This window comes from Solea solea, chromosome 19 (genome assembly GCF_958295425.1).
Source record: "Solea solea chromosome 19, fSolSol10.1, whole genome shotgun sequence".
NCBI lineage: Eukaryota > Metazoa > Chordata > Actinopteri > Pleuronectiformes > Soleidae > Solea > Solea solea.
In genome coordinates this window covers 11412407-11697080 of record NC_081152.1, presented here as the reverse complement: position 1 = coordinate 11697080, position 284674 = coordinate 11412407, and the positions used below count along the sequence as shown (strand labels likewise).

The 284674-nt window shown below is 40.1% G+C and overlaps 24 protein-coding genes and 1 long non-coding RNA gene across 44 annotated transcripts in view; 7 read left to right on the top strand and 18 right to left on the bottom strand.

The window, feature by feature from the left end:
• Nucleotides 1-3123: 3123 nt before the first annotated feature.
• Nucleotides 3124-9465, bottom strand: mtfp1 (mitochondrial fission process 1). The gene is made up of 4 exons (XM_058618194.1): nt 9124-9465; nt 6690-6817; nt 5606-5838; nt 3124-5126 (listed from the first exon to the last, which is right to left on the bottom strand). The coding sequence occupies exons 1-4, from the start codon at nt 9191-9193 to the stop codon at nt 5060-5062; spliced, it is 498 nt and encodes a 165-aa protein (XP_058474177.1). The 5' UTR covers nt 9194-9465; the 3' UTR covers nt 3124-5059.
• A 19599-nt stretch (nt 9466-29064) lies between these two features.
• lman2la (lectin, mannose-binding 2-like a) lies at nt 29065-33364 on the top strand. 2 transcript variants are annotated; one of them, XM_058617432.1, is made up of 9 exons: nt 29065-29285; nt 29668-29786; nt 30586-30703; nt 30819-30901; nt 31031-31063; nt 31582-31743; nt 31860-31974; nt 32510-32635; nt 32712-33364. In XM_058617432.1, the coding sequence occupies exons 1-9, from the start codon at nt 29159-29161 to the stop codon at nt 32852-32854; spliced, it is 1026 nt and encodes a 341-aa protein (XP_058473415.1). In that variant the 5' UTR covers nt 29065-29158; the 3' UTR covers nt 32855-33364. The 2 variants fall into 2 exon arrangements, with proteins under 2 accessions (XP_058473415.1, XP_058473416.1); XM_058617433.1 differs by lacking the exon at nt 31031-31063.
• Nucleotides 33365-39083: 5719 nt separating this feature from the next.
• On the bottom strand, nt 39084-42815 carry wbp1 (WW domain binding protein 1). 2 transcript variants are annotated; one of them, XM_058617371.1, is made up of 4 exons: nt 42585-42815; nt 41381-41483; nt 41098-41265; nt 39084-40162 (listed from the first exon to the last, which is right to left on the bottom strand). In XM_058617371.1, exons 1-4 carry the CDS (start codon nt 42645-42647, stop codon nt 39603-39605), a joined length of 894 nt encoding a protein of 297 aa, XP_058473354.1. In that variant the 5' UTR covers nt 42648-42815; the 3' UTR covers nt 39084-39602. The 2 variants fall into 2 exon arrangements, with proteins under 2 accessions (XP_058473354.1, XP_058473355.1); XM_058617372.1 differs by lacking the exon at nt 42585-42815 and adding an exon at nt 42285-42492.
• Nucleotides 42816-42960: 145 nt separating this feature from the next.
• On the top strand, nt 42961-46795 carry LOC131446405 (ADP-ribosylation factor-like protein 3). Its single transcript, XM_058617601.1, has 6 exons — nt 42961-43281; nt 44380-44523; nt 44649-44765; nt 44850-44900; nt 45062-45247; nt 45548-46795. The coding sequence occupies exons 1-6, from the start codon at nt 43279-43281 to the stop codon at nt 45593-45595; spliced, it is 549 nt and encodes a 182-aa protein (XP_058473584.1). The 5' UTR covers nt 42961-43278; the 3' UTR covers nt 45596-46795.
• A 17099-nt stretch (nt 46796-63894) lies between these two features.
• Nucleotides 63895-76079, top strand: pax8 (paired box 8). Of its 3 annotated transcripts, none has more exons than XM_058618144.1 (12): nt 63895-64006; nt 66317-66472; nt 68412-68553; nt 68672-68869; nt 69004-69080; nt 69177-69302; nt 70062-70237; nt 70341-70461; nt 71164-71337; nt 71791-71892; nt 73641-73730; nt 75088-76079. In XM_058618144.1, exons 2-12 carry the CDS (start codon nt 66454-66456, stop codon nt 75156-75158), a joined length of 1296 nt encoding a protein of 431 aa, XP_058474127.1. In that variant the 5' UTR covers nt 63895-64006; nt 66317-66453; the 3' UTR covers nt 75159-76079. The 3 variants fall into 3 exon arrangements, with proteins under 3 accessions (XP_058474127.1, XP_058474126.1, XP_058474128.1); XM_058618143.1 differs by having other exon boundaries at nt 68388-68553; XM_058618145.1 differs by lacking the exon at nt 71164-71337 and having other exon boundaries at nt 68388-68553.
• Nucleotides 76080-82288: 6209 nt separating this feature from the next.
• On the bottom strand, nt 82289-93731 carry LOC131446169 (PH and SEC7 domain-containing protein 4). 5 transcript variants are annotated; one of them, XM_058617233.1, is made up of 17 exons: nt 93590-93691; nt 91683-92076; nt 89432-90120; nt 89027-89108; nt 88560-88878; nt 87486-88430; nt 86378-86458; nt 86171-86283; nt 86012-86070; nt 85823-85912; nt 85674-85717; nt 85390-85562; nt 84618-84688; nt 84379-84524; nt 84148-84292; nt 83276-83422; nt 82289-83181 (listed from the first exon to the last, which is right to left on the bottom strand). In XM_058617233.1, the coding sequence occupies exons 3-17, from the start codon at nt 89957-89959 to the stop codon at nt 82897-82899; spliced, it is 3228 nt and encodes a 1075-aa protein (XP_058473216.1). In that variant the 5' UTR covers nt 89960-90120; nt 91683-92076; nt 93590-93691; the 3' UTR covers nt 82289-82896. The 5 variants fall into 5 exon arrangements, with proteins under 5 accessions (XP_058473216.1, XP_058473218.1, XP_058473221.1 ...); XM_058617235.1 differs by having other exon boundaries at nt 91683-91745; nt 93590-93679; XM_058617238.1 differs by lacking the exon at nt 93590-93691 and adding an exon at nt 93201-93401 and having other exon boundaries at nt 89036-89108.
• LOC131446170 (zinc finger protein 436) lies at nt 93444-97200 on the top strand. Its single transcript, XM_058617239.1, has 2 exons — nt 93444-93770; nt 94631-97200. The coding sequence occupies exons 1-2, from the start codon at nt 93572-93574 to the stop codon at nt 96214-96216; spliced, it is 1785 nt and encodes a 594-aa protein (XP_058473222.1). The 5' UTR covers nt 93444-93571; the 3' UTR covers nt 96217-97200.
• Nucleotides 97201-98438: 1238 nt separating this feature from the next.
• On the bottom strand, nt 98439-99314 carry LOC131446666 (proteinase-activated receptor 3-like). Its single transcript, XM_058618051.1, has one exon. The coding sequence runs from the start codon at nt 99312-99314 to the stop codon at nt 98439-98441; it is 876 nt and encodes a 291-aa protein (XP_058474034.1).
• Nucleotides 99315-102384: 3070 nt separating this feature from the next.
• On the bottom strand, nt 102385-103257 carry LOC131446664 (proteinase-activated receptor 3-like). Its single transcript, XM_058618050.1, has one exon. The coding sequence runs from the start codon at nt 103255-103257 to the stop codon at nt 102385-102387; it is 873 nt and encodes a 290-aa protein (XP_058474033.1).
• Nucleotides 103258-106361: 3104 nt separating this feature from the next.
• LOC131446663 (proteinase-activated receptor 3-like) lies at nt 106362-108175 on the bottom strand. The gene is made up of 2 exons (XM_058618049.1): nt 107294-108175; nt 106362-106640 (listed from the first exon to the last, which is right to left on the bottom strand). Exons 1-2 carry the CDS (start codon nt 108173-108175, stop codon nt 106362-106364), a joined length of 1161 nt encoding a protein of 386 aa, XP_058474032.1.
• Nucleotides 108176-112171: 3996 nt separating this feature from the next.
• LOC131446662 (proteinase-activated receptor 3-like) lies at nt 112172-113062 on the bottom strand. Its single transcript, XM_058618048.1, has one exon. It carries the CDS (start codon nt 113060-113062, stop codon nt 112172-112174), a length of 891 nt encoding a protein of 296 aa, XP_058474031.1.
• A 7169-nt stretch (nt 113063-120231) lies between these two features.
• Nucleotides 120232-121123, bottom strand: LOC131446661 (proteinase-activated receptor 3-like). The gene has a single exon (XM_058618047.1). The coding sequence runs from the start codon at nt 121117-121119 to the stop codon at nt 120232-120234; it is 888 nt and encodes a 295-aa protein (XP_058474030.1). The 5' UTR covers nt 121120-121123.
• Nucleotides 121124-129290: 8167 nt separating this feature from the next.
• Nucleotides 129291-130182, bottom strand: LOC131446660 (proteinase-activated receptor 3-like). The gene has a single exon (XM_058618046.1). It carries the CDS (start codon nt 130176-130178, stop codon nt 129291-129293), a length of 888 nt encoding a protein of 295 aa, XP_058474029.1. The 5' UTR covers nt 130179-130182.
• Nucleotides 130183-136517: 6335 nt separating this feature from the next.
• On the bottom strand, nt 136518-139285 carry LOC131446457 (proteinase-activated receptor 3-like). The gene is made up of 2 exons (XM_058617685.1): nt 139023-139285; nt 136518-138924 (listed from the first exon to the last, which is right to left on the bottom strand). The coding sequence occupies exon 2, from the start codon at nt 138869-138871 to the stop codon at nt 137981-137983; it is 891 nt and encodes a 296-aa protein (XP_058473668.1). The 5' UTR covers nt 138872-138924; nt 139023-139285; the 3' UTR covers nt 136518-137980.
• A 3796-nt stretch (nt 139286-143081) lies between these two features.
• On the bottom strand, nt 143082-153286 carry sapcd2 (suppressor APC domain containing 2). 4 transcript variants are annotated; one of them, XM_058617745.1, is made up of 6 exons: nt 152283-153286; nt 148977-149137; nt 145699-145845; nt 145175-145276; nt 144715-144828; nt 143082-144618 (listed from the first exon to the last, which is right to left on the bottom strand). In XM_058617745.1, exons 1-6 carry the CDS (start codon nt 153064-153066, stop codon nt 144490-144492), a joined length of 1437 nt encoding a protein of 478 aa, XP_058473728.1. In that variant the 5' UTR covers nt 153067-153286; the 3' UTR covers nt 143082-144489. The 4 variants fall into 4 exon arrangements, with proteins under 4 accessions (XP_058473728.1, XP_058473730.1, XP_058473731.1 ...); XM_058617747.1 differs by having other exon boundaries at nt 144715-144825; XM_058617748.1 differs by having other exon boundaries at nt 149004-149137; nt 152283-153285.
• Nucleotides 153287-153904: 618 nt separating this feature from the next.
• Nucleotides 153905-158974, bottom strand: tmem141 (transmembrane protein 141). 2 transcript variants are annotated; one of them, XM_058617750.1, is made up of 7 exons: nt 158803-158974; nt 158553-158619; nt 157768-157851; nt 157539-157649; nt 157238-157282; nt 156686-156751; nt 153905-155104 (listed from the first exon to the last, which is right to left on the bottom strand). In XM_058617750.1, exons 1-6 carry the CDS (start codon nt 158854-158856, stop codon nt 156708-156710), a joined length of 405 nt encoding a protein of 134 aa, XP_058473733.1. In that variant the 5' UTR covers nt 158857-158974; the 3' UTR covers nt 153905-155104; nt 156686-156707. The 2 variants fall into 2 exon arrangements, with proteins under 2 accessions (XP_058473733.1, XP_058473734.1); XM_058617751.1 differs by lacking the exons at nt 153905-155104; nt 156686-156751 and having other exon boundaries at nt 157108-157282.
• A 2193-nt stretch (nt 158975-161167) lies between these two features.
• Nucleotides 161168-167661, bottom strand: zmynd19 (zinc finger, MYND-type containing 19). Its single transcript, XM_058618125.1, has 6 exons — nt 167186-167661; nt 165803-165862; nt 165609-165715; nt 164555-164695; nt 164200-164380; nt 161168-163841 (listed from the first exon to the last, which is right to left on the bottom strand). The coding sequence occupies exons 1-6, from the start codon at nt 167234-167236 to the stop codon at nt 163698-163700; spliced, it is 684 nt and encodes a 227-aa protein (XP_058474108.1). The 5' UTR covers nt 167237-167661; the 3' UTR covers nt 161168-163697.
• Nucleotides 167662-171336: 3675 nt separating this feature from the next.
• On the top strand, nt 171337-177841 carry bspry (B-box and SPRY domain containing). The gene is made up of 6 exons (XM_058618251.1): nt 171337-171896; nt 173095-173193; nt 175316-175546; nt 175668-175693; nt 175805-175929; nt 176859-177841. The coding sequence occupies exons 1-6, from the start codon at nt 171483-171485 to the stop codon at nt 177392-177394; spliced, it is 1431 nt and encodes a 476-aa protein (XP_058474234.1). The 5' UTR covers nt 171337-171482; the 3' UTR covers nt 177395-177841.
• A 1957-nt stretch (nt 177842-179798) lies between these two features.
• coq4 (coenzyme Q4 homolog (S. cerevisiae)) lies at nt 179799-188191 on the bottom strand. 3 transcript variants are annotated; one of them, XM_058616560.1, is made up of 7 exons: nt 188058-188191; nt 187006-187158; nt 186599-186695; nt 186400-186502; nt 186165-186294; nt 183463-183556; nt 179799-180709 (listed from the first exon to the last, which is right to left on the bottom strand). In XM_058616560.1, exons 1-7 carry the CDS (start codon nt 188125-188127, stop codon nt 180526-180528), a joined length of 831 nt encoding a protein of 276 aa, XP_058472543.1. In that variant the 5' UTR covers nt 188128-188191; the 3' UTR covers nt 179799-180525. The 3 variants fall into 3 exon arrangements, with proteins under 3 accessions (XP_058472543.1, XP_058472542.1, XP_058472544.1); XM_058616559.1 differs by having other exon boundaries at nt 187006-187161; nt 188058-188153; XM_058616561.1 differs by lacking the exon at nt 179799-180709 and adding an exon at nt 180738-180800 and having other exon boundaries at nt 187006-187161; nt 188058-188154.
• A 102-nt stretch (nt 188192-188293) lies between these two features.
• Nucleotides 188294-205064, top strand: traf2b (Tnf receptor-associated factor 2b). 2 transcript variants are annotated; one of them, XM_058616556.1, is made up of 11 exons: nt 188294-188396; nt 192431-192633; nt 193719-193797; nt 194045-194143; nt 196325-196486; nt 196582-196656; nt 199178-199252; nt 200111-200335; nt 200626-200929; nt 201198-201346; nt 202225-205064. In XM_058616556.1, the coding sequence occupies exons 2-11, from the start codon at nt 192458-192460 to the stop codon at nt 202441-202443; spliced, it is 1563 nt and encodes a 520-aa protein (XP_058472539.1). In that variant the 5' UTR covers nt 188294-188396; nt 192431-192457; the 3' UTR covers nt 202444-205064. The 2 variants fall into 2 exon arrangements, with proteins under 2 accessions (XP_058472539.1, XP_058472541.1); XM_058616558.1 differs by lacking the exon at nt 188294-188396 and adding an exon at nt 188666-188765.
• A 2105-nt stretch (nt 205065-207169) lies between these two features.
• On the bottom strand, nt 207170-214633 carry fbxw5 (F-box and WD repeat domain containing 5). Of its 3 annotated transcripts, none has more exons than XM_058617943.1 (10): nt 214526-214633; nt 213484-213679; nt 213216-213373; nt 212148-212331; nt 211507-211655; nt 210864-211190; nt 210580-210763; nt 210353-210500; nt 209721-209933; nt 207170-209202 (listed from the first exon to the last, which is right to left on the bottom strand). In XM_058617943.1, exons 2-10 carry the CDS (start codon nt 213668-213670, stop codon nt 208917-208919), a joined length of 1836 nt encoding a protein of 611 aa, XP_058473926.1. In that variant the 5' UTR covers nt 213671-213679; nt 214526-214633; the 3' UTR covers nt 207170-208916. The 3 variants fall into 3 exon arrangements, with proteins under 3 accessions (XP_058473926.1, XP_058473928.1, XP_058473929.1); XM_058617945.1 differs by having other exon boundaries at nt 213484-213699; nt 214526-214624; XM_058617946.1 differs by lacking the exon at nt 214526-214633 and adding an exon at nt 214314-214491.
• A 394-nt stretch (nt 214634-215027) lies between these two features.
• On the top strand, nt 215028-216090 carry LOC131446621 (uncharacterized). The gene is made up of 3 exons (XR_009233947.1): nt 215028-215087; nt 215642-215731; nt 215812-216090. It is a non-coding gene; the product is annotated as an uncharacterized LOC131446621 (long non-coding RNA).
• An 831-nt stretch (nt 216091-216921) lies between these two features.
• LOC131446363 (PR domain zinc finger protein 12-like) lies at nt 216922-221823 on the bottom strand. The gene is made up of 5 exons (XM_058617539.1): nt 221370-221823; nt 219701-219891; nt 219431-219586; nt 219094-219208; nt 216922-218271 (listed from the first exon to the last, which is right to left on the bottom strand). The coding sequence occupies exons 1-5, from the start codon at nt 221590-221592 to the stop codon at nt 217808-217810; spliced, it is 1149 nt and encodes a 382-aa protein (XP_058473522.1). The 5' UTR covers nt 221593-221823; the 3' UTR covers nt 216922-217807.
• A 5635-nt stretch (nt 221824-227458) lies between these two features.
• On the bottom strand, nt 227459-246095 carry fubp3 (far upstream element (FUSE) binding protein 3). 2 transcript variants are annotated; one of them, XM_058617679.1, is made up of 19 exons: nt 245959-246095; nt 241501-241612; nt 239795-239828; nt 239343-239392; nt 239152-239223; nt 238997-239054; nt 238265-238427; nt 237529-237627; nt 237255-237359; nt 237031-237133; nt 236351-236451; nt 235929-236058; nt 231854-232014; nt 231500-231573; nt 231316-231392; nt 230901-230957; nt 230261-230311; nt 229981-230108; nt 227459-228982 (listed from the first exon to the last, which is right to left on the bottom strand). In XM_058617679.1, the coding sequence occupies exons 1-19, from the start codon at nt 246049-246051 to the stop codon at nt 228974-228976; spliced, it is 1677 nt and encodes a 558-aa protein (XP_058473662.1). In that variant the 5' UTR covers nt 246052-246095; the 3' UTR covers nt 227459-228973. The 2 variants fall into 2 exon arrangements, with proteins under 2 accessions (XP_058473662.1, XP_058473663.1); XM_058617680.1 differs by having other exon boundaries at nt 239795-239825.
• A 12182-nt stretch (nt 246096-258277) lies between these two features.
• Nucleotides 258278-284674, bottom strand: part of ass1 (argininosuccinate synthase 1) — a 27841-nt gene continuing 1444 nt past the window's right edge. For both annotated transcript variants that reach the window (XM_058617512.1, XM_058617511.1), the window contains exons 2-15: nt 284615-284674; nt 283157-283225; nt 282608-282796; nt 280274-280330; nt 279923-279997; nt 279083-279153; nt 278956-278986; nt 271964-272054; nt 267576-267660; nt 266842-266906; nt 264335-264466; nt 262227-262383; nt 258719-258784; nt 258278-258605 (exon numbers count right to left, since the gene is read on the bottom strand). The exon at nt 284615-284674 is cut by the window's right edge. In XM_058617512.1, coding sequence (XP_058473495.1) covers nt 258557-258605; nt 258719-258784; nt 262227-262383; nt 264335-264466; nt 266842-266906; nt 267576-267660; nt 271964-272054; nt 278956-278986; nt 279083-279153; nt 279923-279997; nt 280274-280330; nt 282608-282796; nt 283157-283225; nt 284615-284674 — 1197 coding nt within the window. In that variant the 3' untranslated portion in view covers nt 258278-258556. The remainder of the gene's footprint in view (nt 258606-258718; nt 258785-262226; nt 262384-264334; nt 264467-266841; nt 266907-267575; nt 267661-271963; nt 272055-278955; nt 278987-279082; nt 279154-279922; nt 279998-280273; nt 280331-282607; nt 282797-283156; nt 283226-284614) is intronic.

Here is a 284674-nt window from a genome sequence, read left to right as displayed (position 1 = left end):
TTATTGTAAGAGTTTAGGCAACACATATATATATATATGTATATATATATATATATATATATATATATATATATATATATATATATAGCAGGTTTTAAGTGTTAATCAATGAAAAACATGCATTTCAGATGAGGTAAATGGGCTGTATTTACATGGCGCTTTTCTAGTCTTGATTATCACTCAAAGCTGATTTACACTACAGTTTTTTTGCCATTCACCCTTTCACTCACACATTCATACAGAGCATCTATGTGCAGCCCATTTTTCTATCACTCATTTTTCATACTCATTCACACGCTGCCGGCACAGTCGTCAAGAGCAACGTGGGGTGAAGTGTCTTCCACAAGGACACATATGAGAAACTGCAGAGGATTATAGCAGATATTATGCAAATAAATTAAAGAACATTAACTTCTTTGTGTTCTGGGTTCATAATTGAACATAAGTTTGAATTATTTGGGTTATTGGCTTTTTTGCTTTTTCTCTAGGTTCATTTCATCATTAACAATTAGAATTGTGTTTTGCATGTATTATAAAAAGAAAAGTGGGAAAATCTTGGGAAAGGCTTACATTCATTTTAAAATTCACACACTCATGTGCACGGCAGTTGGAGGAAAAGTACATGTGACCATGTAGACAAACAGGATTTCTATCTGAAATGCAAACACTGAACATTATTGCAGACAAAACTGCATACAGACCAAGAGAGAGACAGATATTCATGTTTGCTTCTCCTAAGTGAAGGTTTGTTTTTTTGTGGATCTGCTCGTGTAGAGATCAGCGAGGGTTGTGGGGGTGGAAGCAATTGAAAGGCTGGGAATTCCTGGACAAAAAAAAAAAGAAAAAGAAGCAGTGACACAAGTGAGAAGGAGAGAGGGAGGTCTTTTGGCCACTTGTGGCCTTCGCAACCCAGGCACAAATCATAGAGGGACATGGCAATCGGAGTGACAGATGAACAATGCTCCCATTTTCCAACCCCCTGTGAACAGACCCATCCATCATGGGAGGGGAGATTAATTCAATTCATCAGCTTTTTGTCTCCTTGGGCCCCCTAATGCCACCTGATATTGCTCAAAGGGGACGTATGAATGTTTGCGGATTTGATCCAAGCCTGCTTGCTTGACTCTGAATTAAAACATTACTCTCAGCACTGCTCTCACCAAACAGCCCAACGGTCATGCCGTGATCTTGATCAATATGAATTCCTATGCAAAAGGGAACGGTTTGCTTTCAAGGTAGCAAGTTTAGTTTTGGTGACAGCAGGAGTGATGACTGCAGTAGAAAATAAGTCATGTAAATATTGGAGTGAAAAAAAAAACAAACCTGATTCATCATTAAAATATTTCAAGTTTCATTTACCGAGGCACGGCATAGAAGCACCTTGAGGCACATAAGGATATTGTCAAAGACTATATTTACACAATGAGCTGGCTACACGACCGTGTTAAACAAGTTTGAGCAGGTTATTTGCAACAAAAGAATGTGCCGTAAAAAACATTTTTATCCATATGCACTTCACCTATATAAAAATATAAGCACCTTACTTGTTAATGCTTGATTTAGAGTGTTTCATGGTGTCCGGTATTTCTTTTTGGAAAAAAATAAAAAATAAAAAAAATAAAAATTGCAACACCTTTATTTCTTAATATAGATATAATTTTAAATGTGTTAATCATTTCTCAGTGAGGAAAAAACAATATGTCGGGGCTCAGTGACATAGTATAGAGGATAAGTGTAAAGCTACTGTATTAATATGGCCCTCAAGTGTGCATAACTGTCTCATGTAGGATGACACACAAAGCAAGTACTGACCTCTAGTGGTCATTACAATAATTGACTAAATCCTTCAAGATTTGCTCAATACACCTCAGTTTAAAAATGTTCACTAATATATATTTTTTTTTTACCCAAACAATCCCAATAACCCTAAAGAAACTGCCCTTATTACTTATTTAGATTGTTTTTACAAATTAGGACGTTCCGGGTCATTGCATATCCTGTGAAAGAAACAGAATTATCATTGGTGCCAGACAAATGAGACATACTGAGGATGAAATCTGCACAAAGTTCACTTTATTACTCATCATCAAGTATAGACCTGCTTCTGAGGCTGATAGTGAATCCTGCCTCCTCTCCACACACACAGGTAATAGGCCAAACTCAATGATCCCACTATGGACACGAGCAGGACAGCTATTACCAAAACTATTTTCCACACAGCTGAATCACTTTCTTCTTCATCTTCATCTTCATCTCCATCATCTTCATCATCATCCGATGCTAAAGGAAAATATAACAATAAGCACTCGGTTATGCAATTATTGATCATTTCTACTGTCATCAGCCCACCTGGTTCCTGAGTAACATCTGGCCCTGGAGTAGTTTGCATGTTCTGCTCCTCCACCATAATCTCCTCAACCTGTTCTGATGAACTGTCAGGCCATATGCTGTCATCTACTGCTAGGAACTCTCCATCGGGGTCCTCGTACAGTAGATTCTCATCCGTGATTGTCCACTGACCCTGGACGTAGCGAGGAATGCCTGCAAATATTGTGTGATTTTCAAACGAGATCTTTCCAAAAAATGAACCATTTTTCAAGATTCACTCAAGTAAGGAAGCCTCCGCGTTAAACACGAGATAAATAGCACTTTTTGTCTTACCTGACTGGGCAGCTGATGCAGCCAAAAGAACCAGAAACACTAGGTTAAAGAGAAACATGGCTGTGTTGACCACTGTTGGCTTTCCTTCCTTTATTATGTGGGGCACCCCATCTGTAGAATTGGCAGCAGCTGTGGCTTCCTGACTCAATCAAGATAAATGATTGGAATGAGCTCACAAGGCCAGCACATTTTTCATGCTTCTACTTCATTACCTCATCAATTCCTTGAAATGCGCCTCTCATCTGCCAGTATGTTGCTTGGGAGATGGAGACAGAAAGAAAGTTGTTATGTTACCATGTGAATTCACACTGTAGTGAGGTGTTACTGTGGGAAGCCCCTAGTGTAGACTGAGTTCAGATAAAGCTTGAAAAAATAAAAAAAATAATATTTGTACTGCAAAGAACAACAGAACAGAAAATACACTTTGAGAAGTTGACACAGATTGACACACACCATAAACCATTTCTTTCAACCATATAATTTATTTATTTCACGACAGATTCACAAGTTGTTGTTCTCCAGTGTCTCACACGTTGCAGGATAGGGAGTGTTACTGAATATTAGGCGTAAAGCACGAGGCTTCAGCTTTCAACAGAAACTTTCACATATGAAAAATAATCTCCATCCTTTTTTGTAAGATCAGCACATGAAACTCAGCTTGAGGTTTGATACTTTGAAACGTTTGAAACGTGACTCATTTTGAACCCACTTCCGAAAAACACTGTCACACAAAAAAACATCAAGAGAGTGAAGACGAAAAAAAAAGTCAACTACTTTATCTTTTGCAGCAATAAAAGTGACGGCAGAATTGTATGTGAAATCTGAAATGTTAACATCAAATATGATTAAATATATACTGTATATGTTGACATGTCTTAGCTGAAAAAGCAATTGTTTCATTAATAATCCAATAAGGTATTGCTACTGTAATCTTCAGTACATGTTATTGTGCTTTTCCTGCTCGACAAGTCCAACTGTCCTTATACAAGTCAAAAACAACGTTACATTTGTGGATGATCATATCGAAAGCTACATTCACTGCAACCCTGAGGACACATGTTTCATTCCTTTTAAGAGCCAATAAAAATATATACTGTATATATATATGACAATTTAAGTAGCCTTATAACCAGATTAAGAGCTACTGAATAAGCATTAACCACCAGCATGTAGATATTCTCTTTTCAGCGTCTTTCTCCACAAGAAAGTTAACATAGCACAGATACATGATGTGACAAATGAAAAAGAAAATGCTAAAAGACACAAAAACTAAACAAAAATCCCTTTGCAAAACACTTGTATTTTTTTTCTTGCATAGTTCAGCATTAAATACAGTATATATATATTTTTTGGCAATAACATAAAGATACTATCTGTGTATTGCTAAAAGAGTCCCTTAAACCAATCCCTGCATAGATATTACACTGACCTTCACAAGTATTTGAGAAGTGCACCACTGAATTTAATGTACTTATACTTGATATTAACTTTCTGCGTCAAGGAGGAAAAACTGTTCACGTTCACTTTATACAACTATGGCTTACACATTATCTAGAAATTGCGTTGACTACTTTTCAGTTGTAACTTAGCCGAACTCTCTCACGATAACCTGTAGCCGAGTGGCTCTGACAGCGTTTCTTATTGCAATAAAAGACGTTACTGTACTTTATACCAAATGTCTTTTGATTCTGTATTTGTAACAGTTTATTAGAACCAATACTACACATTAAATAAAGACTCATATGGATTGTAACATGCTGTAAAATGCCGCCAGTGCAAATCTTGACAGTCCCTTGACCAACAGTAATAAGGTAGAGTGAAACAATGGAAAGACACTTTTAAAAACATCTAAGTAACAGAAAGAAACAATGACAAAAAACTGTGACAGTACGAAATGAATAAGAGGAGCATTGTGGCTAATTGGCCATTACAGTAATGAATATGGCGGATTTGTAATTAATTTCTTGACTTTGTGACTGTCTGTTCTGACTTTGTGGCTCTATCAGACAGAGAATCAGCTCATAACTCTAGCCCATGAGGGCAACCTTGGAGGCTTCGTCTGTATTCATGATCACAGGAATATAACAGTATACAGTATCCCTGCACATAGGGTTACATTCCTATTTAAACACTACCCAGATTGCCCTGAGAGGTTACGGGTTAAGGTTAATATACAGCATCACAAAGCAGGATTTCACTCTTAACAACTAAACCTACCGATGAAGAATTTAAATTGAGACATGAAATACTTTAGCATGACTAACTGTGAAATCTTACTCCACGAATCCCTTCTTTACAAGTCCTGAGTGCTTCACAGTGGTGGATCAACAGCACAGGTTTGCGTAGACTCGACTGGTCTCTCAACCGGGAAGGGGCGTGTGTCCAGCACGGCTCCTCTTTATTGGTGCTTCTCGTCCTCATTGTAGACTTTCCGGAGACTCGAGTCCAGCAGGTAATCCACCGACCTACAGAGTACAGAGCAGAAATCATGTGGTCTGTGAAACACATCTGCCCCTGGACATGTGACCTTTTGTCATTTTAAGATCTGACTGTTTTCAATTCAACATGAAATAATCTAGTTGTTTATTTTTTTAAATAGGCATATGTTGGAACATGTATGTCGAACTGGGGTGTGTGATCAGATGTAAGACAATAATTCATCTAAAAACATATTTTGACACACATTTTGGCTTAAACAATATTATATTGCGATTTGAAAATCGCAGTAGGCCGTATTGCAAATACACATAATGACAATAAAGCTATCTTGAATCTTGGATTTCATAATATTGCACATTACTATGATAGCAAACGTATCACTATTAGAACATTTCACCCACAATCATCTCAATGATCATGATAAATGTTTTTTTTTTTTTTTTTTTTTTTTTAAATCCTACATAATCCATGTGCAGTATGAAGAAATACAGAAACACAGACCAACCTGTCTATTGGGGTGATGATGAAGGGGATGGTGGAGAGGCCGATAGCCGTCGTTGTCCACTTGCGGACAGACAGAGGCCACTTGGTGGTTCTGCCCAGCAGGTAGAGTGACGCAGCGCACACGCGGTTAATGGTGAAGCCTGGGATGATCACTGAGGCGAGGGCCTGCCACACAAACGTGTCCACCACTGCTACGCCAACACGTGTCGTCCTCCCTGGGTTGTCCCCGTGGGCCTTCAGGAACAGATGGCGGATCAGATGTAACATGAATAACAGCCATTGCAATAAAGTGTTCCGATTTAATACCCCATCATATGAAGAACACAAAATGGGTCATTTTCACCACAGACATTTTGACATGTTTCAGCAAGTACAAGCACATGTGTTATTGATACCACTGATACTCAGCTCAAGTAGTGTGACCGTGATCCTAAAACTGAGAGCGCCTAATAAACATCTGTGCTTTTCCTTCCGTGACCTGTCAAAATGGCCGCTGTGAAAAAGTCCCATGCTCACTAGGGCCGTTTCGGTTAAGGAATTTTCACTGCGGCAAATTTAAGTGGCTTAATACCGCGGTGGGGGATATTATCATATTTGAGAAGCTGGAACCAGTGTACATCTGGCACCAACTAATTACTTTATATAATTGCTGACAATTAAAGGCACAGTATGTAATTTCTGCCACTATGGGTCTACCAGTCAAAGTAATAACAAAATACCGTACTTGATGAAGCAGCATGGGATTAAAGGATGAATGGGGAAAAAAAAAAACAAAAAAACAAAAACACAATAAACTGGTTCACTCTTCTTCACTCTTACTTTTCATAAATGGTTTAAATACTCAACAACAAAATATATATCATTAGTCTCAGCGCTTTTAGCAGTTTTAATGCAGAAATGTTTCATATTCTATCTTTAACTTTATTAACTAATTTATAAACATGTTGTTGCAGCTACATTAAAAGCCCCTTGTTGGAACCAGTGAATGAGGGTGACATGTATTAACGCTCTCTGATTAAACAGGAAATAAAATGTTAACGTTATGTTCATGTGACATTCATGTGGGTAAGACGCTCATATCTTACCGCAGCTGCTTTCTTCCCTTTGTCCACAGCATCAGCAGTAACGTATGCAGTGGCAACAGCATAGCTGCCCCATACAAAACTCACTGGCACCAGAGCACGAAAGGCCTCCCCGACTTCATTGGAATAGCCTGTGGGCAGAGGTACATAAATGAAGATAAAACCTTGCACCAGGTGTTAAGGGCTTGGCTCTGCAAAAATCAGCATTCAAATATCCTTCGTCCTTTTGTAAGGATTCACCTGTGCTGTACCCCACATTACATGACAAACAGTGGTAAAAAGTGAGTTCCATTCACACAGGGATCATTATCTTTGGTTCACTGATGACAAGAGTGAGGGGGGAGTGAAATTCTGCTGATGCAGGCCTCTCTGACACTGGTTCTGGAGACAAAAAAGGGGGCTAGAGTGCAAACACTGCACTTTACTGTGCTACCTGTGCTGAGGGAAACACCTCAGCAAAAAATTCAACAGCTGATGAAATAAAAGATTGGTGACCATCTATTATCTGACTGAAATTACTCACTGGAGGTCTCACTTTAGAGCTGGACTGGGATATTTAACGTCACATAATTTAAATTATAACTGGAAGGATTCAAATCCAGATTACAAATCCCAATTTAATGGATCAGGTCATACTAACTACATGAAGTCTGCCTGTTTGTTTTTTGCACTTTATAAAGACTTGGTAGTAAATAGTAAATAAATAGTTGCAATAACAAACACTATAAATATAAAATACCTTTGTGTTATTGGTGTTATTTCTGCTCTGTTGCCAGCCACTGTTGGGTGAACTACGCATCCAGCGACTTTCCAACAAAGTTTATGCACTGTTCCCATAAACCAGATAAGATTCAGTTTGATATTAATAATTTGCTTGATTATGGGGACGAAACTGTTCCTCATGAAATACAGTTGCTCCATCAGTGACTCTTCAAAAGTCTGCACACTTATGATCAGTTCACTCATTCATTCACAACAGGCCGCTGTGATTACCTGACCCGGTGTAAACTTACATTACAAAAAGATATCAATGAGCTCCACTCGATGGTTCGCACACATTTTAGATTTAGTAAAGAGAGCCTTTTGCATTTCAACATACACAAATTTAAAGTAATATTTTGTGAGAGAACATACTGGATTGGTGCATCCCTGTCTACAAGATGCATATTTTAACATAAAACATGTGTATCCCAGATGAAGCCTTCACAATTTGTCAAACAACAAGAGAACAAAGACTAGTTAAAGCTTACACTGTGCTGTTATGAGCTGTTGCTCATATCCCAAAATTATGGAAAATGACTGAAAACTTTAAACTTAACAATGAAGTTAAGCAACGGCTATGGAGCTCCAGAGGCACTTGTGAAAACTAGGTGATAAGAACTCTGGTAATACACTACCTCTAGAGAGCAGAGGGTTCAGATTAACATTTGTGTTTCACTATTTACGTTGTGCCCAGTAAGGCATGACAGCATGTTGGGAGGAATGTATTTACATGTTGTTGAGGGCAGGAGAAAGAGAAAGTAAAAGGCAGATTTTAGTTGAATTCAAGGACAAAAAGACTCGAAAACATTACGTCTCTGATGTAGAGCTCACATTTTTAGCATGTTTACTAATATCTACAAGGATATCCGGCAGACAGTCTTGTGCTATCCACATACAATTATCCTGCTGTACATGGGCACTGAAACATTTCCATCTTAAAATGTTAGGCCCATTACGCTGGTGAGCCCATTAATATATTATGTTAAATTGCCAAAGATTCCTATGACAGTGACTGACATTGACTTATGAGAACACGCAGAAAAGAAAGCAGTTATATTGCTGTTTAAAATTAGACTTTGTTGCACCAATTTTGTGTTTAATTTATTATGAAACTGCTATATTTTATCACATACAAAGATAAAATATCCACTGGGAAAGTTCTGGTAGATGTGTTGAACATGAACAGTATGTACAGTGTGTACAGTGTGTACAGATGCAGCATGCATGTCCTTCAGTCAGGATAATATGTGTACACAGTGGCTCATTGGGAGAGAGTCCAATTGGAAAACAGGCACAGATACTACAGTGTTTCAGTCTTCAGTGTGGTCATGCCTTCAGGCGTTTCTTTGTATTTTTATGAGTCACTGCTTGCTTAACAACTAACTTGACTGGGCAATGACTGAAACTAAAACAGCACTGTCTGTAAAATGTGGTGTGAAAAACGCAGCATAAACGACAGGGATATTAGAGACCACTCGCTGACGTTCACTCACTCCTGTGGTTACGCTATGTCCTTCAAACTTAGCTATAAATAGAAGTTTAAAAGAGTGGTTAGCCAGGAAGTTAGCTAGTTGGCGCACACAGCTCCGAGGTCAGGTTAGTCAGCTCACGGTGTGTCCTCTGTGGTCGGTTACAGTCTGACTGTTCACAAACGAAAAACGGAACAAATACATACCGAGGAAGCGGACCCATGTGTCGCGATAGATGTCGACAGTTTTGCTGGGGGTTTCTTCACCTGGATCCATGTTGTCTTTTCCGTTTACTCCATCCCCCGGTGCAGCAAACGCTAGGAGTGTATGGGAAATCCGACGTACAATCAGGACAGTGAAGGGGGCGTGGTTTCCCAACTGGCTACAAAATATCTATAAATTCTGTCTGTGGCCCTTTCCCAAACCGCCCCTAACCACTACCACTTCACCACCTAGTTTCACTCTAAATCGAGTTACACTCGCAGCTGTGGAGGGGACTCCTGATGAAAGGGGAGGATATAAAAGGGAAGACGTAACAACGGGACATCCTCGACACTTCAGCGGAAGAAGGAAGTGAACGTTACCATGGTGACAGATTCACATACCCGGCAGCCAGTGTCACTATTGTCTTTTTAGAATGTTGTCTTTCTAAAATGTCTTTTTTATTAGATTTGTCCATGACAAATAAACAAATCCATGAAACACAATCACAGCACAAAGCCTTTTATTTGTAGTGAATAACTTAAAAGTCACTGGGAAATCATAAACTATACATCCAAATATACAAAATAAATGTTACAATTGAAATATCATTCTTTAAAACAAAGCTCTCCTCTCCCCGGTCAGTACCTGACCAAGTTGCATGCTTTCTCAGTTCCTGTGGGTAAAGATGTACACAGCTCCCAGCAGCATGCAGTCACAGACATGTGAAACCACAGATAACGTGATTCACCTTAGGTTTTCCCACTAAAGAGAAAAATATTTCTCTTTGGTGTAAGACGTAACCCTCAAAAGTTAGCCTGGAACAATGTGGCCCAGGTAAGGTAAGTAAAGGCTGAACTCAAGGCAATTCAAAGTGTTTTACATAAAGAAAGAACAGGCATTAGGACAATATGTAGGAACACAATGGGGCAATGTGAAAAACAGTCCAATGTTGAAATGAGAATTAGAATGGGCTAACAAATTACAAATGAGATGACATTAAAGAAATTCTGTACAATCAAGGAATTGCCTTGTTTTCTATTTTCTACAAACAGGATTTACAAAGTGGCAGATGAAATGTGGGAACTCCTCACTCCCATGCCTGTGTTGCAGCATTTCTCTTCTTTGGGAAGGGGGAATCATTTTCCATTCACAGAGTTTTTTCCATTGTCCCTGTAAACACATAATATCTAAAACCATGAGGTATGAGGTAGATTTGACGTTTATTTATGCAGACAGGGATTTCAGCGATCATGATGGGGGCGTGCTACTGACGTGTGCTTTTTGCTTGATTTTCCATTCACTGATATACTGTATGTAAATAAACAAAAATGTATAGTATGTTGTCCAAAATGTGACAAAAAAGTCATAGTATAGTCAGTCAGTCAGTCATCATCTACCGCTTTGTCCTCTACCAGAGGGTCGCGGGGGGTGCTGTGCCAATCTCAGCTACATCGGGCGATAGGCAGGGTACACCCTGGACAGACTGTCGTCCAAAATCGATAAAAAATGTCATAGTATAGTATGGCATTCAAAATCACCAAAAAATGTCATAGTATAGTATGTCGTTCAAAATCACCCAAAAATGTAATAGTATAGTATGTCCTCCAATATCACTCAAAAATGTCATAGTATAGTATGTCGTCCAAAATCACTCAAAAAAGTCATAGTATAGTATGTCGTCCAAAATCACTCAAAAATGTCATAGTATAGTATGTCGTCCAAAATCACTCAAAAAAGTCATAGTATAGTATGTCGTCCAAAATCGATCAAAAATGTCATAGTATAGTATGTCGTCCAAAATCGATCAAAAATGTCATAGTATAGTATGTCGTCCAAAATCGATCAAAAATGTCATAGTATAGTATGTCGTCCAAAATCACCAAAAAAAGTCATAGTATAGTATGTCGTCCAAAATCAATCTAAAATGTCATAGTAAAGTATGTCGTCCTAAATCACCAAAAAAAGTCATAGTATAGTATGTCGTCCAAAATCGATAAACAATGTCATAGTATAGTATGGCATTCAAAATCACCAAAAAATTTCATAGTATAGTATGTCGTCCAAAATCGATTGAAAATGTCATAGTATAGTCAGTCAGTCATCATCTACCGCTTTATCCTCTGCTAGAGGGTCGCGGGGGGTGCTGTGCCAATCTCAGCTACATCGGGCGATAGGCGGGGTACACCCTGGACAGTTCGCAGGTCCATGGCAGGGCCACACACAGATAGAGACAAACACATAGTATGTCATCCAAAATAACTCGAAAATGTCATAGTATAGTATGTCGTCAAAAATGTGACAAAAATGTCATAGTATAGTATGTCGTCCAAAATCAGTCAAAAAAGTCATAGTATAGTATGTCGTCCAAAATCGATCAAAAATGTCATAGTATAGTATGTCGTCCAAAATCACTCAAAAATGTCATAGTTTGTCGTCCAAAATCACTCAAAAATGTCATAGTATAGTATGTCGTCCAAAATCAGTCAAAAAAGTCATAGTATAGTATGTTGTCCAAAATGTGACAAAAATGTCATAGTATAGTATAGTATGTCATCCAAAATTACCAAAAAATGTCATAGTAAAGTATGTTGTCCAAAATGTGACAAAAAAGTCATAGTATAGTATGTCGTCCAAAATCGATCAAAAATGTCATAGTATAGTATGTTGTCCAAAATGTGACAAAAATGTCATAGTATAGTATGTCATCCAAAATTACCAAAAAATGTCATAGTATAGTATGTCGTCCAAAATCACCAAAAAAGGTCATAGTATAGTATGTCGTCCAAAATCGATCAAAAATGTCATAGTATAGTATGTCGTCCAAAATTGATCAAAAATGTCATAGTATAGTATGTCGTCCAAAATCAGTCAAAAAAGTCATAGTATAGTATGTCGTCCAAAATCGATAAAAAATGTCATAGTATAGTATGGCATTCAAAATCACCAAAAAATGTCATAGTATAGTATGTTGTTCAAAATCACCCAAAAATGTAATAGTATAGTATGTCCTCCAATATCACTCAAAAATGTCATAGTATAGTATGTCGTCCAAAATCACTCAAAAAAGTCATAGTATAGTATGTCGTCCAAAATCACTCAAAAATGTCATAGTATAGTATGTCGTCCAAAATCACTCAAAAAAGTCATAGTATAGTATGTCGTCCAAAATCGATCAAAAATGTCATAGTATAGTATGTCGTCCAAAATTGATCAAAAATGTAATAGTATAGTATGTCCTCCAATATCACTCAAAAATGTCATAGTATAGTATGTCGTCCAAAATCACTCAAAAATGTCATAGTATAGTATGTCGTCCAAAATCACCAAAAAAAGTCATAGTATAGTATGTCGTCCAAAATCGATCGAAAATATCATAGTATAGTATGTCGTCCAAAATCACCAAAAAAAGTCATAGTATAGTATGTCCTCCAATATCACTCAAAAATGTCATAGTATAGTATGTCGTCCAAAATCACTCAAAAATGTCATAGTATAGTATGTCGTCAAAAATCACTCAAAAATGTCATAGTATAGTATGTCGTCCAAAATCACTCAAAAAAGTCATAGTATAGTATGTCGTCCAAAATCACCAAAAAAAGTCATAGTATAGTATGTCGTCCAAAATCACTAAAAAATGTCATAGTATAGTATGTTGTCCAAAATGTGACAAAAAAGTCATAGTATAGGATGTCGTCCAAAATCGATCAAAAATGTCATAGTATAGTATGTAGTCCAAAATCACTCAAAAAGTCATAGTATAGTATGTCGTCCGAAATCGATCAAAAATATCATAGTATAGTATGTTGTCCAAAATCACTAAAAAATGTCATAGTATAGTATGTCGTCCAAAATCACTCAAAATGAGTTTCAGATGGGAGTGGGATTCGAACCAGCTCTCCCTGAGAGTAGCAGGTTAAAAAGGGAGCACCATAGACCACTAAGCCAAACTGCAAATTCAGCATTTATACCACCTAAGCTTTGGAATGCACACTGATGTTACACAATATAGTATAGTCTGTCGTCAAAAATCACCAAAAAATGTCATAGTATAGTATGTCGTCCAAAATCAGTTAAAAAAGTCATAGTATAGCATGTCGTCCAAAATAACCAAAAAAATGTCATAGTATAGTATGTTGTCCAAAATATGACAAAAATGTCATAGTATAGTATGTCGTCCAAAATCGATCAAAAATGTCATACTACAATATGTCGTCCAAAATCACTCAAACAAGTCATAGTATAGTATGTCGTCCAAAATCACCAAAAAAAGTCATAGTATAGTATGTCGTCCAAAATTTATCAAAAATGTCATAGTATAGTATGTCGTCCAAAATAACTCGAAAATGTCATAGTATAGTATGTCGTCAAAAATGTGACAAAAATGTCATAGTATAGTATGTCGTCCAAAATCAGTCAAAAAAGTCATAGTATAGTTTGTCGTCCAAAATCGATCAAAAATGTCATAGTATAGTTTGTCTACAAATCAGACAAAAAAGTCATAGTATAGTATGTCGTCCAAAAATGTCATAGTATAGTATGTCGTCCAAAATCAGTCAAAAAAGTCATAGTATAGTATGTTGTCCAAAATGTGACAAAAATGTCATAGTATAGTATAGTATGTCATCCAAAATTACCAAAAAATGTCATAGTAAAGTATGTTGTCCAAAATGTGACAAAAAAGTCATAGTATAGTATGTCGTCCAAAATCAATCAAAAATGTCATAGTATAGTATGTCGTCCAAAATTGATAAAAAATGTCATAGTTTAGTATGTCGTCCAAAATCGATCAAAATGTCATAGTATAGTATGTCGTCCAAAATCAGTCAAAAAAGTCATACTATAGTATGTCGTGCAATATCACTCAAAAATGTCATGGTATAGTATGTCGTCCAAAATCGATCAAAAATGTCATACTACAATATGTCGTCCAAAATCAGTCAAACAAGTCATAGTATAGTATGTCGTCCAAAATAACTCGAAAATGTCATAGTATAGTATGTCGTCAAAAATGTGACAAAAATGTCATAGTATAGTATGTCGTCTAAAATCAGTCAAAAAAGTCATAGTATAGTTTGTCGTCCAAAATCGATCAAAAATGTAATAGTATAGTTTGTCGTCCAAAATCAGTCAAAAAAGTCATAGTATAGTATGTTGTCCAAAATGTGACAAAAATGTCATAGTATAGTATGTCATCCAAAATTACCAAAAAATGTCATAGTATAGTATGTTGTCCAAAATGTGACAAAAAAGTCATAGTATAGTATGTCGTCCAAAATCACTCAAAAATGTCATAGTATAGTATGTCGTCCAAAATCGATCAAAAATGTCATAGTATAGTATGTCGTCCAAAATCACCAAAAAGGTCATAGTATAGTTTGTCGTCCAAAATCGATAAAAAATGTCATAGTATAGTTTGTCGTCCAAAATCGATAAAAAATGTCATAGTATAGTATGGCATTCAAAATCACCAAAAAATGTCATAGTATAGTATGTCGTCCAAATCACTCTAAAAAGTCATAGTATAGTATGTCGTCCAAAATCGATCAAAAATGTCATAGTATAGTATGTCGTCCAAAATCACCAAAAAAAGTCATAGTATAGTATGTCGTCCAAAATCAATCTAAAATGTCATAGTAAAGTATGTCGTCCTAAATCACCAAAAAAAGTCATAGTATAGTATGTCGTCCAAAATCGATAAACAATGTCATAGTATAGTATGGCATTCAAAATCACCAAAAAATTTCATAGTATAGTATGTCGTCCAAAATCGATTGAAAATGTCATAGTATAGTCAGTCAGTCATCATCTACCGCTTTATCCTCTGCTAGAGGGTCGCGGGGGGTGCTGTGCCAATCTCAGCTACATCGGGCGATAGGCGGGGTACACCCTGGACAGTTCGCAGGTCCATGGCAGGGCCACACACAGATAGAGACAAACACATAGTATGTCATCCAAAATAACTCGAAAATGTCATAGTATAGTATGTCGTCAAAAATGTGACAAAAATGTCATAGTATAGTATGTCGTCCAAAATCAGTCAAAAAAGTCATAGTATAGTATGTCGTCCAAAATCGATCAAAAATGTCATAGTATAGTATGTCGTCCAAAATCGATCGAAAATGTCATAGTATAGTATGTTGTCCAAAATGTGACAAAAATGTCATAGTATAGTATGTCATCCAAAATTACCAAAAAATGTCATAGTATAGTATGTCGTCCAAAATCACCAAAAAAGGTCATAGTATAGTATGTCGTCCAAAATCGATCAAAAATGTCATAGTATAGTATGTCGTCCAAAATTGATCAAAAATGTCATAGTATAGTATGTCGTCCAAAATCAGTCAAAAAAGTCATAGTATAGTATGTCGTCCAAAATCGATAAAAAATGTCATAGTATAGTATGGCATTCAAAATCACCAAAAAATGTCATAGTATAGTATGTTGTTCAAAATCACCCAAAAATGTAATAGTATAGTATGTCCTCCAATATCACTCAAAAATGTCATAGTATAGTATGTCGTCCAAAATCACTCAAAAAAGTCATAGTATAGTATGTCGTCCAAAATCACTCAAAAATGTCATAGTATAGTATGTCGTCCAAAATCACTCAAAAAAGTCATAGTATAGTATGTCGTCCAAAATCGATCAAAAATGTCATAGTATAGTATGTCGTCCAAAATTGATCAAAAATGTAATAGTATAGTATGTCCTCCAATATCACTCAAAAATGTCATAGTATAGTATGTCGTCCAAAATCACTCAAAAATGTCATAGTATAGTATGTCGTCCAAAATCACCAAAAAAAGTCATAGTATAGTATGTCGTCCAAAATCGATCGAAAATATCATAGTATAGTATGTCGTCCAAAATCACCAAAAAAAGTCATAGTATAGTATGTCCTCCAATATCACTCAAAAATGTCATAGTATAGTATGTCGTCCAAAATCACTCAAAAATGTCATAGTATAGTATGTCGTCAAAAATCACTCAAAAATGTCATAGTATAGTATGTCGTCCAAAATCACTCAAAAAAGTCATAGTATAGTATGTCGTCCAAAATCACCAAAAAAAGTCATAGTATAGTATGTCGTCCAAAATCACTAAAAAATGTCATAGTATAGTATGTTGTCCAAAATGTGACAAAAAAGTCATAGTATAGGATGTCGTCCAAAATCGATCAAAAATGTCATAGTATAGTATGTAGTCCAAAATCACTCAAAAAGTCATAGTATAGTATGTCGTCCGAAATCGATCAAAAATATCATAGTATAGTATGTTGTCCAAAATCACTAAAAAATGTCATAGTATAGTATGTCGTCCAAAATCACTCAAAATGAGTTTCAGATGGGAGTGGGATTCGAACCAGCTCTCCCTGAGAGTAGCAGGTTAAAAAGGGAGCACCATAGACCACTAAGCCAAACTGCAAATTCAGCATTTATACCACCTAAGCTTTGGAATGCACACTGATGTTACACAATATAGTATAGTCTGTCGTCAAAAATCACCAAAAAATGTCATAGTATAGTATGTCGTCCAAAATCAGTTAAAAAAGTCATAGTATAGCATGTCGTCCAAAATAACCAAAAAAATGTCATAGTATAGTATGTTGTCCAAAATATGACAAAAATGTCATAGTATAGTATGTCGTCCAAAATCGATCAAAAATGTCATACTACAATATGTCGTCCAAAATCACTCAAACAAGTCATAGTATAGTATGTCGTCCAAAATCACCAAAAAAAGTCATAGTATAGTATGTCGTCCAAAATTTATCAAAAATGTCATAGTATAGTATGTCGTCCAAAATAACTCGAAAATGTCATAGTATAGTATGTCGTCAAAAATGTGACAAAAATGTCATAGTATAGTATGTCGTCCAAAATCAGTCAAAAAAGTCATAGTATAGTTTGTCGTCCAAAATCGATCAAAAATGTCATAGTATAGTTTGTCTACAAATCAGACAAAAAAGTCATAGTATAGTATGTCGTCCAAAAATGTCATAGTATAGTATGTCGTCCAAAATCAGTCAAAAAAGTCATAGTATAGTATGTTGTCCAAAATGTGACAAAAATGTCATAGTATAGTATAGTATGTCATCCAAAATTACCAAAAAATGTCATAGTAAAGTATGTTGTCCAAAATGTGACAAAAAAGTCATAGTATAGTATGTCGTCCAAAATCAATCAAAAATGTCATAGTATAGTATGTCGTCCAAAATTGATAAAAAATGTCATAGTTTAGTATGTCGTCCAAAATCGATCAAAATGTCATAGTATAGTATGTCGTCCAAAATCAGTCAAAAAAGTCATACTATAGTATGTCGTGCAATATCACTCAAAAATGTCATGGTATAGTATGTCGTCCAAAATCGATCAAAAATGTCATACTACAATATGTCGTCCAAAATCAGTCAAACAAGTCATAGTATAGTATGTCGTCCAAAATAACTCGAAAATGTCATAGTATAGTATGTCGTCAAAAATGTGACAAAAATGTCATAGTATAGTATGTCGTCTAAAATCAGTCAAAAAAGTCATAGTATAGTTTGTCGTCCAAAATCGATCAAAAATGTAATAGTATAGTTTGTCGTCCAAAATCAGTCAAAAAAGTCATAGTATAGTATGTTGTCCAAAATGTGACAAAAATGTCATAGTATAGTATGTCATCCAAAATTACCAAAAAATGTCATAGTATAGTATGTTGTCCAAAATGTGACAAAAAAGTCATAGTATAGTATGTCGTCCAAAATCACTCAAAAATGTCAAAGTATAGTATGTCGTCCAAAATCGATCAAAAATGTCATAGTATAGTATGTCGTCCAAAATCACCAAAAAGGTCATAGTATAGTTTGTCGTCCAAAATCGATAAAAAATGTCATAGTATAGTTTGTCGTCCAAAATCGATAAAAAATGTCATAGTATAGTATGGCATTCAAAATCACCAAAAAATGTCATAGTATAGTATGTCGTCCAAATCACTCTAAAAAGTCATAGTATAGTATGTCGTCCAAAATCGATCAAAAATGTCATAGTATAGTATGTCGTCCAAAATCACCAAAAAAAGTCATAGTATAGTATGTCGTCCAAAATCAATCTAAAATGTCATAGTAAAGTATGTCGTCCTAAATCACCAAAAAAAGTCATAGTATAGTATGTCGTCCAAAATCGATAAACAATGTCATAGTATAGTATGGCATTCAAAATCACCAAAAAATTTCATAGTATAGTATGTCGTCCAAAATCGATTGAAAATGTCATAGTATAGTCAGTCAGTCATCATCTACCGCTTTATCCTCTGCTAGAGGGTCGCGGGGGGTGCTGTGCCAATCTCAGCTACATCGGGCGATAGGCGGGGTACACCCTGGACAGTTCGCAGGTCCATGGCAGGGCCACACACAGATAGAGACAAACACATAGTATGTCATCCAAAATAACTCGAAAATGTCATAGTATAGTATGTCGTCAAAAATGTGACAAAAATGTCATAGTATAGTATGTCGTCCAAAATCAGTCAAAAAAGTCATAGTATAGTATGTCGTCCAAAATCGATCAAAAATGTCATAGTATAGTATGTCGTCCAAAATCACTCAAAAATGTCATAGTTTGTCGTCCAAAATCACTCAAAAATGTCATAGTATAGTATGTCGTCCAAAATCAGTCAAAAAAGTCATAGTATAGTATGTTGTCCAAAATGTGACAAAAATGTCATAGTATAGTATAGTATGTCATCCAAAATTACCAAAAAATGTCATAGTAAAGTATGTTGTCCAAAATGTGACAAAAAAGTCATAGTATAGTATGTCGTCCAAAATCGATCAAAAATGTCATAGTATAGTATGTTGTCCAAAATGTGACAAAAATGTCATAGTATAGTATGTCATCCAAAATTACCAAAAAATGTCATAGTATAGTATGTCGTCCAAAATCACCAAAAAAGGTCATAGTATAGTATGTCGTCCAAAATCGATCAAAAATGTCATAGTATAGTATGTCGTCCAAAATTGATCAAAAATGTCATAGTATAGTATGTCGTCCAAAATCAGTCAAAAAAGTCATAGTATAGTATGTCGTCCAAAATCGATAAAAAATGTCATAGTATAGTATGGCATTCAAAATCACCAAAAAATGTCATAGTATAGTATGTTGTTCAAAATCACCCAAAAATGTAATAGTATAGTATGTCCTCCAATATCACTCAAAAATGTCATAGTATAGTATGTCGTCCAAAATCACTCAAAAAAGTCATAGTATAGTATGTCGTCCAAAATCACTCAAAAATGTCATAGTATAGTATGTCGTCCAAAATCACTCAAAAAAGTCATAGTATAGTATGTCGTCCAAAATCGATCAAAAATGTCATAGTATAGTATGTCGTCCAAAATTGATCAAAAATGTAATAGTATAGTATGTCCTCCAATATCACTCAAAAATGTCATAGTATAGTATGTCGTCCAAAATCACTCAAAAATGTCATAGTATAGTATGTCGTCCAAAATCACCAAAAAAAGTCATAGTATAGTATGTCGTCCAAAATCGATCGAAAATATCATAGTATAGTATGTCGTCCAAAATCACCAAAAAAAGTCATAGTATAGTATGTCCTCCAATATCACTCAAAAATGTCATAGTATAGTATGTCGTCCAAAATCACTCAAAAATGTCATAGTATAGTATGTCGTCCAAAATCACTCAAAAATGTCATAGTATAGTATGTCGTCCAAAATCACTCAAAAAAGTCATAGTATAGTATGTTGTCCAAAATGTGACAAAAAAGTCATAGTATAGGATGTCGTCCAAAATCGATCAAAAATGTCATAGTATAGTATGTAGTCCAAAATCACTCAAAAAGTCATAGTATAGTATGTCGTCCGAAATCGATCAAAAATATCATAGTATAGTATGTTGTCCAAAATCACTAAAAAATGTCATAGTATAGTATGTCGTCCAAAATCACTCAAAATGAGTTTCAGATGGGAGTGGGATTCGAACCAGCTCTCCCTGAGAGTAGCAGGTTAAAAAGGGAGCACCATAGACCACTAAGCCAAACTGCAAATTCAGCATTTATACCACCTAAGCTTTGGAATGCACACTGATGTTACACAATATAGTATAGTCTGTCGTCAAAAATCACCAAAAAATGTCATAGTATAGTATGTCGTCCAAAATCAGTTAAAAAAGTCATAGTATAGCATGTCGTCCAAAATAACCAAAAAAATGTCATAGTATAGAATGTTGTCCAAAATATGACAAAAATGTCATAGTATAGTATGTCGTCCAAAATCGATCAAAAATGTCATACTACAATATGTCGTCCAAAATCACTCAAACAAGTCATAGTATAGTATGTCGTCCAAAATCACCAAAAAAAGTCATAGTATAGTATGTCGTCCAAAATTTATCAAAAATGTCATAGTATAGTATGTCGTCCAAAATAACTCGAAAATGTCATAGTATAGTATGTCGTCAAAAATGTGACAAAAATGTCATAGTATAGTATGTCGTCCAAAATCAGTCAAAAAAGTCATAGTATAGTTTGTCGTCCAAAATCGATCAAAAATGTCATAGTATAGTTTGTCTACAAATCAGACAAAAAAGTCATAGTATAGTATGTCGTCCAAAAATGTCATAGTGTAGTATGTCGTCCAAAATCAGTCAAAAAAGTCATAGTATAGTATGTTGTCCAAAATGTGACAAAAATGTCATAGTATAGTATAGTATGTCATCCAAAATTACCAAAAAATGTCATAGTAAAGTATGTTGTCCAAAATGTGACAAAAAAGTCATAGTATAGTATGTCGTCCAAAATCAATCAAAAATGTCATAGTATAGTATGTCGTCCAAAATTGATAAAAAATGTCATAGTTTAGTATGTCGTCCAAAATCGATCAAAATGTCATAGTATAGTATGTCGTCCAAAATCAGTCAAAAAAGTCATACTATAGTATGTCGTGCAATATCACTCAAAAATGTCATAGTATAGTATGTCGTCCAAAATCGATCAAAAATGTCATACTACAATATGTCGTCCAAAATCAGTCAAACAAGTCATAGTATAGTATGTCGTCCAAAATAACTCGAAAATGTCATAGTATAGTATGTCGTCAAAAATGTGACAAAAATGTCATAGTATAGTATGTCGTCTAAAATCAGTCAAAAAAGTCATAGTATAGTTTGTCGTCCAAAATCGATCAAAAATGTAATAGTATAGTTTGTCGTCCAAAATCAGTCAAAAAAGTCATAGTATAGTATGTTGTCCAAAATGTGACAAAAATGTCATAGTATAGTATGTCATCCAAAATTACCAAAAAATGTCATAGTATAGTATGTTGTCCAAAATGTGACAAAAAAGTCATAGTATAGTATGTCGTCCAAAATCACTCAAAAATGTCATAGTATAGTATGTCGTCCAAAATCACTCAAAAAAGTCATAGTATAGTATGTCGTCCAAAATTGATAAAAAATGTCATAGTATAGTTTGTCGTCCAAAATCAGTCAAAAAAGTCATAGTATAGTATGTCGTCCAAAATCGATCAAAATGACATAGTATAGTATAGTATGTCATCCAAAATTACCAAAAAATGTCATAGTAAAGTATGTTGTCCAAAATGTGACAAAAAAGTCATAGTATAGTATGTCCTCCAAAATCAATCAAAAATGTCATAGTATAGCATGTCGTCCAAAATCGATCAAAATGTCATAGTATAGTATGTCGTCCAAAATCGATCAAAATGTCATAGTATAGTATGTCGTCCAAAATCACTCAAAAATGTCATAGTATAGTATGTTGTCCAAAATCACTCAAAAATGTCATAGTATAGTATGTCGTCCAAAATCACTCAAAAAAGTCATAGTATAGTATGTCGTCCAAAATCGATCAAAAATGTCATAGTATAGTATGTCGTCCAAAATCACCAAAAAAGGTCATAGTATAGTTTGTCGTCCAAAATCGATAAAAAATGTCATAGTATAGTATGGCATTCAAAATCACCAAAAAATGTCATAGTATAGTATGTCGTCCAAATCACTCAAAAAAGTCATAGTATAGTATGTCGTCCAAAATCGATCAAAAATGTCATAGTATAGTATGTCGTCCAAAATCACCAAAAAAAGTCATAGTATAGTATGTCGTCCAAAATCGATCGGAAATGTCATAGTATAGTATGTCGTCCAAAATCAGTCAAAAAAGTCATAGTATAGTATGTCGTCCAAAATCGATCAAAAAAGTCATAGTGTAGTATGTCGTCCAAAATCGATAAAAAAATGTCATAGTATAGTATGTCGTACAAAATCGATCAAAAATGTCATAGTATAGTATGTCGTCCAAAATCAGTCAAAAAAGTCATAGTATGGTATGTTGTCCAAAATGTGACAAAAAAGTCATAGTATAGTATGTCGTCTGAAATTGATCAAAAATATCATAGTATAGTATGTCGTCCAAAATCACTCAAAAATGTCATAGTATAGTATGTCGTCCAAAATCACTCAAAATGAGTTTCTGATGGGAGTGGGATTCGAACCAGCTCTCCCTGAGAGTAGCAGGTTAAAAGGGAGCACCGTAGACCATTAAGCCAAACTGAAAATGCAGCATTTATAACACCTAAGCTTTGGAATGCACACTGATGTTACACAATATAGTATAGTCTGTCGTTAAAAATCACCAAAAAATTTCATAGTATGTTGTCCAAAATATGACAAAAATGTCATAGTATAGTATGTCGTCCAAAATCAGACAAAAAAGTCATAGTATAGTATGTCGTCCAAAATCGATAAAAAAAGTCATAGTATAGTATGTCGTCCAAAATCGATCAAAAATGTCATAGTATAGTATGTCGTCCAAAATCACCAAAAAGGTCATAGTATAGTTTGTCGTCCAAAATCGATAAAAAATGTCATAGTATAGTTTGTCGTCCAAAATCGATAAAAAATGTCATAGTATAGTATGGCATTCAAAATCACCAAAAAATGTCATAGTATAGTATGTCGTCCAAATCACTCTAAAAAGTCATAGTATAGTATGTCGTCCAAAATCGATCAAAAATGTCATAGTATAGTATGTCGTCCAAAATCACCAAAAAAAGTCATAGTATAGTATGTCGTCCAAAATCGATCGGAAATGTCATAGTATAGTATGTCGTCCAAAATCAGTCAAAAAAGTCATAGTATAGTATGTCGTCCAAAATCGATCAAAAAAGTCATAGTGTAGTATGTCGTCCAAAATCGATAAAAAAATGTCATAGTATAGTATGTCGTACAAAATCGATCAAAAATGTCATAGTATAGTATGTCGTCCAAAATCAGTCAAAAAAGTCATAGTATGGTATGTTGTCCAAAATGTGACAAAAAAGTCATAGTATAGTATGTTGTCTGAAATTGATCAAAAATATCATAGTATAGTATGTCGTCCAAAATCACTCAAAAATGTCATAGTATAGTATGTCGTCCAAAATCACTCAAAATGAGTTTCTGATGGGAGTGGGATTCGAACCAGCTCTCCCTGAGAGTAGCAGGTTAAAAGGGAGCACCGTAGACCACTAAGCCAAACTGAAAATGCAGCATTTATAACACCTAAGCTTTGGAATGCACACTGATGTTACACAATATAGTATAGTCTGTCGTTAAAAATCACCAAAAAATTTCATAGTATGTTGTCCAAAATATGACAAAAATGTCATAGTATAGTATGTCGTCCAAAATCAGACAAAAAAGTCATAGTATAGTATGTCGTCCAAAATCGATAAAAAAAGTCATAGTATAGTATGTCGTCCAAAATCGATCAAAAATGTCATAGTATAGTATGTCGTCCAAAATCACCAAAAAAGGTCATAGTATAGTTTGTCGTCCAAAATCGATAAAAAATGTCATAGTATAGTATTTCATCCAAAATTACCAAAAAATGTCATAGTAGAGTATGTCGTCCAAAATGTGACAAAAAAGTCAAAGTATAGTATGTCCTCCAAAATCAATCAAAAATGTCATAGTATAGTATGTCGTCCAAAATCGATCAAAATGTCATAGTATAGTATGTCGTCCAAAATTGATCAAAATGTCATAGTATAGTATGTCGTCCAAAATCAGACAAAAAATGTCATAGTATAGTATGTCGTGCAATATCAGTCAAAAAAGTCATAGTATAGTATGTTGTCCAAAATGTGACAAAAATGTCATAGTATAGTATTTCATCCAAAATTACCAAAAAATGTCATAGTAGAGTATGTTGTCCAAAATGTGACAAAAAAGTCATAGTATAGTATGTCGTCCAAAATCGATCAAAAATGTCATAGTATAGTATGTCGTCCAAAATCACTCAAAAATGTCATAGTATAGTATGTCGTCCGAAATCGATCAAAAAAGTCATAGTATAGTTTGTCGTCCAAAATCGATCAAAAATGTCATAGTATAGTTTGTCGTCCAAAATCAGACAAAAAAGTCATAGTATAGTATGCCGTCCAAAATCGATCAAAAATGTCATAGTATAGTATGTCGTCCAAAATCAGTCAAAAAAGTCATAGTATAGTATGTTGTCCAAAATGTGACAAAAATGTCATGGTATAGTATGTCATTCAAAATTACCAAAAAATGTCATAGTAGAGTATGTTGTCCAAAATGTGACAAAAAATTCATAGTATAGTATGTCGTCCAAAATCGATCAAAAATGTCATAGTATAGTATGTCGTCCAAAATCACTCAAAAATGTCATAGTATAGTATGTCGTCCAAAATTGATCAAAAATGTCATAGTATAGTATGTCGTCCAAAATCAGTCAAAAAAGTCATAGTATAGTATGTCGTCCAAAATCGATCAAAAAAGTCATAGTATAGTATGTCGTCCAAAATCAGTCAAAAAAGTCATACTATAGTATGTCGTCCAAAATCAGTCAAAAAAGTCATAGTATAGTATGTCGTCCAAAATCGATCAATAATGTCATAGTATAGTATGTTGTCCAAAATCACCAAAAAATGTCATAGTATAGTATGTCGTCCGAAATCACCAAAAAATTTCACAATGTCATAGTATAGTATGTCGTCGAAAATCACCAATAAATGTCATAGTATAGTATGTCGTCCAAAATCACCAAAAAAAGTCATAGTATAGTATGTTGTCCAAAATCGATCGGAAATGTCATAGTATAGTATGTCGTCCAAAATCAGTCAAATAAGTCATAGTATAGTATGTCGTCCAAAATCGATCAAAAAATGTCATAGTATAGTATGTCGTACAAAATCGATCAAAAATGTCATAGTATAGTATGTCGCCCAAAATCAGTCAAAAAAGTCATAGTATGGTATGTTGTCCAAAATGTGACAAAAAAGTCATAGTATAGTATGTCGTCCAAAATCGATCAAAAATGTCATAGTATAGTATGTCGTCCAAAATCACTCAAAAATGTCATAGTATAGTATGTCGTCCAAAATCACTCAAAATGAGTTTCTGATGGGAGTGGGATTCGAACCAGCTCTCCCTGAGAGTAGCAGGTTAAAAGGGAGCACCGTAGACCACTAAGCCAAACTGAAAATGCAGCATTTATAACACCTAAGCTTTGGAATGCACACTGATGTTACACAATATAGTATAGTCTGTCGTTAAAAATCACCAAAAAATTTCATAGTATGTCGTCCAAAATCAGTCAAAAATGTCATAGTATAGTATGTTGTCCAAAATCAGTCAAAAATGTCATAGTATAGTATGTCGTCCAAAATCAGTCAAAAAAGTCATAGTATAGTATGTCGTCCAAAATCACTCAAAAATGTCATAGTATAGTATGTCGTCCGAAATCACCAAAAATTGTCATAGTATAGTATGTTGTCCAAAATATGACAAAAATGTCATAGTATAGTATGTTTTTCAAAATATGACAAAAATGTCATAGTATAGTATGTCGTCCAAAATCGATTAAAAATGTCATAGTATAGTATGTCGTCCAAAATCAGTCAAAAAAGTCATAGTATAGTATGTCGTCCAAAATCAATCGAAAATGTCATAGTATAGTATGTCATCCAAAACCAGTCAAAAAAGTCATAGTAAAGTATGTCGTCCAAGATCACTCAAAAGTGTCATAGTATAGTATGTCGTCCAAAATAACCAAAAAATGTCATAGTATAGTAAGTTTGTCCAAAATATGACAAAAAAGTCATAGTATAGGATGTCGTCCAAAATCGATAAAAAATGTCATAGTATAGTATGTCGTCCAAAATCAGTCAAAAATGTCATAGTATAGTATGTCGTCCAAAATCGATCAAAAATGTCATAGTATAGTATGTCGTCCAAAATCGATCAAAAATGTCATAGTATAGTATGTCGTCCAAAATCGATCAAAAATGTCATAGTATAGTATGTCGTCCAAAATCAGTCAAAAAAGTCATACTATAGTATGTCGTCCAAAATCAGTCAAAAAAGTCATAGTATAGTATGTCGTCCAAAATCGATCAATAATGTCAAAGTATAGTATGTTGTCCAAAATCACCAAAAAATGTCATAGTATAGTATGTCGTCCGAAATCACCAAAAAATTTCACAATGTCATAGTATAGTATGTCATCGAAAATCACCAAAAAATGTCATAGTATAGTATGTCGTCCAAAATCACCAAAAAAAGTCATAGTATAGTATGTTGTCCAAAATCGATCGGAAATGTCATAGTATAGTATGTCGTCCAAAATCAGTCAAATAAGTCATAGTATAGTATGTCGTCCAAAATCGATCAAAAAAGTCATAGTGTAGTATGTCGTCCAAAATCGATAAAAAAATGTCATAATATAGTATGTCGTACAAAATCGATCAAAAATGTCATAGTATAGTATGTCGTCCAAAATCAGTCAAAAAAGTCATAGTATGGTATGTTGTCCAAAATGTGACAAAAAAGTCATAGTATAGTATGTCGTCTGAAATTGATCAAAAATATCATAGTATAGTATGTCGTCCAAAATCACTCAAAAATGTCATAGTATAGTATGTCGTCCAAAATCACTCAAAATGAGTTTCTGATGGGAGTGGGATTCGAACCAGCTCTCCCTGAGAGTAGCAGGTTAAAAGGGAGCACCGTAGACCACTAAGCCAAACTGAAAATGCAGCATTTATAACACCTAAGCTTTGGAATGCACACTGATGTTACACAATATAGTATAGTCTGTCGTTAAAAATCACCAAAAAATTTCATAGTATGTCGTCCAAAATCAGTCAAAAATGTCATAGTATAGTATGTTGTCCAAAATCAGTCAAAAATGTCATAGTATAGTATGTCGTCCAAAATCAGTCAAAAAAGTCATAGTATAGTATGTCGTCCAAAATCACTCAAAAATGTCATAGTATAGTATGTCGTCCGAAATCACCAAAAATTGTCATAGTATAGTATGTTGTCCAAAATATGACAAAAATGTCATAGTATAGTATGTTTTTCAAAATATGACAAAAATGTCATAGTATAGTATGTCGTCCAAAATCGATTAAAAATGTCATAGTATAGTATGTCGTCCAAAATCAGTCAAAAAAGTCATAGTATAGTATGTCGTCCAAAATCAATCGAAAATGTCATAGTATAGTATGTCATCCAAAACCAGTCAAAAAAGTCATAGTAAAGTATGTCGTCCAAGATCACTCAAAAGTGTCATAGTATAGTATGTCGTCCAAAATAACCAAAAAATGTCATAGTATAGTAAGTTTGTCCAAAATATGACAAAAAAGTCATAGTATAGGATGTCGTCCAAAATCGATAAAAAATGTCATAGTATAGTATGTCGTCCAAAATCAGTCAAAAATGTCATAGTATAGTACGTCGTCCAAAACCAGTCAAAAAAGTCATCGTATAGTATGTCGTCCAAAATCACTCAAAAAAGTCATAGTATAGTATGTCGTCCAAAATCACTCAAAAATGTCATAATATAGTATGTCGTCCAAAATAACCAAAAAAAGTCATAGTATAGTATGTTGTCCAGAAATCACTCAAAAATGTCATAGTATAGTATGTCGTCCAAAATGTGACAAAAATGTCATAGTATAATATGTCATCCAAAATTACCAAAAAAAGTCATAGTATAGTATGTCGTCCAAAATCAGTCAAAAAAGTCATAGTATAGTATGTCGTCCAAAATCACCAAAAAATCATAGTATAGTATGTCTTCCAAAATCGATAAAAAATGTCATAGTATAGTCAGTCAGTCATCATCTACCGCTTTATCCTCTGCCAGAGGGTCGCGGGGGGTGCTGTGCCAATCTCAGCTACATCGGGCGATAGGCGGGGTACACCCTGGACAGTTCGCAGTCCATGGCAGGGCCACACACACAGATAGAGACAAACACCCATTCATTCTCACACTCACTCCTATGGTCAATTTAGAGTGTTCAATTTACCTAATCCCCACATTGCATGTTTTTGGACTGTGGGAGGAAGCCGGAGAACCCGGAGAGAACCCACGCACACCTGGGGAGAACATGCAAACTCCATGCAGAAAGGCCCTTGTTCCAACCGGGGCTCGAACCCAGGTCTTCTCGCTGCAAGGCGAGAGTGCTAACCACTACTTCACTGTGTGGCCCAACATGCAACTCAATCAATTGCAGATTGCAGATTGATATATACATATATATATATATATATATATATATATATATATATGTTATATACACATATATGTAATGTATATATTACATATTTAATGTAATATATTTCGTACAGATTATTTTGCTGTTTAGTATATTGTCAATATTCATATTAAAATGGTTTATAGCTTTTAATTTAACATAACCCATTCACTCCAAGCCTAAGCTTTGTAAATGGAATGACCCACTACATCTATTACAGCTGCACATGTCGAACTGACCAAATGGCTTCATCCTACAGCCAATGAGACGCCTGTACTTTGATTGACAAACAGAAGGTCTAATGGCGACGAGACATGAAACACGGTGGACCAATGAGAGGGACGCCGACGTATGTAGTGGGCGTGCCCTGGCTCTACGATGGCCGCCGCCTACAGCAGTAGCAGCAGCAGCAGCACTACAGCGCGTCCATTATATCTTCGCTCAGTTTGATCTTCACAGAGAAGAAGATGCCTTTTAAATCACTCTGGACCTTCACCGTTCTTATCCTCACATTCAGTCTGGGTTTCGCCGATGACGACCATGAAATGGAGGAGTTTCTGAAGCGGGAGTATTCCCTTTCAAAGCCTTACCAAGGTATCCCAACCAACCATTATGAACCGTTATTGAATCACTGGCTCCCAGGGACAGCGATTGTTCCAGAAAATTAGATTTAGCGCTCAAATAACATCCTTGTCTCAACTCTGTTTCATGTGATAAGAGTGTTAATGTAGACGTTCGAATGCCTCAAAATTCAGCCAAACGAGACGCTGTAGTTTCATGCATTTGATTTAAAAAGCACATTATGCTTCGTTTAACATATTTGTTGTGTGTGTTGTTTTTAATGTAACTCTCATATATATGTTTCTTTTATTGAATGATAAAGCCAGTTATGTCACCAGGCTTACTCGGCAGCTGTACTGTGCTGTGTCAGCGTTAGTCATCATGATAATGGTGTTGTTTGTGTGTCCTTACTCAGGTGTGGGATCCTTAGGCTCCTCCCACTGGGAGCTGATGGGCGATGCCATGGTAACCACGGAACAGGTGCGCCTCACACCTGACAAGCAGAGCAGACAGGGGGCAGTGTGGAGCCGCATTGTGAGTATATACTGTAACATTGATAATTGTACAGGTATTAATATTCCATGTTATTGTAGAGATAAAACTCAAGACAATTTATGGTCAGTTAATATTTGGATTACTTCTACGGACTACCATTCATTTTATTTCAAAAACGGTTGATTTGTTTGTGCTTTTATGTTATTTGTTTAGTTTGACCCAATCCGTAACTTGATATATCAAATGACAAAGAAGCACATAACAAACAAAAAATCAAAATAAAGGCCTAATTAGGCTGAATGGTTGTCATCTTCTTAAAACACTTCTCTTGTATTTCTAATCCAGGAAATGATGCAAAATGTCAGCACACCTTCAATTAACGCTCTACACACACACACACACACACACACACACACACACACACACACACAGACACACACGTTTGCACAGTATTCATAGTGAGGACACTCATTGACATAATGCATTATCTTACCCCTTACCCTAACCTAAACCATCACAATTAAGTGCCTAACCCTTACCCTAACCTAAACCCAATTCTAACCTTAACCCAAAAACCAGGTCTTAACCCTCAAAAAGCCCCTTTAAGGGTGACAGAATGGTTGAACTGGACAAGATGTCATCACTTCCCCAAATTGTCCTTACTTCCTTTTCTAAGATACCTACACAAGAACACACACACACATATATATACACACACAGACGCCCAAAATGCTGAACTTTGAAAATGATCCTGTCTTCCGTTTATTGCCTAGCTATTGTGGTAAACACTAACTACGCAATAGCTACTGGTGTTTATTTGAGTTCTTTGTGTTTCCAGCCTTGCCACCTGAAGGACTGGGAGATGCAGGTGCACTTTAAGATTCATGGGCAAGGAAAGAAGAACCTGAATGGTGACGGGCTGGCCATTTGGTATACGAAGGAACGCATGCAGAAAGGCAAACGCTATATTTACCAAACCGTACTTCTTATGTCCAAAAAAAAAAACAACCCATGATTTTATACAATACAACACTCTGTCTTATTCTTCTTATACCCTTCACATTGTTACAGGTCCTGTTTTTGGAAATAAGGACAATTTCACAGGCTTGGGTGTGTTTGTGGACTCGTATCCCAACGAGGAGAAGCAACTCGAGGTATGCGACTCCTCACATCTCACCTCTTCTGTGTGATAGAGACATGTAGGTTGAAGATGGACAAGTGCTCTTGCAGATTTGTGTAAAGGGGCTTTATTTGTGTCCTTTTGTGCGGCCATTTGGAGACAGGCACAGAAAAAGAGATACACTCCTCGCACACAGGTAACGGAACTTAATCACATTTTTGCCCCAACCCTGTGTTTTTACCCCACTGCAGTCTCCCCTCGCTCCAACAATACGGCACTTTGTCTATATATATGTATGCATGTTTTGGTTTTGTCTCTGCATGTTTGTTGCGTTGTTGTTTGGTCTTAAGCAGAGCGTAATATGCATTTCAAAATGACTATAGAATGAAAGGAGCAGCAAGAAGGTAGGGCTGGGCAGTAGATTGATATTATATCTACATTATAGTGTACACTTCAATGCGATGAACAACTTGGTGTATGTATATGTACCGTTAAAAGGCATACATTAAACTGTCATAGTGAGTGTGACTATCAGGCTTTCATAAGAAGGTAGAATTTTCATTGTTTTATATCTGATAATGTGATTTCTTTTTTTGTAAATAACCATAATATTTTGCATGGCTCTTTATGTGAAAGTGTAATTCCTGTCTCCATTGTCACCTCACACTGCTATAACTATAGATAGACTCTAATTTGCTTGTCTCTCTGCTGCAGAGGATTTTCCCCTTTGTTCTGGCCATGGTGGGGAACGGCAGCATCAGCTATGACCATGAGCGCGACGGTCGGACAACAGAGCTGGGCGGCTGTAACGCCATGGTGCGCAACCTCAAACATGACGCCTTCCTCTTCATCCGTTATGTTCGCCGCAGGCTCACGGTGAGAGAGAAACACAGGCTGCTTCGATGTTATAAATGTGACAAACCGGGTGTGCAACCTTTCAGTAACTAGCACGATTCATAAAGGGAAAACCATCCTCTCCCTCTGGTTTTCAGGTGATGATAGATATCGATGGTCAGCACGAGTGGAGGGACTGTCTCGACATACCGGGGGTGCGGCTGCCACAAGGCTATTATTTTGGTGCCTCAGCCATTACTGGAGATCTTTCAGGTAAACAGCAGCATTCACTATTCAAGCTTTATAACCAACTTAAGCATAAGCCAATACAGAAATTCTTACTAGGCCACATATCTATGGAAAGAATGTCTGCTTCCATTAAAAAAAAAAAAATCCTATCTATCTTCATGATCCTAATCAGCTTTCAGGTAATGTGACTAATGCTCGCTACGCACCGTCTTCTCCTTCGTCTGTGTGGTTTAATGGCAGCTTGATGCATTTAGCATTTCAGCCATCTTCGGGAAGTAGATTCTTCTCATCCTCTCCTCCTTCTCATCAGCGTCGCTTAACCTCCCCTGAACGAGACGAGCAGAATGAAAATAAATCTTTTCACATTATTCACTATATTACATTACATTATATTACAGTCAGAAATATGCATATTTATTGTTTGTAGTCGATGGCTGTCCAGTAACTTTTCTTGTTAGTTTTTCTTCGATGAACGTATGAACTCAAAAGTGTGAGACCCGTTAATCCCATTTAAAAACGACTCTTTTTCTAATCTTATTTTCTGTTTCTCCATTTACAGATAACCATGATATCATTTCCCTGAAACTCTACCAACTGACGGTGTTACGCAGTCAAAAGGAAGAGCAAGAGGAGGAGGAAGATGTGATAACTATTCCCAGTGTTGATAACCTGGAACTGCTGAGATGTAAGCTGCTGTTCACTCTCTCTTTTCTCGTCGTCTGTTATCCCTCCGACTTTCTCCTCTGTTTCTCTCCCTCCAGTGGTCCAGACTGAAGAGGGGATGAGTGGCATCTCCATTTTCTTCACCGTGCTCTTCTCGATGCTGGGTTGCGTGTTCCTCGCCGTCATCGGCATGGTGGTGTACAGCCACTGGAACGAGAGCCGCCGCAAGCGCTTTTACTGAAGGAGGGGTGAGACGGGACGGAGGACAGCGTTTGTGGTAACGACTGTACTCAGGTCCACGGACCTCGACTGCTCAAAGGTGAAATACTGCTGCCGGCCACTAGAGCGCAGTAGATTGCTGTATCGTGACAGGAGATGGAGTAAAAGTGTCACCTGCTACAAAAAGCCTCTCTCCAACTTTGCCATCGGTGGTCATGAAGCAGCAGGAGGACTCACTTGTACACGTTGTTCTCAGCCCCTGCTCGACACAAACCCACTTGGCGTTTTGGTCTCCCCCGCTGCACTGGTGGTGACACAGCAGACAAACACTAACGGTGTGTTACACCACTCCTTGTGAGCATCTACATTTCACCTCTTTTTTTTTTTCTTTTTTTTTTTTGATTGCTGATGACATTTTTTGTAGATTTGAGAGTTATAAATATAAAGAGTACCTGATGTGCTGCTGCTCCAGATTCATTGGCCATCTGCAAGTACGACTTCATCTGCTGAATAAAGATCCAAATCTACTCTTGCGCTGTGTTTTGAAAAAGTAATATATAGCATATATCTCACCTTGTAGCCGCTGTAGTGTGCATGACGTGTCCGGGCTACCATTCGTTGTTGTTTGCACCTTTTTATTTAAAGTTGGTTTTCGCAGTGTCTTTGTATGCTTGCGTACATTTCCGCAAGCAGTGCTCATTTCCTCATATTTAACATGTTTATATGCGAAAATGGGATGAAAACAACATTTTTCATAGTACATTTAAACAGTATATTAAATGTGAGAGGATTTAATGTTTTACATGGAATTTTAATTCCCTGTCATTTTTTCTGCAGATACTAGCGTGAACCTTATGTTTTCAATTTTCTTGTTGTATGAAAAAAAAATTCTGTTTCAGTGATTGTTGTTTCACTGAAGGCAACAATCACACTGATTTGTATTCAGCCTGCCTCTTCTATGCGTATATATGTGTATGTGTATATATTTATATATTTATATAGAGAGAGAGAGAGAGAGAGAGAGAGAGAGAGAATACTGTAAGTCCAGTCCAGCTGCTGTTGATTTAGACCACTCTTACTGTCGCCTCGAAAATGATGCCAGACCTCATGTCAACATCATATATGTTTTATGTGGTGTGTTTATTTTACGTACGAGGACCTCGCTCGTCTCTCGTAGCTGCTTCAACCGGACGCACGACCTTAATTATATTCTACTGTTTGTCATTTCGTATGAAAAACTGTGCCTCGTGCATCACTCTGACCCACAAATGACATTTTATAGCCATTTTATCTCGTCACTTTGCCCAGAACTATTTGCAATGCTTCATTATTGGCCGAACAAGCCTACACGCACACGGTTTATGGCTTCCGGGTGTTGAGGTGGGTTTATTTGTACATGACAGTAACGTGTAGGTAGTATCATGAAATCATCATGTTTAGAGTTGAAACACGGGGGAAAAGGTTAAAGTGAAATACAGAGGCCCCGCCCCTGATTAGCCTTTCATTGTTGGAACCAGTGGTTGGGATGGATGACGTTAATGCTAACGTCAATAGGTTGGACTAACTGCCCGAGGGGCCTCTCACACAGCCACGTGACAGCCTTACAGATCAATTTCTCATCTCTGTCACATGTTTATGGGGGCACCATTTTCACTCTTTACATGCTCACAATCCAGCTCCTATTGAGCACATAAGTACACGTCTTACTTCAAAGTTTTACACTTATTCAGGACAAAATCTGTACGCTTAGAGCTGAAACAATTACTCCATTTATCGATTACTAAATGAATGAACTCTTTTGATAATCGATGAATCGGTTTGAAGCTATATTCATGATTAAAACAAGAATTCTGATTGTTTCAGCTTCTTAAATGAGAATATTTTCTTCATTTTTTTTAGCTCCATAAAAAAAAAAAAATCATTCAGTTAATCATGTTGGTTTGTGGACAAAAGACATATGAGCACCTCATTTCCACTGATCAACATTTTTTAACATTTTCTGGTATTATTTCTGATTTATGGACCAAACGATCACTCGATTAATCGTGAAAATAATCGACGGATTAATCGATTACAAGAATAGTAGTTGCAGCTCTACGTACGTAGTTTATGGATGATTTCAATTCCGCGACGAGAAACTACAAAAGTCAAGTCAGTTGAGTGCCAGTTTGTTTTATTAAAAAAATAAAATACAAATGATGACCAAAAGAGTACACCGCAGACTTCTTACTAAAACCAAAGCATTTTTTTTTTCTGTATTTCAGTGCTTTAATTTTTTTTTTAATATATTTTTCTACTTACTCATTTTGGCTTGTTTTAAAGTTATTAGGAAAAAGATTAGAAATGATAGAAATTCGTTAACGCCTGCTTCCTCCTCAAACTCTTATCATTATTCAACCAAAGCCACACTCACTCTGATATTTATGATCTCATGAGTCGATGGGGTTGGTCTAATGTAAGCCGACTGTGTTCCATGTCGAGGTCTGTAATCTCGAAAAAAATGAAGTTGTTCTAACTGATTGAGAGCAACAAATGTGAAGGATGGAAACGTTTCATACGGAACAAAGATATCCAATAACAATTCGTCCGACAAAAACAATTATGTTCAACTTTTCATTCGGATTCCAACAACTTGATAATGTGGTTTATTCATACGCACAGGGAAAAGTGTTAGTGGTTAAAGAGGCGGGCAAGAAAAAGCCAAAAGGAAAAAAATTATAATATACAAAGTAGAATTTTAAACTCAAAGCAACTCAGCCAACACTGAAGCAGACATACTCATTATTGTAGTAGCATTTACAAGTATATTTTTACATGTACACAGACCAACCATAGTAAAATACAGTACAGTGCAGTGACAAGTACTGAGTTATATTGCTTGTACTGGTGCCCAGATTAACAACAGTGGAAAATGAGACAGGGGACGCAGCATATTACAGTAGGTTTATGGTGTTTTTTTGCATAGCCTAGTCGAGTAAAGTACAATTCACTACAGAGATGTGTGATGCAAAAAATAAAAGAGGAAAAAATGACTTTGGCTTGATGACACTGGTGGGTCAAACATTTGTTTAAGCACTGCTTGGTTAAAGATGACCCTGAGAGAGAGTGAGAAACCAAACAGACCATCGTCATATCAACACCCACACGCACGCACAATAACAATTCGCGTAGCGCGGCGATGACATAGAATTTGGTCAATTATTCTATCGACACTTCTGCATGAATGACTATAGTCTGTGTTACCGAGAGAGCCTGGTGAAAGTCAGGGTCAAAGATCCAATAAAACTAAGCAAAAAAAAAAAAAAAAAACTCCAGTAGAATGAGAGGATGTTGCATCACGCACCTCCAAAAAGGGCAAAGTTAGAACAAACACATAGTAATGTACAATCAGCTACTGTCAAATATCAGCTCTGCCATACCATACGATCCAAAAACTGACTATGTTCACGTATTGCAAATGAGAGGATCTCAGAGCAGATGAGCCGCTCCGTGTAATGGATGGAGGTTTCTTTTGTCTACAAAAGATGACTGGTTTAGCCCTTGTTCTTAGTAAACATGTGGAAATTAGGGAGGCATAGTTGTTGTTTGGCAATGCGGGGAAAACTATGGACCTCCACTTAACTCATGCAAAAGAAAAACCCCCACCCTTGTTATTTCTTCGACATATAAATGTATACAAATAAGAAAAACTCATCCTTTACAAGAAGGGTACAAAGCAATCTCTTGGGATTAGGATAAATGCGATGAATGACAAAGCGACCATAAGAAACTGAAATGAGTCTTTCTTTCTTCTCTTTTAAACTTATTGTCTTCATGCGTGAGATTCAGTTCATTTCACAAACTAATTGCAACCAGATTCATGGGACAAAAACAAGAGCGAGCACAAACCCAACAATCTGGTCTTGACAAATTCCACCAGTGCCACAACTAACGAAGACACGCAAGCCATTCTAAATTCACACACCACCGACCCCTCAGGAACAAAATCAATGTATGTAGAACTTGACTCAACATGTGACAGTCGTGGCGGTAGGATGTTTATAGACCACATCCTTTTCACACCGAGTGAGCGCATGTTCTCGGAACAAGCTCTGTTTGTTCCGTTGTTATGGGAGCACTCCTCTTCTCTGAAGCCAACACACTTGGAACAACACAACAAAAGGGCTTCACCATCAAAAAAAAAAAAGTCCTTCTTTAATAAGGCATTAGCAAATGGAGGCTATATTTTATTGTGCAACTCCATAATCGAGACATTTGCCCTCTAAAAGATGTGTGGTGGTAAAAAAGAATGCCTTAAATTCCTCCTCCAGATGATCTGTGTGCAGTCACGCTCGGTGTAACAGCTCCTCTGGAAAGGCCATTGTCATGTCAGCATGGCGTCATATTCATGTACCCGCTCAACCATGCAACACAAGGGCGGCACAGGTAACTGTTTGACTGACTGAGTCTACTCAGGGAACACGGAACAAAGGCCTGAGGCAGTTCAGTTTCAGTCTGTATTCAGACGTTTGGTACACGAAGCCTCTTGAATTGTTTTTACCATGTTTCAGCCACAGCAGTAAATCATTTCAGCTCACACAGGAGAACGCCGAAACAAGAGACACAACCAGACCAAAGCTTCGAGGTGCTGCTCAGTGGGAGTGAGGACACACTTGGAATATGCAACTCAGCAACATGTGTCCCAAAATTACACACATTTATGTGCAGAACCCAAGATTAAGTCTTCTTAAGAGGCCAGTGACTGCCTAAACATGTCCTCGTCAGAATATTGTAAATATAGAGACATGGAAGTCATATTAATGCCTGTATAAAAATATCAAACAAACATGAGATGTTGGTATTTAGTCCTCCCTTTGCTTGCTGGAAATACACACCTAATGGCTGAATTCATACAGAATCTATTATTATCATTGCAAATTCAGCCAATAGACTATTAATTGATCAGAGATTATTGCACCATGGAGCGTTACATTATGACTATGTCCAATTTGCCACGGTCTCATCAGTTACTCTTTGTCTTACATGGACGTTTCACGTGCAACAAATAATAGTTTTGTGGTTGCTTTCCAATCAGGGAGCACCCAGTTCCATCGCTATGCTATGAATACACACTATACAGTATACTGGGCAAGCAACATGCAAGGCAGAGCAGCATCACAACAGACTCTGCGGCTGTGCCATCACTGACTGGCCTAACCTGCATCCAACTCAATTTTCTAATGCACCCGCTCTCTCCTGCCAGTGGAAAATACCACTGCAAATCCCTCTCAACAACTCAGGGAGCAGAGAGTGCCAAGAAAGCACCGGCTAACAAGCTGCCATCACTGCACGGCGCAATTCAGAGAGTGGATCCCGAGCATCGGAGCTTAAATCTCAGTCCACGTCGCTCCACCATCTTGTGTATGTAGATTTCTGGAGCTAACGTCAACGTCCACCAATCACTTTTATATAAGCACAGAAAGCTAATTAACTCAATTATAAACACACAAATAACATGCCTCATGCAAAAACAACAGTGCTTTAATTGTTAATCCACCTTTGTGCCAAGTGTCTCATCCAGGAACAACGGCACAACACAAAATATACACACAAACCCCCGTCCCTACTGCACTAAAACACCCACACTAGAACACACTCTTGCAGCCCGTCAGGAGCCTTGTTGCAAATAACAGTGACATCTGTGGCATTTTGCTAAAGCACAGCTGGTTACAAAATGAAAAAAAGAAAAACAGAAAAGAATGTACATCCTTCCTTATTACAGCCAAGCTACATACTGAGCAATACATTGACTCTGTCGCATCACTAACATGGCCATCGCATGGCTTTTTATTGATGTAAAAAAAAAAATGTGGTGGAATAAGTTCCCTCTTGGCAATTACGATCATTTCAATGCAGTTAGGTACCAAAGAAGGGAGACCACATGCACACAATCAATAAATCACTGAAAGGCGGTCACTCTTTACAATAAGTCCTGTTGCTAATTGGTGACCACAGGAACAGATATCAAAATCAAAAAGTGCTAGTGGGGGTGAATTAGATGTAAAACCAAAGACGAAACGAAAACTTCCCTGTCTCTGCAATTTCTAGGTGGTTAGTTTTTCTCCACCAATCTAGATGCACAACATCCCACAGACCAAAGGTCACAAGATAATGGTTGCCACGACCTCAGAGCTGACAACACCATGCAGCTGTGCCCCAGATTTCACGGGTACACACAAACTCTCACACACAAGCGCCTGTGGGGGGGGGGGGGGGGGGGGGGGGGGGGAGATAAATGTACACTCTTATCAATTAATCCAGTATCACCCCAGGTCATCAAGGAGGTTATTTTTGACTCCTCTGTTTAGTGATAGAGGGGCAAGAAATGCTGCTGACCATGTTGGTATGCTCCTTAATGACCACTGGAGGCAAAATGTCAGATGTAAGGTGGCATGGAGGCATGATGGCAGTGCTCAAAGATACGATAGGAGCATAAGAGAAAACGGTCACAATCAAATGCTGCCCTCTCATGACCCAGCCACATTTTCCCCCCTACCATTAACATTTAAAAAAACATACCAAATGGTGCATCAGCATTAATCCAAAACTTTTTTTCAGGAGCCATAAGATTAGTCATCGTCATCATTGTAACATGTATCATGCCTATGTGTCGGTTCAAAGAATTATTAACACAGACAGTGCATATGCTGATGGTGAAGGCAACAGCTATGTAATATCTGCATGTGTGAAGTAGAAAGCCACACTGAATGGCTGACTGGTTATGCCGTGGATCACACCATGTGGTCCCCAGTGCTGGTGCTGGCGGTCTGGCTGGGCTGCTCGGGGGAGCACTCCTTCTGTCTGAAGGTTTGCTGCTGATGCCTGGAGCAGCAGTCACCACCGGTGACCCTGCACATCTTTTGTTCCTCATCGCTTTCCTCTTCGAGGCCCGAGCCTTCGTCTATGTCAAGCTGGCAAACGCACACCTCAATCCCTGAGTCGCCGGTCACATGCCGACGTCGAGTGTTAAGCTCCTCCTCCTCCTCGCTGTCCCCCTCTGCCGCCATCAATGAAGCTTCCACACTCTCCTCTTCGTGATGCTGCACTTGGACCGGCATTGACACCGCTCCGTGTTCTGATGATGAGCCTGATGCCTGACAGTTTGGGTCTGCCACCACCACCGCCGCCGCCGCCGCCACGGGTTGTGGAACTGATGCAGCATCTTGCTGGTACATTTGTGAAGGGAGCACTGGAGCAGTCTCGGGAGGGTTTTCAGAGTAAGGAGGAGGTGGTGTTGGCGGGTGGCCTACAACCTCTTCATAGTCAGGTAGTTTGCAGTCGTTCCAGAGCCCTGAAAGAACAACCCAGACAGCTTTAACAATCGCCATACAGACAACTGTTAAACCATAGTCTTGTTACAAAGTTCCCATTGTAGGAAGAGCTACAACATTACATGTTACCAGGGTCTCTGCGTGATTCACTGTCAGTGTTCTCTCCCGGTCAAATTCACATTCTTGACATTAAGTCAAGCATGTGCACTCTGGGCCCGTCTATGACAAGTGTGAACCTTGTTCCTCTCCTGTCCGTGATATTAGTGGACACAATATCAAGTGTCAGCAAAAGTCTGAAATGACTACTGACATTATAGTGGCATGTCCACTGTCCCTCTAGCAACATCAAACCATAACCAGTAATGAACGGGACATTCAGGCAACCTGCGGCAGTGTATGAAAAGTTTGGGATCAGGGATCAGTATCAGAACAGCTGGTCAAAAGTTTTAACACAAATATTGTCAGTCAAATGCTGACCTTTAATGAGACCTTGCTGAAGGAGAGATCTTAGTCCAAAGTCCTATGTCTTACCTACGAGTTTTGATTAGTGCCTAATGCATAAAAGCTGCCAATGTGAAGACTGTAGGTTGCACATGTGTCTGATATGATTGTATAGGGGAATTCAATTATCCAAGATTTATTTTGAAGCTACAGTCCTGCACTTACTCAGGGAAGACAGAAAGGCAAAGCCAGCAGAAACTGAGTCTCTCAGCTTGTCCATAAGCAGACGAGGGACCGACAGAACGCACTAAAAGAAGTTGCTATAAAAACAAAAAACCATCTGTGCTTACACACTTGCACTGCCATAAACCAGTTTGTGTGTACACAGAATACTTGAAATACGGCTATCCATATAAGAGCGCCATCTCCAGCTGATTAAGTTTCTGAAGAAGCCACAGTCTATAGATCGAAATATCTATTTACTGTGCCTCAAATGAACAGAATGACGACTCACTTAGGTTGAGTGGTGGAGGGGAAATGAAGGAGCTGGAGGCTCCTTGGTAGGCCATGAGGCTGATCTCACGTTGCCGTTGCTCCTGTTGCAAGCGCATCTTAACCCTGCGGTGACGGTAGGCACAGCAGCAACTCAGCATGATGATCAGGGTCCATACTAACCAGAACCCTGGGAGGGGCAGAATCAAAATCACCAAAATGAGAAATAAGCAGACAATAGGTACATAAACATACAGCATGAGGTTTATTAAATGAAGAGTTGATGTAACATATCATGTACTTACACCATAGTTCATAGTAGTAGGTGCAACACTCGGTCTCCCCACAGCAGTAACCCATCTCACATCGGTATTGTTCATTATTTACACCAAAACAGAACTCTTTTGCCTTAAACACACACACAGAGGTACACTGTCAGAGTCAACATGCAATCGAAAAGGTAAACAAGGAAAAAGACAGCAAGCCCTTGACAAACTGACCTATTTCTAGGGTTTATTTAAACATTGTCATTCTCACGTTGGTGCCATTTCTTCTGTTGGCACTTTTCTGGACTAGTATCATGTACTGTTAAACTTCCATAATACAGGTTTATGCAATTTTTAACATGTAAAGATTGTGGCTGCAACTACGAATTACTGACTAAATCAATTGCAAACTATTTTGATAATCAATTGGATGGTTTGAGAGAGTTTTTCATTAGCTCTCAGATGTTTCAGCTTATTACGTGTGACTATTTTCTGGTTTTCTTGGCTCCTTTAAACCAAACGTAAGATGGCTTCATGTCAAGAATAAAGGAACCTCAATTGTCTTTTTATCTGGACACTTTTCAGACTATTTTTTGAAACGATTAATCAAGAAAATAAGCGACAAAGCAAATAATCGTTAGTTGCAGCTCCAGTAAACAGATATCATGGTGAGGGATAAAATGAAAGCATATCATATAAGATATATCAGTAATAACACGAAGAGTCCAGAGGCATTTCCTTTTAAAAACAAGACAGACATCACTACACTTCAAAGTTTCATCAGAATACACGAAGGCACGGAGTTAAACTGTCCATAACGCTCACCACTTTCGCTTTATATGATTTAGTCTGAAAAGCAAAATGGACACACTGGGGCTGACTGTCCCTTGTCTTGCTACTCAATGTCAACAACTGTGATTAAACACGTCAATTTTCCGGGTACCATTTAGCAGCGGCTAACGTTCATCATCACACCCTCGATTCAAACTGTGAAACTGCGCAAATACAACACGTCCCTGCCATTTTCCGAGTTAAAATGTTTAGTTCCTGGCAGACGGGCTGTCGAAATTAAAATGAAAACTTCGAGCAACTGACGTCATCCTCGCTGTTACAGTAACGGACCGTGTAGTTTCCTTTGTGGGGGAGACAAAAGGGATCGCGTGAAGGGGCCTTCGATCTGCCCTGAAGCCGCGGCCTCGCCTACAACCTTCCGCCGAACACAGAAGTGCTAGCGCGGGCTTACCTGCACCAGACAGGTCCCGGTATAAAGCAGACCTACAATGGATCCCAGTGCTTTCTGCGGCATCTTTCTGGGTTGTCGGCCGGTGACACGACGGGAATCATATAGCAGTCAGTCGAATCGAATAGTCGAGGTGACTGCAGGTGGCTGTTGCTAGTCAACAGCTCAACCTGGTGCACTCCAACATGTTTTGTTGTTCGTTCACTCAGACTAGTAATTTGAACCGGAGAGACGGCTGCTGGCCTGTAGGGGGCACTCTCGCTTCTTCTTCTTCTTCTTCTTCTTCTCCTCCTCCCTCTCTCTCGCTCTCTCTCCCCCTCGCTCTCTCTTACTTGTTAGTTTGTATCTGCACATAAATAACAATTTGATGATTATTCTTTATTCATAACCTGAATTTAGTCAGGTTTAGCTTGTGGGAAAATGCATGTAGCTTCTTCTTTGCCATTTTATCAATGACACATTGAATAATTATCAACAATGTGTAGATTATTTAAAAAGTTATTAACTGCAGTTTAATGTAAATTCATTTTGAAAAAGTCTATTTGTGTAAAAAATCATGCACATGTTTTTTTATATATTACTATCAGCTGTCACGTTGACACTGACGTCACAGTCTCCCTGGCAGTGGAACCTGACAGCTGTTCACCAAAGAAGACAGTCAGGAAGATGTTAATCCATTCAGCCTGCGCACTGGAACATGGTGAGTCACAACTCGCATTATATTCACAATAATATCTGAAAGGTAGATAGATATGCTGTTTCAAATATAAAGTACAGTACTGTTCAAAAGTCTTAGGGCACCGGCAGCTTTGTTGTTTTAATGTCTGTCAAATTCTGTGATCATTGGCTTGGAATGATGTCACTGAAAGTTGCTCTCATTATATAAATAAGCTGTTAATACAACCTGGTATAATGGACCCTTTTCACAGCAGATATTTTTCTACATGAAATAGTAGAAGAATTAATTAGGGTTCCACTCCAGTTCTATTGTTCACGTGTAAGAGTAGTTCACACCATATACTTGACACTTTAACCGGTTCAAGCAGTTTTCTGAAAGATTTTTTCTTCAGAACTTACGTATTCAGAACTTTCTCATATTTTCTTGATATCTTCCTATACATTGAGGAATAATCTACTGTACACTTTGCATTGCAAAAACCCCCAACATGATCTATCTGTTTTGGAGGTAGTTCTCCGTAACACTTCCCTTCTCCATGACAATTCATTGACAGTCATTTTTTTCAACAGAAAGTACAAGAGAGGAAAACAAGAAGTGAACACAGACAATACATAAAACAATATTCAAAAGAGTAGAACCACGTGATCACGTTCTGATTTTTTTTAATCAAGAAAAGGAGAACTGAAATTGGTTGAAAATATTTGTGTATTTATTGAAACACTGGCTCTGGTGCAGAGACAGTCTTTGCATCTTGACAGAACACACTGCGAGGAAAATTGGCTTGAGCCAAATCCGTCCTGACCACCTTCTGGACACAAGCCACTCACAGTGCATGCACCTAATCTTGGCTAACCAATGAGAGCTTTTGGCCAGCTACGAGTCCTCACACTCGACATGATTGTTGCTGTACAGAGTCAGTCTTTAACCTCCTGTGCGTGTGCTCCTTTAAGTTTGTTTGCCAGACCTGGCCACCAGACTGGCCTCTGATGGCAGCACAGTGTGCCAGCCGGTCACTTCTGAACAGCTCAATACCTGATACAGTTAAAGCTCTGTGTGGTAATCATTGAGTGATAATGCAGTGACAGAATCCCATCACCTCTGACTCTGATCCACCTGCAGGGCCTGTTGTCAATCCTCCGGAGGCTGACGCAGTCACCAGAACAGGAGGTGCGCTTACTATTGTTAGGTCTGGACAACGCTGGAAAGACCACGCTGCTGAAACAGATGGCGGCTGAGGATATCAGCCACATCACCCCAACTCAAGTACCAACATGCACACGCTGTTACACATCTAATGTCCTTGACGATGTTTTGTAGTTAAATAGATGTTCAAATCTACCCCTACTTTACAGGGAATTAATTAAAGAATTAAAATTATCTTTGAACAGGGCTTCAATATAAAGAGTGTTCAGTCTTCGGGCTTCAAGCTCAATGTCTGGGACATTGGAGGCCAACGCAAGATCCGCCCGTACTGGAGGAACTATTTTGAGAACACGGATGTGCTGGTAGGTTCTGTTTGATTTGTTGTATTTCCAAGCTTTTTTTCAGATACAGATATGTTATTCTCAATCTTACTGCATTGTTTGCAGATCTATGTGATTGACAGCTCAGACAAGAAAAGGTTTGACGAGACAAGTCTAGTAAGATGCAGTTTTATTAATCACTATTTGATTATTTATCTTGTAAAGTGACTGCAGAACATTTTAAATGCTTATAAAATACAATGTTAAATGATGATGGTGGTCCCAGAGACATTAGATCATGTAATTGAACTTGTGTGTGTGTGTGTGTGTTCTTTCAGGAGCTGGCTGAGCTCCTGGAGGAGGAGAAGCTTGCTGCAGTGCCACTCCTCATCTTTGCTAACAAGCAAGACTTGATGACCGCCTCGCCGGTCTGCGAGCTGGCGGAGAGTCTCAACCTGCACACTATCCGTGATCGCATGTGGCAGGTCCAGGCCTGCTCAGCTGTCACTGCCGAAGGACTTCAGGTGAAAGAATTCACACCACTGCTAACACACACTGGGCTGCAGAGACGCACAAGCTTTGCAGTCATTTACAGGAAATTGACACACTAGTGTACTCTACATTTGCATAGTGACACTTCCCCAACAAACTGACAAAGGTCTTTGCCTTTGTCATCTTTTACAATGCCAGGTGGGAAGTGATTTCAAATGTAACCACTGAATTCTCACTAGTTGCAATACTATTCAACCACACTATTCATACATATAGCATTAGCAAATGGTTAATGTATGGCACACTTACACTGGAACTTTTTTTTTTTGCAGGATGGCATGAACTGGGTTTGCAGAAATATAAAATTTCGGAAAAAATAACCGAGGAAACAGACGATCTGTGAGGAATTGCAGTGGCACTTTACATTTAAATTATTCTGGACGAAAAGTTGACATCATCCTGTCTTTGGGATCGAGTAGCATTATGAAAGAAAAAAAAAAAGTATAAATTGTCATTGTGTTGATTCCACTTGTTAGCTTGAAATGTAAATACTGTATAAGGATGTTTTATTTGTTTCCAACACAATCACATATTTTGTCTGATTCTTCTGTGTCCATCTTTGTGTCTGCCTGTGAGTCTCCCGAGTCAACACTAGAGGGCAGCCTTGCACTACTATGTCTCTCCTCACCTGTCGTCCAGTTATTATGTATATTGAAGCATCCTGTGCATCCCATCATCACCTACTCTTTCTTTACTCAGACAGCACTGTTCACTCATACTGTATATCGCGAACTGCAGAGTAGTCCAATGGATTCCGAAACAGGGCGACTGTGGATCAGTTGTACGGCTGGGTGTCTGTCAACGGGAAGGTGGAGGGTTTGATTCTAGGCTCCAATAGTCTACATGCCAATGTGTCCCTGGGCAAGACACACAAACGGCAGTGAGTAGCAATGGATGTGTGAATAAATGTGCGAATGGCAAACACTGCAGCTTTTTGACTGATCTTCAGACTATTTACTATAAACATCTTAAATATTGCTTCACAGTTTTGCTTTAAGGAACCACTTATTTATTTATTTTGACTTCCAACAAATGGAAAAGACATTCAAAGAAACATAAGGGAAGTAAGTAAGACTACTGAAGAAGCCCACTGCGTTGCTATGGCCACACGCTGTTGCACCTCTGTGTCATTGGACAAAATGACCATAAAACATGAACACTTGCACACGCATGCAGGAAACACACCTTGACACAAATCGGGCGTGCACACAGAGTAAACCGTACAGAGACACCTTGGCCATTCAATTACACAACCTCTCACCTTGTTCACCGTGCATTACTACAAGGCAATTGCGTTTTCTGTCTATTTCTCCTATTTTGTCTTTTGCAGCACATTTGCCACAAACCCCACTAATCTGAGCTGGCCGAGTGATCTGCAGTGGTCCTATAGGGAATTTACATACAAACCTTTTCCAGGACTAATAGCTCTCCAATAGAATTTGCATTTATATAGCCCCGTTCATACTAACATGATTTGGAGCCTTTGCCTGTGATAAAAATAAACCTCCTCCTTTGGCCTTGAGTTACTGCCCTGCTGCTGCTGCTGCTGTGTCTGCTGCTGCTGCTGCTGCTGCATGTGTGTGTCCCTCTCCGTATACAAGGTTGGCTGATTTTAATATGTCAGAGCTGCTTGATCCCGCGATAGAAGCTGAAACAAGTGCAGAGAGCCTCAGAATGGACCTCGTAATGATTCAGCTGTCAGTGTGGGCTTCAGTCCCATGCTGGAGTGTGTGTTTTATGCATACAGGACATTTTAGTACTGTTGATACAGCAGTATGAGATACATGGTCAGGGCAAAGCGTTACAAACTAAATAATACGCACTTAAACGTACCCGGGGAAAAAAAAAAAAGGAGACCTCTGTTTTTCTGTTAAAGCTGATTTGTGCAAATGCATCCAGTAACTTTCACAAGGCTCCATGGAGAAAAAGAGGGGGGGGGGGGATTAAAGAACGAAGAAATAAAAATCTACCATGTGAGACAGACAATGAAAGGCCTACTCGCTCCCCTTTGGATTGCTTAATCATTAACATTTAATTCCACTTGATAATCACCCAACCTGTAAAAAAAAAATATATATATACCTAATTACACATGGAAGTACTCTGATAAATCTTTACAATTGTGCCTACCGACAGCATGTGAATCGGATGGAAGAGGCTGTGAAGTGCCTTTAAATCCCAAATGAGTGAAATTGGATGCACCACATAGAGGACGGTGGAACGAAGCAACCACTCCTCAGTACCTCTGGCTCTATCATCAGTGAGGTGAAAGGCAATCAGGCCTGCAAAAGGCCATAAATCATGGGACTTTCCCAGCTACTCAGGCCTGCACACCGGCCTCCCACACAGGGGAAACGAAGGGCAGAGAGTCTGATTGATTTACCGGGGCAGAGAGAGAGAGAAAAAAGAGGGCAGGAAGAGATCCTATGACTTAATTAAAGTGTTGTAAGTCTCACACATTGTAACTATGGTTGAGTCGCTTCGGTGATGTTGACCAGTGGTGTGGGATTGTCCGTTGTTTCAACTCTGACGGTCACCGAAAGGATTCCAACCTCAACCTTATTTTCTTTAGAAATAGATCATTACAGTATGTGGCATGATGTTGCGAAGGTGGATCTAAATCCATAATGAGGAAGGAAATACACCCTGAACATGAAATGATTCATACGTCACACTGACTCTGGTGTCAAAAAAGCGACTAAGCATATATGAGATTGTGTTACTTTCCATAGCTTCTTTAAATATTGAATATTATTTCTTTAAAACCTTTTTTGGAATTATACATGTACAATCAAAAAATGGTTGCTGCCATAATCTCCTGCATATGAATAATGTAAACCATAATACTATAGAAGAATCAAAATACTGTTATAAAACACGGTATACTTTCAGGATAAAGTACTGAGTTGGAGGCAGAGTATATAGTCAAAACAGTAATGCTGTGGTGGAACATAAATGGTGCTCACTCAGGTGCATCTTTACAGTAACGGTGACACTTTGTCCTTTGCCAGGATTTAATGGTAAAGTAAACATTGGCTCTCTTTTTATTCTTACTTCCCATAAAACCTGCATGTACCTTGTAGGCTGTTCTGAATCGGGCACATCCCTCTCTTACAGTGTTGGGGGGGGTCACTTGCGTGGCCAGCGCAGTTTCCCCTCCTGCCTCATTCCCAGGCCAATCCTTTATGATTAAGCAGATAAGTGCTGGTACTGGATGATAAAACAAACAACAAATGTCCACATTCCTCTCATAGCTCCTTTGATGGCGCGTGTGTGTGTGTTTGTGTGTGTGTGTTTGTGTGTGTTTGTGTCTGCCTCTCTCTGGAGCTATTACCTCTCTGAGCCCCCTTTGCTATAATCAAACTGCAGAGTCATAAACAGGGTGGGATGGGGACTATAAAATTTATCGGGAGCCTCTATCAGCCGGGGACAGCAGTTCACACCTCACAGTGGGTCAGTCTCACAGCATGGAGGGGGGGGGGGGGGGGGGTTGGTGTTGGGGGATGACCTGCTGAGGAGTTCGAGGATTCATTTGATGTCCCCGAAACAGAAAGCAGAGAGGGGGCGTCTCTGATGTAAGTGGTGGTGTGATAACACTGCGGGACGCTCCCTGGGTAATAATGTTATAGCAAATAATGAGCAAAAATTGTGTGTATCCAGTTGTTTTTATTTCATTTTACACCACTTTGGTTGGTGTTACAGTCATTCAGAGGTGGACAGAAGACTGAAATATTCTACTCAAGTAAAAGTACCACTATTTTGATAACATGTTATTTAAAGTAATAGTTCACCGATTTGCATTTAGCTTTGTATGACTAGAATAGGGGTAGTATTCAGAGTAACAGTTACTTTTTTAACAAGGTTGTGGTTCCATCTTTTGTCGTGTAAAAAGGACAAGGGGACACATCTCTCGTTAATGTTAATTGTTTTTAATTAAATAAAACATGTTAACACATAATCTATCAGTCCAAATGGGTCAAAGGTCACAAATGTTTTGATTTTCTCCTTAATTTCTCCTCATCGTTCACTGCCAAAGTTTCCGGTGCATGATTTTTATTTTTTATTTTTTTATTTTTTTAATTCAGGCCAAAATGTTTTTACGGATGTGATTTAAAACTTCCAAAAATCCAAAAAATATACTTTGGTAAAAAATAGCATTACAAATTTAAAAAGAAATACTTACTACACAAAAAAATCTACTCAATTACAGTAAAATAAAAATAGTAATGTAATTCATTACTTTCCACCTCTGCAGTAGATAATACAAACCTAAAGTTCACTTGAAATCACTTGAAAGGGGTTTAAAAGGCACATTTAATCTCTGCATCAGTCCATTTTTTTTAACCAATATTAGTATAGAACTGTCTCATGGAGAATATAACTTCATATTTTAAGTGATCTGTCTGTAGGTGTGTGTGTGTGTGTGTGCTCTGATGCGTTTCCAAAACATATCACTTTAAGCTCTCACTGCAAATCACCACTAACTGGAAACCAATCACGTCCGATTGATAATAACACGGGCACACTGTGAAGACCGTGAATCAATAACTGACTGACTGTTGTCTCACTCTTCCCTAGCATGAGGTCAGAGGTCATACTCTTGACCCGTCACCGACCCTTGACTCCAAACTACACTGGGAGGAAATAGCACTTTCCATCGCGCAAAACGTTTCCAGATTGACTGATTACCCTTATCATTTGACGGATCTGGTCCAATTCTCTTCCCTCTGTCTCTGCTCCCCCGCACTCCCTTGTCCCTCCCCTGCACTCATAATTTGACTTTTTATCACCTCTCGCGGAAAGTGAGACCCAGCGCCATCTGTCATTACAGCACGCGCTGACAGCTCCTCACACATGCATGGATTTTTACATTTGACTCAATCCAGGGGCTTACTTTGCTGTAACCAATTCAATATTCCTCAAATGAGCCAGCCGATCTATATACACGCCACAGTGGATGGGATGATCTATAGCATCACCTTAATAGATTTCCCACGCCTCAGAGCCTGGCTAGTTAAGGGGAAATGGCATAATTTGTACAATAAAAACGTAATTATTCATTTGACTTGCTTGATAATTTATGTACATTGTGTGTGAATGTGTGTGTGTGTGTGTGTGTGTTTGGTGGATTATCTGTGGGTTATTAATAAACCTTTCAAGTGTGTTTGTTTGTACAATCCGTCCTCTATAGCTACTCAATTATTTTGCACCAGTGTCAAAAACCGTTTGTCTCAATATATTAGACTTAACTGTTATAGACGGAGGAGTTTCTTTTGTTTTATAACATAAAGATATACAGAATTTAGCAGTATTTGTGTAGTGAAAACCAGTAATGTTAAACTAACTGACAGACGCTGAGACTGTTGTCAGAGATATGTTAGATAAGGTGGCTCTGTAATGCGAAAGTGACACAAGTAAATATTTAATAGCAATCTAGTCTTACTCAGCAGTCTGAACAGCCTAACAAGCTAACAGTTTTTTTTTAAGGCCATGCTCTTAGACTATGGTTCTCAAACTGTGGTACATGTAGCACCAGGGGTACGCAAGCGTCCTCTGGTGGTGCTTCTCGATTTGAGAAGCAGCTTTAAACAAAAATAGTCTAATTAATGAATCATGTGTCCTATACCGTATTGTAAGTAACATAATGAAGATTGGATTCAAACAACTTATGTGAAATAAGTGAGACCCAGATTGTCCCTGAACCCACGTAACTAACGTGTTGCCCTGTAAAACTTACAGAATAAGTGACTTCTGTATGTTAGCTGCCATTTACTTGCCTCACAGTAACATCTAAAATAAAGACAACAGTGTCTGTCCAACATCAGAGTAACCACTCACTATCTAAACATATCATTAAAGCTCACGCAGTCTCTCACCCCGGTGTTTTCCAATCTTGTAATATACAACTTCATTGTAAGCATCTGGTATCTATTAAATAAGGTTTTGTTGTTTGTGTTTTTATTTGGCAACACCGTCCACTGCCACCCCCGCCCAGAAATAGAAAGTACAGTGTGAGTGTGGAAGACGCATCGACTTACATCAGTAGAGATGCATTCTTTTACTTTTCTAACTTTACATCATTTAATTGAATTGCATGGCAGGTAAATATTGTACACCATTTTCTATTGAACCTTTATTTTACCAGATAAAAGACCCATTGAGGATGAAATATAAAAGTGCAAGTAAAGTGCAGGAGTTCTGAGAACACAGACAGGCAAATAAACAAGCAGTCTGTCTGTCTGTCTGTCTGTCTGTCTGTGCATAAGCAGACATTTGAGTGGTGTAGGACATTTTAGTGACATCCACCGCAAACACAACAACATGATCAAGCAAACTGGTGCAGTCAGACCTGTGAATAGATGAAATTTAACAAACGGAGGAATACGACAGTGGGCAAACACCACCAGCTGAAATCTTTCCCACACAAAACCACCTTATCTTTAAATAATATAATATAGTCGTTTTTCCTGTAGCAGTATTAATTAGGTGTATTTATGATGCTGGCTTCTTATTATACATGTTAAATGTCTTCTTTTAAAAAAGAAAAAGTGTATTTGCAGACTAAGCTCTGCCATTTTCTCTCCGAGGAAACTGTGCCTGAGGGGAAAGGGAAATATTGTTTGTGTTTTTATTTTGTTTATATCTCCCTGCCTTTTATGGCCAGCGCCGCTCGAGCTTTTGTAGTGCCAGAGTGTAAAAGAGAGGGAGAGAAAGAGAGTATTCTCAATTTCCTTCTAAAAAGAAAATTCATTTGCAGTTGCTAATGTAATGTCATCGTTGTGTTTACTGAGCGTGGATGATGTATAGGGGATGTTGCATTGAGTGAGACTGCTTAATGATGCATAGAATTAAGTCTGTGGCTTTCAGCTGAGCTCCCCTCTCACTCTCACACACTCCTCTCCCTCTGCCTCCCTCCCTTTCTCTCTTTCACACACCCTCAAACCCAAATTCCCCCATTCCCTTCGTGTTTCCTTCCCTTCTCTTTTTTTTTTTTACCTCCCTCTCCATTTAATCCCATGCTTCCTCCTCTTTCTCCTCCTCCTCTACACACCAACCTCTCTCTCTCTCTCTCTCTCTCTTTTTTTCTCTGATGCAGGACTGTCTTGGACTGTTGGCCACACGTTGCTCTGTGCTCTGTTGCCGAACTCCATCAATCACCAAGAAGGGAGAGAAGAGAGTGTGGTGGGGGGCCATAAAAGGAATAAAAAATAAGGGGTGGGTGTGTGTGGGGGGGGGGATGAGAGGGATGAAAGCGCACATGTTGGGAACACACATTGTACAGCATCAGTTTTAAAAACCTGAAGGGAAGAGAGCAAACGAGTGGGAAGTACACCACTTACATTTAATGATCTGCTGTGCTGCATGGTGCCAGTCCAAATATCTGCCCCCGAATACTGTGTGAATATATGGATGCGATTGTCTTATCTCTGGCGTCGGCTCTGATTGCAACTGTGCTGCGGCCAGCTACGGCGATGATTATTATGATGATGATGATGATGTGATTTTAGGGCTCATCTAAATTGTTATTGAGCAGGCGGAGATCACTACCTGCATGGGAGGATTGTAGTTGTGGATGATTTATAATAAGAGGAACAAATTAGAATGGTTATAGGACTACTTTGCCGTCCATGTATCTGTTTATTGTTTAAAAATCCCAATTATATATGCGCAAGAAAGCTTCACATAATGATTCCGCCATTGAAAGGCTGGAAATGATGCTCTGCATCGACAACATTCTTTTTAAGCGAGCGTGAAAAACTTGAACATCTGTGATAAAGTGTGATAAAGATGCTGCGAGCGTTCACAACAAATATCTAGAAAACAGGTTTAACAATAATCAAATAAATCCCCTGTTACTGCAATAAATAAAAAGTGAATCACAAAGAAATGTTGTCATGCTTATCACATGACTCAAACACACAATACTGTTAGAAACAGTCCTTGAAACATTATTTCAAGGACAATGAAAGTAGACAGAGTTTGAGTCACTAGATGTGTTTTAAAAGAAGACTTACAACTTATCTTTTTACTCTAGAATTCAACTAGCTCCTTTTTATTCTACCCTGTGTAGGTGTTTTATCTGCATTTTTAGTTTATAAAACAGGCCTTTTGATTGGCCTTTTCCTATTGTATTCCACCCTGTGTTGCGTTTTATTGTCATATTTGCATCTCTTTTCTTTTTAAATGTTATTTTCCTTTTGTTGTGAAGCACGTTGAGCTGCAATCTTTGTATGAAAGGTGCTACACAAATAAAGTTTATTATTATTATTATTATTTATACATATTTGTGTGTGCAGATCATGCAACACAATTCAAACGAGATGTGTTTACAACTTACTTATTATTATTTATTGTGTTTGTTGTGTTTCCAAAGCTAAATGCTAAATAGTCTGTATTTAAAGAGCACTTTTCTAGTCTTGCTAACCACTCAAAACTGATATAAACTCCTTCACCCGTTCACACTCGTTCACTCACACATCCACACACACCGCTTCTATCTACATGTAGACTCGCAGAGCCGGGAATCTAACTCACAACCTTCCAGAAAGATGAAAGATGACTCGCTTTACCACTGAGCTACTGTTGCCAGAGCCTGCTCTTGTCTACAAATATCAGATATAAACAATTGTGTTTTAAATGAAATATGATGAAGTGTTTTTTCAGTGTAATGTCTCCAAATACATAATGTTCAGATACTTCATTTAAAGAGAAGCTAAATTTAAGCTCAAAATCAAATTTAAATCAAATTTCAGGACATATCATGATGCCAATAAAATCTCTCCGGCTCACTAAACTGTGAAAGTGAGGGTTCAACCCTACAGACACTCGCTGAATTGACCTTTGCCCTCTTTCCACATAGTGCTTTGGTTGTGCTGTCACTATTATAGCTCAGTTTATCAAACATGTATCAGACAGCTTTGCTTTGATGTCTAGTTCTTAAAGAAATTACAACTGGAAACTGGATTTTTTTTTTCCCCTCCATATGATCCTGGGACTTTAAATTAGAAAGAACTGCTAATAATGAAAAATGTGTGCTTGGCTTTTATTTTAACAAATAAATACAAGAGGTTGTGAATGCCACTGTGTAATAACGGGGTCCTCTGTTCCTGTTTCTGTTTCTACTTGACGTTATAATCAATCAAGAGTGAAGCGATAAACACGTGGATTTGCTGGAGTCTTGTTGAAAATGTAACACCTTTCATCAAAGAAGCTCCGGTTTCGGCTCAAAGTCCTAAAGACGAAGTTAACTCAGTCTGATATCCCACACACCTGGAGCCTCATCGTACCTGTGTGTGCGTGGAAGCATCAAAACGATGCCCACACACTTCCAGGTCCTACTTGTACGTAAAAATATGGACATCATCACTTCAGCTGTCTCACAATGTTTTGTTTACGTGTTGATTTTACAATTCCTCACATCCTTCTTCCTCTCTCTCTCTCTCTCTCTCTCTCTCTCTCTCTCGTACTCACTCACTCCATTGCTCCATTGTGATCCACTTGTCCACCCCATTCATCATCCCGCCACTCTTCCCCACACAGAATTATATTTCTTTGATGTGTTACTAGTTGAAAACAAATCCATTTCTCTGGCCATCAATTTATCATTTGGAACAGGAGGGGTGGGTGGGTGGGGGGGGAGTCACACTTCAGTTGTAGGGGCGACCACATTTTACCAATTCCAACTTGCACTTGTGTGGCACCGTGTGTGTGTGTGTATGTGTGTACACTGAATGTATACTGTTGCGATGAGAACTACAGTCTAAGATGCAGACGGAGAGGAATCAGATGAAAATTTAAACAACAGAGGGAGGATTTTTAGTAAAAAAGTAAGGATAAGTAAAGAGAGAAAGAGAGTGCATGTGTGTGTGACAGAAAGAGAAAGGGAGAGAGAGAGAGGGAGAGAGAGAGAGAGAGAGGGCTTTCCTCCTCTCCCAGTCACCCTCCTTCACCTAACGTCTGTGATAATTTATCACTCCTTCTAGCTTGGCTGACAAACTATTTGCAGGAAAATGAGTTTTTCCGCCTCAGATTTGTCCTCTGGGAATAGAAAGGGGAGCTGCTGTGTTTTTATTCCATTGTGCACACACACACATACACACACACACACACACACGCACACACTCGCGCACACACACATACACATTCAGATATATGGTTGTATCCAAGCACTCACTTACACACACACACACACACATTGACAGTGGTCTACAGTATTTATTGTGGGGAGGGGGGGTGGCGGGGGGGCGGTTAAGATAAATGAGGTAAATTAATAGAGTCACTGAGGGAAAAGATCTGCTTCCGCACCAGCAGATTTGCAACTGAACTGACATACAAGAGATGAGCACATACACACACACCCCCCTCCACCCTTCACACCCCTCTCCCTCATTCACTCTCTATCCCACCCTCCTTCCCTCCCTCCCTCACCTGCCACCCCTCGCTTGGCTCTCCGGTCCCGCTGATCCCTCGTTTGCCCTCCCACAGATGACAAATGTAACACTCAGACAAACAGCGATCAGGGCCATGCAGCATAATGTCAGCTTAGATCAACACTGGGACAAAAGCAAATATCACAGCAGCAGCAGCAGCAGCAGCAGCAGCAGCAGCAGCTATACTGCATTACAAGCACTCTGCCACATGCTTGTGTGTGTGTGTGTGTGTGTGTGTGTGTGTGTGTGTGCTGGCCTGGGTCACTGGATTCCAATCTCACTTTCAACCTCATCAACCAAGATATTGACAATGTGCTTGACGGAGAATTACATGACAGTAAAGACCTAATTACGCCGCTATTACCCTGGGCTATCCGTAATCGTCAAACACAACGCATCAGTGGGACATCACAGCAGTAAATCTGCCGGCGCTCCCTCTGCCTCCCCCCTAATGCCTGTTAGCATTACACTGTTGACATTTCTTTCCACTTTTTTTTTTTTTTTATCGCCTGCTGACAACACACTGACTGTGAGACACAGTGGAGTCACCCGCGCTGTCGTTCTTCACAAAAGTGACTGTGTGAATGGGGATATTTGTGCAATTAGAATTAGGATTCAGTACAAAGTAAAGTCGTGTGAATTCTTAGCTTTAGCTGTACTTATCATGACAATGTTTGGAGAAAAGTCAGCATCAGTACTAAAGTGTGGTGCTGTGCTGATAAGAAATCCACAGATGTCATTTTTTTTCCTTTATTCTTGGTCAATAAAACATATATTTTCGAGCAAATGAGCTGCAGGTGCACCCATGATAATTTGCTGTGGGAATAATACACGACTCCTTATATGGACATCCTGTGTGTTTAGAGGTCACATATTCAGGCTTTAAAAAAAATGCATTTATTTCGTCTTCTTATGTCTCCTTGAGTCAAAGTTACGATCGCATGTTTAGCAGTTATATAAAGTAGTGATAATAGATGTCACAATATAGTCACAAAATAGACAATAGAATGTCTTGGCTTTTTGTTCCTAAAAACCATCCAAGTGATCTTTGAACTGTGATGTACTTTTTGCTCAGGTGTGTTTATATAGTTGGTGAAATTCATCAGATTGCCTGAAAGAACATAAGACACTCTATATTGCACATTCTTATACCCTCTGTATATGCTGTATGTTTTAACATAATAATGGAAAAAAACAGCTGAAATGCTCTGTGTTCTAAGGGTTAAGTAAACCGGAAAATTGCAGCAGTGCTGATAAAGACGACTTTAATCGATTTAAAATAGCTTGACATTGTTTGTCAAAGTAATCTGGAAGTGTGCGACTGCTTGATGAGATAAAACATGTTTAACCCTTAGAGCACAGAGCTTTTAGGCTGCTTTTTTTCCATTACTTCATTAAAACATACATACAGAGACATAACCTATAGGCAATCTGATGAAGTGATTATTGTTTTCATTTTCACCAACTACATAAACACAAAAACTAATAAAATCGGGATTGAATTTGTGAAATTTGTGAAATTCGTCACACTTGGCTCGTTTTTATATACAAAAATAAAGGGAAAAACTGTCTATTTTGTGACTTCTGCACAATTATTGCTACTCTTGGTTTTTCCAAGACAAATATGTGTTATCAAATGAATCATAACTTTGACTCAACAACACATAAGAAGACCCAAAAAAATGCATTTTGTAAAGCCTGAAGATGTGACCTATAAACACATGTCCATATAAGGAGTTGTACTAAAGGGTTAAACATCACAAGTTGACTTCACTCAAGTTTGTAAGGCAGCGGGTTAACTTTTGTTTTTTAAGCACCTTGAAAATGTTGTCAGTAAACAAAACAGCTCGGGGAAAATCCTCAGACTGCACTGTGAACACATTTGGCTGCAAATACTTACTGCTGCAGTAACAGCAGTCCATTGGGGTAAGAGAGGAAATCTGTTTGTTTTGAGTTTGTTTTTTCTAATTTGATCAAAATGACCGTTTAAATGTAGTCAATTACAGATGAAAATCTTCCCTCAAAGACACTTGTGCGTAACAAGATCTCGCTCTCGCTTGAACCGTCCCCCTTTTCTGAGTCTATTTAGCAAGTTAATTAGAATCGAAGACACTAATCCAGACGATGACAAAAAGTGTTTTGGTTTCATTGCTGACATTCACTGCGGCTGCTAACAGAGATTCTTTTGCTCTGCTGATGATGAGGCTCTTTTGCTGCTCGTTTGCTTAAAATCTGCTGTCCGTCTTCTTGACGGAGGAGCACCTGAGGACACGCAGCTCCACATCCCCTCGTAACATTACAGACATTTGCCAACTCTGTGATGCCCATCTCCATGGAAACCGCTCCTGAATGACAGGCATGAAGACAAGGTTCACCAGTCGCTCTGATCCTCAAAGTCTCCTGCAATTACTAGTGTGTGTCAATGGGTGTGTGTGTGTGTGTGTGTGTGTGTGTGTGTGTGTGTGTGTGTGTTCGTATCGATGGGTGTGTGTGTGTGTGTGTGTGTGTGTGTGTGGGGAATGTATCACTGAAGTCATTCATGTAAATCATTAAGGTAATGACTTCATATTTTTGGTTCTTCCCTCCTCTGTTAGACTCTCGAGGGGAGAAGATGAGGCAGAAGTAAAGTGGGCGTCAGACCGGCAGAGACACAGAGAGCGCATTAAAAACCCATGATTGATCAATTGAATGTTGGAGAAGCTCACATCAGACCACCAGTCCAAATTACATGTGGGCTAAACACAACTAAACACTGCTCACAGGCCAGGCCCTTCTGTTACTAATGGCCATTACAGCCTGTGTGCCTTTGTAAGCCTCACAATAGCAATCACGCTGGGATTTTGTGTGGAGCTTGCTGGCAACAGTTATTAGCCCCCAACCCCAAAAAAAGGAAAAACTTAAAGGGAGAGCAGTCAAGAGAAGAACAAGAAGATTTGGGGGTTCCGAGCAAGGGTGGGTCGGGGGGTTTTGGGGGCATCAGCAGGAGGGACAGGGGGAGCACAGAGTGTGGGGTCAGAGGGCAACCCCAAAGCGGAAATGGGAGGCACAGAAGGAACAATGGGCAGGGCTGGACTAAGACAGACAAAGCTGGAAGGAGGGTGGACAGTGCACAAAACACAGGAAGATGAGGAGAAAAAGATGAGAGGACAGAATGGAGGGGAGCCAAAACAGATGGTAAAGGCTGGTCGGAGAGAGAAAGGGGGGGAGGTGGGGGGGGGGGGGGGGGGGGGTGAAGGAGGGAGGGAGCTGGAAATCCACTGGCAACACACGCATCGTGACAGTAACAGCGAGGAGGGAGGAGGAGATGTGCAAAAACCTAAACAAGACTGGATCTGGATCCCCATATGGCAACATATGAACCAGCATGTTATAATTCAGATGGAGACACCTGTGGAGTCTCTGTGGCCCTTTAATAAAATGAGGAATGTTTTATTTAACGCTGAAAAAAAATGGTCCATCTAAACTTAGCAAGGTATGTAAAAAATGCTGCTGAGTGAGCTTAATTTATTTATTAATTTACATTTGAGGCAATAAAATGCAGTAAAGCTGCAGTGCTTAACTTTTGGCAATGAACTTTTTGTTTTTTATGTTTATGATGATGATGACGTTATCTTTCTGCCTCTGTGCGGTTTTCATGAACAGAAACGACGTGGAATTACTTGTACTTAAACAGGAACTGTCAAGCAATACTATCAGTGGGGGAGGATTTGTGTGTATACAGCTGCAGTACAGAGGCAGGAGCACGAAGAATCTACCCCATCACACTGCTGAACAACTGGGTTGTTTTTTTAACAGAAAAATCTATTCTGAAACTTTTTCAGTGTCTTCGGTCATACTTCAGCCTGACATGAAACAAATCAACGGAAATAATGGATGCTGATAAAATTACAACATGCGACCAAAGACTAAAGAAAGAAAATAAAGTTAATATAGAGCGAAGGACAACAAAGATAGTGACAGCAAATGCAGGAGCAAGCGGGGGCTACGACATCATCGTTCCCCTAAAGTTGTCTATTGGATGTATACATAAAAACAGAAGGGCGCCAGTCGAGCACATGCCCATTTCATCTCAAGAGCCCCAATTAGAAGCAGTGATGATATGGACAAAGCATGATGTGGTTTCTGCAATACAAACCAGCAGAATACAAGATAACGTACAGCCAACAGTGAAATAACTCACTCACTCTTTCATCTTCCACCACTTTATCCTGCACATGAGGTTCCAAGGAGGTGCTGGTGCCAATCCCAGCTGACATAGGGCAAAAGGCGGAGTACACACAGGTCACCAGTCCATCACAGGGCTACATAAACAACCAACCACTCACCCATCCACACCTATGTTGAATTTTGCGTGTCCAATTTTACTATAATCCTCATCCAAATCTGCATGTTTATGCAGCGAAATAACAAAGATGAGGAATGCTGTTGATGAATATTCCTCATACAAAGTGAATACAAATTGTAAAACAACTCAAGAGCTTCCTTTGCAAAAGGAATCATGTGTTCAATATAACACGGATGATGCCTTGACCACAATTGTTTTCATGTTTTAACAATAAGTATACAACAGTGGGATTGTTTTTTTCATTTTTTCCAAAAAATTGTGTGTTAGTTCACCCAAAACTGTGCATAAAAAGTCAAAAAAATATAAAACTGTTGTGTGTACAGGCCCTTAATCAGCAATATGTGGACTCATTTGACAACATATGTGAATGAATGTAAAGGATTTTGTGTAATTAAAGCACTATAGCTTTAATTAAGTCTTATTGTACTATGCTGCAAAACATGTAAGTTGTCCATGTAAATATGAGTGAAGTAGTAACAGAGAAACTTCTACATGGGGAGAAAAAAAAACAGGGAGTGTGAAAGTGTGTGTTTCAGCTCGTGCGCATTAGGAAAATCACAGGCTCTAATGTGATCATCAATACTGGCGTGTTTCTGCAGCTATTATGACCTAATTATCTGCCTCAGCTCGACTCGCTGACCACAAAGAGACGTGCGCCCGCTCCACTAGATTTATAGAAGTTGTCATTAAGTGCCGGCGCTTTTCCCCCCGCGACGCATTCATCTTTACGCGAGCGCGCGGAGGAGCCGTGGAGGTATTAATGCATCACCGTGCGGAGCGCGCACGCACTGCGAGTCATGCACCTCTCTCTCAGTATGCGTGTGTGTGTGTGTGGTTTCCGTGAGGGATGGAAGATGACAGAGGCCGCGCGCTGCAAACAGCTGCTCACTCACGTGTGTGTGTGTGTGTTTTAAGTCCAGTAGTTTTCATTCATAATCAGCGCGTGCACTTTCTTATAAAACGAGACCACCAGGATATTGCAGGGAGTTGCTTGTTGTCTTCTCTTTTTTGTTTTCTCATTTCGGTTGTATATTTTTTAATGTTTTATGCAAATAAAGATTGAATTCATTAATTCATTTTGCAGGATCCTCTGGACTTCATAGTCTATGTGGTAAATCTTATTATTTCTGTATCGTCGTTACTCTTTTTTTTTAAAACATCCCCACAAACTTTGGACAGTGACATATCTGTGCATGTTTCCTCTTATCACCGCAGTCGGAAGTGTTTGACCCCCCCTGACCTTTTTACCCTCACCTCTTGTTGCCACCTGTCGCCGCAGGTAACGCTGTGCTTTTTTCCTCTTTCTTTTCTTTTCTTTTCTTTTCTTTTCTTCTCTTCTCTTCCTCTTCTTCTTTTTGCTGGAAGAAATAAAATCCTGTCAACAAGACACACCCGCGAAGAAAAACCATAAACAAGGAGGACGTATTTTATATATGTATATATGTATATAAAAAAGGAGACAAACCGTTGTTCTACAGCAGAGGATGGAAGCCGTAAAGGAGAGTGTATTCGGGTAGATTTCAATTTCCACCACTTCTTTGCTGCACCTGAATGTTTATACATATAGAATGAAAGGTTTAATATAAAATCAGCATCATACCCGAGAATAAAATGGACAGACTGCAGATTTGTGGAGGAAGCTCTGTTGTCAAAAATCATACAAAGCAGCCACATTAATAATGTCACTCTGTGTTGGTGCAACTGAGACTAAAAAGATGAGTTCTAATTTGAGGGCAGCGTTTATTAATTTTATGGGAAAGAAATACATACATTACTTTTAATATAGGTTTTGTTTGCACACTGTGCAACATAAATTCCATTAAACCCATTTTTCTCTGCTTCACACGTCACGTATTTTTAATTATTTTTCAAAATTTGGTTCCCCAAAGTTGCACCTTGTCAGCATCCCCGCGCCGTTATTGTTTATTCCCCTCTCAGCACAGGCCTGGAGTTGGCATTCGCAACATACTGTAATATAACGTGGGAATAAATATTAAAATAATTACAGTAGACACATTAACAGATGCTTCTTCTGACAAAAAATACCCTTTTTTTGCATTTTCTTTATAAATTTTCTTTTGCAAAATGTCTATTAACTATTTTTGTGCACGCTTTGATGGCAATAATTAATGACCCACACTTACTTCACTGCAGGTGAAGCTTTTATTATTATAATTCTATAATTTTCTTAATAGTATCGCGCTCTATATGAGCCCGGACTTACTGTATACAGGGCGTGTATGAGTTCTGCCCCTTGGCGAGTGGACCCGTGTAATTACGCGCTATTTAAATGGACAGTATCATGGCGAAAGATACCAATCTATGAGTTTTAATCCCTTGTTAAACTCTCTGTAACCTCTCCCTCTCTCTCGCTCTCTGTTCTTGTCACATCTTCCTTCAGGCACTTTGTCATTTCCCTGTGCGCTCTGCTCTGGTCACTTTACAGAAGACTGTCTCTGTTTCCAACACATGCTATGAGTCCCTTTAGTCTTTTGACGTTTTTTATTTATTTAAAAACATGCATTGTCCTGCAGCGGCACTGATGTGGAGTCAGAGCCTTTTGGAAGGAAGAGCTTCAATCACAGACTGGAGAGATAAGGACTGCAGTGACCTCTATAGTTGCATTCTTTTCATTTTTATGGCCCGCCATCATGGTGTGAATTAATGAATTCACTTTAAAGTGATTTTTTTTTTTGGCTCGTGCGTAATTGACCAGTAACAAAAAAAAGGAGAAAACCGCATAGTTTGATAAATGTCACGCAGAGAACGAGGTGTCGTGGCTGTCATTAGAGGTGTTGTGTGTTTGTTTTACAGGTTTGTGCGAACACCATTAACAACGTTTTAACTCAGAGGGATACTGACACCCTGGCGTGACATTACGCGCACGCAGGGCCTGTTTCACGCAGCAGGGGATGCAACAAAAAGAAAAGCACCGCAGCACTGACAAAATATAAATGACAGCGTCCTGAGGAGCTGCTAACACATAATAAACAGAAAGAAAACACTATTACAACCTTTTAGAGATTATAAAACACTTGATCCCTTATTTAACCAATTGAATCTGCTCAGACTTTGTCATTTTTATTTTATTTGGGCTATATTTTATGCAATTTTATGAACTGAATGTCATGTAATTCTAGTAACGAGTTGCTTTTTTTTATTATTTAGGCTGTTCCTTATGACAGTTCTATTAAAAGTAGTCCCCTGGATTGAAATCAGGTTCTTATATATATTTTGACGGGGGGTTATTTAACCTTTGATTTAAATGGCTATGTTGCAAAATGCCAAAATAAAAGTGGCAAAAATGTGTTTTATGAATAATGATGCAAATAATCCGTGTGTATGAGTTTGACAAACTTTAAAATGTAAAAAAAAAAAAAAAAAATGGATCCAAATGTTCTTCTCCATCTTCTCCAGTGACGTCAATTAATTTTCCACTGTGGAAACAAACGCGCCAAACTGCTGAGAGTCAGAGTCTACATGTGTGTCAGAGAGAAGCTGTGAGTGATCAGCAGCTAAACAAGCACTAAACTGTGTGAGAACCGTCGGGGACGCGGTGCCACATGCCGGCACACAGGCTAATGGACGCTGGAGATGAATGGAAAGAAGTCTTCTCCATGACAAGTGTTTCCCTACAGTGGCTCAGTGCCATCACAACACAGTTCCATGTTCTCTTCTCCTATCCTCTCCTCTCTTCTCCACAGAACCACACCTCCTCTTCCTCCTCCCCCTCCTCTTTCTCCCCCCCTCCCATTCCTCCAATGGCTGCGGGGCTTCGTCCTCTGCGCAATCCCGGTTGGATAAAACCTGGCTGAGCGTTTGCTGCGCACGACATAACACAACACAAGAGCCAGGACGCGCACACGCTGTCACACAGTTCCCGAGTCTATCGGTTGGAATAATAACCAGAATAAATTTGCTGGAGGACGCGTTTATTTCAGCTCCATAGTGGAAAGGTAAGCGCGCGCGTTACACGTGTTCACGGAGACGTATTATTTGTAATCCAGGTGAGGTGTGATTGAGAAGGGGGAGCAGGTTTAAGGGATGCGCAGTCTGGACTAAACAGTGAGCTGATGTATCCATGACATTTCAGTGGAGAGTTAAATCAACACCATGTGAGAGAGGCTGATATGTTCTGTCTGTAATTAATTCACGAGGACGTTTTTTCTTTCCTTCTTTCTTTGTTACACATTCTGGTGTAATTGTGATGTGGCACGGGTCCAGATCTGGCACAGGGTTCGTAGTAGAACAGGGATAATTACGCACGTTAACCTCGGTCCACAGGGAGCTGAATTCCAGCCGCGAGCTGTTCTTTTTTTTTTTTTTTTTAATTGTTGTATTAATTTAATTATTAACATTGTTATAATAATCTGAAGGCTGGCATGCAACTAAAACAGCACACATAAGATTATGAATCTAATGTATAACCGTTAATTGTATCGCAGTTAAACTGTACATTTATTTAATGCGATAATGAGAACATACCCGTGTCAGAACTCTGTCAGACAGAAAAGGAAAGAAAGTTATTTCTTTCCTGTTTTTTATTTGTTTACAAAACTGTGTATATTTAGATATGTGTATATTTACACACATCTAAATATTTAAGGACACGTTGTTAGATGTGAGAGAGAATTTACTAAAATATTATCCATTAAACAATTTAATTTACAAAAATCTAACTTTATAATAATAGAACAAAAGTTAAATAATTCACGTCTATTTAACAAAAATGCAAAAACTCACTTGCGAATAACACGAGATGCAACCTGATGGAATAAAATCCGCAGGAATTTAAAGTTCAAATATTTATCAGTTATTATCATTATTATTGTTGTTATTATTATTATTAAAATTGACAAACACCGTCGAGTTTTAACGATAATTATGTTATGATAATATTACGTGTAATCCATTTATTCTTTTGTTTTTAATCCTTCAAGCAATAATCGCAGATTAACGAATCCCCCCGTTTTGTGGTTTGTTTATTTCTGACACTAATATTCTATTAATGTGACGATAATTCAATTCAAGGAATAAAACTGCCAGAAATCATATTTTATTAACAGTCAATTAATAATACCAGTTTAACATGAATTATTAAAATATTAAAGGCTATTTATTTAGTGTTTTTAAATATTTTGATTCCACTTTTTTTATTGATATCGAGTTTAAGTTTGAAATTAAAAATCTTTAAATTTTTGGAGATTTTGTTTTAAAACATTAAAACACTAATACTGAATTAATAGTGAAGTTTAAGCAGATAATTCCCGCATAAACATTAGTTAACGCTGGCAAAGCACAGTGGGTTTGGTTTCTAATCCTGTGGCAGTGAAACTGTCATTAATCACAGACCAAAATAAGTCTGAAACAAAAGCAAACACCTTCACTGATGCAGTTCATCTTCACAGCTAACAGTGTGTGACACGCTGCTAATTATTTGGTGTAATTTTAGAGTGACACACAGCAGGACCTGACATCAGCTGACAAATGAAGGCAGGTTTTTTGGCCTAAAGGAGTTCACACACATTAACTTCTGTGTCCTGGATGAACACTTACTACAACACATGCACTCTCTCTCTCTCCCTCTCTCTTTCTCTGAGTGTGTGTGTGTGTGTGTGCAGCCATCAGGCTCATGTCACTGTCCTCTTTTATTAGTAAATGACATAATATTTCACTCCAATAAGGTGGGAGACTTTAGAGCAGCAGCTGAACAGATGGAGCCTGTAATCAGGGCTTCTTAATAACATTTACACCACACCACATCTTTTAGTTAAGGGTTAAGATGATTCTCCACATCCTTAAATTAAAAGGAGGCAGAATCCAAAAGAAGGAACAGAGCATTTCTAATCAAATTACAGCTTTAATGTCAAGTTTTGTTTTGTACAAATTGAAAGAATCTATATTCTCCTCAGCTCTAATTCTTCCTCCCTGATTTAGAAACTACTTTCTTTTAATGCGTACAAGCTTATATATGTACAACATTATAAGGGGATCAATGAAGAGCATGCATCCTAATTAAAACACTTAAGGGATGAAAGAAAGAAAGAAAGAAAGAAAGAAAGAAAGAAAGAAAGAAAGAAAGAAAGAAAGAAAGAAAGAAAGAAAGAAAGAAAGAAAGAAAGAAAGAAAGACGGCCTAAATGCCACATATCCACAGTTGACTGAAGACTATGTATCCATGTTTGTGTTGAAGACACACACACAGTGTGTGTGGTCAGCATCTGAGCATTTTCTCTGTGTCTCTCACACACACACACACACAAACAGACACACAAACACAGGATCACACTCATGCCAGACGAGGCAGGGCGAGGAGGAAGAACTCGGTAACTGGGGCAGAGAGTGGAGGACAGTGGAGTGTCAGTGATCGGCAGGTGGAGCATAGACGGGAAAGACTCAGGGACATGTCCAACAGTGCAAGAGGTAAGTACACAACACAACATAACTGCTGGGCCTGTGTCCTCTGTGAGACGACTGTGTGTGTGCTTCATCTCTGCTGATGATGATGACAACAACAGGGGAGTGAAGTTTTGGCCTAAAGTTTGAGTCTCTCTTGGGGGTCTATAGAGACTCAGAGTCAGAATTTTAATCAACTTTATTGGCCGTAGTAAATGAGCACATGCAAGGAATGGATTGCACTCGTGCATAAAAGACATAGAAACTGAACAAATAAGTTAAAGAGCTGCGGTTACATTGTGAGCAGGAGCAGTAAATAAATCAGGCGGTTTGTGCAGAAATGCACTACTGTATATAAACACACACTAACAGTGTATTAGTGAAGTGTTGGACTGAGGTAAATAATATTACACAGTGTATGCTGAACTCAAACATGTCCATGTTCTTAAAATAGACCTTATTGTACCATTTCACCATCCTTTAAAGATGTTATAATGCCTTTTAAACCTCAAGTCAAGGTTCACCCTAAATTAAACTTCAGGGTTAATGTGTGGTACATCATGTTCCTTGAAGTTGGGACCTACATTATGTCTTTACACGCAGTTTAAAGTCAAGATTTTAACGTGTACTTTTAATGGTAACTGTGTTATAATTAACTCTAATCTGTATAAAAAGAACACCCTCTTTAAAATAGACCATAACACAGAGTCAGCCTGTCTATCTATATCTATCTATATCTATCCTTTGTTTTTCGGTGTGTTCGTGCTCGCCAGTGCGCGTGCTCGCGTGCGCGCTCTCCCTCCCCGGGGCTCCTCGGCTTTAATATCCTGCAGGTTGATGAAGCTTGGCGGGGAGATTTTTTTCCACACTCCGCTGGCAGCGTTAATAGAGGCTCCCCTCCATCCCTCCATCCTTCCCTCCCTCCTTGTCTCCTTGTCTTCACCCTCCTCCTCCTCCTCCCTCCTTCCCCTCCTCCCTCGACTGCTGTTTGATGTGGAAATGAAAGCCGAGGGGGAAAAAAAAGGCAAGAGAGAGAGGACGACGAGGCTCACTGGGTTAAATTAAAAGCGATGGTGTTTCTTGCAGAGCCACCACCGTGTCCACAGTCAGTGTGTCTTCAGAGGAGATGGTGTTTAGCGCCACCACCATCAGATGTTTTGTTTTTTCTTCTTCTGCAGGAGCAGCTGCTTTAGATCAACCAAGCAAATCCTGCGTCAACATGTTTAATATTCATGGAGATCAAGAAGGCTGGCAGCATCTGCTTTGTGGATTTATTTTACCCATAAATAGTTAGAATAATGACGATAATAATAATAATAATAACAATAATAAACGTTACTTAAGAGGAAGCCTGCAAAAAATATATATATATACATTCTTTCACCAAAATAAATATTACAATCTTGTTGCTGGCTCTCTCCAGGTAAGGTTTGTGCACTCTTGTCCTCCTTCTTTGACATACAAAAAAACTCCTTAATTTAATTTTGTAAATATATGAATTATTTGCATAATTGAACGTAGACTATAAAGTGTCAGGATGCTGCAAAAACAGCAGGGTTTTACACAGAAAAAAAATTCAAATTAAGACATTTCTGGTCCTTTTTTTGCACTATTATTATCATGATTATTATTTAATCAGCCAGTGATTGGTAGAACAATGTGTCTCTTACAGACAGAGCGTCTGTGAATGTTGACACATCACAGTTGAGTGTGTTTTTCAGCGTTCGTGTGGACAATTCTGTCACAAAGATGCTCTGACCTTTGGTCAAATTACAGGAGAAATGGGTCATTTCTCTTTGATTTGGTCCAACTATGCGGGAAATAGTTTCATTTAGCCACTAACGTGAAAAATATAATAAAATAGTAAAAACCAAGTGTGAGAGTCTCTTCCTCTTGCCTGTGCCATGACTTTTATGAGTGTTCATTCGGCCTCCTCCCCCAGGTCATGGGGGTCTTAACCAACTAGGTGGAATGTTTGTTAATGGCCGACCACTTCCGGAGGTGATCCGGCAACGCATCGTCGACATGGCCCATCAGGGGGTCAGACCATGTGACATCTCCCGACAGCTCCGAGTCAGCCACGGCTGCGTCAGCAAGATCCTGGGACGGTGAGTTACTCAACTTCCTGCTACTTCTGCTGATGGGTCTGTGCGTGCCCTTTGACCTCTGAGAGTCTGTGCACTTGTCAAGGGTGGCAATGTCAACGTAAGGGCTTATTTCTTTCAGCTACTACGAGACGGGCAGCATCAAGCCCGGAGTGATCGGTGGCTCCAAGCCCAAGGTGGCCACCCCGAAAGTTGTGGACAAGATCGCAGAGTACAAGAGGCAGAACCCCACCATGTTCGCGTGGGAAATCAGAGACCGGCTGCTGGCAGAGGGAGTGTGCGACAGCGACACGGTGCCCAGCGTCAGCTCTATTAACAGGTGACCTAAGTGACTTGTGAATTAAATCATGCAAAGTGCCACTGAGGCTCGGCAACCAGGACTGTCGAGTTAAGACATCAGGGGTTAAAGACACATTTTCTTTGCTCATAAAGTGATTTTTTTTCTTTCCTCAGAATAATCCGAACAAAGGTTCAACAGCCGTTTAATCTGCCTCTAGATGGAAAAGGCCTGAGTCCGGGACAAACCTTAAGTAAGTCTATACCACGCACAAACTCGGCGAACGTTGCCGTGTATCACAGTGTACTGTAAAGTACTCACAGTGCCACTCTCTTCCTCTCACTCCCAGTCCCCAGTTCGGCAGTCACCCCTCCTGAATCTCCACAGTCGGACTCGTTAGGCTCCACCTACTCCATCAGCGGGCTGTTGGGCATCCCGCATCCCAGCACCGAGGGCAAGAGGAGCCATGATGACAGTAAGGAACAGACCACATGAATTCAAAGTTGTTTTTGTTGTGATTATGAATGAAATCCAAGTGCATCAGATAGAACATTCCACAAGGGCCTTACTTTTCAGAGGCCGCCATCTTGCACTGCTGAATCCAACCAGCCACAGTGTGATTTAAATCCTTTCTGGTATGCGCAGGCCACCGTACTTTTGTGACACACTTGGGGAAAAGGAAAAGGAAATTGTGAGAATGTGCAGTCTCGACCATCGGATATCATTCATTCTAACACACTGGATCTCTAATCACGTACTGTACAGGTTGACAGGCCACTATAAAAACACACACACAGTACATTTACATTCATACAAACGTAATCGACATCTAGAAAAAAATATGTTCTCACTGACATGAAAAGTGAACCAGATTATGTTTGGACAGATTAGATAGTGTCAGGGAACTACAGTGGCCTTCACATACCAGAGAGGATGTTGATATTTTTTCATGTGCGCAGTAAGCTTCCACTTCAAAATGCAAAACCAAATTTAAGTACACATAAAAAGCTTATTCTAAACCTTAGTTTCATTAGTTGTACACCTATACAAACATACTTATGGGTAGAATATCAAATATCTGCCAATAAACCCTTCTAAATGTTACATGCCTGACCTTTAAATAATTGAAAGTGAAGCCTAAGTCATTTCTAAAGGAACTGTTGAAATGTGTCCAATTTTAGCACACGGGTCACATCACTCCCCCTCCTCTCTCCCCCTCCTCGGTGTCTCACAGGTGATCAGGACAGCTGTCGACACAGTGTGGACTCTCAGGGCAGCGGGGGCGTCCCGAGAAAGCAGATGAGGGTGGACCATTTCTCGGCGGCCTCGCAACACCTGGACTGCGGGTTTGAGCGTCACCACTACCCTCCGGACTCATTCAGCTCAGCCTCCAGCAGCAAGACAGAGCAGGTCGCTGGCGACTCCGACTGGAACCGGGTCATTTGTAGATCTGCTTGCACAATCCACATTTGCATCTTCCACCAATAGCTAATCCCCAGTTTGTCATCCCCAGACTTTGTACTCGCTGTCGCTCCTCAATGGCAGCCTCGACGAGGCCAAGACCAGCCTCTCAACGTCCAGCTCCACTATTGGACGGAATCTGACGGCGCATCAGAGCTACGCCATGGTGACAGGTGAGCAGCCTTCTGTAAAGTAACTTAAAGGGAAACGTTAGAAAATGACTTTGGTACAAGTTGAAGTCATACTTTACTTAAGTATCAAAAGTAATTTTCTGATATAAAAGGTAAGAAAAAGTGAGGAGTTAGGATTGAACCATGGTAGCTCAGTGGTAGGGCAAGTTGTCTTTCAACTGGAAAGTTGTAGGTTCAATTCCTGGCTCTGCTAGTCTATATGTGTCCTTGAGCAAGACACTTAACCCCATGTTGCAATGTAAAGCATCTCATCAAGACTAGAAAAGCTCAATATAAATACAGACCATTACCAACTCTTCTTCTTCTGATTTCATTTGGTAGTAACAAAGATGTAGTAGAAGTGCAGTGAAGTAAAAGTGGCAAGAAATACAAATAATAAAGTAAAGTACAGATATGTGATGTCTGTACTTAAGTACAGTAACAAAGGATTTGTACTTTGTTACATTAAAATACTACTGGTGAGAATCTTAACGTTAGATGATGATGATTTTGACCCCATAAGGCGCAAACTCCTCCACATACTCACATTTTTTTTCACACAATCCTGAAACCACTCACTCTTTTGTTCACTGTCACTCTAGTTTTGTTTTTTTCTTTGACACTCATTTGCGCCATTTGTTTTCCATTTCCTCACCCACCCTCACCCTTCACCTGCTGCACGCTCGGTGGCTGTCACCACCGCAGAGCCTCTACAGCCACTGCCGCTCTGTCTGAAACAGGAAATGTCCCCAGAAGTGACCAGCACCAGTCCGTCACCACACATGGCCGCCAGCTGCAGCCATTTTCCCAATGCATTCAACTCATTCTCCCATCATGCACCAGTGTACGGGCAGTTCAGCAGTCAACCTGTCATCTCAGGTAAAGCAGGCGTCCATCTCATCCATGTTCATACTCATAACACGGCTTTTTGTGTTTATGTTTAAAATGGAGAATCATTGAAAAGCTGCAACTCGTGATTTATTTGAGTATTTATTCATCTGCTGCTTATTAGCTGGGAATGGACTAATGTTGTTGCATCTCCTGCTGCATTTATGATCCATTTTTAATTCATCATTTGGTCTATGTGTGTCAATCAATCGCATTTTGATTGAGAAATTTGATCCAAAGATTCATTTCAATGGACAAACCAGTAATTGTTCACATCCAATGAGTCAAAACTCAATTCTCAATCATTTACTGTAATTATTTCAGGTTCAGCTCTGACTCTGCGTGGATGTTCTCTGCAGCAAAAATGTAAATTTAAAACCTGACTTGCATTTTCAGTTGAATTTTAATGTGTGTGTGTGTGTGTGTGTATCTGTGTGTTTTCAGGACGTGACATGGTGAGCTCCACGTTGCCAGGTTACCCACCTCACATCCCTTCACCTGCACAGTCAGGATATTCCTCGTCTGCCATCACAGGCATGGTAGCAGGTAAGAAATCCTGTATAAGAGCAGATATTTGCACCTCAATTAGTGGATGAGTGAATACACGATGTATCATATTCTGGCATGTTCAGGGTGAAATGGGTTGGGTCAACAAGGCATAAAATGTGAAATGGTTTGACAGAAAAACTGGGCGAATAAGAAGATTTTTCCTTTGGATTTACAGTATATACATCTCCATAATTCATCATGCTGCATGAATGTAAACCGGAGTGACTCGATTTGGTAAAACTGTCAACATGTCTTCAAATCAAGCATGTTTACTCTGTGCTGAATCTTGTGACGGGAAATCATGAGCTCTTTAGTTTCTCACTGTATGGGAATCATTTAAATCCGATTAAATGCAGAGAACGAGTCACACTTTATTCTGCGTTCTCCTCACATACGATGATTTAACGACACTTTTACTGAATGAAACGTCTTTTTCAAAATCCAGACATAAAAAAACAAAAAAAAAACCATTATCATTTGTAACATGTGCTCTAATCCGGAGTATGTTAATACTAGTGTGTTACTGGGCATGTTTTTCTATATGTATGACACTTAAATAAATAAATAAAAGAATTTAAAAAAGTCAATCAAACTGGAGGGAGTAAGAGAATGGAGGAAGAAAAAGGAGAAAAAATGAAGAAGGGAAAGACTGCAATGGAGGATTGTAGAGTAACAGGGAGACTGACTGAGTTAATGAGTAGCTTTGCCAGGGTGCTGAACTCTGTGTGTGTGTGCGTGTGTGTGTGTGTGTGTGTGTGTGTGCGGGCGCACATGCACGGGCCCAGGGGGTACACAGAACTGGCTGGGGGTTCCGCCCTGTTGCCCACACGCCCACCCCTCCCCAAACAGGCACCACTGACCACCCATCGCCATGGGAACCAGGGGGCCCAGGAGGGAGATGCTGAGCTAGGGTGGGCGTAGAGGGTGGAGGGGGGTAAAGTCTGGGTATGAACGAAGAGGGGGCGGTCTTTGTGACCGTGTGTGTGTGTGTGTGTGTGTGTGTGTGAGATGTGCCTTTTTTTTATTTGAAGTCTGCCCTCCGAAGCGCGAAATGAGAGGGTCTGATTTATTATTTTTCTGGTGGGCTCGCTGTGAGGAAGCGTTGATACACAATTACTGAGTGAAGGGGTGGGAGGTGGTGGTGGTGGAGGGTTGGGGGGGGGGGGGGGGGGGCATTAGAACAGGAGGAGGGGGTGTGGTGGTGGTGGAGGTGGTGGTGGTGGTGATGGTGGGGGGGGGGAGCTCATGGATTCATTCCAGCCAACATAATTACCAATTAGATATTGGAATGTTCAAAAAAAAGGAGAGGGAGAAAAATGAAAGGAGGAGGAGAAAGCAGGAAGTGTATGGTAAGAAGAGGAGGAGGAGGAGGAGGGCATTTCAGAGGGCAGAGGCTGAGCGATGCAAGGGGCCGAGTGCTGAGGAAAGAGGGCGTAGAGGGCAAGCTGCATGCACGCACCACTGGGCCGAGGGATTTTACCCTCAACCATCCACCTGCACCTCAGATTAATGGTTTACAGGCTGCACTAACTGTTGGTGAATTATGAGCAGAGGCTGAGCAGATGCTGCCACACACACACACACACACACACACACACACACACACAAACAACCCGGTTCTGTCCTGCTGCAGGGCTACGACTTAGACTTCTTTCCTTTTAATAACAACAAACGTCTTCTCTGCTGATGCGTTTAACGTGCGCTGTGTTTGATGAAGGGGGTTTTTTTCTCTCCATGTCTTGCAGCAGGTGCAGACTACACTGGTCAATCCTACAGTCATTCACCCTACACCTCCTACAGCGAAGCCTGGAGGTTCACCAACTCCAGCATACTGGGTGAGTAAGGACTCACACACACACACACACACACACACACACACACACACACACACACACACACAGTGTTTGCTGTTGACACTCTCATGCATCTTGCAAATTATCTCTGAATATGTTCTGTTCACTGCTGGTGCTACTGGTAATAAACATTGCCTTCAGCATAGACGATAAATGCTTTTAGAAGTTAAAATGGGTTTCTAGATTACATAATAAAAAAATAAAAAAATTAATTTAGTAATCAAAACAAAAGTAAATAAGTTGTCAGCTGGATTACTAACTAGGATTTATGTGTTGTTGTTGTTTTTAACTATCTATTTAACGAGAAGTCCTTACTGCACTTTCTTATGATATATAATTCAACAAGGTAATTTAGGTGTGTGAGTGTGTTGTTGTGGTGAGATAGAGTTGCAAAAAATCGGGCAAATGACAAAACAGCGCCAAAATAAACCAAAAACGATAAAGGAGAAAGTAGTTTCTAATTAAATGGCACAATGCAAACTCTTTTAATTTAACTTGAATATACTTGAAGTCATGCGAATATGGCTGTTTTTTTACATGTTTTTCTGAATGTGTATGGTGTACATTTTGATATTGTACTTTATTTTTTCTTTTGGATGAATATTTTATATATATATATATATATATATATATATATATATATATATATATATATATATAAACATTTATAGTATCTTACAACCTTTAGATACAACAATCTGTAGATATAGGTCTTGAATTGTATAAGACTTTGCAGGACATGAGTAGAGCAGGGGTGTCAAACATACGGCCCGTGGGTCAGAACCGGCCCACCAGAGAGTCCAATCCGGCCCGTGGGATGAATTTGTGAACATGACTATATTTTTCAGCTCCAGACACCTGTGACTAAATGTTTTGTGCCTTTTTAAATCCACTGTGATCTGTAAGTTGTCACACACATTTGCAAACAGTAAAGTAAGCATAATATTCTTGAAATTGCACTTGTTTTTCTCTGGAAATGTCCGATTGTTCACAATCTGTTTTGTCAAACAAAAGGATTGTTGTTTACAGGTTATTATGCTATTATTTTACTGGTCCGGCCCACTTGAGATCAAATATGGCCCCTGAACTATAAATGAGTTTGAGTATTGGGACTGACAGAAATGTCAGGTTTCACTGGATAACTCCACCACATACTCTACGTCCTTGTTAGGAAATGAAAAGTCTTGGATGTTTGATTCCTTAAGAGTCACAGGAGAGAGACCGAGTGTCAGACTGGATCCAGTCACAGGAGAGTAAGCTGTAAAGCTTCACTTCACATGGATGAAGAAAGTCAGATCCAACACCAACCCCCATCCTCCCTCTGTGTCTCCACCCGCAGGTTCTCCCTATTACTACAGCTCGGCCTCCCGCACTGCTCCACCTTCTGCAGCCGCCTACGACCACCTTTAGTCCAGACTCTGTGCTGATGGACCCGACTCAACGGACCGGTCCGAGACTGCAGGACTAAACAGCTTGAACGGAGCAAGGCATGGAAGTCACAAACTGGATCGGGAATTATTTGAGACTCTGCTGACAAACCATGCAGCAACACACATTTTCCACATCCCCTCTCCTCTTTATTTCTGCATTATTTATTTGTCAAAAGTGACACCGTTAAATCTGACTCGTGCACGTTTACACACACACACACACTGCAAACACTGAAACCCTGAGACTTTCAACACACACACAGAGCTCTTTAATGCTGTTTTTGGCCAAAGACTCTTTCATTTTTCGCACATCTGCAACTTGACCCCACTGATCCAGTGAGTACAGATATGCAACTTCTTTGTTATGCCGTCCACTTTTGTTTACAAATGCTTTTTCTAAGAAAAGAAAGGAGGAGGAAAAAAAAGGGTGAAGCCTGTCTAATCATTTACACACCAGTTCCTTTTCTTAATCTGTGTCTGCTTGCAAATTTTTCCTGATTAGCTTTTTTTACTGTAAATCCAGATTTCCCTGTGGTTAAAAGAAATAAATCACAATTAAAAACAAAATGCCCCCACGTATGCCCCTCAGCCTCAATTAATGTATCTGTTTAGCAATATGTACATATTGTAAATGATGAATTACTTATGGGGGAAGTGATGCAATGTGACTCAGATGACTGATGAGGGAAGGGGGGCAATTTGGCTACTGAAACCAACAGGGCTTGAAATGGGCCTGCATTTGTTTTTTCGCTTCAAATGAATTCAGTTTGTGTGTCATGCCGATGTTCTGATGTTTGGTAAGAACTGTGACCTATTTTTTCTTATACTGTTATTAATATTATTGCAAAATGTAAATAACGAATTTCTAAAGAATTATTTTAATTAAAGCATGACAAATTTATCACTGTTTCCACTGTGTCATTTATTTTAATTTTTTTTTCATTTAAAAAAAGGGTCTGACTAACATGGAATGAATGTTTCTGGGTTTTTTAATGATTATTATTTAAATTAGGTGTAAATAGATATTTTTGAAAATTGTGTTTGAAAAGGCCAAAATATAATGAGCCAAAGTTTCTTTAAAAAGTATATGGTTTATAAATATTGTATTTTATTATTATTTATGTTGTTGTTGTTGTTAGTAGTAGTAGTAGCATTGTTATTGTTATTATTAGTATTAGTATTATTAGTAATAATAAGAAGGTGTAACCACTGTAACCAGCTGCTTCACCTGAAATGGTTTTTATTTGTTTTTATATTTTTTTGCAACTCTCAGCATTTTTATTTTTTTTTAAAGGACGAAATCAATGATCCTGAAAACATGCGCATCTGTTTAATTTCTTTTTTCTTTTTTTTTATTTTCTGCATCATGTAGTTTTATTTGCAATTATTTCCGTCCCTCTTCGCGGCCTCATTACTGCAGCGCGTTAACGAGGCCACGGTTCGGCGGTGCCGCGGCCCACCTGCCACCCGCGAGGATGACGACGATGATGATGATAAAGATGATGATGATGATGATGATGGTGAAAGGAGGCCGCGACGAGCGCTCCCTGCACGAGACCTACAGCACGTGAAACCCAGTGTGCAAAGTTGGGTTTAGAGATAGATTATAAAACTACTGTATGTAACCATCAGGTCTATGAATCGCTTTAAGTGCCTGTTTGTTTTTTGTTTGAAAAAAAGACGCTTGATTTAATTAAATGATTAAATATATCTCATATTTCTTCATGATTTTAAACAGTCAATTTTTGATGAAAAGTTTCATCAAAAACCCTGATCTTTTTCCAGCAGGAAAAGATGCCTTATATCCTGGTGAAATGATTGCTAATAATACACGTGTTGTGTAATATGTAACAAAGTTGACACTATATTATTGTAAAAGAAATTTAAATAAATAATTGGTATTTAGTTTGGTATGTAATGATAATCTTCAACGATCAACTGATTGCATGCATTTCAGAAAAATATGGTGAACCAAGAAACCAAGTTTTAATGCTAAGTGAGTCCAAAATATAGGCCTATGAATTAATTTACTTTTAATGACTTAACTCATTGAGGTATCACCAGCTTTTATTTGTATGAGTTGCAGTTTTATTAGACCACTGTATCCTCTGATTTCCATCCTAAACATTTGTGCACTTCATGGACAAATTCAATCACTGAGAAAACTCTCAGTGCACTGAGGATTCAGACTGTGAGAAGACTTTTATTTGTCTTTTTAGGGAAAAAAAAACCCTCAATATCAGTTCAGTCTGAGATTGTGATTGTGAGATGTGCGGATGAAGACCACCGATGACGTCTCTCTGTTTACAGCACGCACTCTTCTATCCCTCGGCCTCTCCGAGCCTGCGCCCTCCTCACAGTTCGACATTTGCCTGACTCACCTCTTTACTACCCTCGCACTACTGTACGCGCCGCGCGTCGCCCCGTAAACTTTAAACAATAGCTGCACTTCAGTCCCATTGTTGTCCGAGTGGCCTGGCCCACTTCAGACATCCCATCAACTGACTGAACATTCATTCTTTCCAGCTCCTCTGCTCAGGCATGCAGAACACACACTCATTCATATACGTTCATACATACAGAGAGGCCTTTAAGTGAGTGTGCCTCACAGGGACGAGGAGGCACTGGACCCAGTTCCAGATTCCTCGGTCAGCTGAGGGCTGGCCAGAGAAATAACGGCCGCAGACGTAAAACATTAACAGTCTCACTGCCAAATGAGTGAAAAACAAAACATTATACTGCAACAGCAGCAGAAAGAACTCCTCTCTGTCTCTCTTTGGACCTATTAGCAAAGAGGATTCGGGCCACAGTGCTTCTGGTAATGAGCTCGGCAGCACAATACGGGCACCGGGCCGGAACAGCTGAGGGCAGACAAACCTGGCGGGATGGGGCAACCGGGACTTACTATGGCTTAACACAAAGCCATACTAACACTGGGAGTATATGGTGTAAAGACAGGGCAAAGACTGTGTATGTGTATGTGTGTGTGAGAGGAAGAGAAGACATGCGTACCATTACCATTATGGGGACAAACTCAACGACAGAATGTGGGGGCCCCTGGAGAAACTGCTGCCAAAAAGGCAGCAGAGGAGTGTGTGTGTGTGTGTGTGTGGCAATCAGTGGGCTGACAGGTCGCGGGGGTTGTCCTGCAGCAGTCAGCTGGAAAGTTCTCCACTTATCTCTGCGCCCGAGACACCGGCCAACCAATCTCACCCAGCGAATAAGCATTATGTAGCCTGACAGAATATGTCCGTCCAAATGAGCCACGGGACATGGCGTCATTTGAGAGTGTGAATGGCAGCAATAATGTGTTCAACCCCCGCCTGGTTTAGGGCTCTTTGTGAAAACCCAGATTGTGTGTGTGAACCCATTAGCTTGTTTATTAATTGTTTTTTGGACAAAGCACGGCGTATTATTCTGAACCCTGCTTCCCGAACCGTCGTTACCTTTGCCAAGTAGGTTGTGTTTTGGGCCATCGTTGTCCGCCAGTCTGTCTGTGAGCAGCATAACTGCGAGAGAAAGAAATAGATTATGAGATCAAGGAAGAAATGATCCAGACACAGCTTCACAGATCACCATTTTCGAGCCCTTGAAATGCAAGATTCTCAAGCTGCTGTGTCAAAATTCTGCAGTCAGTGCTTGTACCGCTCCCGCTGTTAGCTTAACACTTGAAACACAACAGAACCAATTCGTCAGACCACATCAGAAACCTTCCTCTGTGTCTTTTTTTTGTTACCGTGAAAGAAATAGATCCAGCAAAAATCACTCATGTACAGGAACGAACATGATACAAACTGGTTTTCTTCAAGCGTGGAAGGTCAGTAGATCGGCAAATTTAGGAACCAGAAGGTTTTAATTCTGACCCAGTGTATAGTTTTCAACAACTTTAACAAACAGTCAGTGACAGCCAAGGTCTAACTCTTATTATTTCACGATAGGTCACCTGGCTCAGACTGGATGTCCGTAAAAATTGGGTCCAGATCTTCCTGATTTTGACATTCACATATCACGAACACAGCAGGTGATTGTCTAGGTCAGGCATGTTGGTGAGAGGTGACACCTGGCTTGAGCATGACGGATGCCATCCTAAATTTCAACTAAGAGTGTTCTGGAAAATGTCCAGAGTGACTTTTGCTGGCATTTACATCCTCACATAAAGGTATCTGTAGAGAATCTCAAACATCAGTGGGATTCATCACATTTCTAAGGCAGTCGGTCCCGCAAGTGTTGAGATATTTGAGTCAGATCCTTATGGTCACTTTGCTTTGGGCGAAAACAACGTTGTTATAAGAGACACTTTTTAATCACAGGCCAGGAAAAGGCCTCGGAAACACCTGAGCGGACTTCAAATGACAACACTTTCCTCAAATTTCAAGAGGCAATCTTATCTCCTCCACTTTTCAACCATAAAGGAACAAATGTAGCAGTCAAACAGAGCAAAGTGGACCAACAGAGGCTGTTTCTGTGTGGGAGGAAACACAGGTCCCCTGTGTCATACCGGCCTATTAAACAACACACAAGCCCCGCAGGCAGGAAGCTACTATTGACTGGGAGACATCAAGAAAAACACACCTTTCAAGGCACACACACACACACACACACACACACACACACACACACACACACACACACACACCGAGGTGGATAAAATCTTCCAGGTATCAGGTACTTCCCTGAGGGAGAGGGTTGACCTGCAGAGGCCAGAAGGAGTCAAACACACAGCTGACAAACAGCTCATTCAACATTTTTTTCTTTCTTATCCCCGACTCTCACACACTTCATTAAATATCACAGAGCGCCAAAGCAACAACACTGATAAATATTCAGATATTTGGATATTAAAAACCGGACCCAGTCCGAGTTGAGAGATGAAGTGAGATAAGATGAAGGAGATTAGCTCACAGACATTCTTTGCTCTGCCCTATACGACGCAATTAACCTGCCGCGTGTGCACTTTGAGATCCCATCCACTGTGTTTGTCCTGCATGTTAAAAAGCTGCTGAGCCTGTGCCCCAGGAGTGTTGTTAGAGGCAGGAGTGTGTCTGTGTGTGTGTGTGTGTGTGTAGGAGAGAAGAGGGCAAACAGAGGTCACGCCTTGAAAAGCCCTTAAGCAAGGCACTTGCTTTGACTCTTGAATCAGAGGCTCCTCTGCTACAAAAACCAGCATGTGTAAAAGACGCAGGAGGGTTTCGTCACGATGGGATCTCACTGGGTCTGATTTGCAAACAAAATGAACAAAACAACCTTGAGAAAAGGGTGCAGTCTGGGAGATGAAGGGGTAAGAAGGATGTTTTTGAAAGCAAGTTACCGCAAGAAAAAGAATATCATTTGCACTGAAAAGGAAAATACACCCATACAGAGACTGAGAATATGGAGTGTGTTTAGAAGAGTTGGACAAGTGGACGCCGCATAAGAGCAGGGGAGGGGAAAAGAGCGGAGTCAGTGTCTGTAGTTAGAGAGTTAAAGAGGACGAATGGAGACTGAATGAAAAAACAAAACCCCTGAAAGGACCACAGAGAGACCTCAAGGGCCCTGGACGGAGAGAGCTACATCTCAACAGCAGCAGTCAAGGGCAAAAAGAGGGAGAGGAGGAGGACGCTGAGGAAAACAGTTATTTAAATAATCCGAGGAGGAGAAATCAAGTGTTTAAGCAGATTAGATGTAACAAGTAGAGCATACAAGGGGAGGGATTGAATGTGGGCATCTACAGTACTGTTTGTTTGTTTGTCTGTTTTATATTTACTAAACATTTTGGAGCTATTGTGGCTGCTGAGCAATGTTCAAAGCAACACTGTGTCAGGAGGAGGAGAACAGCGGGAAAAAAGGGGCAGAAGTGACCTTACATGTCGAGGTCTTTTTTGGGCGCCCATGCTGGACAAGCCCCTAATGATCACAACTTGAGCTCTTGCCTTTTTAATTACCCACCCAGGCCTGACCAAGGCACACAAAGCTGGAGAATGGGGTGGGCGCAGATGGAACAAAAACAGGCCAATTCCTTGGGAAGGACGCCCTCTGAACCCAGCCACTAATGCAGCCCCTGCTGCTCCAGCCGGTCATTATTGTTGTTGGAGAGAGGTGGAGAGAGGTGGCACTCCAAAAACAAGGACTCCACCACCTCCACTGCCGACGTCATGGTCTACGGGACACGTGTGCGAAGAGTTTCAGCCAAGAGCGTCTCTGTGTGACGACAGCAGCAAACACAAGTTATAAATCAATTCAATTTGATCGAGAGAAAAAAAAGCAACCAGGCTGTCACAGGCCCAAGAACATGTAGGGTCTGCTAAAAATGGCATCACCTTTCAGCGTGTGGGGCCACCACTCCTGTTCCACTGAAGGTGCTGCCATGGCCCCGGGGCCCTGTCACTCATACAGCCCCATCAGTCACCCTCATCTGCAGCATCTGACTTTATCTTAATGAGCCTTTGTTATTCCTGTGGATGAATGGAGACTGCTTCCATTCAGAGGACAAGATGAGCATTATGTGCACAGATGATGAGATACTGAGTTTTCTCCCGATGTCTGTCAGTTCAGGGGAGGAAGAATCTTTGAGGAAAGATGAACGAGGAGCTTCGGGACTGAGGAAACGTCTCCTTAATCCAGCACCTTGATCCAGTTCAGACAACCAGAAAGAACTGTGTCCCCCAGTCTGTAGTTCCTGTGCTCCACATTAAGTTAGCTATTATCACATTACATTAGTGCGTGTGTGTGTGTGTTGTCCTCTATCAGCCTGACATGTTGAGCAGCATATCTGGCATTAACCACCACCACACCACCAAAGTGCTAGGTGTTGTGGACACAATGATGCGACGTTCGGCATGTAAATATACACAAACACTATTCTGTATGATTAAGTCTAATTAAATAGTGAAAATTGAATAGATTTTATTGTAAATGGTTCTAAAATTACACCACTGAAAAGTAGATTGAATGAAACAACTAAATTAGTTTTTACTTCACAAGATTAACGCATTTCCTGCTTGTGACATCACAACTAAAAAAAGACCTGCAACTTTAGAGGAAATGACTAATATCTGACTAATGAGTAATAACTGATTCACACATTAACCAGACGTTCTAACGTCCTCCACCAACGTGAACAATACTGAGGGATGAACACGAGTAACGTTTTATTGTTTCTCCAGACGATAAAAAAAATACACAGATTTCAGAAATAAACCTTCATGTGAAAATAATATGTACCGACAATGTAAACAAAACATTTATGCTTAATAATTAAAAAATAAAATAAAAGTGCAAGTGGGATTCATTAAAACAAGTTTCTGACAGCACATCCTGTGCTTCTCTAACATTCACTCCGACATGTCCAGAACAACAGCACCCTCTTGTGGTTTGACTTTTTAAAAAAGGTACTATTGTTGCCAAAAAGAATGACATTTCAAATTCTAGTTTCTTCTATTAACATTGTCCAAAATGATGGTTAAAAACATAAAATAAATTACATTTTGAGTCATTTAACAGAATGTTCAGGTTCTCTGCTCCACAGTGGGCGAGTCAGAGAATGAGGGATTCCCTGAGGTCTAGTTTTTGTTTTTTTTGAAAAAGTGCACAATATATAAAAATGCAACAATATGCTAAGCCAGATTTTACATTGAGCCTTCGTGTTCGTCTGCGTCCACAAATGAAAACAAATGTAAATCCCAGCAGAGAATCTGCATTTTCAATGGAGCACACAGCCGTCGTACCATCTCTAAGTTACTTCAGATTTCTTTATTCTTTATTCGAGGGACGAGTGTCCTGCGATATGTCCGTCTTTCAGAGATATTGCGCCTGACCTTGATCACAGTTGGAGGAGCAAGCTCCACCTCCAGAGACGGGCTGGAGTAGGACTTTTTCAGCCCACCCTCCTCTTCCTCCTCTACAGAGCCTACACACATGGCTTTATCAAACTGGAGCAGCTCTGCGTTGTTCAACACATTATTGTCCGTCTCCTCCAACGTCTTCCAGCCCTCCAGTACCTGGATGTAGATCTCATAGCGACTTACCTGCAAGGTTTGAGAGAAAGACGCCAAGTCATTTGTGGGCTTTTTTTTTTTTTTTTATACCTGTATACACAAACACAAACACAACTTCCTCTACCTCATACTGCAGGTACTCAAATCGGATGCGATGCTCCTCCAACTCCTTGGCTTTGGCTTTTCTGCCCTCTGGAGGGTTTTCATGGAGGTGCAACAGGTCCGCCTTAAAGGACTCCAGCATTCCTGTGTGAGACTGCAGCTGTCGCTCCTGCACAGGGAAAGACATGAATACACAGCCCCGTACATGTAAATGACCCACTGTCAAAAGCATACTGAGTAAATGGGCGGTGATATAACTGCAACTGTAAAGCCTTGTTGGCCAACCAGACACGTCACTACTTTTCCTGGTAGGCAAACAACAATGGTGCACAGCAGGAGAGGAGAACTGTTTGTTTGGACTGATAGCGAATGAGCTATCCTCAACATCACACGTGAAAATGTTGAATGGGAGTTCTGCCAGTGAACATACACCAACATCCTTGGACTGTTCTGTGTTGTGTTTGAGGGTTGGGTCATTTGTTTTCTTCCAAGAATCAGCAAAGGCAAGCGTTGTGGCCAATAATAACCAGTCAGGTTTGTTTTTGCCCGTCCATATTAAAACAGAGTTTTCGTACAATAACTGAGCTTGGGCTCTAAAACACCGGGTTAGTGTGAACCACTGGTGTATTTGGTGCAGAATCTTTTTTGTTTTTAAACAATAAGGACTAGTGCTAAGCAGCCTAAAGGTATCATGCAAACCCTGAACAAGCAGAAGGAAACTTTTAACAGAGATAAAGACTGTGCATTGACTTTGTCAAAACACAATATATGTATCACATCTGTATTTTGCCAGTTGAAATAATTACTCCATCACCCAGCAGTAACATGCCCTGGAAAACAGTACTACCATACTATATCTTATAGTATGGTAGTACAGAGAAAAACATGTCTTACCAGAGTGTGAGCCGACAGCGAGGCAGGAAGAATGGGCCTGAAGAACTTCCTCTGTGAGCCGACAGCAGCAGGGAACGGAGGCGATGACTGAAGAGCCGAAACCAGGTTGAAGCGGTTGATCCACGACTTCATCTCCACTTTGGATCTGAGTGCCAGAAAAAAAATGAGGTGTCTTCATTTCCCTTTCACATAAACGCCGTAGACACAGATTTCCACTGCACTGTGACTTACGAGGCCTGAAAAAGAAAAACCCGCCAGTCAGCCGTCTGCAAACGGAAGACGTGCGGCTTTTTGGTGTAACCGGCTGCCGGCTCGGCCAGAGAGTGGTGCACGCTCACCACCTCCTCATAAGTCTGCTGCTCTCTCCTGTACTCATTCTGACGCAAACACATACAAAGGAGGGATAATGTAGTTAAAAATACTTAAAAGAATGATTTCCACAACATAAATCCTGGAGCACAGTTACTGACCTTCTGTAAATAAAGAACCATTCCCCTCAGAACTCCATAGAAAGTCTTCCAGCTTCTTTTACCCCACGGAGCTGCAATATTCATCAAATACTTTAAGATTAGACAGTAACACAGTCTAACCACAATTTAAGATTCAGGTACATATACAGAGTACTCAACAACTTTTATATGAATGAGAGCCTTTTTTTTTCTGAATAAACAATTCAAGATGACATGCCATGACTATTTATTATTTCAAGAGAGGATATACAGCATGACTATCTAATAAACCAAACTTTATTTTATCAAAATTTAAAGTTTGTGTTTTATGAACTAGATATTTTATTTTATTTATTTATTTCTTTTAAAAGAACCATTTCACAGTCAAACATTATATATACTCACTCAGTTCACATGGTAATAACTAACTTACTATGTATAAGAAACCATGAAAACATGAAAAGCCCTCCCTAGAGCCAGTGTTTGATTTGTCTATTCTGTGCTACTGTACAAACACAGCACTTTAATGTGGTGGAGGACCAGCCCCTGGGTAATATAAACAGCTTTACTCTAGGGTAACAACATCACAACAGGTCCTTATTTTCAGGTGATGATGTTTTGTTCAATATCCCCTAAATTCTAGGCAGTGGACATTTGATTTTAATATTATCATAATTATGATTCAAATATCTTAAATCTTAAAAAATTCAAATATCATAAAAAAAAAAACACACACGCAGCAAATCACATGTTTTTTTTATGTTTCAGATGATCAATAATAAGCCAGACTCACTGCGTTTGCCGTCGATGTCAGCATGCAGCTTCCTCTGCAGGAATCCCTCTTTAACCACTGAGGCCTTTTTGTCGTGAGGAACGTCCTGGAAGGGGTTGGCTTTTAAGTGCAGCGGTGCCTCGTCTCCTGCGTCTTCCTCCAGCAACACAGAGCTTTTGAGCTCCTCCTCATCACTTCACACAATGGGAAAATATTTTGTGTGTGAGATTAGTCATGATGTGGCACAGATACGACACTGGAAGTGTCCATGAGAGAAAAATAGAAAAAGACTAGTGTCCACTTACACAGCCCACTCCAGCGGTTCACTCTTAATGGAATTGTAAAGACTCTAATATGTAACAAAGATGGAGAGGAAAACATTTTCAACACAATTTTGGAATTTGACCTTGAATAAAATGTGACCTGTGACAATTTCGATGAATTACTGCATTACCTTCAGGAGATCCTTGCTGAAGTTTTCACATTCATTCATCCCGTCCAGGTTGGACACAAACTTGGAGGAGGACATGGATTTTCCTACGTGCTGTCAACGCACACAAAACATGCGATTCTTCAGTGCCATGTCAAAATAAACTTTATAAAGTCATGACACATCTCTTTAACATACACAAATGTGTCTCACCTGTCCATGCAAGTCAGTGTTGAGGAGCATCAAAGCACACGTCAGAGCCAACACAGCTCCTGAGGTTAAAAATGATTGTGACATATGCACATGTTACATGTAAGCACATGCTGCTGCAGCGCAGTGCAAATCATGTAAAACATGCAAGATAAGACTCACCTGTGGAGGAGAAGGAGTCAGGATTGCACTGATGGAAGCGGCAGGCGAAATGCTGCAGCACACGCTCTCTTTCCTGACTCTCTCCTATCAGCACCACAACCTTCAGAAAAGATCTGCGACCGCGGAGCCCAGAGACAATAACAAGGATTACGACGAGGTGTTTTATGAGTTTGTGCTTTGTGTTTGAGATGTCACTGTAATTCTCACCTCAGAGCCTGATCCAGCGTTTGGCCGGTGAAGTCAAAGAATTTGAGGTACTCCTCTCCGACAACGTGACTGAAGTCGTTGCTAAACAGAAATTTCATTATTAAGAAGTTCAGCTGGGCTATATTACAAAAACATGATGTGGACAAACAAAACACATCATGTGACATCATGTGACTTCCTCATGTATACATCAGTATACAGAGGAGTCAGTGTCCAAAAAAAGTCAACACAATCGCATCATTTTACCATTAAAATTACTGTTTCGACTAAGATGACATTACTTTAGAGTTGTATCACACACACACACACACACACACACACACACATCAAATCCCTGTGGGGTTGTTTCACAAATTAAAAAAATAACACTCACTGGGAAGCTTCACTAAAGGTCAGAGAGGAAAACTACAACTACATATTAAGTTGAGCACTCAGTATGGGTAAACGGGGGAGGTAGATTAGAATAAATTGGCAGCAAATATAGTTTTAGTGTTAAGTATGAAACAAAGTCCAAAGTCAGATGTCCATATACAGTAATTACTACGATACCCATGGTGCAATTTGATAGTATTGCGTCATGTCTGTGACATGCGCAGGTATTGAATTTCAAAGCCCCCAGTGAGTGTCTCAAATGTTCTATTGTAAGCTGCAATAAGCCTAATGGCATTATATTGGATATCTCCTCAGATATAAAATAAAATGCCCACACAATAAAAAAGACTGCCTTCACATAAAGTGTCAAATCTCTTAAATGACCTTTCAATGTCATCGTGCAGAGGATGTAAGAAGGTGTTTCTTACATCTTAGGACTTAGGAAAAAACAGATTGCATTGGGATTTGGTGGAAGTGAAGAGCGAGTCTTATTTTATTGTGCTGTAGAAATGATGATGTAAGTGTGTTCACTCAACTCTGGTTGTGGCTTATTTGAAATGCCTTCTTTCATTTACTGATGTTGTACACACATATACAATATTTATAGGCAGCTCTATGGTACACAAATCTGCACATGGTGCAGAACAATATCAGCACCTACAACTTCACTCACTTCTTAGGACACAATAATACCCTTCCTTTATAAAGAGAGACAGATTATGAAACATAAACTTACTCTTTATCTAAGTGCTTCACCACGTCTACACGTGGGATCCCATCCAACTTGAACAGTCGTTCAGCGAGGCGGCTGGCCATCTCTTTGTCCACCTCCCCTCCATTCATATGAGGTATAGCTGTCACAGGAAGCTTGTGTTGTTGCCCTCCATTTGCCGTGACAGTTTGTTTGTCTCCATCCTCGGGAGCTCTTGCTTCTTCAGCCTGATGTAACGTCTCGGCCTGCGAGTCCACCTGCTTTCCCTCAGCCTCTGCCGTCTGCTGCGTGACCTCACCCTCGGCACACAGCTGCTCACTTATTTCTGACTCATCTGAATTCTCTGGTTGCACAAGCTGCTCGCAGAGTGATGGCTGAGGCAGGTCGGTTGTTAGCCGTGGCTGCTCACTCTGCTGTTGAGTATCTTCAACACAAATAGCCTGCTCTGCACTTGACTGTTTTGTTAGGTCCATCTCTGGTGACTCCTCCAGCTGTTGTAGCTCGTCAGAGTTTTCAAGGTGCTCCTCCTCAATCTGGTGTGGAATCTCTGCTTGGATCAGCTCAGGATCTTTGGTCATTTCCAGCTGCTCACACTTAGACTGTTCCAGCTGTGGAAACGCCTCTCTCTCCTCTGAAATGGTCTGATCACAATCCTTCCTTTTCTCCTCCAGTTTTTCAGCCAGCTCTAATGTCTCTTCTGAGCTTGTAACCCTCTCTGCATTTGCTGCCTGTATTGACAATTCTTCATTATTGTCCACAGCCTCTTGCTGCCCTGGTTCCAGGTGATGATCTACATGTTGACACATTCCTGTCTCTTGAGTCTGACCTTCAGCTAATGGTTCCAGTATCTCTATGTCCTCTTCACTTCCTGAGTGTCCACTTTCTTCCACAACCTCCGACTGTTGCAGCTTATCTGGGTTTAGGTTTAGTACAGTATCATCAGTTTGTAGTGGCTCTACAGAAACCTCCCTAGAAATTGTGAATGAAATATGCAATATGGTCACCATCATATTAGTACACAACAGTGCGGCATGAATAATACAATGAACAGCATTCATTTAAGTACACACTTCCTGTTCCCCTTTCCAAAATACTCACACATTATTCACACAACTGACAGTTTTTGCTTCTTCACCGTTGGCAGCATTTAACAAATGTGTAACACTCTGCTCCTCTTCCTCTTCCTCAGTTTCTACACCATTGGATGAAGCCTCTTGATCCTCCGAGTCTTCAGGTCCAGTCAGCAGAAAGCCAGGGTCCTGTTGTTCCTCTTCATGTTTTAAATCTTCGAGACCGTCCACTTCATCTTCTGAGCCTTCATTCTCCTCGAGAGTATCGATTAGGTCCACTGTTTCAACAGGAGCTAAGGTTACGGAGTATTCTTCTTTTTCTAATGAGTCTGTCATGCGTGGAATATCTGAAAGATTTTCAAGAGACAGGAAAATATCAGTTTTTCTGTAAATTTGCTAATATAATTTGCTAAATATCCAAAAGTCTAATCTAAGAATTATGACAGTAAACAACAATGATGAATGTGTCATATTAAACATAAAATTAATTCATACCATTATTACCGTAGACCAGCTCATGTGCTGAATCTTCCTGTTCCTGTGTCACTGGCTCTTGCAAATCTACAGCATCACATGGCTGGAAATTGCAACACAGACCAACGAACAGAATGAGCCATGTGAGAGAAACTTGTGATCACCAGTGGGTTCATGACTAGGTATTTGCACTCTAAAGCTCATCTGACCCAAATTATATTTGCTCTCATCCTCCCAATTCTTCTCCCAAAACATCACATTTATTTAAAATATAAAAACAGAGGTGCTGCGTCAAATGTGGAGTCTATGCTCAGTAAGCGAGGCGTTAATGAAACAGGAAACTGTATCAAACGATGTATACAGGCACAGAAACTGATAAAATAAATATAAATGAGCAGCACGACAGCACGTCATGTCTTTACCTACCTCTGAATTGTTTCCGGTCCACTCTAGATCAGAGTTCAAGAGCAGTGAGGCAAACTCATCTTGTTCCCCTTTCTCCTCCTTTATAAGAAGCTCAGCATTATCTTCTTCAGATTGGTGAGGTGACGGGGAGGAGCCGTTTACATTCGTCATAACACCAGAGTCCAGCTCATTGGCCAAGCTTCTGTCAGTCATGAGTGAGGGCTCCTCTGTAAAAGGACCAGGCATGTCCCACTGTACTGTGGCAAAAGAAAGTGGTGCACCAGCACAGCTCATGGGGCGTACCGACCACATCATTTGCTCCCATGGTTCTGTCTCCTCAGGTGTGTCTTGTCCCTTATTTGAGGACAGATTGAGTTCATCTGTCCTATATGCCCGTTTTATTTCCACCTCTGTCCTGTCCAAAACAATGGCCTCCTGTTCACCATTGATGTGTTGATGGTCTGTAGAGGTGCATGATTCTTGTTGGAGTGGCTGAAGAACTGAATCAGAACTATGTAGCGTTGAGGAGCAGGTGTTTTCGTCCTCCATTAGCTTCCCTCTCAGTCAATTCTGGGTTTTTTTTAGGTTCTGGTGAGGAATGTTGTCGCTGTAAAAGTCGCCTTACAACAAATGTCTTCTTCATCTATGTGAAGCTCATGTGGATGTCTATTTTGCATGTGAACGTCTGAGGCAAGTTACAACATCCAGTTCTGTGACAAAAGAAATAACCAATTAATGATCAGAAATATCTCAAAAGTCACTCATAACATTCACATGTGATTGGAGAGTGAGAGTAATGAATCAGCGATAGTTTTCCATTACAGTGGCTGTAGACAAGAGCATTTTAACTTGAATGCATCGCACGTGACAAAAATATCCATTCACACACACCACGTAATCCATTTTAGAGATTTTTTTTCCCATCCTGATCACTGGATTGATTTCTTAGCATCTTGACATGACACTGGATAAATGCTGTTTAACAGTCTTTAAGAAATGTCACAAAAGCCAGTGTACACTTCCTGACCACAGAGGAAGAAAAACCCCCAAGTGAGTGAGAAAGACACTGAAACAAAAAGAGGCAGAGAGATAGAGGTGTATGTGTGTGGATTCTAAGCAGAGGCAGAGGGTGGAGTTGAGAGGATATTTCTGGTGAGCAGTTTAGCTGTCTATGCCGTTAATTTTATCATTTTATCATTTTATCATTGTGCTGCACTGTGACTCTGGCTGCAGGATAACGCCTTTATAAACCAGAGTGTGAACTAGTAGTCGCCCAGTGCTGACACTGCAAACTGAGGGCATCACTTTCAACAACACCAAGGCCGATAAGATAAGTGAACAGTTGAGACAACTTATCATATCTCGTTTTGTTATGCCAACAAAAATCACAGGCTTCATTTCACCTTCATCTATCTACCCCACTCTCTGTCAAACAGTTTTCTGTCTTCATTATTCTATTCACGTCACGCAACCAACATCCGGGACCGACTTTGACCACATTTCCTGTGTGGGTGCTTACTTCTCAGTTCCTGCCAGGGTGCAACAAGTGCTACAGTATATGTTCAAGAGATAGCAAAAAGCATAACTTCTAAAAATGAGTCACTCTGTATTAGGAACAGATGGAGATGTTGAAACAGCAAATGTAAATTGCCCTCCTTCGTGTCAACAAGTGGAAAAGTGACTGGACTTCAATAAAAATTCAATAATTTGGAGCTTTCTAATCTTATACAGGAGTGATGAAAATCACTTGCTGGAGTGATTCACTAAGAAACAGTTCAGCTTCTCTGTGTGTGACAGTGCTGTTGATAACAGAAACTGTGAGAGAAATGACTGAGATCATGAGTAAGAAAGATATTTAGCCTTAAAAGAGAACACGAGAATACATTTGGTAACTTTCAAGCAAATGTAAAATCACTCATACAAGCTGTAGTTTGCTCTAAATGTAGATTACCAAGAGAAGTTGCATGTGAGTTTTATACGGCATGTCACACCAGACAGGATGGCTAGCACATTCAAGGAGAAGTACAAATATCTATATATATAAATATATACAAAAAAAAATAAAAACATAAAAAGAGGAACACAGCACTTTGGGTAAAGTGAAAGTTGTGAAATGTCTTATTATGTATGTGTAATAAACCTTAGCACTGCCAATTCATTACAAGTGAGCATTGAACAAAAATAAACGCATATATTTCAACATATTCAAAACCCATTGAGCTACAAAAGAGAACTCATTAGGAGTAATCTTTTCAATTGAAGCATGACTTACCCCCTCCAGGCTCTTTATCAAAGCATCATATGATCAGGCAGCGTGTGAGGCTTTAAGTCAAGTCTAGTTGGAGTGAAAGACACACCACTGGGTTATACTGCTTCCACAGACACATTCACCCACACTTGCACACACGCATACAAATATCCCTCAGTTCATTTCGTCTGAACCTGCGTCTCACAACAAAGCAGCCTCACATCCGCTCTTTAAAGCCAGTCTCTGTGGTGTTGCAGAGAGATGCATGCAAGTCACAAGTCCTAGTTTGGTCGAGTCCTCCTTTCTTCTTCCTGTACATTTTGGAGAAATCGCAAACAGACTTCCGTCTCCTTTCGTCCTGTTTGCCTGTCTGCAGATATGGCCAGGGGGGATTTTAAAGGGGTGTTAGAAGAGAAAGCTGCAGAAGGAAGAGGAAGAAAAGGTATACTGTCATTGGCAGATGACTCAAGAGCTCAGAGAGACTGGAGAGAACTTAACCCACGCCCCACGGTCCTGAAGGCATGCAAGCACACATACACACAGGTGAGGGGAGTGGCTCAGTTTCATTCCTGCAAATGACACCAGGAGCAATGCGGTAAAACCAGAAGGTATACAGAGTCAGTGTGCTTACACCATAAGCATAAGCTCCGTCTATTTATGTTGGTCTGTTAGCCCAGTGTGTGGCTGTGAACACACACTGGTCTAACAAACTTTTAAACCAGAGCTCTTTTTTCCCTCTATCAAGAACCCTTACATAATAAAAATGAAAGAATAATAAAACATTCTGGGGAGCCCTTCTTGGAATAATTGGACTTGACACTAATTTGTGAACTATTTCAGATTACATTTATCTTTTCCAAAACACTGTAATCTGAAGACTCTCTAAAAAAATAAAAATATAAACCTATATCCAGTACATCATTATCATTTTAAAGGATTAATCTGAAAGCTGAAAGACACAGAGTTTTGTGTCACAGAACCCCAAGGATTCCAAGGCCAATATATGTTTAACACTAGCCTCCAAAGACATACAACTCATTGTATTTAACATTATTTTAACACAGATCTGCAAATGTTTTTTAGGGTTCACAAACAACATCGAAAATGATGAAATAAGATGACAGCATGGCCAGTTTTAAGGACTTGCTGACAGTATTTGCACAGCTGACATTACTCACTTAATAAGCATTAGTTACAAACCCATTATTACATTACATTACATTACATTACATGTCATTTAGCAGACACTTTTATCCAAAGCGACTTACAATAAGTGCATTTAAACATTTGGGTACAAACAAGAGCTAGAAGTATGTAGCTTCACTGGTCACATTTTAGCTAACCTAGTATGTAGTATTTAGCACTGTATGATATTAGCAAGCTTGTTGTTGACTGCTACTGTTAGCCAGTAGGTATAAGCTAACTAGCTGGTTTGTAGAGGCATTTAGTTAATTATGTTGGTACGAAATGTTGTTACTCGTTAGCAATATTAGCTGCTAATGTTATTGAATGCAAGTAGGGTCATTAAAACAGGAACATTACCTATCACTTATTTGGGTGTTGTTGTTAGTGGCTGTAGTGGCTCATTTGGTGTCATTACATGTGTATTATTATTAATAACCTGGTAATGCTGGTGTGGTTATACCGGTATATAAACACTACTATTAATTATTTGGTACGATTAGAGTAGCAGGTCCACCCCAGTCCGCTGGGGGCGCTGGGGTCTTTGGCGGTGGGGGCAAACTAAAAGGTGCCGTAATTCTCCAGCGTCTGTCCCTGCTTTGTTTGTTCCGTATACGGCAGCAGCAACACGGATACTCGCAGCCACCCACATCTGTGTATGTATGTGTGTTTTTGTGTGTGTGTGGATTTAATGTTGCAGACACTCTAACCGCGCACTGCCGTGGTCAAACATGTCCCAGTCTACTGACCTGAAAACATTCCTGGAGTCATCTCTGAATGAGATCTTCAAAGCAACAGTCAGCGACATCCTGGACTCGGTAGACCGGACACTGTCCGAGTATCAGGGCACAATCCGGAGGATCGAGTGTGAGAATGAGGGCCTGAAGCGCCTGCTGCTCGAACACAAGAGCAGGGAGACTGCGACCAGAGGTACGGTGGCCTGCAGGGGGGAGCGGCAGCTAATCGAATGCACCCCCTGCTCAAGTTTGTGTCCCATCAGTCAGCAAACTGTGATGCATGTGTGTGTTTGTTTATGTAGACCTAACAATGTAGCCCCACAGTAAACAGACATTAGTGCTGCATTCACAGAATTTTTTTTTTTAGGAGCCACGATTAGAAAGTTGATTTAAATTCGACCAATCGTTTCAGTCATTTTCCTCTCTGAACAGCCTCTGATTTAACATTTGGTACCACAGTTAAATTTAAAACGAAACAATTTGCTGCTTTTCTGTGTCATATTTAATTCATTTAGGGTTTATTGATTGCCGATCACGTGAAACAAGTTATTTTAAAACCTAAGCATGACCTGGGAGGAGTCATAAAATTTTATGTACTATTAAAATTGGTATTGACACTAAAATCATAAGTTTGGAAATATTACTATCACAATATCAATGTGTTTTATGTTTTAACATGTTTTAATTTAAGAAAAGCAAGGTGGTTTAGTACCTCACAAAGGTTTAGTACCCCACAAACATTAATGCATTATTCATTGGCCTGCAACTATCTCTAAATAATAATTAATGAAAGTGAAGAAACTCACTTCACTTCAGCTAACTTGGTTTTTCATCAAGAGTCATGAAAAATAATAGTTTGAATAAATATGAATGATGACTTGTATTGATTAGCACCTGCATTATATTCAGTGAGTGACCATTAGTTAGAAATATTATTATTATTTAGCAACTTAAGAACCTGAAACATCCTTTGTGATTTGTTGATTTTGTATATGCATGTCGCAATGTGAAAGGTCTATTGTGTTTTGTTCATTATTTGGGCCTTTTTGACAGATGTACATGAGCGTGACTCCATGGAAAATGCCTCAGAGTGGAACAGTCTTCCAGTTAGCTCCACCCAGGCCATGTTCAAGATGTCCATATGCAGCAGTGACAGGAAGAGCTGCAGAAGGAAGCAAAAGGACAAGATGAGGGAGAGCGTATCCTCTGCCTCCTTTTCTCTTCTGAGGAATCACGTGGTAGAAGAACCATATGTCAACACATCACAGGTCAGTATTGCATCAGAGGAAACCTTGATATCTGTGAAAGCAGAGCCTGGACTGGAGGAAAACAGTGCTATTGACCTCTCCCAGCCTTCATCTCTTCTCTGGCCAGTGAAACATGAGAGCACAGAGGTCTCTTGTGACCATCAGGATCAATATGCACCTCTGCTGCCATCTTCAGACCCTGAACAAGACTCCAGGGTCAGAGATGGTGAAGTTAAAGTCACCAATGTATCCGACAGCTTCGTACCGGATGGACAACTCATTAAAACAGAGCCAGAGGAGGATCAAAATGGAGAAGTGCAATACAGTGACAATGGCACTTTCTCCAAGGACCAATTGAAGCAGGAGTTGACATATTCCCTTGAATCACACACAGATTCAGAGGGAGTGAGCAGACAGGGTGTGGAGGAAGAAGGTGAGACATGTAAGGAAGAGGATTCTCCTGCTTTTCCTGCAGACGAGGTAATGGAAAGCCATGACAATTTAATTCACTCTCCCAAGTATCCCGTTAGTCAAGAAACCTCCCTCACCATCCTCAACAAGACCAAAGGCAGGGAAAAGATCCACAGCTGCAGCTACTGTGGTAAACGCTTTGGTCGGTCCGACCTCCTCAAATCCCATAAGCGAACCCACACTGGAGAAAGACCCTATAGCTGCAACATCTGCACTAAAACCTATGCCCATCCCAGTCAGCTCAGGATACACAAACGCATTCACACTGGAGAGAAACCATATTGCTGCGCACACTGTGGTAAGCGCTTTAATGAGCCCAACCAGCTCAAAGTCCACTTGCGGACTCACACCGGGGAAAGGCCTTACAGCTGCCAGGAGTGTGGCAAGACATTCAGCAATGCAGGAAACCTGCGCATACATGAGAGGATCCACACAGGCGAGAAGCCATACTGCTGCACTCAGTGTGGGAAAAGGTTCAATGGCTTGGGTGACCTCAAAACTCATTACAGGATTCACACTGGAGAGAGGCCCTACAGCTGCAAGCTGTGTAAGAAGACCTTCAGCCAGACGGGCCACCTCACTATACACATGCGGATGCACACAGGAGAGAGACCTTACAGCTGCAACGAGTGTGGCAAGAAGTTTACAGTGGCAAGCAGCCTTAAGCTGCACCAGAGGACTCACACAGGAGAGAAGGAGTACAGCTGCTCATACTGCAGCAAGAGCTTCAGCAGGTCGGGGCATTTGAAGAGACACGAGCTGGTCCACACCAAAAAAAAAGTCTTCCTCTGCAGCCACTGTGGAAAGAGCTACACAGACCAGTCTTCTCTCAAAAAGCATTTGAAGGTGCACGCAGCCGAGGAGCTAAAGGCTCAGAGCGAGCGAAGCGCAGTCCAACCTCCAGCATCTGGGACACTCTGACACTGACAGAAATTTTAGCAGTTAAATCAAAAAGAAGCTGCGGTTCAGAACGTACCTGCTTTTTAAAGCTTTGGACCACATCTAGTAAACATATTCAAGTCTCCAGGCTCCAGCACATATGATGCATTTTCCCTGCTGGGGTCACTGTAGCCTCATGTATACCTATGAATATTGTATTTCTGCTATGAACTGTGTGATCCTCTTGACAGAAGAAAAAATAGTTGTTGTGATAACTATGAGGAGTTGTGAGATCCTGTCTGAGAGTATTACACATTTTGGTGCAGTGGTTTGGCATCCAAAAAACATTTTACACTTTAAAATCCATTCATCTACTATTCAGTCTGGACCTCATGCATCATGTTTTATTGTCTCATGTATTTATAACAATACACCTCCACCTGTGCTGAATTTATCATATCATATTTAGCAATACTGTAAAAGTTAATACTTGTTTTACATTTTGGTAGAAAATGGGGCCCTAAAATAACTTGGTAATTTGCTGTGTTACCAAAACGTTGGTAGAGTATTTGTTTATAAAATGCTGCTTGGTTATGGCAAAGTGTGTTAACACACCTTGCTGAAAGTTTGAGTGCAAAATAATAAAGTTTTAGAAGATTCTTAATGGATAAAGACTGAGAATTACGGCAACTGTGACTATAATGCTGTATAAAGCTTTAACGGTCGGGTCTGATCTACTGTTTCTAATGTGAATGTGAGTATTCACTATTGATTGACCAGCTCTCGATCCTAAATGCATTGTTTTTAAGCCACCTTCACAAAATAATATCAACTTCTAGTTGTTTAGCTTTAGGCTTTTCTTATGAATGGTGTACAACAGACACATGCAGGAGTGACGCATCTCATCCACAATCATAAGGCTACTTTTTGCATAGCAATGTATATTAAACTGAGTGTTTGCTACTAGGAACTTATTGTATGTTACTTTTGTGTGATTTGTGTCTAAATTAAAGAGAACATATAATCCAAGAAATGTTTTTACTTTTCTTTACATACTTGTGCAGGAGTTAAAAAGGTTCAGTACAATACAAAAACACCGTCTTTGTCATTATTTCCTGGGTAAGTCAGGGAAAACTAAGTCTGTTCACTACAGATGCACATGAGTGTGTGTGTCCAGAAGGTGTTTCTCAACACAGGGGGCACTTTATGACCAAAATGTGTCTTTCCATATACTAAAGGGTGATTGGTTCAAAACAAATTGTGGGATGATTTGTGAAATTTAAACTGATAAGCACACTGTAAGCAAGTTAAAGTTGACTGTTGATAAGATGAAGCTTTATTGACACCTATTGTGAATCTGACAGCAGTTGAAGGCTAAAAGTAGAAAGAAATGCAGTAAACCAAGAACCTAAAAATAGTTGTGAGAAAACATGCATCAGTGAAAGGAAATACAGACTTACAATACAATTTACATGTGACATGGGGATACAGACTTTTTGTAAAGACCCATTGCTTTGAGAACCTGGACCTGAAGTGTCTCACTATATGTAGAAGCTGAAAAAGCAAACCGTATACAGCCAAAGCAGGACGCAGAAATAACTTGACCTATATGCATTATTTGTGTGAAATCTAAAAATGGCTTGGGTTTTGAAATATTGGTGTTAAGACATAAATTAGTTGTCCTATTGTATTTATGCAGTCATGTGTATAAATTGTGTAAAGAAGTGAAACATGCCACAAGATTTAAAGTTCAGACCTTTAGATAAAAACAGAGGGGATGAAGGAGTTGAGATTCTCATTTGCTCCCACAGAGACCCCATAAAAACAGTTTTGACATTAGGAAGGTTTATTTGCAGAAATGGATATACTATGCGTAAATATGTTTGCATAAGTGTGTAACTGCTGTCAAATAAAAACCTTCTGTTTTTACGTAGCCTTAGAACAATGGCCTTGCTGCTGTCTTGTGCCGCCATGTTTCTACAACAGCCCAAATAGACAAACCACACAGAGCGTGCATTCCATACGAAATGTTTTCCAGTGACTTATTGTTAAACACTAGACCTTTAAGTGAACTGTGGTAACTGTGTATACGTAGTTTATTTTGAAAGTGGTGATACTTGGAGAAAGTTGTGTAAAAAAAATCCGAAATCCAAAATTAATCAGTGTTTAAATCAAAACAATTTAAATATATTATTTTTGTATTGTATTGTACCACATGAGTACATTCGTAGATTAACTTTAATATAGGAACCTTTCATGTGGGCCTATTGTAAATGAGGGGTGCAGCTGTGACAGCAGTTGAGGCTCTGTGGCATCTTTTCCTTGGAGAGGTAGAGCATCGGTTGAGTGCTACTGCTGAAATTCATCAAGCTGAAAGCCAAGAAGTTAATATAGCATTGAAACACGTCAGGAGAGTAATATTTCTCTAAGTTGAACAGTGCCGCAGGTGGAAGGTAGTGGAACACTGTTATGGCCAGGATGATGAGGACCATTTTGAAGGCTCTCTTCTTCACAGGGTGCATCTCATCCGTGCCGGGCACAGACTGCCGCAGCACCCACAGAATGGCAATGTTGCAGAAGACCATGAAAACAAATGTTATAGATATCATTGCTCGGAAGACCTTAATAAAGTTGGGAATCTTGTCTACACAATAAGCAGCAGTACAGGCCAAAATGATGAGCCAGACCACTATGGCCACTACTGTTCTGTGATGCCGGCCCTTGAGCTGAGTTAAGAAGAAGATGGGGTGGACCACAGCTACGTACCGGTCCAAGCTGATGCAGGAAAGAAACAGTGGTGAGAAGTCTTTCAGGCCGTAGAAGAAGCGCAGGATGTACCTAATGCTGCTGGTATTGAGGAAGACTAGGTTGGCCAGTTCAAGAGGAGGGATGAGGCAGAAGAGCATATCTAATATTGCCAGTTGAAAGATAAAGATATCTGAGGAGGAGGAGTCTTTGTTCTTGTGGATGAGCCACAGCACGGTGAGATTGGCAGGTATGCCCAGGAACATGTTGATAAACTGAAAGCACAAGTACCAAATGAGGACAGCAGGCATGTGTTTGCATTGCTCATACACTGTCATCTCTCCAACAGTGGAGTTGTCGGGTCTGTGAGAGATGTTGAGCACAGAGGAGTTCATGTATGTGCCCTCCATGAACACGAGATCAATGGTTGTCTCGGGAACAGAGATCTGTCAAACAAACACACACCAGATTCTGTTGTTAAAAACATTCATAAAGGCCCTCATTCAGACCTGGTATCAACATCCATTCTATGTTATTCAGTTGCTTATATAGGATCTTTGTTTTTTTGGTTCTATACAACTTTATTTTCAGAAATGTCTGTGCTAGTAAATCATACTGATAAATATAAGTAGGCTATTGTTATATTTCACCATATATCATTTGCAACTGTGATTATTTAAATATTATGATTTATATACAACACACAATTTAATTATCTAAAGTAGTTAGAGCAGTGTTTCTCAACTCTTTTCCTGTGGACCCACTGTCCTGCATTTGTTTCCCCTGCTCCAACACACCTGATTCAAATAGTCAGCTCATCATCAAGCACTGAAAAAGCCTAATGATCCATTTATTTGAATGAGGTGTGTTGGAGCAGGAAAACATCTAAAACATTCAGGGCAGTGGGTCTACAGGACCAGGATTGAGAAGCCCTTTGTTGCCTTCTCCAATTCAGATTGAATACTATGCAGTTTTGTGTAGTAAACGAAACCTCTTACCTTAGTTAAGTGTCACTGACACATCGCAGACTCCTCAGCCATTTTCTTGTCCCCTTCAAAGAGCATTTGTGTGAGCCAAACTTAATGTTGATCTTGCCATTAAAAGTCTTGTAGGATTGTTTCACTATGTTTCCACCAGGTTGACAACCGGCAGATCCCACTATCGCTGTACCTAAAGGTGATATGAACAGCATATGCACATCCTGACTACAGACAACACCTTGTTTCCCACATACGTGCAAACTAATAATATCTGTGCTATTATGCAAATACTGGTAACTCTCTAAAGCAGGACTGAAGTTCTCACACAATATTAAAATTGACGGTGTTAGTAATTAAGATGGAGAACTCTGTACTAAAGGATGATTGGTCCAAACAGTGACATATCACTCCGTCAGTGGAGCAGATGGTTCTCCCGCAGATCACAGATATTTAGTTCAAATAATGCATAAGAAATAGCTTAAGTTAGGGGCAAACAAATTGCAGGGATGATTTGTGAAATTTAAACTAAAGTCAAACTGTAACCAAGTCAAAGTTGACAGAAAAGAAAATGAGATAAGTTTAATCTTGATTGATATTTATTTAGAGTGAATTTGACAGCAGTTGAAGGCTAAATGTCGAAAGAAATACAGTAAAATGACAGTCTACAAATAGATAAGAGAAATCACGTGTATTATACATATAATGTGCATATTCATGTGTAGCGTTACAAATTCATACTGACTGTTTATGTGCATGTATAATATGTCATTGAAATGAAATACAGACTTACAATGCATGTGTAACATGGAGATACAGACTTTTTGTAATGCCTTGCTGAAAGTTTGAGTGCAAAATAATAAAGTTTTAGAAGATTCTTAATGGATAAAGACTGAGAATTACGGCAACTGTGACTATAATGCTGTATAAAGCTTTAACGGTCGGGTCTGATCTACTGTTTCCAATGTGAATGTGAGTATTCACTATTGATTGACCAGCTCTCGATCCTAAATGCATTGTTTTTAAGCCACCTTCACAAAATAATATCAACTTCTAGTTGTTTAGCTTTAGGCTTTTCTTATGAATGGTGTACAACAGACACATGCAGGAGTGACGCATCTCATCCACAATCATAAGGCTACTTTTTGCATAGCAATGTATATTAAACTGAGTGTTTGCTACTAGGAACTTATTGTATGTTACTTTTGTGTGATTTGTGTCTAAATTAAAGAGAACATATAATCCGAGAAATGTTTTTACTTTTCTTTACATACTTGTGCAGGAGTTTAAAAGGTTCAGTACAATTCAAAAACACCGTCTTTGTCATTATTTCCTAGGTAAGTCAGGAAAAACTAAGTCTGTTCACTACGGATGCACATGAGTGTGTGTGTCCAGAAGGTGTTTCTCAACACAGGGGGCACTTTATGACCAAAATGTGTCTTTCCATATACTAAAGGGTGATTGGTTCAAAACAAATTGTGGGATGATTTGTGAAATTTAAACTGATAAGCACACTGTAAGCAAGTTAAAGTTGACTGTTGATAAGATGAAGCTTTATTGACACGTATTGTTAATACGTGAATCTGACAGCAGTTGAAGGCTAAATGTAGAAAGAAATGCAGTAAACCAAGAACCTTAAAATAGATGTGAGAAAACATGCATCAGTGAAAGGAAATACAGACTTACAATACAATTTACATGTGACATGGGGATACAGACTTTTTGTAAAGACCAATTGCTTTGAGAACCTGGACCTGAAGTGTCTCACTATATGTAGAAGCTGAAAAAGCAAACCGTATACAGCCAAAGCAGGACGCTGAAATAACATGACCTATATGCATTATTTGTGTGAAATCTAAAAATGGCTTGGGTTTTGAAATATTGGTGTTAAGACATAAATTAGTTGTCCTATTGTATTTATGCAGTCATGTGTATAAATTGTGTAAAGAAGTGAAACATGCCACAAGATTTAAAGTTCAGACCTTTAGATAAAAACAGAGGGGATGAAGGAGTTGAGATTCTCATTTGCTCCCACAGAGACCCCATAAAAACAGTTTTGACATTAGGAAGGTTTATTTGCAGAAATGGATATACTATGCGTAAATATGTTTGCATAAGTGTAACTGCTGTCAAATAAAAACCTTCTGTTTTTACGTAGCCTTAGAACAATGGCCTTGCTGCTGTCTTGTGCCGCCATGTTTCTACAACAGCCCAAATAGACAAACCACACAGAGCGTGCATTCCATACGAAATGTTTTCCAGTGACTTATTGTTAAACACTGGACCTTTAAGTGAACTGTGGTAACTGTGTATACGTAGTTTATTTTGAAAGTGGTGATACTTGGAGAAATTTGTGTAAAAAAAATCAGAAATCCAAAATTAATCAATATTTAAATCAAAACAATTTAAATATATTATTTTTGTATTGTATTGTACCACATGAGTACATTCGTAGATTAACTTTAATATAGGAACCTTTCATGTGGGCCTATTGTAAATGAGTGGTGCAGCTGTGACAGCAGTTGAGGCTCTGTGGCATCTTTTCCTTGGAGAGGTAGAGCATCGGTTGAGTGCTACTGCTGAAATTCATCAAGCCGAAAGCCAAGTAGTCGATATAGCATTGAAACACGTCAGAAGAGTAATATTTCTCTAAGGGGAACAGTGCCACAAATGGAAGGTAGTGGAACACTGTTATGGCCAGGATGATGAGGACCATTTTGAAGGCTCTCTTCTTCACAGGGTGCATCTCATCTGTGCCGGGCCCAGACTGCCGCAGCACCCACAGAATGGCAATTTTGCAGAAGACCATGAAAACAAATGATATAGATATAATTGTTGGGAAGACCTTATTAATGTTGGGAATCTTGTCTACACAATAAGCAGCAGTAAAGGCCAAAATGATGAGCCAGACCACTATGGCCACTACTGTTCTGTGATGCCGGCCCTTGAGCTGAGTGAAGAAGATGGGGTGGACCACAGCTACGTACCGGTCCAAGCTGATGCAGGAAAGAAACAGTGGTGAGGAGTCTTTCAGGCCATAGAAGAAGCGCAGGACGTACCAAATGCTGCTGGTATTGAGGAAGACTAGTTTGGCCAGTTCAAGAGGAGGGATGAGGCAGAAGAGCATATCTAATATTGCCAGTTGAAAGATAAAGATATCTGAGGAGGAGGAGTCTTTGTTCTTGTGAATGAGCCACAGCACAGTGAAATTGGCAGGTATGCCCAGGAACATGTTGATAAACTGAAAGCACATGTACCAAATGAGGACAGCAGGCATGTGTTTGCATTGCTCATACACTGTCATCTCTCCAACAATGGAGTTGTCAGGTCTGTGAGAGATGTTGAGCACAGAGGAGTTCATGTATGTGCCCTCCATGAACACGAGATCAATGGTTGTCTCGGGAACAGAGATCTGTCAAACAAACACACACCAGATTCTGTTGATAAAAACATTCATAAAGGCCCTCATTCAGACCTGGTATCAACATCCATTCTATGTTATTCAGTTGCTTATATAGGATTTTTGTTTTTTTGGCTCTATACAACTTTATTTTCAGAAATGTCTGTGCTAGTAAATCATACTAATAAATATAAGTAGGCTATTGTTATATTTCACCATATATCATTTGCAACTGTGATTATTTAAAGATTATGATTTATATACCACACACAATTTAATTATCTAGAGTAGTTAGAGCAGGGTTTCTCAACTCTTTTCCTGTGGACCCACTGTCCTGCATTTGTTTCCCCTGCTCCAACACACCTGATTCAAATAGTCAGCTCATCATCAAGCACTGAAAAAGCCTAATGATCCATTTATTTGAATGAGGTGTTTTGGAGCAGGAAAACATCTCAAACATTCAGGGCAGTGGGTCTACAGGACCAGGATTGAGAAGCCCTTTGTTGCCTTCTCCAATTCAGATTGAATACTATGCAGTTTTGTGTAGTAAACGAAACCTCTTACCTTAGTTAAGTGTCACTGACACATCGCAGACTCCTCAGCCATTTTCTTGTCCCCTTCAAAGAGCATTTGTGTGAGCCAAACTTAATGTTGATCTTGCCATTAAAAGTCTTGTAGGATTGTTTCACTATGTTTCCACCAGGTTGACGAGCGGCAGATCCCACTATCGCTGGACCTAAAGGTGATATGAACAGCATATGCACATCCTGACTACAGACAACACCTTGTTTCCCACATACGTGCAAACTAATAATATCTGTGCTATTATGCAAATACTGGTAACTCTCTAAAGCAGGACTGAAGTTCTCACACAATATTAAAATTGACGGTGTTAGTAATTAAGATGGAGAAGTCTGTACTAAAGGATGATTGGTCCAAACAGTGACATATCACTCTGTCAGTGGAGCAGATGGTTCTCCCGCAGATCACAGATATTTAGTTCAAATAATGCATAACAAATAGCTTAAGTTAGGGGCAAACAAATTGCAGGGATGATTTGTGAAATTTAAACTAAAGTCAAACTGTAACCAAGTCAAAGTTGACAGAAAAGAAAATGAGATAAGTTTAATCTTGATTGATATTTATTTAGAGTGAATTTGACAGCAGTTGAAGGCTAAATGTCGAAAGAAATACAGTAAAATGACAGTCTACAAATAGATAAGAGAAATCACGTGTATTATACATATAATGTGCATATTCATGTGTAGCGTTACAAATTCATACTGACTGTTTATGTGCATGTTTAATATGTCATTGAAATGAAATACAGACTTACAATGCACGTGTAACATGGAGATACAGACTTTTTGTAAAGCCTTGCTGAAAGTTTGAGTGCAAAATAATAAAGTTTTAGAAGATTCTTAATGGATGAAGGCTGAGAATTACGGCAACTGTGACTATAATGCTGTATAAAGCTTTAACGGTCGGGTCTGATCTACTGTTTCTAATGTGAATGTGAGTATTCACTATTGATTGACCAGCTCTCAATCCTAAATGCATTGTTTTTAAGCCACCGTCACAAAATAATATCAACTTTTAGTTGTTTAGCTTTAGGCTTTTCTTATGAATGGTGTACAACAGACACATGCAGGAGTGACGCATCTCATCCACAATCATAAGGCTACTTTTTGCATAGCAATGTATATCAAACTGAGTGTTTGCTACTAGGAACTTATTGTATGTTACTTTTCTGTGATTTGTGTCTAAATTAAAGAGAACATATATCCAAGAAAGGTTTTTACTTTTCTTTACATACTTGTGCAGGAGTTTAAAAGGTTCAGTACTATACAAAAACACCGTCTGTGTCATTATTTCCTGGGTAAGTCAGGAAAAACTAAGTCTGTTCACTACAGATGCACATGAGTGTGTGTGTCCAGAAGGTGTTTCTCAACACAGGGGGCACTTTATGACCAAAATGTGTCTTTCCATGTACTAAAGGGTGATTGGTTCAAAACAAATTGTGGGATGATTTGTGAAATTTAAACTGATGTCATACTGTAAGCAAGTTAAAGTTGACTGTTGATAAGATGAAGCTTTATTGACACGTATTGTGAATACGTGAATCTGACAGCAGTTGAAGGATAAATGTAGAAAGAAATGCAGTAAACCAAGAACCTAAAAATAGATGTGAGAAAACATGCGTCAGTGAAGTGAAATACAGACTTACAATACAATTTACATGTGACATGGGGATACAGACTTTTTGTAAAGACCAAGTGCTTTGAGAACCTGGACCTGAAGTGTCTCACTATATGTAGAAGCTGAAAAAGCAAACCGTATACAGCCAAAGCAGGACGCTGAAATAACTTGACCTATATGCATTATTTGTGTGAAATCTAAAAATGGCTTGGGTTTTGAAATATTGGTGTTAAGACATAAATTAGTTGTCCTATTGTATTTATGCAGTCATGTGTATAAATTGTGTAAAGAAGTGAAACATGCCACAAGATTTAAAGTTCAGACCTTTAGATAAAAACAGAGGGGATGAAGGAGTTGAGATTCTCATTTGCTCCCACAGAGACCCCATAAAAACAGTTTTGACATTAGGAAGGTTTATTTGCAGAAATGGATATACTATGCGTAAATATGTTTGCATAAGTGTGTAACTGATGTCAAATAAAAACCTTCTGTTTTTACGTAGCCTTAGAACAAGTTTATAATGTGAACCGTAGACAATGGCCTTGCTTTACAGAGGCTGCTGTCTTGTGCCGCCATGTTTCTACAACAGCCCAAATAGACAAACCACACAGAGTGTGCATTCCATACGAAATGTTTTCCAGTGACTTATTGTTAAACACTGGACCTTTAAGTGAACTGTGGTAACTGTGTATACGTAGTTTATTTTGAAAGTGGTGATACTTGGAGAAAGTTGTGTAAAAAAATCAGAAATCCAAAATTAATCAGTGTTTAAATCAAAACAATTTACATATATTATTTTTGTATTGTATTGTACCACATGAGTACATTCGTAGATTAACTTTAATATAGGAACCTTTCATGTGGGTCTATTGTAAATGAGTGGTGCAGCTGTGACAGCAGTTGAGGCTCTGTGGCATCTTTGCCTTGGAGAGGTAGAGCATCGGTTGAGTGCTACTGCCGAAATTCATCAAGCCGAAAGCCAAGAAGTTAATATAGCATTGAAACACGTCAGGAGAGTAATATTTCTCTAAGTGGAACAGTGCCGCAGGTGGAAGGTAGTGGAACACTGTAATGGCCAGGATGATGAGGACCATTTTGAAGGCTCTCTTCTTCACAGGGTGCATCTCATCTGTGCCGGGCCCAGACTGCCGCAGCACCCACAGAATGGTAATGTTGCAGAAGACCATGAAAAGAAATGATATAGATATCATTTCATACTGAAATCCACAGTCTGGGACCAACTGTGGGAACACTCGCCTCCACAGAATGGGATTTATCGGAGACTACCTCCAGAACTTGGGAATGGAGAGGATAAATTGGCCTGCCTGCAGTCCTCACCTCAACCAATTTAAACTCTGGTGGGATCAGCTTGGGCGGGCTGTTTGTACCAGAGTGACCAGCACAACCACATTGGCTGACTTGCGACAAATGCTGGCTGTGTATGGTTCTTCCACATGCTACTGAGGCCCCTGTTCGTTGAACAAATACATTGTTAAATTGCCAATATGTCTGGTTTCTGAAGACTTCAATCATCCAGTCCAATAAACGACACAAAACAATAGCAGAATAAACTGTTTGGCATTGGCAGAGAAGATTTGGTTTTCATATTTTCATATTTCCAATACTTTGCTGCTCAACCCACAAATGAACCATTTAAAAGAGATATAAACACGCTTTCTAACACTATTTAAGATTTATTGTGAAGAAGCATTGTTTTAACAAAGAAATAATTATCCAAACACAAATGTTCTTACTTTTTGTGCCAAGTTTAGAAACCTTTCATGTGGGCCTATTGTACATGAGTGGTGCAGCTGTGACAACAGTTGAGGCTCTGTGGCAGCTTTTCCTTGGAGAGGTAGAGCATCGGTTGAACGGTGCTGCTGAAATCCATCAAGCCGAAGGCCACGTAGTGAATATAGCATCGAAACACGTCAGGAGAGAAATATTCCTGGAAGGGGAACAGCGCCACAGGTGGAAAGTAGTTGAACACGATGATGGCCAGGATGATGAGGACCATTTTGCAGGCTCTCTTCTTCACAGGGTGCATCTCATCTCTGCCGGGCCCTGACTGCTGCAGTGCCCACAGAATGGCAATGTTGCAGAAGACCATGAAAGCAAATGCTCCAAGTATCATCGCTGTGAAGACCTTCTCAAAGTTGGGAATGTTGCCTACACATTTAGCAGCAGCATAGGCCAAAATGATAATCAAGACCACTATGGCCAGGACCGCTCTGTGATGTCGGTCTTTGAGCTCAGTGAAGGTGATGGGGTGGACCACAGCTACGTACCGGTCCAAGCAGATGCAGGAAAGAAACAGTGGTGATGCATCTTTTAGGCCGTAGAAGAAGCGCAGGACGTACCAGGTGCTGCTGGTGGTGAGGAAGACTATGTTGGCCAATTCAAGAGGAGGGATGAGGCAGAAGAACACATCTATAATCGCCAGGTGAAGGATGAAGATATCTGAGGTGGAGGAGTCACCTTTGTTCTTGTGGATGAGCCACAGCACGGTGAGGTTGGCCGGTATGCCCAGGAACATGTTGATAAACTGAAGGCCTAGGTACCAAATGAGGACAGCTGGCATGTCTTTGCATTGCGCATAGACAGTCTTCTCACCAACAGTGGAGTTGTAGGGTCTGTGAGCGACGTAGAGCACAGAGGAGTTGATGTATATGACCTCCATGATGGTGAGAACGAAGGTCGTCTGGAGAACACAGATCTGTCAAACAAACACACACCAGATTCTGTTGTTATATGACATTCATAAAGGCCCCATTCAGACCTGATACCAACATCCATTCTCTGTGATTCAGTTTCTTTAAGTAGGATTGTTCACAAACTGGTATTAAATTGTGTCCTGGATGTGTCTCCTGTGTCCACTTATGATCAGAGCTGGCTTACCCCATCTTTATTCAGTCATGCTCTACACACGCTGCTGTAACATAAGTAAGTGTTCACCATTAGAAAAAAGAAATTATATGGCAATCAGTGTTAATATTGTGGAGGTGGAATCAGATAAATACAAATAAATAAATAAATAATAATAAATAATCCATACTGGGGACAGATTGCCTTTCTTCCAAATGTGGTTTATGTGATCAGATCTGTGGACACATGCAGGACAGATTAGAACCATTCATTGTGATAACGGGGTCAAAGGCCCAGGCATGACACACAGTGTTTGCTTTACTAGTTGCCTCCATCTGTCTTGACATAAAACTAATCACCTCCTGTGTGCAGCGACACAAGCTCTTAACACTACAGAGGAACACAGAGAGAAATGTGTGCAGCTGGTTGTGTCAATCAGTGCAAGTGAATTCGTATGACAATGGTTTATTGCTGACCGTCCATGAAGAATCGGTGGCCAAACCTCTTTTCACAGCAACACAGCACAGAAATATATATATATATATACATATATATATGTATATGATGATTTATTTCCACCTTTAAGGAGTAAAGTCCTGCTGCATCAAAGAGCTTCTGCTGTAATAATATAATGTGACATTATTCTTTGACATAAACCCTGATAATAGATCAGTCAGTTGATTGATTTGATAAAAGACATAGTAAAATGGACATTTATTAACCTTTAACATTGTGTATGTTTGTGTAAAAACAAACTCAGAAAATCAGTAGTCATGAGGAAATGAAGGGAAGGAGACTGAGAGAGAACAAGAGAAAGGAAATGTGAGCTGAAACTAAATGGTTGAATTTTTTAGTCACTTTGATGAGGCAGCGTAAGTTGTTACATTAACATTGCTGCATCTTATATAGGATCTATAAAAATGTCTTTTCAGAAATGTCTGTGCTATTAAACCATACTGCTAGAATATTAGTAGGCTGTTGTTATATTTGACCAAATATCTTATTTCGCACCTGTTGAAACATTATGATATTATCATATAACACACACACTATCTAGAGCTCCAACACACCTGATTCAAATAGTCAGCTCATCATCAAGCACTGAAAAAGCCTAATGATCCATTTATTTGAATGAGGTGTGTTGGAGCAGGAAAACATCTAAAACATTCAGGGCAGTGGGTCTACAGGACCAGGATTGAGAAGCCCTTTGTTGCCTTCTCCAATTCAGATTGAATACTATGCAGTTTTGTGTAGTAAACGAAATCTCTTACCTTAGTTAAGTGTCACTGACACATCGCAGACTCCTCAGCCATTTTCTTGTCCCCTTCAAAGAGCATTTGTGTGAGCCATACTTAATGTTGATCTTGCCATTAAAAGTCTTGTAGGATTGTTTCACTATGTTTCCACCAGGTTGACGAGCGGCAGATCCCACTATCGCTGTAACTAAGGGGGATATGAACAGCATATGCACATCCTGACTACAGACAACACCTTGTTTCCTTGTTCACCGTGTTAACTAATCATATCTGTGCTATTATGCAAATACTGGTAACTCTCTAAAGCAGGACTGAAGTTCTCACACAATATTAAAATTGACAGTGTTAGTAATTGAGATGGAGAAGTCTGTACTAAAGGATGATTGGTCCAAACAGTGACATATCACTCCGTCAGTGGAGCAGATGGTTCTCCAGCAGATCACAGATATTTAGTTCAAATAATGCATAACAAATAGCTTACGTTAGGGGCAAGCAAATTGCAGGGATGATTTGTGAAATTTAAACTAAAGTCAAACTGTAACCAAGTCAAAGTTGACTGAAAAGAAAATGAGATAAGTTTAATCTTGATTGATATTTATTTAGAGTGAATTTGACAGCAGTTGAAGGCTAAATGTCGAAAGAAATATTCATGTGTAGCGTTACAAATTCATACTGACTGTTTATGTGCATGTATAATATGTCATTGAAATGAAATACAGACTTACAATGCATGTGTAACATGGAGATACAGACTTTTTGTAATGGAATTGTTGAAAATCCATTGCTTTGGAGAAAACTTGGAGCTGAAGTGTCTCACTATATGTAGAAGCTGAAAAAGCAAACCGTATACAGCCAAAGCAGGATGCAGAAATAACATTACCTATATGCATTATTTGTGTGAAAAGTAAAAATGGCTTGAGTTTTGAAATATTGGTGTTAAGACATAAATTAGTGGTCCTATTGTATTTATGCAGTCATGTGTATACATTGTGTAAAGAAGTGAAACATGCCACATACAGGGACTGTATGCAGGATTCTCACCAATAGATGTCAATAATTCTTACACATTGGGCCTTTAAGTGAACTATGGTAATGCTAAGTTCTAACAGGGTCATGAGCTAAAAAATGTGCTTAAGTACTTCATTTTCAGTGGTTATACTTATTTTGGAAATAAGGTGTGAAAAGATGTCAGAAATCCATATTAAATCTGACAATTTAAATAGACTATTCTTGTATTTAACCACTTGAGCACATTCATATTGCAGTATGTTGATACATTCATAAGATAACTTTAATATAAACCCAGAGCATTTGTGATTAGTCAATTTGTGTTGTTGTTGCTGTTGTAACAATCATGCATGTCAATACATCTTATACAGTTGGAAAGGCAGTTTATTTCCCTTTCAAATTATGCCACATTTGCAAGGATAATACATATGTGGGATGAGCAGCAGAGTTGAGTATGTGGGTTGTGCCCATGAAAAACAGCTAATTCTGCTGGTGCCTGTGAAGCATTGACCCTGTTATAGCGCTCAGTTGGTGTCTGCTCCAAGCATGCCACATTTGACTGACCTGTACAGGGTCTGTGCCCTAGGGCAACTTTAAGCTGGTGTTTTTTTCACAAAACAAAGTTGCAGCATTATTTTGAGTGAGCCTTAGTACCATCTGCAAACTGTCCATATAACAGGGCATGTCAGAGACAGTCTGGACATCCGCAATAGACTGCACACAGCCTATCTCTAGTCTCATAGCGCTGCCAGGAAGCCTACCATGACTGCCCTGTTCACACTACTGTAGTGTTGGCAACATGTGCACTGGAACCTGAACATGTGGAGAAACATTATATGTTCAGCGATGAGTCCAGATTCTGCCTACAACAGTTGGATCGTAGGGTCAAAGTGTGGAGAAGACGCATAGAATGCAATGCTGATTGCTGCACTGATAGTGTAATAGCTTGTCATAATTGGAGGCCAGTGGCAATTCCATATATCCACAGTCTGGGACCAACTGTGGGAACACTCGCCTCCACAGAATGGGATTTATCGGAGACTACCTCCAGAACTTGGGAATGGAGAGGATAAATTGGCCTGCCTGCAGTCCTCACCTCAACCAATTTAAACTCTGGTGGGATCAGCTTGGGCGGGCTGTTTGTACCAGAGTGACCAGCACAACCACATTGGCTGACTTGCGACAAATGCTGGCTGTGTATGGTTCTTCCACATGCTACTGAGGCCCCTGTTCGTTGAACAAATACATTGTTAAATTGCCAATATGTCTGGTTTCTGAAGACTTCAATCATCCAGTCCAATAAACGACACAAAACAATAGCAGAATAAACTGTTTGGCATTGGCAGAGAAGATTTGGTTTTCATATTTTCATATTTCCAATACTTTGCTGCTCAACCCACAAATGAACCATTTAAAAGAGAAATAAACACGCTTTCTAACACTATTTAAGATTTATTGTGAAGAAGCATTGTTTTAACAAAGAAATAATTATCCTAACACAAATGTTCTTACTTTTTGTGCCAAGTTTAGAAACCTTTCATGTGGGCCTATTGTACATGAGTGGTGCAGCTGTGACAACAGTTGAGGCTCTGTGGCATCTTTTCCTTGGAGAGGTAGAGCATCGGTTGAACGGTACTGCTGAAATCCATCAAGCCGAAGGCCACGTAGTGAATATAGCATCGAAACACGTCAGGAGAGAAATATTCCTGGAAGGGGAACAGCGCCACAGGTGGAAAGTAGTTGAACACGATGATGGCCAGGATGATGAGGACCATTTTGCAGGCTCTCTTCTTCACAGGGTGCATCTCATCTCTGCCGGGCCCTGACTGCTGCAGTGCCCACAGAATGGCAATGTTGCAGAAGACCATGAAAGCAAATGCTCCAAGTATCATCGCTGTGAAGACCTTCTCAAAGTTGGGAATGTTGCCTACACATTTAGCAGCAGCATAGGCCAAAATGATAATCAAGACCACTATGGCCAGGACTGCTCTGTGATGTCGGTCTTTGAGCTCAGTGAAGGTGATGGGGTGGACCACAGCTACGTACCGGTCCAAGCAGATGCAGGAAAGAAACAGTGGTGATGCATCTTTTAGGCCGTAGAAGAAGCGCAGGATGTACCAGGTGCTGCTGGTGGTGAGGAAGACTATGTTGGCCAATTCAAGAGGAGGGATGAGGCAGAAGAACACATCTAATATCGCCAGGTGAAGGATGAAGATATCTGAGGTGGAGGAGTCACCTTTGTTCTTGTGGATGAGCCACAGCACGGTGAGGTTGGCCGGTATGCCCAGGAACATGTTGATAAACTGAAGGCCTAGGTACCAAATGAGGACAGCTGGCATGTCTTTGCATTGCGCATAGACAGTCTTCTCACCAACAGTGGAGTTGTAGGGTCTGTGAGCGACGTAGAGCACAGAGGAGTTGATGTATATGACCTCCATGATGGTGAGAACGAAGGTCGTCTGGAGAACACAGATCTGTCAAACAAACACACACCAGATTCTGTTGTTATATGACATTCATAAAGGCCCCATTCAGACCTGATACCAACATCCATTCTCTGTGATTCAGTTTCTTTAAGTAGGATTGTTCACAAACTGGTATTAAATTGTGTCCTGGATGTGTCTCCTGTGTCCACTTATGATCAGAGCTGGCTTACCCCATCTTTATTCAAATATGCACAGTTACAACTGTTAATGTTTCCAATGAGTCTGATTGTATAGATGTGTTTGCTGCCACTGTGTTTGTGTGTATGTGTGTGTGTGTGTGAGAGAGAGAGAGAGAGAGAGAGAAATGAGTCATGCCCTACACACGCTGCTGTAACATAAGTAAGTGTTCACCGTTAGAAAGAAGAAATTATATGGCAATCAGTGTTAATATTGTGGAGGTGGAATCAGATAAATACAAATAAATAATCCATACTGGGGACAGATTGCCTTTCTTCCAAATGTGGTTTATGTGATCAGATCTTTGGACACATGCAGGACAGATTAGAACCATTCATTGTGATAACTTGACATAAAACTAATCACCTCCTGTGTGCAGCGACACAAGCTCTAAACACTACAGAGGAACACAGAGAGAAATGTGTGCAGCTGGTTGTGTTAATCAGTGTAGGTGAATTCGTATGACAATGGTTTATTGCTGACCGTCCATGAACAATCGGTGGCCAAACCTCTTTTCACAGCAACACAGCACAGCAATATATATATATATATATATATATACATATATATGTATATGATGATTTATTTCCACCTTTAAGGAGTAAAGTCCTGCTGCATCAAAGAGCTTCTGCTGTAATAATATAATGTGACATTATTCTTTGACATAAACCCTGATAATAGATCAGTCAGTTGATTGATTTGATAAAAGACATAGTAAAATGGACATTTATTAACCTTTAACATTGTGTATGTTTGTGTAAAAACAAACTCAGAAAATCAGTAGTCATGAGGAAATGAAGGGAAGGAGACTGAGAGAGAACAAGAGAAAGGAAATGTGAGCTGAAACTAAATGGTTGAATTTTTTAGTCACTTTGATGAGGCAGCGTAAGTCGTTACATTACCATTGCTGCATCTTATATAGGATCTATAAAAATTTCTTTTCAGAAATGTCTGTGCTATTAAACCATACTGCTAGAATATTAGTAGGCTGTTGTTATATTTGACCAAATATCTTATTTCGCACCTGTTGAAACATTATGATATTATCATATAACACACACACTATCTAGAGCTCCAACATGCCTGATTCAAATGGACAGCTCATCTAAAACATCTAAGACATCTAAAACATGGCCGTGGGTCCCCAGGATTGCTCCAGTCAATGTGGATTGTCAATTTCAATATGAATCATGATGAAAATGTGAGTATCAATATGTGAGTAAATATAAAACATCACACCTTCATTTTGCTATATAAACTTTAACGCTTGACGAGCAAGGACAGTTAATGGCAACGGACTGCAGTAACAATGCACCATAAAATCTGAGGCAGAAAAACACACATTTCAACATTTAAAATGTCAATCATAAACAGAAAAGCAAAAACCTGATCCTGTTTTTGTGACAAACAAAACCTGTAGCCTTTTTTTAAGATGCAAAAACAAACACGCAGTTTTTTATAGTCTTACTTTAGTAATCCTTTTTTACGAAAGAAATTACTTCTCTCCTTTGGAAAGGTCAGTAGTTATTTGTCATGCAAAATCACACTCACCTGTTCAACAGAGCACCTAAAACAACCGTTATCCCCGCTCTCCACCGAATCCTTGCGTACGTCTGTCCCACTGTGAAGCATCACTGAGTCTTCACATCAAAATGATTAATAAAAAAAACATCTTTTGGAAAAATGACCCAACACTTCAGGGATCCTGCTCTATCTGATCATCCAATCAGGGTGTTGTAGCTGAAGATCTCCCCCTGGATGACGAGAAGTGTTTGTTCGGGCCCTTGTACAGTCATCATTCCTCCTGAAATCTAACAAATGAAATAATCATGAAACAATGAGGGAAAACAATGACTTATATGGCGTCAAAGTGTAAAAATGATTTAAGGGGGGAGTAAAAAAAAGAAAATTGGAAAAATATTAACGTTTGTGTTGAGTACGTGTCACGGCAAGCCATCATCCATTCACCCCGATTGTCAATGATGCAACAAACCGTTGGTGGCTGACGGAAAATCGTCAGTAAACAACTGATGCAACAGTCCAGAAAATCGCTTCTGATTCAATTCAGTGTAATGATGAGTAACATATTACACAAGGTCGACAAGTATCACGGTGTGATGTTTGTCAGTGGGTTTGAATTTGACTGCATTACACTTGAACATCAACCTGTTACTCTTCTTTGTGTCACCTGCGATTTATGAACTTTTAGTATCATGCAGCAACGAATAGATCAATATACAGTCCTCTATATAAAAGGGTACAGTATTTCTGCTGCTAATTGATATGTGTGTGTGTTGCAACAGCTGAACGTTGCCATTTTTTAAAACTTGGTACCGGGTTCTTTACATTTGTGCATGACCTGTTTGTCTTGCTGTCAGGTTAAGACGAAAATGGTGAAGGAGAAAGAGTGGCACAGAATTGCTAAATTCAGCATGAGAGCAGAAACACACAGCAGCAGCAGCAGAATCTGCCTTCCAGAAAAAAAGGTATTGAAAGGTATTCAGTCTTTTGTCTCATGTGTTATTTAAAAAGATGGAGATGATCAGACTCGTGTTTGTCAACGGTCTTGATTTGAAGTTCACACATTGGCTCAAAGTTATTGCATCAGGAAATTACATGTTTGACATATTTTTTGTCAGAAGGTGGCCTCCTGACCTTGGTGCCATTGTGTTGTGAAAACTGTAGGATTTCATACAGCGTAGTGGCTTCTTGTGACCTTGACCTTGACCTTGAGGGCCTTTGATTAGACACTCTAAATTAACCTGTCTAACCCTAACCCCAGCATGGTCAACAGTGCTGGTCAGCCTTCAGACGGCTCAGCTTCCAACAACTTGTTCACTTCTGTCTGCTCTGGATCAAGAACAACTCTCACCACCATCGTCCTCCAGCATAATCTGTCCAAGGTTATTTTCCCCTTGTCAGTAAGACCGTGATATCCTCATCAGTGACGAGGATGCTTTAGAACTAGACAGGGTGGCTGATACTTTAAGTCACTGTTGTTCTGCCTACGTGTTCTTTCAAGCAGTTTGTTTCTATTCACTGGCTCTGTGGCTGTGATAAGATCTACCACTGGGATCAGGGGCAACTGCAAAGTTTAGACCTTTGGTCAAAACAGGGTTTTGTTCAGGGTTTAGTAGTGGTGACATGTTGCAGTCACAGGTTAGGGTTTAGGGCGTTTCATGGCTGAAGGTGCGTCACTGCCATGAGAGGTCATTTGAGAGAGAGTTTGCTCCACACCAGTGTGGATATGTCACCATTAGGACATTATGACTGCCATTTTAGGCTGTGGGTGGAGTGTAATTGGTTCAGATGAAGGTAGAGTCCTCAGAAAGTTTCATCCACACTGATTTCTCTTGTTCCAGCTGGGCGATGTGTTCGCTCTTCTCAATCACCTCCTTTATGAATACAAAAGGAAATCAAGTAAGCATCACACATGCTCCTGCAGGCTAGTGTGATTTCTATCTATCGGTGGTTTGTTGTTGGTGTCGAACCTGAGTGAGAAGTCGGTTTGGGTCCTTCGGCCTCTGCATGGCTTGTGGAGGAGCTGTAACACCAACAAGCAGATATAATTTAATTGTTTTGTTTAGAACTCAGTTAGTGCCATAAATGATATACTATTTTCAGGCAGTTGTTTTCCTTGAAATCTATTTTGAGAATCATTTTCTGCATTTTGGATCAAAAAATACTATTTCCTCTTGTAGCCGGACATGTTGTTTTACCAGATTTGGTAAAGGACAATAGCGCTGAGTTATTTCCTCACTCCTTTCTGGTGAATCAGGTGAATCTGGGTACAATTGTTTTGTAAATTTGGCTGAGGCTTCTCCTGCTCTTTCATTTGCATCAGCTGTGTGAGTTGAAGGTTAAAAAGGGTGGTAGGGTTAGGGTTAGGGTTAGAGTGAAACGGGGGGGCAGGGAAATGGAGTGAAATTGTTGGAGACAAAGAAGAAACATTTCTACTAAGAAGAGACAACAAAATAAGATTCCACAGGGACATAACACGTGTGTGTGTGTGTGTGTGTGTGTGTGTTTTCTCTGACTGTGCTCCCGCCCCTTTAGGTTCAGGTGTGCTTGTGAGTGGGGCCGCCTCTCAGCAGCTGATCAGCTCCTCCTGCAGGCCTGAGTCGCTCATTTTGTTCTTCTTCGACTGTTTGACTTGAGAGAGGACACACACACACACAACACTCAGCACACTCCACCCACTACAACACTACTCAACACTGATCGACTAATTGACTAATTGACTGACATTCTGCTCGCCTCTCCTCCTTTTTTGGCTACACACAGCCTCAACAATATGGGGCTCGTCAAACGACTGCCTTGTGGATGGAATCCAACATGTGAGTAACTTTGTTTGTTTGATCTCCCTCTTATGGTTTGACATTTTTCTTCTTTTTGGGGGGTGGCTTGAGACAGTCACATGAGAATCAATTGTGAGCATGCATTTGCAAATTTGTAATTTCTTATTGTGATATCCTGTTTGTGGTTAATAGACTTGTGAGTAACTTATCTGATAGGGACATTCACACTATTTGTTATTTTAGTTTGTTGTTGTGGTGAAGGTGGGTAGCAGCAGGAACAGTTCCTGCTGTCGTTTGAGCAGCAGAAGGAGCTCTCACTTCCTCAGTTAGATAAAAATGAGAATGTGCAGAATTAAAATTGAACTCGAGTGCGCAAAACAAGAGGTAGAACGGGGAAAATTGGAGGCTTGAGTGCAGATCGGATTGGATGTGGCTTAAAAAATGACCACAAAAGACTTTAACATAAATTTAAAGAGTCTAATATGGAAACATTTGTTTTAATTGTTTGAGCGCTTAGCTGACAGCAGGGCTCAGAAAACAGACAAAGACATAAGAAAATGCTTTTATTGATTAACAATTATTGACAGTTGGGTCATATTTGGGCTGTCGGAGCTGAGTGTGGGTCCACAGGAACAGGATTGAGAAACCCTGTGTTAGAGGGTTTCTTAAAGGCTGTCAACGTCACACAAAATACATTCTAATATTTAACAGTAAAAACTGTCAATCATAAACAGAAAAGGCAAAACCTGATGCTGTTATTTTTAAGATGCAAAAATTAACATGCATTTTCCATAGTTTTGATTTATTTCTACGCAGTTTTGTTCAATAAATTAATATTAGTCTTTACTTTAATATTAGTCATATGCAAAGCCTGACTACAAACACAACCTTGTCCCCCACAGAACATATGAACTAATAATATCTGTGCTATTATATAAATACTAGTAACAGCCTAAAGGAGGACTGAAAATCTCACGCGATAGTTATTAATTCAGAGCATCAGGAGTTTGTTTTTTTTAAATGCAAAATGACACTCACCTGTTCAACAGAATACTGCAGCACCTTCCTAAAATAACTGTTGTCCCCACTCTCCACCTAATCCTTGCATACTTTAATTTAGTGTTTGCTACTCTGAATTTATTTGAATTTATATTTATTATTATTTAAATTAAAAAAAATTATAAAGTAAAGAGAAAATATAATCCAAATGTAAAGAATACAAAACCACAGCGTCTGTAATTATTTGGTAAGTCAGAAAAAAACTAAGTCTGTTTACTACACATACTACTCAAACTAAATTGTGGGATGATTTGTGAAATTTGAACTAAAGTTCACAGAAAAGAAAATGAGATAAGGACAGACAAGATGAATCTTTATTGATATTTATTTAGGGTGAATTTGACATCAGTTTAAGGCTAAATAATATATATACTATACATACAATGGGGATACAGACTTTGTAATGAATTAGTTGAAAATCCATTGCTTTAAAAAACATGGGGCTGAAGTGTGTCACCACATATAGAAGCTGAAAAAACAGTATACAGTATACAGCCAAAGCTGGACGCAGAAATAACATGACGTACATATACATTTGTGTCATTTGTGTGAAATGTTTGCACGTTTCTTGTTCGCAAGTGGTAGAGAGAAGTGACTAAATATTGGCGTTAAGACATAAATTAGTGGTCGTTGCTGTTGCTAAGTTAACCAACAGCCATATGTATAAATATTTGTTTGTTTCTGCATGTAGTTTGCATGTTCTCCCTGAGTGTGTGTGGGTTTTCTCCCACAGTCCAAAAACATGCAGATTTGGGTGTTGAGAGTGGGTGGTGGTTTGTCTCTATGTGGCCTTGTGATGGACTGGTGACCTAACCAGGGTGTTCCCCTCCCTTTCACCCTATGACAGCTGAGATTTTCTGCTTGTTGAGCAGGGCTTATACTCCACCTATTGGTGGGGCGTAAGTTCAGTTTGTGCATGCGTTGTCCATGTGCACCCAACATGCTCTTTGCGCGTGCTTCCAAAATCTGGTGATGCATATCGCGTTGTGCGCACAGAGCGCATTGGGTCTGTGGGCTGCTTGTGGAAGTATACCAAGGCTTTTAGATGGCGCACTTTAGAAGCAACCACTGGCCTTATGTGTATAGGGGAATTTATCAGACTAATTTACATCGATTTTTACAATCTCCCTCACTACACATAATCGCTTGCCACCACAGCGTGACTTACAGCAGCTAAACAAAGTGGTCAAAAAAAAATGGCAGAATGACACCTAGTGGACAAATTAAGCCAAATGGCTCCTATATGTCTGTTGGGGCTGCCGCAGACAGGCGATCTAGTGGTCCAATCATGAAGCTTTTTGTAAGTACTATTCACGTATATATGGCCACTATGTGTAGGCATCGAACCATTAGATGTCACTAATTCTTACACATAGGAGCTGAAAGTGAACTGTGGTAATGCTAAGTTCAAATAGGGTCTTGGGCTAAAACTGTGTTTAAGTAGTTAATTTTCAAAGTGGTGATACTTTACTTGAAACAATGTGATGTGTGAAACAAATGTATCAGAAATCCAAAATATTGTTGTATTGAACCATGTGAGTAGTATATTCATAGATTAACTTTAATATAGAAACCTTTCATGGGGGTCTACTGTGCATGAGTGGTGCAGCTGTGACAGCAGTTGAGGCTCTGTGGCATCTTTTCCTTGGAGAGGTAGAGCATCGGTTGAACGCTACTGCTGAGATCCATCAAGCCGAAGGCCAAGAAGTTAATATAGCATAGAAACACGTCAGGAGAGAAATATTCTTCGAAGGGGAACAGCGCCACAGGTGGAAGGTAGTGGAACACTATGATGGCCAGGATGATGAGGACCATTTTGAAGGCTCTCTTCTTCATAGGGTGCATCTCATCTCTGCCGGGTCCTGACTGCCGCAGCGCCCACAGAATGGCAATGTTGCAGAAGACCATGAAAGCAAATGCTGCTGGTATCATAGCCGGAAAGACCTTATTAAAGTTGGGAATGTTTCCTACACAATAAGCAGCGGTATAGGCCAAAATGATAATCCAGACCACTATGGCCAGGACTGTTCTGTGATGCCGGCCATTGAGCTCAGTGAAGAAGATGGGGTGGACCACCGCTAGGTACCGGTCCAAGCAGATGCAGGAAAGAAACAGCGGTGAGGAGTCTTTCAGGCCGTAGAAGAAGCGCAGGACGAACCAGCTGCTGCTGGTGTCAGGGAAGAGTTTGTTGGCCAGTTCAAGAGGAAGGATGAGACAGAAGAGCATATCTAATATGGCCAGTTGAAAGATGAAGATATCTGAGGAGGAGGAGTCTTTGTTCTTGTGAATGAGCCACAGCACGGTGAGGTTGGCCGGTATGCCCAGGAACGTGTTGATAAACTGAAGACCCAGGTACCAAATGAGGATAGAGGGCATGTGCTTGCATCGCTCATACACTGTCATCTCTCCAACAGTGGAGTTGTCTGGTCTGTGAGAGATGTTGAGCACAGAGGAGTTGATGTGAATGACCTCCATGATGGCACGATCAAAGGTCGTCTGGGGAAACAGAGATCTGTCAAACAAACACACACCAGATTCTGTTGTTAGAGACATTCATAAAGGTCCCATTCAGACCTGGTATCAACATCCATGCTCCGTTCATTCTTATCCAGTTGCTTTAAGTAGGATTGGTCACACCTGGTATTAAATTGCATCCTGGCTGTGTCTCCTGCGACCAAGCTGGCTTACCCTCTCTTCTTTCAAATATACACTGTCGTCATGACTGTTTGCAAGAACACGATGATTCTCAATGAGTCAGATTGTACAGATGTGTCTGCTGTGTTTGTGTGTGTGAGAGAGAGAGAATTGAACGAGAGGAGCTCGAGTGAATCAAAGCTCTACACACACTGCTGTAACATATCAAGTTTTCACCATTAGAAGATAAAAATCATATGGTGATCAGCGTTACTGTGCTGTGGAGGAGGAATCAAATAAATACAAATAAATAAATGTAGGAGCACTGATTAGTGTAAGAAACTGAAAATTCAGACGATGTTAGTTGTAATCCATCCTGGGGACGGATCGCCTTTCTTCCAAATGTGGTTTCTGTAATCAGATCTGTGGACACATTCAGGACGGATTAGAACCATTCATAGTGTTAACGGGGTCAAAGGCCCAGGCATGGCACACAAGTTATGGGTCAAAGATAATAAACGTGGCGCTTCCTTTACTGTACACAACGATAAAAGAAGGTGTTGTTTTTTTCTTTCTCTTGCTCCGGCCACTACTTTCTCCAGGTAAGCGACTCCACTCACCTGGTGCTGCGGCTGCTGAGCCAGCTCTGTCCTGTCACACTCTCTCTTCTACAGCTGTCTAGAGAAAAATTGAATCAGATATTCAGTCACATTCATTAAAGACACACAACTAAAAACAAACATGTGTTAAAGCTGTAGTGTTTTTTTTTCTTTTGGTGATTTTTGTTGTCGCTGTTGTTGGGTATCTTTGTTTTTTCACTCATACCTCAACCTGTTCCCTTTACGATTTGCCTCCATCTGTCTTGTCATGAAACTACTCACCTTCTGTGTGCTATAACACTCGGTCTTTACAATTTTTGTGGTTTCAGCTGGGTCATATTTTTGGGTGTCAGAAGCTCTCTTGATGTCATTACACAGCATCTGATTATAGTGGTGAGCGCTGAATGTGGTGGATTTATTTCCATCGGCAGAGGGAGTAAAGTCCTGCTGCATCAATGAGCTTCTGCTGTAATAATATATCTGACATAATTCTTTGATCCTGAGAATAGACAAGTCAGTTGATACATTTACTTCTAAATTTCATTTATTAACCTTTGCACCTGTTGTTGGAACTTGTTGCTGTAGGCAACTCAGAAAATCAATAGGAAGGAGCTGTGTGTCAGAAACAAATGGTTGAAATTCAAATGAATTTCTTTATTAGTCTGACTCAAAAGAGAATTTTTTAGTCACTTTGATGATCATAAGTGGACATTGCTTCATTTTATATAGGCTCTATACTACTTTATTTTCAGACACGCCTGTGCTATTAAACCATACTGCTAGAATATTAGTAGGCTACTGTTGGCTATTTGACCAAATATCATTTCAGCATCTGAAATTATTGAAACCTTGTGATTTATATACACACAATAATCTAGAGTAGATTTTTACTGTATTATTATGTTACTGCCCTGCATGTTTTCAGAGGCTTCCACGCTCCAACACACCTGATTCAAATCGTTCATTTGAATCAGGTGTGTTGGAGCACGGAGACATCTAAAACAGGGCAGCGGGTCCCCAGGACCAGGATTGAGAAACACTGTGTATCCCCCTTCTCCGGTGCAGATTAAATACTATGTTACTGCTCCAGTCAATGTGGATTGTGAATTTTATCACATCATATCAGACATCATTCATTGTGCTAAATAAATGTTCACGTTTGACGACCCAAGACAGTTAATGGCAGTGGACGGAAGTGACAATACACCAGCAAACAGAAAGTCTGAGACAGAAAAACACACGTTTTAACATTTAATGTTAAACAATGTCAATCAGAAAAGCCGTTTTTGTGACAAACAAAAACCTGTAACCTGTAAAAACAAATGTGCAGTTTTGTACAGTAAATGAAACCTCTTACTTTAATATTAGTCTTTCACTAAACAAATGTCTTCTCCCCTTAGTTATCACAAGTGTCACTGTCACATAGCACGAGCCATACATGTTATAACAAGCGGCAGATCATGTGAACTAATAAAGTCGGTGTTATTCTAAAAATACTGGTAACAGCTTAAAAGAGGACTGAAGATCTCCCACTATATTAAAATTGACAGTGTTATTCATTTAGATGGAGAGGTCAGTAGTTATTTGTTCTGCAAAATCACACTCACCTGTTCAACAGAGCACTGCAGCACCTTCCTAAAACAACCGTTGTCCCCGCTCTCCACCGAATCCTTGCGTACGTCTGTCCCACTGTGAAGCATCACTGAGTCTTCACCTCAAAAAGAATAATAAAAAAAACATCTTTTGGAAAAATGACCCAACACTTCAGGGATCCTGCTCTATCTGATCATCCAATCACAGATAAGGGTGTTGAAGGTGAAGATCTCCCCCGGATGACAACACATTTCGGTTAATGCCTTTGTATATCTATCTTTCCTAAAAAAAAACATTTTAAATAATCATGAAACAATGAGGAAAACGATGACTTAAATGGTGTCAAAGTGTAAAAGTGATTTAAGGGGGAGTAAAAAAAGAAAATGGGAAAAATATTAAGGTTTGTGTTGAGTACGATCCATTCACACCGATTGGCAATGATCCAACCATTGGTGCCTGACGAAAAATCGTCAGTAAACAACTGATGCAACAGAAAATCGCTTCTGATTCAATTTCGTGTAATGATGAGTAACATGTTACACAAGGCCAAGTATCACGGTGTGATGTTTGCCAGTGGGTTTGAATTTGACTTCATTAAACTTCAACCTGAACCTGTTATTTCTCTTTATGTCATCTGCCATTTATGAACTTTTAGAATCACGCAGCAACAAATAGATCAAGATTAATGTTTTACGGTACAGTCCTCTATGAACAGGATACAGTATTTACGCTGCTAATTTAGATGTGTGTGTTTGAACAGCATCTGTTAAAACTTGATCATCCATCCCAGTTTATTTACCTGTTCTGTGAGCTGTTTGTCTTGGTGTCAGGTGAAGCAGAAATGGTGTTTCCCTCCTGTGAAGGAGAAGAGTGTCATTAGAGCAGAAACACACACAGAAGCAGCAGTAATATCTGTATTTCAGAAAAAAAGGTATTGAAGGGTATTACATTTTCATGTATTATTCAATAAGATTTAAATCTAACTCATCGAGATGTATGGGTGGATGTTGATTATGGGAAGGAAAATGGAAAACTGCCATGTTTGTCAAGGTAGTTGAAGACAGTCGTTCACACATTGGCTCAAAGTTATCACGTCACCTACTGGCATCAGGAAATGACTTGCAAAGTTTAGTTTGAACATCCTTTTCAGGTTGGGTGATGATTCTGTGTTCTCATACCAACTCCAGTCCAGTTTCCTACAGCCCACCACTGAAGATACACCAGCATGTCTTGTTTTTTCTTCTCATCAGGTTGAGATGTTTTGAGAGGGATTGTGAGGCTTTTTAGATTTGGTAACATTCTGCTGCATAGCAGCTAAACTGCTACAAGCTGCATCATTCAGTAGATGATGGTGGGTGGCACAGCAAATGAAAAATCCTCTGATGGACTGGCGAACTGTCCAGGGTGTACCCCTGCCTTTCGCTCCCTATGTCAGCTGAGGTTTCTTACGTCTTTTGCCTCTTGGGTCAAGTCTTTTCTGGAGTGTTCACGTCTATGTCTAGGTAGTGCATTGTTTTGTTCAGGGTGTAGCAGTGGTGACATGTTGCAGTCACGGGCGTTTCATGGCTGAAGGTGCGTCACTGCCATGAGAGGTCAGTTGGGTAAACAAAGTCAACTTCAGTTTTAGGAGTGCTTGCTCCACACCAGTGTTGACATGTCAGGACATTACCACTGCCATCTTATTTTCTATTTATATGCTCCCACTCGGCCACATTATCCAGCAGCACAATGTCTCGTTCCATTGCTATGCTGACGACACACAGATATACCTCTCGCTGAGACCCAACGATCCGAGAAGCCATGGTGCTGGTGTCCTGTGCACTGCTGGCTCGAGCATCAAAAAGCTGATTTCTCTTGTTCCAGCTGGGTGATGCGTTCCCTCTTCTCCGTCACCTCCTTTATGAATATAAAAGGAAATCAAGTAAGCATCACACATGCTCCTGCAGGCTAGTGTGATTTCTATCTATCGGTGGTTTGTTGTTGGTGTCGAACCTGAGTGAGAAGTCGGTTTGGGTCCTTCGGCCTCTGCATGGCTTGTGGAGGAGCTGTAACACCAACAAGCAGATATAATTTAATTGTTTTGTTCAGAACTCAGTTAGTGCCATAAATGATATACTATTTTCAGGCAGTTGTTTTCCTTGAAATCTATTTTGAGAATCATTTTCTGCATTTTGGATCAAAAAATACTATTTCCTCTTATAGCCAGACATGTTGTTTTACCAGATTTGACAAGGACAATAGCGCTGATTTATTTCCTCACTCTTTTCTGGTGAATCAGGTGAATCTGGGTACAATTGTTTTGTAAATTTGGCTGAGGCTTCTCCTGCTCTTTCATTTGCTTCAGCTGTGTGAGTTGAAGGTTAAAAAGGGTGGTAGGGTTAGGGTTAGGGTTAGAGTTAAACAGGGGGGCAGGGAAATGGAGTGAAATTGTTGGAGACAAAGAAGAAACATTTCTACTAAGAAGAGACAACAAAATAAGATTCCACAGGGAGACCCGACATAACACGTGTGTGTGTGTGTGTGTGTGTGTGTGTGTTTTCTCTGACTGTGCTCCCTCCCCTTTAGGTTCAGGTGTGCTTGTGAGTGGGGCCGCCTTTCAGCAGCTGATCAGCTCCTCCTGCAGGCCTGAGACGCTCATTTTGTTCTTCTTCGACTGTTTGACTTGAGAGAGGACACACACACACACAACACTCAGCACACTCCACCCACTACAACGCTACTCAACACTGACCGACTAATTGACTGACATTCTGCTCGCCTCTCCTCCTTTTTTGGCTACACACAGCCTCAACAATATGGGGCTCGTCAAACGACTGCCTTGTGGAAGGAATCCAACATGTGAGTAACTTTGTTTGTTTGATCTCCCTCTTATGGTTTGACATTTTTCTTCTTTTTGGGGGGTGGCTTGAGACAGTCACATGAGAATCAATTGTGAGCATGCATTTGCAAATTTGTAATTTCTTATTGTGATATCCTGTTTGTGGTTAATAGACTTGTGAGTAACTTATCTGATAGGGACAGGGTGTGTCTTAGATCACACTATTTGTTATTTTAGTTTGTTGTTTTCTGAGTGGTGAAGGTGGGTAGCAGCAGGAACAGTTCCTGCTGTCGTTTGAGCAGCAGAAGGAGCTCTCACTTCCTCAGTTGGATAAAAATGAGAATGTGCAGAATTAAAATTGAACTCGAGTGCGCAAAACAAGAGGTAGAACGGGGGAAATTGGAGGCTTGAGTGCAGATCGGATTGGATGTGGCTTAAAAAATTACCACAAAAGACTTTAACATAAATTTAAAGAGTCTAATATGGAAACATTTGTTTTAATTGTTTGAGCGCTTAGCTGACAGCAGGGCTCAGAAAACAGACAAAGACATAAGAAAATGCTTTTATTGATTAACAATTATTGACAGTTGGGTCATATTTGGGCTGTTGGAGCTGAGTGTGGGTCCACAGGACCAGGATTGAGAAACCCTGTGTTAGAGGGTTTCTTAAAGGCTGTCAACGTCAGACAAAATACATTCTAATGTTTAATAGTAAAAACTGTCAATCATAAACAGAAAAGGCGAAACCTGATGCTGTTATTTTTAAGATGCAAAAATTAACATGCATTTTCCATAGTTTTGATTTATTTCTACGCAGTTTTGTTCAAAAAATTAATATTAGTCTTTACTGTAATATTAGTCTTTTACTTAGCAGTGTCTTCTTACCTCAGTTATCACAAGTTTCACTGACCCATTGCAGACAAAGAGCATTTGTGTGAGCCATACTTGATGTTGATTTTGCCTTTCAAAGTCACACAGTCATGAACAGCATATGCAAAGCCTGACTACAAACACAACCTTGTCCCCCACAGAACATATGAACTAATAATATCTGTGCTATTATATAAATACTAGTAACAGCCTAAAGGAGGACAGAAAATCTCACGCAATATTAAAATGAATAGTTATTAATTCAGAGCATCAGGAGTTTGTTTTTTTTAAATGCAAAATGACACTCACCTGTTCAACAGAATACTGCAGCACCTTCCTCAAATAACTGTTGTCCCCACTCTCCACCTAATCCCTGCATACTTAGTGTTTGCTACTCTGAATTTATTTGAATTTACTTTTTTGTTATTTAAATTAAAGAAAAAATATAATCCAAAAGTATAGAATACAAAAACACAGCGTCTGCAATTATTCGGTAAGTCAGAAAAAAACTAAGTCTGTTTACTACACATACTACGCAAACTAAATTGTGGGATGATTTGTGAAATTTGAACTAAAGTTCACAGAAAAGAAAATGAGATAAGGACAGACAAGATGAATCTTTATTGATATTTATTTAGGGTGAATTTGACATCAGTTTAAGGCTAAATAATATATATACTATACATACAATGGGGATACAGACTTTGTAATGAATTAGTTGAAAATCCATTGCTTTAAAAAACATGGGGCTGAAGTGTGTCACCACATATAGAAGCTGAAAAAGCAGAATACAGTATACAGTATACAGCCAAAGCTGGACGCAGAAATAACATGACGTACATATACATTTGTGTCATTTGTGTGAAATGTTTGCACGTTTTTGTTCGCAAGTGGTAGAGAGAAGTGACTAAATATTGGCGTTAAGACATAAATTAGTGATTGTTGCTGTTGCTAAGTTAACCAACAGTCATATGTATAAATATTTGTTTGTTTCTGCATGTAGTTTGCATGTTCTCCCTGAGTGTGTGTGGGTTTTCTCCCACAGTCCAAAAACATGCAGATTTGGGTTTCGAGAGTGGGTGGTTGTTTGTCTCTATGTGGCCTTGTGATGGACTGGTGACCTAACCAGGGTGTTCCCCTCCCTTTCACCCTATGACAGATGAGATTTTCTGCTTGGTGAGCGGGGCTTATACTCCACCTATTGGTGGGGCGTAAGTTCAGTTTGTGCATGCGTTGTCCATGTGCACCCAACATGCTCTTTGCGCGTGCTTCCAAAATCTGGTGACGCATATCGCGTTGTGCGCACGGAGCGCATTGGGTCCGTGGGCTGCTTGTGGAAGTATACCAAGGCTTTTAGATGGCGCACTTTAGAAGCAACCACTGGCCTTATGTGTATAGGGGAATTTATCAGACTTCACATAATTTACATCGATTTTTACAATCTCCCTCACTACACATAATCGCTTGCCACCACAGCGTGACTTACAGCAGCTAAACAAAGCGGTCAAAAAAATAATTATATTGTGTCACCAAAAATGGCACCTAGTGGACAAATTAAGCCAAATGGCTCCTATATATATATATTTATATATATATATATATATAGATATATATATACATCTATATATATATAGATATATAAATATATATATCTATATATATATATATTTATTATTTCTTTTTTTTTTAATTTTGTATGCTTGTTATGCACCAATGACACCAGAACAAATTCCTTGTATGTGCAAATCATACTTGGCAATAAAGCTCTTCTGATTCTGATTCTGATTCTCTGATATGTCTGTTGGGGCTGCCGCCCGAGGCGATCTAGTGGACCAATCATGAAGCTTTTTGTAAGTACTATTCACGTATGGCCACTATGTGGAGGCATCTAACCATTAGATGTCACTAATTCTTACACTTAGGACCTGAAAGTGAACAGTGGTAATGCTAAGTTCAAATAGGGTCTTGGGCTAAAACTGTGTTTAAGTAGTTAATTTTCAAAGTGGTGATACTTTACTTGAAACAATGTGATGTGTGAAACAAATGTATCAGAAATCCAAAATATTGTTGTATTGAACCATGTGAGTAGTACATTCATAGATTAACTTTAATATAGAAACCTTTCATGGGCGTCTACTGTGCATGAGTGGTGCAGCTGTGACAGCAGTTGAGGCTCTGTGGCATCTTTTCCTTGGAGAGGTAGAGCATCGGTTGAACGCTACTGCTGAAATCCATCAAGCCGAAGGCCAAGAAGTGAATATAGCATCGAAACACGTCAGGAGAGAAATATTCTTCGAAGGGGAACAGCGCCACAGGTGGAAGGTAGTGGAACACTATGATGGCCAGGATGATGAGGACCATTTTGAAGGCTCTCTTCTTCATAGGGTGCATCTCATCTCTGCCGGGTCCTGACTGCCGCAGCGCCCACAGAATGGCAATGTTGCAGAAGACCATGAAAGCAAATGCTGCTGGTATCATAGCCGGAAAGACCTTATTAAAGTTGGGAATGTTTCCTACACAATAAGCAGCGGTATAGGCCAAAATGATAATCCAGACCACTATGGCCAGGACTGTTCTGTGATGCCGGCCATTGAGCTCAGTGAAGAAGATGGGGTGGACCACCGCTAGGTACCGGTCCAAGCAGATGCAGGAAAGAAACAGCGGTGAGGAGTCTTTCAGGCCGTAGAAGAAGCGCAGGACGAACCAGGTGCTGCTGGTGTCAAGGAAGAGTTTGTTGGCCAGTTCAAGAGGAAGGATGAGACAGAAGAGCACATCTAATATCGCCAGTTGAAAGATGAAGATATCTGAGGAGGAGGAGTCTTTGTTCTTGTGAATGAGCCACAGCACGGTGAGGTTGGCTGGTATGCCCAGGAACGTGTTGATAAACTGAAGGCCCAGGTACCAAATGAGGATAGTGGGCATGTGCTTGCATCGCTCATACACTGTCATCTCTCCAACAGTGGAGTTGTCTGGTCTGTGAGAGATGTTGAGCACAGAGGAGTTGATGTGAATGACCTCCATGATGGCACGATCAAAGGTCGTCTGGGAAACAGAGATCTGTCAAACAAACACACACCAGATTCTGTTGTTAGAGACATTCATAAAGGTCCCATTCAGACCTGGTATCAACATCCATGCTCCGTTCATTCTTATCCAGTTGCTTTAAGTAGGATTGGTCACAACTGGTATTAAATTGCATCCTGGCTGTGTCTCCTGCGACCAAGCTGGCTTACCCTCTCTTCTTTCAAATATACACTGTCGTCATGACTGTTTGCAAGAACACGATGATTGTCAAAGAGTCTGATTGTACAGATGTGTCTGCTGTGTTTGTGTGTGTGAGAGAGAGAGAATTGAACGAGAGGAGCTCGAGTGAATCAAAGCACTACACACGCTGCTGTAACATATCAAGTTTTCACCATTAGAAGATAAAAATCATATGGTGATCAGCGTTACTGTGCTGTGGAGGAGGAATCAAATAAATACAAATAAATAAATGTAGGAGCACTGATTAGTGTAAGAAAGTAATCAGATCTGTGGACACATTCAGGACAGATTTACAACCATTCATAGTGTTAACGGGTCAAAGGCCCAGGCATGACACACAAGTTATGGGTCAAAGATAATAAACGTGGCGCTTCCTTTACTGTACACAATGATAAAAGAAGGTGTTGTTTTTTTCTTTCTCTTGCTCCGGCCACTACTTTCTCCAGGTAAGCGACTCCACTCACCTGGTGCTGCGGCTGCTGAGCCAGCTCTGTCCTGTCACACTCTCTCTTCTACAGCTGTCTAGAGAAAAATTGAATAGGACATTGAGTCACATTCATTAAAGACACACAACTAAAAACAAACATGTGTTAAAGCTGTAGTGTTTTTTTTTCTTTTGGTGATTTTTGTTGTTGTTGGGTATCTTTGTTTTTTCACTCATACCTCAACCTGTTCCCTTTACGAGTTGCCTCCATCTGTCTTGTCATGAAACTACTCACCTCCTGTGTGCTATAACACTCGGTCTTTACAATTTTTGTGGTTTTAGCTCGGTCATATTTTTGGGTGTCAGAAGCTCTCTTGATGTCATTACACAGCATCTGATTATAGTGGTGAGCGCTGAATGTGGTGGATTTATTTCCATCGGCAGAGGGAGTAAAGTCCTGCTGCATCAATGAGCTTCTGCTGTAATAATATATCTGACATAATTCGTTGACCCTGATAATAGACGAGTCAGTTGATACATTTACTTCCAAATTTCATTTATTAACCTTTGCACCTGTTGTTGGAACTTGTTGCTGTAGGCAACTCAGAAAATCAATAGATGGAATGAGACGATGGAGATGGGAAGGAGCTGCGTGTCAGAAACAAATGGTTGAAATTCAAATGAATTTCTTTATTAGTCTGACTCAAAAGAGAATTTTTGAGTCACTTTGATGATCATAAGTGGACATTGCTTCATTTTATATAGGCTCTATACAACTTTATTTTCAGCCTGTGCCTGTGCTATTAAACCATACTGCTAGAATATTAGTAGGCTACTGTTGGCTATTTGACCAAATATCATTTCAGCATCTGAAATTATTGAAACCTTGTGATTTATATACTACACACAATAATCCAGAGGAGATTTTTATTATCTATTATTATGTTACTGCCCTGCATGTTTTCAGAGGCTTAAATGCTTCAAATCGTTCATTTGAATCAGGTGTGTTGGAGCACGGAGACATCTAAAACAGGGCAGCGGGTCCCCAGGACCAGGATTGAGAAACACTGTGTATCCCCCTTCTCCGGTGCAGATTAAATACTATGTTACTGCTCCAGTCAATGTGGATTGTGAATTTTATCACATCATATCATTCATTGTGCTAAATAAATGTTCACGTTTGACAACCCAAGACAGTTAATGGCAGTGGACGGAAGTGACAATACACCAGCAAACAGAAAGTCTGAGGCAGAAAAACACACGTTTTAACATTTAATGTTCAACAATGTCAATCAGAAAAGCCGTTTTTGTGACAAACAAAAACCTGTAACCTGTAAAAACAAATGTGCAGTTTTGTACAGTAAATGAAACCTCTTACTTTAATGTTAGTCTTTCACTAAACAAATGTCTTCTCCCCTTAGTTATCACAAGTGTCACTGTCACATAGCACGAGCCATACATGTTATAACAAGCGGCAGATCATGTGAACTAATAAAGTCGGTGTTATTCTAAAAATACTGGTAACAGCTTAAAAGAGGACTGAAGATCTCCCACTATATTAAAATTGACAGTGTTATTCATTTAGATGGAGAGGTCAGTAGTTATTTGTTCTGCAAAATCACACTCACCTGTTCAACAGAGCACTGCAGCACCTTCCTAAAATAACCGCTGTCCCCGCTCTCCACCGAATCCTTGCGTACGTCTGTCCCACTGTGAAGCATCACTGAGTCTTCACCTCAAAAAGAATAATAAAAAAAACATCTTTTGGAAAAATGACCCAACACTTCAGGGATCCTGCTCTATCTGATCATCCAATCACAGATAAGGGTGTTTAAGGTGAAGATCTCCCCCAGATGACAACATATTTAGGTTAATGCCTTTGTATATTTATCTTTCCTAAAAAAACATTTTAAATAATCATGAAACAATGAGGAAAATGATGACTTAAATGGTGTCAAAGTGTAAAAGTGAGTAAAAAAAGAAAATGGGAAAAATATTAAGGTTTGTGTTGAGTACGATCCATTCACACCGATTGGCAATGATCCAACCATTGGTGCCTGACGAAAAATCGTCAGTAAACAACTGATGCAACAGAAAATCGCTTCTGATTCAATTTCGTGTAATGATGAGTAACATGTTACACAAGGCCAAGTATCACGGTGTGATGTTTGCCAGTGGGTTTGAATTTGACTTCATTAAACTTCAACCTGAACCTGTTATTTCTCTTTATGTCATCTGCCATTTATGAACTTTTAGAATCACGCTGCAACAAATAGATCAAGATTAATGTTACGGTACAGTCCTCTATGAACAGGATACAGTATTTACGCTGCTAATTGTGATGTGTGTGTTTGAACAGCATCTGTTAAAACTTGATCATCCATCCCAGTTTATTTACCTGTTCTGTGAGCTGTTTGTCTTGGTGTCAGGTGAAGCAGAAATGGTGTTTCCCTCCTGTGAAGGAGAAGAGTGTCATTAGAGCAGAAACACACACAGAAGCAGCAGTAATATCTGTATTTCAGAAACAAAGGTATTGAAGGGTATTACATTTTCATGTATTATTCAATAAGATTTAAATCTAACTCATCGAGATGTATGGGTGGATGTTGATTATGGGAAGGAAAATGGAAAACTGCCATGTTTGTCAAGGTAGTTGAATACAGTCGTTCACACATTGGCTCAAAGTTATCACGTCACCTACTGGCATCAGGAAATGACTTGCAAAGTTTAGTTCATCATCCTGCTTCATCAAGCATCACACATGCTCCTGCAGGCTAGTGTGATTTCTATCTATCGGTGGTTTGTTGTTGGTGTCGAACCTGAGTGAGAAGTGGTTCTGGTCCTTCAGCCTCTGTATGGCTTGTGGAGGAGCTGGAGGCTGGAGGTGCTTAGTGTTGCTGGTTATTTCCTCACTCCATCCTGGTGAATCAACCCTCTCCTTCAGCAGAGAGGAGGTGGTGAGTGCCTTCAAATGGACTAAACTCATCACAGTCTCTGGACCTGATAACATCTGTAGGTGGACACTGTGCTGAGCAGCTGGGGAGTATATTCCATCATCTGTTTAGACTTCTATAAACTGCAGCACAGAAGTGAAAATATTCAACCGTGATCTCCATACTGAGGAAGGAGCCCAAAAAGGTTCTCAATGATCTGAGGCCTGTGGCTCTCACCTTACTGGTGATGAACTCTTTGGAAAAGATTGTTAAAAGCCACATCACCAGGATTGTTGATCCATTGGTGAACCCATATCAGTTCGCATACAGGGCTGGCAGAGGAGTGGACACCATTCACAAACATCTGGAGTCCCCTAATACCATTGCAAGACTCCTATTTGCCGACTTCTCTTCCGCATTTAACAGCATGCAGCCGTAGACAGCTTGCTGAGAAGTTAATAGCCAGTTTTCACCTGGACTACCAGCTAATTTTATGGATTATTGATTTTGTGACCAACTGGTCAAACAGGGTTCTCGTTAAAAAAAAAATCTTACTCGGATGTCCTCCACATCTGATCACCTCTACACAGATGTGGTGCTCTCTATGCCATTTAATTGCCCCCTCAGGGACAAAAAAAAGAGTTACATTTAATATTAAGCACCATGAATCTGTAGTGTGGGTGTATTGTGTAGAAAAGAACACATGAAGTTCTTAGCCGTGGCAGTTTTCGACCAGTCTTGCTCTCACTGTGCAGTGGGAGCTGTGGCTGTCTCTCTGTGACATTGTGGATTTGGCCCTGGTACAAGTCTGTGGCCGCTTCACCACCTCCAGGCCTGTCAGCAGAGTGTCCTTCTCCTGCTCCTGCTCCTGCTCTTTCATTTGCCTCAGCTGTGTGAGTTGAAGGTTAAAACATAATGGTATTGTTAGGGTTAGAGTGAAAAGTGGGGATGGGAAATGTGAGTGAAATTGTTGAAGATGAAGAAGACAAAAAAACAGATTCCACAGAGAGAACCGATATAATATGTTTCCCTCTGCCATCACACCTGTATGTGTGTGCTCCCTCCCCTTTAGGTTCAGGTGTGCTTGTGAGTGGGGCCGCCCCTCAACAGCTGATCAGCTCCTCCTGCGTGCTGCTCCTGAGGCCTGAGAGGCTCTTTTTGTCCTTCTTTGTCTGTTTGACTTGAGAGAGGAGACACACACACACACACACACACACACACAACACTCAGACACCACGTTACTGAACACTGATCGACTCCAGGCTGACTTTCCTAATTGACTGCATTTCGCTCGCCTGTCCTCATTTTTATTGTTTTGTCTGCACTACAATATGCGGCTCTTCAAACTACAGTCTTGTTTTTGTTTTGTTTTTAAAGAGATTGTTTGTTTCCTGTTGGCTGGCTGGATGGAATCCCACATGTGAGTAACTCCGTTTATGTGATCTCCCTCTCATGGTTTGACATTTTTCTTCTTTTTTTGGGGGGTGGCGAGAGACAGACAGGCACATGAGAATTTCAATTGTGATGCATGTATCTGTAAATTTAAATTGACTGAGTGGGAGCTGGAGGCCTTTTGTTTTGTTTTATTGTGATATCCAATCTCAAATTGAAATGTTTGCACTTAATAGACTTAGGGACAGGGTGTGTCTGCACATACTTTAGTAGCAGCAGAAGGAGCTCTTACTTCTTCGGTTAGATAAAATGAGAATGGAGCAGCAGATTGAGACTGAAAAGCACAGAACTTGAACTTGAGTGTGCAGAACAAGAGCTAGAACGTGGAAAATAGAAGTTTGAGCACAAATTGGCCCCTTCTGGTCAGGTTGCTCCTGACAGTTTGGACGTGGCTTTAAAACAAATTTGAGGAGTCTAATGTGGAAACATTTTTAAAACTGTTTGAGCGTGTGGCTGACAGCACTTTGGTGTCCTAGGCGAGATTGTGATTCGGTTCATATCCACACATTTAGTGAATATGTTTGAAGGGAATCTTAAACTGATTTCCTTTTAAATCATCAAATGTAAAATAAATTGGATTGAACACTTCCAGATTCTATACACAGACATTAAAGAAGACCAGAAACAACATGAAAATAAAAAAAGAGTAGAGTTGACATAGAGCTGTGTTGACATTGTATACCACATGAGGGAGCTGTAAGTCTTTTGACATTAGATGACACTTGACTGAACTCAAATGCAGTGATGACACATGTAGTAAAACCATAGCTTGGTTTCCTTCTTTTCTGTGCTGTTATAAAGAAAATACCAACGCCAACGGCCTGAAAGAGAACTGAATACCTCACCTAATATTAAAATTGATAGTGTTGTTAATTCAGAGGGTCAGGAGTTATTTTGTGATGCACAATGACACTCACCTGTTCAACAGAATACTGCAGCACCTTCCTAAAATAACTGTTGTCTCCACTCTCCACTGAATCCTTGTGTACTTTAACTTAGTGTTCGCTACTCAGGATTTATTGAATTTACTGAGAGAATATAATCCAAAGGTTTACATTTTTCAGTACAAAAACACAGTCTTTGTCATTATTTCCTGGGTAAATCGGGAAAAACTAAGTCTGTTTACTACACACGCACATGAGTATGTGTACAGAGGTACTTTGTCCCCACAGTGGGCACTTTATGGCCCAAAATGTGTCTTACCTTTCCATATACTACAAGAGGATTGGTTCAAACTAAATTGTGTGTGTGTGATTTGTGAAATGTAAACTAATGTCACACTGTAAGCAAGTCAAAGTTGAATCTTTATTGATATTTATTCAGGTTGACAGCAGTTGAAGGCTACATACAGGAAAACATAATAGGGGGACTCATATGTACTATATTGGAGATGAAGTGTCTCACTACACACGTAGAAGCTGAAAAAACAAACGGCATACAGCCAAAGCTGGACGCAGAAATAACATGACGTACAGTTCATGTGTCATTTGTGTGAAAAGTGAAAATGGCTTGGGTTCAAAAAGTGTCCATGTTTTTGTTCATGAGTGGTGGAGAAGTAACTAAATATTAGTGGTCCTGTTGCCGAGTTAACCACCATCATATGTATAATTATGCATAAATTGTGTAAAGAGTGAAACACGCCACATGAGTTCAAATTCAAAGTTTTAGATAAAAGCAGAGGAGATGAAGGAGTTGAGGTTCTAACTTCCTCCAGTTTCAGTTAGGAAGATTTATTGGCAAAGACAAATATACTTTGCACACAAGTGTGTAACTGCACTCGGAGCTCTAGGACACAAGTTGTTATATGTACTCTATCTCTTGTGGGAACATCTGCAGAGAAGAAACCGCCATTGTGTGCGGTTTCACAACACATTACATTACATTACATGTCATTTAGCAGACGCTTTTATCCAAAGCGACTTACAATGGAATCAAGTACAATTAGCCAGGGGTGGAATCGAACTTGCGACCATGATGTCTTTGGTACACAAGGTAGGGTCTTAACCACTGAGCCACTCCACCCCCACACCATCCAGAGACGGACGCGACTCGGCGAGTTTCACCGCTGACTTCAGGAGCTCTGCATGGATGAGAACTGCTTCCAGCGATGCTTTCGCTTGACGAGCAGATCATTTGACGACTTCAGTCCCAGCTGTTGAGCGCCTGCTCGCCCTGAAGTAAACGGCTGAGTTGTGTCCAACTCTGGATGGTGTTGTGAAACCCCACACGATGGTGGTTTTATCTCTGCAGGTGTGTCCAGAGATAGAGTGCAACCATTCGTCATGGTTGATTGACACAAATGCACCAAAGTGATCCCACGGTGCGATAGATACTAATGGTGCGAAGATTCACATTTGGTGTGAACATAGCATTAGAAGAAGTCTATAATGTGTATTGTAGGCAATGGCCTTGCTTCACAGAGGCTGCTGTCTTGTGGGCAAACCACACAGAGCGTGCATTCCATATTTTGAAGCAAATAATGAAGAATGACATATTTCTTGTTTAGTCCACTATTGTTGTGTGGAGGCATCTCACCATTAGATGTCACTAATTCTCACGCATTGGACCTTTAAGTGAACTGTGGTAATGCTTAATTCAAATAGGGTGTTGAGCTAAAATTGTGCTTCATTACTTCATTTTCAAAGTGGTGATACTTAATTTGGAAATATGACAATTCAGACAATTTAAATCAGTGATTCTTGTATTTAACCTCATGATTACATGCAGTATGTTAGTGCATTCATGTTGGTCTATTTTGCATGAGTGGTGCAGCTGTGACAGCAGTTGAGGCTCTGTGGCATCTTTTCCTTGGAGAGGTAGAGCATCGGTTGAACGGTGCTACTGAAATCCATCAAGCCGAAGGCCACGTAGTGAATATAGCATCGAAACACGTCAGGAGAGTAATATTCCTGGAAGGGGAACAGCGCCACAGGTGGAAAGTAGTTGAACACGATGATGGCCAGGATGATGAGGACCATTTTGAAGGCTCTCTTCTTCACAGGGTGCATCTCATCTCTGCCGGGCCCAGACTGCCGCAGCGCCCACAGAATGGCAATGTTGCAGAAGACCATGAAAGCAAATGCTCCAAGTATCATCGCCGTGAAGACCTTGTCAAAGTTGGGAATGTTGCCTACACATTTAGCAGCAGCATAGGCCAAAATGATAATCCAGACCACTATGGCCAGGACTGTTCTGTGATGCCGGCCATTGAGCTCAGTGAAGAAGATGGGGTGGACCACAGCTACGTACCGGTCCAAGCAGATGCAGGAAAGAAACAGCGGTGAGGAGTCTTTCAGGCCGTAGAAGAAGCGCAGGATGTACCAGGTGATGCTCGTGGTGTGGAAGGCTTTGATGGCCAGTTCAAGAGGAAGGATGAGGCAGAAGAGCACATCTAATATCGCCAGTTGAAAGATGAAGATATCTGAGCTGGAGGATTCGCCTTTGTTCTTGTGGATGAGCCACAGCACGGTGAGGTTGGCAGGTATGCCCAGGAACATGTTGATAACCTGAAGGCACAGGTACCAAATGAGGAGAGCAGGCATGTCTTTGCATTGCTCATACTCTGTCATCTGTCCCACAGTGGAGTTGTCGGGTCTGTGAGAGATGTAGAGCACAGAGGAGTTGATGTGAGTGACCTCCATGAAGGTCGTCAGGGAAACTTAAGATTCTCAAGACCACCAGCCAATGTAGAGATCTGTCGGACAAACACACACCAGATTCTGTTCTTAGAGACATTCATGAAGGCTCCATTCACACCAGGTATCAACATCCACGCTCAATAGGTATGTTTACATTTGGAATTTACAATTCAGCAAATCAGATGCAGTTAGCTGAAGTGGTGGTCACTAATCCATCCTGGGGACAGATTGCATTATTGCGTTCTTCCAAATGTGGTGTTCTGTAATCCGACCTGAGGACACATTCAGGACAGATTAGAACCATTCAGACAACACTTCACTGCACATTCTGGTTATGATCAGCTCACTCAAGACAGATGTGTATACAGCAGGTTATGGGTCAAAGATAATAACCTTGGCTTAGTTACAATGACACGATCAAACACACAGGTTACGTTATGTTGTGATGTGATGTGAAAGGTGCACTTAATCTGTTGTGCCATTTTCCACCAGTAAATCAATGTCTCCACATGGCAAGAGAAGGTGTTGTTTTCTTTCCCAGCAGACGTCACAGACAAGTAGGTGTAGTTTTAAATGATTTTAATTTTTTGTTTTGTTTAACTCCATGTGTAGATCTGCTCCTGCTCCAGCGACGACTGCAACGAGAGGCTGATTAGTCAACTCGCTGCTGCTGCTGCTGCTGCTGCTGCTGCTGCTGCTGCTGCTGCTGCTGCTGCTGCTGCTGCTGCTGCTGCTGCTGCTGCTGCTGCTGCTGCTGCTGCTGCTGCTGAGCCAGATCTGTCCTGTCTCTCTCTCTGACTGCTGAGTCAAAACCGTGCCTACCTCCACACTTTGACTCATCAACAATTGAATTGGATATACACCCAGTCATATCCAGTCCTGTGGACCAGACCAAGATTGAGAAACCTTTTGTCAGAGGGTATATCACCCTTCTCTAGTGCAGATTAAGTAATATGTAACTGCACCAATGTGGATTGTTAATTTAAATGTGAATCACCATGAACATTTGAGCATCAATATGTGAGTAGACTCATATCAGACATCACACCTTCATTTTGGTAAATAAATCTCGCTGAGCAAAGACTAATAATAACAAAGACAAAAGACAAAACCTGATGCTGTTATTAAAACAAATCCTGTGGCATTTTTAAGATGCAAAACATAAACACGTTTTCATAGGCTTTAGTTATTTCTATTCAGTTCACATCATAAATGAAACATCTTAATTTAATATTAGTCTTTTACCAAACACATTTCTTCTCCCCTTAATTATCATAAGTGTCACTGTTACATAGCATGAGCCATACATGTTATAAGAAGCAGCAGATCCCACTCTCTCTGTACCTAAAAGGTGATATGAACAATATATGCACAGCTTGACTACAAACACAACCTTGTCCACAGCAGAACATACAAACTAATTAAGTCTGTGCTATTATACAAATACTGGTAACAGCTTAAAGGAGGACTGACGATCTCACACTATATTAAAAGTGACAGTGTTATTAATTCAGATGAGAAGTCAGGAGTTATTGAACTCACCTGTTGAACACAACACCGCAGCACCTTCCTAAAATAACCGTTGTCCCCGCTCTCATCCGGATCCTTGCGTACATCTGTCCCACTGTGAAGCATCACTGAGACCTCACCTCAAAAAGAATAATAAAAAAAACACATTTTGAAAAAATGACCCAACTCTTCAGGGATCCTGCTCTATCTGATCATCCAATCACAGGTAAGGGTGTTGAAGCTGAAGATCTCCCCCGTGGATGACGAGAAGTGTTTTGTTAGGACCCTTGCACAGTCATCATTCCTTCCTGAAATTTAGCAAATTCAATAATTATGAAACATTAAGGAAAACAATGACGTAAAAGTGTAAAAGCGATTTAAGGGGGGGGAGTAAAAAAAAAAAAGTATTAAGGTTTGTGTTGAGTACGTGTCACAGCAAGCCATCATCCATTCACACCGATTGGCAATGATGCAACAAACCATTGGTGGCTGACGGAAAATCGTCAGTAAACAACTGATGCAACAGTCCATAAAATCGCTTCTGATTCAATTCGGTGTAATGATGAGTAACATGTTACACAAGGTCGACAAGTATCACGGTGTGATGTTTGTCAGTGGGTTTGAATTTGACTGCATTACACTTCAACATCAACCAGTTACTGGTATATGTGTCACCTGCGATTTATGAACTTTTAAGCATCAGTAGCAGCAACGAACAGATCAGGATTAATGTTACAGTACAATTGGGATGCGAGTGTTTGAGCAGCTTAACGTTGCCACCGGTTGAAACTCGACCCGTTTGTTTACATGTGTCTGTCAACCTGTTTGTCTCGGTGTCAGGTTCCTGTGAAGGAGAAGAGCGTCGCACAGCATCAGTATCTGCATTCCAGAAAAAGAAAGGTATTACAAAGTATTCACAGTCTTGTTCAGCTGTTGTTTAATGAGACTTTGATCAAACTCGTCCTGTGTTACTCCAGGTCCACGCGATCCCAGATGGATGGATGGATGTTGCAGATCATGGGAGGAAACTGGCATGTTTGTCAAGGGTCTTGATTTGAAGACAGTCATGTGCAAACATTGGCTAAAGTTATAGCGTCACCTGCTCCCATTGCTGCATTTTCCACCAGATGGATCAGACCAACCTCACATTTGGTGAGAACAGCCTTCTGACCTTGATGATGTTGTGGTGTGAAAATTGTAGGATGTCATCGAACGGTGTTGCTGGGGCCAAATGGCAAATTTGGATGTCCTGCCTCAGCTAAAGATGTCATCCAGTTTGGGCCAAATTACACTGTAGTGGCTCGTTGTGACCGTCTTGCTGTCCTGGTTCCTCCGAGGGTCTTTCTGTACGGAGTTTCCATGTTCTCCCTGTGTGCACATGGGTTTTCCCCTGGTACTCCAGGTTTCCTCCCACTGTGCAAAAACATGCAGCGATTAATTATTAATTGGACACCAGTCAATTCAAAAAACATCTCCTGGATGCACGGGGATGTGCACAGTGATGTATCCGGGGGTCATCAGGTTGGTCAGGCCCCAACTCGGAACCCACGGATCAGCCCTCTTCAACCAAAGCCACCTAATGGTTTTCTCTGCAGCTTCACTTGCAGATCGAATGGTCCTCTTCTTCCCTACACTCCTCCACCAGTTTGTGATATTTAGCACGTTTCCTCCCATTGGCTTCCTCGATACGCTCTGCCCGGGGGAATGTCAGTTCCAGCGTGATCAGCTGTTTTGAGGCCTCAGAGGTGATTATGTCTGGCCGGAGTGATGTTGTAGCAGCGTGCTGTGGGAACTTCAGCCACTTTCCCAGGTCAGCCTGCAGCTGCCGGTCGGCGGCTGTGTGGAAGAGGCCTGTTTACTTTTACCCATTCTCTGGGTTTCTCTCCAGCTTTAATGAAGGCGACTGCCTTCTTTGGGGTGTGGTGTTGTTTGCTAAGCCCTCAGCAACTGACTCAAGCACCTGGTCATGGTGTCACCGATAGCGACCATCTGCAAGAGCCTTAGGGCAGCTGCTGAGGAGATGTTCTAATGAGCCTCTTCCAGAGCAAAGTGGCCAGGAAGGGGACTCTCTTCCCCCCCCCAGACATGGAAGTTTGCTGGGCTTTGCAGGGCATCATAGGCCGCTTGCACTAGGAACCAGAGACCTGCGCTGCAATGTGCTCTCCCAATTTTGTCCATGCTCCCTGCTACCAGAGGCCTACCACCCTGCTCACTCGCTCTTCCTCCACCCCTGCTCAGAAGTCTCCCAGGAGAAGATATCTGTCCTCGGGCTGGGACTTGGTGAACGGGGTCTTTGGAAAGTAGCCAAAACCCGCCAAGTACCAAACTCTTTGGTGGACTTCTAAATGACAAAAGATCTGTCTTTAACTCTTCTCCACTGCAGACCCTTGTTTATCTTCTCATCAGGTTGAGATGTTTTGAGAGGGGTAGTGAGGTCTTTTAGAGTGTAGAGCGCTACAAGCTGCATCATTAAGTAGGTGGTAGTGGGTGGCACAGTGGCCCAAACCAAAGCATAAACCGACTTTGCAGCTTGCAAATGAATGTTCATCCTGTGAATATCCAGGCTGCACCATTACTAGTGAAACCAGGATTTCATTTTTACATGTCTCCTTTATCTCGGATTACGATCATTTTATGTCCCAATATAATACATTTCTTACATGTAGCACCTTTTTATAAAGCTACAGACTATAAAAAGACAAAATTGGCTGTATTTATTTATTTTTTTACTCTAGGAAGAGTTTCACTCTCACAGAATGTAGTTTGAGCAGCAAGAAACGTACAATCATAAGTGGGGAAACATACATCAACAGTATATAACTATGTTATGTGCGGACATCCCAGCGGAAACATACAGATCCATTATAAAGCTACAATGCTTTTTTTCTCTCTACCACCACCCACTGGAGTAAATATTTCACATGTAAACTTGTGGATGATGAAATTATTTTTTTTCTACTTTAGTCTAAAGTAAAAGGTTTCCAGGCTTAACCTGGTAAAAAGTCACACTTAGAGGGACAAACTGGGGTTTTTACATATGTGCTAACATTTAACATCCTCGTTTCAAACACAAATCACTTCAAAATAAAAATATTTTATAGATAAAAAAAAAGAATCCATGCAAAGAATCCTCTGTAAAGACACTAGATGTACAACTAGATGTTATTTTTTTGTTATTATTTGTTTTTCTTTTGTTTCCCCGACATATCAGAACCTCTCCCACACATTTCCGACTCATTCGCGGTCGACATTGTCCTCCTCAGCTCTCTCCTACGTGCAAACTTCTCTCATCTTCCTGCCATCTTCTCCTGTAAGATTTTAACATAATGTTAAAAAAAATACACAGAGAGATCATTCTCAGCTATTCCTTTCTGTGCTTGAATTTAAATACCCCAAACCCCAAAAAGTGAATATCAGGAAAACATTAATAACATTCATTAAAAGGAAGAGAATACTGAATGACTGGAGTTAGAAAGTACCTCATAGTGACTGCAGTCATGTACCGAACTTAAATCATTTTAAACAAAACTATAACTGATCAGGTCACGGCATGTTGATGCAGCTCATGTTTACATTTTAAATTGTAGGAAGAATTATAATTTCATCAAAAAACATTTCTCTATCACCCTGTTCCTTTGTGGAACTCACAAAGTTAAAGTTAAGTATTTGATGCTGCCTGTGTGGTGAAGCAGCAGAAGAAAATCAATGTCTGTGGGGCATGAGTGTGGGTGATTTTGCAGATGCTGCAAAAACAAAAGGAGTGAGGGGATTTCAGTTTTTTGTTTTGATAGTGTTGCAGTCTTTTCAGCATGGTGTGTGTGCATGGAGTGGGAAGGCATCAAGTAAAAAGCCTTTCGACTCTTGGGTCAAGTCTTTTCGGGAGTGTTCACGTCTAGGTAGTGCATTGTTTTGTTCAGGGTTTAGCAGTGGTGACATGTTGCAGTCACGGGTTATGGCGTTTCATGGCTGAAGGTGCGTCACTGCCATGAGAGGTCAGTTGGGTAAAGAGGAAGACTCAACCTCAGTTTTAGGAGCGTTGGCTCCACACCAGTGTGGATATGTCACCGTTAGGACATTACGACCGCCATATTAGGCTGTGGAGTGTAATTGGTTCAGATGAAGGTAGAGTCCATGGTGCTGGTGTCCTGTGCACTGCGGGCTCGAGCCTCGAAAAGCTGTTTTATCAAAGCTGATTTCTCCTGTTCCAGCTGGGCGATGCGTTCGCTCTTCTCCGTCACCTCCTTTATGAATACAGAAGAAAATCGAGTAAGTATCGCACATGCTCCTGCAGGCTACTGGGATTTCTATCTATCAGGGGTTTGTTGTTGGTGTCTAACCTGAGTGAGGAGTCGGTTCTGGTCCTTCAGCCTATGCATGGCTTGTGGAGGAGCTGGAGGCTGGGAGCCCCCTGAGAGTGTTGCTGTCGGAGCACCACTGGGAGGAAATGACTGCTGAGAAAGAGGAACATGTAATACATGTAACACCAACAACCAGATATTTTTCATTGTATTGTTCGGGAGTCCTGTAAATGATATATGTAATAAAAACCAACTTTCTTTGACTCTTTCACAGGCAGTTGTTTTCCTTGAACATTATTTTGAGAATCATATTCTGCATTTTCCTTTTAGATTAAGGACATTTTAAAGCAACAAAAAAATACAGTTTTCCTCTCATAGACAGACATGTTTAGTGTGGTACATACAACTTTTGTTTTTCCCATAATTGATCAAACTATTGTACAATCCCCCCTATGAACTACTACACATATAAAACAATTATATGAAAGTTCCCACTTACCACCCCAGTGCAGGAAATAAGTTCATTAATGCTGTGGTTGACTTCTTGCAGTTTGGGAATGAGAACATTCATGCGACTCTGGTTGGTTTCTGTGAAGAACTCCTAACAGGAGAAAGCATTGAGACTAAATGAATCCAACATTGAAGTTTGAGGATGACAATGACACAAATAGCCAAAAGGAAAAGCAGTTAGAAGGTAGTATTTGGAAAGATCAAGCTCCCTTTAACCTGCCTCATGTTTAGTTTCTATACAACACACTACATTTCCCAGAACGCCTCTGTGAGAAACTGAAGTGAAGCCAACTAAAAAAAGGCTTAGACAGTCAATGAGAGGAAGCTGAATCCAAATCAATCAAATTCTTACTGTTGCCTCCACATCACATTTCTCATCATGGGTATTTTAAATCTAGACGACGAAACTTTTGTATCCGATAATAAAAAAAAAAAAAAACACATGAAAGCAGGTTGCACCTCCAACAGTTAATATTCTTAGCTGCGGCCGTTTCAGACCAGTCTTGAACTCACTGTGCAGTGGGAGCTCTGGCCGACCTGCCGCTGTTTCTCTGCGACATTGTGGATTTGGCCCTGGTACCAGTCTCTGGCCCGCTCCACCACCTCCAGGCCTGCCAGCAGCGTGTCCTTCTCCTGCTCCAGCTCTTTCATTTGCTTCAGCTGTGTGAGTTGAAAGTTAAAAAGGGTAGTAGGGGAATGAAAAGCGGAGACGGGAATGGAGTGAAATTGTGGGATGAGGAGGAGGAGAAGAAGAAGAAGAAACATTTCTATTAAGAACAGACAACACTGGATTCCACAGAGACCCGACACAATACATTTCCCCCTGCCGTTGCTGGGAGAGTGTTCAGATTTCTATTAAGAGTAAATCTAATCATTGATACTCTGCTGCTGCCAGCAGTCTGCATGGCAGACAGGCGCACATGTTTCCATGAGGGCATCTGCAGCAAACTCTTTTGTGCTGCTGGAGACAATGGTGCCGTACCAATTGTGCTGCACTCACTCCCATCATGAACAATGTTCAGAGGAGCAATCAGTCCAGCGTCATGGCAACAGCACAGCAACCTAAGAATGGGGTAAACAGCGGACCCACTTCAACTATGGCCACCCTAGTGTGTGTGTGCGAGTTGTGCTGACCATGCTGTCTATGTGACACACTGCCACAGTGCAGGCCTCATTGCTGGCATTCAGCCACCTGGTGTGTCATCCCTCTTTCCAACCATCACTCCATCCCTACATCCCACATGTAGCTCAGAGCATACCAGTGTTCATCGCTCATAGCCCAGGATACAAACTATCTAGATGACAACAACATTAAACCTAAATTTAACTCCAAAAACCCGATGAGAGAAAGAGAGAGAGAGAGCAAACAGATGGAGTGAGAGAAGGGGCTTTTAGAGAGGGGGGGGGGGGGGGGGGGGGTCAGGGGTCCATGTCTGGAATGAAGCATGACCCAATGTCAGGCTGCATAAATGTGCAGAGGTCCACAGGCAAGAAAACCCACTGTGTAAAAAAAAGAAGAGAAGAGAAAGTAAACAGAGAGAGGCAGAGGAGTTACAAATGGCTGAAAGGTTATGGAAAATTCTGAGCGTGTCTGTTTGCCTGCGCTCTGTTAGCTGAGCATGTGCAGCGACACATGGACAATAACATGACGCCCACAGCACAATCTGTTTAACAAGAAAAACTCACAAAGAACAACACAAGCCTTTCAAATGCATATATACAGAGCCCAGCAATACAACAGCAGGTGAGAGGCAACAAAGCAAATGCATGAAACTGCAGGACAGTTTTTAGGCTGCAGATGACAAATATTTTGGTTTTATTTTTTAGCATTGAAAATGTCAGGAAAGAATAAGAAATGCCGAGGTGATGTCTTGAAAATCTCAATTTAGGCCAAACTACAATAAAAAAAGAAGAGAAAGAAATGTAATTTAGCATTAGAATAAGAAGCAGTAAATTAAAACCAGAAAAAGGTTGGAATTCTTCACAAAACACAAAGCTCTCTTGCATGTAAGCAGCTTAAATGAATTAAATGTTTTTTATATGTTCCAGTTTTATGAAAAATACCCATTCAATCTGTATACTAATTAATAACAGGCTAACAAACAGTTCACACAGTATGCAGTTACTCAACTCACAGTAATAGAACACAAAAATGTAGCAAATTCCAACTCTTGTTTGACACATGAGCAAAACACTGTTCTTGATTAAGTTTTCTCAAATCAAATCTCATTCCAGCACAAGTCCACACCCTGCAACTCAACAATTAACACAAATGTGTCTCTTAACACAGACGGATTAACCCTGGATCATCACACACAGACAAATCCTGAAAGTCCCTCACTACAGCAGCGTCTCCAAGACCAAATGAGTCTTTCTCGACCTCTCTTCAACTTCTCCCCCTCTCGTCCTACTCACCCAGAGGAAGAAGTGCAGGGCCTTGCTGCTGTAAAGACTACTACTGAGTGGGATGAAGACAGTGGTGTAGGCTGCCCACACAGCTGTCCAGGCTGCTCCGGGCCGACCAAACGAGTCCTCTACTTCTACTCGGCCCTGGGGCCCGACCCGGCTCACTACCATCGGGGCAGCAGTGGGCCTAGTTGGCCTGGGCGGTGGGAGGGACAGAGGGAAGGGGGGGGGGGGAGGAGGACAGAGGCAGGGAGGGTGGGAGAAGGAGGGGAGTCGGTCAATGAGCCTGCTCTGACACAGAGGCCAAGGGGAGAAGAAAGACGGTGACGGCGACACAAGCGGGGAGAGAAGGAGGGAGAGGAGGCGAGCTGGAGAGAATGAGATATGGTGAGGCAGAGGAAGAGACGGGGAGTGAGAGGAGGCATGGGCTCAGGGCTAGAGGTGGGAGGGGCAGAGTGAGGGGGAAGTGAGGGGGAAGGAAGGGGTAATACAGGGATGGGAGGGACGTGAGGGGGCCAACTGAAAACAAATGGAGTAAAGCCTCCACTGAAAAGCATTTTCCCAGTTCTTTATTAACTATATACAGTATATTTCTGAATGTCCATTCCTTCGTGGTCTGCAATGTACCTAATATATTGTACAGAAAATCATCAAGTTCTGTCACCCCCAATGTTTTAGCACTGCAAATCAACACAACAAAAAATAAAAACTAAGCTAAAAGTTACTTGGTGGACTCAAGTCAAGTCACTCCTTTCCACAGAGTTACAGAATGTCTCAAACTAATGACTATTTTCATCAGTGATTAACTCGTCACACCAAGGAAAGGCACAGCACAATATCTCAGAGTCAAAGGTGACCTGTCCTGGGACACCTTGTCCAAGCAACAGTCCATAACTCAACGTTATTCAAATGATCATAAAGTTATCAAATCCAAAGAAGCAGATCAATTATTGATTATTAAGACCAAAGGGTAACCATTTTATTCAAGTAGATACATCTATTAAAAGTCTCAGCTCTACAAGTTGTAGTCCTGGGGTTTGATGTATTTTTTTTGTATTTTCTACTAAAGCTTAAATAGTGCAATATAAAATTATATAAATATTAATATTACTTTTATGCTGAGATGTGTGTGCGCGTCTACTTGTATTTGTTTTCCCGTAAGGACCATTTCTGGCATAAACACTGACCTTGTCAGGACCAGAAGTCCTCATGCAGCCCAAAACCAGTTCTTAATGAGACAGAACCTAATTTCTGAGGAACTGGTTAGTTCAAGGCTTAACTTTGAATTGTAGGTAGGTTAGGTTAAGGTAAGTTTAAGGCTTTGTTTGGGCCGTCTACGTGAATGAGTGTCAATGCTGTGTCCTCAGAAGAATAGCTGTGCAAACCTGTATGTGTGTATGCAGGATACCAACCATTCCATAATCCACTCCGTTGGATATGGTATGCCGCCTCTGCTCGTCCCGACTCCGCCCGTGTCTCCTGGATCCGCCGGTAAACCCAGTTGCAGATTCACTCTGAGATCTTGGTAAACCTGATTTTACAACACCTGCGGAGAAACAAACACACTTTAAATCGATTTCGACACAACACTGTCGTCTGGAATTACTCACTGCAATCCCTGCATGTTTGTTTAACGCCTGCTGAACATGACTGGAATAACAGTGTAGGGATTACAGACACAATCCTTCACGAAATTATGACAGTTTAACTTGTTCAAACATGCATCTTGGAACATATTACACGCCGGGCTACAGTTACAATTAGTATTGTATTTTTGCCAACTTTTTTGTTTGCTCCTTACTGTAAACACTATTTCTCTCCTTAGACAAAACAAAGACATTTGAGGGTGTCACAGTGAGGTTTGGAAAACACCATTACCACACACACATTTTTTACAATTGTCTGATGTTTAATGGACCCAACTAATCAATTAACTGTAAAAAGAAAAATAATAATAATTGAAATATCTATCATCACTAATTGCAGCCCTACTCCTGACCACTATAACAGTTATGAAGAAAACAATGTTTAAAAGACACTGTCAAAATTTTAAATTCATATTCACACATTTTGTGAATTTTTTTAAATCAACAAATGTAAAACAAATAGTACTGAACTCCAAATTCTAGAGACAGACGTTAAAGAAGACCAGAAACTCCAGGAAAATAAAATGTAAAGTTGAGCTGAAATGCATTTGTGTTAACACGGTTTGCCACAGGAGGGAGCTGTACTCTAGAAGACACATACTGAACTACAATGCAGTGATGACAGATGACATATACTGACATAGCTTTGTTAAACTTGCTCTGTGTGAGATACCCAGCGTTGAACCACAAAGTGGAAATAAAGACATATTGCCTATCTTGATCTTGTCGTGATCAGACAGAGACATAAGAAAATGCTTTTATTCCTGCTGGTCACAACGGGGGTGATTCTTTAAATTCATGTTAACATTTCCATCTCCTTTAGCAATATTATTACCTTTTACAAGCAGAAAATTGACATGAAAACCATGTGAAATGTTGAAAAGTTCAATAGTAATGGATCCTGTGGTGCGATTGTTGTGTCAGCGGTCGTGTCCAAGAATGAGCTGTGAAACCAAACTCTGACATAATTTCCCCTTATTCCAAAGAGGCGATACAGTCAAGTGCCCCAGTAAACTTCAACTCTTCTTAAATCTCTGCTCCTGTGTGTGGAGTTTGTACATTTATATGTGTCCCTTAGCTGTCCAAATTCAAAGTGAAAACTTGGCAACAAGAGTTAGAAAAGTGTGGTGATGTCCAGGGTGTTTGGGAGGTTTTGCTGCTTTGATTCGGTGAGCGGAGCTCTGGCCTTTCTGCTGTAATCTGGCCTAATCCAGCAGGGTTTGGCTGCATGTGAGAGATTACACCATGGAAACTGCTGGTCTGTTTGTCTGTCTCTTTGCACCACAAGTGTACAGACACATTAACATAACACCAAAATTTAACTGCTGAGAAGAGCATTACAAAACTATAGACATTAGTACATATCTGTGACATTAATGCATACTCCTACTACAACAAGAGAGTTTTTGCTTCCATTTAGCCATGAGATCTTTAGTGAGGTTGGCCACTGGTGCTACGTGATCAAATCTGACTCACAGACTCTGCGATTCATCCAAAATCTTTAAAGACGTCACAGTGTGCACAGTCATTTTAGGGGTTAATCGATTATTTTCATAAGCGATTAATCTGTCAATTATTTTCTCAATTAATCAAGCACTTGTTTGGTCAAAAAATGTCACAAAATGTGGGAAAATGTTGATTAGTGTTTCCCAAACCTCAGCATGATGATGTGCTTGAAGGTCTTGTTTTTTCATACCAAGATCAACTGGTTTTAATGATTTAAGGAGGTCACATGGAGAAAAGAAATCAGAAAAAACTCAGATACATGGATTATCAAAATAGTTGACGATTAATTTAGTAAGCGATTAATAATCAATTAATCGAATGCTTGTTGCAGCCCTTATACAGAAGCATTAATATTCCCTTAGGTCAAACCACACACTTCTTCAAACCAAATGGCACAGAAAAATATGAGAACTTTTCCTTTGGTCTTTCAACTCTGTATTTATCCATTTATTTCTCCATCTCTCTGACTGTGTGAAAACTCAACAGTGTCCTTAATGCAAGTGGCATGAGCAGTGAAAGCCCAGAGGGCTCAACAGGGAGCATTGCTCTTATAGCTCCAGACATAAAGATCATGTAAACTCAGAACAACTCTGTGTGTGTGTATGTGTGCGTATAGGTAATAAGTGAACACATGAACATGAATTACACCTGACCAGTGCCTGTTCCCCACTCAGTGCTCCGTGGCAGAGACAAATCTGCCCTTACCCCACAAGCCAGATCATCAAGGTGGATAAATCTCTGAAGGAATTTCTGACATGAACTCTGACCTGACCTGCTGTTAACAAGAGCAATTATTTATCTGGACACCCATGGAGCAGAGGGCCTGGAGCAGAGGGTCTGAAACAGGCCTGTTTGAGATAACATGACATGATAGTGATGCCTGAGCACATTGTTCTTTATTTGATTGTTCAATATTTTATGCCAATTCAAACCAAATCATAATCGTGCAAGTCTTCTACATGTCATTCAACCCAAGTGAACATGTTATGAACTAATAACGTGTAATATAATAATAAACTATAAAGAAATAATAAAACACAATGCAAACACTGTGCACCTGTGTGTGTACCACATGAATCACAGCATCCAAATTAATTATAATACAAGCCTGAGGAACATGGTGGACCAAATTCATAAGAATTCAACTCTCTCCAAATGTTTTCAACGACTCACACATGTAAATGAAATAATAGATGAGTATAGTATACCACATACAAAATGCATTATTATTCATATATCTTGCCATTGCCATTCTAAATATAGGTAATATTGTGTTACATGTTATGAACTACAGTCCCATTCCATTTAGATAAATGACCAACTGATTAGGGGTTATTGTCTCAAGAAAGGCATTGCTCAATTTTAGGTTTAAGGAGGAAAATAAAATGGAAATTGTCAATACTTTCGAAATGCAACACATATCGAAATCATAACAAAATCATCCTGTCCAAGCCCTTTAAACGTGTAGAAAATGTTTGTACCACCAGGGAATCTAAACTATTTAAAAATGTTTTTTTAAATACTTTTTGTCCCACTTACCTGGTGCTTGGTTCGGCGGTGACTCCAGAGCAAGCGACTCAGAGGACCTGACCCGTCCCTGCTGAGGCTGTGTCGGTTTAGTAGCATGGTTCTGGTCGGCCCTGAAACATCCTCCCTCCGGTAGTATGGGAATCCGCTCCAAACTCCGTCCGGACCTCTCAAAGCCCGCGTTGTTGTACCTCGCAGGTCCACATGCGGGGAACCCGGGCCCCTCCTCCGGCCTGACCCGGCTCTGGAGCGAAGACGCCCGGTTCTGCTGCTGCTGCTGGGTGTTGGAAACATTACTCGGACCCAAGGGACGGACCTTGATCTCAACCCGGGTCCCGCCACCACATGCGGAAAGTGGTGCGGGTTTCTGTTGCGGGTTCTCAGCAGCCTCTGCTTTGAAGTGGGAGTTGTTCTCCGGGTTGAGCATGGAGTACCGCAGGCCCGCAACAAACCGCTCAAAGGTGAGGCAGCCATGCGGCGGGGTGACCCTCCTGAGGCAGCCCAGCACCCCGCCGGGCAGGTCCCGGGTGTCTGCGCCCTGCCAGCGGCTCTCAATCTCCGAAATGTGCACAAAGCCTCGTCCAGCATCATCCAAAATGTCAAACAGTGTCCTCAGACTGTGGAGGAAAGCTTTGGGTAGGCCATGTGTTGAGTACTCCGTCCCCTTTGGCTGCATTTTGGCACTTCTAAAACTCTCCGTTTTGCCCAGAAAGGCTTCTTTTCTCGTCCCAGTTCTGCCGTAAATCGCCGACGTACCGTTCAGTTTGCACCCGCGGTCAGTCGCTATCAAAGCCATGGAGGAACCGAACCAATCACTCAAAACACTAGAACACAAGTAGGTTAACTTAATGTAAACGTAAATATGAGCGTGTACAGTAATAGTACGTGAATAAATAAGTGTTCCCCACAGTCCAGAGAGGAAAAACACATCTAAAAGCTTATTTTTAAAACGTCTAAGTTTCAAAGTTTCGGGAGTCTACCTTACACACACACATTCCTGCTCTCTCCTCTCGCTGCAGCTGCTGCATACTTTTCCACTTTTCCTTCTTTTGCGGAGGACCGCCCTTCAAACGGCTGTGCGCGAGTGTCCCGGTAGCAGCCATTGGCCGCGGTGTGCACGAGCTCAGCGCTGATTGGCGGAGAGCTGAGGTAGAGTCCAGTTTGAGTTGTGCTTTTGTTATGAGTGACGCTGCTCAGAGACGTTAATATTCATAAAGACTGGGCATTTTAATACACAGCACCACCTCCTCCCTTAATGAGAAAAAGCTGCATTAACTATCACCTTACAGGCTCCGCCCACTAACACACGCAATCCCTTTGTTTCACCTCAACTTTTTGACTGTGTGATGAAAGGAAAAGGGCCAAGATTTCTCAAAGTTTATCCTCAAACAAACACAGTTTGCCTAAAGCAAGGGTCTGCAACCTGTGACACTTTTTTTTCTGCACTTTATAAAAGGTTGGGCATAAACAGCACTAAAACTACGGTTCTTTTATCCATCCATCGCTTTATCCTAGTAAAACCTTTACACGTATTATTATTTTTATTTAATGGGTCAAATAGGTTTTGCGGCTGCAGCTTAGGTGGTATTTATAATGGCTCTTTTCATCCTAAAGGTTGCCGAAAGACATTTTTCATTTTCATGTATTCATGTTTATTTAAATGTATTTAAACAACAATTGAACTGCAACATGATCTAAACATGATGCAGTGTTATGTCCATCACGGGGTCAACATACAGAGATGAATAACTATGTTTTTTGGACACATTGGAGGAAACCAGCAACCTTCTTGCTATGAGGCAACAGTGGAAGCCACAAGCTCCACTGTGTGGCCTTTTCCATGTTATTGATTTATTGCTAGTCTGTCATATCAAGTGGCTTGATAGGACTATAGAGTTGCCATATGTATCCGCTGGTCATCATTGTCCATGCACAAACTCTTGCATTGGTACGGTTTCATTTAAAAAAAAATCTATCCTAGGCCTGCTGCCCACATATTTATCCTCCTACATGTTACGCAGTAACACATAACTTAGTTCACTTTTACTGTCTGTCCGCACAGAGCTTGGCAAAAAGGCATTTTCCAACTCTGCCCCTCGGGTTGTCTAGCCTGATTCCCTGAGAGGATTTAAAAATTATTGTCACTGGAGAAGACATATTTGGGAATTTGCTGCTGGTTCTAGTATTTTAATTTGTTTGTTGAGTTGTCTGTAATTCTGTGTTATACTGTTATGTTGTTCTTGACATGAATCACTGTGTCTCAATGGGATGACCTGTATAAATAAAGGTTACATTAAAAAGAAAATGCAATGACCTTTTTAACATATTGTGTTATACATATACTGTATAATTTTATGCTGGAATTAAAGATAATGTGCTGAGGTGAAAATGTTGTACCTAAAAACAAACCCTAACCTATTATAATAATAATAATAATAATAACAATCAATACATTTTAAGATAATTATTGATCTGGTCACACTTTTCAAAAATAGCCCTGACCTGTGTTCCTGACCCTTTGCTCTGAATTCACACCCTGCTCACAATTCAAATCCTACCCCACATGCACAGTCAAAACAAATTGCAGCCATTTCTCACACATCAGTGGCACTTTTTTCTGTTTCTCCCTTTTCAACGATGAGTCATGAAGCGAAACTTCCAGTCACTGCACAGGCCCGTGTTTATCTGTGGCCTGCTCAGACATGAACTCGCCCATCCCATCATCGCGAGCACCAACGTACGCAGTGATGAATGATGAAGATACTGTCACTCTGTCACAAAGGACTCCCTGTAATGTCCTTGCCTGCATGTTTATCAGTCCCACTGTACAGAGGCTGGAAAACAGAACACAGAATCAGTGAAATAATCAATCCCCAAAGCAAACACATGTGCCCCTCCCTTTGACTGTCACTCACACACCAGTTGTTAACTCAATGATTTTGACTTTGGGCTAGAGAGCAGGCTCATATGCTCAAATACCTAATAATACATGTTCAGAGAATAGATTGTTGCACAGGCGTGGTTTTGTTTGTTCCAACCGAGTTTGTTATCTGACTTTTTTTAGACTTTGACAGTATTTCAGGCTCGATTGTTATATGAGCAAAGAAAGGCTAACCGTGAGGGAAAGGGGAGAAACACACACGCACAGGTTTTTGCAGCTATTCTTCTGAGGACACTGCACTGATTTCCATTCTTTGGACCGACTAAACAAAGCATTAGCCCTGACCTTAACCATCACAACTGAGTGCCTAACCCTAATCCTAAAACCAAGTCTGAACACCAAAAAGGCCCTTTAAAGATGTGAGGACCAGCCAACATGTGCTCACTTTCCCAAAATGTCCTCACTCCGTATGGTTTATACAATTGTTTTTGTCCTCACAAAGCAACAAATACAAGAACACACACACAGTCCAGTTACAGCTCAGCTCGGTGTGATCTTTTAACTAACAGTGTCAGACAAATGCACACTCTCTTGCACCGCTGTTCTCTCTTTCTCATGCTGCCACGCACATACACCCACACACCATCTCTATCTGAGATAGGATTAAATAACCATGCCAAGTGGTCGCTAATCATCCCAGCAATGGTCTTGTTCGTATCACTGGTCACTTGTTCGTATTACTTCAGCTCCAGTTCCCAGATATTTCCGTCATGAAACACACTCAGTCTTTTCTCTCATTTTCTCCCGTTTGCACGCCGTTTCCCTCTAAGTCTTTCCCTTCAGCTGCATCAATGTGCATGTGACAAAGGATCTGAGAGCTTATTCAATTCATGAAGCCCTTTTTTCCACAGAAAGAGACTTCAAATCCTGCAAATCCAGGAGGTGTTAAATCATTTGAATGACAGTCAGGGGGAGGACGAGAGTGAGAGGAAGCAAAAGAGGGATAGAATCACACTGCAGAGAAGTGGAAAGAAGAAATATATCTTAAGCCAAAGTCAAAATCGTCTCTTATTCACATTTCCTTTACTATGAGAAATCCCCTCCATTCTTCACTCTCCAGTGTGAGCTTGTGAGCTCTCAGAATTCCTTTGACTTGTTCTTTGCCTGGACTTTGGTCAGTTCATTCATTCAAGGTGGTAAAGTACGCTTGAAAGACTCTATTGTTTCAGTGGCCTGCACTGCATGGTGCAGAATTTATGTTTCTAAAACCTTATTGTACAAACTAGTTCAGCCACGCAAACAGCAGAGCGTAGTCATATTTATTTATTTTGTGGAAAACACATGCATTCAAATAAATGTTGTTTTTTGTCTCGTCTTTGGGAAGGGATGAGTTTTGCACCTGGACATGTCTGCCATGCTTGTATTCATGGTCATTATATTGAGCAGTGTTGAAATAAGCATCCGCGACCCTCATGTGGAGAATAAAGCAGTAGACAGTGGATGGATGGATAGATGGAAATAGGCATTTACTTACATTTTTCTGAGTTTTTGTTGGATTATATTTGCTCCACTGAAACCACTGGCAGTCCCGTCCAGCGACCTGGTACGAGAATATGAAATACTGGTAGTTATATATAACTGGTATGCATACAGTGGCAGCTCTAATCCTATAGCTGAAGTATGGGTGACTGACTCACTGCCTCTTGCCCTGAAAACAGGATAATGATTTTGAAACATACATTAGATTAGGGATGCAAAAATGTCACTTGATCATTTATGTACCACAGCTTTGGTTTGACTTTTTTGACAAACAGCCACTACAGTAATACAGATAATTCCTTAAATGTAAATAATTCCTGACCTCCGAGTCTGTGAAATTGAAAAGCACCACACACTTAAATAAATGATCTTAAATGAAAAAATAATCTTCAATGAAGTATATTAAAGAAATAAAAATTCAGGAGTCTCTTATTTTTATGGTCAGAAATAAACAGTTTATCATCAGCATAGTAAATTTTCTGGGAAGATTCAATTATATACAGCATACACGTTTTGTTTTGTGACCATGTTCAGTCCATCACATCACCATATTTTGTTTCCCCAGGTGTCTTCGATTCTTCTGGTTTTGGCTCTGAAACAAACACAGAGAAAATGACATGTTAGGCACAGAAGTCTACAATGTGTCTTCATTTCATTTAACACAACTGAAGAGCAGAGCTGCTGTAGCTATATCTGTTTGAATAGGAAGGACCCAGGATGAAATATTGATAAATAAATCACTAAATCAGTAAAAGACTTTAATAAACCAACCTTTTTCTTAATTTTCCAATATGGTTCCGTAAAAAGAAGTTAGCAGATTGTTGAAGTGAGCAGATTGTTGTACTCACGCAGTTGTGGAGATCTGTCTGGGATTTTTCCTGTTTCCAGCAACATCCAGAGATCTGAGCATTTCTGACTTTCCCGGCGAGTCACTGCATAACTGCCCACTGAGGACGCAACTGAGAGAGGAGAGAGGGGAACTTACGGGGGCTGCAGCATTACCATCCCTTATATACTCAGCATAAACACATTTAGTCTTGTTAGTGTCTCTTTAAAAACTCATGTTTCACTCCTCACCTACTGAAATGAACAGGTTCCATTGAAGAGGATAAGGAAGCCTCCTCTGTAATGCCCACTGAAGGGCAAATAAACCAGTCGCTCCTACAAACATAGCACTTGGTTGTTATATAGACACATCCAGCAGCCAGAATGAACATCATCAAACTCAGTATAACTACTGATGCATATTGTCAGAAGCTTTTTGTGTGCATGAAATGTGTGAATACGCTCCATCAAGGGTGCACTTTATGGCAGACAGAGAAAACAAAACTGGAGAGAGGACTGTCTTACAAATGTAAGATAGACAGAAAGGAAAAAAAATATTTTGACAAAGAACTTAGCAAACTGAAAGTCAACTAGTTTTTCATATACAGTATTGTCATCCATTTGGGTACAGGTATGTAGTAATAAGTAAATAACATATTTTTAATATTAAAACATAAACATAAGAGCATGTTCCGTTGTATCCAGTGTTATAATACAATGTATTTACATTCTGCTTTGATTGATATCTAAAGCAGAGAACAGCACCCTCCTGTGGTGAACATTGAACAAAAATTCAACTCACACGTTTTTTATCTATAGTCATTGGGACATTCAATTTATTAACATTCAATTGGATATTTGATCAGATCAAGGACTGATTTAGAAACACTGAACCAGTGTATGAGATGTTGTTTTTTAAATCAAATATGATGTGTTAGTAACTGAATGCCTAATAGTGCTGTGGTAATCATACCATAATAGCTGTTACTTCTACTGTGACTGACAATGAGAATTAGTAAAAAAGAACCAGCACTTACCAAGGACAAAGGCACCTGTCCCCTTCATGAAGGCACGAGACTGACAAGCAGCATAACTCTCCAAACCCTGAAACCAAATTATTACATTCATTTTTACCGCTAAAATATGTTAATGCTGTTTTTTTTACATACATTACAAAGGTGTCTCTGTGTGGGGGAGAGCTTGAATCTCAGTGTACTGTGACATTAGCAGGCTGCACTGATACAAGGGTAAAGACACAAAATAAGAAGTAAAACACAAACAACTCACCGGGTGTTTGGCGACAAGAGCGTCGTCCACTCTCCTGATACCGAGATTCACCATTTTGTCTGTTTTTTCTTAAGCTTAAAGTCTTGGAACAAAGAAATCACATTGACTTTCAAAGCCTGTCAGTGGGTTGTGTTCATTACACAAAACCATAACACTGCTGTTACGAACAACACTTCCGTGTGGCAAACAAGGAAAACACGTCAAAAGAGTAGATCTGTGGTTTGTCCAAAAACAACAGCGACATCTAACAGAATAGAGGCAGTACTGCAGGTACGAAAAGTGAAAGTTCGAGGTCTTCAGGTGTTAAAATACACATTAACCATAACAAGAATATATATATACACATATAATAATTATAATAATAATAATAATTATTATTATTATTATAATAATAATAATAATAATAATAACACTGTTGATACTACGGATTAGGGCCACATGTACAAAAAACATTTGGAAACAAAATTAAAAAATAAATAAAAACTGCTTGACTTCTGAGATAAAAGTCAGAATTCTGTGAAAAAGTCTGAATTTTGTGAAAACAGTCTAATTCTGAGATTAAAGTCAGAATTAAGATTTTCTGAGAAATCTAAGAAATAAATCATAATTCTGAGATTAAAGTCAGAATTATGATTTGAGACTATGAGTCTTTTTCTATCTCTTTAATGTTTGTTTCACATCCTCTTCTACAATTAATCTAAATGTAAGGTTTACATTTTCAGATTAAATTCTTCAGTTTTGTATTACATTTTGTAACAACATAAATAAACAAATGAAACATATATATTTGTACACAAAGACATTTAAAAACCGATTTACATTGTATTTATTATGTGCCGTGTACATAATGTAAAAACACTCACACAGGCTGATATAATCTGATGAGGACATGAGTGATACATTAGAAACTGCTCTTTTGTCCAATCAGTGAGATGAAATTCACATTCTCCACACATTTTCCCACAGGGGCTTTAGCAGTACACAATGCCACTTGTTTTTTTTGTTTTATCACCCTACTTATGAATTAATCCATAACTGGCTTCAACAGTAGTGTCAGATATAAGCTGGTGACCTGTCTTTGTGTCTGTTCAGCGTGGATTTAAGGCCGACCTCTGTGACCCCTCTGGTGAACTTTGACTCCACAGTGATTTGGCCAGAAGTAGAAGAAGAAGAGACAGCTGGAGAGAAGAAATCCAACTACCGCTGAGACACACAGAAGCTCAAGTTACCAGATTGAGCAGCTCAACATCTGTTATTTGTTACATAAAGAGACAAGACACAGTGATGCACGCGCTTCAGAGATAAAAGAGATGACACCACAGATTTATAAAGCATGTAAGTCACCATCAGTGATGGAGTTAATCTGACTCAGGAGCCTGATAAAAGTCCAGTGTGAGATTTAGGACCAAAACTGAATACACACCATCTGCCAAAGGTCCACTCACCTTCAATGTATTTGGTATTTTGTGGTGGTTACGAAGTAGTGTAAGTTTTAGGATTTTATAATAACTATAAATGAAAGTGGTAACTCGGCTAGTTTACAACTTTGATACAAACACAATGTAACAGGAAAATACAACCAATTAACGCAGTAATTGAATGAAATCACAGCAGATTATAATCAAAACTCGAGAAAATCTCCTAGTCACCAATGTCATAAATACCCTGATTTGAGGTTTTTAAGGCATTTATACACCGTACTATAAACACTACTTTAATTAAGCATTTTTACCACATTTTATGATGCTATTTTTTGGCATTTTATACATTATTTCATAAAATATATGATTATACAATGGCACTGTGTTATTCATCAAGTAATATGTCATTTTCAGGCCTTTTCATTACATAGTGTTCTGTATCTGTTTGTTTTGTCACTTTTACGACACACAGCAGTATGACCAGTCGGTATTTCTACCATGGCAATATTAATTCACCTTCTATGATGGCCTTTTTAGGCATTTCATTGGCTCCTGTAGTGTTTTTGTAACTTAAAACATGCATTTTTACTATACTTTTCAGTTGAATGATTGGGTGATTTAGTCACTCAATTAAAAACATTTCACTTCAATTTGTTATATATAGCAAAATGAATCTTTATATTATTGTCAGGCTTTTGTTAAAATTAAGCAGCTGCCATATCAACAAAACCATCATCAGGTTGGTGATTTTAGTTTCCATTGACGTATATAACATTTTTTGTCAATAAATGAATTTATATCAGTTAAAATCTAAAAAAAACAAGTTTTTATGTGCTATTGAGGCGTTTCCTTGCTGGACTCTCTATATAGTGCACTTTTCTACCAGAGATTTGACTTAAACGTGGTTTTAGTTCTCACACCTACACTCACTCAACTCCAAATACTGAGGTTTCATTTTATTTATTATCATTTTTACATTGGAAAAGCAACCGTCAGTTATCCCCAACTGTACTTCCATTCACATATTGTAGCTCTTTATTTCTAGGGTGATTAATGCGTATATTCTTACAAAACAAAACAAAACAAAAAAGATTTCAGACACAATCTGTACACTTTGTCCAAATCACGCCCCTCCTGTAAACCCATCTTTGACAAAAATGCTAACACGGTAGCCAAGTTTTAGTGCAGTGTTGAAAACCCGTTGACACACATATACAAAAGAAACAATCAACAAGTCGCATGTGCGTGTGTGAATTACATGCAAATAGGGCTGAAACAAGCGATCGATTGTTGATGATTATCAATTCATGAGTTTGAGTGACTTTAAAACTGAATACTTTGGAGTGTGGACAAAACATGACATTTGAGAACGTCATTATTTCAAAGGTTTGGGAAACACAGATCAACATTTTTTAACACCTTCTGACATTTTATGGACCAACCGACGACTTGATTAATCTAAAACATGAAAGACAGATCGATGGATAGTGAAAGTAATCGTTAGTTGCAGCCCTACATGCGTAATAAGTGTCTGGGCTCCTCAGCTACAGACACAGGAGGACATGTCAAAGAAGGTGATCACCGAGAGTAATACAAGGAAGGCAGGCTATTAAAGAAAACCGACTTGGAACAATTTCACTGTCGTGTTTTAGGAAAAAAAAATAGCTGGAAACAGTTCTGTCCAGACAACCAACAAAATTGAAAACTACGGGTGTAATTCAAGTTTCACACTCCAAGGCGTCTTGTGTGGAAGATTTTAGTGACCATGAAGGTGTGCAGTGTTTACATAGAAAATCTGGAAGGGAAAACAGTGAGGATTCATTCATTCACTCCTTTTCATTCAGAACCATAGAAGGACAAATAAAACAAGTGAGAGAGGTGAAATTTACCCTCCTCGCCATAAAAAGATGAGACAGCAAGGTCGCACACTGTCCACCATTCGTCACATCAGCCTTCAAATATCAAACAGGACAAAAGCAAGTTTCACAATCGAAGGGTTTTAAATAAATATAGCTCCATTGATAGAATTTTCTTCAAAAAAATAACCTTAAGAGTAAACCCCCGCATGAGAAAACACCCCGCCCCTAGCCTTCACACCACAAACCTGCAGATGTGAATTTAAAACAAAAAATACAGTTAAGAAGACAAGCATGTGTTAAAACCCCAGCTAAGTGAGGACTGACTGGAGGGATTCACACCAGATCAACCAGTACCAAACCACAGAGGAAGAGCACACTTTGGTAAAGACAATTTCCTCCATGTTGTTTCCATAGAAAGCGTTTTCAATTTTTCCCCATCATAACAAAACTCTACTAAAGTACCAAATAAACCAGGGACAATGTCTTTAATAAATGAACTGCAAAAATTGTTCTAATACTTTTGGCATTGAAAATCTTTGTACTACATCTTAAGTGGCAAAACAGGTTAGAATAAATTGATTCAAAATAATGAATGGGTCAAGAATGCTAGAAAAAAAAATAAAGCCTTTACTTGGCAACTACTTTATTACAGAACAGTGAAAATTTGAAACCCACCAGTTTATGATTAAATATGAAATTTAAAAGTGTGGAATATGGCCCCATAAGAACAGAACATTAATCTAACCCATTACCCATGTTAGCCATTTCAACATCCTTCAGTACATATTGGCAGAACACTCACACACACACAAGCACACATATATACACACATACGCACGTGCACGCGCACACGCACACACCCACACACACACACACACACACAATACTGGTAGTGAGGTTCAATCAGTGAAATCTATTTAATGTGTGTCTTGGCTGGCTGCGTGGTGAGGACGACAGACAATGAGGCGGCGTGGGTGCTGATGACCATGAAGACGGCAGCCATGCACACCAGCGAGGTCAGAGAGGGAGCAATACAGTGAAAAGGTCCATGTCCAATTGTACCAGCTCAACGACTGGTACTGTAGCCCCTGGGTCCCCTCCCCCTTCCCCCGGTAAGGTACATCGTCACCACACCCAGCAGCCCGGTGGAGGAACACAAGTGGATGACGAAAACTGTCCCATGTTCAAACGGTGGTCCAGAGCAGCATGTCCAGTCTGTCAACAAGACAACCCCCACCCTCCCCTCCCCCACATACAAAACCATAGCAGCAGGTAGATCTCAAGGGTCTGCCTCCTCGAGAAAAAAAAACAACACAAAAACAAACAAAATAATAATTATTATAATAATAATAATAACAATAATAATAATAATAATAGTACACTTTCCCCGTCATCCAAATGAAAAGCAAGCTATGGAGAACTACCAGTTCTGGGAAGTGGCAGATGTCTTTTTGCTTAATTCTCCCTCCTCTGTCTTCTTTACCCCCCCCAAATCCAATAGATCAAGCAACATTGTCCTCTGTTGTTAAGTCTCTCCTCAGCAAATTTTCCCCATTTTGCACTTCATACCCCTCCATACTCCTTCCATCCTCTCCCAGGTGAGGATGAAGGCGGATCATCGTTCGGGCTCCGACTCCAGGGCCAGCACTCGCTTGCGCTCGCGGCACTGCTTCTTGTGGGCAGGCCAGTCCCTCTGCTGGCACTGGGAGCCACAGTAACGCGCCACCTGGCAGCGACCGCAGATGTTGAACTCCCGCAGCTGTGGAAAGATGAAGAGCAAAGTCACTGTTGGTGCTGACATTCATACTATTAAATGATGTGTTACTGTGCACTTTGGCAAGAATGTCAACTGGAAAAAAAAAAAAAAAAAAACTTCTGAGAGGTCATAACTTTTGTTTAAACCTAAAGCAAACTTTGATTTATTATTTTTTGTACTAAAACAAGGAGGAACGTTAACAATGATTACATTTTAATTGGCATAGAACAATCAAGCCATGGCAATTTGGTAATTGTGTTGTATCCAATTGTAATTTTGGTTTGAAAACAAAAATGAGAAGCCTTTGTTTAATATAGAGCACAACTGCTTAAATATGAAAAACAACAGTCACAGAACATACCCTCCTCTCAATGAGTGAACAGGGAGGATAATGACACTCGTAGTAGGTACAGGAGCACTCCTCTTCCTCCACCAGCTCCCCGTTAGCGTTGTAGTAGCGTGTGCGGCTTAGCTCCAGATACTGCTCCTCCACCGGGTCAGCCGGCACCTGCTGGATGGCCAGCCAGTACAGAGACTGCTCTCTGGACACACGAGAAGAAGAAATATTACATCAAAATGTATAGTACATCTGTGACTTTTGAGTCCCACTTCTCTATTCTTCTAATAACTTCTAATTTGTATTTCTCAGCACAATCTTTTCCTCAGGCACATGCCAACTTGGGGCCCACTCTATTGATGAATGTTATGTTTCTTACCTTTGCTTGCTAGAAATCTCTTCTGGCTTGGGGCTCCAGCCCACTGGCACCAGTCGTAGATTGTCTAGCCTGTTGTCCACCGTCACAGAGTTGATGTGAATTACTTGAAAACTGGGTGCAATGCCTCCTCTGTGTTTCTCCCTGTTTCATGACATGTATCCAGGTCAGAAGAGCTACCATTTATAAAATGACATTAGTCGAACTTAATAATATAACAATCGTGTGACTTGCTAGCAAGACCACATAGCTTTAAAGAATAGTTCAGTTTGTTTTAAAGTGTAGCCGTGTGAGGTTCTGGCACATTATCAACATTGATTTTGCACAGCATGCAGTTTGTGAATTGCTCACATGCACCAAAGCCTATAGAGAAAATCAGGCGGTGCGTTTACATGCATATTAAAAGTCCAATTTTAGTCTTTTTAAGGTCATGTTAACACATAACTAAAATCAAACTGGACTAACATACTTGGATATAATATAAAGGTCAACAGGAAACTTATTCTATAAGCACTGACTTAGAGATAGATAGAGCGCCACTTGTGGAGGTGGAGTCAAACGCTCTCTGACTCGGCAAGTTGTCCAATTGCCTGTCTTAGTCTGACTACAGCCTCGATTACACTGTGCATATAAATGTACCGAGTGACGTCACATCATCACAAAGCGGTTTGTTGAGCCTGCAAAACTGTCCCTTTAACGTTGTGCAGTCACACTAGTCAACCACACCACTGCTGGATTCTAAACGTTCTCATTAAAATATTTCAACAGCTCATTTTAAAAGCAGCACAATATCATACTATGCAAACATCATCATTCACTCCAATCACAAGTCAAAAACACACATGACTTGTCCATTCAACCAGCATATTTTTGAGGAATCGGTGTATTGTGAAGCTTTACACTTAGTAAATCAGTTATTTTGAGGGGTCAGTGTAGGGTCAGCAACAGTTATGGGTCTACTGGTCGTATCCCTCCCCACACAGAATCAAGTGTAGATACTCCAACTGAAAAAAAGATGTTTATTCTAAAGATGTTTGATCACAAAGAAATGACTTACCAAAGCAACTCATGCAGCGGCCTCCCTGCCCAGCGGCCTTTACCAATGTCAAAAGCATAGGCGAAGATCTTAGCTCCATTACCATCAGCATCGACCTCCATGCGTGCCTGGGATTTGAACAATGCAATGGTTTTATTATATGAACAAATCAGCAAAAGCAATGACAACCATAACTCACTCATGAATGAATTTACCTCAAAGGCATAGTTTTCCACCAGTGGTATGTCCTGCTCATCAATTAGAGTGTATTTTGTCTGCAATTGAAAAAGCAAATTCACAAACTCAAATCACTGACATTTACTGGAGCAACAATGTTATAGCATCAAACAAATCTTTCTCAGAAATGTGAACCTGAAACGGCCAATAAAGAGCCTGAATTTATAAACTCAAATACCATAATACAAACAATGTGCCACATTTGTCTTCTCATCAAAGATCTCAGCTTCAGACATTAAGGAAATAGGTCAGTAGACTGAAATGTTAAGATGATTCAAACCTTAATTCAAGGTTAATTAGCCATTTCTCCAGTAAGTTAAAGTGCACTTCTTTGAGCATAACAGTGATTTGTGCTGCCAGTGTCAAACCGAGGGTTTCATAACAAATATTAACATAAAATGTTGTTTTTTTATTTTTTAAAGCAACAGCTAATGTCAACCATTATAGAGCTACATGAGCATCGTCAGTGGGTGGGACACTGTCGCCCCACGCTTCCACGAGGAATGAAACGGTTGTTGTACACAAACATGCAATGTGAAGGTCTAGTGTCGGGCAATTGTGTGGATTTTCAACCGCCAGCGTAGAAAGGAGAAGCGTGACAGCCGAGTGGAATACTGTCATTCAGCAGGTGGGCGAACTGAGCGGTCTGCGCCGTTTATCCAGAGCGTGAGAGTCTTGTGACACCAGCAGCCAGGAGCGTTTCTTTATCCACATTAATGAACAGCTCCGTGGCTGAATCACAATAAACTACAATCTCTAAAAATAATAATAATGATGTGCATGCACAGCTGTGGGTAAGACTGTGCTGTTATACCGGTGCTTTGTCACGTTGCACAAAATAATCAGTTTATACACAGTTACATGCCGACGGCTTCCTCATGAGCGGACTGTGTAATCCAAACAACAGCTAGCGCGGCACTGCTAACTCAGCCCCCCGACAGCTAACGTGAGCCGTTGTTGACAAGAAGCCACCAGCCCTCTGTGTCTGAACAACACCCGGCACCGACACCGACATAGAAGTCACTGCGAGGCTTCACTTTATGGCGTTACTTCATCGTTTAATGATGGCTCACAGCTATCAAATCCTGCTACATGCTAGTTTGCGTTAGCCGCTCCGCGAGCCTGTGTGGCAGTAGATGCACAGAAAACCAGTATGGATCGGCACGGTCGGCTTTTATAATTCGCTCAAAATTACAGCTAAATTGGGCAAAGGTGAGATAGTGCCGTCGGTTAATGCACGCCAAACGGTTGCTGAGTAGACTAATGGCTGGTCAATGTATCTACTTGTGTTTTTCCAGCGTATTCTGTGATCCCGCGGGCCCTCCCCCGGCCGCACATGGCAGCCGTGGAATCAAGCTCACCTTCCCGGCCACACGGCCAAGCCGTACGATCCCGAGCTTAAAATCCGACATCAGGAGGATGGAAGGTGACGGACGGGAGGCGTGGGATCCAACCTGAGGGTTAGTGTGGTGTAGAACTCGCCGGGGCGGCCCCTTATTCCCCGATACCAGCTTGAGTTCACTGGTTGGGTGTTCGGGATGACTCCGAGCGGCAGCCCAGCCTCGGTGACACACACATACACCGCTGCTGCTGCTGCTGGCGCAGGAGAACCGAGCGAGCTGCTGGGGGCGGGGTCACATGAGCCGCTCACCTCACTGTCCAATCACAATGCACGTTCTCTTTTCCTTGACGGTGGACGCAGGATCACACTGTCCACTAGAAAACGAGTATCTCTGTTACACTTGCTACGTCATCACACTCTCGTGACTATTTCCATTCACGTTCCCGCGAAATGTTAACCGGTGTGTTTGACGTCACGGTTTATGACGTTTATCACGAAAATAAGCTTGATGCAGACTATTCTGCATCTAAATCTGCTATACTGCATTACACTGATGTAAATTAATCAATCAATCAATCAATAAATACATAAACGTGTGCAAAATGTATGTTCTCTAGTTGTTGATTTTGTTGTATATGTGTATGCATCTATGTTTTAAGCTATGCAATCCCATCATATTACATGTTCTTCATTTGTACATTGTGTCGTCATTGACTACCTGTGAAGGTATGGATATTACATTATTTCTAGTTTGACTTATTGCCAGCGATTTAAAGTAATTTTAACTGAAATGGTTTTGAGATAAAACATTTCCGCCCTTTTAAATAAGTAAAATCCCACATCCCACATTGGACTATATGTAAACTTTTAACCCATTTAAAATCCACACATTCTGATGCTGATATTAAGACTACTAATTTGATAACAAGCACCAGGGGTCCACAGTGTGTTATATTTCTGTAAATCCTGCCCCTAATATTGTTTTAATGTGCACTAACCACAACAATTTTGCACAATCAGCACCTGCAACAGTCCTTGGAAAATAAAAGTAATTTCATGAGATAAACCCTTTTTTTTTTTTTTACCTGTCTGTCTAAATGACTGCTTAATGTGAATTCATCAGTCTAAATTACCTCCTGTACCTTGTTTTTTTTCACCTTCAGGACATCTTCAGGAGGCTGATTTGAAATCCCATCACATCGCATCATGGTCCAGTCAGTAAGGTCCGCGAGTACCCTCTGCTGATCAGGATTAGTATTACATTGAAAACAATTTTAAACTGAAGAGAGACAAAAAAAAGAAACAGATTAGGAAGATCTTGAGTTAACATTTCTAAATCATCAATTGCCAGGTAAATTCTGATTATTGTTTACAGTCTACTATCGGGAATAAAAAAAAATCCAATATATCAAATTACCTACTTATTTAAATTAATTTATTGTTTTAGTAAGACAAATTTAATTATGTCTAGTTTAAATGTTACACATTGAAAAGGAAAACATGCACATTGTTAGATTTGCAGCTTGTGTCAATTAAATAAGTAGGAACTTGGGAAAGAATTAATAAGGAATGAGTGGTAAGTGTTTAAGTTTGTCCAGCTGCAATAACAGCTTTGTTTCACCTGTTAAAATTCAGAAAACCACCTTTTGACACACGAAGAAAGAAATGTATTATTTATTCCTTAATTGACTGCCTATTTTCCCCATTTTCCCTGTAACCTTATAATAATAATCCATTTTATTTATATCACACTTTACATTTACATCAAATCTGAAAGTACCACATAGTAAAAGCAATAGAAGGACACACAAAAACACCCTTAAAAACACATTAGAAGTCCACATATAAGCTATTGATATGCTTTTTGAAATAAAAAAGGATTTAAATGTTTCTTAAAAGACTCCACAGTCTGTAGGGCTCTCAGGTGGTCAGGCAGGGCATTGCACAACCATGGAGCTGCTGCCTGGAAGACTGTCTCCCATTGTGTGCAGCTTTGTCCTGAGGGGGATTAGACGGTGACTGCTGTGGAGTTTGTGGGGGTTTGAGGAGTTGTCAAAACTAAGAATTAGGGCTGCAACTATCGATTATTTTCATAATCGAGCAATCGTTTGGTCCATAAAATATGGAAAAATGTGGAAAAATGTGGATCAGTGTCTGGGACACATTCAGTCAGGATCGTTCAGTCACAGCAGTTCCGATCAACCCTCCATCTGACCTCATAATTTCTTGTGCAATTTCAGTTGTATAATGACAATAAAAGATACTTTCCTTTCCTAAATGATGATGTTCTCAAATGTATTGTTTTGTCGATAAATGATTCTGTTTTAATGATTTAATGATTTCTTTGTTATGTGGGCAAAGAAACCAGAAAACATCAATTAATCGTGTTGTTTCAGCCCCTACTGGTAGAATTCACATGTTCACTTCTTTCTCACAAACACAAACACAGGACACTATTGTCTGATACGTGATCCTCTACCTCTTGCACTTACTAGTTTTACCATTTACAAAACAGTCTTTTATGATGGTTTAACAATGGTATCCTTGTGCCTCAGCTGTTCTCAAAGTAAAATGCGTGGAAACCAACCCAAGCCATGATTCTGTCAATAACTCCTATCCCATTACCCACAGGTATGGAGCTGGAGGGAGTGGGAGACGTGTTGTTCCTTGTGTTGTGTTTATTTTCCCTCTGAAATGTTACTACAACGAGACAAAAAAGGTTACATTTCAGCTCAGTTTAAAAAATGACAGGTACAACAAAGGACACGCCTCTTCTTTATATCTCTTTCCATTTTTTATGACAGTATCACACAACAGACAGTTAGTTGCTTTTCCAGACACTGGGTGTTGCTCACTATTGCTAAACTGAACCATCTCCTCTTTGAGGTGTGGCTCCACCTCTGATCCCTGGGCATGTTCATATGATGAGACAGCAAAGTATCTGCCTATCCACCCTGGAAATTTTAATTATATTATCCCAAAACTGGATCTTATACAAAAACATTCCAGATGAATTATGTAAATATTTTAACTGATGCAAGTGCCTCAAGAAGAAACTACCGAATAGAGGTCATAATCTTAATATCAGATTAATGTGTCTGATATTAATGTGTCCAAACAGCTATTCCCTGCTGTTTGGTCGCTGCATCCTTCATCTGAAAGGGGGCTCTGTCAAGCAAGACTATCAGACCTGACTGGGCGTGTGAACTCATTTCACAATGGTTTGAATCTAACAGACATTTGTTAATGTTTAAAATATACAGTTTTAACTTAACTTAAACTGTTTTGGTTAAACCTTGCAGTGGTTGGTTTTTAAAATATTTTAATACACATTTTCAGTGCAAGAGAGAAGTGTTCATTTATTTGCATTTCTCGTCTGTGTATAAGATAAGATAAGATAGTCCTTTATTTGTCCCAGAGTGGGGAAACTTGCATTGTTACAGCAGCAAGACAGTAAAGACATAGATAATAAATAAGTATGTGTGTACCTGGTATTCCTTATGTTGCGAGGACCTGAATCTATTTCAGCACTTTATTTGTCTATTAACTTGCACTTATTTCTATTACTATTTCAATGTTTGTCTCGTAACTGTTATCTCCCTGTTTTTATGAACTACGACATGTGCTGCTGCCTTTCTTGCCCAGGTCACCCTTGCGAAAGAGGTCTTGATCTCAACGGGTTAAATTAAATGAAAGGATTAATCCAGTAAGGTTAAGGTTAGAGTAAGGCTCCAGGAAATTAATGTTAATCAACGCGATGTCTGATGTCATGGAAACCAGTGCGTGTGTGTGTGATTTTGTGCTTGTACTCGGAGTGTTTTGGGGGACAAACCAATCTAGTACAAGGCCACCAAAATACTAGCTCTGCCCCTGTCAAAATGAATACAACTAATAGTAACTTATTCCTTTTGATACCAAGTAATAAGTATAGTAATAATATGACTTTTGGAGATGTGATATGTAGTGATTCATAACACTTCCTAAATAACTAGTCCAATCTATTTACACCTTTAAATAGGTTTCACTTTTGGTGACAGTGGAGCATCATGAGGAAAAAAAAATATATTTTTAAAAGAGAAAAGACTGAGAATAGTTGATAAAAGAGGACGTTATTTACATGTAAGTGCTAGATTATTTTCAAAAGGAGCAGTTAGCAGCTGACGCCCAGATTAAACAGCAGCAGTAAAAACCACCAGAGCAAAAAGCTCTGACCTCTGCTGAGTGTTGTGTTACTTCCGTGTTCCGCTCACCTGTTACACCTGTGTTACAGCCGCTGCTGCCGCTGCTGCCGCTGCACCTGCTGTTATTACCGCGTCATGTCGGCGGAGCTCGTACCGCGCGTCCTAACATGCTCACCGCCGACACCGAGTGAACCGGAGACGTTCAACGTCGGGATTACAGGCAGACAGATGGACTGCGAACAGCCCATTTTCTCCGTACTGAGCGGCGGTGCGGGGCAGAAGAGTGGGGGAGACGCCGCGATGCGTGGCGGTGGCGATGGAGGAGGAGGAGGAGGAGTAGCGGCGGCCTTCTCCTCACCGGTTGCGACCACCTCCGACACCGAGTCCGGGATCTTCTCTGGGGAGAGTGAGCTCTGTATGGAGCACGAGACCGAGCTCGACTGGTTTTGTGGCACCGAACAGAAGCTCATCTGTTCCCACTGCGCCATCGTCGGCTCCTGCAACGGTCACACGGTGACTCCACTGGCCACCAGAGTCTCCTCAATCAGGGTGAGTGCGTGGAAGTGGAACCGACCTGAGAACAGTGAGGGAGCTTTTACAAATTAAGAACTTTTTACGAGGTTAATTGGTATAATCACATACAGCCATAGGAATGCCTAACGCTACTTTTTAAAAAAAGGTAAATACACAAAATATGTTTAGTATGTAGCATATTTGAAGATTTATTGGCAGAAACGGAATGGCTCGATAATATTTTTACATGTAGGATAGAATACCGATATCTGGCGATACCATCGATGACAGTACGATATAATGGATAATATAAACCAAGATATATTTTGTGATTGTTTCCCCAAAAAGTCCATTGATCTGACTAAACATGCTACTTTGTCCAAACATCCTACCAAAGGCTAAATTTATCTTTCATCAGAACTCATCAGCAATTAATACAACACCCTTTTATCAAACATTTGTAGTGAAACAATGTCACGTGTATTCAAAATCATACAGGTAGGATGATCTGATGATGAAAACGACCCCATCAGAATATGCTTCCACATAGACTCGGATGGAGGAAGGAAAGGATCATCATCTAAACCCCGGAAAATGTGTTTTATTATTTTTATTTGTGCACATGCGCACTAAGCCTGGGTAGGACGTCTCCATGGTTAGAATGATCCATTTTGTGTGGAAGGTTCTCATATTATGAATATTAAATCCATTGACAATATACAGGTTTCTTCATCCATAGTGTGAGGAGCGGAAGTAGTAGAAGGGAGAAGGCCTGCTGCCAACTAGTGGACAGAGGCTTAAATACAATATAAAACTACTGTCAAGAATATTGCAGTGTGGCAGATCGTTTTGCTTAATCATATGCAGCAGTAAAATGAATCCAGGAAGGATACTTTCAGTTTGTGTGAGGGAAGTGTGAGGGAAGAAAAGTTTTTTTAAACCTTTTTAATTGTTTTTTTTTATTATTAACTTTCATTATTAACTTTATCTACTTTTATGATAGTTTTCCAAAGGCAAATGTGACAAATATGGATCTTTGAGCCACTCTGTCAAAGATGGCAGCCGGTGTGAAGCCACATGGACTCGCATTCTTGGGTCTTGGGTGTGTCGTGTTTTGCATATGACAACATCGGCCCCTGATTCCTCAGTGTGGTATTTGAAAAGACAGGATATTCTTGTTGCTTTTCCAGCTGATCAAGCTCTGTGTGTTTGTGTGTGTGTGTGTTTTCATCAGAACCAACTGGTGGACGTGTGTGAGAAAATGCAGCTGAAGGCGCTGAGGATCGAAAGGTTCCTCGACCAGACCCTGACAGGCAAAGAGCAAAAGCTTCAGGTGAGACATACAGTCATGTTCACTCACTCACTCACTCACTCACACACACTCAAACACACCCCACCACAGTTTGTTGACACTGGGTGGATCGTCTTTTTGAAAAAAGTCACGTTTGACAACAACACAGCTGTGCTTTGTGGACACATGGTGGGTTTGTCATCCGTGAAGTTTCTCTTCATCTGGGCAACAAACAAGGATTAGTTCCATGATCATTTAATCTGACATTTTTCCTATTAGGAACAGATAATCAATCCAGTGTTCATTGGTTGTATTTGCCTATTTGTGCTCAATGTGTCGCCTCAATTAACCAAAACAAAACAAACTTCTCCTCTCTTTCACTGCATGGATATTTATTAACCTTCCTCTTAACAAAATGGGTCTGCAAGAGGTCAAAGGTCAAGGCCCTGCAAGTGGAATGTATCAGGCAACAGGGATAATAAAACAGTCTTCAAGTAAATAACAAGGTATTTAGAGCTCATTTAAAGGAAATGGTTGCGTAGTACTCAGGTCTGTCAGCTGTAAAATGTACTGACTTGTCCCCGGTGTGTCTGTGCTGAACGTCCTCTGAAGTCACCTGTCAGTGTCTCAGTGTCTCGCTCACTAAGTCTGCTGTCGTTTACCTGCATGCGTGCCTTCTAATGTACTTTATGTTTTACTTTCTGTTCATGTGTATTTTCTTTTGGGTTTCTGTTTTGTTTTTTCCTAATGAGTGTTTTAACAGAAACCTAAAACAAAACTAGAGAAACGCTGTCAGAGAGTGTAAACGCTCTACTGCTCAGTTTCCTACAGCGTCCATACACTCAGAAGCATCACTTCCATCAACATGAGTGACTTCACAACCGACCGACACACTCCTCCATGTTGACCTATAAATATCTGACACAGTGGAAACTGTGTTGCCGGTCAATAATCTAATCAGTAAATCAGCATGAAACATCATGAAAGTGTGTGGCGAAGGATCACGCTTTGTGATCACGCAAACGCTTTGGATAAAAGTGTCTGCCAAAAATGACATGACATGTAATCACTCATGTCCAGAGGTGGAAGGAGTACTGAAATATTCTACTCAAGTAAAAGTACCACCATTTTGATCAAATTTTACTTAAGTACAAGTAAAGGCACTGGTCTAAAAGTGTACTCATGTTTAAGTGAAAAAGTAGCTTGTTGAATTTTTATCAAGGTTGGGGTTCTCTCTTGTGTTGTGCAAAAAGAACAAGGGGACACAAATCTCACATGATCTGTTTTTAATTAAAGGCAAACTTAAAGTGCCAACAAAAATATGTAAACACATAATATGTCAGTCAATATGGGTCAAAGGTCACAAACGCTTAAACTTTCTCCACCAATTCACCTGTCCTTATCATTCACTGCCAAAGTTTCTGGTGCGTGAATTATATTTTTATTCTTTTAACATTTTTTCACTCGGATGCGGATGATTTAAACTGCACCAAAGTATATTACTTACACTTAAGTCAAAGTAACATTACAAATGACAAAAAAAATACTTTTAGTAGACAACTTTAAGTACACAAAAAACCTACTCAATTACAGTTCCGTGAGTAAATGTTATTCTACTACTTCTACAATTACTTAATTACTAAATATTTAGATAATTAGTATTTATTATTTCTAACAGCCTTTATTTAGCAGGTTAATTGAGATCAAGGATCTCTTTTACAGGGGAAACCTGGCTAAGATAGCAGCAGCAATCAGAACTAAAAGATTAACGTTAAAACTTGTTCATATAGAGCTCTTGAACGCGGACTACTTAGACTCCAAAATCTTCACTGGAGCTGAAACTCGTTCAGGGTAACTAGGACAAGAGAATTAAGAATCCTAGATATGTAAATGTAGTAGCCGTCTCAGTGTGTTGTTACACATTTTTCTGATAATGCTGGCCTTGTAATGATGGAATTATGATGACACTATATCCTTGCTCATGAGATGGAATTTAAAACCCACACAAGGCGTAGTGCGATTATTTTCAACTTTCAGTAATAATGTGAAATAATGCTACTATAAAGATATGTTCTCTTTGTCATGGGCAGGTGTTGCTTTATACGAAAAGGGCTTGCAGGTTAACAATGTTTGACTTTCCTCCTCCCCTGTCTCTTGTCTGTAGACGGCGGCGAGCAGGACAAGGGAGCAGGTACTGGCTCAGGTCAGCGCGGCGCGGGAGGCCCTGGAGGAGGAGGAGCAGCGCCTCTTGGAGGAGGTGCAGCGTGAGGAGGAGCGGGTGGAGCAGTGTCTCCTCACACAGCGAGCCCACTGGAGCCAATCGCTGACCACTCTGTCGCAAACGCGCTCCCGCCTGGTGCACACGCTCACACACACTCCGGACACACAGCTGGTGGTGAGAGTGCGGGGCAGGGTTCAGGGATGATGGAGCTTCTGCTGAAATCAGTGGTCATAAATTTACTGAACTATGTTAATGCTAGGAGAGTAATCACTTACTATTTTGTCTTATCTTTCAGACGAGTGTCCAGGAAATAGCTGAAAGGTAATTCATGGATACTTATGGATGTTCTTGTGCTTGATCAGGACACAACAGAGAAGTAACATCTCTTCTTCTTCTTCTTCTTCTCTCTGTTTGTGTGCGTGCCTGTGTCAGAATGGAGGAGGCAGAGGGGGTCAGCGAGCCCTGTGACACTGACCAACTCAACCTGAACCCAAGCTGCAGTGAGAGCAAGCTGCTGAGGAATCTGTGGGCCACTGCGGCGCTGCTGGGGCCAAACGGTCAGTAGGTTTCCGTTCATCTGCACGTCGTCCTGGAACGTTAGGGCCAGCGGGAATCATAGAAGCCTATTTCTTTCACAGTTCATGGTTTATGAGCAATTTTGTGGGTGTGAATGATAATAATGTAGATGTAAATGATGCTCCAGTAATCCACGTTGTAGTATCAAAAGATCAGTTAGACATTATGATTAGACAGTTAGGCACTTTTTAAGCTTGTGGGTGTAACCTACTACTAGACATTTAAATGTGGATACCATCCAAATAACGTAAGAATAAAATAGTAAGTACACTATGCAAATATCTCTACTTTAATAATAGTGCACCTCTGAGTAATTTTCTATTCTTTCTCACACATATTCTCATGTTTGCATTGTTTTTTTGTTTGTTTACCTGTGTTCATGTGCAGTAGTTCTGAGAAAACATCACTTTACAAAAATCATAGTTTTTGCCATTTAAAGCAGCAGTGATACTGTAGATGTGCTTGTGTCTCAACAAATGAGGGAAACAGATTTTGGAAACTTGAACAGTTTTCTCTCAGAGTCCAAAAACAGATTAGGGGATGAGGCGAATTGGACACTCTAAATTGACCGTGGGTGTGGGAGTGGATGGTTGTTTGTCTCTATGTGGCCCTGTGATGGACTGGCGACCTTTCACTCTACATATGTCAGCTGGGCTTAGCAGGAGGATAAAGCGGTAGAAGATGAATGAATGAATGTAATAGGAAACAGTCAATGTTAATGGAAAACACTCTGCAATCAGAGACGTTCATTAGAGTGCAATGAGAGATCATCAGGAAAAAAGATATAATAAGTGCATGTTAAATTCAAGAAGGAAAATCCAGGAGAGAGCTCAAGACAAGTTAGGGTTAGTTAATGGTGATAAGAGACAGTACTGCAGCACATTGTGACACTTTTTCCTTCTTCTCAAAGCCCTCAGATCCCCTTATTTGAAGTTCGACGAGCGCACAGTGAGCCCCCTTCTGTCCTTGTCTGAGGACTTATGCACTTTGACTTTCCTGCACAAAAAGCCCCGTCAATCCCCCGCCTACGACCCAGCGAGATTCGACTGTTGGCCCAACGCGCTGGGCTCACAGTCGATGTCGTCGGGCACTCACAGCTGGATGCTGGACGTAGGCGAGAGCGGTGCCTTTAAGGTCGGGGTCTGCTACGCGTCTCTGGAGCGCAAAGGCTCTGGGAACGAAGCTCGCCTCGGCTACAACCCCCAGTCGTGGGTGTTGTCGCGCTACGACGGGGACTACTCGTTCTGCCACGCGGGGAAGAAGGTTCCACTGCAGGTGGTGACGACGCCAAAGAGGATCGGCGTGCTGCTGGACTGGCCCAGTCAGACGCTGCTGTTTTACGAGCCAGACTCCAGCGCCGTGCTCTACTGCACCTCACAGCACTTTAGTGCCCCACTGCTGCCGGCGTGTGCTGTGACTGACCGCAGTATCACCATAGTGCACTGACACATGCTGCCCAAAAACAAATACTCAGTGACTTTAAAACATGTGAAGAAATGCCAGAGAGACCTTTTTTTACTAGAAGTATGATCCACAATTAAAGAGTCTGTCAGTGCAATAATGAAAACATTCAGACACAGCAACAGTTTGTGTTTATTCTACTAGCTGCTGATTCGTTTTTGTACTGGTTTTGATAATTTAATAGGTTTGAAATCCTTTATCTGTTGATTACATTTTACAGAAGTTGATAGTTAAAGCTATTGTGACTGATAGTGTTTTTTATGATTTTTTAATATGATTGTTTTTAATAAATGAGTTTGATCTGTGTAATGACACGTATACAAGCCTCATTATAGAAAATAATAACTACACTGGTTGATCCAGGACTATTGCAAATGGTATGTGACAAAATATCAGTAAACTGTTTATTAAACGTTTATTTACTGACTGTGACACATGTATTATATTTGTATTTACTCCTCACGTCCATGTTTTAGCTGGAATGAAAAGCACGGAGTTTCATCTTTTTTTACTTTCCGTTATATTCCAGCTTCAGCTGCATTTGTTAACGATTGTTACTGTAAGATACAAGTAATTCTAAGTAATTTGGGTTAAAATTAAGCTTAACATCTGACATTGGTACAGAGACATTCCTATAGAATGAGTGAAAGTGTGTGTGTTCAGATCAGCAAAAGAAATCAAGGATTCTTTGCATTAAACTGCTTCAGATGTGAGTTAACAGCACATTTCCTGAAAATAGTATCTTCTTCATGTGCCCTGGTTTCTCTGTAGTGATACATGAGACCACTAGAGGGCAGCCATGCCTAATTCAATTCCTCAACATCAACATTATGAACATGACATGCAACAGTGTGCTCATGAAGCGCTAACCTCCTCACTTTATGAAGTTAAAAAAAAAAAAAGTTTCTCTAGGACCATGGACAGCAACATGACAAAGACCTGAGCACAAACTCAATATCCAAACACATTTAAACTCAGATCTCAGATAAAGGTCCAAATAAATTGTTTCCAATGTTTTCACTGACAAATCTGAATGTATTTTGCAATGGTGTCAAAAAGAATGTGACAAGTTCAATAAACTCAGAAAAGGTTGGGGCATTTTGCAAGAATGAAAAGGTTAATATGAGTAACACTGCTTTGGAATATTCCACAATTAGCAGGCGAGGGTTTGAAAACCAGTTATAAAAGCAGCATCAACCAAAGGATTTGTTTTTGCAAGCACAGATGAGCTGTGGTTCACAGTCCCAAAGATTTTGAGCGTAAGAATGCAAACAAATCAGGTCCGTCACCAACATTGGAACACAATGTTGTGAAAACATGCAGGAAATTATTTTTGTGAGTCAAGGCCAAAAGTAGAAACTGCTGCTGCTGCTGAATACGTGTGAACGTCCAGCCTTCAAGTGGATTTTTAGGAGAAACTGTGAGGCTACTATGAGAGACATAGAAAATCCTTGTTACTTAGCACAGTCCATCACTGAAACTAAGCTATTATCAATTATGTACAGGACCTTTTTGGAAATGGGGTTTGCAAGTATACACACACAAAAAAAAAATCAAAGCAATAGAGGAGCTGAACAGTAACAGTAATTAGTAACTATAGCCGCTAGGAAACTATTATTCCGGGTATTGTCATGATATAAACTAATAAGCTTCAGGATGAACATGTGTAGATGAGTTAAATGTGATGTTAACACCTGCTGTGCTTTCAATTCAATTCAATCTTCATTGCAGACTCAGTCAGTCAGTCAGTCATCATCATCTACCGCTTTATCCTCTGCCAGAGGGTCACGGGGGGTGCTGTGCTAATCTCAGCTACATGGGGCGATAGGCGGGGTACACCCTGGACAGTTCGCCAGTCCATCGCAGGGCCACACACAGATAGAGACAAACAACCATTCACTCCTATGGTCAATTTAGAGTGTCCAATTTACCTCATCCCCAGATTGCATGTTTTTGGACTGTGGGAGGAAGCCGGAGAACCCGGAGAGAACCCACGCACACACGGGGAGAACATGCAAACTCCATGCAGAAAGGCCCTTGTTCCAACTGGGGCTCGAACCCGGGTCTTCTCGCTGCAACGCGAGAGTGCTAACCACTACTCCACCGTGTGGCCCCATTGCAGACTCACTGGAATAAAATAAATATACTCAGGACTCATTAAAAAATGTATCTAGTATGGATTACATTTGGTTCAATTTTACAGCACAGCCAACAGCTCTATAATCCACCAATCCATCCATTTAGGATCATGGGGGGAACTGACACAGGTACAGTGCACCCTGGACAGGTCACCAATCCATCACAGGGCAAACATACAGAGACAAACAAACATTAACAGTCATGTTAAAAAAACTAATTCCAGTAGTCAGGAAATCAACAAAATGCTGCATTAAACGCAAACCGGCTTTTATTTATTTGATGTAAAATACATCATAAAATATTTATATTTTTCCAAGTAACTGCGAGATTACACTTGTGCATTTACCATAATTCAAAAAATGTATACACTGTAAAAACATACAAGGCAACGGCTTCTAAGTCGAAAAGATAAAAATCCTTTGACGGTGACTTGCAGTCTGATGAACAGGCCGTACACATTTACTGTAAAAAGGAGAGGCTTTATTTACTAACTGACAAATATATTGACTCAAAAGATAAGATAAGCAGCAGCATCTGTTCCTTTCTCACGAGTATTTGTACAACTGTTGCTTCACATTTTACTGTTTCTCAATCATTCAATGACTCCAATAATCATAAAGTGGTCAGAAGAATATAGATTTTTTTTTTTACACCTGGACATTAACATTATGTTACATTTCATAGATGATTAAAGGCATTTTGTATTTTATTTTTTAATCTTTATACAAAAAAATATTCTCAATATCAGACAGTGAATAAATATGGCCTGTTGAACCAAAACGGCTCTTCACCAACATCATCTTAAAATAACTTCAGCCAAAATGATGATTGGTATGTGAAAAGGAACAAAACCTAAGTTTAGGCAAGAATAAAATTTCCACAGTTCCTAATTAATATCTAAAATTGTCACACTTCCAACTCTAGTTAGTTCTCTTTGAGGACTTGTTGTTTGTCTGGTGATTCCTGAACAGTTAGTCTCAGGTGCTCCTCTTTTTGGATGCACTCGGCATGATTGGAGGAGGTTCGATGTTGAGCTCTTGTCGCAGGTCTTCGAGGCTCTGCTCCCATCGTCTCTCATAGAAGATGCTGAGGACGCAGCGTGCCCGCCGCCCGTTCTGCAGGGCCCAGGGCCCCAAAGTCGTGAACAGAGTCTGTAAACGGCTATGAGAGGGTGACACGAGGATGGGAAAGTTCAGCACGATGCAACAGGGAAGCGGAAACTTGCCACAATTAATCCATTTTACTCCACTTCCTTAAAAAGAAGAAACCGTGACGTTGACAGGTAATGATTGAGGAAGGAGTCAGTCATGATTTACAGGTAAGAATGATTAATAGACCATTGTTCTTTTAGCACTGCAGTTAATGATCTATAGCACGTAGATTACATGTAAACCTGCCTATTGTACTTTCTTTGGTGTAGCTTTCGGTTCACATTTACAGTTTTTCTCGATCGCTAAGACACATTTCTTGAAAGCTGCTCTCCTTTTCTCTAAACTGTGAACACAAAAGCCAATTTTCAAGCTACATTCACAAAACCTCAGACTCTTCTTGCAAAACCAAACTTTCACCTCAAAACAGTTCAATCTGTGCTCAAAACTGAACTATGTTGTCAAATTGTGCCCCGAGTCAATCAAAATTAAAAACGCTACTGAACAGTCACTAAACACTACGTAGAAAAATAGAAAACACAATGCTCAGGACATGAAGCTGGAGATATATATGTTTATTGTTCACTGTAGGCTAAATGCATGTTGCAAAACAAAAAACCTGTGCATTTAGCGCTTGTACAAAAAGACAAAAAATAGAAATCTTGTGCATTTACACGTAGCACAGGTAATTCATATACCTTCCACTGAGTGGAAGGTATGTATATGAATTATAAGATTATGGTGGACACAGTGAATCTACTGATGTTTGGTTGTACCCTTTGTCCGGCCTCCCTCATGCTCATACCATGAACATGGTCAATCACAGTAGCTCTGAATTCATCAAATATTACTGTTCTTTGTCTTCATTGACCACCTCGACCTCCTCTCACACAAACTCTTCCTCTCAGATTTCTATCCATCATAGGGCCTCACAAACCAGTGCTCTGTGAACTGGCTTATATGTTCCCTCACATCATTATATATTATATATAACACATCTTGCCAAGTGTTGGCAAGTTGTGTCTAAACAGGTGAAAAGTGCTTGTGGTTTTGCCAAAAGAGTGATTGATTCAATCAGTGGGTTAAGACAATAGGGTTTAGTGTTTTAGCAACTGAGAAAAACTGTAAAAGTTATGCAGTACAGTTTCAATGTCTCTAACGTTGTTTTCATTAAAGTATCATATGCATGACCAAGGTTTTGAAATGTTCCTGACTCATGTTCCAGTGATGATTTTATGTAAGGAGGTGGCATCCTGATGAGTCTCACTTAACCAGACACGACTTGCATAATGTTGACTAAACCTGCTATTTCGCCATCAATATCAAAGGTTCCTTGTGTCTTTATTTGAGCATGAATCTTCTCTGTATCAAGTGTAATTTCTTATAGTCAAGAAAGGACAGCTGAGGCTCATCGCATTGAACCTTAAGGGTGCTTTCATACCTTGTTTGGGGGGGGGGGGGGGCGTTTCTCTCCTAGATTAGTTCTGATGGGCTTGTGTGATCACCGCAATCGCACGCCGTTCTGGCACAAAGACCACCTAGAGAGGGGCAGTCTCAGCTCGGTTACGAGTAACATCCAGCTGCATTTACCAACGAACCGGTACGACCAACAGCGCCACTGCCAGAGGCAACTTTGGTAAACAGTAGTTGTAGTTTGAGCTACACGTTGAAAAGAGTCTATGAGCTCTATAACAGGCAGCTTACCTGATGTGTTTTTGGAATACAAAGCGACCGGTGAAAAGGTCATTATATGCCTCCAGAACAGGTATGAAAGCACCCTAAGTGAGTTCCGGCAATGTACTGGTAAGAGGATGTTACGTATTGTTTTATGACAAGACAGGAGGAGGCAACAGCAACTCTTCACTGGTTTTGTGAGACGACCACAGGTGGAAGACTGAAAACCCAAAGAAATTCCCACAAAACGTGTGAAAAGTGAATTCTACTGCTCAAAATACCCAGTCAATCATCGTTTGTGGGATAAATACTTCTCCCCTGCCCACCCCTGCGCAACAAAAATCACCTGGAGATACACACTGCAGCTTTAATCACCAACATGAAACCCCATACAAGGAGAAGAATGGGGTGTGGTTGTCAAGGTAACAGTGATTTTTTGTGTACACTCTTCTGAATGAGTATGAATGATGTTATTAGTTGCACTTCTGTGAATGAACCAGTGCAACATCAGAGCTCTGTCTGAGCTAAAAATTAATTTTATTACGGCTTCAGTTAATGCAGATCTTTCAACGATAAACATTTTACTCAGGGAGATAAATACCAGGCTGATCACTGCCAAACGTCATGGTTGGTTACAGACATGTGCTCTGTTCTTTGCTGAAAGGATCTGGTAATAGGATCAGTGTGTGCATCAACCACAGCTCCTTCCATGGGTATCATGACACCTGGAACAAAGCTACCAGCTTCTTCAACAGGAGACAGTTGAATAGCTTTGGAAAACCCCTACATCCACACCTGACCAGCTGTGCGTAGGTGGAAGAGGGACTGATTGAAAATTTGTGAAGCCTGAAGACCTGAGACTAATTTCACAATCTGTGCCATTTTAAAAATGGATCAGTCTATTCTCTCCTTGCACTCCTTCAAGTGTACTCATATGAACACATTCCGTTCAATCATTGCCTGTCACCGGGTGGACAATGTGATTTTAGGTTTTAGATGATGAACTCTACCACTGATCATACTGCCACAGACCTTACTAAACGTAAAATGTACTGTAAAACTAACACAGTCATAAAACCACAGGTATTGTACCTTGCATTTAGCCGGAGTGGCCCCAACACAGCTCCGAGAGTGCACATGGGAAGCCCTGTCTGAGCAGCTTCGAACCATTTCACTGCCACTTCGCCTGAAACAGCAGCAGAAATAAACCAACATGCAAATTATTTCAGATTTACAGTGTGAAAAACAACTTCTGTGGTAAAAACCCTGACCAATCCAATTCACTGTGACACTAAATAAAGTTTTTTGTCAGCTAAACACAAACACAACAAACGCAAACTGTCCTGCAAAAGCAGGACAGCTGCAGAGACAGCTGGACAAGAACAAACCGAGATAGAGAGACACATTTGCTGACATCTGTCATGTTCCAGCTCGCTCCGTCAGCTGTTCAGTTTTGGTCACCATTCTTATTACTCTTCCTGGGATTTTTGGCTGTATTATGAGTCGAGCCTGATTTATGCTCCACAAACCTCACATAAGTTTCAATTAATGCTGCAGCAAAAGGTTTCGGTTGCCTCTGAAACAATCCCAGCTGACTCTCTCAGTCAGTCTCATAGTTTCATACCAATCGCCAGTACTGCCAGCTTCAAGACAACTTGCTACTGTTCAAAGTAGGGGTGGGAATCACAGGGCACATCACGATACGTGATACATGGCCCATGATACCAATAATATCACAAATCAACGTTCTGTGACAATCAATATATTGCAAGACAACCATAAAACGATAAATCACAATATCTGTCTAACACCAAATCGATGTTGTGAACCACAACTAGATACAAGTGAGCATCAACATGGAGAAGTGATTTAGGTGATTTTGTCTGTGGAATCTTTATTTTGGTGCCAGACTGGCTGGGCTGGTATTTTTAGGGTTTACAGAGAATATTCAGAAAATTTCCAGTGAGCAGCTGTTCTCTGAGCAAAGAGAGCTGCAGAAGCAGAGGGTCACACCAGGTGTCTGGGTACCGAACTTCGGTTCTTTTATGGCACCGACCGGAATGCTTCGATACTATCGGGCATCGAAACATGCCTTTTTTTCAGTCCTAAGTTTCGATACCTTCAGAGTTAATCACGTGATCAAGATCTGATAATTCTGCCGATGATTTGCTGTAACGTTATACGTGGTTGCTGTGTGCAGGAAGAATACAATGCTGTTACGGCCACAGACCGGGTTCTCGTGTATCTGTGTTGTGACAAAGGGGCTCAAAAGGCCACCGAGGTCGAAAGTGTGGCTCCATTTCAACAAAAGTAATACTAATATAGTGTTAATATAGTTAAATAGATATCGCCACTAAGGTCTGCAACAAGTCAAATTTAACGAAGCACCCGAACACGCACGGCATCAACCTCAGAGCAGAAATTTGCTCAGAATGTAAGAAGAGCGCAGCCATCCACCTCCTCTCCTAGCTCTACTGTGGATGTTACAGAGCCAGAGTGGCCTGATTTAAAATCACCACCACCCGACCCTGCTACCTTCTTTATGAATCCCTGAGGGGAAATTGTTTTGACACAGCAGCAATACAATACAAAAAAATATATTTTTAACATAAAAAGTGAACATAAAATGTACAACAGTGAGAAAAAATAGTGCAATAATAAAAGAATGGCATAAAGGAGTGCAATGGCATAACGGATCTCATGAAGAGACAATGTGCAGTTGTGCAAATGAGCAGTCAGTAATTTACAGAGAGTTGTTGTAAGTCCTGATGGCTGATGGCAGGAATGACTTCCTGAATCTCCTGGAGAAAGTGCTCTCCTGGGCCTGGAGGATGTGGTGGAGAGGATAATTAGGGTTATGCATGATGGAAAGCAGTTTATTCAGCATCCTCCTCTCCACCACTGTTTCCACTGTGTCCTGTTCTCAGCCGATGATGGAGCCGGACTTCTTTATCAGCTTGTTGAGTTTGTTACTTTTACCGGCTCCAATGCTGCTCCCCGAGCACCACAGCAAAGAACAGTGCGCTGGCCACAGATATTAGTGTGTAGTTTTATGTTAAGGCTATATAACTAACTAAATTAAAAGCTAAATGAAAAGCTTAGCCTGTTAAAATCTATTGCATCAGCTGTTAAACAGCTCAATGTTATGTTTAGCTTGTCCTCACAGTAGCCTCTGAACCAGATGTGAGGAGCAGGACAAGGCCAGTCAGTGTGAATCTGTTCACACCGGCAGAAAAAGGGAAAATGAGTAAAGAAAAACAGGAGAGTGCCACCGTCACAACTTTATTGTTAAAGGTTTGCAGTCCTTTTCTACAGTGGAGGTGAGTAAACTGTTGCTATTGTTGGCCAGTTAAGCCTAGATTATCACAGCCTAGATTATGTTTTTTGAGTAATAATAATACAAAAATGTTATTGTTATGTTTGTGCTCTAATGTCAAATAGGGAGATAAGACTTTTTTTTTTACGTCCGTAAGTTTCTATGAGATCCTTGACTTATTACTTGTTTGCAATTGTTCTTTTTGCACTGAAAATAATTTGTAGTTAATTTTTTTAAATGTAAACAAACTGTGTTAAAATTCCAAAAATAAAAACTAAGGATGGATTTTTTTCCATAATGTGTTCTTTTTTATAAATGATATTATAAAACTGGTATCGAAAAAAGTATCGATCAGGAACCGGTATCGAAATGAAGGTATCAGTATTGGTACTGGTACCGAAAATTTTTGAATGATACCCAGCCCTACCTGCGTAGGAAATTGTTCAATGACACACAGAATTCAGGAAGGCTTACTTACCCAGCATATTTGTGGGCATGCCCAGTAAGGTGTGCAACAGGTCATGGACCTCCCGGTATCTCTGTATGACATAAGCTAGCTCCTCATTGTCCACAAATTTCACATCTGCCCTTGAGTCAGGAGTGACATGCTGCAAAACAGGAAAGTGGATGAGATGATGAGAGACAAAATGTCTTGGTTCAGACAACAAGAACAAGATTTTCATCCTACACCCCAAACATCATCAAACACTCACATTGTCCTCTAGAAAACGGAAGTATTCTCTCCCAAAGGAGCCGTCGGGCAGTGAGGACATCTTGCTCAGATCAAGTGTAGATAATCGGATCCTGGGCCGTTCTCTGCGACAACCAATTAATATCCAGCAGGAAAAAAAAAATTATCACAGGAGAAAAAAAATCTGAATTATACCAAATAGTGCTAAAAAAATGTCTTACATCAGGATGGTGTAGCCTTCAGGGTCATTTCGCATCCTGTCCCTGAGATTAATCAACGCTAGGTGTCCCGTCGTCTCTCCGAGCACTGCAACCATGTCTGTAATTAAATATACAATAAAGACTTTTTTAACATGTCGCCTTTTGTTGCTGCCAAACCTTCAGTGTAAACATTACTTTTAGTTCCTCTTGAGGTAGTGCTTATTGCTTACATTTCCCATTAGTTTGATTAATACATTTCATTTTTAGAGAGCTTTAGAAGATTCTCAAACACGCTTCATAAAATGACACATTATAAAATATAAAACACATCACATATGTTTATTTACACATCAAAAAGCAGAACTAAATAGGTGAACTTAGGTAATAATTTCTATATTTTGGCAATATACATAATATTGGAGTCTCACCGTGTCTGTAGGGGTTTTGTAGTGCAGCCACGCCTGACCCGACAGCCAAGAGTGCTTTCTGGATGGGGGTGGTGGGGATGTGTCCGGGATACAGCCCATCATAGCATGGCTCTGTAAACTGACTGCTGCTAATGCACAACTGCTGGACACACACTGCTGAGGCAAAGGTGGAACAACATTTAGTGGACCAAGACAATAAAGTGGTTGGCTGGATGTATAGGGATGGCACATTACCAGATATAACTTTATGTATACATATACATACATATTTACTATCAACACATTTGTGCTGATAAATTATCTCTTTAGCCATTTTAAAAGCATAATGCTCCATCTATGAAACAAATATTCTGCTCCCATAATAACAAATATGACCATCATGATAATCAGGCCAACTGGATCTATTTTGAATTTAATTTCACAAACAGTCAAGGAATGACAGTAATGAGATGCACGCATGCCAAATCCCGTTGGCGACAGATGGTAACACAAGGGTTGAAGAAGATGACATTGCCACAAAAACATTGCTACAAAAACACAAACACAAACACAAAAACAACTTCCTTAATTAAACAATAATGTGTGGAGGTGCATAAAGAGGTCCACACGAAAGTCAGGTCCCAGAGCCAGGCTACCTTTGGCCCCCAAGTCACACTTTGGACATGCCTGCCTTCAACATACTAGTGGCACCTGTCCGCAGTAGGTGCTCTATGAGCTTTCGCCCCTGCCCTTGAAAATGTCTGTGCACGCCACTGCTCCTTATTTCTAATGTTCAAAGAAGCGATGCTGACAGTATCAACCCTATATAATCATTATTGGTCTGATATAGGTCAGAGTTGTTCCTAATATATGGTACAAAACAAATGAGTGCTTAATTCCAGCTCGTGCTCCAAAGACACAGAATGACGGCATGTTATGCTAGCAGGCTAAACTTTCACACAAATCATCATTTACATTAACACGGTTCTAAATAATCAAGATTAGCCAAAACAAACATGGTGCCGGTTTATTTCTTCTCGTACAGTAACACTTCACGCGTGTAAAAGTCGTACCTTTACAGGTCAGAACTCGGTGCCGTTGATTGAACCAACGTTGAAGCTGTTTACTTGCGGGGAGCCACATTGTGAACGCCACCGCGCATGCGTTGATCGACGATATATATATATATATACTACATATATATATATATATACTAGTTTTTAACACCGGGATAGCCCGGGGAAATGGACCGCACAGCAGCTCAAGTACCCGCCCCGCTCTGAGCTGCGTTATGAATAAAAACAAGCGCCAGATAGAAACTCGTAAACAACTCAGTTAGGTTGAGTTTTCCTTCTCATGCAAGAACACCTTTATCTCCTGTTTGTAGACAAAGGCTCTACCGAGACATCAAGGTTAGTCAGCGGAGCTCCAGTGTGGTTGTGCGTGTGTGTTTTAAATCAAGTAACAAGGTTTGCAGTTCGCTAACCGAGTAGTTAACTCGCTAACACCACAGTTACAGGACAGCTGTAAACTAGCTGCATGAAGTTGTAGTAAAAACCATGAGGTAAAGTTAAACACGTAGATAGTTATATAATTCCTTATGTCCAGTCAATTGTACACTGAAAAAAATAAGGTAAAATGTAAAAATGTAGGAGTTCAGCGACCTCTCAAGTGTTGTGTATTTCCTGATGCTGACGTGTAGGAGGGGAGTATCTCATAAAACTAGTTCGGATAGGCCGACATGCCTCACTATAAGAAAAAAGGCGCACGTTACCACCTCGGTAAGTAAAGTTTCTCCTCGAGACAGTCTGGTAGAAGTAGAAGACGAGCATTGACGTAACATAGCGGAGAGAACGAGCGTTTTTTTGTGCTGGATTTGAGAATCATCATAGTCATTGTTTGTGACTTCTTTCTGCCATTGTGGCTGTTTGTTTTTCCACAGACTTTACGTAACTGATGATTGTGGGGATTTAATTATTTCGTTATACTTGTATTTTTTTTTTCTTCATTTACAGCTTAGTTTTAGTTTGTGTTTTTATTTAGTGTAAGGCTGCTTTCATGGTACTTCACTTCTTATTTCATAGGTTCTGTTGGTGTTTTTAGGATGTGTGGTTCTTTCTGTTGTTGTAAAGAGACTTTTATTTTGGCAACACATACTAACCAACAGTTTCTGTGTGTATAGTAACTGGATAGTTGCTGTTTTTCAACCTGTTCTGCTGGTGTTTCAACATGTTCCAACAGCTGCAACTGACAGATTGTGACTGTGGAAGTAGAGGTTTATGATGTTGCGTAAAAAAATGTTTAAGTAGTAGTCAGTAGGTCATTACTATCTGTCAGTTGAACAAAACTAAAAGCCCATTCCTGTGTAAATCAGGAAATTTACACAGGAGTGACCTAAGGTGGAAAATGACAGCTCAATAATTATTAATCTACTAGTCATGAGAGTTTGGAAGTTAACCAAATGTTGATGATTAAAAGGTGGGGCTCACTTGAAGTACTACATTCAAGCTATGTTCATGTGAAATACAAAAGACAGATAAGCCTAATAAAAACATTATTTATCATTGTTAGAAAGGATAACACAATATCAGTAATAGTTAGGAGTGTGTCAAAAATGTTTTAAACACAGTTAAAGTGCTTTGTAAAGTGATTTGGTTGAAACTAGGGCAGGGAGAAATAAGTTGTAACAATAATAATAATAAAAAAATCTAATCAGTCATGTTGATAATAGTCACAATAAAAAGCAGATACTTATTAAGTTTTGGTCCTGAGTGGAAGGTGAAGAAAAGCTACCAACTGTGTAATAATATATGTACATATATACATATATATATTTATATATTTATATTTATATTTATATATATATATATATATATGTGTGTGTGTGTGTGTGTATATATATATACATATATACACACAAATCGAATCTTATATTTATATTGAATAATATACAGTATAGGGCCACACGGTGGAGTAGTGGTTAGCACTCTCGCCTTGCAGCGAGAAGACCCGGGTTCGAGCCCCGGTTGGAACAAGGGCCTTTCTGCATGGAGTTTGCATGTTCTCCCCGTGTGTGCGTGGGTTCTCTCCGGGTTCTCCGGCTTCCTCCCACAGTCCAAAAACATGCAATGTGGGGATAGGTAAATTGGACACTCCAAATTGACCATAGGAGTGAGTGTGAAAGTGAATGGTTGTTTGTCTCTATCTGTATGTGGCCCTGCGATGGACTGGCGAACTGTCCAGGGTGTACCCCGCCCGCGACCCTCTGGCAGAGGATAAAGCGGTAGATGATGACTGACTGAATATACAGTATATTCTTATTGAACAATTGCTCAGACCCTATTGAAAGAAAAAGACCTTCTAATAGATCATGTTGTTTTTAGTTTGAATGGTCACAGGATGCATCACTGGGTTATATGCTCACATGAGAGACTCTTGTCTCGACTCGTGACAAGCATGACAAAGTTGATAAAGTTCTCTTGCAGACACATGTTCCCTGCAGATAAACATGGAAATGAGATGTAAAAATTTGCTGCTGATCTTTGTACATTCAAATAGTCTGCGTAGCACAGTATATGTGTGCATTTATATTCAAATATTTGTTTAATTCTAAGGGCTTTAAAGAGATGTGGATATTTTCTACCTTTTAAGCCAAGTCAACTAAGAGCTTAGTAAACACACAGCAAAAACAGTGTCACTGTCAATTCCCGGTTTTTTCCAAAACCAAATTACTAACTACTTTTAATCTCTTTGCCCTTCCTACAGCACACTTCACTTCATTAGAACCACAAATGATTGCAAAAGCAAAAGTGTTTTCTACATATTTTTTGAACTTTGAACTTCATTCAATTAGTTGTATGCTCAAATTTGAACTCCAGGCATTGAGCACTGAACACGACTGTGGTTTCATTTTCGATATAACTGAAACAAATGCTTACATCTTCATAGGAACTCATACACACACATTTAATGCCAATAAACAGGTGTATTTGTTTTATTCATGACACAGCCATCAATTCCCCACAGTGTCATTCTTGATACTTCCACCAGGTAGCACTATAACATGGAATGTTATAAATCTTAACAGAATGTTTGATTTAATTGCATTTAAAGTCATCTTTGAGTAAAGCACAGATATGCATTTTTAAATATTAAATATTTAAACACCCTATGGCGATTCACTGATTCTGTTATGGTTGTTGTTGGAGTATACAGAATCACCACTAGATGGTGATACAAGCACAATTATTACTCCGTAAATTACGATTATCGAGAACCAAATACCAATGCTGGGTCTTTGTGAAACTTTAATTTTTGTAAATGGACCAATGGTGTTTGGTGAACTTGTGTTGTAGCGAAGCGTTTTAAAACGCTCTACGTTGTAAAAGTTCTGTCGTTACACAATAAAATATATATGACACAGACTGAACACGTCATAGTGCTACAACCAGCAACTTAATGATTTGATAAGCATTTCATTTACAAGGTCAGGCGACAGTCATGCTAACATGTCGGTCACAAAAGTCCAGACAAAGGCTTTAGACAGAGATAACAGTTCATCTTTTGTTAATTTGTTAGTGTCTTGTATACATTTATAAGGGCAAAATAACTAATAATATTCAGTGAGGTTTTAGGAAGAGCTGGTTTATTACCTCTTTATGTAACATGGAATAAAAGTATTCGCAAATAACTAGTGTACTTTAGCAGTGTGTGCCGTGTTTACAATCTACAGCATCTTATCAGATATATCTGGCAGCAGTATGTTGGTTTTCTGCCGGATCAGCATGTCTCCCATGTCATGTAGACGATGCAGATAAGGTGAATAGTCGAAACAGATAAACATGTCATTTCACCTTGTCGGCAAATAAATTAACTACAATACCACTTTTTTGTGTCCCATATCATACCATATGGTATTTTACATCAAAGTAGCTCAGCATCTGTAATTTTAGTCACACACGGCTTAGTTTCACGACATTTGCAAGAGTTTAACATCTTCTTTTTATGCTATGACACATTTGCATCAGTGCTGAAGTTTCCTAGTTTGTGCTAAAATTGTTGTTTTATAAGACGGAGCAAAAGAAAGAAAGAAAATTCAGCATCAAATATCAGCCATTAGCTGATTTAACTGATTTCTGAAGAGCAGTGTCAGACATAGAAAAATCCATATTCACTGACCTATAGTTTCCACATTTTCACAATGATGAACAAGCCTTCGATTTTTTTCTTTGAACTTTAGAATTCCCCCCCCCCCCCCCCCCCATATGCTGACATTTCCAATAAGTGTAACCCTGACAGGTATAACTAGAATATCATTACTGGTAAGTCAGTGGCCTTGGGTCTTGGGTCTGGGTAAACACAACATTTTGTTTCATGTTCTGTCTCTTCTAATTGCACTAAAGTTTTTTGGCTCATGATATCTGCTGTGTGTGGTATTCCCTTACAGGAGGTAGCTCCAGATTGATGGAGAACAATGGCACGGATATCGTTGGACTGTGTGAACTCTTTACCAGGGATCCCCCTGAGTGTCCTGTCAGTGCCCATGGAGAACAAATACAAATGTCAGCAGTGTCTCCAGGTCCTGAGGAAGCCTGTTCAGGCTCAGTGTGGCCACCGCTTCTGCGTTTACTGCTTCAAGCATCTCACCAGGTACACTGGAGTTCCACTGACCACCACCAACCATGTGAAATGCAAATCCTCTTCCAACCTTAATGCTTACCTTCTTCCTGGACATGCTTCAGTACTTCCTTAGTTCTAACCTCTGCTGCCTCTGGGGATTATTGTTTTTTTTTTTGTTTTTGCTGCGTCCAAGATCAGTTACTTCACACAAGCTCATCTTTCGTGACTGGACTCTAATACTGATGTCAGTGAATCCCAAGGATCTGGCTCACTGATTCTAAAGGTGTCCATTGTGGTTTTTTCTTTGACTCATTGGTTGTTCAGTGTTGTTCTTATGCATTGTGAATTGATTGGCAATAGAGATGGACCGATTCATCTGCACCAATTTGACATTTGGCTCCTGTGAATTATTCAACAAATTCATCCAGCAACATTAATTAACATGTCAGACAATAAATTATGTGTCAGTAACCTTAAGCAATAAGGTTAGTGTGAGCTAGTGTGTGTGCTGCTGGTTTGCTGTACAATTATTGATAAAACAATATTTTTAAATACTGTCATGAATATTTTAATGGCTGTAAAACTATCATTGTTATATTGGCCTTCTAAAACCCAAAAATCAGTCTACCTCTCATTAATAATACATTGGTTTTGCATCGTTTGTCTTACATATGCATTGACATTGTCATTAGATGTAAGGTGAAAGTGTTGGACCCTATCAGCTTAATGAAGCTTGAAATCTTAAATGTACCGGTACCAGAGTGGGAAAAGCACCTGTGAAATCTGTGTTTTTAAATGGGAATTTCGGACTATGCCTCAAAACAAGACGCGCCTGTGAATTTGGTGTTTTTTCACAGGTTTTAGGTAGAAGATAATTTCACGTGTGCTTTTTGTTTGGCCTTCATAGTGTGTGTGTTTTGTAATGCTTAGTCATTTATTTGTTGTAAACCTTTGCAGAAGCCAATCCATTTCCCACACAAGGATACAAATTGCATGATTTGTGTCTTTCACTGCTGTTGCATTAGTTAATGATTCATCCATTTCATAGCAGAAAACTGTCAACCAGCTGTGTTTTTATTTAAATGATAACATCACAAAACTGTTTTGTCTGGTAGTTCTGGGCCAAAGCCTTGTGAAGCCTGTCGCCAAGAGGAAATGTTTGAGGAGCCTACGTCCATTCTCAACAGTAATGAGGTAAGCTTTGAAGTCTGCAGTTTGCCGCCAACATAATTATCTGATATTTCGTCTGTGTAATAAGTTTAGCAGCCCTCACTCCCCCTCTTTTTAAGGAAATGTATGTCTCCAATCCCCCACACTGGAGACTTCCATTACTGATGGGGATTTCCTTCAGCACAGCTACACACAAAGACAGACTGGGCTGCATTTGTGGTTTCCTGACTGACTGACTGACTGATCCCTTTGTTATTTGCCCTTCCACCAGGCATTTCCTGACAATGCAGCAGGCCGAGAGATTGCAAGTCTGCCGGCCAGGTGTTTGAATCAGGGCTGCAACTGGACAGGCTCAATAAAAGAGTATGAGGTGAAGTATAAAAAAAATGCTTTTTTTGTCAGTATTTTGGCTGACTGCTATGTGTCTTCTTCTTCTTTCCCATACTAAACTAGTTTCATTTATTTACCACACACAAAACCCCAGTACTTTGTAATCTTTCTCTTCCTGGTAATTGATAGATGTACCAGAATAGTGTGGAACATCCAGAAGGTTCACTTCACATTGTAGCTGAGTAAAATGTTGAACAGTGTAGTCATGTTACAAGCACTGCAGCAACCGCTTCAAGGAACAGGAAGTGAAACTTAACGTGGTCTGGAAAGTCCCTATCTTACTCAGTTATCAACAGCTCAGTTGGAAAGTACCAGGGCTATAAAAGGCAGTTCAATGTGACCCTTGACTGCTGATCGAAAATGAAACCGCTGCTTTTGGAGTTTACGAGGGAACTACTAAATTCATACTGACTGTGAGACACAAAACAGAAACATCTCTCTGTGGTTTGTCCAAGTACAGAAAAGCCCCTTCAGAATCAAAAACAATGTCTGTTGTCTGGCGTGTGTGTGTTTGAATGAGTGGCATCTGTTGACAACTTTGATTATTCTGTAAATATCCCAAGTGTTGAGCAAGTTGATAAGTTTTGTTTATGAAATGCTGTGTATTTGTAGTGGCTGTCTTCTGTTGGTGGTTTTATTGAATACATACCCCTGTGACAGTTGAGGTTCAGTACAGGCAATGTTGTAACAGTGTGATGACAGTAAACATGTCTAAAAAGGAGACAAGACAATTGTTTAGCATGCTTTGAAAATGTGGCTGTGATTGGTTGAGCTTACTCATTAACCTCTCAAACATGTGCTTGCTTTCTATAATCATTGTCATCAAAGCGTGCTGTAGTTTTATTAGTGTTGATAAAATGGTTACAACTACTTTGTTACTACTTTTGGGCAGCTGTCTGAGTCAGCGTTGGTTTTGAATGAGCCACACTGCTATTAACTAGCCGTACACACCCAAAACGAAGTCTTACAAAGAGGGAAAACAGGAATTTGGGCGCAAGGACAAATTCCCGAAAAGCTGGTAAAGAATAATATGGATGTTCGCGTCGTGGTTTGCAAATGTAGCGTGTCTGAAAGTGAGCGAAAAACAGGCACACCTACCTGCGAATCCTAGTGAGTGGCTTCGACCTGCTGCTGGTAGCCATTGTGAAAGGGACTGGCATCAGGGTGAGAAAACTCCGCCTCGCTATCAAGCCACGCCCCTTTTAAAGTTGTGTGATTTTTCAAATAGTGTATATATACCATTTTCAGTTCCGTTTTTAAAAAAAAATAGTTTTATTATTCATTATTTTTGTTGGGGTTTTCAGTGCTGTCTGTCAGCAGGATCATTTAAAATGAAGGTGGGGTGGATATTCTGATATATTTTGTATCTATATCGATGAAGAGGTATCACTGTGCAGGTCCAGATTGGGTTATGGTTAGTTTTTACAACAGTTTCTGTGTTTATAAGAACGGCATGTAGAGAATGTAATATGTACATGTAATAACATGTACAGCAAAAAAGAGGTTGCTTGTTGGTACTAGAGTGTTGGTGGAGGTTTGTGCTCTCAAGCCACCTTGTAATTACTTCACACCACGGAGTGACTGTGTGTCTGTCTGTTTGTGGTTCTGTACTTTCCAATATGACCAACAGAGGCCGATCAGAGGCTTGTTGCGTCTGCCATCTCTGATAGCCTTGTATCTTGTATGTTTTAAGGTCAGATGTTGTCCCTTTTTATCTGAATTCTTTATCATTATTATTGATAAATAATAATGATAAAGAATTGTTTGACTGTTCATGCACTAATGATAAGGTATTTAAAAAAAAATAGCTTGTTTTTCCACGTCAGTGAAGTCGCCCACATGAATATTTGGGTGCAGCTGGAGGTATTTATTTACACTTAACTAACTTCATTCATGCTAGCTATTTAAAGGGTGGAACTGGAATTATGTGACTGACAAAAACTGTATTGTTTGGATCATCAGCTAAGAACATATTGTGCTTGGGTATTGACAGATAATGAATCACCACATTTGGCCTGCGTGAGAAGCACAAACTGTCTATGAATTAATTAATTAATTAATGAATGATTGACTGCATTTCATTTCGGGTTGGTTTTGTTCTTGGAGTAGGCCAAGTAGGCCAAGGCTTGACCATAATAAATAACCTGTCCTCCAATTGCAGGCACAGCATGAAGGCCGCTGTGAATTTGAGCGAATACAGTGCAAGGCCTGCCAAGCCTGGGTCGTCCACACAGAGAAACAGCGACACGATGAGAGAGAGTGTGAGGCGAGAACACTCAACTGCAAGTACTGCAAGATGACGTTCAACTTTAAAGAAATTAAGGTCAGAGATGGAGACTGGGCCGAGTAAAGCATCTGCTGGTTGCGGCTCTTTTAGACGGATGCAAACTAAAATTCTCCTTCACTTGTGTATTTTAGGCCCATGATGAAATCTGCCTGAAGTATCCTTTACAATGCAAGGACTGTGGCAAGAAGAAGATCCCAAGAGAAAAGGTTTGAGCTATTTTTTCATTGGTAACATCTAATGCTATGTTTCCATCGTGGTACGGTTTGCTCTGGGTCAGGCTTGCGTTTCAACTGAGAACAGTACCTTTACTTGGTGGGGGCTGTGCACAATGGACACGTAGAGCAGCGTCGTAGTGGTGCACCAGACAACAATGAAGGACATCCAACCTTTTTTTTCCCCCCTGCTCTGTTTGTGGCTGTGTCACAAGATGCAAAAAGGAAGTGACATTTTTCTGTTGCCCAATCAGCTGACTGTCATGGGTGGACCGTGTCAGTCGAGAACTCCATACGCGTTGCATAATCTCGCATTCAATTTTAGTCGAGGCAATTTCTCTCCAGGCAATCGCCTTCATTTTTACTTCACCCCGTGGATTGGGAGTGAAGTATTGTTTTTAGTGGCTCTGTGTGTTTTGTTTGTTTCCGCATTTGCACTTGCCAATATGACCAGCAGAGGCCGCCAGAGGGTTGTTCGACCCGTTTTCAAGATGACTGCAGCACATATTGTGAAGGGGGACATGAGTTCCAGTAGCATTATGGAGTACCTGGAAACACAGTGGACTCCATGATGGTCTTTTGGCCTGTACTGTTGTCAGAGACGACTTCTCTCTATGAAGTAGAATTTCTTAAAGATCACAGCTCTGCCTGAACAGGGACTTGAACCCTGGACCTTCAGATTAGAAGTTTACCAACTGAGATACCCAGGCTCCGAAGGGTGCATTTCGTGGATGCAAAATTCCCCTGGTGGACAAATTCTACAGATGAAAAATGAATGGGATGTATTTAGACATCCATCTAGGAGTTTTAGACTGGAGAAACCATCACTCAACAGAGGAGTTGGACTAAGACACCAACTATCAGCCACCTACAATGCTGTCCTGAGCTCTCTTCCAAAAATAATCAACAAGCAAACACATAACAGTGAAGTCCAACAGCCACACAATAGTAGAGTCTGCCATCTCTGATTGCCTTGTTTTGATTTGTACCTGTGTGAGTAGCAGTGGACTTCCACATATTCCCCAACAAACATGTTTCCAAGGTTACCATGTTCCTTCCTGACCAAAACAAGAACGGTTACCATGTTCCTCTTTGACCGAAACAAGAACGGTTACCATGTTCCTCCCTGACCAAAACAAGAACGGTTACCATGTTCCTCCTTGACCAAAACAAAAACGGTTACCATGTTCCTCTTTGACCAAAACAAGTGGACTGGAAAGTGTTGTACCATTGTTAGGATTAACAGTATGATTAATTATTAATATTCTAAATTCATAACCAATTAATTATGGAAGAATGAATTTCTTATGAAAAAAATGGAGGCAAACTCAAATCGGGGCACCACTCCTCTCAAACAGAGGAGAACAATCGGTTCTGAATGAACCATTAATTCATAACCTCCAGGTTAGATGAGAGGTTAGAAGCATGCACATCTAGAGCGGAAAGCTAAGAAGCATCACTAACATTATATTAACCTAAATCTAGACATTACAACGACACTTTGTGTGAGCGAGTAAACTCAATACAACATTTCATCTATGCTTAGCCAAGTAGTGTGATGCTATGCTAGGCCCAGTTACGTTACCAAGTCCTTAAAAGATGCAAAAGTGTCCTTTTGAGGTGCTGTCTGTTCGTCCAGGAACAGTAGATGGTTGACTGTGTTTCTGGTTCCTCCTTACAAAGTTAGCTGGTTGGAGCTAACCTGGCTCTGGATCCATGGTTGATCCTTAGGCAGGCTCTGGTGTCACTGCCTCTGATGGGAGGATAGCAGGCTGCTATGAGCGGGCCTGCTTGGAGATCAGCAGAGAGGATTCTCTTGCTGCTGGAACCTTGTTTAGCTCTGTGCTGAAGGATCTTCAGTTGAAGAGCTGACGTCTGTGTCCTTCCTGCACCCAGAAGGGCAGGGGAGAGCAGAGGAGAGCAGAGGCGCCTGTCTCCTCCGGTGAGATGGAGAAGAGAAGAGAAAGAAGGAGGGGAAACCTGGCTTTTGTATTGTTGGTTACATGGGGTCACATGACTGAAGTGGGTTTCCCACTGGTGTGAAAGATAAGGGATCTTTAGAGACTGAGTTTTATGACCCCCTTCCTCCTTGAGCAAAGGGCCATGTGGTCTCCATCCAAGATGCATGCGACTCCATCTTGAATGAGCTGATCCCCAATGCCACACAGAACACACGCAGCTGGCACGTACAGTCAGTGCAGAATGAAGCTGGGGGTGGTAGCACATTTGTCCTCATTGGATTTGCGTGGACCAACACAAAGATGAGCAGATAGCAAAATTCATGTCAAGTGGACCCTAGCAGAACTCTGCAGTTGGTATGACCCAGCCTGGATAGTGACACCCATTCCTTTCCTAATGACGTCAACAAAACAATTTTATCAGGGAACTATGGTGGCCTTCACATAGCGAAGAGAAGGTTGAGATAAACTTTGCCTTCTAAACGGGAAATACACACTCTTGGCTGGCATTGTTTGAACAAGTTTCACTAACATTTTCTTGGCCTCTCTGCCCACAGTTCGGTGATCACACCAGGACCTGTACCAAGTCGAAGAGTGCCTGTCCATTCAGTGAAGTGGGCTGCAAATCTGTGGTATGCATGTTAATGTCATCGCATATAATCCTCTCATTGTGTTGGTTTTCACTGACGTAGGGGCACAAAAATATAGATTTAAATACTGCGGCTCAATTCAACGTTTGGGGAAAAAACATTAAGGCCATTTTTTAGACTGAATGTGTGATTTCTGGGTCAGGTGCACTTCTGTGGTGCACTCCAGGAGTATCCAAGCGAGGCGGTGGCTGCCTGGCTTTAGCCTGCAGGAAGGAGGACACCACACTTGCTGTGGATTATCCGCTGCTGCTCCTGCTGTGTTTTCACATGATCTCACTCGGACAATATCCAGAGATTTGTCTAGAGAGTGGGCAGGAGAATGTTCAGGGGGAACTTTTGCAAACATTTGTGTTCTCACAAACAACCCTTCTGCACAATCTTCTCCAGCCATATCTGGACTTCAGTGCAGGTCTGAAAAGCAGCTTAACTCGTTTTTGTCATATTAGATGAAGACACATAAAAAGTGAGGTTAATAGTTTTACAAAATCCTTAAAACTACTCTCTGGAGAAAAAATACTTTATCTAATGATGGGAGGGGAGATTATTTTGAACTCATTCCAAGTTACACCCATGTTTTGAAAATAAAACAAAGATGACGGCTCACTGGCTATTTGGACAGGAAGCCGTTTTAACTGGGAAAACTTGTTTAAAAAAAAAATAACTTTTAAGATCAAAAGGGGCATTAGACACAACTTCCTTTAAACAGAAAACCAACAACACCTAGAATTACAGCAGAACAGGTGCTCACCCCTAACCTGACCCTAACCTTTAAACCGTGAAGTTCAGATTTTTTTGTTTTATTTACAATATCAGCTAAATTGGCTCTGTTGTACTTTTCAGATAGATAATGGAAAACTCGGTGACCACGAAAACAGCAGCACCATGGAGCACTTGCGCCTGCTGTTGCCCATGGTTCTGTCCCAGTGTCGAGCACGTGCAGATGCTCCTGGTCCTGGAGAGTGGCAGGAGGACTCTGGTCTGGGCCTGTACAGAGCTCCTGAGGAGGGAGTCACAATGGGCACCGGGGCCACATACTCCTCACAGTCTGTGACCCTCGAAAAAAAGGTGAGTCCCAGTCGATTTAAAGATGCATATTATGTTGTTATTCTGCCTCAGTTTAGTCCTTGTAAACAGAATTGATGTAACATTGTGTTTGCATGCCGAGTCCTTTAATCTGTCAAACTACTGAATGATCAGAAGTTTGAGTAGTAGAATCCACTGAAACTCGTCGTTGGCACTACTTTGTGTTTTCAGTCACACTCCGCCTTGTGTCGTGTGGAATTGCACTACAGTTTTAATGCTTACTGTGTTGAATGAGGATCTCAATGTACAAATTTGTTGTCGTTTCTCAACAGGTGACCGCTTTAGAAAACATCGTGTGCGTCCTGAATCGCGAAGTGGAGCGCAGTTCGGTTACACTGGAGGCTTTTTCGCATCAACATCGTTTAGACCAAGAGAAGATTGAAAGTTTATCCAACAAGGTACGGCAGCTGGAGAGGATGGTGAACATGAAGGACTTGCAGCTCTCTGAGAGTGAACAGCTGGTGCGAGAACTCCAGCATTGCACCTACGATGGGATATTTGTCTGGAAAATCACAGACTTCTCACGCCGCAGACAGGACGCCGTGGCAGGACGAACGCCTGCCATGTTCTCACCTGGTAAGTTGAAAGACAATCTCCACAATCATAGGTTTTGTGCATCATAGGTTTTGGCGCATCATCTCACATCCCAGCCTTAACATTTGAGTGAGCCAAGCTCATGTGGTTCGCAGGATCTTAACACTCGGCGTGTAGACGAGGGAAATTCCACTGAACTACACCCTTGTTTTCCTTCAGGGAGTGTGCATGTCACTCCTATTCTCATCTGACATCGCTTTTAGGCTCTGTTTACATTTTGGATTCCTCTTCTTTTTTCTCCTCGTCACAGCTTTTTACTCCAGTAAATATGGCTACAAAATGTGTCTGAGGCTGTATCTGAACGGCGACGGAACCGGCCGAGGGACGCACCTCTCTCTGTTCTTCGTCGTGATGAGGGGCAGGTTTGATGCGCTGCTGAAATGGCCTTTCAGTCAGAAGGTGGGGAAAACTAACTGTGCACACACACTCTGTGTTTTTCTTTTTTTAATCACATTGATTGCGTGCAGCATCTCTTTGTGAGTACAGAAATAGTTCTGTTGCTTCTGCCTTATTGTTTGCATACGTTATCACTGCAACACCGTTTTCATTAAGTCATAAACTGTATGAAACAGAGACAGCAACTAAACTGAAACTCCTGCGAAGTGCAAATGCTGCTGCATTCACATTACTGAAGAGACCATGGCCCCCTTTACAACTGGCATGAGAATGGGTTTTCTGTGATCAGATTTCAATCGGATAGCGCCCTGACCACCTGCGAAACCACTTCAGGAGGTCCAGAAGTCACAATGCGTGGCATCGAGGAAAGCTAATGTGAAAGCGGCGACACATCTCCAAAACTGCGCAGTCTCCTCTGCTTTCGTCAGTTTTCTGCTCATCAAAGAACAACTTCTTCTCCTACATCTTGAAGCAAAGAGGCGTCCATTAGGGCTGCGCGATGCATCGTTTGAGCATCAGCATCACGATGTGCGATAGTCGCGTCGCAGGACATGCAATGTTTTCTTTTTAGAACAACTTTTGCGATCAGATAGAAATCAGATCTTGATGTGGACACCGGAGACGCACGACATATGTGGTGAGGAAGTATCTGATCACAGAAAACACAAAGCCTCAGGCTTATTGCACTACAGTGCACTAGAAAGCAACTTTTCTTTACATCCATTTGATTCATTTTATAAAAAGTGGCTACAGATAGTTATTATGCACCTAAAGACATCACGATTAACTATCGAACTTCTGCGATAACTGTGAATTGAAAAACATTTATGGTTTGACAGCAACAACAATAGTAACATAGTTACGTTCTCCTGTTTCCTCAGGTGACTCTGATGCTCTTGGATCAAAACAACCGGGAGCACATCATCGACGCGTTCCGCCCCGACATCACCTCCACGTCCTTCCAGCGGCCGATCAGCGAGATGAACATCGCCAGTGGGTGTCCGCTGTTCTGTCCGCTCGCCAAACTGGCCGGCAAAAGCCCGTATCTGAGAGAAGACACCATTTTCATCAAAGCCATTGTAGACCTCACAGGCTTGTAAAGTGTAGACTGTGGAAGCTGCACCAAAGTTTCAGGAGGGAAAAAACAGACAAACACAATAAGTAATTACTAATGATGTTAAATACTGATAATATAGATATATATATATACACACAAATAATTATTACTATAAATATCTGAGCATGATATTACATGACATGATAAATATGTTGAGACATTCTGCTGGATTGTATATAGATACAACTAAAATAATCTTATTTTATATAATATACATATATAAAAGTTATGTACAAGTATAACCTATATAAGTACATACTTAAAAAAATGTATGTTGGGAAGTCTCCTTCATTAACATACAATGTTTAAAAAACTATCCATCACACGTGTTTGTGTGGGTGTGTGTGTAACACATTAATCATTTATCATCAATCGTCTCCTCCTTGTGCACTGAAAATAACTTTGGCGTCTATTAATCTTTCCAAAATAGTAATCTCAGTGTAAGTGCACCCAGCTTCAAGTTAAACTTTAATAAACTTTAACTTTTAACAAGTTAAAAAATAATCCCTTTTAAATGTGCTCTGCACATTATACAAAACGCTTACACAAAAATGTTACTCTATAGCTCGTATCTAGAAATATAGCAATATAGCAGTGCAGTTGTGATTAATATAAAAAAAATGTATTTTTTGCTTAACCAAAATTCCTGTTACATATTACTGTTTATCTATTTTTATTTCCTTTACTTATTTATTTTTATTAAATGGATGAGAGAAGGCACAGTATGTGTATAGGGTGACAGCAGATGTGACAGTTGGGGGTGGCGGTGGGTTCTCGGTGGGGTGAGGACAGTCGTGAGCTACGTGAAGTCATTTTTGGTGGTGGTGTATTTTCCTTCCTGTTTTAATATCTTTGTGAATACAGAGCGCACTTGTACCTTTATGATTTATTTTGATAAAAAAGCAATAAAATCTGTCAGAAAAAAAACAAACAAAAAAAAACTAAACATTAACGTTCCTACTGACATTCAGTTCTACTCATATCAAATATTTATTTTCAATTAATTCTATGATATGTAGGGGTTTTTCTTTGTATTGGAAATTTGCAGTATTTTTTGGATTATATATTTATTCCATTGTAATCATACTTCGGTGTAGAAATTAAAAAAAAAAAAAAAAAAAGATCTGGGAGCCTGAATCTGGATAAAATAATCTGTAATTCAGGAGATTGTTTAATGCTATAAAGATTCATGCATCATATTTCACAATTGCATCACTTGTTGCTGCTGTCCAAAAATGTCTTGCTTTTCATTTCTTAGTTCTTATTTGCCAATATTCACCATCATTTTCTTTTGTCCTAAATGTTATTAAACTGAAATTCTTGCAAACTAAAAAATAAACTAACTTCCCACTGCAATAGGAAAACCTTTTTACTGTATTCTTTTACCTTGTCGACACAGTTTAAAACGCAGTAGTCTTTTAAAAAAAACCTGTAGAAATTTGATTCATTCCACAGAAAACTGCACTCATTTCACATTATTGTCACCATTCAACAACAGTGTGTGATGAACTGGATTAAAACTTGAAAATGAATATTTTCCACTGCTACATAGATAAAAACAGACGCCTATAGTCACCCAGACTGTCGTGTGTCGGCTGCAAAGTGCTGATGGAAACATCCACCACACACTAACCTACTACGTCACGTAAAAAAAAAACAAAGTGGTTAGTTTGAACCACTATATTTAGTTTAGTTCCTGTTGACATGAACGTGGTGTACTGTTCCTCAGAACACATTCCTACAAAATGTAGGTCACCCCTGTCAAAAGCTACATTGCATTGTAATGTCTGCGCCTTCTTGAAGCAGCGGACTTAGATGAACACATCTTTCCTGTTTTTCTGTCTAATGTTTTTTCTGGTTTTTCTGAGTAATTTTTTCCTGTCTTTCTGAGTCATTTGTTTCTGTTTTTCGTGCTACTTTTTTTCCCCTCCTGTTTTTCGGAGTAATTAAAAAAGTATACAAGTAATCTTGTATAATAATATAAAAATCTTGTATCCGTGGAGCGTGCCATATCTGTCCAGCTGATCATGGAGAAACATTGCTATGTCTAACATATCAGAATGAGCTTTCCTTCTGAACAACCGCAAAGCTCTCAGGTGCCTGCGTAAAGTCAACAATAACCATCTGTGTGACTTAATGACAGGACTATCTCCCAGTGTCTTAAACCCAGATCAAAGTCAAACTTGATTCAACTAAAAAAGCCTTATTGTTTATTAATGTTTATTGTTTCGAATGCGCTCTAAACTAGCACAAAAAAACTGAAGAAATAAATACTCAGAAAAACCAACCACGAAAAAAAAATTACTCAGAAAAACAGACTAAAAATAAATGAATTACTCAGAAAAACAACAAACATATTTTTGTGAACGCAATGCGCTTCAGTACTTGAATGTGCATGTGCGCATTTTTACATTCTATCAGGCCGATGAAAAATGCCCTTATATTATCATTTTTATTTTTAAAAATGTTATCAACTTTATTTCTGAAGAGCCTAGCCAGGGACAGGTGTTGCAAACTATACTATACACATATACATCAGATGCATGTTATGTTCACTATGTCTCACTGCATTGTCCCTGATAAATAAAGATTCATTGAATTGAAGTGAGACGCTAAACAGAAATTCTTCATGAGAGGATCGAAGAGCACACCAAGTGTGGACCAAGACGTTTCTTACCGCAGTCGATAATGGTGTCATAGCTGTTGACGCACGTTGAAGGAAGGAACGTGAAAGAGTCCTGCGTGCTGTGTACCAGGGTTTCTCGGTCCCACCGCCCTCCAACACACCTGATCCTAATTAACGGGTCGTTATCAGGCTTCTGCACAGCTTGGTGATGAGTTGACCATTTGACTCAGGTGTGTTGGAGCTTGTTGTTGGGAATCCTCTAAAACAAAGTGGTCCTTTAAGAAAGCTCCGTGCTCTGACCTGAGGAGTGGGGTGAAGACCTGTACACTACTGTGCAAGAACAAAGTTCATTCAAATCAGGACTTTTCATACTTTGCAGGAAACTCCTGGAAAGTCCTCAATGGTCAGGGGTCTGTAACCTTCAGAATGAAAAGAGCCATTTTTGTCCCCTCTCCACACAAACAAAATTAATCTGGAGCCAAACACATTTGACCCATAAAATGAAGATATCGCATGAATTTCAGAAATCCAAAAAGAAAACGGATGACATTTCATTGCTGTTCAAAGTGGAGAAAAGAAAATCACAGAACACAGAATTATCAAGACCTAGTCATTCTATTGTTTGTGGAAAAGTAATGAAATTAAAAGTAACCCATTTTTAAATAAATAAAGCAATATTTGGATTGTATGCTTGAGGAAACCTCTACTCCAAATTGGTTTCCCATATTTCAAACACAAGTTTTGTCAGGATTTGCGTTGGTTTTCAATATCACATTTGACGGAGACATTGGATGTGATGCAGAAAATATGAAAAACACTTTTGAAAAACAACACATTTCTCTGTACATGCCTTTAGTCTGAGGGGGAGCAGTGACACTCGCAGTGTAAGTCGGCGGTAAATCTATATCATTAAAGCATTGAATCATCTCAAGCATTGCACTCATCGCCATATCTTCATGAGACATGAAACCTACGCCTTGTGACTGCAAGGCGTAGTGTGACTCAAAAGAGTTCCAATGAGGTGATGTTGACACCGCCTCTGTGCTAAAGGCTTGGACCACAGCCATGTTTTTATAACTGATCTGATTAAGATCACTTATCAACGGTAGCTACGCCCCGTCATTGTGGCTCAGCGCGGTTAAAACCGGCCTACCCACATGGATGGAAATTTTCCCTCCAGCTCTCATCAGAGAGAGCCTCCAGCTCTCTCTGATGAGAGCTGGAGGCTCTGTCCAAAAGTCATAATGACTTTTTAAAAATTCATTATGACTTTTTAAAATGTCATAATGACATTTTAAAAAGAAATTCATGGTCCTCAGAGGATTATTTATGTACACTATGATGTTGAGGCGTGTGACTTTTAGTGAGCTATCTCAACCACTACTGGTTGAAGTGTAGGTTCTTCTGACTTGTATTACGACTGATTTGATTTTGCATTATTGCTGACCACTGGTATATACTATTCAACAAAAAGACTGAGAACTTAAAAAAGGCGATTTTGGGTGCCTTTTCATGACATTTTATGCATTAGGTCAACATTTCTATTGGTCCACTATTATGATTTAGTACTTCACTGATTCGTTAATTACTCAGGTGGAAGTTACCGTTTGCAGTTTATCCATGGACCAGCTCGCTTTACCACAAACAATGCTGGACCAGGTTGAAATAAAAATCAGTTTTAAAACAAAACAAAAGATTTGTGACCACCTCTGTCCTGCTTGTGACCCGACAACAATGGAGAACTGCTTTTGTTCACATCCAAAAGAAACCCTCAGCCGTCTCATGCTTGATGGAGTCAATGTGATACGGACAGGTGATGTATTCAGAAGCCTGCTGTAGTTCCTAAGGTAACATGTGTTGACCCTGTAATACACCAGACGGATTTCCTGCGTCATTGTTTTGTTTGGTCAGGTCTGGTCTGGAATCTAAGGTGCCTTTGTTGCCTTCTAAAGTCAACATGATTAAAATAGACAAACAGACGTAAAAGCAAACAGAAACTGACGTAATGAGAAGAGGGAGTCCCGGTCCAAGTACCACATTGTTCAAAACCTTTCTCACTGGAAAAACTCAAACAAACAAACAATTTATCTGATGCTTATTGAGAACTTTTATTTGAGGCTGCGAGGCAGAAGACATGGACGGAAATATGGGGCGAGGGTAAAAAAACAACACTTAAAATTGTTGGTGGGCTCTGGGGCGAGAGTTAAAGGATTACTGTGCACATTTCAAAACAGTAACAATGCGGCACAAACCGATGAATTATCTGAATCGTGATGGAAAAATTCAAATGAACGAGGCTAAGCCTCTGAACCTGGTGCTGGTTTATTATCAGGTTTTAGATTTTCTTTGCTTTTCTTTGAACCAAAGAAAGTGTAAGGACCTCGAAGAGGATTTCCAATTAAGCGGGGAGTCCCCGGAATAACACACAAACTTTTCAAGACTTTCAGATTGAACACTGTTGGCGGTGGGGTTACGATGCCGCTTCATCTTTATACATCACTTTCTTTTTCTGAATGAATAATTTAAAGTAAGTTGGTTTCTTACAAATGAATCAAGTATAATATTAGTCACGACAGCATGTGGTGCTTTTACAGTATACATGAAGTATGACTTGGGCGACATTTGTTTGACTTGAAAGGTCCATAAAATCATATTTATTTATTTACTTTAGGGCTGCAACTAACAATTATCATAATCAATTTATCCGTTTATTCTTTTCTCGATTAATCGACAAATCACTTGGTCCATAAAATGTCAGAAAATGTCTTGTTTTGTCCAAAGTAAAAATTGTAATGATTTCTTTGTTACACAGATCAAAGAAACCAGAAAATATTCACATTTAAGACACTAACACAGAGCTTGTTTTAAAAAAAAAAAATTTAAAGACTCGAAATGATGAATCAGTTATCAAAATAGTTGACAATTATTTTAGAAATCAATAAATAACCGATTCATCGTTGCAGCCCTAATTTATTTATTTTAGTTTTTGTTTCCTTTTTACACCATCTGTTCTTTTAAATGGAGTTTAAATTTTCAAAGGTGTTATTATATTTGTATTTTGGAAAATAATGATGACCTCCCTCACCATGTTTCCCCAAAGGAACATGAATAAATAAGTAATGTAACATCGCTTGTTCTGATGTGCACACAATTTAACCAGGTACAATTTGTTTTGGGAGAGATTTTAGAGAATGGAGTGATTTAGATAAGTTTAGATAAATACTATCTGTAGGGGAAAAAATAATAATTTTTAGCAGTTTCACACTGCAACAAAACAAAAAGGGTATCAATAAAACTAAGGCAAACTGCTTTAAATAACTATTTCCCCTTGGGTTTTTAATGGATTTTAAATTCTCAGAAAACTGGGGGTTTAAGGGAGTTTATACTCAAGAGATCTAACACATTTATCAATCATTTTTTCAGGACAAGTTCTTCGCCTCTGATGATCGGGACATGAAAACCGTGGTCACGTCCAGGAGTCCAGTGTCTGACCGGCTCAGACGCACATTACAGTTAAAAACAGACAAAAACCAACTCACAGAAACAGGTTTCAAAGTCTGTCTGGTGCAAGTAGGTGTCAGTTCCACACAATATGTGATAACATTTCAACGCAACAGCACTGTGTCGTTCCTTGGAGCAACAGTGCCCCCTAGTGTGAGCTCAAGCTAAACCACTGACAGTAACCACACTGTACACATACATGGAGTGCATATATATATATATATGTATATACATATACATATATATACATATACATATACATATACAGGTCGGTCAAACTTTACTCTTCTTCATTCCTCCCACCCATTGTGAGTGTTTTACAACCTGACTCATGGTTTTCCGTTCACAGTGCCGACAGACGAGGAGTTTCTGTTGCGGCACAGCCAGGACGACAGGAGTTTGCGGGGCTTTGATGGGCGGGCGGGGGCCTGTGCCAGGCGGACCATGCGCGGCGAACGCCACACCTTAATGGTAGAGTCATCGCTGGCAGACAGCAGCAGCTCCTGGTCGGCGGGGCTGAACGCCACTGAGTTCACCACGTCGTTGTGCGCCAGGCGTGCCAGACATATGTTGTAGTGACGGTCCCAGATGTAGCCGTGTTTGTCTTCAGCGCCGCTAGAGGAGGGAGAGTGGGGGGGGGGCAAAGGTCAGCAGAAACCTCAACACTAGGGCTGTAATCAACCAAAGAAATTCTTGGTCGACTGAAGCCCTGAAATTTCGACTAGTCGGGGGGTCTCTGTGCTTGTCCTCACACAGAGCGAGACTGAACATAGGAGCTCAGCTTCACGGCTGAGACACAAATAGACTGCTGCCGTTGTTGCGGGCGAGTGCGCCTGCAGTTAGAGGAGGACTGACTGTAGCCTTAAATGAAACGCTCAAAATTAAATAAAACCAGCGGCTGTTCTTTAATATTTCTCCTGTGGGTTGGGCTAATCCAAAATACTGAAAACAAGGGGGGTGTTCTCTGAAGACACGCTGTTACCTGTGGAACACCCCCATTGAAAACACCCCCATTAGCACTTGGTACATTCCACCAGATGAATGCAAACAACTCCATCGTAAAGACTGCATTTGTGAAAACTGCAACTGCATAGGTGAAATAGTTTTGCATGACTAATCAGCCGAGCACGCACCTGGCGACAAAGTCTCTGCTGACATCGAGGAAGATGAAGAAGCACTCGTCGTTGGGTGTGAAGGCTCGGTGAGCTCGCAGGCTTCTTCTCTCCTCCCTCAAGCTCTTCAGATCGATGACATGCAGGTCTATCTCCTCAGCAATGGGAGGCGGAGACATGGGGTCAGAGATCACACAGCCAGCAGGCCAAGCCCGACTGTTTACATAAAGGTACCTGGTCAATGAAAAGGTATTTTTAATCTGCTGCACGACCACACACACACACACACACACTGAGACATGTGAGGTTCAAATAATTAAGTCTGATGCTTCACTACATGATTAAGAACCTGTGGACAAGCACTGTTTAGAGTCAAAGTTTACAACTGAACATCTGAATAAAGACGCTAGGCCTTTAAAATGCTGCGACAACTGTTAAGGCTTGGCTGCATTTTTCACTCTGACACAAGAGCTTTAGTGAGGTCAAGGTCTAATGTTTGTTCATAAGACCTGGAAAATTCAACCCTGGAGATGTTGCCAGTGTTTATGTCCAGGCTCTATGCAAGTCAGCAAAGACCTTCCAGAATTTGTGATGACTTTGTTGTTTGTGTGCTACTGAAAATCTGATTTCATTTTGTGTATGCCATATCTTACCTGTGGTCTGGAGAAAGGCCCATGCCAATAATGTGACCATGGATATCAATAACATGGTCCAGGGAATCAAAGAACTCATATGAGCTCCGCTCTGCGCCAAGGACAGGACCGCTCGTCGTCATCTGGTCTGGTTTGATTCGCTTGATACCTGGAAACGAAGAGCATTTACTATATGTTTGACATCACCATGATTTTATTTAGTCTTCACAGCTGGCAAACAACAATACCTATTTGGTGAGGGGAATATGTAAGGCTGCCGGTGGTGAAAAGTAAGTAGGTTTTGTCTTCTCCGTCACTGGACTCAGAGGGCTCGACGAGGCTGGAGTCAGGTGCTTTTGTGTGGACTCTGCTCATTATCTGAGCCACCTTGGTCTCGATCGCCAGCTCCTTGGGCCCGATGTTTTTACGACTCTGACAGCAAAGGTAGCAGAGAGAAAGAGATTTAAAAAAAAAGATTCAGAACAAAGAATATTACCTTGAAAATAGTCTGAGAGATTTACACTGAGCTGACCTGTATGACATGTTCAAAGTTCGAGATGATTGGCTGGGGGAGGCGGGCAGTGTTAAAGCTGTGACATCTCCCTTCCTTCCGACTCTCTTCCTCCTTTTCCTCTTCCTCGTCTTCCTCCTCACTGCCCAGGTCAAACAGGAGGGGCTGGTGCTGCTTCTGTGGCCCTTTCTGCCTTTGAGCTTGAGACTGGGCCTCATAGTCCAGCACCAAGTCCGGGTTGTCATGCCGACGGCAGTGCGCCACCATCACTGTGCGGATGGTGCTGGCATTAATGTTCTGGATCTTAAAAAGGCGTTTGACCACGTTGACATTCTCTGATTCAATATCCTGTCTCAGCAAAGGGTGAGGAGAAAAGACGATCAATTAGTTTAAATTTTACATGCAATACTGTGATTACATTTATGCACCATCTTTTTTTCAAAATGGTAAAATTTTAAATAGTGTTTTTATCACAATCAGGATGTACAAAAGCAAATGGCACATCTTAATTAAAGAGATTTACAAAAGACCCAAAACTTCATTCTTAAAAACACAATTCTGTAGACTAAAACATAGTGAACAAGGTCAAAGACTTCTTCCTGTCTGTACTATACAATTAGAGAGCTATTGATTGACAAGTATGAGCTGCTGCAGCAGTTCTCACCTGAAAGGCTTTATTGAGCCACAGCACAGAGCAGGAGGTCATGTTGCCGATCCAGTGCAGGTTCCCAGAGATCAGGTGGGTCTCATTCAACCAGCAGCCAAACACATCATACGGCTTGTTCCTGACACGTGATAACAGTGTGTAATTTTCTGTAACGGTGTAATGAATAAAAAAAGTGTAATGAAACTGAGTTGCACCCTTGTTTTGCTACTACTGTAGCCCTACTGTCTGTTGAATGGGTTTTTGGGCATTCTATCACCATCTATATACTTTCATTAGGCTGGAAGTTTTCAGCAAACAAAAACATTTATGAATATAGTTAGACATTTTAAGTAACACTGCCTGTTTCTTGTCTGGTATACACTTTATGTTTATTACCAAATCACAGATATCATGAAAGTTACTACTGCATTATACTATGAATGTGTCATCACATCTAGTCAAATAAACGTCACTCAATCATATATATATATTTGTTTGTAAGGTCTAATTTCAAAAGGGTAGAAATAATGATGAAGACTGGGGTTAAAAATGGAAAAATGTAATAAAAGTGTGACATATATAAACAAATTAACTCATCTTCTAAAAAATAAAACAACAGGAAATGGTGACTGCTGGGTGGTTTCCTTTGTTATTCCTACCTAGACTGATGACTGCAATTTCCCCAGCGGAGGTGTTTTGTGGGCCGAGGTAAACACCAGACACGAGCAGCAGGCTGTCGTCTGCATTGAACTGGGAGAACTGAGTATAGCCCCAGTTGAACTGCCGCATGCTGCAGCTGTGAACCAAAGAGATGTTCCCATCTGGCCTCTCCGTGTCCCACAGCTGCTCACAACAAGAGTAGCAGAAGTGGGGTTTGGAATAAGTGTGTGAATAATTAGGAGCAGAAGAGTTCATGGAGGTTACACAATTATCAGATCAGACGAGGAAACTATCTCAAGTTCAAACATTAAATCCACAAACAAACAGAAAACAGTCCTTCAGTTAAAACTGTACTTCCACGTGTGAATACATGTCTGTTAAATTCAAACCATAGACAAATGAGTTCACACAATGTTGATTTAGCTTATCAGCCATCTACAACACTCTATTTGTGTTTTTCAGTATAGTGGTGTGTAGATCTTGTGTTGCCCCAGAGATATTCTCGCTCTGCACACAAGAACTGATAAATTTTATGTTAAGACAGATTGTGTTAATAAAGTAAGACAGGGTAAACCAGTATGTCTGAAAAACACACAAAGAAGTGCCAACGAAAAGTTTCAGAATAGAATTCCACTACTTAAATAGCACAGTGCCACTGTAAACACACAAACACTCCCTCAGTTTAGGTCTGATAATAATGCTTGATATATTCCATTCTCAGAGAATGACACAGCATACAAATAATGTTACGTCTTTTTGTTCAGACTAAAGACTAAACTGAGGCCACTCAACACTCAAACCGATTACCGTTACCCTGTGTACAAAAGACTTCATGGTCACAAGTTCGACTCCACCCCTGGCAGGTTGTACTCAATTCCCTTGTAAGTCGCTTTGGATAAAAGTGTCTGCTAAATTACATGTAATGTAATGTAATGTAATGTAATTAATCGATTATGAAAACAGTTGACAATTAATCCAGTAATCGATTGATCAAACATTCGTTGCAGCCCTAGTACATACCTAAAATCCATGATAAAAGGTAAAACCAAAAAGACATTAATCCAAACCTTAACCGTGCAGTCTTTGGAGCAGGAGGAGAACCTGTGACCCCTGTGAGAGAAAGCCAGGTGGAGGACTTGGTCGCTGTGTTCTCTCAGTGTCTGAACCTCCACACAGGGGATGCAGTCAAACAGACGCTTGAACTCCCTGTACCATGACACAGCCGCTGCATAAAAGTAAACATTATTTAACCCCCTCTAGATGTCTATAAAAAATATTGTTATTATAAATAACTGTTTTAACTTTCCTGTGGAACTCATAGTCATAATTCTTTACCTGGGTGTCGAGGCACAGAACGAGGGATACGGTAGTAGCTGTAGAACAACGCCCTCCACAGAAACTCATCTCTGGAAACGGCCAGCCACTGTCTGCAGGTCAGACTAGCTCTTAACACAGCTTCATGGGGTAGACGCAGGAAGATCTCCAACACCAGGCTGTCCGGCAGAACTTGGCCCCACTCCATAATACCATCCTGTGCAACACATACACAGACTATACATTAATGTAGCATATACTTCACTTTAACAATAAAATAATATTCAACTGATATGCTTTGATGATTCCTTTAATCCAGATGTCACAGGTTTATTTTGACTACAGCTAAATTAGATTATAGTCAGAATCTGTGGTTACAATCAATTGCAATCCATTAAAAAACAATATCTTAAGTAAATCTTTCCTTCATTGCACTTAAAGTGTTCAGTAATAATTGAAACTATTTGACAGATGTTGATTACGCTGCATGATAATGTTAAATCCTATAGTTTGCAGCACTGCTCTCCATTAATAACATCATCATCATGCTTTATGCTGCAGTCGCTACTGGATCAGAGCCACGCAAGCGTGGCATTCCTCATCTACAAGCTTAATAAACAGTCCAATAATACTAGTTTCACATATAATAACAAGAGAATGTGTTTACTTTGATTTTCTTTGCTGGACCAAACGTACGTGTATAGATCGTCTAAAATCGACATTTGTCAGAAGAACGCCAACGCTAGTAACAGGTGACTATTTGTATTAAATACAAACATGCAATACTATAAAATCACAATCCTGACCTGCGAAACATTAGTGAGATAAAAACAGTGATGACAAACAGTTACCAGAGAGTGTTTGTTTGCCAAAAACAGGGCGGTAGCCAATGACACCGATCAAGCTAATATTAGCCACTAGCTGGACATTTGTTTTCAAGTCTTAGCTACGCGCCGCGACTTCATTCTGTCGACACGTCGTTGCTTTCATGCGTCAGTACTTTCCTGGACGGGCCTTTCAGGCTGGTTTAGTGAAAAACGTACGGACATTCCCCGAAACCCACCTGCTGAATCAAAGTATGTGGAGGACGACAAGCTGACGGCTAATTAGCGCTGAAGGCTAGCCGGAGTGAAATGACAACAATCCTCTCGAGGCTCGACTAACAGATAACAGAATCGTCGCTGCAGGCCAACTCAATCTAACCAGTGTACACGATGGACGTGGGATACATCACTACGTTAGAGTTATTTTCTGATTTAATATTTGTTTTCTTCTCTTTTTTATGAGTGTATGCTAAAATGTGTGTTTTTATAGCTACTTGACGTAATGGAGTACTGTGCAAAAGAAAGGAAGATAGATAGATAGATAGATAGATAGATAGATAGATAGATAGATAGACAGACAGAAAGTGACATTACAGTGCTTCATTTTCAAAAAGCTTAAAAAATTAATGGAGAACACACACACAGCCAGAAACACTATACACCCAACAGTTCACTGACACCACAGTGAGTGCCAGCTGCATGGTGAACACTGACAGGACTGTCTGTGAATGACTGTATGGGAACAGCGTATAAAGGAAACATCAACAACAAGTGGAGCAATGCTGTGACTACTGTTGTATCGTAAGTACTAAAACTGAATTGGCAAACCAGAGGGTTGTGTTGGGGGCCAAGACCCTGTGTGTGTATGTATGCAGGGAGATCTGTACCTCCATGTACGTATGTTGTATATTGTTATTTTTAAACAAAAAAGTTTGGTGAGGCATATCGCATTGCCATGTGCATTAAATGTGCTTTATGATTAACCTGACTTAATTGTGGTAAGATAATTGTTTATTGATACACATGCTACTAGGAAATGTCATAATATCTGTTATCTATGTGTGTATACACACGCACACACACACACATATATATATATACATATATGTGTGTATATATATATATATATATATATATATATATATATATATATATACATATATGTGTGTGTATGTACCAACACATTTGTGGCTACACATTCAAAAACTGTTGTACAACACAGCATGTTACAGTGTGTTAAACCTGATAGGGGTATGATCTGGTTACCTGCCACAACAACAATGAATCAGTTGGAAAGACTTGTTGCCTGATAATACAAACTGATAAAATAATAATTTGTGTCTGTTTCTCTGCAGCACTGCGTAAAGCAGCCAGCTGGATTGCGTCTTGCTGTGGCTCCTTGCAGAAGAACAGGACAGCAGCAGGATGAGGATACCAGTTTGAAGGTACCTGTCACTGTGTGCACCATTTGACATCATGTTTATTTTTGATGGTTAAACTATCTTTGTGTTTCCTAACTATGCAGGGCAGAAGGTGTGGACAGTTTCCAGTAATGAAACACCACCCATTCAAAAGATGCCCTAATCCCTCCCAGCAGAGTGGATTGAGGACATGCCCTCATTCTGTCTCCAGCTGATCATTTATGTTTATATACAGCATGCCTGTGTGTGTTGCTCTGCACTTGTTTCAATGATGACTTGTCTGAAAACTTTTTTTTTTGGGAAGTTGGATAATGTCTGATGTATCTGACAACTGCAGCAACAGCTCCGAAATGAATATATTAAATGAATAAATTAAATAAGTATGTGAAATAAATCTTTTTCGAAAATAATTGTATCATCTGTGTCATGAAATGCATGCATATTCCCATTCGCTTCTTCCCTTATCCCCGGGATATGGCGCCATCATGTGGATGAAAAACGTATCTACAAGAACTAAACACTTGAAGAAATACACACAAACATTACAAAGAAACAATAAATGAAGCTTGTTTCACTGAAGTGTTATTTAGTAGAAACTACACAAAAGTTAGAAAAAAGCATATTAAGAAAAGATTCATAGAAATAGGCAGAACAAATACCATATATATATCACATATAAATACATTACACCAGTTTTAATTCATAATCTGTACACTGTCAACAACGTCTGCAGCCACTGTGATGTTCTTACGTTCTAATGTATATATATATATATATATATATATATATATATATATATATATATATATACACACACACACATGTTTTTAATCCCCCATATAATCATCCTAACAATTTCTCTACAGGTTTTATACCTCCACTCTGAAGTATATGATGTGTGAACTGACTGGATGATTCAGATGATGAGATTAAGGGGGCTTCCGACGGTGGGTCAGTGGTAGAGCGAATTGTCTTTCAACTTAACCCCACATAGCTCCTTGTGAATGGCAAAAGTAGTGTAAAGCAGCTTTGAGTGGTCATCAAGAGTACAGAGGAATAGTGTGAATACAAACCATTTTTTCAGTTTGAAGTTAGAGAATCAGAAAAATCTCAGTCTCTAGTCTGGATTATATTTTTTGAAAGATAAATATAATTCTCTCTTTTGCATCACCACATGTTGCAGGGACTGACAAATTGAAGTGCCATGCAGTGTGTCATATCATGTCATAGTATCATTTATTTAGAATATGAGCGAGCACAAATGTATTTACATTCACATGTACAGTGGAATACAATACAATTTTACAATTACACACATCTGCAAAGTCTGTACAAGGTTAAAGTGACTGTTTCAGTTTACAGTGTGGAACGATGCGGATCTCTTTATTTGGAGCGACTGTACAAACCTCTACTTCTCACCTAAGCTGGTGACCACGGGATACAAAACAAACATGGTGTGAAAATATTTCATAGTGATATGTGACACACGGGTAGATTACACACTCTGTAAAATCTGGACACAGGTGTTGTGTGGTACCCCCCCCCCCCCCCACCACTATATTTCAGCTTCCAAAATACAAACATTAAAACATATTTCTGTCTGATTTTCGAATACATAAGAAACATATAGTTAGGGAATAAAGTCTTTGTGTGATTCTTCACTCTCACATTTACTTATTTTTTCATCCCTCCCCTTAAAGGTCCAGTGTGTACAATTTAGTGACATCTAACAGCGAGACTGCTGATTGCTCTCTGTTCACATCTCTCTTTCCGAAGTCCATCAACTACAGTGGCCTTCATGGATCAGAAAAGATGTTGTTCCTCTTCATTTTGCATATAAAACACTCAGGTTTGTTTGTTCTGGCTGCTATAGAAACAATGTGGCACAGGATGCCAGCCTCTTGCCTAAAATGCACATATAAAAACCACTTGTGTTTTTATTTTTATTTTAAAGTAATTATATACTTATACAAACATAAATCTTACACACAGGACCTTTAAAACGGTCAGTTTCATCAAGAGCTCCTTTTATATCTCCTCCTCAGCTCTAATCTAAAGTGCAACGTTGTTCTGTGTGACTGTCCCTCTGCGTGTCGGTCATCATAGCACCATGGTGGGGATGTGGTGCACCAGTGGCATCTGGTGCTGGTGAGACATCGCTGTGATCTGCGGTGGAGGAGGAGGGGAAACATGGGAGGACACGTCGGCGCCGATTTGTGCAGCCGGTTTGTGCCGCGCGCTCTTCTGGTGCGCCCTCAGGCCCGCCAGCTGCGAATAGGCGCTCTGGCACACGTGGCACTTGTAGGGCCGCTCGCCGGTGTGCAGGCGCACGTGGTTGCGGAGCGTGGACGACTGGCTGAAGCGGCGGTTGCAGAAGCGGCACACGAAAGGCTTGTCCAGGGTGTGGATGCGCATGTGCGAGCGCAGGTTGCTGCGGGAGTTGAAGCCGCGGTGGCAGATGACGCAGCGCATGCGGCCGGCACTGGAGGAGGAGGAGGAGGATGAGGAGGAGGAGGTTGAAGAGGGGGAGCACGAGGAAGAGCCTTCACACGAGTGGGAGTCATCTGGAAATAAGGAAGGAGATTATACAAAAATGTCAAATATGATCACTATATAAAATAAAGATATATATTTATGAGCATACAATCACCTCATGGAATGAAATGTTGTTTTTTCATTACCACAGAATTACTCTCTTATATATTTATATCAGGGGCCAGGTCAGCCACTATTCTGGGCCACCATGATTTAACATTAAATTACAAACTAAACATGTTTTAATAAGAGTTTGGATGCAAACTCAAACTTCTCTAACACAGGGAAATGTGAGGTGAGGGATATTCGGCTGTTTTTACATACTGTGCCTTTAACAACAACCTTTTGGATATTAAACACAAGTTTAAATACAGTTATAAATGGTCTTGACTAATTGTGAATTCTGTCCAAGTGGTCGACATTCATTTAAATCTATCTATTTAACGTTTTAATGCAGTTAAGTTGTCAAACTTACTATCTTTCACAAGTCAAACAACTTAAACATCTGAGTTACTTGTGGTTTACGCAGCTGAACATAATTTTAATCTTCATATTTATGAGTATATGTTGTAATCAGGAAATGTCCCTTTGAGATTAAGAACCACTTTACAGGGGAGACTTGACATGGCATGCCTAAAATTAAGTTGTGATTCATTTGCCAAAACATATATCTCACATTATCAGACATTTATATCAACATATCTGTACCTATACTATATCTATTAAAAATAGAAATGGCCAGAAATGGCACCAAAACAGACATACATCTGATATTTCTGTTCTGTATTGTGACATTATGTCACACTGATGTTGGTGCTATAATATTATGATATTGGTCGGTAAACACTCACCATTCCTGCTTTTTTTCTGTTGCTCCTCATCCACTCCAGGGACTCCAGGAATTCCCAGGAACGTGTTGTGTGTGTTTCCATACCAGACAAGAAGCTCCTGGTCTGGTGGGATTGTCTGAGTGAGGAGAGAAAAAAGAGGGCAAATCATCAGCATGAGGCAAAAAAAAACCCGGACAACTTCATTACGCTCACGTTCAATTCTACTGCGTAACAGCAGGTGGCGCTTTTCTAAAGGAGTTTTTTTGTGGCCTCTCATAAAATCCCACCTGCGGCCTATACTGTATATAACCCATGCAAAGGCCCCATGCATGTTTGATGTTTTTGAATTCGTCCTCACCTCCACTGCTTTGTAGAAGATGCTGCTGCCGATCTGAACCACCTCCAGGTTCTGCTCCTGCTCGTTTCTGGCGCACTTGATGTAGGTCATCCAGCTGCGCTGATCCTCCTGACTGGCATCGATGAAATAGCGCACGGTGCCGTCTTCATTGAACACCTGACCAAAAAAAAAATTTCACATGAGAATCAGAGGGGGGAAACAAACATCAGGAATCACATTGGCAGAGGAGACATCTGTTTCTGCAGGACGCAAAACTGCGAGGAAGCTCACCTCCCACATGAGGTTGTTATTCTTGAACAAGTCCACGTGCTCGGGAGACAGGACTCTCCCCGTGAAAGGTCCCATTTCTGTCCCTGCTTTGATCCACGTCTTTGAGAAGATGCCAAGACCTTCTCCGGGGATCGAGCTTTGGGCGATGATCACTTCACTGGGCAGAACCAGACTGGACAGCTTCTGCACCTCTGCAAAAAAAAAAAAGAGAATAAAAAAAGTCAGAATAATGTATAAATAAACAAATAAATAAGTAAATGAATAAATATAAACTGTACAATAATAACATTTTAAATGTGCATGATGCGTAAAATGATAAAAGTCGATAAGCTGTGACTACATGTTGTCAAAGTGTCTCTGCAGCTTTGAGTTGATGCCAAAGACTCATGAAACAGGATTTTCTAGAAGAAGAAAAAAAGGTCCTGAAAGCAGCAAATGGACTGAATCTTATTTCAGTCACGAAATATTAAGCTACACCTGATCCTCCGTTTAATTCGATTAACTGGCTGAATTGAAAGTTTTTGTTGCGCAGAGAAAAAAAAAACAGAAAGAGAGAGAGAGAGAAAAAAAGATCGTGCGATTCTTTAATGTCAAAATCAAAGATTTTTTTTAATGTGAGGCTGTGAAGAAAAGAAAAAAAAGGCCCTGACTGAATGGAGGTTAAATGATCCTTCTATTGCGCGGGGTCCAGCAATTTGTCATGCTTCAGATGTGATATTCATTAAAGTTTACTGGAAAAGAAACGGCTAATTCCAAATTCATTATCCTTTTAAGAACTTTGTAGCAATAAATTTGCGCTGAATGAGACGAGGACTTGTTTAAAAGACGCAGGAATTTCTGCGACAAAAAAAATGGAAAGGCGATTAAATGGTTGACATGCAATGAATAGCATTAGATTTAGCCTTCACGGTGCATTATGCGAGGAACAGCAAATCTTTTTAAGGCAAAAGAAAGAGAAAAGCTCCGGAGCCCCATAGCTGCCAAGAGAGGAAAGGAGACTGTCCGGAGATTGATGAATGCGGGATAAAAACCCGGGACATCTCAAAGAAAAGGGAACTTTTCTCAACGAGAGGTTTAAGTGGAAACTTTCCCAGGTCAAGCACAAAGTTAACCAAATGAATTTAATGCCCTGCGTCTTTCAATCGGCGGCAGTTACACGCCTAACAAGGCTCTAAGCGCCGGGTCCCGGAGCCCAGAGAGGGTCAATGCGTTAAATGGGTGGAAAAGAAAACAGAGAAGTGGGGTAAAAATGAAGGAAAATGAAGGAAAATGCAAGAGAAAAACCCCCAGCAACAAATGAGTTTGAGGAAGTTTGTGAAACAGGATTCGTGTTCAGGAAAAGTTTCAAAATGGAACTTCTCTCTGAACTGGTAAGAAAAATATTTTTTTCACTAAAACAAGTAAAATCCATGTAAGTATGTATCTTACCATTTATATTTAAAAGCTATTCAAAACAAAAACAACAACAACCTTTTATTCAACCAAATCTAACTAAATCAAAGTTATGACTCGTGCGTAATTTTACGCGTGCATTTTGGACACATGGCCTTAAATTAAAAACCTGCAAATTACTCAAAGCGCTATAGACTAAAAACACTTGAAAACATGCAGCACAGCAGGATGAAAGCGTGAAGTGTCAAACATAACGAAACATTCATGTCAGTCTCACCTCCAGCGAAGGACTGAGCCAGCACCTCCGCGGTGAACGCCGTCTTCGGGCCGCTACTGCCGCTGTGTCGCTCCTCCGCCAGGTGTTCGCCCAGCACGTTCCTCCACCTGCCGTACAGGAAGCTGTGCAGAATGTCCGAGGTGATGACGTCCGACAGAGCGCGGCCCGGACACTTAAATCCGGGCTTGAGAGCCAAAGCGTCGGCGGGCAGCACTGAGCCCATGGCGCAGGAAGGAGAACCAAAAAATAATAATAATAGAAATAAAATTAAAGGAGGGAGGAAAAGAGGGGGAAACACGCTGAAGAAAGTAAGGAGAACTCGGAGCAACAAGTAGAGTGATAGAACAAGAATTAGGAGGAGGATGAAAAGAGGAGTGCAGCGCTGCTCCTGTCTGTCTCTGTCTGTCTGTCCTTCGTCCTGCTCTCAAGTGTCGGTGCGTAAAAGTGGCTCCTCCGGCTGTGAGGGTCTCTTTATATAAGTGGCTGTGACCCCCTGTCTAATTACTTATTAATGACACACCCCTCACAGAGAGACAGACAGAGAGAGAGGGAGAGAGAGCGAGAGAGTGAGAGAGTGTGGAGGGGAGAGAGAGGGAGAGTGAGAGAGGAGACGCAAGACGTTGATTCAGTGCCTTTTTGTTTTTGTGCAAAACCGCAAACTCACACTGGATATGATTTATTACGGCAACACAGGCACGAGTTCAAGAGTCAGAGCTGCCACGAACAGTGAAAACAAAAAACTGCAACTGCATTAATTTATGCTTTTTTCAAACAAACTCCAAGGACACGTGACGAGAAATGTCAAATAAATGTTTATAATGTACAGTTTTTGAATAAAAAATAAATAAAATCAAAATATAGAAGCAACATACGCACAAATAGGAGAAAAAAAAAACTACGAACCTTCTCTTTATTTGGTGATATTGTCAGGTGTGTCTAATACATGTATATATACTTTTGTTTTGTTTGTTTGTTTGTGTTGAGTTTTAGTGTATGTTGACTACTTTGGTGCCTATGGTTGACGACAGAAGTCAAATTACCCAGTGGCTCCAACGAGGCGAATTTAAGCTGATAAACAAGCAAACAAACAAATAAATACATACATAATTAATCTCTAAAAATCAATAGCGTGTCTGTTTACAAATGTGCACAACAAAGCAACATGTGTATAGACTGTAAGCTGTCTAAAATAACAATATTAACAATGATAATAATGATAACCCTGAGGAGAGAAGTGGGTCATAGAGTCTGGGAGTTGCTCGCCTATTTTTTTCTCATGCATTTAATATTCATGTGGTGGTAATATTAATTTCTGTGTGTGTGTGTGTAGTTAGCGCGGGAATAACAAGAATGGAAACAAGCTCGACGTGTTTTTCTTTACTGCATTGTTTGTCTGCAAGAAGAAGAAAAAAGAGAGAAAGAGAAGAAGAAGAAAAAAAAGAGGAGAGAAAATGCAAAGCAGCTTTGACGTGCTTCACTTTTTTTTCAAGCCCTTGTTGTGGAATAAGCGGTTTAATATTCATGGATGTTCAGAGCCTCCTCGGTATTGTGACAACGTTTAGATGAGTATATACAGCCCCCCCTTTTATTTCTTTTCTTTTCTTTTCTTTCTTGTGCAGTCACAGTCCCCATTTCCCGGGTTTCTTGATGGACTTGAGGGCTAAATGGGGCAGTTTTTCCCTTCTTTTTCCAGCAGAGAGAACATCTTTATTCCATCCCGGGCTCACAGGTTTCCTATTCAGCTAATGTCAGGCCCTTGAACGGTGCTGCAAATCAATCTTTCATGGTGTTTTGAGGGCAATTTGACATCCATGCACTTCTTCTTCTTCTTCTTCTCCTTCTTCTCCTTTTCACTGCAACAACTACCAGAGAGGAGAAGATGGAAAGTTGTGTTTTTTCTCTCCTCCTTTTCTCTGGACGAATATGGCAAATAAAAATGATAATTATTTATTATTATGATTATTATTATTTATTCATTTATTTATTTATTTATTTTTTTGGGGGGGGGGGGGGGGGGTTAGTGGACAGGGGACAAGGTGAGTGACAGGGCACGAAAACAGATTACTGTGAAACAGCTGCTTTTTATGAGTGCGCCCCTCCCACGTTTGTCTCCTTTCCCAGATGAAATTTTCTCTCCTCTTTCAATGGGATTCTTTCTCATCTTAGATTGATTTACATTTATAGCATTCAACGCACAAATCCGAGGTAAATGGCAGGAGAGGAGGAGGGGGTGGGGGGTGACAGAGGGGCGGGGCGGCTTCTTTATTAAAGAGGAATTAAATGAATTGAATTGGGGTAACGCATGGATTTGATTTGCTTATTTATGCATTAACCTGTGGCTTTATGTGGAGCTGGTAAAGCCGCGGCCATGTCAGCAGTGGCACATCATCCCCGCTTAGCTGCGCCATTGTAAAAAGCCCATTTGAGCCATTATTGTGTCCATTTAAAGCTTATCAATTTCATGTGGATGATTGACAATTATTGCACAAAGAGTTGCAGTAATTGTTTTATTTCAAAGAGCCGGTGGGAAACCCATCAAATTAAGAGCGTTTGTTTGCGGCTGAATGGCAAAGAGTTCACGCTCATGAGGATGAGGGGAAAGAAAGGGGAGGAACAGGCTGCAAGAAAAAAAGAAGAAAGAGTTAAAATAAATAAATGAGGACTTTTGGAAAAAACTTTTACCAGCAGTTCAAAAAACAAGACATTAAGAAATCAAGAAATCATTGTTCATATATGCGTGTGATATTGAGGAAAATCAAGATTTTAAAATGACTAATTTATATAAAACAATTTAATTTAAAATATTTGCTTTCCTTCAACGTGACTTGAATTAAGAATTATGAGCCATTTATCTTTAGAAATTATTTCACTCCCAGGTTAAATTAAGGATGATGATGCGTAGTTGTCCTGCCATATATTTAAATTGTAATTGTGATAATAATGATGTGTTGATTGTTATTGCGTCATCACATCCTGCATTTAAACACAAAATAATCCCAGTCACATTAGGAATCACGTGCCTTCAGGACACACACACACACACACACAGGGAGAGAGAGAGAGAGAGAGAGAGAGAGAGAGAGAGAGAGAGAGAGAGAGAGAGAGAGAGAGAGAGAGAGAGAGAGAGAGGAAACAGTGCTTTCCATTCATTTGCACCTTAACCATAACCAGTTAATGACTAGGCCTAATTTTTTAACCTCGCCTCAATAAAAATCTTAGCCCTGAATTTAACCAGGTTCTCAGGAATGAGGTTCTGCCTCATAGAGACCAAGTTTTGGTCTCTATGAGGAACTATGGTCCTGACAGTCAGTGTTTATTCCAGACAAGATTCTAAAGAGGTAAAACACACACACACACACAGGAGAGTCTCTGGGGCTGCACTGCATGGTCATTAAAAACAGATTAAGGTGCAGTCTCAGTGTGCAGGAGACTGAAGATCAGCTTATCTGTTGCAAAGGTGAGAGGCTCCTCCTCCTCCTGCTCCTTTAAAAGATTCCCCCTCACTCTTTCCGATTGGTCAGGACAGAGACAAGACAGACACAGGACGCCTGCTTCATGTGCTACATCATCACAGATTAATGCACAAGTAATAATCTAACAATATATTTTATTCTGAAATTTCCAGGATTTATGGAGAATTATGCTTTGGCATACATTTTCATTGTAGGATTTCTGTTGTCTTTACTGCAATAAAAGGAAAAACAATAAAAAAAAATATTGTATATTATCATGTACAAACAAATCAAGCAAAATCTATAAAACTACTAAAACAACTCATTAATTTGTGGAGGAAGCGCTCATGTGTTTCACTTAAGTCAAAATAAAATCTACTTAAGTCCATGCAAATCTCAAATCATATTAAACTGAAAACAAATATTCAACACAAGTATGGATAAATAAATTGACATGTAAAATGTATTTCCTCCAGAAACAAAAGGGCTGCAATGATTCATCATTCACTAAATGAATCCTTCACTATTTTGATAATTATATAATCAATTTCAGTATTTTCTTTCTTAATCATGCTTCTTATATGTGAACATTGTCTGGTTGATGTGCTCCATATAAGCAAAATCATTAAAAGTGAATGGTTTTGCTTTAGAGAAACACTGATAAATGCCTTTAAACATTTTCTGACATTAATGGATAAATCAAAATCAACACAACCAATTTTAAAATGATCATTCATTGCAGCCCAAGTGAAATAGGCAAGTTCTTTGTATTAGAAATGCTGTCCGTGTAAAAGTGTACCCCTTAAAATAACCTGAATTGCATTTGGAATTTATATATACACACACATATATATATTTATTAAAAAAATATATATACTAAAGGACAGCCACACTGCTGGATAGTGGCTAGAAATGTTGCCTTGCCGCAAAAAGATCTGGGTTTGTGACCCTGCAGAGGCTACAGTGTCTTCAATGTGTCTGTGAATGGTTGTTCGTCTCTATGTGATGAACCACTAACCTGTCCTCCAGGGTGTAAGTCACTTTTCATCCTGAGCTGCTCCATCGACCCTCATGTGGAGGATAAAGCGGTAGAGAATGAATAAATGAATGAATGAATGAATACTAAGAGGAAGACAAATGTGTATTATTTTGTTTGTTGTGTTTTGTAGTATTCAATTTCACACATCTCTGCAATGGAGTCAGTTTTACAGCTTGTACTTGTCCCTTGTTTTAAGTAAGGCGGTGTTTTGTCACTCAGCCCTGAATATTAAATAAATCCTTAGAATAACTCCAGTCCACCACTGGCTGATATTGGACATAACGCCGCTTCTCAGACTCAGTGTGCGACTGATCCTGGAGTGAGTAGACAGCCATGATGGACCACCGTGGTCAGAAGTGTCCGCGGGGACAGTGCGTCTTAAAAAAAACAAGAAGGAAGAGGATCAAAATCAAGGGCTGGATTTGGAAACAGCTGCACAGCATCAATGCAGGGGGAGCACTATGTGGCTGTGCAGACTCCACCACAGCAGGAGATTCCCCGCTGGGTGCAAAGATGTGCAGCGACAAAAGGAAAACTGGAGAAGCTGTGGACGGAGGGGAGGGAGAGGAACATTTCACTGAGGAGGGAGGAGACGCTCACTCACTCGCTGCTGCATGTCAGGGGAAGGAGAGGATGGACAGTATGCAACAGCAGCAGCGTGATGAGGATTGTTTAGGGAGCAAAGACATGTGTAGGAAGTGTGTTCACGGAGAAAAAGATCTTCCAACAAATGTGGACGTGGATTACAAATATTATGTAATAAGGATGTATATTACCTTCTTATTACATAGTATACTGTAAGAAAATGACAGTAACATAGCTGTAGTATGTAATAAGAAGGTAAGATCACTAATCTTACACTTTTAAGTGTGTGGTAATATTACAATGACACCATGTGATTTCTTTAGCAAAAATCCAGGTAACAGCTTGATAATGAGAATTACACTAGTTTAGCTTCAGTGAAATACCTTTAAGTGTTTGTGAATCAAAAAGTTAAAAATTAAAAAGCATTATCCCATATGTACCACATTTTCCATGATCACCCCACATTTGATTGGCGGGTACTACACAAATAAGTCAGCATCATTATCCTAATATTACTTCCCCATTTAAAAAAACTGTATTGTAACATGCATTACATGTACAACAGACTTTTCTAACACAAGTCAGAAGAATAATGTGCAGTATGTCATAATCTTACATGTGTAAAGACCTTGAATTAACTGTACTGCGTGGGAAAGTGTGTTGCAGTTAACATTAGAAACTTGTCATAATAGCACAACAACCACAAGAGCTGCTTGCGGAAAATTTATTTGAATTTGAGAACTGGCAGTAAAGACTATAGAAAAGATATAATTTCCTGCTTATAAAACATGAAAACACAGTTAGTCTATGTATGAATCGTTTACGTTATCATTTGTTAGTATATATATATATATATATACTGTATATACACACAGACAGAGTAGTGCTTTCACAAAAGCGTCCAACGTGAAATTAAGAATATTCAACACTTCGCATCAGAATACAACAGAAGACAGATTCAAATGTTTATCGTATTCAAACAGAAAAATCAGCTTAACAGTCCACAATAAAGGTAGTCTGGATGTTTTTAATACATGGTTAACTGTACATATAAAGGAAAAAAAAAACAAAAAAAAACACCATAATTAGACATTTTGAAATTATATCCCTTTTCATGAAGAAATTACGTTAATACCAGAATCATTTTTCCATAACAATGCATCATTTATAATCATTTATATTAGATCACACAAACAAATAAAAAAATGAATTAAAAAAATTATTAGCATTGGACTGAGTCCAACGCCCCGCTGAGTCCACAGCGAGGACACAGCAGGGTGTTAGTGAACTGGGAGGTACCAAATAAGAGTTTTTTTTTCTTTCTGATTATAATACTTAAAACATAAAAATACTACATTAATTAATCATCACAAAAGGTAGAATTACGGCGGCTTAGCAGTCTTGAATAGTTCAGTTACACAACATACACAAAAATCTACCACGTCTTATTTGTCTTCATAACAAGATGCAACATCAAATTTCAAATTACACATTCACATTTTTGTCTTTTTTTTTTAAACATTTTCAGTATGAAAACAGAACAGAAAAAGGAGGGACAATTTTCCTGCAACACTGATCACAGGAAAAAAATATCTTTTTATATAAGTATATATATATGAAACATATATTTTAAATTAACAGTCAAATATGCGCATATATACATAGTTTTACAAGGCAAAGGCAAAAAAGCTATTTGCAACATCCCCCTAAATCTCATCAGATCAATGTAATAAATTATCCATGACATTTCCATTTGAAAAAAACAAAAAAAACATCTTAAAACTACAAAGTTAAAAGTCTTGTCAAAATATTAGAGAACCCATCTTTGTTTCAAAAGTGAAATAAGATATTGCACCTTTTTTTTCTTTTTAAACCAGAATACAATAAAATGACAATGAAAAACAGCATACAATGCACAACAGGAATTAAGTTAGAACTATTGCCACTGGCTGACATTAATCCTCTTTTTAAACCTTGTAACAAAAATAACATTTCCTGTAACAAAACATCACAGTTTTATTTCACTGAATCGTGTAAGGAAAAAAGAACATACTCTTTAAACATCTTATGACACGGGACAAACGCTTATTCAAGACTGCTAAGCACACAATCATGGTTTCATTTCAACAGAACTAGGAAAAAAAAGAATAGAAAGGAAAGGAAGAAAAAAAGGAAAATAGACCATATTGCCTTTTGAAATGTTACAACTCTTGGGTTCATTTTGGCGATACAATCTGAGTCAAAGACAGGAAAAATATAGAAAAACAAAAAGAAAACAGCTCGCTCAAGTCCAAAAAGGGATCCCAGATACCGTCTATTCAAAATAACAGTGTACATTAGCATTTAGTAACAAATAAATGTTCCTGATTTTAGAAATATTACTTTATCATATAAGTCATTCTACAGCTAGTGTTTCTCACTAAGAAAATAAGTCTTCAAGGCGTTGCAAATCTTGAACCCCCCCTCTTGTTAAAAAAGGGTTTTTTCATCCTCTCAGTGATTCAAGTCTCTAACCTGCGGCGTCATCTCTAATGATCCTGCAGAACAAAAGTTCTCACGTTATTTACCCTCGTTACAGCACCAACACAGAGACAATCTGACATTTGGTGTGAAAAGGAAAAAATATTCCTTAAATCTGCTTAAATCCCATGGGAAAAAAAAAAAAAAAAAAAAGATCATACAAACACACAGGGAGAAGGACACGTCAGCCTTTACTAAACACAAACAAGAATCCATCTTTACAGGCTTACTTTTTTTTCCCTTAAAAAATTCCCTTATACTTTATAAATCTCTTAGGGAACTTCTTCTTCTGCATTTAACACATCCTCTACTAGGAACCTTTCAAGAATTAGGATGAGGGGGATTAGGAGCAGTGGGCAGACACTGAACAGCGCCCGGGCAGCAATGGGGGGTTGGGTACCTTGCTCAGGGGTAACCCAGAACTGGTGGGGATTCGAACCAGCTAGCCTTCGGTTACAAGCCAAGTTCCCCTTCCAATTGACCATGGCTGCCCATAAATTTACATCTGTGGCTGTTTTTAATAACTACAGACTGACTTGGCCCTGAATGAAAATGTTGTTCGACATATTGGTCAACTGATTGCTTTAGAAATGTAGAACTTCTAAATCCGCTCAGGTGTGTTTTCCGTTTTAATTCTTTTAAAACTGTTCTATTCATACACTCAAAAACTATATAAGTGTGTGTGACGCAATGTCGTGAAGGAAGATCCGTCCTGATATGGTATCAGTAATGGAGGACAGATGCCATCAGTGCAAGAGTGTGCTAGACCAGGACAAGGGGGAGGTTACACTCGTAAGTGTAAATAGACAAGACAACATCTGTGTGTTCTGCGGGCAGTTTTCTATTGAACGCTGCATCGGATGCGCCTGTTTTTTGCCTGAAATAACTGGACAGTACCACCTTCATGACGGAAGGATTTACAGCAGAATTGACTCAAAAATGTGGGGTTTTTTTTCCATGGGATTTGTTAACCTAACATCTGCTCTGGGTGCAGTGTGGGGGAGATGGTTCTCACCTGAAGGCCTGAAGCTTGTGTCTGCTGTGCACCCTGGTTGAAGTAAGCCATCGGCTGTCTGTAGAAGTCAAACCAGGCGTTGTAGTCAGGATTAGAGGTCTGCTGGGATCCGGGAGCAGCTGTCTGGCCTGAAGGAACGGGGAAAACAAGGGTGAGGAATAATCATGAGAAGGAATCGAGACCAGTCACACTCACATGTTCAATGACTTTCAAACGTTTATCTAGTCCTGGAATTGCATTTTATTGGTGCAAATCTCATGAAAATCAAATATAGACTCACCCCAGCCTTTGTTGTAGTCAGGAGCAGTGCTCTGGGCTTGGTTTTGCTGACCTGTAATAAAGCATAAAAATGTTGGAAATTAGGGATGCAGGATACTGGAATTCTTGCCAATATGCCTTGGGCTTGGGCTGATAACCAAAATGGTATTGGTTCTGTAGCGAAATTTACATAATATTTTACATGCACTCAAAAAAAGAAATATTTCACTGTGTAAAATAAACAAAACAATAATATTTGGAGAGAGCACAAGCACAGAACAATGTAGCCACCCCTCCAGCTTACCGTTTGCCATATCTGGGAATCTTGGCATGTTTGCTGATATCCGATAATACATTCTAAAGACAATATCAGCTTATACTGATATCTCGCTCATAAGATCATGCTTTCCTTTTTGAAATATTAAGACATATCCACTTCTATCAGAAGATTTTGTCTTTTCCATTCATGTGAATTTTAAATTTGAGTTTCATCAGTTTATCTTTTTGCAACAATAAGCAATTTAAGGCTTGTATCCTATGATAAAACCACACATTTCATCAGACTGGTGTGACCAAAGGAAAGTGCGCCTTGAGCATTGCCATGAAAAAAAAGAAAAAAAAAAAGAAAAGAAAAAGGTCTTTTCACTCAGATTGACACTTGCCTAGCTTTTTATAATACTGCTCCCAGTCCATCTGGCTCGTCTGGGATCCATTGTGACCTGAAACCAGACACAGACGACACCATAGTTACTGACAGCGGGCTTACATTTTTTCCCTTCCTTTTTCACTTTCTGCCTCATATTTAATGATTTCCATCTACAGCAAATTTTAAATGTGTCCATACAGGAAAGATGAGGTTAGCCGCAGGGACTGAGGTTTTCTCATCCGAGGCTGTGCAAGTCTCCGAATGCACAGCAGCAGAAGAAAACTCAGGGAAATGTATGGATGATTTAAGAACTTTGTTTCTGTCGTATCAAAAACAGTTACATAGCTCACAAAACATCTGAAGTTGCTGATTTATTGTGATTATACTGAATTTATATCGAGGAAACATAAACTTTTAGCGTGCCCACTTACTGTGGTCCTGTTGGCCTTGAGGCTGCCATATTTGAAAGGTTGTGCCCCATCCTCCAGTCATGAACGTCTGAGGACCACTACAGGCGAAATGAACAGATGATTGATTATCAGCGTACAATTACCCAGCAATAACTGAACAACTATATTAAAGTGTGACATGGTGAGGAGAGAAACTGCTCCTTACTGTTGAGGAGGAGTGGCTGCTCCTTGGTTATAGGGATTCATCCCGAAGTTGCTGTTGCTTCCCATTCCCGGGCCCTGGAGCAGAGAAAGGAAAGAGGCAATGAGAGACCCCACTTGTGTTTAAAGGGAGCCAACAGGCAAGGTCAAAGGGCAGGGCTGGCTGCTGATGCACTCCATTAAGTCCATTTGATGGATTCTTTATGTTTAACCTCTAGTGACATCCTGCTGGCCACCAGGTCCAGAGCAACCTAGCTCACCCCAGCAGCTCCTCGCATTGACATGTGCGCTCATGAATATCATGCCAGACAAAAGCATTTTGGGGGAGTGTCAGGGAGACCCGAGTCAGACCACCTACCCCAATTCTCTCATCGATCAGCTGGCGGGCTTTCTCCAGCTGCTGAGGGGTGCCTCGGATGGAGAAGATGCGCACGTTGGGGTCGGTGTTGGGTGGCGGGTTTCTCTGCAGCTCCACATGGGCACGAGACTGCTCTTTGATGTTCTTGATGGTTTCTCCACCTACAAAAGCACCAGGATGATAATTAAGTTCAACACATTCGTATGAGTCATCACAAGACCTTTTGAATTAGAGGTGTTAGAAAAGCCCAGACAGTAGAGTTGGGCGATACGACACTGTTAGATCGAGAAGAACTAGAACGTGTTGACCATCTGCCAAGGCTGAAGGGATCAAACATGGCAAACTACAGGCAGTGCTGTGGGTTTCTCAGTCCCCACCCTGTTTGATAAGAGTGTAGTAGGAAGCCATGGCTGAAAATAAAAAACAGAGGAGTTGGTCCCCACCTCCGTTATGTGGAACTGGTTTAGCATTTCTCCAAACCACAAGGCAAAAAACAGTTATTTGCAACAGACGAGGTTCGCAGGTCGGATGGCAACGTGACAAACCTTTCTAACCACTGAAAGAGACAGCATCCTAACAATATGCTGAGCGTGAAACAGCTAGGACAGCAGACACACCACAGTCAGCAGAGGGGTAACGGGTAACTTTTAGACCAAAACAAACCACTTTAACACAAGCTAGTCTTTCTCATACAGACTGCATTTACCAAAAGTGGGAAAGAACTGAAGCAATTATCCTTTTTCCTTGCAAAAGTCTGCACTGGTTACTTCTTTAATCAACTGCTTAAAATATAATTTTTTTTCTTTTTAGGGTCATGTTAGTACATAGGAAATAGTTTGGTTGCACTGCTTAATAAGTTGCAAAATAGAAAAAAAAAAAATCAATAGTTAAAAATCAAAAAAATATCAATTCTAAGCGTTGTAATAGTCAGAAATATTCTTGATAGATTGTGTTGTACTAAAGTAGGCTTTTTGAACATCTGACCCCCATATACTCCTTTCGCTAAAGAAAAAACCCTGCAGCCTTCTTAAAAGAATATTTATTTGGGGAAAGATGCAAGATATAGCCTTGCTCGTAGAACCTTAATACAATGTGATGTGTCCTCACCCTTCTATAGAGATATGAATCATATTACCACATTTTTACCAATGCACAGCCCCAAAAGGATCATCATCAATTCACAGAAATCCTTTCACCCAAGCATGACTCAGTCTGAAAACAAGCATCGAACGACATGGACACTCCTTCCCATCTCTACATTTATGCAATACTCAGACACGAACACAGGATTGTGCCATACTCTCGGAAACACACCGACTCACTTGACTAAACTGATGTGATAGTGCTACCTTATGAGGACTCTGGCATATGTCCCACCACTTATCTACCATTCTGTGGTAACATCCATGCAAATTGGTAAACAAAAGGAGACATCTCCTGCACGCCAACCCCTCCTCTGCATCAGATGCCAGCTTCCCGACGTGTGGGGAGAGCAATTACACCAGCAGGGAGAAACGAAACAGAGCTTGCAGGAGAAAAGGGCCAAAATTGAAGCGTATCCTCCTTCAGGGATATCATTTGTCTTTTTTTTACCCTTTCCATTCTTGACTCTGTGTTGTCCTCTGTGATGAGAGGAGGGAGAGAATGGGGGCATACAGCCGCTGCCACCCCTCCTCTACACAATGCCCATCTGAAGGGAAAAGGCTGAGGGTGCTTCCCGTGGGGGACACCGGGGCTGTCCCAACATCAATTACACATTTGTTCACTTGTGGCTGACACTCGAATGACCCTGGCTGACCTTTGAATGAAAACGCTCATCAAAAACCTCTCCTCCTCCCGCAGCCTATTCCTTGCTGCCAACAGACTGCACATGGGCCATTAACCCATTGTCAACCAAATGAAACTTCTGCCTTAATGAAGCCATTATGAGCTCTTCTAGTCAGACAGCAGAGAGCAATGAAGACCCCGACTATTCATTTCATGGACTGGGCTGTAGTGAGGACAGATAATACAGGGCCTTATTAATGAGACTGGTTTAGTGAGCTGGTGAAAAGGAGGGGATACAAAAGTGCAACTGGTGACGGCATTCACGGCAAGGCCAAGGGACTGGTTAGCTGGTGGTGACGGGAAAAAACTCATCCCTCAAGGGAAAAATTACACTATAATCATCACCAGCATCAGCTTTACATTAAAACAGGGCAAGGCAATATGACTGAAATAAAACTGTATACTATTAAATAAAACCCACAAATGGAATGCTTTAAAAAAATGCTGAATCACAAGTGAATCACAACTTGCACCTTTGAATAATGGGGTTTATTATTTTATTATTTTTCCTTGTGTATAAAAATCTATATAAACAGTTAAAACTGTCCAGATGTCCTTATAAAAACAGTCTCGCTCTAGGCAGGAGAGCTGAAACTAATATAAAAACAACTATTAATTTAGGTAATTTTAAAATTTTTCAGTTTTATTTTCAGTTCAGTTTGGTGATTTCTGTAAACTTGGATTCCTCTCATGCAGTGTTGTTAAACATTTTCCAACCATTATATTATTTTACTTAAAATAATATAACTGTAATAATTAAAACTGCCCCTTAAGGTTAAGCAAGACATTATTTCTTTTAAAATGGAGAAAAACGTGAGAATTAAAATGCAGTGTATTTTTATGGTTTATTATGATGACAATAAAGTTGCTTTCCTTTCCTTTCACATTGAATGCAATTTATTATAGGTAAATTACTAATTTTTGAGGGGTAGCTCTGCATTTAAGTGAGTAAAACAGCACATAAGTGTGAATCCAAGTTTTTGTTTCTTCATTAAATAAAAATTTGGGTGTGGTGTCAAAGTTTGTGTGAGAAATCTTGACTAAAAAGGTCCACACTTTCTAACCAACTAGACATTTCATCAAACAATCTTTTTTAACAGACAACTCTCGCCTGCAGAAAACTGAAAGAAGTGATAGCAAACCCTCGACATCAAAGGACCAAAAATGTAGTTGAAAAATATTTACCAAAAAAAAAACTTAAAAGTCATAGGAGCCTTGTTAGAGCTCTTGCACAGTTTGAGTCGGTCATAAAGCCTGAACAGGTTGGTGGGTGGCTTGCTCAACCACAAGCAGTGTGCGTAGGGGGGTCAAAACAGAGGGCCAATGGGCTACATATGGCATCGTAAAGATATTAATCACTGCATCCTTTAGGAACCGGCTGACAGCACCCAGACCCACCGCCATCTCCACCATATTGGCCTACTTCATATGCTAATGCATAGAGAGGGGGACACAACGCCCAGGTTTATTTGTTTCCCTCGCCCCACTACATGCACAAAAGCCACTTGACATTTCTATTGCCATGTTTTTATCTTAGGTAAAGAGGGCCCCCCCCCACCCGACCCCGCCCACAACCGCACACATACACACACACACACCAAGGCGAAATGCATGCACACATACTACACACACTCGCAGCTCCTTCCAATGCAATGGTCAATGACTTTTAAATAGCTGGCAATAGAGTGGGAATGAATAGCCAATAAGCTAATTCCTCCTATTCATTCCCTCGCTGCACTCTATTGGGCTGAAAGACCCTCATTAGATGCCAGGCAGCCTTCCACATGATTGAGGGCTGTTATTATGCACCTTTAACAATTAATGTCACATTACACGCATTATCCCCGTCATTAAGCCCTTAGTGAAGCCAATGAATGCCACTTGTGCTATATACATGAGCCCTGGAGGGAGAATAGGAGGGTGGTCACTCAGCCCCCGTCCCCTCATCAGTTTCACGCAGTAGCAGAACACCAAGTGGCGTTCAGGCGTTCAGTTATTAATGGAAAAAGGCAATCTGGCGAGTTGGATACACTGTTATTAAGAGTGTTTTTGTATGAGTGAACCATGTATTTATTATCGAGACAGCTGGTGGAGTCACACAAATGAGAAAGAAAACTTTAAGCACACCAACAACTACTGAAGACTTATACACCAGCTAATCAGAAGGAGTGCACAATGCTGAATGTTTTTGTAAAGAGATAACAGTACCAACAAGTATTTAAATAAAAATAAGAAAAATATTCAGTACCTTTGCCAATCACTAGGCCGCACTTGTCAGCGGGTACTGCATATGTCACCTCCTGCAGTCCACTAGGGCCTCCTACGTTACTGTCTCCTCGCCCTCGACGTCCCATTACGCCCCCAAATCCATCACGCTCCTGCAATAAGGAATAAAATTGTTAAAAAATTGAAGAGACATAGGAAAGGTCAAGGAACAAATAGGGAAATGTTTTTATTTAAGGCAGAATTTGCACCATGAATGGTTTTTTTACAAAAGGATAACGGATGTTTAATTTAAGTATATTACATCAAGTACTAAGAATTGAAAAATGACTAATGTCATCAAAGGCTTAAGATTATAAGCATCAGCAATACATTTTACAAGTAAAATGTGGTGACACAGTATGTAACAGAGAGAAGAGCCTTTTAAAAAATATGTTGGCCACACACCTGAGCTGTTTGAACCAGTTCATTGATGAGGTGGATCGCATAGTGGCAGTGTTCAGGCTGGCCCATCACCTGAGCAACACGGTCAGGACTCACTCCATCATCTGGAGAGGTACAAGAATACAACAAGGTCTTTAACTGCTCAGGGGTCAGTCACTGAACTGAGCAAAATCCTGGTAATCCTGATATTTTTTTCAAACTTTAGCAGCATGCATGTATGCAAATAATGAACAGGAATGCCGATGATCAGGACATCCCTTTGTCCATTAAGACTGTAAAGCTTTAAACATGAGATCAGTCCCACAGTGTATTCTCCTGTGCTCTACTGTCTGGTTTGATTAAAGTGGCACAATGTAGGATTTTGACCTTCAAATAATGCCTCCAAGATTATTTTGCTAGTACATCAACTTACAACAGGGTGGTTTCGGGTGCCACAAAAAATTTTCTTTACGCCATATTTCCTTTGTGATGATGTAAGTGACAGGATTTTGCCCCAACTTACAGAACTAGATTTACAGCTTCTATTGTTATGTTTACATTCTTTCACTCAGTGTAAGAGGCTACAGAAGTATGCTGAGGGTTTGCTGTGGACATTTCCCTTTGGTATGAAAAAGACTTTTGAGGGTCGCCAGCATGCCCCTATGTGGCATCTCTGTAGCAGTGTGTATCATTTTTCTTCTTACCTTGTTTGAACTGGATCCTGACGCCAGCATCGTTCTGAATCTTCTTGATCATTTCTCCGTTCCTGCCGATGATGATGCCGACAGCAAATCTGGGCACAACCACCTGACAATAAGGACAGAGAGGAGAATTTAGAAAAGCTAAAAACGTTCTTTGATCTGTATAAATAATTATGAACAATAATGTGGCACTACAGTTTCTGAAAATCTGAGAGACAGGGTCTTACATCCAGACTGCTTCCACCAATTTTGGATCCAAAGTCTGTTCTGCCAGCCCTGAAGTCACTCTGGTCCTTGTCCCGGATGAGCTTCACGACAAGTTCACGGGCTTGCTACAAGGGAGGATTGAAAACATATCAACAAATTAAATGTCATAAAAAAAAATCTGGATTTAAAAACAAACCAAAAAACAAAGACATGTTCATGTTATAAGGCATAAAATGTGTAAAACTGAGTGTAAACTGGAAATAGCAGCAGACACCAAGTTCCTCTGAGACCGACCTGCACTTTGTGCGGATCCCCAGTGATTCTCAGAGGCTTGTCTGCTCCAGTGGGCATGGGGTCATCCTGAATCATTATCATCTGCACTCCTGTTCTCTCCTGCAGGGGAACAATCACACAAGCAGAAACAATTGTTACCTGGGGCCCAAAATACCCTTTACTCTGAAAAGATGAAAATGCAGTCAGGTCACACACACACACAACAGGACTTTTGGAAAAAAATCAAATCAAAACATAAGACCAAAGAATACAACTCAACTCGTTGAAATTTGATGTTATGTTCTTACCTGCTGTGTGTTTTCCATTATTTAATTAAAATTAGTCTGTCTACTTATCAGTGCAACCTTTTAGATCATATACCCATTGGGTAATAGTAGAACCACATACAACACACTAAAGTGATTTGGAGCAAATTCCTGCAAGCTGAACCAATTTATTTTTCACTTCCTCTTGAATGGTATAAGTGGGTTCAACAGACTCCATGTTCCCCATCTCCTCAATGATGGTGTGTAATGTTAAGCAGGTGCATCAAAATGATAAAATCCTATTTGTATAGCACCAAATGACCATACATTATCTCAAGGCACTTGAATAGCAAGACTGAGAACCTTACAATATGATGGGGAGAAGGTAAACCTAAGAGTTTACAATGTTGATGGCAGCTTACATGATACACCCGTCTTGAGGCTTGATTTTAATACAGGGCCTAATTGTACAGTTTGAACTTCTACCACACCTGCAGCTGTTTGATGGTTTCTCCTCCTTTGCCAATGACCAGGCCAACTTTGTTAGCAGGGATAAGGATCTGCTGGATGGAACTGTTGCCGTCCATGTCACTGTGGAAGCCCGGACCGTACCGACACTGCTCCACTATCTCACTCAACAGCCTCTTGGCCTGCCTGCGGGGGTGGAGCGGACACCAAGTAACACATTTGTCACTACAGCTACAGATTCTGAACAAAAACAGTTCTGCTTCACATTTTTCTTAGTCGAACTATGAAAAGAGGTGTGCAGGTGATTAAGAGCAGATGTGAAAAGAGATCTGAGTTCGTGCCCTCTTTGTTGCAACAATAGGGCACACTTTCCTAATGTGCTGTGCAATTCCAGTAAATCAGTAAGTTGAGTTGAAAGACAGTTTGACAGCTGCTGTTAGTGACAGACACAGACCAGTCATTCATTTGACTGGTCCCATATGTCTTCACTCCAGAGAAAATAAAGGGTCTTTAGGATTTTGCACCAACTGGCACGTGTGAGAATGTTTCATATGATTTATCAGCCTTATTTGAATAATATGGACACACAACCAGTATAGTTTGAGATTTGATGCGATAAAAATAACACTGATTAGCCAGTAGTTGGCCAGTGGAATCCAAAACCCAACAGAGGGACTTGAGAGTGGGATTTGTACGTTTCTGTGTATGTTTTTAATTGTTTAATTTAAAAGTAAAAAACATAAATTAAAACTTACTCGATGTTCTCTGGGCTGCCAGTCAGCGTACAGGGTCTATCCAACATGCCTCCACTGTCTGTGAGAAAACAGGAAAATTAAACTCATTTGAAGTCAGTTGAATGTAGCCAAGTTTTATTTATACGGCTCTAAATCAAACAAGGGGCTTAACTTACCTGAAGCAATTTGGATCTTACAGCCCGATTCAAGTTGAATTCTGGAGATCTGCTCTCCTCCTTTTCCAATGACTAAGAGGGCAAGAGGAAAGAACAGTTTCACAGTGATTTATATACTGAACACAATGTCAGAGCTGATGATTACAGGTCAAACACTGGCACCAGCTCTACTGAAATCAAGGGCTACTTACTGAAGCCCACCATCTTATCAGGCACTTTGTAGTCTTCCGTCGTAAAAGCCCTGCGAGAGATGTGGAGATGTGATTATAAACTCTGGCTTACAGATGGAAGCAAAACCATCTCGACAATATGTTAAAATAAAAACAGGATAAGATTCTAAGATTTTAACATGAAAAAACAAAATAAGGCTTATGGAGTCATGACCAAACAAAATAAGCCATTTTAAAAATGTTGAAGTGTAGTGGATGTTTACTATTTTCATATATTTCATTAATAATAAAATTAACCAATCAAAGAAATTAAGCAGCAATTAAATCTGTGTCCTCTTTTATGCTCATTTAGGTGATAATGAGAAACTGACTTATGACAACCTACGAAGAAGAAGAATATGTGATCTAAATACGAGTTAAATGAGAGCAATTCCTATGAATAAATGATCAGAAACTGGTATTTCACTGCTCACCTTTGATGTACCATTGCTCCGAGGTGGTTGCCTACTGAGAGAGGAGAAAACCAATTAACATGAAACATAAATAATATTTTAAATATGTGGTAAGTGATGGTCAATGAAGCAGCAAAATGAGAGTGAGTCAGTCGCCACAGGAGGGGAGCAGATGGATACAGTGTTGTCAATCCATCGTATTCATGTCTGACCCACAGCAGGGGGCTTTCACAGGCATGGAAATCAGCCAGCAAGTGTAAGAGTGAGTGTTTCAATCAGAGCCAGTCAGAATAAGAGAGGCAGGTGCTGGGTCAATGGCTGCTGGTCCTGAATTGAATTTTGACAGGTAGCACCAAGCAAGGGTCCTGCAGGGTCACTGAAGGATATACACTGCCATGGACGTTAACAACACCTGAGCTGATATCTAGCAGGTTTGATCAATTTTATGGTCATTGCACTGATTTCACTGCTTCTGGAAATGCACTGGGGTTAACGCTTGAGAATGGAACAGCTATGAATATAAAAAAGGGAGGTGAACTAAATTCATACGAAGGACAAGACTGCAAGATAGGGCATGAATACCGAGACAGTATTTGTCCTCTTGCACATATGATAATTAAATGCTGATGGGTAACTACAGTGGTACACAGGATAAGTTTATCATTATTTTCTCTATACTATAAGACAACCTTGGCAGAGAAAACCCGAGGACAAACTGTTGCAAACAATGTCCACATGTCGAATAAACCTACACCACAAAATTGCATACAAATGTATCTTATCTACCCATGCGTTCAGGGCTGAAACATCATACAAACAACTGTGACAAGATAAAAGGAGGGCTGTGTAAATGACTGGTGTTCCAACTTCATGGATATGAAACAGATTAAATGTTTGTTCAGTGTGCAAAGCACGATAAGATGGAGTGAAATTTTTCTCAGGACACCCTCAGTGTCAGACACTTAATACTCTACAAACATGCAAATGGAAAACCACAGCTCTCCCCATATTACTCCTTTCCTGTGTAGAACTCCACTGGCATTACAGTGCATACATTTTTAAAGGGACATTTTGTGTACATTTCATGAGCAATGTTTTATTTTTTTTTATTTTTTTATTTTATTTATTATTTTACACATTTCATATTCTATATTTATATTATCTTATTTTATAATGACAAACAGTCTCCACCCCTGATTGGTAAGTGTTCCTTTGATTGTTTCGTGTCTGGTGATCATGCTGATTGTATGATTTTGATGAGAGCACTGGCTGTTTTCATTGTATGAAAACAGCCAAAACAGCCATTGTACCATTCTGATAAAACAATTTGCATTTTATTATGTTGCATACAATCCACTTATGGAATGTTGGAATGATGGAATTTAAGTACTTCAATCTAACAGGAATATGAAAAACTTGGAAAGCCTTACTTTTATACCTGGAGATAAACAATTCTTGTTTTGGAATGGCAAGGTCAATCAAAATTTCCAAAGAGAAATTACAACATTACTCAAATTGGATAATGTAGTGATAAAATGGGAACAAAGTCTGAATTAAGGCCCCTTCTTTTCAATAAAATCTCAGCTGAACAAACAAAGTTTGACAGGTGACAAACAAAAATAATCTTAATTGGAGGATGGTGATTTTATGAAGGCCCCCATGAACATGCAATGCAGGATTAAAGCTAAAGCATCAGTGATTTCTATTATTCTATAATGAAGGCTTACCTCCATTGTCTAGTGAGCGTTTTTGGCCTCCAAAGCCGTAGAGGGAGGGATCTAGGACCGGAGAGGAATTGTTCATGTTGGGCATCTGGTCTCCTCCCATCTTGGCTGCCATCTGGGGACACACCACAGTGAGACAAATGGAATAAAAGGTGAAAAGTGGTGATAGTATTCTTTATTTCTTTCCAAGACATCATCTTGGACATGTCTTTGTGATGAGTGTGATTCATTCTCCTTTTATCTTGCTTTCATGTAGCATTAGGTATGCTGTGAAGTCAGTCGTGCAGAGTTCTTTTTGACAGGAGCTGAAACCTGCACTTTGTAAAACATTAAAGCAGCTTGAAGCAGTCCATCAGTTATTGTCAAGTCGACCAACACTGGTGCTTCTGATCAAATATTTGTCATGTGCCACCTATCAAAGAAAAGCTAAAAATGTTTTGCTTTCACTACAACTTGACTGGGTATGGCATTAAAAAGTTACAACTGGTATTAAAGTGGCATAAAGCACCACCGATTTGAGTTCCTAATTTCAAGTCTCAAATACATAGGTTCATGTAACCAGAGAATGAGCATGACCACATTACAAAAAAAAAAAAAAAAAAAAAAAGACAGTAGTGTCAAGCATCATATTTAAGGCTAGGTATAAATGTAAACCGTTTACACCAATATTTGATTTAATGAGTGACTCAGGGTGGGTCAAAATAAGATTGCAATACATTGATTATTACAGACCATATATATAGCGTATCGTAAGGTACCCACCCCAGGAGTGACAGAAAAACTTTTATGTGAATAATAACATAAAATACCAGCTTTCAATACCTCACGATTTGTGGTAGCTTTAAATTTCAGTACTAAAATCTCTATTCATCGCACATACTAAAACATTTTTACCTCTGGACCAAATCAATCATAGGTCACGCAGTTCCCTGTAGGTTTTTTTTTTAAAATCATAGAAATACAACACAAACACAACACAAAGAAAATGGCACTTATTTTCTTTAGAGCTCAACACAAACTCTTTGTATTTTAACAATCATCCACTTGTCAATCTAAAGCAGATGCATTTGTTCTGATGGACATTTAAATCTTCAGTTTCGCTACACGATAGCGCCAACAGCATTTTCCATTCCCCGTTAATCTGCCACCTCGTCTTCTATACAAAAGTATAGCATTTCAGAAAATTACACTAAATTGACATCTGTGCCTGACTGGAATTTTTTCACAATATAAAAATAAAGTGACGGCATTTAGAGTCTTCCATCACCTTCAGGGATGATTATCTACTTCTGAGCCCACCAGTGGTAGTGAGAGGGGTGCAACTGAAATGGGGAGCCAGAGAAGGAAGACGGGAATGGGGTGGTTGTTTCATATGAAACGACATTACTTTAGCTAGATGCATGCCACGCAAAATGAAACCAGTGTTTTGGAGTTTTGCAAGTAGCTCCTCAAACACCTGCCCACATATATACATACATACATACATATAAGAATACCCTTGTATACCATGACTGTTGAAATTTGGAAAAAATAGCATGATATACATTTTTGGTCATATTTTTGTTCGTACTGACATGTTTGGTCAGCACGAACATAGATACAGTTTGAGGACAATATTTCTTTAGACTTGTTATTTTGACATCTATATTAAGTAGATACCAATATTTATACAATACCACACCTTTGTCATAAACCTAATTTGAACAAATTGAAAATGCCTCTGTCCGAGAGGGGCTGGTGTACTCCCGCTACTACTTTGCAAAGAGCATGTTTTCTAGTAACAGAAATGAATCTTAACAAAACTGGTATAAACAATAGGTTACTAACCTTAATTTGCAATACAATCCTACCTTTGGTGAAGATCATTAAACTATTTTCTTCAGATATTAATATTTATAAAACTTCTAAGGCATTGCATTGCATTGATCAAAGCCTTGCTAAAACAGTGATGTAAAGATGCAATCAATTACAACCACTTTTACTCACTGGTACAAAATTTCATTAAGTGGATCCCGCTCAATGTGCAATGCAGCCTCTGAGAAAACACGACTGTGGACTGGACAGGCCTCCACAGTCTCTACTAGTCTGTCAAATTACAAACCATAGATTGTGTGTGAATATATGTTACCATCTTATTTGGCTAAGAAGAAAGTATCTTATAACATGTCTTATGTTAACCAGTATTATGTAGTTTATATATTAGACTTGTCCTTGGTCACTGTGTTACAATAGTTTCATGAGTAATCCACTCTGTTCTTAGGTTATGTACAAAACACAGTGCATTATTTGGGTCCACTGGTTTGCTATGGGTAAATGTAAATATTTATATTTTGGAACAAGACTGGTCGATTGAGTGACCTGTGACACTTTGCAAACAGTCACAGGTGAGAGAGGGCAAGCTGAAGGAGGAAGGATACAATAATAAATGCAGAGGTCAACATCTGGTGAATTCAACATTAAACCGATCTTCACAAAATGCTTTTGTTATTGTTTAATACATAAAACTGGGTGGTAAATAATTGTACCACTGAGTAATTCAAACATGTGCAGCTTCTAGATTTAAATGTCAGCAAATTAGTCCATTCAGAGAACCAACATGTCACATGTCATAAACATGTCACCTGCCATCTTCCACATCAGCCTTGTTATCATACACCACTCTTATGATACACACATATTGACAGTGTCTTCTGAAAAGAACAAAGTGTCAGCAATAAAGAAAGTGTGAGTTGTGTATTAAGATCAGAAACATAAAAACATGCACAGCTGCATTTTCAAGTACAGTACAGTGCAGTTCAGCTCACAATGGTACAGTTTGGAATGGCAATCCCTGATATAGCTTGTGTTTCAAACCATGAGGTGTGAGGGATGGGTGGGGACATCAGATACCTAACTTTTGACAACTGAAACACAAATAACTGTAATGTACCCTACTGTACTGTTTGGTGGAAATGGGGACACCTTCTAATCCTCTCATTACACGAGTGGATTCTATTTTTACTGCGAAAGTATTTGTCAAAAATATATGCAATATGTGTCTTCCCTGTAGTATCTATGGAATTAATATAAATTGTGTCACCACTCACTATACAATATTGTCAGTACACATCCATAGTTTATAATCTGCACTGAACCAAGTTAAACTAGCAGCTGCATGGCTAAAGAGGATATTATCAGCACAATATCGGTATTGGCGGATACTGGGTTAAAAATGTATTATCGGCTATCGACAAACACACCAAGATCTGCCAATATGACTAATGACTACAACAGTAGGCTAAATAGGCTGCTACCTCCTGGAATCCTATGGCGGCAAACTGTTATTTGTTTAGTAAGTTTATTTATATTGCCTAATGAAGAAAATGTATGTGTACACCAGGGACGATATGACAAACACCAAACCCAAACACTCTCAATATATCAGCATATTGGATATCGGCAAAAGGTCCAATATTATGCATCCCTAATTTTCACACCATTAAGTGCAGGCAGTTGTTCTTACAGCACACAGACAGCTCTATTGGCAGCACATCTACAGTGTCCATCTCTGTTACTGTCACCATGTAACACCGTTCAGTGCCAGGTAAACAGGTGGGCAAGGGGGAAGCTATTGATAACATATCCCACCTATTATGAAAGCAGTAATGGAGAAAATCCAGTGTGGCGTACATCAGGTGGAGTATAAGGAGGCTTATTCAACAGATGACGTTACACTGCATGGCCTATATGTGAGGCACACTCACTGAGTAGCATGCTAACACCAGCTACACTAGCATGCTCGGCTGTGTTGTGTGCTTACAGTTTTACAGGCAAGATTCAAACAGGGTTGGGTATAAGAAATAAAGATGGTTTAAACATCAGTGTTACGTATGTATACTGATCAATCTGTGTGTGTGTGCGTTTATGTCTCTAAAACCGGGGCACCATTTATAGTTCAGTGAATCAAACTTGAGCAGTAGCAGCGTGTCAGGCTGTTGAATGCTTCAAGTTCCGTGTCAAAGCTGAATGTTTCAGGTCTTAAACAAAACATGGTTTTAGGATCCAGGGTCTAAAAGTTGTGCGAGTGTGTGTGTGAGTTAGCGTGCTAAGCTAAGTGCAACTTCTGACTTGACAACAGGTTGCAGTGTGTTTGTCGACTTAAGTAAAGTTGAACAAACTTCGACACCAACACATGTATTCGTGTCTTCCGTCGAAAACGACGTACGTAATGGTTTCTGACAGTTAGACACGGCGAATTAACGCGTATCCTGCTCCAAGTCAACTTTAATCTGTCCGCTCAGCTGTCTGTGCTGCTTAACGTTAGCATGCTATGTAGCTAGCTAGCTAGGTAGCATGTTAGCTGCATGAGGAGTGTTTGTAGTAGGGGGTCTGGGCTGTCCTGACCAAAGTCCTGCCCTGCTCCGAAACGCTGACTCGCGGCTTATGGTCACAAAGTGTTCACTGGAGGGCTTTTTATTTTACCTGTCGTACCCGGCGTATCGTGTCTGCGAAGTCATCTTTCGTTCCGGGCTGAGCCACCGAGGCCTGTCCCTGAACCAGCTCCGCCATCATCATCACCCGCCTCGGCAGCTGAGAGATCCACACTTAAAAAAAAGGAAAAAAAAAAAGCTGCACACGTGCCAAGCTAAAGCTCCGTGAGCCACATGATCTCGCGAGGTCGTGGGTGACCACATGCGAGCCATGATGCATGCATGGAAAAGGTATATTCATATGTCACACGCAAGAACAATTCAAGATAATTTATTATATTATTTTAAACCATAAAAAGAAAACATTATTTTGCAATGCAAAAAATCAAGAAGTAAAGTAACATTAATCATGCATTAATTCCACAGTGGTTACATTTGTTAGAGCAGCAAAGGGTATAGAGCTCAAGAAGTAACGTGACTCAGTCCCTGGTCCCTGTGAACCGCCATGTTGGCAGCCTAAAATGAGGCTATTATTTACAGAGACCTTACCACGAAATCCGGCTCCATCTTCATAACAGTGATTCACATCCACAGTCTCTCTTAGGGTGGCCATACATCTGGATTTAGGTCACAGTCCAGATGTTAAATACCCTGTCCGGCCCTAATATCGATGGTCTAACAAACAATTGGCTGAAAGTGGTGTCAATTATGTGTGATATAACATTGGTTAAAAACATAAACAAGGCTATTGGCTATGCACGAAAGAGGTGCTGCTGCGGCTTCGGCTAACATGACAGAAATGCCGAAACATTAAACAGTAATACCTTGCAAACATCGTTTTTGAAATGTTATGTTGTGAATAAATACAAATACTTTTCTTCCATACATCATGGTATATCATAAATGAAATAGTCCTGCAATGAGTACAGTATCTCATAATCACTGTATCATCATACCATCGTTATCATGGACAAAACTGTACTGTATGGAAAGGGCCACCCGAGTCTGGATCTGTGGGGATCTGGTAAAATGCTGTCCCGTCAGCATGTCTCCATGCACCATGTTCACTTTTATGATGCAGCCAGTAAAGAGACGAGTGATTTATGTGTTGTCTAATATTTTTTGTTTTGTTTGATTGTTTATTTCGAATATGCAAGTTGTACAACTTGCATATTCGAACAAACATACATACAGTACAGTTCTATAGAGGTGAACATCGTAGTATCACATCACAGGTTGCCTTGGTTGTCTGACTTCAGCTACTGGAGCTCGATAGCACAAAATAAATAAGATGAATACTTTAAATGAGTAAATACAAACATAATCAACGGTTGTGGAATCATAGGATGAGCTTAAGGAATAGTTCAGTTATTTTGGAGTAATTGATGACATGGGAGGGAAAACAGACCTTTAACTCTGATTTTCTACATGTTTTCCACCATTAGACAGCCTTTTCTGATTTGTAAAGTTTGCAAACTGTTCTGCCCTGCTCCAAATACCATAAGGAAAATCTGCAGTTTCTTTTCATCACAGCACACTGTGTTGTTAATCCATTGGTGCCTCCATCACAATATGTTATCTTGTGACTCTGGTATGTGTGAAATCCTTTGTTCACATTTATCTAAGTTACCAAATGAGGCAGCAGTGCACCAGCAGCTGTGTCGATGTGAGCTAAAAATGCTGATGTTTCCTTATGGACTTCTAAGCAGGTGAGTTAGTGGTTTACAAACTTCAGTTTCAACTGGAAAATCTGTCAGAAATCTGGTTATAAGAACTTGATTTCTAGGCAATGCATTTTCTTGAACGAGGCACATATTTCATTTGTTCTCATGCAGTGAAATAGAGCTACAGAAATACTGTCATAATATGACCTTCTGTATGAAACAAAGTTACATACAGACATCATGATGTGAACATTGATACTATCGGCTATTTTACTCTTTTTCTTGCAGAGTGGACACCAGGGTGAGTGGGCAGATTTGGCTTCCATCATTGATATTTCTGCCTTATGTATCTTTGTGCTAGATCTCTGAATGTATTGTTAAGCCACCATATTTCTTTTTTGAAATGACAAGGGGAAATATATTTACCACCTTCCTCGAAAGGGCCACATCGATGCTTTATTCTGCCTATTTATAGCTCAGACATCTCAATCCATGTAGTCAGAATCAAAAAATTCTCATCTGACACAATGAAGTGAAAATTGAGGGATGCTGGTTTTCTCCACATGTGGAAACATCTATTGTTGCACATCTGGAAATTGCCGGCAGCAAGAAAATTGCTGCAAATTTCCAAACTGTTTATGCAAAACAGTTCCTGCTCCATAAATCGAATCCAAACGTCACAGAACAAAGTGGAGCAAAAAAGGGGGTTTAAAATGACTGTGTGGTCCAGCAGAATCGGGAACAGTTGAGGGTGATTTTAGCTTTTTGTTTCTGATTGTATAATGAAGGTTTTCCTCAGAACAATACCTTTAAAAGTAATGACTGCACAACTGTACCAAGTAATGTAACAATCTCTCAGATAACCATAAAAATATAATGATTTTAGGAAAACACATGGTCATTCAGCTCCTTGAACACGGGATGATTGACGTCAGGTTTGAGACGAGCAGCGCTGTGTGTTACCGGCATCCATACAGATATCAATTTCCCTGATTCGTCAGCCCTTGGGCATGTTATCACCTCCAAAAAAGAAGCCGATACATTAAGTGGGAGCTGATGGCTGTTCCCAGACCAGCACCTCTAAATGAAGACCTCCAGTTTACCATGACTAAAGCATGACCCCGGCCCTGCAAACATATTGCTACCATGTGCTGTCCAATGTATTCAAACCTAGAGGTTGATGGGAAATGATTTTAAAGAGGGCTCTGGTATCAAAGGGTGAGTCATACGGTGGCCATTGTGTAGACAGATGATGCATATACATAAGCCTGGACACAAGAACACAGACTGACAGTTATTATGAATTCATTTTTGTCAGCATAGAAAGTAGAGTCAGGTGTGGGTCACTGGAATCCTGCATATCAAGTTATTGGAGACTCTGTGTGCATTAGTCTCCAATAACACACACACACACAGCTTCTTCTCTATCATTGTCATGCAGAGAATAGTCAGAAAAATACAGATATAATACAGAAAAGCCCTGAGTCTCTCAAGCATTAACAGTGTAAGAAATCATGAACGCTGTGCTGATTAATTGACACATTATTCTTGTTATTCAGTGAGGTAAAAAAAGGATGCCTTTGTGGTCAGGTCTGTGGAATTCATATCCAGCTGGAAAACTCTGCATTTGGAAAAAGGAGCATCAATACTGGCACACTGACTCTTTAACTGCTGTGCTTTTACCTCCTCCTCCTCCTCGTCCTCTTTTCTTCTCCTCAATCTGAAAAGAACAAGCCATATGAAATGGTAATTGCTTTATAATTGCCACAGTTCTGCAATGGGCGTACATTTCTAAAGGCAGGATACAAGAAATGGATAGTGTTTCACCCAGAGACCCCTGAGGTATCCCAGCACAGCTTCCATTCAGGAACACATTGTTCAAGAAGTAGGAAGCAGGGAATAAAAGGGAGTGACATATTGGGTTAAAAAAAGCTACACATAAGACAAAATGTGAACAAAATCTGTTTTATTGTTTTGATATGTTTGATTGCATTGGCTTTAATGTTTTGTTTTGATCTGTACTTCCTGGTAAAATACTACTGCAATTGTAGCATATTTTAAAACGTAGTCCTTTTATTATTATTTATTATTATTATATTATTATTATATTGTTGAAAGAGTGATTTTGTCATGATCAGGGGTGGGAATCGCAGGGTACCTCATGATACAATATGCGATATATTGATCAACAGTACCAATAATATCACGATATACTGATTCTGTGATAATCAATATATTGCAAGACAATCATAAACTGATACATTAATGTTTCTCTATTTATTCACAATATAGAGAACAAAGTGCACAAAGTCTTAAACGTAGCTTTCTCCGCCATTATCCCGCTGTAAACTCCTTTTCTTCAGCCAGGTAACTTCCACCTAAGTTTCCCCTCATTCATTTGAGCAGCGCAACCACGAGGAGACCAGCGAGTGAAACTGGCAGCGACAGTTTACTTTAGAGTGCCTTAATTTGTTAATTCAAATATCAATATTTATTTTAATAATTATAACATCCTACTCCCGATAGACAGTTGACGCTGCAGAACTAGAGACATGTTCGTTCCATGTGTTCCTCCAAACCAGGTCCCTACATTATCCACAATGCTGAATTCACTGCGGTCACAAATGTATTTGGGACTTGTTAGCCATTGTTAGCAATATCAGTTTATAACAACACTATACATATGGTAAAACTAAAAATGGAATGCACCAAACGATTCAGATGTGTTAGGCCAGGTGAAATAAAAAGCTCAACTTTTTTTTGGGAAAAAGCAACTGTGGGCGACATGTGCTTAATATTATATTGCAGTTTGTTGCCTTGTGTGGGCGTTTATGTCTTTTATCTGTTATCCTGCACAGCACTTTGACCCACTGTGGTTGTTTTAAAGTGCTTTACAAATCAAATTGGATTGAAGAATTTCAAAAATAAAAGTGTTCACAGTAGTAAACAATAAAAAAATACATAACTTCGTTGGGGGGAGGGCCACATGAAATCGATGGGAGGGTCGCATGTGCTAGGTTAATGAAGGCAAGTGTAGCTGAAAACAGAAAACAGGAGCAGGCTACAGATGTTTACTCTGAAGCTCACTCAATTTTAACGCCACACCTCCAGATTTATTTTTATCATCAGACTCTTCCAGTGGAGCCTCAAAAGCCTTTATTAAAACCTTTCTTACCCACATGCATGTGGTTTTCAAGAGCTGTAAACAAATGCTGATCCTTAAGTATAAACTGAAGCAAAATTTTGTGCAGATTCTGTAGTTGCTACACATATATACAAAAAGTATTGGTTTAGATGCATATGTAATTCCTGACCTGAACCAATTCAGCTAAAAAAAACTAAGCGTTCAATCATACATTAAAAAGATCATACTGCATATTTACCATCAGAAAAATATAAAAGAGATAAAAAAACAAATAGTGAACAATTTACTGCAAGCAATAGGGAAAGGAAAGGAAGAAAGAAAGAACAGTGGTAAATAAGAGAACAGGAAGCAGGCGTATCATGGAGGTTAGTATAACAAACAAAAGGAAATCTGACAGGTAACAACATCCTGTCTTGAAAGAGAAGATTGACAGATGAAAAGGATAAACAGACCAGTTTTATCCAATGATAGGAGACACACATGTCTCCCTCCTTGTTTTTCCCTCTACCGTCTTACTTTGCAGCCTGCTTCTCCTCCTCCTCCTTCTCCACAAACCACTTTGCTTTGATTCAGCTCTGTATCTGTATTTTAAATGACTCAATTACACAGGATCCCGCGGTGAAAATTACGGATGTTTTCCACTATTTCTCTCCACTGGGACACCATGACCCCTCCCTGGCTCCAATAACCACCCTCCTCCTCTTTTCTTCATCTCTCCTGGCCTCTCCCTCCACCTGTCCTATTTGCCTCCTCTCCCACAGTCATCCGCTTTTCTTGATAAACGTTGCCTTTGCTGTGTGTGTGTGCCTGCGGCTGAGAGGAAATAATAGCTAAATGGTCTTGTTTGTTAGCTCCCTGCACGGCGACCTGACAAAGAGTGTTTTTTGCAGGTAATTCTTCTGCTGTCACCACACAACAAGCCAGTAAGGAGAGTTTCTTAAGGATGACCCAAGGTGCTGCTCAAATCCAAACACCAGGCATGACAGAAATAAAAGCACATCAGCAGGCAAGAGTTTCAAAGATGGACAAAAATGGTTGTTTATTCATCCAAAGCAAAGCAGCGTGTTGATTTTTCTTTTTGTGCTGGAGCCGCAGCTTATATGAAAGTGGTATCTATCTTTGATGTACTCTGCTGCTGTTGAATCTACTTTCAAGATAAACTGCTGCTGTGTCGCACATACTCACCGAGGTGCAAAGAGGCAGGTAATGCTCAGTCGAAGTGTACGCCTGGCTCAGTTTTCAGGTGACAACACATTCACACATGAAGCAAAACATGTTTTCTTAAGTTTATTCATATAAAGGAGTGCAGATATTCCAGGTCTATGACCAGCAGAATCTCAGAATATGACAGCAATGCAGTGAGTGACCTCAGATGTACAAACATTTGTACCATGACCTCTGCAGGGGGCTTCTTTGTAATGAATTAAATATTATTTAATAATTAACATCCACTCATACGCCTCATAAAACTATTTCAGAGCTATAAATGGATGCAGATATTTATAAAGATATCAATATGAACTTGCAGTTGCATGAGTTGCTTTACACTACAGTTTTGACATTTCACCCATTCACACACTTCAACATGGGGTTGAGTGTCTTGCTCAAGGACACATATAGACTAGCAGAGCCCGGAATTTAACCCACAACCTTCCACTGGAAAAACAACTCGCCCTACCACTGAGCTACCACGGCTCAAACCTAACTCCTCACTTTTTTTTAAATACTTTTACTTTTGATACTTGAGTACAGTCATATACTTTAAGCCTTTTACTTAAGTAATATTATACAAAGTAAGTTTTTGGTACGATACTTACGATACTTACGGTACTTTATACAACATACTTAATTTGCTTGAAGATATAGCAATACAACCTGTATGTATATATATATATATATATATATATATATATACATATACATATATATGTATATATATATATACATGTGTGTGTGTATATGTATATATATATATATATATACATATATGTATATATATATACACATATATATATATATATATATATATACATATACATATACAGTATATATATAGTATATATACTGTATTAAGTCTACAGTATGTGGCCAAGTCTCACTGATGAAGGCCAGTTAAACACCCGAGACAAAACAACCTGCATACCCTGTGGTGTAATTCAGGCACCATCAGAAAACACTGCATTACCATCCATCATAACACACGCCATAACAACCAAATAACCAGCGCCATTAAACATTTAGTTTGTCCAAGGGATTCACTGAGAGTGGGCCAGACAACCCAACCATCATCTCCACCTTGAACCCGATAGGCCCTCCATCCATTCAGCACCAACACAGAGCAACAGATCGAACAATATAAAGAGTGTGTGCCAGCAAACAAACCCCCCAGCGGCAGACCTCGTGGGACGGGAGGGGAAGGGGAGAGGCACGAGCCAAGTCTCTTGTAAATGAGGGAGATAATTATATTGATTTGGGATCAACATGCTGCAATACTGCTGCTGCACTGGGGGACCCAGAAAGTGGAGCAGGAGGGTGTATTAACGATAGAAGGTTTTTTTATTTATTTTTTTGTTAAGACTATATTTGATACAAAAACAAAAATTGGACAGAAATGACATAGATAGCATTCGATGTAGATACGATTCAATGCTGAATTTAGACACAGGACTTAGACACATACAATTTTTCATACTGTGCAGGTGTACAGACACTGTATGTCTGTCTATATGAAACAGGAACAGGTAGTTCTGTATAGAGTCACTGCTGACTTAAACTCGATACTAAAAAGCACCTTCATTAAACTGGAGTCTTTACTGTATACTGCCAGTTTGCAGATAATGAATACAGTTTAATTTCAGGAGAATGTGTAGAACTTAACTGAGAAAACAGCTACATGGTCCATAATTCGCTGAGTCTCTGAGGTGTGAGTGGCACAATGTAGAAATAATAACAGTTTAATGAATGTATTTGCTTAAAAAAGTGCTGATTTCCTCAAATGTATGGTTAATTATTACAATGAATATTGAGACAGCAGATCAAACCACTCTTGTACTTGAGACAGAGGAACTTAAAGGATAAAGGACTTGAGGGCCCTTCACTGAATAAAACTGAAGCATGTAAGTAAGGAGGTAGTCTCATGTACAAAACCTGTTGTGGACTAATGTGGTCTGCTGTTCTCAGAGTGGGGGGGGGGGGGGGGGGGGGCTTCTTTGTTTGGGGCCACAAGCAATCGCCTGCTTTGCCCACCCTGTTGCAACAACACTGGGAAACAGTCCAGCTCTGCCAAGAGGCAGCACCTCTAAAATCTATTGATTAACACTAAATAAGTCATTTGTTTATTCCAAAACTCAAATGAGAAAATGGGCAACTGTGGCAACAGGCTTCCTGTTTCCATTCGAGCACGTGCTAACAGGCTGCTAACTGTCGCTTCGCAAGAGAAGTGCATTTCCTGAAACGTCTAACTGGCAATGTCAAATGTCAAAAACGTTAGCAACCTGCAACCCGGTGGAACTGTCAATTCAGCTCGTAGATCAATCATAATGGTGTAATTTAAACCGGAATTGAAAAGCTTATTGATTGTTGTTAGCTCCACAGAGGCTGCAGACTCCAGTCCAGTCACTGTTAGTGGCTTGGCCGAGCTACATTTTCTTGTAACAGGAGACAAGGAAGTCTTCACACACATTAACCCTTTTAGATGAGCTGCACTGAGTAGCAGGCAAAATATTTCTATTTTTCCATCAATATTTCATCACCGGCTCAGGCCAAACAAAGCCAGGGGCTTTGACCGTAATGGTCCCATCTGTCTATAGATCTTCAGGACATCACCATATGGATGTCCTTTGACACCAGAAAATAGGCTTCGACATCAAGGACACACTCCCAGGATCCATGGATGTTAGCGAGCCTGGAAGGCAAACTGTACCCCGTCTTATTTTGATGGTTACTCACAGATGGCCGTTTGATGTTGTAGCAGGTGATCGGATTTCAAGAGTGTGGACATGTCGGGCTATTAGGACAAATCAGCACTGTTTGGACACTGTATGTCTATATCCAATAAGTGCTCTGCAACGTAGTATTAAGTGATTAACTAAATAATTAATACACAAATGTTGGGAAAAATATGTCATCAGTTGCCCTTTGCTTTTCGCCATGACTGAATCAAACGCTTGCATTTGAGAACAGTAAATAAGGCGCAGACATGGCCTTATTTCTATTTATATACATGGTGTGAATAATACATTAATAGTAAGCTGACAGTATTAACACACTATCCCGGCCTGTAAGTTGCTAATTGTTTTTGGACGGTTAGAGAGTGACCTCATCATCTTTGCCAGGACCATTAGAGTTCTGCCCGAACCCCAGGAGACCAGTCCATTAACCCTTACCTGCTTCGGACAGAAGAAACAAGAACTGACAGTTTATTGAGCCTTGGCCGGGTGTTTTCAATGGACAAGCAGGTGGTAAAAGAGGAAAAGTAAAGTAACACAAAACTGAAGTGAACGCAGAAATCTGAATCAGGGATCTGACCTCGTGGTTGACGGCAGGTGAAGATAGTGGAGAGGAGAGAAATGACAACAGAGCCTTCATACAGCTCCCAGGGTTTTAGTTACACACAAACCCTAGTGAAGGAGCCACTTCGACCTCTAATTGGTGGTAATTAACCCTCTTGGCCATTGTTACTGCTTCATTGTGCTTTAGGAGGGGGGGGCTGGGGAACATGGGAGCCCTCTCTACACAGACAGGTAAATGAAGAGCACAGATTGAATGACCCCCAAAATATTCAGCCATGAATCCAAAAGTGGAAAAAAAAAAAACCCAATTAAATTAATCTTTAAATCTGGAAATTATAAGCACCTGATTTGAAGTTTCTAAAAAGAGATACTATATCTAACAAATGTGGTCATTTATGGTAAAACAAATAAATAAATAGAAAAGGTTATTTTGGGTTGTCAGATTGAAAATCTCATTGGCTTACCTTCGAGACAAAGCCTGAGGAATTATAAACTGGTAGTTTCTTTCATACTGGTAAAAATGGATTACATAATGTCACATAGGATTTATTTTGAATTTTGCAAGTCTTTTATTTACTATAACTTCTTTATGTGTAGATATCTGTTAATAAAATTAAATTAAGAAAAGAAAAGTGCTAAACAAAATCTTTTTTTTTTAACAGCCACAGACTTGATTTTGAAGGAAAGAAGGAAAAGACACCTCTGGCAATCCAAACACAGTGGCTTATCTACTAACCATCAATAATTAGTTTCAACTTGCCTGATTGAAATGTGACAAATAAAATAAAATAAAAATATCTCTACATTTTCCTTTATTCCAAAAACCCTGAAATAACCCATTTCCAAGGTGCCCTATACTATCGGTAGAGGCCCTCTGCACTTCATCCCAACGGGTCATAGGCCCTGATCCTGAACAATAGCCTCTTTTGTGCGCGTGCTGTTGGAGAGTGACAAGGACTTGAAGGTTAGTCGACCTGGACTCCCGACGAGACGCAGCCGCACAGGAGTGTCCATTAGGGCCCGGTCCTGTGACGCCGCCAACCTTCATGTTGTGCTATTGTTACAGCACTCTCCCCTGAGAGGTAGACAGAGTGGGTAATGAGGGGTAATTGGTCCAGGGTTAAGGATGATTAATTCCCTTAGTCAGGTGTCAGCCAGTTTTCATACCTGGCTGGGTAGACAGGTAGGAGGGAGGGGAAGCTGGATGTAATATGACACACGGTAGATGCTCTCCGTACACGCTGTGTAAAAAAACGTCCAGAGTGAGGCTCACATGCAGGAGCTTTATTTCCTCCAGTCTCTAAAACAAACATACACATTGCGAAACACCACGACTACACCAGATACATTTTCCCAAAGTTTCTGGAACGATATGATCTTGTGACAAAGGTCACAGTGATCCTCCCCAACAGCCACCGAAGCTAGATTGAGACTGATCGCTGTCCCCATCCCTCCTACTTCCCCTTCAGCCTGACTGGATAATCTGAATACCTCTCCATCCATCCCTTCATTCAAACTGGGCAATTTTGGCCACTGATTATCTTGTAACCTGTGTACGTACGACATTAAATGCATGGGCTGTCTGGTAATTGACCAGGCAAAGACAGAGACGCCTGCCGCGTAATTGAGCGGCTCTCACAAGACTGAAAGGGTCCGAGAAACCCTGCTGCCCATTAGACCTGGCAGGGGGTCTCCTGTGCTTGTGGACTCTACCGTGAGGCCCATGCAGTGCCCAGCGCTTCAATGCAGGACTGACACCTTTCAGTAGCAAGAGACTGGGGGAGAGGTTCACACTGACACAGCTGCCGTCCTGAAGTGATATAATATGGATCTGGGCAGACAAGAAACGACATTTAAACATCTAACATTCAAATGTCAAACACGGTGTAATCCTCTCTCCTGAAAGTGCTGTATCAGTTAAGGATAAGGCAACATTTGTTTTGGAGGTTAAACGCAGAAAAACAATTATATCTATGTAACTTAAAGAAACATTAGGGTTAAAGAATAAACCCAAGTTAATCTGTAAGTGAGGTATATCAAATGTTGACAGACAATGGTTGGAATATGAACCGAGAGTCATCCTTTCAGTAAGATCTGCAGGCTCACCGGAGAAGTGGGGTGGATCTGATGTCACATCCTGCCTCTTCTGCTTAAACTGCTAGAAACGCTAGCAGTGTTTTTGCGAGCAGAAAGAAGTCACACAGCTTTGAGCTTTAAAATAAGATAATCTAAGATAAACTAGTGTCTGCTCTGCTCACCCCGTTTCTTAAGTAAGTTAGGGAACTACGGTGGCCTTTGAGTGCCACAAAGGTGGCTTTCGATTGTGTGGTAAGCCTGTTGTGGTAAGGCTGATACACAAAACATGTTAGCGCAAGATGGCAGCCTCTATATATATATATATGAAAGGCTCTTTCTGAGGCTACAGAAAGCAAATATTTCTTTAATCTATTATGCATTTAATTAAAAACTTATGGCTAATAAATTGAATTTCTGACAATAAACCCCCCTTAATGTAACGCACTGGACCTTTAACCCAAAAAAAGTACTTTAAGTACTGATAAGTGTATTACATTCTTAATTTATCAGTGGAGCCGACACTGACAAATGCGGTTTATGGCAGAAACTGGGAAAACACTGCACCCTGCTTTATATTTAAAAAAAATAATACTCCACGTGTGTCTACAAAAGGCGTCAGCCTCTTTTCTATGATCCCCATGCTGAGCTGTGAAATATACATTTATGGCCAATTACTTTCCCTTCCATTAAATCACTTCCTCATCACTTCCACACCAGCGACTGTCGCTGTGTGCACTTTCACCTGTACCAAGCTCCGACACTGCTGCCCAGCCCACATCTGCATAATTATAAATATGATACAGTGTTCTCGCTGCACTGAGATCTTTAGGGGGCTGTGATTGTAAGAATTAAACAGCCAGGTATTAATAAATATGGTGTCAGCCAAAGACACTGTATGACACATTTTTACATCAACAGATGCTGACTTGTGTCACCTCAGTGTCAGTCAATACAGCCAAAAAAAAACCCAAGTCATTAATTGATTAATGAATTTATTTCTAAACCACATGATTTGTTCATCTAAAAGTAAAGAAACTAAGAACCAGACAATTCAAGGAATAAGACATTGAATTTCTCAACATTACAACATTTTAAGATTCTGACAATTAGGAGGCCTACGGCCAATTCAACTAAGAAAGAGAAATCAAAACAATACATGACAATGAAGGCACAAGTTTACACCTTCTAATGCAATATATTGACACAGTGAGAAGATCAGGGCACAAAGGAAGACGGTCCTCTGGACTGCTGCATTTAATTCTTGGTGTTGGAGATACCCTGCAAACGATGGTGCTCCCTTAACCTGTGAAGCAAAAGAAGACGGCAATAAAATCGCGGTTAATGACAAATCATTTTAATAGATGACATTTTCTTTTTACAGTTTAGAGTTGATTTGAAGGTACGGAGGGTGCTAACCTGACGGCGTTGATCCTGATGAATCCAGAGGCATCAACTGGGTCGTAGTCTCCTTGCACGTCCATGCTGGAGTGAAAAGATAAGTAAGGAGATGTATGAACACAACAGCTGCAGGAAACAGTAAGGAGTTACTCTGCTAACAAAAATGATTGAAATGTTTGGAGTAAACAGCGAAGTGAGAGACACGGAGCCTGATCTGCATCTGGAACAACTGGATCATTGATAATCCGCTCTTTTGGGAAAGAGTTCCCTTCGATTGTCCCTTGAATGCTTTTCTTGTCATTGTTTGTCCTGAATAATGAAGAATCAATACCAGTGAATGACAAACATGCCCGTGTACAAAAGCACACAAAAGATACACATAAACCACTTAAAAACAATCCCATCATATCAACTGTGAGCTAAGTGTCAGGAAGATTTCGTAATCTACTGTTTCTGCCTTTATCCACGTTCTCTCAAACAGAAGTAAATCTATAACTTGTGCCGCTGCCTTCCTGCGTTATTAAGGCTTCTTGTTGTTGTCATCTCGCCTCAGTCCTTTCGTGAAAGCAAGTGCCTCACAAAGAGTGTCCGTGTGCCGTGTAATTACAGCAGTTTCTACCTGCAGTGCTTAATACACTCCCTCCTCTCCTTGCCGCGACACCCCCAGCAGCCGACGTACAGCTTGCACTCATTCTTCAGAAGCACTTAGCAAAAGAGGAAATTGCCAACAAATGACGGGATAAACACTATAAAAAGAAAGAGCGACAACTAAATCATCAACTCTCAATACAAGGCTCCCTACCTGGCTCCTGAACATGATTATGAATGAGTGGCTTCAGAGAATAACGCACTCTCAGTGTGAGTGTGTCCGTGGAAGGTGCCAAATCTACCTTTGTAAGGACCTTCCTCACAAATCTAAAAGGCTTTTGGGGATTATTTAGGTTCATGTGGGTTAGGGTTAGGTATTTAGTTGTGATGGTTACGGTTAAGGGAATGCATTTGGTCTAGTGTGCTCACTGAGAACACTGTTCAAGAATGTGTATGTGTGTTCTAGGTTAGGACCTTTTCTGGTATAAACAATGACCTTGTCAGGACCAGTTGTCCACATGGAGACCAAAACCTGATCCTGAACTGGTTAAGTTTTGAAGAATTGTGGTTGGGTCAAGGTTCGGGTTAGACATTAACTGGTTATGGTTAAGGTTCGGGATAACACTTTGTTTAGGCAGCTCAAGTCCCTCAAAGTATAGCTGTGCGAACCTGTGTGTGTGTGTGTGTGTGTGTGTAAGCATGTGACATATTGTGTATTTCTTTAAGAAACCCTGCAGTCTAATTGAGAGTGGAGCCAGCAGACAGTGAGTAGGGTGACATTTCGCTCTCAGATGACGGTCTGTGTTACCACTGTGTTAATGACGCCGTTTACTGTTGCCTGTGGAGAGACAGGGTGCCCAGTGTGGTCCGTGTGTGTGTCTGTGTGTGTAATTCTGGCAGGTTTTCATGTTGTGGAAAATGTGAGACTGCCGCTTCCAGGTGTATCACTGTCCGTGACACGTCACAGCCGTACGACCCTAGCGAAGCTGCACGGCTCGGCCGCTCACAACAGTTGTCTCCATTGACACGGCGCAAAGTTTTTGTGTCACTGTGTGCGAGTGAGCCGGAGACGGCCTTTTTTTTTGTGTGGACCGGCTATAATGGTCTCCTTCATGTGACCATCTGTGCGTGGCCTCGAGGACATTGCGACGCTGCAACTCTACACTTCTGCCGCTGCACTCGTGTGACGTCTGAGCGGAGACGTGCGTCTCAGGAAGGTGAAGTTGTTTTGAAGTGGAAACAAGAGTCTTTCATCAGTGACAGTTTCTAAGCAACTGGCTGAGAAAAATCATAATTTATCCCGAGTGACTCCACAGTTAAAAAAAAGGTTGACATACATACTGCTCGGTTAAAGAAAGCATTCATTCTGCTCCTGATACGCCTGCAGTGCCCACAACCTCAAATGGAGTATAAAATGATGTGGGCGTAAAGATCAATATGTTTGTGCATTGTGCAAAACATTAATTTGCAATAACATTTATTAATAACTCCTCCAGTTTCAAGATTAACAGGTTTCTTTAACAAAACTCAATCTTGAAATGTCTGACATTTATTGCAATAACTTACTGATATATTGACTAATTTGAAGATGTTGTATCATAACATTTTTGATGTTCTGTGTTTATCTTATAAGAAAGTGAGCGGTCGACTCACTGTGTGAAACATATCTCCTCGCATGTCTGTGACATACTTAACAAGCATGACAGCTTCACACTTTCCTCTAACAGGCCCAGTGAAATCACTTCTCTCCTCTGGCTGAAAATACCATTAGCTCTCTCACTCCTGGTGTCAGGGAGTGTGTGTGTGTGTGTGTGTGTGTGTGTGTGTGTGTGTGTGTGTGACTGAATGAAGATGGCATATGGAGGGGTTTCACATTGGTCAGTGCTGAGCCTGCCCACAGGGCATGAGGGGTCAGCCTCCTGAACAAACCCACTGTTACCACAGCTAAGAGGGCAGCCTGGTGTGGTGGGAGGGGTTGGGGCCGCGGGCTGCCCTCCAGGGACTGAGCCTGACATTTCTCTGATGTCTTTGTGTGGCGGGCTCGGTTTAATATGTTGACGTGGAGGTCATAAGAGAAGTTGGGCGAGCCGACCTAACAACCGGCCGACTGGTGGACGTGTGGGGTGGCTGCGCTGTGCCCAGAGCAGCCAAACACAGCTGTCAAGGAAGAACAAGCACACACTTTGATTAAGTGACTCCTGGCAACACACACACACAGGTTTGTGCAGCTGTTCTTCTTCGCACACTGAAATGACTTTCATGCATTTGGACACACTAACCAAAGCCTAACCTTAACCATGACCTGACAATACCTAACCTTCACCTACAGTAACCACAACTCACCTCGTCACTCTTACATTAACTAGAACTTTAGAAAGTATTTTCTGTCTCATTAGGACTAACAATCCCGACATTATGCCAGAAAATGTTCAAAAGAGGGAACACAAAACATAAAGCATTCGTAGTGAGGATGCTCATAGAGATAATGCATTACCTAGACCTTAACCATCACAACTTAATACCTAACCCTTTATCTAAACCTAACCCTTACCCTAAAACCAAGTCTTAAACATCAAAAAGCCCTTTTTGAGGGCTAACAGAATAACCCTAACACACACAGTCTGGTTCCATGACTTAACCTCTAACCTTAACCCTAACTACTAGGAAGGTGAAGCCCTAACCATAACCTAAACCTAACTTGATCCTAACCATACGACATGTTTCACCTTAAAATGTAATCATTTACTTTACTTGTTTTTTGTCCCCACAAGTCCCCATAATGTGACTGTGCAAACAGAGTAATACCTAGAACACACACACTCACACATAGACCTTTAATTCCCATGAGGACCACCGGCCCTGACAAAGTCAGCGCTTTAACCTGAAAATGTAATCAATAGGTAACGAAAAGAAGTCGACACAAACAAACACAACTTACCTGACTAATTCCTCATTGTACAGAGACTTGGGCGACTCTCGTCCCAGGATGTAGACCTGACCCTTGAAGACGGAGAGCTGCACTTTGCCCTCCACGTTCTCCTGGGACTTGGCTATGCAGTGTCGCACAAATTCACACTCTGGACTGTACCAGAACCCTGAGGCGAGAAAACACAGGAATGACATAATGTATCACGAAAACATAGCGCTATGGGCCTTTTTTTCTTTTTCTTTTTAATCACAAATAAACAACAGATACAGGCACTGATCTAGCTGTCCAGTTCAAGTGCTGGGAACTCAGCTCGTGCTTTCCCCTTCTATGACCTCTTAAAATGCCTGATTTGTCTTAAAAACAAGAGACACATGGTAAAAGATGTTTATTGTCAAATGAAGAGCAATTCAAACTCTCACTCTGAGAATTGTAAGTCTCCCTCAACTCAAAGGCAACACAATTTTGCATTAACAGTAAAACAATGAGAGTAAAATTAAGATGAGGGATCTAAAAACCGGATTTTAAAAAGTGAACACGTTTGTGGGGGCAGGAGACTGCTCAAAGGCCTTTGTTCCAAACACAAAGGTAAGAAAATCCTTATTTAATGCTGTAACTAATTAGTTGATCAAATGGCATTTGAAAAAAAGAGTTTATATGATCAATATTTGAATGTAATTATGTTCATAGTTTTTAAATAATACTGAACAGACAATGATAAATCACAGCATTTGCTAAGCAAGTGAAGAACAAGACAGTTCCTCTGCAAATCCCTCCATAAAGAGCTGGGTCCACATAGTCTATTGCTTTATTTTGTTGTTGTTTTTTTCCCCAGATATGAAGCTCTCCCTCTCTCTCTCTCTCTCTCTCTGTCTCTCTCTCTCTCTCTCTCTCTCTCTCTCTGTGTGCTCTGGTGTTGTTTCTGTCACAGGTAAACTTCATCCTCCCCTCGTCATTTCTCTCATCTTGCAAATCAGTTTCCGAGACAGATGGGCAAAGTCGGTGTCTGTGTACGTGCAGAGGTCAGACACGCCCCACTCAGCAGGGGTTCTCCTCTCATCAGCGGGTTGACCTCCACCTCGTCACCGGGGCCACGTTCAAAGACACAACTCCTCCCGGCTTTTATTGCCTCTGATTCAGCAGTCGCTCGCACACAGGCCCCATTTTAAGTTTAGAGTCAAAGAGATTTTGTGTCTCAATGTGAGTGACTCACTGTCACCGTAAGAGCTAAACTTTCACTCATTAATATATATCTTTATATTTATAAATCATTGACTACACTTTATATATTTCACTATGACTATTGGTTTCATTTTCAATCTTGTTTATAAATTGCAAAAATAATTAGGTGGGACAAATCAAGAAAATATACAAGATACAGAACATACATTTGATTATGAGCTCACATGTTTGGTGCCCGTACTTAAATAAATAAATGTATCCTTTTTTTTTAATTTTTACTGAACATTAATTAATAACGAATGCAGTAATGGTGGCTGTTTACTTTTCACGTGTCCAACGTTCGCTGCATCAGACGAACTCCAGCGGCTCAATCGCCTCTGATGAAAGATTGTTTTGATAGATAATGCAGTATTAATGCAAAACAGATGCAGGGCAGGTGGACTGTTAAAAATAAGCCCCACCACAAGCTGTCTGTTATTTATCTGCACAATTATTAAGGATTTAAACCTGCCACGGGTTTAATCTCTGCTCTGTGTTTGAAGGTAGCACCTTCCATGCATGCATATGTTATGTGTGTGTATGTTTTTCGCCTCTTGTCTCTGGAGGGTATAACTGAAGTGGCCTAGTAGTCGGTCTCTAATGGCACTGATCCTATTATGTGGATGAAGGTGCAGGGGACTGGAGACCGAGCAGAAGGGAGGATTAAGACACCTGAGCCAAGAAAAGCTCATGCGCACACATGCAAACGTACGCAACACACAAGAACACATGTGTTCTTTTGCTCTTATGTAAAAGGCGCACGGTGACATGTTTAAAATAAACACGCCACACAATTGCCACAAAAACGGATTAGTGCCGATATTATTATTTTAATCAAATGAAATATAACAATATGTTTATTATAATTAAATAAATATAATTTATTTTTAAGGACTCACCATTGTAGATGAACTCAGAAAACTTGATACCGAGTCCCTGTTTGATCCTCCGTACCTCTTTGTCCATGGTAAAGGTCTCGATGTCTAAATGAGCCTGTAACAGTATGGTGCCTCCCGGGGTTTCATAAATCCCTGACAAACACAGCAAACAAGTTAATAAATAAATACAACATATTTAAATAAATAAAAACATAAATCATAATAAAAACACATTACTGAAATCCTACATATAATTTCCTTCACAAAAATACCTTAATTTTACTCTAAATAGTGGTGCTGTCATCATCACTGGCCACTTATAGGGCCACAAACTGCAAGCCATATTTACCTAAACTAACTGCACGCAAACAGCTCTATTAGCCATTAGCCATGTGACAGACAGGCTGTCACAAAACATGGATGAGCCTGTCCTGGGTAAATGACGGAGTAGGAGGACCCTGCCAGCCTGGCGCCTGGACCAGGTCTCTCCCTACCCTGCAATTTACCCCCTCTGGACAGGGAGGGAGGGGTGAGAGGAGAAAAGATGAGGTAGATGACAGGAAAAATGAAGCTGTCACTCAAATGTCAGCTAAAAAAAAATAAAAAATGTGCGTGTGTGAGGGGGGGGGGGGGGGGGGGGGGGGGGGGGCAGGGGAAAAAAAAGCTTCATGACATCTCTGTCAACACAAGTAAGAGCTTTATCAATAATATTCTGTTTTATAGTAAGTGAAAAAAAATGTTAGAGCCGTGCCATATTTTCCTTTTACACATTGTCGCTGCGTCCCTCTGACTCCATAATCCTTCACTGAATGTTTCTAGTCTCTCTCATTCTGGCGAGAAGCACAACTCAACTCTGCGTCACTCCAAATACGGCACCGGCACCGCTGCTGATCTGAAAATGGAGAAGCACTTACTACAGGGCTGGTGGCCAAAAAAACAGAGCTTAGCTAATTGTCTAAAGCCTCAAAAGACGCCACCTGAGCCAGAACGGCTACTGGCTTTTTGATCCCGGGCCACAGAGGGCACGTAGGGACATTTCCGCTGGCTCTATCAGATAAATAAGTTAAAACTGCCCTCCAACACAACTTGGCTTAAGTGCTCCAAAAGAGAGTGAGCTTAACAGTGAGGAGCAACAATGAAATGCTATCTGGGTAAGCTCCAACTGTGGCAGTTTAGTTAAGCTTTAAGAGACGACGCCCCCTGTGGTTCTTGAGGTTTTAATCTTTATACGGTTACTGCAGGTATGCTAACCATGCTGTAGACCTGCAGGGGTTCGGGTCAGGAATTAATTCACCCTGAGCTGATCCTCTCGAACCAAGAGATAAATATCTCTTAAGACGGTCGGGAATAGATAAAAAGCCATTTTACCTGAATAAACAAGTGAATATATTAAAAATGTTCGGCAGTGTTTTTCCTCCAAAGACAGCCCCGTCTTGGAGTTTGACAGCGGCAAACACGAAGGAGTCTGGGCATCATTAAAGGAAGGAGCCGCTTCCGACGGCACCTCCGCCGGTGCCCGTCACCTGTGCGCAGGTCAGAGGTTTGACAGCGCTGTGACAGGTGGGGGAAATGTTTGTCTGCGGCACAGGACGCCGAGTGTTTTGCGGCACACTGACAACATTCTCGACAATCCATTTTCGATCCGCACCGCCCACCTGACCCGACACAAAATAAATATGACCCAACACAAATAAGTATGACATGTCACCATTCACTCCCTCCCATCATCCATTGTGCTCACACGCCTGCCATCGCAGAGGCGACCAACATGTGCACTCGATGGCAGTTATTCAACCACTTGGACACCTTGTGCTCCACCTCCTCCCATGGCTTCAGTGGAGGAAAAAGCTTTGATCTTTTGTTCAGCAGAAGGGAGAGAAAAGTGGGCTTCCCATTTTCCAATTTCTACCTGCCAAGTTGCGCCACAGCCACAGTCTGTTGGCAAGTCAATTTGCCAATCATAGCACATAGTGTCGTGGGGGGAAGAGGAGTGTGTGTGCGTGTGTGTGTGTGTATACACACACATATTATGTGTGTGTGTGCATAACACAAGGCCGTGCAGCGCATGGATCTTGTGTATTTGTGGAAATGCACACGTCGAAACCCAACAAAGGAGCTTTTTAAGTTACCTGTTGTAACCAAAGATAAAGAAAGAAAAACGTCTCTATGCAACAGAGTGCACACACAAGCGTGTACATCGTCGTGTGTGTGTGTGTGTGTGTGAATCAAAGTAACTTCAGTGATTGCAGGTGAGCCAGAGTCAAAGTGTGTGTGCGTGTGTGTGTTTGCCATTCAGCCCACTTGTATGGAAGCAGAGAAGCAAGTGTGACACTCAAAGCACTCAAGTAAAATATCCACAAATTGCGTGACAGCTGCAGACGGCACCTCAAAAGGAAAGGCTGTGAATAGATGTAAAATTAAAACATTACAAATATGTCCATCTCGCTGCATTTCGTCGTTAATGCGAGTGAAGTCAGTGTGTCACACTTAATTTGGCAGAAATAGAAAAATAATTTTTAATTCCTTACCTCTGGACTTCATGCCAATGAAACGGTTCTCCACAATGTCAATCCTGCCCACACCGTGTTTTCCTCTAAGAGGAAGACAGACAATTTTACAAAAACTCAAAAGCCTTCAAGAGTAAATAAAAACATCTTAACATTTCTTCTCAAACTTCCACAGAACTGTCACAGCATCTTCTAAAATCATGTTTCTTTATTTGTCTAAATCCCTCAAATATATCCCCTGATAATGGACATCTAGTTTAAAACAAGTCTTCAAAGAAGCAGCACTAAATTCACGGTAGCTGCCACATCAACTCTAAACTCCACGATGATTTCCAAAAAAAAAAGAGGAGAACAAAACTTGTCATGGGAAACTCAAGGATTAAAAAATAACACACACACACACACACACACATTTGTGCTGCTATCCTTTTAAGGACACTGCATTGACTTCCATTCATTTCGACAGCCTAAACAAAGTGTTAACCCTAAACCTAACCATAACCAATTAATGCTTAACCCTAAACTTAACCTAAGGACAATTCAAATCGTAGCCCTTCACTTAACTAGCTCTTCAGAAATGAGGTTCCGCCTTGTTAGGACCAGGTTTTTGTCCTGACAATGTCAGTGTTTATTTAAAGAGAGATATTCACACACTTTTCTACCGAAGAAGTTCCCTTACATTGGACATCTAACAAATCACGCAGAGAGTGTCCAGTTTTGAAAATAAAGCTTTGTATAAATTAGTAAATGCTTACCCAATCTCATTAAGGAGTGAGAAGATCTCCAACGGAGTGCTCATGGATATGTCTTCTTTCACTTTGGTCACCTTGACAGGAACTCCTAAAAGATCACGATGACACACCAAGAGAATACTTTTTATTTATCTTTGTAATTAGTGAAATTAAAGAAACGTCTTGGCCTACACAAGATCCGAAAGCACCAAAAATGAACATTTAAGAGAATAAACTTTTACTTTGTGACGGCCTTGATAAGTGGATTTTTTTGGAAACTACTAACAACTACCCGACTATAGAGTTTACAAAATGTGCCGACAAGTGCTCATTATTATCTCCGTGAGTGAAATCAATAGTCGTCAGATAAAAGTGAAAACCATTACAAAAGGAGGTGGTGAGAAGTGGCTAATAAATTCAAAGGCTCTGCTTATTTGAAGGCTGTGAAATTGTGGGCAGGCCTTTACCTAATTCAATTACACACGCAGCTTTGTTGCCGCTGCTCTCTTTAGCACTGGGATTTTTTCCTCTGTTGCCACTAAGTGTTTGTGTGTTCATGCGCATGTGCGAGAGACATTCATCGCCCATCGTCCTGTGATGATATTTTTAACACACACACACACACACGCACGCTTCCTCCCCAAAGCCACTTAAACCAAGTGCACATCAATCACTGTCATGGATCTGCTTATTCATAGCAGATCTTCAATGAGCAACACAGGCCAAAGGTGGACGCAGCAAACAAACAGAGTGTGTGTGCGTGCGTGTGTATCCATGTGTGTGGTGAGAATAGAATATAGGCTTTTGTATAATCTCTTTATAGGGCTGTGCTTATAAATAATACCTTGATATTTGTAAGTTATGTGCGGACATATGAGCTACATCTCACTTTATCTTGATACGACGCTAAGCTGTTTTTCTGAGCTCATGAAAAGTTTGTTCTAAAAACACAGTGAATTCTAGCAGTTAATGATCTGAAATACGTCATTCAATTACAGTTCATTTCAGATGGTTATATAGTGTATATCTTTGGCTTTTTAACATTTATATACATTATTTACATGTGCAAGAAATATTATTTACATAATCAATTCATCTGTCAATTATTGTCCGAAAATGTCAAAATAATGATTCCATTTTCAAACATTTCTTTGTTCTATGGAGCAAAGAAACCAGAAAATATTCACATTTTACCAGTTTTAATCATCTAATCACTCAAACCGATGAATTCATGATCAAAATAGCTGACGATTAACTTAACAATCGATTTATCGTATAATTGTTGGAGCCCTAGTGAGAAACAACCAAATTGCTAATTCTGCTGTAACCAAAAATATTGGAAATGGTTATATCATTGTGTATTGAATCTGTGTAGTTTTTAATTAATATTTAATTCAACATCATAATATTTCATTGAATTTGCCTCAATATCAGCCCATGCAGCCGCCTCAGTAACCAGGAAAAAAGACACCAAAGATGCCATGAAGACGAGACAATATCATGACATTGATACCATATCAATATTTGCCAGCCCTGCTTTGCTTATGTTAACGCTACATCCATCTTCTACATCCTTCAGCATGCTTGCAGTTGTCAGTCAAACAGCTTTGAAGAGAAGAAGCCGCTCTCCTGGTCGCCTCTCACCCACGGTTTACAAAACCCCCGACATATGAAGGACTTGACAAATTTTTTTAGACAAGGGCTTTGTTGACGGCCCAGGGAATGGTGGCGGCTCCCGTGGGAGAGAGGAAAAGTACCTCTCAGCGCAGGAGAGAGATCCGTATGGACGGTGCTTTATTAAAACCGCGGATCCCCCCCCTCCTCCCCGATACCTAATAATTAGATTAAAAGTTCAAATAAATGACGGTAGAGTCTGAACGTGGGAGTGAAGGGGCTGGCCCTTGGTCCCTGCGCTCGCTCTTTTCCCCTCGCTCTGTCCATCGTGAGGGTTCCATCATCCGCTGAGGGCTCTCCTTTTTTTCCGCCGAGATCCCTTTCTTCAGTTTTTTCGCAGCCTAACAGTGCAGACAATGGGAGCGCAGACACAGTTGTAGGAAAAATTACTGCTTTACATTTTTCCTCTCTGTCTCTTTTTCCTCTCTCTACTTCTTTGGCATGAAAGGAGGGAGGGATGATATTTTTTCTTTTTTTTAAGAATATAAAAAAAAAAAAAAGGGGAGAGGACTGGGGAATGGAGTGTTTGACGGGGGAAAAGGTTCATGTCGTTTAATATTCTTTTTTAATCAGTGAGAAAACTTTGGTGAGAAAGGCAGGGATAAAAAGGTGGGAGGGGGAATGAAATGAAACATTCTTGTGCCGATCTTGTGCTCAGAGGGAGGAGTAGGCTCGGGCCTTTGTGTGGACAACTAAAACATCTTTTGTCATAGGGCGCTCAATAAAGGCAAAGAATATGTGTGAAAATGGAGCGCAGGCATGCAGTGAGCCCACAAAACCAGACTAGGCTTTACCACTGCATCACTGTCTTACAAAAGCATACCTTATTCACTCTGAAATGATGCCAGCCTGCTTGGTTTATAGTTAAACATTTTCTTTGGGGAACTGGTAAAGTGATCTTGACACCGCGTCAGTGCAGATGCACAGTGGGCGCTACAAGGTATTTTATATATAGGAAAACAGCTTTAACTATTCATGATCTTAAAAAGAACACATAAAAAAGTGTTGGTCATTTTCTACCAAGTGTCTCTCATGTCACCGTTTCAGCTCATAAAGCCGTCCGTCAGGTCAACACCATCAGAGGAGCCTGTGTCTCACGGGCAACTGATGTTTGTGATCTTCATTCACCACCACTGATCAGGGATGAAGGGACATCTGTGCCGTTCGCCCCAGGCCTGGATGTTTCTTGCCATTTTCACTTTGTGCAAACACATGACACTTTCCACTATTCAGCCTGGCCCTCGTGGCGATATATCTAATGATTCTCTACTCCCTCAGGCCACAGTGTATTAGCTGGACTTAATGCTTCCGGCCTGTGTGTGTGTGTGTGTGTGTGTGTGTGTGTGTGTGTGTGTGCCCGGGGCCAAACACGGCAGCTTTGGACTAAGTTATGCAGCGAGGGGTTAAGGATAAGTCTGGGTGGTCAGGAATGGTGATTAAGTGTAGCCGGGTCAACATTAGAGCTGTAGCCCTGTGGCTATGATCATCAATGTTAAGTGACATGAAGAAGCGTGGAGAAGAGTGGACACTGAGTGACGATGGACTTCCACAAGTGATCATTCAGTTGTTGTTTTTTTAAAGTATTATGCAAGCTAAGTAAAACATCTATTCCTCTGTGTCACACAGGCTTTTGGTACTCTGTTTTTAAATTAAATTTGTTTTTATTTATTCATTTATTTATTTATCTTAAAACAAAAATGTAAATTTTGTTTGACTTTAATCTTGACATTTAAGATTTAATTTAAAGTTTTCAGTTTCTTTTCTTCATTCTCACTGATTTAAAGCAGCAAATGCATTTCACAAGATTGCAGATTTTCAAAAATTTAAATCAAATCACTGATTTGACCTTTAAATTGTCAGATTTTGAATAGACCATTGTCATTATTATATATACTGTATATTCTGAACACATTGTTCTTTTTATTATGTTTTATCTTTATCTGTGGCTTTACACTGCTGTGGGTATTTATATGTTAACCCTTAGAACACATGAAGTGTTTTATATTCTTTTTTTCCCAGCACAACCTAGACAATCTGATGAAATTATAATTTTTTTTTAAATTTTCAACAACTATATAAACACACCTGAGGAAAAAGTACTCAAATTTGTGACATTTGGAAACATGTCACAGTTCAAAATTCCTTGGCTCGTTTTTATGAACATTAAATAATATTTTGGTGACTTCTGCACAAATATCGTTTTTTTAAAAGAAAATATGTGATATAAAATGAATCATAACTTTGACTCAATGACAAAAACGCATTTTGAAAAGCCTGAAGATGTGACCTATAAAAACACACACTCCCAGGATGTCCATATAAGGGGTTGTGTATTATTCCCACGGCAATTTACCAAGGGTGCGCCTGCGGCATGGATCTATGCCACGTGGGCACTAAGGGTTAAATGTGTAACGTCAACCTGCTTAAGGACTACAGATGGAAATAAGATAGCGTCTACAATCTGGCATATTTAGACCAAAATAAATAAATTAATTCCATCTTCTACCACTTTATCCTCCACATGAGGGTCGCGGGGGGTGCTGTGCCAATCTCAGCTGACATAGGGCGATAGGCGGAGTACACCCTGGACAGATTGCCAGTCCATCACAGGGCCTAAAAATTAGAATAAATTTTTTTTTTTTTTTTTTTTTAAATAGTGTTTTTGCCATTAAAATAAGCAGTTGTGACATTACAGACAAATACAGCATGCAGCAGAGGAATCAACAGGTGACACAAACCGTTCTTGAACTCGATCTCTAGCACATCTGGAGTGTTGGGAGAGTCTTTCGGGTCCTTGGTCATCAGGTACAGGTCAGCAGGAGCGTAACTCTGAAAGAAAAACACACATACACTCACTTTCTCTGTTCCGCACACTTGATATCCACCTGATGAATAACCCACGACCTTTCCGAGACCTCATCAAAAAAGTAGCGCGACAAGAGAGGGGACTATATTGTGTGAGGTGATCACGAAAACCCGAGACATTGTGGATAGGAGAAAAGAGGGGATCATGCGTGAAGAAGGAGAAACCTGAAAATTCCATCAAGAGTAGAGTGAATACAAAAAAAAAGAAGAGAAAATCAATATTCCATTTTTCTCCTCTATTTGGTTTCATTTTCCCTGCGAGACCCTTCACTGCGGGGAAGGCGGTGAAAAGTGGTGTGCACCGAGAAGAAGAAAGGGAAAGGGCAAGAGAAAGAAATTACTCACATCCCCATGAACACTAAACACTTGACAGGTCAAAATACACCTGATACTATGTCAGAACCTATCAGAACAACATTAAGTCTTCAGTAATATTCTACCTGTCTGCAAACCCCCCCCCCCCAGTTTGTCATGTGGTGTCTGGGACCTTCTCCCTCCATGTCTTTATCTCCTCCAATGTTCGGCTTTTACAGCTCTGATATCCTGAATGAAGTTTCCCTGCCATTTTACTTTCAAAAGACACATCTCATAAATCCACTGAAGTTGTCCCCGGTTGACTGACAGATGCTGTTTTTCCACTTGGTGGGAGCCAGGTTTTCCAGCAAGTCATAGTTGGGACCTAAAAGAGCCTGACGTGTCCGCCCAGCGATGGCACCCCCTCCGACAATTACATAGCATTAGGACAGGATGGTGGCCAATGTCTCCTCAGCTGAGGCAAATTGCAGGGGGACTATGCAAAATAACTGGGTGCATTTAAATGGAAAGCTTTACCAGACACTAAATCATCATACAATAACTAATCGGCATCCGCTCCCCACCTGTCAGAGAGGGGAAAAAAGAAGAAAAAAAAAAACGAGCAGTGCATTCGCGTTCCTTCCTTTTAACTAAACACCAAAATTGACTGAGAAGGCGCACATACTGCCTCTCCTTTATTTTCTGCCTCAGAGCCTTGAAAGATGCCAAATGAGAGTAAACGGGAGAGGGGTGAAATAACTACCCTAAAAAGCCTTTTACTCTGATGGGGGACAGTCTGCATTTTAAATACAAAAAAAACAAAAAAAACAGTGTATCCTGTGATGTTACATGCTGCTGTAAACACGTGCATGTCTTTGACAACCTTGAAATAAAACACAATATAGCATGTGAACGCCGAAAGTGGACTCGCAGGAATACTTCACACTTTGTGAGCATTAATTCGCCCAAAAAAATATACAATATTTAACTAATTTCCAGAGATAAATGTGTTAATCGACAGGGGACGTTAGGATTGAAAAAAATAAATACAATTGACAAAAAGTTGACATCAAAGTCGCTTCCTGCAGAGAAAATAAAAGCCCCACTCTGCTCTTTACTGTGTTTCTATCGACTTTTATGATTAAACGATCTGAAAAAAATCGAATAAAAAAAAAAAAAATGTCATCCAACTCTGTAATAGAATGGGAATTAAATGATTTTAAGTTTATTCTTCATTTCACCAAGTGAGGAAAACAAATGGGTGAAACTGCACTTTAAACAAGCAGAGTTTGGCTTTTGTTTGTTAAAACATTAAAATTTCCTTCACAGATGATGTCGATTATTATTATTTTTTTTTTACGTTTCCACCAATCAACCACATTTTAAAGAGTATACAAATTCATGCAGTGTCCGACTGAGAAATGCTAAAAAAAAAGCTCACACACGCTCAGCCTGACAAGCAGTGGCTGCACAGAGAGAGAGAAAAAAGGGGGAATACGGCAGTTTCCAGTGAACGAGAGATCAATGCATTTCAATTCAAACCCCCTGCAGGTGGACCTGTCCCAAAGCCGTGGCCCTGAAAGAGAGGAAAAGGTAGAGATAGAGAAGGCGAAGGGGGGGCAGGAGGTATTGGTGGCAAATGGGGCGTGAAGCACACCATCATGTAGCACAGAGCAGCTCCTTTGCTTCTTCCATATTGTTGTGCTAAACAAGGCCCATGCAGCAAAGGAGAGGGCTGACGCATGAACTTAAAGCAAGTAAATTTCTATCTTTCCACATATTAGTTGCCTCATTGGTTTTCAATCAAAGCCCACGGGGCCCAAAAAAAAAAAAAAGGCAGAGGTGGCAGGAGGGAGAGGGGGAGGAAGCGAGGGGAGGGGAGGGCAGAGTTGAGAGGGTGATGGAAGAGAAACAAATGGTTCCAAATATTTTTGGCGCAATGGGTTGGAAGTGACGTTTAAATAACCGTGTTTTCCCGTCTGTCCTGCTCTTTAAAATGCAAACACGGCAAACTGAGGCAAGAATAAACGATATGCACGTGATGAGCTCGAGAGACATTTAAATTCTTAACATCCGGGGGGGGGGTTGGTTAATGTTAAACTCCCTTTGGATAAAGTGAATGACACCACGCAGGTGCGAAGCCAGCGCGATGCCAGGACACAGGCAGCACCCGCCACAGCACCCGCCGCAGTACCACAGGTCAGACCAATCAGACCTGAGGGCAGCAAAGGCACATGGCAAACGCTGACCTCTTTGCTTCAAAGCACACATTCTCATGCATACATACACACACCTACAACACCACTTCCTTCCCCTGCAGGCAGCCTGCTCATCCATCTCTCGAGCCACCCAGCCATGCGACCGGCAGAAAACAAGTTTTCATTTCCTCTTAGGTGAGCGCCCGGCTTGGCATTACGCTCCTTTTACTCCTGGTCAACACAAGCAGTGGCCCATCGGCTCAAGGATCAAAAGAACAGAGGGGGCCTGGGGAAGCACCGCCGATAGAAGCTATAATTAAGACAGAGGTGATGTTTTAATGACACAGGACGAGTGTCGGGCTGCCTCAGGCTGGGCCCTGACTGCTCATGTGTGCAGGGACGGAGAGAGAGAAAGAGGAAATGGACAGAGGCTGGAGGGACATCTAACAATTGGCATATTGGTTGAATCCAACAAAAGATAAATAGAGATAAATGTAAATTTCATGCCGCATGTGTGAATTGAGCCTAGCGAAATTAAATAATGCAAGTACAGTCAATCATGCACAGAGACATGTGGCCACAAAACGCCAATCCTCACTGCCCTTTACTGGTTGACTGTGTCTTAGAATTGATTTTAAGATTTTATTATGTATACTTAAAGCTTTAAAGGGCCTTTTAATATCCCATGAGCACTGATCCCTCTGAGACTCTATAGCAAGGCCTCACTGAGTGTTCTCAAATCCAGGATCCTCACTGTGGCATATTGTTATGATTATCTTGTCTTGTGGTAAAGCTGCTATATAAATTAAGTTATTCTTATAAGTATATAAGAGTTGCACGGAAATGACACATGACAAAATCAAAATGTTTCAAACACTGTCACATTTGGCTGAATTAGACATCTCCCAGTTAAATTTGTGAATTAGGTTCAAAGTTAATATCACAACAACATCAGCGACACTATATACTAATTGATGTTTTCAACTTGAAATTAAAGATATAATACATAACATTTCTGCATTTAAGTCATCCGTTTGGGTCCTGCTTGAAATAAGCAAAGAAATTTAAAAAGTGCCAGCCTAAAGAAACTCCAACACAATCACAGCAGTACATCATGATGATGTACATGAACGGTTATGTCGGCTGTGATTGAGTTCAAGGTTTTAAATAAATGACTGGTTCAGGTGTGCACAGTGTACAGACATGAGAGCATCTTGCTGAAGTTGGGCGCATGTCTTCACATCAGTGAATGCCACCAAATTGAAGTGAGTCAAACACACACACAAAACCCACCAGGCCATTGTGCCACAGGCAACATGGTTTCGGGATTATCAGGAAGGATACAGCAGTAATCGTAGAGTAACCTGAACTCCGCTGAGTCTTATCTATAAGAGAACATATGAGCGACCATTTGGACATTTTCTAATCTCGCCGTGTTGAGCAGAGAGAGGGCCATTGTACCACAGGTGGGGGAGTCGGGGACTTTGAATAGTTGTGCTCTGCTCTGAGCCTTTAGGGCTGTAACAGGAGGAGTGAAAGAGGGTAATACAGAGGAGGAGATACTTAAAACAAGATGACCTCTTTCAGATGACCTTCTCGGTGGATCATAATCTGACACGTTGTTTCTGAAATTCACTTTTTTTTTGCATTATTGATTGTTTTAGGTCAGGTATAATTATAGTAAATGGGCAGTATGTAATTTCTAGCCAGTGTTGTAGTGTATCTGTAGTGTTACTGTACTTAAATGCAAAATTCATATATCTATACTTTACTTTATTTATATTTCCAGCAGCTTTTCCTTTTACTGCATTTCCTAAATAAATCGTACTTTTACTCCAATACGTTTCCCCTAACTATCTTTGTTACTCATTACTACCAGATAAAATCAGCTACTCTCATATTCATATACAGAACATCTTCTATCACATATCCTCCATACTCATTCACACGCTGCCAGCACAGCTGCCAGGAGCAACGTGGGGATAAGTGTCTTACTCATGGACACGTATAGACGAGCTGAGCGGGGAATCTAATGCACAACCTTCCTTCTAAAACATTAAAAAAGTAAATTTTAAAAAAGAAAATTACTTTTCATACTTAAATACAGTAAATGTCATATACTTTTACTGAAGTAATATTATAAAAAAGTGACTTCAACTTCTACCAAAGTCTTTTTCTGGTAAGAAACTTGTACTTTTACTCACTTTTAGGTACTTTAAAAAACTGCCACTAGTTGTCTCTCAATCAAAACAACAGAAGCCCTAGATTGATAACATGAGCAATGCGCAGTCATGTGAATTGTTTTCGAGGAAGAGGTTTGGAGGCAGAACTCTAAGCCAGTGTCAATAATAAGTAGTGATTGACATGTACAGAGTCAAGCGTCGACAAACTGCATTGTGGGTCAAGTGTTAGTGACACATATACGGTGGTATACAAATGTGGTTATGCATTTTCAACGTGATTTCGACATGGAGGTAACCAGAGGTCATAAAGCCAGTTCTCTAAAGCCTCCATAGTCAACTTAACAAAAATGGGGACAGTGAATGCTTAAATCCTGAATGTTACATATACATTTAATTAGAAATTATTAATTATCAATTAAAAATGTGGACACAGTGTCACTAATGTAGCTGTGATATTTACTTTTAACCTAATTAACTGGGAATAAACTGGTAAAAGTCTAATTCAGCCAGTGATTTCTGGTCATGTTTGAAAATGATTCCATAATTGCAGCTCGTTCAAATTTCAAAACAATATTGGATGGAGTAAATGGGCATACACAAAACCTCTGAATGAAATTCGGTTTTACAATACAGTCATCGTACACTGCCATGCTACCATGAGCAGGTTCTTGTCATTCTTCACAAAACATTTCTCAACAGGCCAATAAATGGGCAGCGGAGGGGTGGGAAAGGGACGGAGAGAGAGATAGAGGTCTGTGAGTTACAGTGGCCCTGCCCCTGCATCGCCACTCGAGCAGCGCGGGACCCTTCGCCTCCCTGCGATACTCTTTCCATTGGGGACTCATCTGTCTGGCGCACTGTCTTTGTACTTTACTGTTACTGGTGACATTTTGGTGTCACGGTGTCACGATGAAATGGCTCCCCTCCCACGTTGCAGCCCGCGGCAGCACAACTAGTGGGACAATAAAGTCCCGAGGAGTTGGGGCTGGAACCCAGGAGGCCCCAGCTGGGCGCAACGCCCTAACCCTTCCCCCTCCCCGGCTCCCATGAAATCGGGAATTAGTCGAAGCGTTGCTGACGACAAGTCAGTGTCTGTGTGTCCCAGGCTATTCCCAGGGCCTGGCAAAGACCCGGAGTAAGGAGACACAGAAACAGACACAGTGACCAAGGGATGGGAGCTTTGGGGGTCACTGGGGGCAACCTGTATGTACTGCTTTGACCTGCGACCTCAGCAGAGATCAAACTCTGTCTCACCCCTGGCACTGTGGGAGAGTGAATCATCGCTTGTGGTGCTGGCATGGGTCAGGGGAAGGGACAGTGGGCTTACCGCCATGTTATTTTTTACAGTCATTCCAGGATACAAAAAGTAATGTTTTCTCTTTTGTCTGCTGGGTTAGTGGAAATGACAGCAAATAGTGTGTGTGCGTGGGAAGAGATTATTAAATATATGCTCAGTCTTAAATCATAACAACAAATGTCACCATCTCTCATCTCAAAGTGACACTGATGTTTGTATCAAGCTCATATGAGGTACTGACGCATTATCGACACACTCACTCACACACTCACAGTGAAATGGCTGCCAGCAGGGACAGAAGAGAGAAAATCTACCAAACCAAACCAACAGAAAACCAAAGTTTTTTTTTTTTTTTACTAGCTTGCAGTGACATTGCTGGTGTCTACCGCCGCCGTGTATGATAGGTTTGTGTCACCACGATAAAACCAGATTTCAAACGTCACATAACACGTGAACTTACAAATGAAGACGACAGCTCCTGTGTGCTGATTTTTTCAATGAACTTTGGGGCAGGAAGTGAGCAGTTTACAAATTTCAAGCAGGAAGAGGCTGTTTAACAAAGCAGGAGTGTATCTTAACAGGTGAGCCTTTCATTAAGGAAAATGGTCCTTGTCCCTGCTGGAGACCACCCCTGTCAGAGAGCAAGTGTCCAGTTATCAGGAGGTTCCATGAGACCACACACTCAGCAAAGTCAGTGTTGATTAAATAACGGTTACTCATACAACCATTAACCTGAACTATCCTTATAAACTACCCATGATAAATACAGTACAGCTGAGTGGAATAAGTTAATTATTATTCTAGGGAAAATAAACGTGTCTTTTATTTATCCAGTGATTATTTGTATCAGTGTCATTCTAATGTGACTCAGTGTGATTGTGAACTGCTCTTACCTTGGGATTCTCAAGGATGCCTGACTCGTAGCTGTGTAGACAAACAGTATAGAGAATGATCATCCTTCTGAATTCTAATTAAAATGAAAAGATATTGAGAAAGAACTGAAGAGACGGTCCTGCTCACCTTATATGCATCAAGTTGGCGTCCATGCTCCAGGGTGCTCGAGGGGTCACGGGCACAGGAATGCCATGTTTCTACAGAGTGACAGAGGAAGGTGTTCAGTTGCTGTAATATGTATTATTTGACTGCAATTCAAAGATTGACAAATTGAAGCTGATCAAAGTTGTGACAGCAGAAGGACCAGCAGCTGAATTATGACACTCTTCTCTCAACAAGAACTTCACAAACCAGCTAAGCTGTTGAATGAAACATCATGAGCCCCCTCTAGTGGGCAAAACCAGTCTGACCCGCCATCTGGATGGGTGTGTGTGGTCTAAAAGAAATATATTTGAATGTCATTTGACATTAAATGTAACCATGGGTGTGAAAGAGTATGGGTGTGATAACTGATTTTATACTGAAACTAAATTCAGTATACACATAAGTGCTTGGTTTTAAATGTTCTTTTTTAAGCACATAAAAAAAGAGAAGGTTTTATTGACCCCTGTGGAGAAATTGTGTTAAATAACACAAGAGACACATATAGAATATCGATACTGAACAAGAAAATAAAAACTACGCAAAAACCATAAATCAAATTAAAGCTCAAGCTCATATACGGCACGTGTGAGTATTCAATGAGTAAAACAAAAATCTATAAAGACCTGTGTCCTTATTTTATCAGATGATAAATGAGTCATTCTACCACTTTATTAGGTACACCAATTCAATAGTTTCTCATCAGCCAATCACATGGCAGCAACGTACAGCAGCAGAAGAACAAACACTCCTGCCACTTTAGTAGAGCATACATAATAATAATAATAACTGTGGTAAAAACATTACTTCACAGGTGTCTGTTACCTGTGCATATTCCATCAGGTCTGTTCTTCCCTTGAAGCGATTGTAGAATTCAGGGATCCTCCACGGTGCAATGATCTGAAGGCAATGCAAGGCAAGGCAGCTTTATTTGTACAGCACATTTCATACACAAGGGCAACCCAGTGTGCTTTACATGAAAACTAAATAACATTTCATATTTGGACATTTTCAAATTTACTATTTGAACAAAAACAGTAATAAAGAGAGAGAGAGATACTAAAATAAAGCATAACATTTGAAAATTAACATAAACATTTACTCTAAACTTATTAAAACACTGTATAGTGCAGAAACAAAGAGCAGTTTAGTATGTTGAGTAAGATCCAAACTTACCTTCACCTCAGGGTACAGGGCGTAGCATGTGAGCTCAAAACGGATCTGGTCGTTGCCCTGAAAAACATAAAAGAAAGTCTTAAAGTAGAGTTAAAGACACTAGTGCTTGAGTGGAGTCGATTTCATCACTACATCTGTCCAAGGACTACAGATGAAAAATAGCATCTTGTCTACCTCTGGCACATTAACAAAAATGTTAATGCACAGTTCCTGTTTATTGAAACCAATCAATACAATAGAAGCAATAGCTCAGATTCAGCTGAAGATGATTATGAGATAACACTGGAGGTTAGAGCTGAATAATTTGGGTAAAATCTACAGCATAATTGTTTTATTAAATAAAGCTTTAGTTCAGTTATTACAGCACAAATGGACACATTTAAATGTATGTAAATGTTCCAACAGGTTAGTGTTACACCTTTAGAACGCAGAACAATTGAAAAATAGAGCAATTCATTGCATTCAAGAACGTGATTTGCTCATTGCATTGTTTCAAACTACACTTTTCAAATAAAAACTGATGTATTCTTCAGCCCAAATGAAGGTCTGTCATGTTATGTCACAATGTGGTGTTTGTCTCCACCTACAGGCAAAATATGGACTTACACATTTTAAGTGTCAGTCAAGAAGTAATACAGAAACAACTGTAAAGGGTTTGAATAACAAACATTATAATATTTTATGATGACTGATTATATGGTTAGGATTTTTTTATTCAATCACATTGGAATAAACAATTTTCAGTTTGTGATATTAGTGTGATATTACTAAAAGGATGTCACAGCGAGGCTGCATGCTCTTTTTATCAAAAACAAAGAAGGGCCAGTGAATGCAGCGTCTCACAGAGTGAGTTAAAATCGACTCACTCAGAGTGAACATGTGGGAACTGCTACCATTCAGGAAGTGAATTTTGAGCTTTACTTAAGTTCATATCTCTCACCACCTGTAATTTCAATGTGATCAAGGCACGTTGAGGAGAGTTTGTCAGTCTATTCACACAAGCTGGAGTTAAAATGGAGAGAACAAATTATGAGAAGGGGATCATCTCTAGCTACTATCAATCACTGACTAACTCGGCTTCTCTCCCCGCAGGTCTGCTCAGTGTACATGAGCTGCAAAATTAAACAATTTTAGTGCCTACACTTTTAATGTTTTTATAGCCTGTTAATCTTTTTAATACACACTGACCATGGCTGCAAAATATGATCTAGTTAAATGATGACAAAAGCTTTTTATTTCTAGGTCAGTTCAGTACACAGGAAATCAGATGTCTGACATTCGCAGTTTCTTGGTTTGTTTTTCATTCCCACTTTCTGTGTTCATAACTCACAGGGTTCTTATTTGTTCTTCATGTTCTTTGTCATAGTTAAACAGAAATGATTTTAAATAATAAAATAAAATTGCTCAGGGGCAATTAACAAAAAAGTCAACCAACTTCTCATGCAACCAGTTTATGTGGATTTTTATGAATACAAAAGTATATAAAATATTGTACACGTTACGGTTTATTGGTACATTTACAACCCACATGTGTAAGATCCATATAGAAGACGTTATCTGCATGTTTCCTATATTCTAAAGAAACCTCTTTATTCAAAGGTGAACATATCTGGAATCTATTTGTTCCAGATATGTTCACCTTTGAATAAAGAGGTTTCTTTAGAATATACCTGCTGTCTATTTAATCTTATAGATAAAAGAGTAAGTACTGTGCTAGTTTCTTCTAGTTAGTACTAACTTAGTTAATATTGATTAGTCAATAATTCGTCCTGACACCTAAGTCTTACTCCAACTTATTCTCATAAATATTATATAACTTGATAAACTGACATAACTAATATGTTTTCAACCATTTTCCAGTCACCGGAAAACAATTTGCAATACTTCATTTATCGTTCATTTTCAAAATCACAATAAATGTGTAAATCAAGACTATAGTGCTGTTTGAATTGACAGTAAAAATGACAAAGTGTACATGGTATTTATGAAAATGACATAATAGAATTTCGGCTATTTTTGTTTAATCCCTTTTGTCTCCTGGGTCAGCAGATCGTTGACCAACTGTTGTTCTTTGGTTGAAAAAGGTTAATGTTCAACCCTGATAACACATGGCCTGAATTCTAATTTTCAGTCTATGGACAGAGGCTTGTTAAGAAAAATAGATTAAGTAGATGGAATCCTCACAGACACATTGACTGTAACAACCAATAAAATCATTTTTAAAAATTCATAAAAAGGAAATCCAGGCTACAGGGAGTTGGCCATGTTGGCAGAATTGGGGCAAATTGGGCCCTCACAGTGTAGTACAGTTGTCGTTGTCTGTGTCTAGTTTACCTTTCCTGTGGCACCATGGGAGACAAACTGGGCGCCCTCCCTGCGTGCAATTTCAACCTGACTGCGAGCAATGCAGGGACGTGCTATTGAAGTGCCCAGCAGGTACCGGTCCTCGTACACAGCGTTGGCCTGGACTGCGGGCCAGATGAAGTCCTCAACAAACTCTGCACGCAGGTCTTCAATGAAAACCTACAAAAGGAACACAGGGAAGGACACGGAGCTTTTTGGGTAAGTCTTTTTGGACTTATTTTCACATCTTCACCCTCTAGCAAAAGATAACTGATGCTTGTCTGCTACTCATAAGCATGTGATATGAATGCCGGAGATGTTTCTTTGTTTGTTTAATTACATTATACTAATCTGACATTGTACTTACTCACTAAAAACCACCAAGTTCTCCAACATTGAAATTAATATTTACTTATATTACGAAATCATGTAAAACATGACACATGATTGATAAAGTTCATAAATAATATTCTAACAGCTCAGGTCTGTTAGAGTCCAAACATCTTTTTGCAGTACATTTCATCATTCTACCATTCTCACCTTTTTTGCGCCAAGGTTTTCTGCCTTTTTCCGAGCCGCGTCAAAATCTTCATCTTGCCCGATGTTGGCCTGAGAAACAGACATTTTTTCACATATAACATCAGTAATGTCACAAGTCATGCAGGAACTTTGGTTTAAGTTCTCCTGTGGAAGAGAACAAAGCTCCTGCATGTACCATCTTGTAATTCAGATCACGCTGGTGGAGGAGATGCAACAACCTCCTCACAACTGAAATCAGACACGAACACCACTGAAAGGCTGTAGGAGCTGCCTGAGCTCGACACACTATGACAGTTTATTTCAGTGTTCTATTAAAATACATCATGCTAATGTCGGAAAAACAAAGCTCACTGATCATTTATGCGGACACACACAACAATTACTAATGCAGCATCCTCTTTTGTTTTTTCTTCAGTAGGTAGCTGTGGGCGACTGGACATGTTTGAGTTAAGTTGAAGACCTTTCACCTCTCATCCAAAAGGCTTCTTCACTTCTGACTAACTAGTGGGAAGCAGGTACCAGGTATTATATTAGTAAATCTGAGACTAATACTGGTCTTGAGAGTCGTTTAAAGTCAGCTTTTCCAATACATGGTCCCGGCACGACTCGGCACAGTACGGCACGCCACGCCACGGCTCGACTATGCAGTTTGGTTGGTTTTCCGTTACAAGTAGTACCTCCTCAACGCGGACGGGGTCATCACAACACGGCTGTATGAAACTGCAGTGACTTTGTTCACAAACTAGTGACTAGTGACTTGTAAAGCAGTTGTTTTCAATGTACTGGATCATTAGAATTAGAATTGCCGCTCATGATTGCAGGCTTTCAGCTGTGCTGTCACTAAATACCACCAGACTCCTCTGTTAAACATTGAGATTTTAGACATTTCCTTGCTAAATGTTGGAGATTAACGTACATTTTCAGAATTTTTTAAGTCTTTTTAACTGATCTACACCCCGGCATAATTTGCTTTGATTCTTGTGTTGGAAGTCTTGCTCCTGTCACGCATAGTATTAGCTCAGCCAGAGCAAGTACAAAAAAAACAAAAAAAAACAACGCAGCGTTAATTGGAGCTTCCGGGCTATGTCGCCTTTAAAGTGCACAGTGGACTCTGACGGCTTTTTACAGAAACGTTTTCCTGCCTCCATGGCAGTTTAAACAAACAGGAGCTTAATGTTCCATAATGTCTCAAACAGCACCCACCTCACACACACACAAAACCACAGGACACAAGGAAAGCTGCATGCAGAGCAGTTCTGCCTGAATGCAAATCCTTCTATTTTCACTAGCATTCTAAAGCCAAATCCTGTGATTCAAGCAGGAGTGTGTAGACCTTTTGTCAGGAGAACGAGCAGCAGAAGCTCTCACATGGCTGAATGCTTCATTGCATCAGCTGCTTTACTACAGTGGGTCGTAAAACTTCAAAGAAGAGCAGTTCCAATGCTTGTGGAGCCTTACCAAAAACGCGATGACTTCGTATCCGTGTTCCTGCAGCCAAACCAGAATGCAGGACGTGTC

What these genes read in the sequence shown, in the direction of transcription:
- fbxw5 (XM_058617943.1), bottom strand. Translation starts at nt 213,670, where the DNA reads ATGGAGTGGGGCCAAGTTCTGCCGGACAGCCTGGTGTTGGAGATCTTC. An exon ending in TTCTGTGCCTCGACACCCAG is followed by an intron (nt 213,374 to 213,483) that starts GTAAAGAATTAT and finishes ACTTTTATGCAG; the next exon opens with CGGCTGTGTCATGGTACAGG. An exon ending in GGCTCAATAAAGCCTTTCAG is followed by an intron (nt 211,191 to 211,506) that starts GTGAGAACTGCT and finishes TTGCTGAGACAG; the next exon opens with GATATTGAATCAGAGAATGT.
- LOC131446170 (XM_058617239.1), top strand. Translation starts at nt 93,572, where the DNA reads ATGTCCCAGTCTACTGACCTGAAAACATTCCTGGAGTCATCTCTGAAT. An exon ending in CAGGGAGACTGCGACCAGAG is followed by an intron (nt 93,771 to 94,630) that starts GTACGGTGGCCT and finishes CCTTTTTGACAG; the next exon opens with ATGTACATGAGCGTGACTCC.
- fubp3 (XM_058617679.1), bottom strand. Translation starts at nt 246,051, where the DNA reads ATGATGATGGCGGAGCTGGTTCAGGGACAGGCCTCGGTGGCTCAGCCC. An exon ending in AAACCATCAAACAGCTGCAG is followed by an intron (nt 237,628 to 238,264) that starts GTGTGGTAGAAG and finishes GTTCCCCTGCAG; the next exon opens with GAGAGAACAGGAGTGCAGAT. An exon ending in GCAGTATTATAAAAAGCTAG is followed by an intron (nt 230,312 to 230,900) that starts GCAAGTGTCAAT and finishes GCTTTATTACAG; the next exon opens with GTCAGCAAAACCAAGCCCAG.
- LOC131446664 (XM_058618050.1), bottom strand. Translation starts at nt 103,257, where the DNA reads ATGAACTCCTCTGTGCTCAACATCTCTCACAGACCTGACAACTCCATT.
- coq4 (XM_058616559.1), bottom strand. Translation starts at nt 188,127, where the DNA reads ATGTGGCTCCCCGCAAGTAAACAGCTTCAACGTTGGTTCAATCAACGG. An exon ending in CCGAGTTCTGACCTGTAAAG is followed by an intron (nt 187,162 to 188,057) that starts GTACGACTTTTA and finishes CCTTTGCCTCAG; the next exon opens with CAGTGTGTGTCCAGCAGTTG. An exon ending in CATGCCCACAAATATGCTGG is followed by an intron (nt 183,557 to 186,164) that starts GTAAGTAAGCCT and finishes CTGCTGTTTCAG; the next exon opens with GCGAAGTGGCAGTGAAATGG.
- LOC131446457 (XM_058617685.1), bottom strand. Translation starts at nt 138,871, where the DNA reads ATGGAGGTCACTCACATCAACTCCTCTGTGCTCTACATCTCTCACAGA.
- LOC131446662 (XM_058618048.1), bottom strand. Translation starts at nt 113,062, where the DNA reads ATGGAGGTCATATACATCAACTCCTCTGTGCTCTACGTCGCTCACAGA.
- LOC131446405 (XM_058617601.1), top strand. An exon ending in TTGAGAACACGGATGTGCTG is followed by an intron (nt 44,766 to 44,849) that starts GTAGGTTCTGTT and finishes CATTGTTTGCAG; the next exon opens with ATCTATGTGATTGACAGCTC. An exon ending in GGTTTGACGAGACAAGTCTA is followed by an intron (nt 44,901 to 45,061) that starts GTAAGATGCAGT and finishes GTGTTCTTTCAG; the next exon opens with GAGCTGGCTGAGCTCCTGGA.
- LOC131446169 (XM_058617236.1), bottom strand. Translation starts at nt 89,959, where the DNA reads ATGGAGGACGAAAACACCTGCTCCTCAACGCTACATAGTTCTGATTCA. An exon ending in ACACTGACTTGCATGGACAG is followed by an intron (nt 85,913 to 86,011) that starts GTGAGACACATT and finishes GTGCGTTGACAG; the next exon opens with CACGTAGGAAAATCCATGTC. An exon ending in TTGAGTACCTGCAGTATGAG is followed by an intron (nt 83,182 to 83,275) that starts GTAGAGGAAGTT and finishes CAAACCTTGCAG; the next exon opens with GTAAGTCGCTATGAGATCTA.
- LOC131446660 (XM_058618046.1), bottom strand. Translation starts at nt 130,178, where the DNA reads ATGGAGGTCATTCACATCAACTCCTCTGTGCTCAACATCTCTCACAGA.
- wbp1 (XM_058617371.1), bottom strand. Translation starts at nt 42,647, where the DNA reads ATGCCGCAGAAAGCACTGGGATCCATTGTAGGTCTGCTTTATACCGGG. An exon ending in CCGGGACCTGTCTGGTGCAG is followed by an intron (nt 41,484 to 42,584) that starts GTAAGCCCGCGC and finishes TGTGTGTTTAAG; the next exon opens with GCAAAAGAGTTCTGTTTTGG. An exon ending in CTACTACTATGAACTATGGT is followed by an intron (nt 41,266 to 41,380) that starts GTAAGTACATGA and finishes TGCCCCTCCCAG; the next exon opens with GGTTCTGGTTAGTATGGACC.
- LOC131446666 (XM_058618051.1), bottom strand. Translation starts at nt 99,314, where the DNA reads ATGAACTCCTCTGTGCTCAACATCTCTCACAGACCCGACAACTCCACT.
- tmem141 (XM_058617750.1), bottom strand. Translation starts at nt 158,856, where the DNA reads ATGGTGAATCTCGGTATCAGGAGAGTGGACGACGCTCTTGTCGCCAAA. An exon ending in GACAGGTGCCTTTGTCCTTG is followed by an intron (nt 157,852 to 158,552) that starts GTAAGTGCTGGT and finishes CTATGTTTGTAG; the next exon opens with GAGCGACTGGTTTATTTGCC. An exon ending in AGACAGATCTCCACAACTGC is followed by an intron (nt 157,283 to 157,538) that starts GTGAGTACAACA and finishes TGTTTGTTTCAG; the next exon opens with AGCCAAAACCAGAAGAATCG.
- zmynd19 (XM_058618125.1), bottom strand. Translation starts at nt 167,236, where the DNA reads ATGTCGGATTTTAAGCTCGGGATCGTACGGCTTGGCCGTGTGGCCGGG. An exon ending in CCGCTGCATGAGTTGCTTTG is followed by an intron (nt 164,696 to 165,608) that starts GTAAGTCATTTC and finishes GTCATGAAACAG; the next exon opens with GGAGAAACACAGAGGAGGCA. An exon ending in GAGATTTCTAGCAAGCAAAG is followed by an intron (nt 164,381 to 164,554) that starts GTAAGAAACATA and finishes TCGTGTGTCCAG; the next exon opens with AGAGCAGTCTCTGTACTGGC.
- lman2la (XM_058617432.1), top strand. Translation starts at nt 29,159, where the DNA reads ATGCCTTTTAAATCACTCTGGACCTTCACCGTTCTTATCCTCACATTC. An exon ending in ATGTTCGCCGCAGGCTCACG is followed by an intron (nt 31,744 to 31,859) that starts GTGAGAGAGAAA and finishes TCTGGTTTTCAG; the next exon opens with GTGATGATAGATATCGATGG. An exon ending in TAACCTGGAACTGCTGAGAT is followed by an intron (nt 32,636 to 32,711) that starts GTAAGCTGCTGT and finishes CTCTCCCTCCAG; the next exon opens with TGGTCCAGACTGAAGAGGGG.
- LOC131446661 (XM_058618047.1), bottom strand. Translation starts at nt 121,119, where the DNA reads ATGGAGGTCATTCACATCAACTCCTCTGTGCTCAACATCTCTCACAGA.
- traf2b (XM_058616556.1), top strand. Translation starts at nt 192,458, where the DNA reads ATGGCACGGATATCGTTGGACTGTGTGAACTCTTTACCAGGGATCCCC. An exon ending in TGCTTCAAGCATCTCACCAG is followed by an intron (nt 192,634 to 193,718) that starts GTACACTGGAGT and finishes TTTGTCTGGTAG; the next exon opens with TTCTGGGCCAAAGCCTTGTG. An exon ending in GCTCAATAAAAGAGTATGAG is followed by an intron (nt 194,144 to 196,324) that starts GTGAAGTATAAA and finishes CTCCAATTGCAG; the next exon opens with GCACAGCATGAAGGCCGCTG.
- bspry (XM_058618251.1), top strand. Translation starts at nt 171,483, where the DNA reads ATGTCGGCGGAGCTCGTACCGCGCGTCCTAACATGCTCACCGCCGACA. An exon ending in CCAGAGTCTCCTCAATCAGG is followed by an intron (nt 171,897 to 173,094) that starts GTGAGTGCGTGG and finishes TGTTTTCATCAG; the next exon opens with AACCAACTGGTGGACGTGTG. An exon ending in GCAAAGAGCAAAAGCTTCAG is followed by an intron (nt 173,194 to 175,315) that starts GTGAGACATACA and finishes TCTTGTCTGTAG; the next exon opens with ACGGCGGCGAGCAGGACAAG.
- sapcd2 (XM_058617745.1), bottom strand. Translation starts at nt 153,066, where the DNA reads ATGGCTTTGATAGCGACTGACCGCGGGTGCAAACTGAACGGTACGTCG. An exon ending in TCCTGCATACACACATACAG is followed by an intron (nt 145,846 to 148,976) that starts GTTTGCACAGCT and finishes CAACTCACACAG; the next exon opens with CTGAAGCAAATGAAAGAGCT. An exon ending in TTATTTCCTGCACTGGGGTG is followed by an intron (nt 144,829 to 145,174) that starts GTAAGTGGGAAC and finishes CCTCTTTCTCAG; the next exon opens with CAGTCATTTCCTCCCAGTGG.
- LOC131446363 (XM_058617539.1), bottom strand. Translation starts at nt 221,592, where the DNA reads ATGGGCTCAGTGCTGCCCGCCGACGCTTTGGCTCTCAAGCCCGGATTT. An exon ending in GGCTCAGTCCTTCGCTGGAG is followed by an intron (nt 219,892 to 221,369) that starts GTGAGACTGACA and finishes TTTTTTTTGCAG; the next exon opens with AGGTGCAGAAGCTGTCCAGT. An exon ending in ACAGAAAAAAAGCAGGAATG is followed by an intron (nt 218,272 to 219,093) that starts GTGAGTGTTTAC and finishes CCTTATTTCCAG; the next exon opens with ATGACTCCCACTCGTGTGAA.
- mtfp1 (XM_058618194.1), bottom strand. Translation starts at nt 9,193, where the DNA reads ATGGATCCAGGTGAAGAAACCCCCAGCAAAACTGTCGACATCTATCGC. An exon ending in CACATGGGTCCGCTTCCTCG is followed by an intron (nt 6,818 to 9,123) that starts GTATGTATTTGT and finishes CTCTGCCCACAG; the next exon opens with GCTATTCCAATGAAGTCGGG. An exon ending in AAGGGAAGAAAGCAGCTGCG is followed by an intron (nt 5,839 to 6,689) that starts GTAAGATATGAG and finishes CTGTTCCTGAAG; the next exon opens with GCCCACGGGGACAACCCAGG.
- pax8 (XM_058618143.1), top strand. An exon ending in AGCGTCAGCTCTATTAACAG is followed by an intron (nt 68,870 to 69,003) that starts GTGACCTAAGTG and finishes TTCTTTCCTCAG; the next exon opens with AATAATCCGAACAAAGGTTC. An exon ending in CAAGAGGAGCCATGATGACA is followed by an intron (nt 69,303 to 70,061) that starts GTAAGGAACAGA and finishes GGTGTCTCACAG; the next exon opens with GTGATCAGGACAGCTGTCGA.
- LOC131446663 (XM_058618049.1), bottom strand. Translation starts at nt 108,175, where the DNA reads ATGGAGGTCATATACATCAACTCCTCTGTGCTCTACGTCGCTCACAGA. An exon ending in GTCACAGCTGCACCACTCAT is followed by an intron (nt 106,641 to 107,293) that starts GTACAATAGGCC and finishes GTGCTGCGGCAG; the next exon opens with TCTGGGCCCGGCACAGATGA.